Source organism: Archocentrus centrarchus, chromosome 23 (genome assembly GCF_007364275.1).
Source record: "Archocentrus centrarchus isolate MPI-CPG fArcCen1 chromosome 23, fArcCen1, whole genome shotgun sequence".
Classification (NCBI taxonomy): Eukaryota; Metazoa; Chordata; class Actinopteri; order Cichliformes; family Cichlidae; genus Archocentrus; species Archocentrus centrarchus.
The window spans coordinates 6,251,392-6,531,615 of record NC_044368.1 but is presented as its reverse complement, the minus strand read 5'-3'; the positions used below and the strand labels follow the sequence as shown (position 1 = coordinate 6,531,615).

At 40.3% G+C, this 280,224-nt stretch overlaps 5 protein-coding genes across 6 annotated transcripts; 2 read left to right on the top strand and 3 right to left on the bottom strand.

Moving 5' to 3' along the window:
- Positions 1–11,768: 11,768 nt before the first annotated feature.
- On the bottom strand, positions 11,769–12,973 carry LOC115773844 (troponin T, cardiac muscle isoforms). The gene has a single exon (XM_075074349.1). The coding sequence runs from the start codon at positions 12,909–12,911 to the stop codon at positions 12,120–12,122; it is 792 nt and encodes a 263-aa protein (XP_074930450.1). The 5' UTR covers positions 12,912–12,973; the 3' UTR covers positions 11,769–12,119.
- A 3,338-nt stretch (positions 12,974–16,311) lies between these two features.
- Positions 16,312–18,543, top strand: LOC115773514 (transcription termination factor 2, mitochondrial-like). The gene is made up of 2 exons (XM_030720296.1): positions 16,312–16,402; positions 16,970–18,543. The coding sequence occupies exon 2, from the start codon at positions 16,990–16,992 to the stop codon at positions 18,133–18,135; it is 1,146 nt and encodes a 381-aa protein (XP_030576156.1). The 5' UTR covers positions 16,312–16,402; positions 16,970–16,989; the 3' UTR covers positions 18,136–18,543.
- A 543-nt stretch (positions 18,544–19,086) lies between these two features.
- On the bottom strand, positions 19,087–36,745 carry LOC115773190 (cryptochrome-1-like). 2 transcript variants are annotated; one of them, XM_030719720.1, is made up of 14 exons: positions 35,837–36,745; positions 28,391–28,499; positions 28,155–28,297; positions 27,780–27,964; positions 26,754–26,842; positions 26,473–26,613; positions 24,210–24,521; positions 23,615–23,766; positions 23,100–23,302; positions 22,113–22,226; positions 21,910–22,008; positions 20,915–20,995; positions 20,603–20,707; positions 19,087–19,880 (listed from the first exon to the last, which is right to left on the bottom strand). In XM_030719720.1, exons 1-13 carry the CDS (start codon positions 35,992–35,994, stop codon positions 20,607–20,609), a joined length of 1,887 nt encoding a protein of 628 aa, XP_030575580.1. In that variant the 5' UTR covers positions 35,995–36,745; the 3' UTR covers positions 19,087–19,880; positions 20,603–20,606. The 2 variants fall into 2 exon arrangements, with proteins under 2 accessions (XP_030575580.1, XP_030575581.1); XM_030719721.1 differs by lacking the exon at positions 20,915–20,995.
- A 4,889-nt stretch (positions 36,746–41,634) lies between these two features.
- LOC115773725 (ankyrin repeat and BTB/POZ domain-containing protein BTBD11-A) lies at positions 41,635–265,343 on the top strand. Its single transcript, XM_030720609.1, has 17 exons — positions 41,635–42,716; positions 190,296–190,445; positions 223,248–223,455; positions 233,622–233,774; positions 236,592–236,757; positions 244,851–244,940; positions 247,838–247,939; positions 248,746–248,839; positions 252,167–252,302; positions 254,701–254,933; positions 256,252–256,430; positions 256,711–256,816; positions 259,978–260,080; positions 260,178–260,259; positions 261,319–261,387; positions 261,492–261,605; positions 262,187–265,343. Exons 1-17 carry the CDS (start codon positions 41,852–41,854, stop codon positions 262,415–262,417), a joined length of 3,081 nt encoding a protein of 1,026 aa, XP_030576469.1. The 5' UTR covers positions 41,635–41,851; the 3' UTR covers positions 262,418–265,343.
- A 3,619-nt stretch (positions 265,344–268,962) lies between these two features.
- On the bottom strand, positions 268,963–277,455 carry LOC115773180 (zinc finger protein 14-like). Its single transcript, XM_030719709.1, has 7 exons — positions 277,122–277,455; positions 275,268–275,470; positions 274,958–275,059; positions 274,737–274,832; positions 274,533–274,643; positions 274,042–274,165; positions 268,963–271,788 (listed from the first exon to the last, which is right to left on the bottom strand). Exons 1-7 carry the CDS (start codon positions 277,147–277,149, stop codon positions 269,168–269,170), a joined length of 3,285 nt encoding a protein of 1,094 aa, XP_030575569.1. The 5' UTR covers positions 277,150–277,455; the 3' UTR covers positions 268,963–269,167.
- Positions 277,456–280,224: the final 2,769 nt, after the last annotated feature.

The following is a 280,224-nucleotide window of genomic DNA, read 5'->3' as shown; positions in this document are numbered from 1 at the left end:
TGCTGTCTCACAAAAAGAGCTGAGCAGCTGGAGTGGACTGTTCTGTGCGATCAGGCCACTCCAGCTGCTCTGCGTGGTTCAGATTTTAAAATATTAATCCCAGTGAGCAAACAGCCAGAGAAAAAAAACAAAACAAAACAAAGAGTTTCTCTCCAGTGAGATTATCCCTTCTGCTGTGTTTGTATCTGATACCCTTTGGCACCAGCTCCTGTTATGCTCTCTGTTTCAGAATTAGTCTGAGAATAGTAACAAAGACATTGTAAGAAGCCACAAAGGAGGCTCTAACAGGTGTGCAGTTGTACTATCATCAGCGCTGTCACGGTGGCAGGAAGATGGGGTAATAACAGGTTAGGAGCAGAAGGTTCTGTGCGATCGGGCCACTCCAGCTGCTCTGCTGATTTACATCTCGAGCAGAGGTGGAGGAGTCAGCATGAATCACCCGACGGAGGACACAGCGGAGGACGTGATCCTGAATCTAAATGCAGCTGTTTATCAAAGGCAGCTCATTCCGTCACAGGTATGGCTCATCCGGCAGTACAGCAATACGACAATTCATAACCAGAAACACATCCGATGTCCAAATCAAACAGATGGGCAAAAAGCGTACAGGGATGCATTTGCCAGAAAAAGATGAATAACAAGAATTACAGCCATGCGGCTGTATGCCTCCGCCAGCCAGTCAAGCTGCAGTTTATATCCACGTCTGTCTAGAGTCAGACTGGAGGAATTTAACCAGTGGGACCTACAGGATGTCTGTGTTGATGATAACCAAGATTTTTTTAAATGAAGTTGTGTCAAACATGCACATATTACAAAATTGTAAAAAACTGTTCTTTTTGAACTCTTCTGGACAGTTAAGGGGTGTCCATACAGGAAGTGACCAGCGGTGACATCGCAACCACAGAAAGACAATGACATTCAGTGACTTCAAGCAACAAAATCCTTCTTCGACCCAGAAGAACACAGGAGCTTTGGCTAATGGGATGCAAACCAATGTCTGCTCCCTCCCAGACCTAACCTCTGCACCGAGAAGCTCTCCATATGCCAGAAAAAACAGAAAAAAGGACAGCGATGTTCTCAAGAAATACAAGACTCAAATTATTATTATTATTATCCTAGATAATAAAATTCTCTCAAGCTATCATATTCACAGTGATACGAGGAGGCAATGGCTCCAACATTTGTGCCAAATTTGAATACATTTCCTCAAGACTTTCAACCGCTGTGGCACACAGGAGAACAGGATGCAGGTAGAGATGGAATACCTGAAAATATAATGAATCCACCCACCGCTTTTGCCAGCGCTACACCTACACCAACTATTAGTGCAAGCAGACAATAACGTCTGCAGGGATGGTGTTTAATATGCTTCCTCCTCCTCCTCCTCGGAATTTGCACATTACATAACTCACAAAAAACCACAGTTAGGAATCATCTGTGATGCCGTAATACTTAATGCAACGAAACCAAGTTGAGCTTTTTTTTTTTTTTTTTTGGATCTTTTGGAATAAAGATAAGCAAGTGCAAACTGTTAAAGCAGTCATGAGCTAAAATCCACTAATCTTTTGATTCTGAGTCACCGTCTCTGCTAACAGTGACTAGTAGATGCGTGACGTCTGCATTGTATTTTATCTGGTTTGCTATGAATGAACAGCCAGCTCCTACAATCCAGTGGTGAGTCACAGTTTTGACCTGTGTTCTTACGTGCTCGTGGGAGTCACCACCAGGAAGCTGTTAAGTAACTGCATGGGTTTACATCATTAGTGTTTCATCACAGTGCATACAGACAGGACACACACAGGAAGGCACATAATACCACCACATTTCCATTTCCCACACTGTCAGTGTGTAATGCTGTGCAGGTAAGGACCCAAATGCAGACTCTCAGGTAGGCAGAAGGAACAAAAAACTAACCTTTATTTCAGAAAGAGCAAACAACAAACTCCAAGACCAGCTGGTGACAAGCAGGGGAAGTTAACAGAAGCTGGCATGTGAAACAACTGGCCACCAGCACACAAGGTGGGATAACAGATGTTGTGACAAAGGACAAGGAGAGACCTGAGGCTATAAATACTCAAAGGCTGATAAGACTGTTTAACAGGTGGGTAAACGAACAGGTGCAAACAATCAAGGGATAACAAGATACAGGAAGTAAAACTATATGCAAGACATAAGGGACAAAAGACTACCAAAATAAAACAGGAAGTAACTCAACTGAGAAAATGCCAATCACAGAAACAGAGACTTAAGGAGAACAGGTGTCCCTAACAAAGTGGCCGGTGAGTGTATATAACTTAATGTGGTAGTCTATAACTACCACATTTGGTCTTAAAAAAAGGGTTTTAAGTGTGCTGACCAAAGAAATTCATGTTAGATTAATTGGTGATTCTAAATCAGTCTTTATTTTTTCATTTGTTTTGCAAAGTAGGACCCAAATGCAGACACTGCAGGTGTAACACCAAAAGGTATATTTAATTAAACTTGCAGCTAAACTAAAGGCAGCCATCAAAACAGGCAGGGAACAGAACAGAAGCACAAAGCTCAGAGGACACACAGAGGAGGGTAACAGACAGTCTGACAAAAACAAACAGACAAGATTTTATATATACACTCACAGGTGACTGACGGTGAGAGACATTTGGGAATGACACAGAGGTGAAAACAAATAGGGCGGGCAGACAGTTACAAAAGACAAGAACCAGACAAAGACACGAAGCACAAACAGAGACACGCAAGGTATGAAATACTTAAAAAAATAAAAATAAAACAAAACATAAAGAATAAGCAAAACTCAATTTTGAAAAAGAAAATTGGCATCGGTGTACACCACCTCACTGGAATAGACTCCAGCCCCTCCTATCAATCTCCTATGGACGGACATATAAGGCCAGCAGCATCTTGAGCAACAGATGCTACGACCTAGGTTCATTATGATCAGTCAAAATTACACTTTAATTTTTTGGCTTTATGTTAACATGTCACTGCTGCAGGGTTTGCTAACAATAAAGCCAGTTATCTGAGGCTGTGATACTCTGTGTCGGGGGATGGTGTTTGTGCAGCAGACCTTCCAGCCTGGAAGTGTAGTAGTTACTGAGTAAAACAGGTGTTTATGTTCATGAACTCTAAAAGGGCTCTTTCATTAGAGAAGCCAAACACATTTCCCAACAACTAAACAACCTGTAATTACTAAGAACATCATCAGTGCTCTCTGGGGACATGTAGTCACAGACATCACAGAAATTGTCATAAAATAGAAAAATATATTTAATAAGACATGAGCAGTGATCAGAACACAAACAGGTACGTGCTAGCCGGGGCTCTGTCTGAGCAATTAAGGCTCCACTGCTATTATTCTCTTACAAGCTATACCAAATGTAAACCCTAAAGTCATATACTTATGAACTCACTGTGCAATGAAGTGCTGATAGGATGCATGGTGACATCAAATCTTTATGTGGCCGGAGGGATGTAGGAGCTCGAAAACCTGCAGGTTGCTGAGGAGGTACGGAGATTAATGCCCTGTCGGATAGGCTAAATCTCCTTTATACCTCTGGCTGCTGCTAACTCCCACCTCAATTTGGAGGAGGCTGGAGATAAGCCCAAACTGCACTGTCTCCAGGGCAGGCTAATTTATCTACAGGCTAAAGGCATCCAGAGACCTGGAACTTTAGCATTTCTCTAAGCTGGTCTTCCCTCTGGTACTCTGTTTCCATCTGTGTGTTCATAACTGAATACTGAAATGTATTTTACCAGAAATGCAACAAAATAACAACCTTCACATTATGATCTGTATTGTTTTCTTTACATATGCTTAGCATGTGACTTTGCTCATAATTTCATGAGGTGCAGTGTTAGGTTGCGATTATATTTGAGTATCCAATTCTCTGCCTAATTAATAACATAAGTACTACATCAACTGCTTCAGCTACCTAAAGTGATTAAGAGGCTAATTTAAGTCATGCCAGTGGATTAGAACTATTCAGAAGTTAACATAGCAACAGTGAACTATATAAATACACCATTAAATTTAGTGCAGCATTTAAAATTACAAAGAAATAATGATGAATGTGATACAAAAAGTTAAATGATGGTCATATCAAACAGAGGGAATGAGGATCTTGCATTAAAAAGTCCACTTTGTTAGTCACACCACTTCAACCAGTCATTAAGGCAGCTCACTGCATTTAGGCATGTAGATGAGGTCAAATTGACCCTCTATAAACTAAGCATCAGAATAAGGAAGAAAGGTGATTTAAGTGACTTTGAGCACTCTCTGTGCCAGATGGGCTCGTCTGAGTGTTTCAGAACCTGCTGATCTACTGAGATTTTCCCAGTGGTCTGAAAATTTTCCCTACCTGAAAATGCCTTGTTGATGTCAGAGGAGAATGGCCAGACTGCTTCAAGATGATAGGAAGACAACATTGACTCAAATAACCACTCTTTACAACCAAGGTATGCAGAAGAACATCCCTGAACATGTAACAGGCAAGATGAATCTTGAAGCAAATGGGCTACAGCAGCAGAAGACCACACCTGGTGCCACTCCTGTCAGATAAGAACAGGAAATTGAGGCTACAAACCTCACAGGCTCAACAAAATTGGAAAATTGAAAACTGGAAAAATGTTGGCTGGTCTGATGACTATCAGCTTCTGCAGCGACATTGAGATGGTATGGTCAGAATTTGGAGTAAACAACATGAAAACATGGATCTGGCCTTGCATGAAAGGTTCAGGCTGCTATTGGAGCATTGTTTAAATACCACAGTCTACCCGAGTATTGTTGCTGACCATATCTCTCAATTTATGACCACAGTGTACCCATCGTCTGATGGCTGCTCAGATCATCTCAAACTGGTTTCTTGAACATGAACATGAGTTCACTGTAATCAAATTGCCTCCACAGTCACCAGGTCTCAATCCAGTAGAGCATCTTGTTGAGTCTGTGCCACAAAGAATTAAAGTGGTTCTGAAGAGAAAAGGGGTCCAAGCCAATACTAGCAAGGTGTGCACGATGAAAGTGTCAGTGAGTGCAATAAACCAAATATCCCCCTTTAGCTGACACACATAAAAAAAAATTCTTTACTAAGAGGTTCATTATATCTGCAAGTGCTCACTGTACAGAATGAAGTAGTTTTTGCTTTACTGGTATAGACAGCATTACACGTCAATCAGCTGTAGCATTTGATAATGGGAGTGTATAATAATCATTATCTTGTTATAATACAATGTTCTCCTGGGAAATCTTGGGTTCTAGAGACATATGAATGACTGACATTGACAAAACAGTGGCTTCAATAAGCAGGGCAATGAAACCCTGCTTAGTCACACGAATGCTTCAAGTATACCTCAAGAAATGAGCTTCTGTTTTCTCTGTTTTATGTTTCCTGACCCCCCCCCCCCCCCCCCCCCCCCCCCCAAAAAAAAAAAAAAAAAAAAAACACCATAGAGATGCCTGCTCCCAGACCATCCATAAACAAACCAAAAATCATTAAAAAACAATAAATAAAGGATAAAAATTCACAAAGAAAGAATAATGTAACTTCCTCAGCTGCACCAAAGAATAAAACAGTTAAATTTGGATTATTAAACATTAGGTCTCTCTCTTTTAAGTCCCTGTTAGTAAATGATTTAATAATTGATCAACATATTGATTTATTCTGCCTCACAGAAACCTGATTACAGCAGGATGAACATGTTAGTTTAAATGAATCAGAATCCTTGAAGTACAGGCCGAGGTGGAGGAGTTGCAGCAATTTTCCACTCCAGCTTTTTAATCAACCAAAGACCCAGACAGAGTTTTAATTCATTTGAAAGCCTGAATCTTAGCCTTAAACCCTAATTAGAAAACTTAGAATTTTTTTATTTGTTGTTATCTACAATCCGCCTGGCCTATTTGATTTAGTGCTCAGTTCAGATAAAATAATTATAGTGGGTGATTTTAACATTCATGTTAATTTATCAGCAGTCTGGATACTGTGGCTCCCCTGAAAAAGAAAGTCTCAAATCAGAAGTGCTTTACTCCTTGGTATAACTTACAAATACCTACTTTAAAGCAGATAACCTGTAAGTTGGAGAGGAAATTGCATCTCTCTAATTTTGCCCTGTGTAAAGCTAGGACATCTTACCATTCATCACTGACTGAAGAACATAAGAACAACCCCAGGTTTCATTTCAGCACTGTAGCCAGGCTGACAGTCAGAGCTCTGTTGAGTCAAGTATTCCTTTAAGCTTAACTAGTAATGACTTCATGAATTTCTTCACAAATAAAATTTTAACCATTAGAGAAGAAAAAATATTCATAACCATCTCATATACGTATCATTATGTATAGCTACTTTCAATACAACAGATATTTATTTAAACGCTTTCTCTCCAATTGATCTTTCTGAGTTAACTTCAATAGTTACTTCCTCCAAAGCATCAACATGTTGATTAAACCCCATTCCTACGTGTGCTCAAAGAAGTCTTCCATTAATTAATGCTTTCATCTTAAATATGATCAGTCTATCTCTATTAATTGGCCTTTAAAGTGGCAGCAATTAAACCATTACTTTAAAAGCCATCACTTGACCCAGCTGTCTCAGCTAATTATAGGCCAATCTCCAACCTTTCTTCTCTCAAAGATTCTTGAAAGAGGAGTTTTAAAACAGCTACTTAATCATCTGCAGAGCAATGGTTTATTTGAAGAGTTTCAGTCAGGCTTCAGAATTCATCACAGTACAGAAACAACATTAGTGAAGGTTACAAATAATCTTGTTATGGCTTCAGTGCTGCTTTTGATACTGTTGACTATAATATATTATAACAGAGGATAGAACACGCCATATGTATTAAAGGCACTGTGCTGCAGTGGTTTGAATCATATCTAATAGACAATTTGGTCACACACTAAGGTTAATTATGGAGTTCCACAGGGTTCCGTGCAAGGATCAGTTCTTATTTACATTATACAGGCTTCCCTTAGGCAGTAGCATACATTTTCATTGATATGTAGATGGTGCCCAGCTACATCTATCCGTGAAGCCAGATGACTCACACCAATTAATTAAACTGCAGGGATGTCTTGAAGACATGAAGGCCTGGATGGCCTCTAATTTCCTGCTTCTAAATTCATATAAAATTAAGGTTATTGTACTCTGACCTAAATCTTACATTCACACTGGTACTTTTGCTCTAGTCCTCTAAATGTACATAGCTATTTTCACCGCTGTTCCTGCCTGAGCAGAAGATTGTATGTGGCAATCATACCTGCAGGGATAATGCAAAAAGATGTTATTATTGTGTTTTTAACAAGGCAGAGGTTTGTGTCACAACTTCACCTACTTTCAAACCGTACAGAAAAGAGCATGTAGTCTGAGGAAGTTTTGGGGTCATATTAGAGACATTTTAAATAGAAAAGAGGAAGAAAATACAGAACAAACAGTCATATTTACCCACATACATATCCTCCAATGAGGCACCAATGAGACATATAATCATGCTTCTTAAAGCCAGTCATTCTCGCTGGCTACAGGGCGTGTCCAAAAAACCCTGGGTGGAACCATACTTGGTCAATAAACTGTCTAATTTGCACCTGCTCATCTCCATTGCCCTCTATCCTCTTGCTTGTGACCTGGAAATCAATTCCAGTATGACAGACTGAAGGATGTCTCGATTCTTAAAATGCATCTGGAGGACCGAGGAGAGAGGAGGATGGCCATGGGAAGTATAATCAAGGATGGACAGGGTTAGGGTTAGGCCTGTGTGAAAGTGCTTTTACCTTCAAGGTTTAAAAGAGGTGAGGCAAGCAGCAGGATTATACGAACCATGGTGAAAGGAGGACTCTTTAAACACCTCATTCTTTATGTGTTTTACTATTGAAAAAACGTTCATTCTTCACTATTTGTGGGTGTTTGTGCCATGTTGTGAATTTAATGAAAAATGGCCCTAAATATAAAAGTCATGAAGATTGTTACATCTCAGATCATAAAACACAGCTGTAGAAGGTTACAACGAAACAATCTATAATGCAGCTGTGCCACACATCATATTTAATTCACCTTAAAAACATATTTTAAAGGCGCTGGGTTGGCTCAGTGGATGAGAAGGCAACCATGTATGCTGCGTGGTGGTGGAGGCAGCCCAGGTTTGCATACTGACCTGGGGCAATTTGCTACATGTTTTCCCCCATCTCCCTCTCCTTTCCTGTTTCTCTCCACTGCACACAATCAAATTAAAGCCACAAAAGGCCAAAAATTCATTTACAAAGCAAGGATGTCTCATTTCATTAAATGCCAGCTGCCTCATCTTCTCTCACCTAATGTGGGAAGAACTAAGACACGAGGAAGAGAACTGAAGATGTGCAAAGTGCAGAATGAGAGAAAGACCTGGAAAAGTTCAGTTTCTGATGGTGGTTAGGTTTCACCCCACCCAGTGTCACCCATATCTGTTTTAGTAGAAACTTTAAAGTAACAGATTTTAAGGTTTATATATTTATTTAAATTTATTAAAAATAATAAATCAAAAAAGATACATTAAAATAAAATTCATACCTTAGGTTTTTCTATACACTATGGCATTTTTACCTGTTTTATCATATCACAAACCGACGTTTCTCTTTGCTCTCGCTGCATGTAACAAGGTCGTGTGCATCAAAGTAACACAAACTTTTGAAACTGATTAAAAATAGTAAATTAAAAATAAATAAAAAACCCCAGAATGGATGAGTTTGTTGCATGAAAGGCTATAAAAATGTTTTTATCTTTTGTGGCGTTTACCAACAGGCATAATTTAATACTCATTACCAAGTTCTAGTAATGATGAGCCACTACATTACACAGGCTTTATGGCAGCAATATTACAGACTCTGCTGAGCTAAATACAGAGGCACACAGACATTATGACCGTATTTAAGAATGTATTTACATTAATGTATTTTTGTCACCATTATGGGAGAATTAATTGAATATAAAACAATCTCTAGTGCTCTGTTATAAAGAAAAAACAGTTCATTTATTGTGTTAAAAAAAAAAAAAAAGAAGCGCACAGCAGACATAACAACCAGCTTTTCTTGATCTTTTCTAACAAACTTAACTCACAGAAAATCAACAAGAAAGCATTTCATTGTTTCATTGTTGAAGGAAATAATGTTCAGGAGGAAATTATTGGGTAATTTATACACATGCAGTAGGTCCAGAAATCCCCCACAAAAACTTAAGCAAACACAGATGCTAACATATCACTGCTTTGTAGCATAGAATTAAAAATAAAGCATTAGCTTTTGTTCATTTGCTGTTTAACTAAATCTACATTTTTCTCTTTCTCAGTTTACTTTTTTTTCTCCCTTCAGCTTGTCAGTTTTTTCAAACACGTTATGTAATTGCAACAATGCATTTTGGAAGTAATTTTGGAAGTTGCAACATTACCAGCATTATTACTTTGTTGCAGCATTGCTCTATGCTTGCAAAATAACCCGACCACACAGAGACAGAGAAATATGATGCTACGTCAAGGATGGAGTAATGTTATATTACATTATAGGATTTAAATTTATAGGATGTAAATGTCAGTAAAACTTAAGAATTTGATTATTTTCAGCAAACAAATGATTTCACATTTGAGAATTTTCGTGTAGAAGAAAGAAATAACTTGACCATTAAACCATTAGGCATTATGTATTTTTAGAAACCAGAAAGTCAGTGATGTAGTGGCTCATCTGGCTCATGATCCATCACAATTCACAGGTTATTGTAATGTGTGACGAACAGAAAGAAAGTAAATGCGCGCACACACACACACACACACATACATACAGCCTTTTGGATATGAGTGGATCCGTTTCAGCTCCTTGCATGCATGCTTTCCTTCAAACCTACAACAAAGAGAACCCAGCTCAACAGAGCTGCCATCAGGAAACAACTTGTTACCAACTTCAACAGCACAACTTCTGGAAACTTCTTGTTCCCTGGTGAGACACAACTGTTTGATTGGTGCTCTGGCACATACCAGTGCTGTCAGGTCAGGCATTTGTCACAACAATATACGCACCATACCTTTAGCGGGAGTCAAGTGATGTGTATATGAGAACGGGCATACAGACGCTAGAGGGGAGCATCAGAGACCTGATTGTGCAGACAGGTCCTCCCCGTGTCTATGGTAACCTGTGGGTATACCGCCGTGTCTGGAAAGCTTTAATGACTTGTCACCGCCATGACAGCAAAACAGCAGTAAGGCAATCTAAGCCTGAATGACAATCAAAAACCACAGGGAGCGAGAAATTTCCCTCGAGCTCGGTCTAATGATAATTTATGTTGCACTGCAGTTAACTGTTGGTAAAGACGGTGTTTTCCCTGCTGGACCATCAGAAAGCTTGTTTGCACAGGGAGTAAATAGATACAGAAAAGGAGTCTGAATCCACAAATCATCTGCTACCATTTAGATACAAATAGTTTTACTTTTACAGAATGTGATCAACTAACTATGCGATGCTCTCACACAAACCCTCATCCCCTTTAAACTCCCCCAATGGAGCAAGTGAAAGAAAGAAAAACTTAAACAGGAACAGGTATAATAATTATGACCCCTAAATAGAAAGGAAGTAGCTTAATTATTGGTAATCAGTCATTAATTGCTATGACTACATCATTCAGTGTGTGAAGTGTATGATACGAACATTTGATGTTTTCTTTAAGCTGTCTTCAGCAAACCTGAATACAACCACATAACTGACTATGATTTTATTCCTATGATACACTGAGTGCAGATGTAAATGTTTTGTTATGTAATGCCTCCTGGGTGGATTTTCATCATCATGTTAAAGCTTGAATGCGTTAAAGTGGTTTTCTAGTGCCATCTAGTGGAAACACCATGTCACTACTCAAAACTTTGACTTTCATTTGACCTAAAACGGGATTGCAGTGGACACAAACTGGACTAATTATGTTGCAAACCATACCATGCAAAAGAGATCAACACAATGTGGCTTTAAGTGGTTCACTAAACACAAGAGTAACAGGTAATAATTGAAGATATAATGTATCTGTGGATGCTGTGTTTCTGGCGTTTTCTTCAGTGTCCCCCTGTCTTTGTCATCATGTTTTGGTTTTTTTTTAGTAATCTTTTCTCTGTGCAGGTTATTTGTCTTTTGGTTGCTTCCTGGTGTCCTTCGAAGGTTTGATTAGTCATGTATCCTGTGTGGTTTTGTCCATTTCCCTCCTTTGTCCTGTAATTTGCTTGTCTGCCAGCACTGTGTGAGTACATCAAGCCCCATCTTTTCTTTTGTTAGGTCACCTGACTGTGCTAGCTTTTCTTGTGACCTGTCATCTTGACCTGAATCATTAAATCAATGATTTTTCATTTATTCTGCATAAATGTGCACTTATTTTTTTGTAGACACATTTATTTTACATTTTACTCCATCTAGTTCATGTTTCTCTTTGGCTGAAACAGGAGAACATTCTAACTGACAGTGTGTCAGAATTTGCAACTTATGCATTAAAACTCATGGGGAAAAAAAAAAGATTTTTAGTACAATTTAAGATTTAAGGCATCAAACCTAAAACTGTGAAACCCATCAGTCAACAAAGTGCTGCAGCCCAACACTGTCAGTCCAGAGTTTCAGAGACTAAATTAGCTACATAAAAAGTCAGCTGTGCAGCACCTGTTTGGCTTTTCAGCTATTTTACACCACCGGCCTTTGCCACTTTTGCCCATTCATTTAAGCATTATGACAAGAAAAACTTTTTCAGCACAAAAAGTGGAGTTTTCTAAGAAGAAGAAGAAGAAGAGGCAACACTTGAGCAATGATCTATTGAGTTTATGAGCTTTAGAGATATGTAATGACTTTTTACAGCTTCACTGGTGAAAAATGAAACATGAGGCATCCTCATGCGGTGTCGTTAAATGACACCACCACATATTCAAATTCAATGAAGTCTTCAGCCACAGCTTATGGACAGACTGATTTCTTTTGATTGAATCGCAATGGAGCAATCACAGGTAAGGTATCATTCAGCATTAACTTTATTTTGTTTAATTCACTGCAGTCCCCCTCAATCTGCTTGGAAAGATTTTATTACACAGTTTGGAAACCAAATAGTCCAGAAGGAACGCGGTTGTTCAGTTGTCTTGGATCATGGTGCTCACTTCCAGGTGCCAGACTTGCCCTTGGCCCCATGGGAGGTCTTGGAAGTTTTCGAGCCCCTCTGGTGGTCGCTGACTCGATTTCGTAGCACGTGGATGTCGTACTTCTGCCTCTTGAGCTTTTCTATCAGCTCAAACTTCTCGGTGTGCAGCTGGTGGAGCCACTGCCAGAGCTCCTGTGCCTTCTCCACCAGCTTCTCCTGGCTGAGGTGGTCGATGTTGAGCGGCTTCCTGCGCTCCATCAGGACCTTCTTCTTCTCCTCACGAGCTGTTAGCTTCTTGCCCTTCTTCTGGTCCGCCTTCTGCAGGTAGCCACCGAATGACTTATTGGAGAATACCATCTTCTTCTTGGCCTCCTCCTCAGCCCGTAGTTTGGCTACTTCCTCTTCACGCCTCGCCTTCTCCTCGGCAAACCGCACTTGGCGCTCACGCTCCTGCTCTGCACGAACACGCTGCTGTTCTGCCCTGTCAGCACGGCGGCGTTCAATGCGGTTACGCAGCTCAATCAGTTCTTCCTCCTCTTTCTGACGGTTGGTAAAATGCAGCTCAATCAGGGACTGGAGATCATTGTAATCTTTTTCCAGCCTCTTGCGATGGAGATCATCAAAATCCACCTTCTCTCCATCTGGGATCTTTGGAGGAGCCATGTTGGGTACATAAGTTGCCTTAGGTCGAGGTCTGGTCTCTTCTTCATACCCTGCTTGCTTCTCTTCAGTGTCGTCATTTTGCTCCTCTTCCTCTTCTTCCACCTCTTCCTCGTACTCCTCCACAATTTCTTCAGTGTCTGACATGATGGTAACTTAGAGGGGAGCAGAAAACAGACAGGGTGAGCACCAAGACCAGCTGGTGTCTGGAGGTGTTTGGAGTCCTGGCTGTGCATGTTGGTGGTTTATAAAGATCTGGTTACCATGTGACCGGAAGCTGACTGCAGTCTCCTGGGTGTGGGTCAGCAGCAGGGCAGTTTTTGAGACAGATGGAATAATCTATTTTCTCCTTCACCAAGTCCTCTCAGCCACACACCCACCCATTCATCCCCTGCATACCCCCCCTGCTGCCTTCCCTGACCCTGCATGGCTCCTCATTCCTTTGTAAGGACAAGATGAGAGACTATTTCAGATGCACAACAGATGCACACACAGTCTCACAAAGCAGCAGCCACACATGTAAAGATCTACTGAGCCACTGGTACAGAGTAAGGAAAGAAATGTGGGCTGTTCCTGAAACTTCTAACCAATTTCCTCTCATCTGATAGTGACAGCTTGGGTCTTCTTCCAGGCTTTGGTTAAGTGGTGACACATCCAAATAACTTGTACTGTTTGAACTGAGAATCTTGGACTCTGTAGTTTAGAAATGGCTCCAAGATACCAAAATTCTATTGGACGATCCAATGAGTGCTGTCAAACAAATCCTTTTTATCCTGGCAAAAAGAAACTATCACTTCTAGAACCATCAACGCCACAAGTGCATGTATATCTTTGAGCCTGTATGTATACTTTTGACTCCGTGTGGAATAGAGAAAATCCAAAGTCAACTCAAATTTGTGCACCCAGATATTATCCGCTGATAATGTCTCTGATTGGAGAAGACGGTGCTCAATCGATCAGATTTGTGCAGAAGATGCAATAATGTCAGTGCGCTCACACCCTTCCACAGAAAGCCTGGGTTAACAGAGAAAGTTGATGACCACCATCGTAATACCAATTATCTCTAACTGGGTTTTTAGGTTTTGTCAAGCCAGCTAACATCAAGAAAGCCTGGCTACGTTGAACTTAATTGCAGTTAAGCTCTGCTTACTGAGAAAAATCCACTTCTTGTGTATATGAGCTAACTAGAAGCAGCTAAAATTACAGCTCAGCTTAATGGGAGCACCAACTTTAGTGTTTTGGCTGCTGCCATGTTGATATTCTGCAGCCTTACCAGTTGCAATGCACAGACACAGATACTTGCTAGTTAGTGCTATTGTTATTTTATTATCCCGAGCTGTTGTATATCTGCACCCAAAACTATAAACACCACTTACTTCTACCCCAGACTTTGCTTTTTTAAATGCTGGCATTTGTACATGAACAGTTGTTTCTGTGAAGAAAAGAAGCGTCCACATTAAGACGGACCCAGCAAACGGCCTTTAATAAGAACAACGATCTGTAAGATGAGCTCTTCTGCTCAGCCTTGTCTCCTCTTTGGAATGTTATTAAAACATTCTTCCTATGGGAGGCGCTCGGCTTTCAGCTCCGAGCGGATTAAAACATAATTGCTCCCATGCGACAACATTTATATACGGCTGTCAATAATTTATGTTTACGAGTCTTGAGTTAGCAGTAGGAAAAGGGCAGGCACAGTTTTTAGGGGATTAGGTCACTGACGGGAAGAGACAGGTGCTCTGCGGTTTCTGAGAATCCCAATTAACTTGGGGTTCCTGGTGTTATTCTACTGTACATGTATGTGGCAGACAACACATTAAAATCTCCATGGGATTCAATTTCAGTCTTATTATAAATCTTCTGGAGCATCAGCTGAGTGAAGATGGGCTGCGTGTGGCCTGAGAGGACCACAACACAAATCTTAATGCCCGTGAGAATGTCCCACGGGTGTCTAATCCCGGAGAGCACCGAGCATGCCTGAGAGCGACATGAGGACAGCAGGTGGTTCGAGTCTAATCAAGGCACTCGCGGTTTGCTGGCGGCAAGGGACAACTGTGTCTATCAGCAGCAAATGATGCGGGCTATAAATAAATAAATAGCCGCACCCTCTGCTGGTTAACAGAGTTTAAAACTGACAGATAGAGGGTGAACTTAATGTAGGTTTATCCTCAGTCTGCCTGGTTTGTAGCCAAACCGAACAGGGAGAGAAGTCCTTGAGGAGCTCAATATCCAGCTAGAAACTTTTTATTTAGTTGGACTTAAATAGAATTAAATCAAAAATGACCGTGCACTCTCTTTTAGATAAGAAGCAAAATAACACATCTGTCCAGCTTGTCTTGTGTTTTGTATTTAGCTCTGCTTCCCTTGTCTTCAGTGAACAGTCCCAGCTGTGCTTTCACCCTTTCCCTCTCCCCTCGTTAACGCTTGAGTATGTTTCCTGAGTCTTCCTCCCCTCTTTCTGTGCGATTTCCAGTTCCATGTGATTCCATATAGTATTCCCTTCCAAAGAGGTACTCCTAATAGGATTTTTTTTTTCATCTTAAAGTTATTCTAGTCCCAATCAAACCAGTGATTTCCCCGAGTTTGAGTGTGAGGTGAGGCATTTCTTAAGCAAAGAAAGCACGGTAACTACAGACACTACATTCAAATATACCCAAACAGCCAGGGCAGGTCGTGGGTGCCCCTTGGGGAGCCACAGTGAGGTGTGTGTACCACGATTTGAGCCAGGTGTCTCTGAAAGACTGGTTGGTTTAATCACCGAAGCAGCTCTCAACCCCGGACTCACAGTGACCTCTTGTGGTTAAGACGATGCAGTACACCTAAATGAGCCCAAGAGTATTTTCACTCAGACTCAGAGACCTCTGTTTAGATAATACTGCATGCAACCAGAATAAGGGAATAGATCCAAAAATTATAACACACCAAATACTGCTCTTGGTATAAATGTGCAGATCACAACAAAAATAATTACAGATTTATGAGTGACTTCACATTTTTTGTCAGCTTTATAGTTACATTCTGAGGACATACAGATCCAGTTTATTTAAACATGTGTGTACTAAAAATACACACTCACCCATCATGAGACATTGGATGTAAAACTTGACTTTGCAAATTCCCAACAGCTCCTCACTTCTTCGTTTTCCAGAGCTGAGAGAGAAAAAGAACAAAACAAAACAAAGAAAAACATTTTTCTCGTTATATTTAAGTATGTTGTGTTGAATGCATTTTATTTCTCAGGGTCAGGTGTCAGCCCCTGCGACTGACTGGTGACCTGTCCAGGCTGTACACTATCTTTTGCCCTATGACAGCTGGGATAGGCTCCAACCAACAAAAACATCATAATCCAAATTAACCAACTTAACAAAATTTTGATTTATGGATGGCAAAAAAAAAAAAAAAAGCTTTTTTACAAACTTCCACAGTTTTCAGTTTGAGCTTTTTATCTAATGAGTGAGAAATACTAGAAGAAGGAAGAACTGACATCCGTAGCACGTTTCCAGTCTTGCTATAGGCTGCGGGCAGTCACGTGTCTCCCATGTGTCGCGCCCTCTGACTCCGCCCAGCAGCTCCTGTGTTGTTATGAAAGCAGAGCAGTGGGTGTGACGGGCGAAGGGTTACGGCCACAGCCTCACAAACTGGTAAAATAACTCATCTTATTATTTATTTTTATCTATGAAGCCGCGAACTGCGGGCTCTGTAGCCTCCGTGTTTAGGTCTGTCGGTGGTTTGTATCTGTCTTGTAGTCGTGGCAGGCTGTGGTCTCTCTACAGTCCATGCTGTTGGATACATAACACAACACGCAGTATCACGTGTCTACGCAGCAGTCGGTGACGCGCAGTCTCCCGGCGGGTTCATGCAACTTTATGCAATGCGTTCAGTAACGTGCGGCATAAAAACACATATAGATTTATATGTTGTCTTAACGTGTTTTAAATGAAATTTAGTTTTTGTTTTTTAAGGTGTTTAACAGTTTTAACTTAGTGCATCTATGCCTAGAAAATATGGGCTAATAAGGTCACGAGATGAAAGCGTTTATGGTAATTTACTTATTTGTGGGTTTTTACTGTGATAAATATGTCAGCACAGTCTGAAGTAGGTTGTTGCTGCAAAAGGGCAAAAATCACATAGAAATCACTTCTGTAATGTATCATGAAGTAGATTTTTCATCTGTGTTTGTGTTTTTCCTCATTTTGTTCTGCACTCAGAATCACTGCAGTCATCAACAATGCTTCGAGCCACCTCTGCCTCCTTGTACACCTGCTCTCAGAGAATGAGGCTGCTCCTACCCCCCTCAGCCTCTGCATCCATTTCCACTGTGAACTCCCCCAACAAAAGAGTGGAAAACCAGCACACTGTGGACTCCCTTTATGAGCTTTCAGTGGATATTCGAAAAGTACGCAGGTTCAAAGGCTGGGTTCTGTCTGAGGGAACTGTCTATGTTTCTGAGACCGTTGACCTGTTGAGGGACATGGGTGCAGACGCCCCAGCTATCACCCACATCCTGGAAACTCACCCCGAGGCTATCCTGTGTCGCCCGGATGACATCACCACTCAGCGAGACCTCTGGCTGTCTGTCTGTGCGAGCAAACGTCAGTTGATGAGCATCATTGAAAAGTTCCCAGCCTCCTTTTTTACACTTACTCACCACAGTAACCAGCAGGCCAACATCCTTTACCTCCAGAACCTTCGCCTTAGCAACAGGATCATCAGCAAGCTGATGGCCAGTGCCCCGCAGAGTTTCAGTCAGCCTGTGGAGCGCAACCAGGAGGTCATCCACACGCTGAGGGAGACCTACCTCGACCTGGGCGGAGAGGAGACTAACCTACGCATCTGGCTGCAGAAGCTCCTTAGCCAGAACCCTTATATTCTGCTGAGGCCAGCTGAGGCCTGGAGGGACAGTCTGGGCTTCCTGAGGGAGAAGGGCTTCACCACGGAGGAGCTCCTCAGCCTGGTTTCCCACCTCAAAGCCTCTATGGCAGAGCTGAAGCCTGAGGACATGCAATGGGCGATGGACTACATCGAGGGGGCGCTCTCCTGCTCCAAAGACGAACTCAAGCAAATAGTGATCCGCTGTCCTGCCATCTTGTACTACTCCTTGCCCACCTTATTGGGGCGGTTTCAGGGGCTGATGGACGCTGGAGCGACAATGGAGCAGGTGAAAGAATCTCCAAATGTATTCGAGCTCACCACGCAGATCGTGCTGTACCGTATCCAGAAGCTGTCGTCCTGTGGTTACGACATTCGCTCTGGTAGCCTGGATGTTATTGTGGGAACAAAGAAGGACTTTGAGATGAGTCACAGCAAGCTGCAGCTCAGGCCGCGGAGGCCGCTCTTCAACCCCGTGGCTCCTCTTAAATCAGCAGAGGAGTGAGCGTCAGTGACAGGATGAAAAGTTAGATGCTTGTTATGAAATGCGGTTTATGACTTCAGCTTTGTGCAAGATGCAAATAAGTCAGTTTAAAATCCCAAAAGGCTGAAGACTGCTCAGAAAATATGACACTATGTTTAAAGGTTTCTAGTTTGGGAGGTGCTTTTTATATGAGGAGTGTGTAAGCGTTAAATCATATAATGTGTACAAAGTGCTGTCTGGCGTGTCACACAGCTCCTTCTCTGAGAGAAGACTGAAGCTTCAGTGCAGAGTCAGTATGGTTTTTCCTGAGTTAATATGGGCCTTTGGTGAGGGTAACTATGATAGGTGGTCTAATAGTTAAGTACGGTAACAGACTCTTTGCCTTAACAGAAGTCCAAAAACTTTTGTGCTTGAGAAAATAAAATATTTAAGAAGTCTTTTTCACAGTGTTGGTGATGTTTCTTTTGAGAAAAGACCAATTTTATTTTATGTTACACTTTTGGATGTATTGTATGTTTTAAACATAGGCCATTTTCAAGGGATGCAGTGGGATTACTTTGACTAGCAGGGACCCCAACCCCAAATGCAAAATGACATTGAAACATTGATCTATAACAGAAGCTAGGCCAGAGGAAGGCCTCATCGAGGATTGCCAGCGGCTCCCGAGCCTGGCACCTGAAATTCAGATAAATGATCTCCAAGATTTAAATGGCATCGGATGATCCTTAACCTGCCAACTCCCTTGTACAAAGTCTGCAATGTGGCACTGACATGCAGCAGTGTGAGAATAGAGAAGGTGGTTTTCCAGTGTATTCATCTGTAATGAGTTGTCCTGTTTCCTGCTGTGGGAAAACAATGTCCTATGCAAGTGCAACATTTCTCCACTGGGCCACAGGGTCACCAAAAGGAGCCAATTAAATGACTTCATGCACTGCTAGCTTAACCTTAAAAAGAAAAGACTGAAACTGTTGATATATTTAAAACAGTTTTAATTCAACAAGCACGTTGGGAAGAAACAAAGAAGCAAGTGAAGCAGTTCTCTCCAGTGGTACATTTATTGGGAGTATATGGGTGGTGGGGGTGGCACACCAGGATATGAAGGCTCTGTAGTCCTCTCACCTTTTCTCAATCAACACAGACGAGGGCAATAACATGGTGGTTAGTGTCATATTGATGCTGGAAGGAATAAAATGAGTCCACTAGTACTGAGACACAAAGGATTTCTGTTGATATTTACACTGGATGGCTCAATGTGGAAAAACTTTAAAAACTTGGGTGCATTAGCAGAGCTTTCTGACCATTTGTGTCTTAATGGATGGCCTAAAAATGATTCTTTTTTATTGAAAATTTTCCAAAAGAACAATCAATCCACAATGAATTCTCATATCAAAAATATATCAATGGGTCTATGGCTACACAAAGAGAAAACACATACAATATCCAAATATGTACAAGTCGTATGTGAGCTGCTTTTAGCAAATTCATTATATACACACACAAGGACTTTAGTCTCAGAAATATTAACCTAAAGAGGAGCACAGTGTAACAGCACTGGCCGGGCCGTGTGGCCCACACCGCAATATTATTCAGTCCGATTTAGATGAGAAACGTGTGTTTAATGATGGGTTGAGATCCATCCTGAAGGTGTGCTCGTGCGTTGTAGTGCTGTAAGGAAAATTTAAGTCTTTTTTTTTTTTTTTTTTTTTAGCGTCCATTTTGTTTCGGCTGTGTTCTCGATATGATTGATGGCGAGTCCGCAGAAACACCTGCAACACAAGTAAAAACAAAAAGAGGTGGCGCTCAGCCCGGATCTCTAAATGCATTTAGCAGCATCAGGGTCAGTGCAGTCATACGTATGTTACATCTTAAAACATTTAGAAAATCTGACCTACAACAATGATCCAGCTTCCTCAAGTGAGGATCATCTGCTGATATCAGGAGCTTTAAGACCACAAAGACACTGATGGAAAAAATATCCTCTTTTTTTCTGTCTGCACTACTACAGGAACTGAGGTTCATGTAGTAGTTCATCATGTAGTCCCCTCCCCCCTTACTACAAAGTAGGTACTGCATAACAGGAACTGTGTCCATTGTTTGATCGATACAAGTACACCGTACCAAGACACCACCATTAAAAGAATGTAAACACTGATAAAACATGAGCCATGTAAACAAACAGCTCTCAGCCATCCACACGTTTATTTTCTTCTTCTTATCTGAACTTAAAAAAAAATGCAAGAGCGTGAATTCCGGGCTTTATTAAGCTGATACACGACGGAGGATCGGTGCTAAATATAAAAATGTGGATTCAGTAGGTTTCCCTGCCTCAAAAATCAGGAATTAAATTCCTATTTCTGACTTCCACTCTGAATGCAACTACTGTTACCAAAGGACATCCTGTATGTGTTAGATACCATCTTAGCATTATATCCTTTTTGCTACAAGGAAAAGAATGAAGTATATCATAGTGTGTGAGACTGCAGCTGACCTCTTTAGTGGATGCTCTGTCTCTGGACTTTGGAGCTTTTGCCATTCCCAGAGTCCTCACTGTGTCGTTTGCCACTGGTCTGAGTAGGTGGGTGGTGTTCAGGTCCTAAAAATTTAAAAAGCACATTTCAATAAAATATGAAACTATAATTTTGACTAAATACAGAAACATGGCTTAGAATGAAGACAGTCTTTTAGAGGTGGCGTACAGTGATGGTGCAACAGAGGACTGAGACTCTCAAACTTTCAACCAATTAAGAAGGATTAATCACAAAATTCATCATCAGTCAGTAGTGAAATGTTTCACTCGCACCTTTTTGAATTACAGGACCAGGAATCTGCTGAGTGCCTTGACTGTAACACATCATACTGGTACTGGCAGCGTAACCTGGAACTTCAATTAAGATTTAAGGATTAGCAGCAAAACACTGAAGAGGACCCAGGAAAAAAGAACGCAAGTTCTTGCAAGTAAGCAAAGGTGTAAACACCTGCAATAAAAGCTGTTTTAGCTGCTCCCTTATTTACAAGGCATCGCCACAGCAGGTACACTCTTCTCAAGATCAAACCAGGGATATTTTGCTTGTTAAGCAAATATGTAACCACTACATTTATGAAGTCACTGTGCAAACACCTGCAACATGTGCACCAGACACCAATGGAAAACTGGACAGCCTGTGATGGCCTTTAAAAGCTCTCTAACCTGTACATTTGGTCTAAATGTGGTTGATTTGGTTTGGTTGTAGTTGACCCATTTTTCTGTTATTAGAGGTCTAAAATATCCAAATGGTATGCATCCATCAAGGCTATGCTCATTTATATTTCTTTAAATTTGTTTAAAGAAATGCAAACAGGTGTTTTTTTGTTGTTGATGTTTTTTAACACATTTGTTTTATTTTGCTCTTAAATTGCTGTGATCAGACAACCACTCCAGGTAGACCACACAGCAGACATCAGCACAAAGAAACAGACAAACTTTACTGTTTTCACATGTTATGAAGGTGCAGGGTAAGCACTGCCACCTCACAACAAGAAGGTTTTGGGTTTGAATCGGCTGGTTGTCTCAGGAGGAAAAAAAGTCCTTTTACTGTTTTAGACTCTAAAACGTTGAGCTGACAATAAAAAGAAAAAAAAAAGCAAATTGGAAACTGATCAGAAATCAATAAGATAACCAAGTTATAGCACCTGGTATCAATAAATTCCCAATCAGAATAAAAACTGCACACACAGAAAAACAAAGTATCAAGTGTGTAACCAAGTGAAGACAAATGTGATCAGTGACAGATTTGTGCACTGGTTGTTAGTGCCCACCATGTTGGTGCATGCCAGCACTGGTTTGCGGATCCCCCTGCAGGTACATCATGACACCGCTTTGCCACTCTCCCTGGGAGTGAACCGGCATCTGATAGGCTGAGAAACAAATTAAAAACAACAAACAGGTCATCTTCAAAGATTTCACTGCCAGAGGCTACACAGGAAGTGTCAGAGGAGGAGGTGGTCTCTGTGCCACTTACTAGATGGAGCTGCAGCATCGCGTGAAGTCTCAGAGAATCGCATTGCATCTGAGGATGTCTCAGCATTCCCATTCCCGTTGCCATTAGAGCTGGAGGGAACTGTAGCCAAAAGGCCTGCAGAAACAGAGGTCAGTCAATAACTTAATAATAACATGAAACATCAAGTGAAACACGTCTGTGTAGTTTAAATACTTCACATATAGCCATTTATGTTCACTTTGATTATTTTTCTTTTCTACTCTTGAGTTTCTCGTAGATTCAATCTGAGACATTTTAAAATCTGCTGGCTGTAGTTCAGAGTCAGGCAGGTTCTATTATTCATTCATTCATTCATTCATTCATTCAGGGGCCAGTTATTTTAATTTCCACCTCCATATTTTTATGCTTGCAGTCTACTAGAATAGCTTTATATGACTAACTATTTCAAACAATCCTTATTTATGTAATATTGAGCCTTGGTGCTGCCCCTCCCACACAGAAAGTGGGTGGGGCTTCTGTGCTGCCTGAGATGACCTCATTAGGGATATTCACTCCAACTGGTATCATGCAGTCAAGATTAGAAAAAACTGTTTGAACAAGAGCCTCATAGGGATTATTTACATATGCCAAACTCATTATTTAATCACTGCAACAGTGTATACCTGAGAGAAATCAAAGAAAAGCTTACTATCTCCACTTTAAAGATATTTTTGGGGCTCAGTTTATTATTGGAAAGCTGACAGCACAGAGGCAGACAGGAAACAGCAGAGAGAGCAACATGGAGCAAAGGATTGCAAATGAAATTACAGTAGCTGTTTCAGTTGTGTGGTTGAAGAACATTAAAAACAGGGGATGACTTGTTCTGTACAAATCTGGCTGAAAAAAGCTTATGCCATGTTTTCAGTAACAGACTTTCAAGAGAAAAATCACTGCTTGTGATCCACTGGCTGATCTTTCTTCATTTTAATTAAAAAAAAAAAAAAAAAAATGCTTCATCTGCATCCTTACCGAGGCCTCTGTAACAGGAGAGCTGCTGGTAGATCTGTTTCATTCGCTCGATGTTGAGGCGGCTGGCCTCTGCGTGGTGCACCATAGGCTTTGGATAATGCACTCCAATAATACATTTGGCTGCCTTCTGCACAACCTCTGGAGCGTTCCAGGGATCATAAATATACTTGGCTGGAAATCCCCTCAGAACGGGCAGGTAGCGGCTGAGTGGAGAGATGAAGAAGTTTAGTGGGCATGTGGGTGGGTTAATTTATTTCCAGGAAAAGCATCACATCTGCTGTGGTGGAATTAGCCAAAACTGATTTATCACTGGAACAGCATCAACCACCCAAGGCTGGATGGAGGTCTCTCAAAAACAGACTCATTTCTTTAAGTAGGCACAGATTTGTTAAAAATTTTATTTTACAAATCTAATTTTACATGAATAAAGCCTAAGCTTCATTGCTATATTATAACTTCTTACTTTTCTTGCAAAAATTCCCCAAATACAGATGTTTTGACAAAAGCAACCATACCGTATGTAATCTCCATTGGGGTCTGTGCGTCGGCCAAAGCCCACTGGGCAGTAGCAGTGGAAGAACTGCTGGAAGAAAGAGCTGCAGGAGAGCCACATCCAGCTGCCTGCATTCACACTCCAGTCTGCATCCAGCAGCAGCTCCTCAAACACCTGAACACACAAGCAGAAAAATCTCAGATCGACTGAGAAGCAATATTTGGTCCTCCTGAGATAGCTAAGATCAATTGATTTGGTCAATTCTCCAAAGTGTTTGATTATGATGAAAAAAAAAAAAAAAAAATGCAGAAACTGTGGATAACATTCTGATTAAATATAGAGTTCCCATCATGATCAACATCAATTAGTTACTTCCACAGTTCTTCTAACATTTTGTAAAGGAAACAAATGATAAATTTATAAAGCAATCCATTATTTACTATGAACAATACCTTCTGAAAGCAAAAAACTAATTTTGGGTGAAAGAGAGCAACAAATCTTACAGCTTCTGGAAAAGACACAAATATTCCATTTTTAAACTACCCAAGTGGTGTTTGGTATGAAGTAAACAGATACTATCATTACTCCAATCAGAAAAATAGTAAGACATTGTCTACCTTCATGCCCTCTTCCCAGCTAATCCACAGGTCTCCTCTTGTCAGGAAACAGGCCACGGCGTGCCTGGCCAGGTGGTGTATCCAGCCTTCCTGCCTCAGCTGGGTCATGATGGCGTCGATCCAGGGGAAGCCGGTCCGGCCCTCCGCCCACTTGGCCAGCGCCTCGGGGTTGCGGTCCCATGGGATCTGAACACAGATGGGGTTGCTCTCCATCTTGTCGAAGCAGGGGTTGTTGGTGGCCGCCGTGTAAAAGAACTCACGCCAAAGCAGCTGACCGTAGAGCGAGAGAGGAGGGGAACTGTTCTTCTTGACCTTGTGGAGTAGGAGAAGGGCATATTAATGTCTGAGGTAAATAGAGATTTGACCAGATTATTGTGCATTTTTTTAAAGTCAGAATCGTCTGTAGTAGCAGACGAAAAGTAAAAGTAAAAGACAAAAGTTTAAGAATTACGTTACTTTAGATCATTTACATGTAAGCACTGGAGTGCAAATATACAACATCAAAATCTAAGAGCGAGGCAGTACTAGTTAATTCACCTCATTATAGCACACACTGTGAATCATGACATGTTAGAATAAACAACCAGAGCAGTAAATCACCCCTGCAAATGCTTCTGATGTCACAATACTGGGTGTATTTTCAATGACTCATTCCTTGTGTTCTTTTTTCCGTTGCTTATGTCTGTTATGACCCCCATTTTGTAGACAATCTGTGTGTGTGGGTGTGTGGCCTCGGCGCTCGGTCATCTCTGCCATCAGACTGTACCCCTGACAGCTATCCACCAATGAACCTTTCAGCTTCTCATCCCCTATCAGTTTGATGCATTAACCAATCTAATAATACTCATACCAGGGCCAAGTTTCATCAGCAGGCCTAAAAAGATTCCAGCCCAGTGCGGCACCACTCAACTTGTTCAACATTCAGCCAACCACAGCCTGCTACTGCCAGCCACTGCCTTAGTTACAAACACAATAAATCCCTGTCTCTTGCACTCAGATCTGAGTCAGTGTCCTACTTTCAGGTTCCTGCCTGTGAGGTAATGTGTCTAAAACTGAAATACGCAGAAAGGGAGAAGCACCCTTCATCTTTTGTCTTTATTTAATCCAAAATCAAATAAATGCAGTAATAATTTACACTTAAATAATACACCAGAGTATCAAAAAACTGCCCTTGAATCTGATAAGCATATTGGTTTTAATTACTGCACTGACCTGAATGTAAGATGATCTGATTCTTTTTCTTTTCCAACAGCTGTTTCTTGAGAAGATTATTTCAAAATATTTGTCATTTTATCAGTTAAATGAAGTTTAATTTAGTCCAGAGAGAAGACATCCTGGAAACCTTCTCCCGCTGAGCGTGAAAGATAAATGACCTTAATTACAGCATCCTCCTGCAGGTCAGAATTATTTTATCCATTCCTAACAAGGCTGAGAGATTAATCAAACTTTAATTTCACTTTCAATTTTGGCTTCCAACCATTTCAGCAAGATCAAACAGGGTAGCTAAGATAAAACAGCTATTGTTCTGTGTGATTGTTTTATCCTGTGTTAAATTCTTCTCACCCATTCCTCTGCAGTGGTGTGGTTTAATCCTCCCTAAGTTGCTCCCAGTTTAGCTGAGTGTGGGCCAAGAATATGGAAATGGGGGCCTTTTTGTCAACGGGACGGCAGCAATTAATTTTCCCAAGGGGCCACATGAAAAACTGGGACTGTTGTGGAGGGCTGGACTAATAAGTGTATTAAGAGATAATATTAAGATTGAGCAGAATTGGGTTCAGCTCATTGGCGCGGCCCTCCACAATAATCCCGGTTTCTTACGTTGCCCCTTGGGAAGATGAAATGGCCACCCCTGATTTAGAGGAAGTAAAAGTCATAATGCAGGAGGGCCTGCAGAAGGATCATTCATGGTCACCTCTGAAGGTCTCTCACCCAGTCTGCTTTCAATAGAGGGAGCTAACATTCTCTTCCAAGTCAAGACACTTTTGCTTCTCACTGCTTTTGTGAAATCTCTCACAACATATGAGTCTGCTGCAGCCTTAACCTCTTATCACCTTTGTCTGCAACCATATCCATCTCGCTTTTGCAACATGGGCTTTATGATCAAAAACACCCACTACTCTAGGCATCCTAAATCTTTCCACCTCATTTTTCAGATGACTAAAAAAAAAACAAACAAAAAACCAAACATTTTAAATACATTTAAAAAAATAATCAGACACCCAATTATTCAAGTGCAATGTTTAACATATTCCTACAAACTTGCCTTCCTGTAGAGGTCGGTGAGTTTGAAGTAGAAGAGGCGGCAGGAGAGGCAGCCGAAGCGCAGGTACGGGCTGAGGCCTGTCGGACTGGCGAGCAGCGAGTTGGCGTTCATCCTGGGACGCTCAAAGTTGGCCACCCATGCCTGATGAGAACGATCGCATGAAAACCTGAGACTTGCATAACTGAGAAACTCATTTTAAATGAGAGAGCAGTAGGACAGTACTCAAAATAATGACTTATTTAACCACAATTCTCAGCTGGATTTTATTGGATTTGTCTGACCTTTCTCTCCAAGTGCCTCTCAAGTCGTGTGAGAGCTTCAGTCTCTCCCCCTGGCCACACAGCTGAGGACAGGCCTTCGGTATCAAAACCTGCAGGGATCACATTGGAAGCACACATTATAATATATTTGGAAAATTTAAATATTTTTTTGAAAAAAATACCTGTAGTTTATATAACATTTTAGTAATCCACATTACGACCACAAGAGGGCAAACCGATACAACCAGAGGGAAAACTACTTTTGTGGGTAGATTTATTTAAACAGGCCTTTTTACTCCTGTCCATCATCAGTTTGTGTTTCCAAAACATTTTTAATCATAAATGTCGACCGTTTAGAAGTTAATGTAGGTCACTAGCCTATTGTTACCCTTAACTAGTTTTGCACATATAAAAACATTCGTGAACAACTTAATCAAGAATGAAAGTTTAAAAATCTACTTTAATTTTAAAAAAACGACAGGAAACTGTTATGACCTAACACTGTTAACCTTGAGTTGTTCATATATCTGCTCGTTTCACATTTGCTGATTACAGCACGCTTAATCATTGACCATTCTTTCCTCAAATCAGCAGTAGTGTATCTGAAGTCTGACACTGCAAAAGCTACGCTGACACAGCACTCATATTCTGACTTTGGGGACATAGACTGTAAATAAAAGACAGACAACACCACTGTAACATCACTCACTGGTTAGTAAGGTCTGGTATGAATCCTCCATACAAAATGGGAATTATCCCTACTGCCATTGTGGTGTTGAGTGAGAGGCAAATCTGATCCAATTTACAACACAGATGCATTCACTGTACCTGCGTAACCTGAAGCAGCAAAAATATTTTACATCCACTCCATGTTTGCTGTATCACAAGTGGACTGTGCTACACTAACGCAGTCGCAGCTGCTGGGTCTAACAACGTTTCTGTTGGAAACTCAGCTTTGCACAGTTACCACTAGTGCTGCTTTTTCCCCACAAACGAGTACTACTTTTTTATAATGAATTTCACTATCTAATCAAATTTGGATCTTACCCAGTTCCTCCAGGGAGGGGACTCCAAACTTCTCATCATGGTCTTCAGAGAGTGGCGTAGTGCATTTCCCCATTATCTCAGCTGTGATGGACTCTGCAGGCACCTCCACAGGGTCCATACGACTGATGAGAGTCTGGAACCGCTTGTAGGTGAGGGGAGACTGACCTCCGTTTAACTCTATGATCCTGCAGAGTGCAAACAGAAAAGAGACGCATCAAACAACTTGTTCAGCACAAAAAAAACCAACAATACGACAATAGTGTTTGTTGTGGTTAGGTAAGATAAGATAAGATAGTGTTTATTTGTCACATGCACAGTTATACACAGTACAATGCACAGTGAAATGTATTTTGAAATTATATTATTGTAACTTACTTGTCCAGGTCATAGAGTGTGTGGGAGATGCGCACTGTCACCTCAACTCCAGCCTCAGAGGCCAGCTTCTTAATAGCTGCATCTCGCTCTTTCCCAAAGGGCTCAGAGTCATACTCATAGGACAGACGAGTAATTTTCCACTCCTGGAAAAGAGGGGGTAAACCAAAGAACATTTAGGATTCACATGAAATGTTTGAAGCACCCTTGTTGTGTAGCTTAAATCTGATTCACGTCACCTTGAAAAGCCTGGGAAAGACATCAGTGGGTTGGCCTCGGATCACAAACAGACGTGAGTTGAGCTTACGGAGGCTGGAGTCCAAGTCCTCAAGACTCTGCAGTAAGAACCTGCAGATGATGACAAAAAAACCCCAAAAAACCTGAGTATATCAACTGGATGTTCAAAAAGATGTTACAATCTCATTAACTGCATGATGCACCAGTTAAATTAGGGAGTAAAATTAGGGTTTGACAAGAGGGAAAAAAAAAAAAAAAAAAAAAGTAAAACACTTAAAAAAGTAGGAGTTTCCATTCACTTTGCCTTTTGGGATTTTAATACAGTCGAATTTACTGAGACCACCTACTACACACCACACCACAATAAATCTATTCTTTATTTTTATTGCACTTCACTAAAGGTTTCTGTTATGTGATAAAAGATTTTTAAGCCCTACTCAACTTTAAATCAGAATCACACATTTAGGAAAATACATTTTTCCATTTCTTCCATCATTAAAAAAAAAAGAAAAAAAATGAATGAAGTTGATTAAAAAAAATAAATAAATAAAAACTGAAGTTGATGTATGATGTATTTGCTTAAGGCATGTCCTGTTACGTAAACTCTAAAAATATCTCTTCACATGAGCTGACTCTCCTCACATAACAGTTATTCCAGACAACATATAACAGTCACCCCTGCAGATTTTTGGCTCCTGAAACACCCCCAATTTATGGAGGACTGAAGATAAATTTGATAAATGTGATTTAAGGTGATAACTGATATTTCAGTCAGGTTTTATTCTTCTTGCATATTTGTTTTTTAATTAATTTAACTATTTATTTTTATTGCGCTTTATTCAGTAATTTTATTTATTTTTATTTTTTTTAAAAAAGAACCTTTTTCCCCTCTTGGACTCTTACCACCACTCAGGATTAGTTACACAAATGTAAATAAATAATACGTATATTCATAAATTTATGCATCTTATAATGTCTACATTTATTTATATTACGGTATTTAGGTACATTTATATTGTTTAGGAACATTTAATAGCATGTCAAACTATTTACATAATCACTTAATTCTTTATTTGTTCACTTTTGGTGCTTCTGTGTTGCTCAAACTCAATCTCCTTTTATATTTTCATTTTATCACCAAAAATGCACATATAGAATTATATAAAATATATAATCAAAAAAAATTGATGAATGTCCCCATAACTGATGTTTTGGTTTTAATTTTGTATTTCACTTCATCCATTCATTAAATTACTCCTTTATTAATTTATCTTTAAAACATCATCCCTCAGCAAGACTAAATAAACAAACGATAATGATTGGGAAATTAATACGTTTACATATCTAATAAATGTATAAATAAATTAATGCCTATGTTATTTCTGAATATTATCTAAGTCAGTTTAATGCCATACCATCTTATTTACTGAAACTTGTTGGTGCAAAAATTTATTGATTTTGGCCCTTTTTGGTCTCCCATGTAATTTTACCTCCAGTTTGCATGAACAAAGATTGATATGATTTTTGTGCTTAAGTCATGGATAATCACACTGTACTTATCACACGAATGTGATGTCAATCTATTATTAGATTGTTTTTTTTAACTTAGATAAAATTTTCTGTCCTTGTTCTACATAGCCCACACTGATGAAGAGTAAAATGAATTTCTTTAAGCATCAACAACAATGTAGGTCAAATGCAGGGAAAAAAAAAAAGGACAAACTCTTTGATATTACCAGGATTAACTAAAGTACAATGTCTCTTCTTGTCTGTCCCTTCAGATTAATGCCTCTTTTATTTCCAAAAGACTGAATCACGCAGACAGTGCATGAGTCGACCAGCCCTCACCTACAAGTTTAATCATCACTGTGTGTAGCTATAAGCATCAGAACACACACCCACCGGTACACACGTATAAAAAAACACAAAGCGTCAGTAACGTGGTGCTTCCCGTGCTGTTGCTATAGGTACCAAATTTTGTAGGTGGAAGCTTCCTGTATCATCCAGGTCTAATCATGTTTTTTCACTGATAAGACAGCCTGGTAGGTGCACTGTAAATAGTATTCACTGATAAACAAGCTTAAACACTCTGCAAATATTATTCAGCCATGGCATTTGAGATAATGTATTGCCTTATGAAGAACACTCGAGAACTCGAGAAAATAACTGTGGCAATGTTTATAATGCTTCGTGCTTACCTGACATAAAAATATCAAAAGTTCAGTGGGGGGGGGGGGGGGGAGGCTGTAATGAGAGTCATTATTCTCATTCTGTTGGCATTTATTTTTAGGTCACAGCTCCGACCAAAGATCAATCACATGTACAACATGTGGGTTAAATGTAGACGGGCTGAACTGTGCAGTGGAAAAAAAAGCACAATACACCAATTATCTTTCAAATTATTTGCTTTTTGGGTGATTTAAATTTTGTATTCATGGCATCAATTACTTATGTGTTTTTAATTTTGTTAGATTGAGGCCTCTGTACACCGCAATCCTCACACTACTGAAAAAAATACCAACTACGGTGATTCTGTCCCTCCTGTGAGGCCATGTTTCGAAGAACGCAAGAGTAAGACAAGTCCGGAAACTCTGCCAAGACAAATCCTAGATAATGTTATATGTTGAATTGGATAAGCAGAAGAGGATGGATGGATGGATGTTGATAACAATTTGACGTAGGAAATATATATATATTGTTCTTATTCGAGGTGGATAACACAGTTTTAAGAAATGATAATATCATATCAGCACGACACAAACCAACTGAAACTTCACTAACGATAAGAGTGAACTGTTGCTTAAGTCGAGCTACACCAATACTGGCGTTTCTGTTCCATGTGAGCTGCAGTGTAGAGCTGCAGAAGGGACTAACAACTCTCCTGTGTCTTGACCCAGATTTTTCCTGCCAGACCAGGGGCTGAGTCCGAGGTCATTCCCTACGCCGGCTGCTTTGCTCTCCTGACCTCTGAGGACAGTTTGATTCTGCAAAGCCAGACTCAGACTATCCAGAAAAGCTGTGACCTTAAGCTATGTTTATCTGTGGACTTTAAAACAGAGACAAAACTGTGCTGAATTCAATGCCAGACGAAATCCATTCATGTCTGTTTTTCATTATTTTCACTCCCACATCTGTCCTATTTTTTAAACAACTCTACAATTTCACTCTCTAATTTCACCCACATCACTTCATAACTGTGGGCCACCCAGCGTGAGAATTTCAACTAGCTTAAACAGATCTGAAAAAGGATATCAGACAGATGCAGCTTTGTTGGGATTAGCGTTCAAAGCAGTGCGCCATACCAGAGATAGTGGGGGTCTCCTGCAGAAGCAGACGTGCAGAAGTAGGTCAAAAGGAAAAGAGGAATGAAAGAGTTTTTTCCTAACACACTGACCTACTTATGCCATGCCTGTCGCTGTAGGAAAAGAGGGAAAGTTAGAGTGATTATGTCATCTGGCACTGACCCACCTTGTTTACTGAGGATCACCGCCTAGATCTCAAGAAAAGGGAGTGCTCGCTGTTTCATAAGCAATTCCGATGATAAGAAATGCGCAGAAACAGGTGCCAGTTACAGGCGCTGCAGGCTGCAGCACGATGTTTACAGCATCCTCTTTGTGCATTACTATATTTTGTGGCTTTGCTTAGTTTCACTATGAGCAAAATGCACCAAGAGATAAAAACCAGAGGCACAAAAGTGCAGTAACAGTACCCAGCCCTGATTCAAGCAAGGCAGAACAGGTCATCTTCAAATTCAACATTCAAATAAGAACCCTTTGGAAACATAGTTCAACAAATCTGAACTAGAGCTTTCCTTTATACTTTATCATCATTTTACTCCGTGTCCGATTTGTGCATTAAAAAAATGAAATAAAGGGAATGAATCAGGGCACGCTGAGTGATCTGCGTGGGCTCTGCGTCAGCCCAGGCTCCTGTTACATAAATGTGGAAGCATAACAACATGGACGCTCATAACAGGCGTGCCTTTTTTGTGGTGCTGCTGCTCTCGTTCTCTTCCAAAAACAGCATGAGACTACAGTGCGAACCAAAGCTCACGGCGGGAATGGAAACATAAAACACAAAGGGAGACACCTACTGTACTGTAAACCTCAGGGGGACTTTCATTCATCCAACAGTTATATGTAGGCCATCAAAACTGCCAAGTAAGATGCTGCAGTTTCTACACAACCAGGAAGCTGAGTCCCACTGAACAAATAAGTAAGAAGGATGCCAACTGTTTGTTTTTACTGGGGAACTTTACATAAAACTGTCAGCCAGCGGGGTGACAGGCTGTTAAACTCAACGGTCCTCAGACTTATCTCTGATTCATGACCCTAAAAAGCTTCATATACTTATTCGTGTCACTAGACACTAACTGCCTGTTCCTATCTCAGCTGTCAAACAATCAGAGACACATGCTGACAGTCTGGAGGTCAGGAAATGTCAGTTACATAAAATGTGGCCTCTATAGCAAAGAACTATAGGGTCAAAATAAGCCAGTAGAACATTTTAAGGAAAGCTGAGAAACATGCAAAAGTAAAGCAGTAATTAGAAGTGCATTTTTAGCATCTAAAGTTTAGTCCCAATAGTTCAAACTAAAAACAGAAAACCTCAAGAGAATACAGAGAGACCAAAGACCTTTTCCCACATGTGGAACACAGCAGGAAACCGTGTGCTTCAGATGCAGTCACACTACTGATAGATTGATTTAGGCAACAGAGCTACCTGGAAACAAGATCCAGGAGGCAGGGTATATGATGCTCACTTGCTAGAAGCAAATGCGCCAGATTATTGAGACCCCGGCATGGTTGCACACTGGTAGCTTGTAGTTTCTACACAGCTTTGCAGACTCACGTCTACATTTTCTGTACTGTCACTGGGGTGAGTGTCAAAATGTGTGAATCATAATATACAAACGAACTTTACTGTAGAGAAGTGTTAAAGCAATGACAACTGTGCTGCAGCCATTGTTTGTGCTTCACACATTCATTTTAAACTTTGATGTTTTTGCTGTTTGTTTTTTTTTTTACTTCTTCCTCTTTGTGGTGAACTCTGCTGTCACTGACTTCCTGTTCAAGTCAATTTTTTAACCAACAGACATTTCACCTACGCACCTACGACATTTCACCGTCATTGCAGTCGTGCTCTGGAGGTCTGCACACAAATGCATCTCTAGAGCCGTGGCATAGGTTGAAGTCCCTCTCTCTGCGCATCCAATGCGTTATTCTTAAATCTCCACAGTCTGACATCACACAGATCTTGTATTAGGGAGCTGGTTGGGTAAACATCGGGTAAACCGACTAGGTCAGATGCTTGCTTCCTATCAAAGTTCATAGCTATGGTGCACGTGCGTTAAAGCAACTCACTACTTGCAGCTCTGGCTGAGATCCATACTTTCAGGTGTTTCATCTTTACAGAGGAAATATCTGCTGATCTGAATGTAATTTACACTGCTACAGCCTTGTAACACAGACCATAGTTGGTATATGTGGTCTGTAACGTTATGAGTCAAAGAAACTCGATATGTTTGGGAGCTGCTGATGTGCAATAAACCTCTTTATAAACAACAGTTAATTATGTCATAAGCTGAAAGCCATTTAAGAATAATTAAAGTCTAGCAGGGAGGTGAAAATACTGTTTACCAATCGGAGATCTTAGTCACCTTTTGAAGGACAAAGTAATGTTATAAATTATGTGTGAAGTCAGTACTCATTATGCTTGATCTAACAGATATAATTGGTGTTTCCCCTGGTTTTGATGTTTTGTTGCCTGGTGATTATTTAGTCAAGATTACAGTTTAGTGTACAATACATCTAAGAAAGTAAAGGAGTGCAAATGATATGTTAGTGATCTTATATAAAGTCTATTAATGTCATAATTTGCTGTAGTTTCCTATGCATCGTATATGGAGGTCAGAATTCAGGCAATCATGCAGCAGCTCCGTGACCTCTTTTTGTTTTTTATTTAGAAAACAGACCCGCTTTGAAAAAATGAACAAAACTTGGCAATCAGCACCTCAAAAATGTAACTGATTTAAATTAAAATGCAAGAGTAAAACCTGTTGGGCAATGCTTTACCAAACTATTCCTTACATATTTCCTATTTCTGGCAGAAAGTCATGCTCCTGTATCTGAGTCAGTTTAATAATTCTCCCAAATCAATCTATGACTGTACATTTCTGCATCCATAATTCCATTGATTTTCACAAGATCCCCAACATCACCCACTGAAATGCAGCCCCAAACCACAACAGAGCCTCCACTGTGTTTTACAGATGGCTGTACACACTCAATTCTGTACCTCTCTCCTGACCTCCTCTGTACATACTGACAATGATTTGAACCAGAAATTTCAAATTTGGATTAAATCACTGTTGCCACAGATTTTCAGTGCACTTCTTATGTAATTTGGCATACCCCAGCCTTTTCTCCCTATTTACCTTTCTTAAGAATGGCTTCCTAACATCCACTTTTGCAATGAGACATTACAGTATAGACCACACATACCAACTATAGTGAAGCAGATGAACAGCACCTGAAAGTCATGTCCTTAAGAAACAGGAAACAATCCAGAAAAGACCCGACACACGACCAAAGAGGCCCTTCAGTTGATTCATCTGCTGTAGACAGTTTTTTTTTAGGCCTGCCATGTGTCCAGTTTCCTCAGGTTTTTTAAGGACACACCGCACACCATGCTGAGATATGCCAAGTTTTCAGCTAAAAGCTCTTTGGGGATCATCTTGTCAAATTTATCTTTGTGACATCTTTGGCATTTTTAAAATAACTTTAAAAAATGAGAACAAATCGTGGTTTTGTGACAGGCTGGTAGTAACAAAGTGCCTAAAAATACAATTTAAAACCAGTTGTTTTCTAAGTCATTTGTTGTATGTAGCTAACACTGGTTCACCCTCAAGTTAGGTGCCTTTTTTTTTTAATGATTGAATAATTCATAGGCCACTGTGAAGCGGCTTAACAAATTAAAAAAAAACAAAAAACAACAATAAAAAAATTAATAAAATAAACATACAAGGACTGGAGTGAAAATGTGTGAAAAAGCAACCAATGTCCAAAGAAAAACTTTAAAAGACCTCCAGACAGGCGACAAAGAAACACAAAACAGCCACAAACACTCGCAGAACAGCTGCAGAGATAAAAAAAAAAAAAAACAGGTATAGAGACATAAAACACAGACAAAACAGCCACAAAGAAACAAAAACATTCAGAAAAAGACAAAACAGGCCAAAAGAGGCCCAAAGCAACTGCAATAAACACCAACAAAGACGTAAAAACAGGCCAAAGATGCACAAAACAGCAGCAACGAGCGTCTTACGTGTTATTAAAATAGATAGAAATATGCATGCACTGCAGTTTACAATTTTATTTTTGCTCTCTCATGTATCCCCGTTGCTCTGCATGCGTGTTAGCACGTGGTTAAATGCGTGTTTCTCTCACCTCCACCTGTTGATGCCAACGTTGGAAGATCCCGCAAACCACGGGTCGAGGATGTAGACGCAGCGGACCGTATCCGCTCCCAGCAGAGATTCCTTGAGCGACGGGTTGTCGTGGAGCCGCAAGCCCTTCCTGAACCAGTGAATCGTATTAATGACCATTACTCAACTGGACGAGTCCTTTTCTTCCTTTTTGAAAGAGGTCAACAGTCTCTTGGGTCTCGCTCGACTTTTATTCCACCTACTCGCGCACAGTTTCGTTTAGAGAAAAAAAAAAAAGGCCACCTGGAATCCAAATATGTGAAGAAAAAGTCCTTTAGAGTTCAATAACGGAGTCCAACTTTTTAAATTATCCTTGTTCTAACAGAGCTTTTTCCATAATGTCGAAAAATGTAGAAACCGCTGGCTGCTGAACCATTTGGGCCCGAGACAGCGCGCGCGCTCCGGTAATGTGACGACTAAAATGACGGGCTTTAGGACCCGGTGTGCTGTGGAGTCAGGCTTGTTGTATAACTTGTTTTTCTGAATGACGAAAAAATTAATGCATAAATATATACGCTAACACACCTGGGCTGGTCTGCTTTCTACAGACATTAATTAAGTCAAACGCAATAACAGAGTACTTAAACTGGCCTATAATCTGAGCCCACAAGACACCGTGGCAAGACCGGCCGCTCCGTGCCGCAAATGCCAAGGAAGCTGGTTATGTAAATAAAATTTCTGAGAAATATTGTCGAATTCGTCGTCCTATTATCAGCTGGACAAATACTTAGCTGTTATAACCTCTTCTCGGTTCCGTATAACCCCGTCTGCCTCACTCTTGAGCCGATATTTTCAGCAGCGACCTCAAAAGATTTTCCTTTACAACATCCACGAATAGCTGTTCAACCTCCCCACCGCACCTACAACCGATACTCCGCCCACTGCAGACGTGCGCAGGTCGGAGCCTTCTGATTTGTCCGAGTGGCTTTGTGCGTTTCACGGCGTAGTCACGTTTTTGCAGCGTGCTTTCTACATGCCAGCATGAGCAGTCAACTTACCCGCTTTGGTGATATTGTTGAACTGTGACCTCTCACTGGACCGACACAGCACGTCAGCAGGTTAATTTACCCAGTTCTCTAATAACCTTCGGAGGAAAGCAGACTGAAAGAAGGTTTACTCGAGTGTTTTCATTGTTTACTTCATGTTTTATAACAGATCAATGCTAAAAATAAATAAATAAATAAGAAAATAGTTACACAATAGCGTTAACGGAAAAAAAAAGTCTTCATCAGCTGCAAGAGTGCGCGGGCTTGTTTGCAATAAAAGAACCCGGATGTGCACATGAAGTCCGGCATGAGTGGGTGGCACTCGCCCGTCACCAGTGTGTGCGGTCTAGTAAAATATCGAGTGTAGTTAACTTGATATCAGTTATGATTTCTCCTCAATTTGCTCTCAGATTTGCCCAGCATATAAACAAAACTCAGTGGACTTCAAGACTATATATATATATATATATATATATATATATATATATATATATATATATATATATATATATATATATATATATATATATATATAAAATCTTAAAGCCCTTATATTTCATAAATCTGTTCCAGTTGCCTTGTTTCTGAATGAACATGTGTACCTCTAACTATTGTTAATAGTGGTAGTAATCAGTATCAGTGGCTGTAGTGGACTAGAAAATCTCTTTAATATCCAAAAATGAAATGCGTCACAAAACTCTTACATAAAAAGGCTTGTAATTATTATGCAAGATGCAAAATGCTGCCTTGGCCAGTGAAGTAGCGCCATCTTTTGGCCACTGAGGGGCAGTATTGTATCATGTCAGTAACGCCCCCTTACTTTCATGATAATCTATTATATCAATATATGATAATGACAGGGCCTAAGTGAATGCTGCAGGTGAAGTGAATAATGCTGATTAATACTGCATCATGGCACCTGTTAGTGGGTGGGATATATTAGGCAGCAAGTGAACATTTTGTCCTCAAAGTTGAAAAATGAACAAGTGTAGGGATTTGAGCAAGTTTCACAAGGACCAAATTGTCATGGCTAGATGACTGGTTCAGAGCATCTGCAAAACTGCAGCTCTTGTGGGTGTTCCCAGTCTGCAGTGGTCAGTATCTATCAAAAGTGGCCCAAGGAAGGAACAGTGGTGAACCAGCGACAGGGTTGTGGGCGGCCAAGGCTCATTGATGCAGGTGGGTAGCAAAGGCTGGCCTGTGTGGTCCGATCCAACAGACGAGCTGCTATAGCTCAGATTGCTAAAAAGTTAATGCTGGTTCTGATAGAAAGGTGTCAGAATACACATTGCATCACAGTTTGTTGTGTATGGGGCTGCATAGCTACAGACCAGTCAGGTTGCCCATGCTGACCCCTGTCCACCACGGAAAGCACCAACAATGGGTACGTGTGCATCAGAACTGGACCACAGAGCAATAGAAGAAGGTGGCCTGGTCTAATAAGTCACATTTTCTTTTATATCATGTGGATGGCTGATTGCAAGCATGTCACTTACCTGGGGAACACCTGGCACCAAGATGCACTATGGGAAGAATGCAAGCTGGCAGAGGCAGTGTGGTGCTTTGGGCAATAATCTGCTGGGAAACCTTGGGTCCTCTCATCCATGCGAATGATACTTTGACGCCTACCACCTACCTAAGCATTGTTGCAGATCATGTACACCCTTTCATGAAAACAGTATTCCTTGATGGCTTTGGTCTCTTTCAGCAAGAAAATGTGTCACAAAGCAAAAATGGTTCAGGAATAGTTTGAGGAGCACAGCAACAAGTTTAAGGTGTTGACTTGGCCTCCAAATTCCCCAGATCTCAATCCAATCAAGCATCTGTGGGATGTGCTGGACAAACAAGTCCGATCCATGCAGGCCCAACATCGCAACTTACAGGTCTTAAAGGATCTGTTGCTAACATCTTGTCCATGCCTGGACAGGTCAGGGCTGTTTTGGCAGCAAAAGGGGGACCAACACAGTATTAGGCAGTGCTAATGCTATGCTTGAGTGGTGTATATACTTACATAAAAATAGCTTTTTTAAAAAAAAAATTCCAACAATTTAAACCTGGTCTCAGACATACAATGATCTGTAATGGTTTTCTAATGTTTAGCTATAACACAGTATAACGTAATATATTGTAAACATAATCACACACACACTTCAAACTAAGGTAAATCTAAGAACACATGACAATAATTTACCAAATAAAAAAAAATATGAGTGTACATCATGACTAAGGAAGCATGTTTACACGATTCACTCTATTAGCTGGCAAAAATACTAACAACCTATCATCACGCCGGGAAAATCATGATAATGTTTCTGTTACCAGGCAACCAAGGCTTAATAAGTGAGGACAAGCTTCGGAGCGCCACGGTGCATGTAAGAGATGCAGCTGACAGCTGCCCACCTCCACCACTCTCACCTGAGTTAGTCAGCAAGACATGCTGCATTGCATCAAGAGCTCATGGCAGACTGCTGGGGGATGAGATGTGCTAATGATGGCATCTGCTTACAGAGAAACTCTTTATGAAGTGCTCTTGATGCAAAATGCATTATCATCCCATTCACTTTCTTTATTAGGTCTCCCTTCCATCACTAGTGTCAAAAACTTTCTTTTGCGCTTAGATAACTCCATATTCAGTCAATAAAAGTCTTTCTAGATTGGTCATTATCTGTAATGAATACTATTAGGGGGGCCCAGTGTGTTTCTGTGGAGGCTTGGGACATAAATAAACTCAACATCTTTGCTATAAAACCTACATCATGCAGTGTGGTAGTCTTATTGTTTATCATTCGTCAGCCAAACAATGAGATGAAGATACTGGCCTGTTTTACACGTTCACTGTGTCAATCACTTGCAGAAGTGGGCGTAGCATCCTTTTCATCCCCCCTTAAAAATTCCAGTGTATGCTGTGTAGTATAGTTTGTCAGTTCTGGTATGCAATGTGGTGTCATGCTAAGAAAATATGAAAGGGCCTCTGGCATTGCAGGCAGTGTGGACAGATGGTTGGTCCAGCTCAGACGTACAAGGAGAAGCCCCAACAGAATGGATGAATCATCATTCCACCAACTGCTCCTCTCAGCAAGCAATCAGAATTCAGCACACTCACGCTTTGTTTTCATGGCCGGACAAAAAAAAATGTTGTATTATGGAGAATAAACAGTTCAACAACATAATCTTGAAGTGCTGCTAAACCTTCGACACAGACCCGCAGAACTGACTCTGACCTGAAAAAGCTTGGTGCAATGTTCTCCGGAGAGTGAAATATTTATAAGGATCAGACATTAAAGATTGTGGTGCACCTCAAGAAAGTTACTCCTGCCGCAGACCTTTCACTTCAGACTTAAAAATCAGCATTAAGGGTGGAAAACATGCACAGCAGTGTTTTTTTTTTTTTTTCATTTAGAAATAAAATGTTTTATCCAGGTTCCAATGAGTTTTGGGCAAAGCAGGTCAATATTATTTTCATTAGCTTAACAGAAAGCAAAAATCTAATTAAAAATCTAATAATATTTTTGTTAAACTCTTACTTTAAAATGCCCTGCTTTAGCACGAGTGCTCTATTTAGTTACTCCAAAAGAGCTGCAATCATAATAAGAACAGTAGCAATTAATAAAAGGAGAGGGGAAAAAAAGCATGACCTCTACTAAGCTTAAAAAAAAAAGAAAGAAAAAATTGTTGTAAAAGCAGAAGATATTTTGGACAATGCTGCTCTTTGTGAATACAGCTGAATACTGATGAACAAGAGCAACTGCACAACTAATCAATGTATGAATGATTAGGTTCAAATAATTAATTTAGAGGTGTCTGTGTGATTATTACAGTTATTTTTGCTTTGAAGCTTTTCATTGTTCTGGTGAGATTCAGTTTTTGCTGCAATCACGTAACCAGTCAGTCGACAGACTAAAAGGGATATATTTATATAGATTAAAAAAAAAGAACCTGAATTCATGGTTCATAGTTGAGGACATGCAGATTGGAAACCTGTGCGCATATATATATATATATATATATATATATATATATATATATAGCGTGTATATATATATATATATATATATATATATATATATATATATATATATATATATATAAACAAAACTTTTATATGTTTTACAGCAATAAATGATGATAAATAGATGACAGCAGGAACAATAAAATATAGTCTCACTGAAACCAAGCAGCTCATAGAATTACACTGAAAAGCTTTTATTTAATATAGCATAGTGATGATTTTTTTTTTATAATAAGAAACTGCTCTTTTAGATTACAGTATATACACTATAAAATAACAGCTTAATTTCTGACAAAATAATTGCCAGTACCTTCAATTTGCTTAATTTTACATCTACAAAAATAGCACATTTCCCCTTCCAATGTATCTTCTTTGACAGGTGGTTCTGCGTTTAATGTGGTAAAATAAAATTATTTTTATGTTCTTCATTTTAACATGTAATGTGTCTATTTTACCATTTGCGCCATGTGCTCTCTCAGTGGGAACCTTCCTCTCATCCTGGAACTGTGGCGACATGACACTGCAGCAACGCCACTACAAACAGCAGATTGGCTGGCACAGCAGCCTGCATTAGTATGTTTTCTATTGAACTGTTCTGTTTCACGATCTCCAGGTAGCTTCTGCTGGAAAGCAGCAGGTAGCTCCTCTCTGTCAGTAACCGCTGATAGATGCGCGGATTGGCTTGTTTCAGCCCGCCGCTCTCCATGCTCCTCCTCTCCATCAGAGTCCTGCCTGCGCTGCGCTTGTTGCAGTGAGCGCGGAGGGTTTGTGCGCTCTCGGGTTATGAAGTTGTGGACAGGAGGATTTCGGAGACAACAAGACACGCAGAGGAGGAGGAAAGTAGATGCTCACTTGTGTCGTTTCACTCTTTGTTCTGGGGGAATACACTTAAATCAGGAGGCTGCGGCGGAGAAACGCGCTAAAACGAGTTTGTGGCATTTATCTGAGAGACCAAGCATACCCAACAGTATGCGGTGCAGTTATGGCAGGCAAGGGTAAGACAGTCGTGAGGACGCTGGAGGATTTAACGCTTGATTCTGGTTATGGTGGAGCCGCGGACTCGGTCAGGTCGTCCAGCGTGTCGCTGTGCTGCTCCGACACGCATCAGTCCATCTCGCATGGGGGAAACTGCTGGCATCTGACGGAATCCATGCACAGCAGACACAACAGTTTGGACACAGTCAACACCGTCCTGGCGGAGGACACGGAGATACTGGAGTGCTCGGGTCACTGCGCCAAGCTGCCCGAGCTGGAGGAGGTGCCATGGACCCTGGGCGAGGTGGAGGGCGCACTGAGGAAAGATGAGGAGCTGATGGTGGGCAATCCGCCACCGGAGGTCCTGGCGCGACTGTCGACTCTCATTAGCCGTGCGCTGGTGAGGGTGGCCCGTGAGGCGCAGCGACTCAGCTTGCGCTACGCAAAGTGCACCAAGCATGAGATCCAAAGCGCAATCAAGGTGGTGCTTTCATGGACCATCTCCGTCAACTGCATTACGGCGGCTCTGAGCGCCTTGTCCCTCTACAACATGAGCACCGGGGACAAGTTCAGTCGAGGAAAGTCGGCGCGCTGCGGGCTGGTCTTCTCCGTGGGGAAGTTCTTCAGGTGGATGGTGGATAGTCGGGTGGCCCTCAGGATCCACGAGCACGCTGCCATATACCTCACCGCCTGCATGGAGAGTCTGTTCAGAGAGGTATTCACCCGCGTTCTGCGCAGCGCGCTCGTGGAGAGGGACAACGGGATCCCCAAGTTTACGCTGGAGTCAATGGAGCAAGCCATCTGCAACGACTCGGAGATCTGGGGTCTGCTGCAGCCATACCAGCACCTCATATGTGGGAAGAATTCAAGTGGTAAGACATGTCAATCAGTGGTTTTTGCTTGAAACATGACTGGACTGCCTTTGGTGGTGTGTGCAGAGGGCTTATGCCTTTTCATGATCTAAATCGCCATATAAGTAAAACCAGTCAGTTTCCCCCTAAAACAACTTGTTTCCAATGGAAATCCACGTGTTTCAGGAACTGTCTAGAAACAAGTGGATTCCTCTTTAAACAAGGCAGAATGGTGACTCAACTGGGTTGAAGCCTGATGTAGAAAAGCAGAATTTTCTTTTTAAAATCAACCTCAGCCAAATACCTTTATATCAATTTCTGCTCATTTTTTATTTTTATTTTTCAGGGCACAGGCTTAATCTACTTAGTGTACCCCCATAAGAAAAGTAATATGACTGTAAACTGTGTGATTATGCTGGGGAATAACCACTGCTTATATTGCAAGTGTAATTCCATACTCAAACAAAAGGGCTTGACAGTTTTTTGAATATTTATTAGCCTCAGCTTAGACCTCAAGGCCAACCCCTGAAACAGTATCTTGGGTATTAAAGCCTCGGTGCAACGCCAGAATTGGTATTTATGTTAGAATAAGATCAAACAAGCTCAAACTTCTACTTCTTTGAAGCTATTGTGTTCTCAGACTGTCTTTAGCTGCATGAATGATAATGAGTGTTTTTTTGATAAACTATGGGAAATGCATTTGTATATCATGATGTGTATGTCAGGATTTTGCACAAACAGGCTTTGTGTTTATATTGTGCACTGGCCTTGTTGATAATGCCTCAGTCTCACTCCAGAAGGTGTAAGCTGTCAGTGTGGGCTGGCCCTCTTGTTTTCAATGCCCTGAATGAGTTGGCTGAAAGCAGAAGGGAGTTGAAATGCTATTCTCCAACTGACAGCCAAACTGGGCTGTGTAATACTGGCCAAGGAATCGTATTGCAACACTTTGGCTCGTTGCAGGGTGATTGTTTTCTCAAGACAGAGGTGAAAAGAAAAGACGGATGGGTTAGCTAAAAGAAGACTTCTTTGCACGTGTGACCCATCTTCCTGATTGATTCCTCCATAATAGGAGCAGAGAAGATTATTCCAGAAGCAATCTGAAGAAAAATGGATATGAGATGTAGCTCTCACAGGTTCTTCAGTGAGGTGAAATGATCAGAAATTTAATGTCATGGGTGACATTTCTTTTTCTCCAACAATGGGAGATTCTTTTCTGTACCCCAAACCATCAGCTGATGATAGTCTTATAAGTATACAATTGTCAAATCCCATTTAGGCACAGTGTTGAAGTAGCTTTACCTTTAAAAAAAAAAACATACAGTAACATATTTTGTTGCATTGTATAAAGCCACTGATTATTTCTGATTATTCTGAAGGCAGAGGGGTTATTGTGGGAGCCACACTTGGTGGAAATTAGCTCAGTCTTTGTGTTACCTTCATGCTTCATTCTCAATGTGCCCATGTTGTTAAACTCACGCTGGCCTGTGGTGGAGCCGGGTGCTTAGGATGACTTTCGGGTCTTTTTTAAAAAAAAAAAATATTTGTACAACACCATGCCACAATATAGAGATTTGATTACAATATTTTCTCATAGTCAATATGCGTGTATCTCAAATAAGACCCTCAGTTATTGCTTCTTCATTTTAAAACAAATCAATTGGAAAAAAAGCACAGTTGCTGTTGCAGCTGCAAGCCCCTTGGCAACCCACCTCCACACTGGCTGTTTCTGACCTCTCTTGTCATTGGTGCTCGTGGAAGGGTGGAGAGCTTCCAGGTATCACTTATTACAGACTGAAAAAATAAAGTTCTTTGGATACAATAGTCCTGACTGAAGAGTGTTAAAGAAACTGTAAGAAAACGTTTGTCACATTTTAAAAAGCTCAACTGAAACATGCATATTTTTCCTTAATCTGCACTGATACCAAACATCGAAAAACAGCAAATCCTGCGATTAGAATAGTTCCAGTTTCATCTTCTGGCTGTTTGCTAGATTAGGGCGAGCTTAACTGACTCACTCTTTTTTACACCACTGTTTTGTGAAATTGTAGAAACAGGAATTCTGTGCAGGCCGGATGTTGAGCCAGGCATTGCCCCCCCCCAACTCCTCCTCCATCGAGTGCATCATTTTCGCGGGAGGAGGAGGGATCATACAAAAATGGCACGATGTCATTTTGTGACAGGAAGATTTAAAAAGCACTGTTCCCTCCCCCGGACACAGCAATAATATTAAAACATTTCAAAGATGAAGAGGACAAATTTCTTTCATTTTGTGCCAGGAAAAGGCTACACTGCAAGAATAGTTTTAAACTGACTCATCAGACAGGGGGCCAAATAATTAACCACACCTCATCTAATAATAACTGAGGTGCAATTTCTTCTTTTTGATAATTTTGGTGATAGCAAGGATGCTATATATAGGAAAGGGAGAGAACCAGGCAGTCCTTCTTCTGGGAAACATGGTCTTTTGTCTAAAAATTTCACCTGAGGAACAAAAGCACTGCAGCTGCTAATGACTAAATCCACATTGCTCTATACTCCCACTGACCATACACGACAGCTTCTTTGCTCTGACTAATGATTAGAACAGGACTGAAGCTTTTCTTCACCTCCTTTATTTCCAGAAGTGCATGCAGCTGTCCAGCCTGAATAATCTGGGTGTTTTCAGGACATCTGCGGGTAAAACAGGCAGTGTGAAAGGTTTGAAAAGTTTAAGCTTATAAGAGCTTTCATTTAGGTTGATTACTTTCTGCATTGATAGCCTGACCAACATCAATTCTGAAATCAGTCACACCTAGTATCTGTTGTACTAACTGTTATGGGTGGAGGAGCAAGTGGAGATGACAAAAAAAGAAACAAATTAGGACATTACTGACTGAAATTTGTCATTGCCTTCATGAATGATTCATTTCCAAAATGAAAATGAGTATTTCCTGATGTGCCACTTTACATTTAGCAGTGAAGGAGCTGCATTGTAATGCATCTGACCAAAGTTAAGTTGTATTTCTGCATTTCTCCACTTTTAAGGACCCACAGATTCTATATAAGCATTTTTTAAGGGAGGAACTCAACTGTCAACCCCCGAGACTGCAGTTCGAGTCTTATTTCAGACCACTTTTAAAGTTTCGCTTTCACTCGCCGTTTACTTTTAATTTCTCTGAGTTTGGGTTGGTGTTCACCAAAAAAACCCAAAACGGTTAGGGTGAGGCACAAAAATCTAGCTATAATGCTAAAAGCTTGATATTTCCCCTGTCATGTTCTGATAGCTTTACTCTAAAACATAACTACTTTATAACTAAACCGCCTGTCTGGTTGCTTTCTGGATGAGGATACTCTCAAATAGACGTGAAGTTGCAGCTAGAAAACCAAAACAATGATCTAAAACTTGTTTAAAGCTCTTAAAACTAAGAGGAGCTGCAGATTGAGGTAAGCCTCTGCTAATTCTTTACAGCGAGCCTCACCTTTACCATGAGATTTGCAAACTATCAAGTATCACCACTTTAGCTCCTAACAACCACATTTGTGTAGGGGTCCTAATTTTGCCAGCACTCAAAGATCAATACTCATTGGACACCATATGATGGGTGCCTTAAACAACCACCCTCATTACTTTCTATGTAAGCCTGACCATCACATGACAGTCGGTGCAAATTTATGTGCATCAGTCTGCCTGGATACACGGCTGTCCTATTTCCCAGCAATGACATTGGTGTGCTTTAAAGAAAAGCAGTTTGATGACATTACCGTTCAGTTACTTTTTATATGGCAACTGAAGTGATGCACTTGGTGTGTGTTGCACTTAATCATAGAGAATTGTGTACCACATGTGTGTACATATATATAAAACTGCATAATATAGCATAATGAGCTATTGCACAAATCCTACATCTAAAATGTTTCTTGAAGTCATCTCGTCAGTCTTGTTAAACTATTTGAAGACACGTGACGTCAGAAATAAGCAGCATGGCTCATCGGCTTCCCGACCCGCCTGCGTGGCGTTTAAATTTGGCATCCTGAATGACTTGATTGTATCTGATTATGTCTGTCATTTGCTGTGACCTTCCCCAAGGAACCAATCCAACCTCCGGAGGACAGATGACACAACATAATGGAACTGCATAGCCTGCTATAGTCAGTCTATTAAATTAGCAGCAGGGTGCCTGGTCTCCCTCCTTCTTCCCTCTGTCTTTTGCACCATATTTTATTGTGTTTTCTCCCGGGGGGGTGTGTGTGTGGGGGGGCAGGCTCAGTGTTTGCATATTTGTTTTCCACTGTGGTTTTTAATAAGCCCAACTCATAACCACATGATTTTGGCAAAGCCTTTTGTTGTCCATTCTGTTATTATTTTCTGCCTGTCCTTCCCCTCCTTTGGGAAGGGGAACTCGCAGATGAGCCGACAGATTGCTGTCATTCTGGTGGAGATGTGATGTGAGCACTCGGCAAGGCACGCTGGTTGTGATGGATTTTTATGTCATGGTAATTTCATAAGACCAAGGGCTGCACCCACAACCCTCCACCCACGTTTCAGCCATGATCAGTGATTGTGAATTTATGTGAAGTTGTTTTCCAGGCCAAGATATATTTTATGAGCTGCATCCATTTCCCTCCATGTTACTGGCTTATGAAAATATTGACTTTAATTTCATATGCTTCTAGGTGATTTCTCTGGTAGGGATTCCACATGTATAACTCAGCTGAGACCAGCCTGAAATTGTTGTGGTTTTATTACTTGCTCTGTGTCATTGGAGCGTGGATCCCCTTCCATTTTCAGGAAGTAGGTGAATGCACTGGGTCACGATGAGATAATAAGAAGAGTGTGGGAGCTGTGAATGCTTAATGCTGCGAGGGAGTCAAGTGCAGGAGGAGAAACCAGGCTTGAGTGTCAGCTGCAGGAGCTGGTGCTGAGGGGGCATTGGCGCAGGTCCCTCTGAGATATAATTACCATGCAGCTCTCTTTAATTAACACTTGTGCTTATCTGGTAGTCATTAAGATTAGGAATTAGCAACGGGAAACACCGGGGAGCTGGAGAGAACAAAGATGGTAAATCCTCCCATTCATTTTTAATATCCGTTACTCGTAGGCCCGCATCGGCATGTTTGATCCGATCAGTCTGTGTGGCCAAGATAAAATGCCTTCTAGAAATTCAAACCTGTGGACTTTCTTTGCCTTGGATTCTTATGAAACAAAGCAACTTGTTACATCACTTGTCCTTGATGTTAATACTGTTCTATATACTCTTAAGTATAGGTAAGCTACTTTCAGATGCTCTCTTATTCACAAGAAGTCGCCACAGCGGGTAGCGCCACATGTTTGATTTTTCAGATTTTTATGCTTGATCCTCTTCCTGACACAACCCCAGAGCGATTTTCCTCTACTTACCTACTTTTCAAGGTACTTTTCGTAATTACCCAACCTTTTACAAAAGCATTCACCACCAGGGGTCGCTATTTTACCAGTCGATAAGCACATTTTTGGACGAGCGCTGCGGTTTATCTTATGACTTTTCTTTAACCCCAATTTCCTGATCAGGCTTTGTGTGTTTTTTGGGAAGGTGAATAAGTACAGGTTTGTAATTTCTAGGCTTGGTTAAATATAGCTTACTTTGACTTTATAGCTGAAATTTCTTCAACATACATGGGTGTTTTAGACATAGAATTTGAATTTTGTCCAAGACTGGGACATTTTAGCCTTAAAATAATCAACAAACTTTTAAGACACCTAATAATATAATAATGCACCAAAACTATACAGTAAAATTCAGAAAAAGATCATGTTTAGCATCAAAATACGACATTCACAGCATTAACCCTGCACAAGGAAAAGGGACACTTAAGGATGCCCAGTGCATTCAAATGTGACACCTGTGCAACCGTTTTTAATGAGCCGTTACATTGTGGTGACCACTGAGTCAAGTTAAGAATGTGGCTTTGGCAAAATGTCAGTGACAGTTATTGACAATTTTTGAGAATGAGGAAGGAATCCCTAAATTTAAAGCCAGACTTTTTTCTTCTTCTTTTTTTTGTTTCATTTTTTTTTTTTTTTGATGAATTCAAACTCTGAATGAACTTAATGAAGGCTATATTTTAGATACAAACCCATTTAATCAACATTTAATTAACAAACATTATTTTAATACATTTATTGAACTATGTCTTGCTTTCCAGTTATATTTATTACTAGAACATCTGTCTTTCAGCCTGATAATCTTAGGTTCCTGATACCTGCCAACTAGCTAGTTAGCATAAAAAAATCATATTTGATTTTAGTTATGTCATTATTTCAAAGGTAGTATTAGCTCCCTTCAGTTTATCATAAATGAGTTAGCATTAGCTATATTTTGAGACATGCTTTCTTATCTTCCAGAGCCTTGGTGAAAACTCTGACACAAATCCAGCAGAAACTGGCCTCAGACTGGCCTCACTGTTTGGATCAAAATTATCATTATCATTGGTTCATTATTATTTCCACTGCATAATAATGGTGATACATAACAGTTTTTTTTTCTTCAAAAATATAACTTTTCTGGCTTTATAAAAAATGTCATCACATAATAACCTGTTCTCACATACAAAGATTGTAATGTGAGGATTACAGGATGTTTATCTTCTGTGTATTAATTACACCCAAATTCACGACTTTGTTGGACCTGCTCCATCTGTTGACCTTTAACCTTTGGTCTGTATTTAACTTGTGTACAACAGGTGGCCATTTGGTATCGGACCTGTCTGTGTCGGATGAGTTACGCTCACACATAAGTGAGTAGAGGAAGAAACACTGGCTGAATTGAGCAGTCCAAATTTGACAACAAAGCATCCAACTGATGTTACCATGAGACAAAACCTGAACGTCTGGAGACACACATGGCTTCTTTAATGGTGAAACAACCTGTGACAGCAGCTGTCAGAACTTGTGTGTACAAAAACATAATTCAGCACTTGTATTCTGTAGGGATCCTGTGAGGCAATGAACAGGGTAAAAGAAACTTTGCACTGTATTTCTCATAGTTACTTACTGGTGAAGGTAAAAATTAAGATAATTAACTTAAGTCATACTCTGCAAAACATTAATAATTAACCTTTACTAAATCTATTATATTTAAAAAAAAAGTCATGACTTGCAGCATTGCTTTTAAATAAAGTATGTAGATATATAATCAAAAACTCAATGCACAAAAAGTTTGGGAGTGCCTCTCATGTCCAACAGTGAGTCAAACTCAGTTGATTAGTTTGTTAAGCATTAAACAGTACCATCTGTTTTCCAGTTTAACAAACTTGTTAATGATTCAACTTACAGTCAGGCAACTTAAGCTAGATTATTGTTTAAGGCAGAGCACAGATCCGTGGATTACTGCCTGCATGCTGCAGATGTGCTGTGAGAACACGTACACCGCCTTGCACAGACATGTACGGACACGCCTGTAAGATGCGCTCCTCGGCTCGCATTTCGAGTTAACAAATTTAAATCAGTCCATTGCCAAATAGGAAGAGTTTGTTAAAACTCAAACCTGAGATTGTACTGGGGTGTAGCAGATCGACGCTGGACCATATAAGCCAGTAAAGGGGTCTAATGACAGTGTCAAATGAGAGGAGTCGTCAGTACGCCCACATTGCAGAAGAGGAAACAAGGTTTCTCAGGAACCCTCATGCTGTTTTGCCAGGACTTTCACTTTTAACTTAGCATTAACTGCTCTTTTTTTTCTCACTTCTGCTGCACTGCTAATCTTATCTCCATATGTGAAGTGAGGTCGTTTGGTTGGAGTCACTTAATCTCTACTTACTTTCTAGAGCTTTTTGTACTTATCCTTGAAATTTGAAATCTGTTTACTATCAAAAATTTTCATGGGCCATTTATACTTCAGTACAGTATGTTGCTAGGTGGTTGCTAAGCAATGTAATGGCATCATAGTATCTGTTATAGATAAGAACCTTGAGGGGCCTAAGATGTAACTGTGTACCAATTTTGGTTGATCGACTCCTGATTGTATGAGAGGAGATTATAGTAAGATGGGACAGTAAATATTTTATTGTGCAATAATTTAAGTTTTTGCATTTAAAAATTTTGGACAGTTGTTCCTTATTAGGAAGTGGGAGGAGCTTATCACCAACCTTTAATTGCTTAATGTAAGCCAAAACCATACCTTGTGCATAAATGAAGTGCTGGGATTGATCGTAGCTTTAACTGTCTTGTGCATATTCAAAATTTTGTAGACTAATAGCCATGTAACATTTTACCTTATTTAATAACAGTATTTTTCATTTTGTCACTCATTAATACTATTTCTTTGGTAGAAACTATTTTCGGTCACTGCAGATTTCTTTCAAAAATACTGCCTGCAGCAAAAGTGAAAGTAAAGCGATGCCGAGTCAAATGTGGGAGCTGCCGTTTTGTTGACTCATGTCGTCTACGATGATGCGAATTTCAAATCAGTTTTGCACATTTGCATTTCTACCAAAAACCACTTCATATCTTCTCAGCCACCCTGTAATGTGTTCCTCCCTGCGTGGCGCCTTTAGATTTCCATTATCACACTGAGCCTGTGATTGCTGTCTCTATGCTTTTGATGACACCTTTAGCACAAACAGTTTTTGGGGCTAAGTAAGTACCTCGCATCTCTAGAAATTCTTTAGAGAACAGTGTTAGTTTTTCTCAAATAAATACCAGCTGGAACAATGAGCAGAAAACATAACTGATGTTATCGCCTGGTTTTGAAACTCAGATGATTTTGCATGAGTCGAGCGGCTGACCGGTTGTGAAATGTTTGGTTTACTGTAAACACTGATGTCATTACTGGACAGGGAATGAGGATGTCAGTCTAAAAGTCTTGCCCTGTGACATGAGTCAGAGATTGTTTTTGTCTTTTGGGGAATTTCTTGATTGCTTGTTGCACAAGTGGCATCCGTTGCAATAATTTTTTTCTGTGCCGTTTGTGGGAATTTCTACAATTTAGGAACTTTATGTGATCACGAGCTGTTTCTTTAATCAGCTGTTTGAAAACAATTTCACAATGTAGGATCCAATAATAATCAGTTCAACATTGTAGTCATGGTTGGCTTGTATATTCCTAATGTTATTGAATTATGCAGCCAGACAGATGACTTATATTCTTCTTGCATCATGTAAATTGTTTTTAAAAGCAGCAGGCATCAATCACAGCCTCTCCCCTGTGCTTATTATCCTCTCTGTGGTATTATGTCACAGAATTACTCCACACTCCCGCAGTTTAAGTTGTTTATATGTGGAGAGAAATATATTTAAATCAAACAAATATACAATTTTTCCCTGTGTGATTATTCTGAGCCTCTCTGCAGACTGTACTTGAAAGTGAATGGAAATGATGATGCATATCCAGAGCTCGAGAGCTGGACTGAAATTTATATTCTCCTCACTTTTTGGTGACATGTTTGCGAGGACAATATAAGTCTAAGCTTCAAGGCACGGGGTGGGTGTTTCCCATAGCAATGGCTGACGGACTTGTAAAGCACGCCGTAGCGCTGTGAAGCCCACAAATCTTGTCAACAAGCTTTATCAACAAAGCCCACACAGAGAAGCAAAGTCAAAATGTCACGCCCAAGCTATTCTTTGTTTATGGTGTGTAACTATACTTCTGATGAAATTGAATTTTGGTTCTGAGTTTTTTTTTTTCTATATTAAAAAAATGAATAAATAAAAAAAAAATCACCCCAAGAAATGATGTCTTAAATGTCCTACTGGGAGGAGGCCCCGGGGCAGACCCAGGACACGCTGGAGAGATGATATCTCTCGGCTGGCCTGGGAATGCCTTGGGGTCCCCCCGGATGAGCTGGTGGAGGTGGCTGAGGAGAGGGAAGTCTGGGCTTCTCTGCTTAGGCTGCTGCCCTTGCGACCAGGCCCCGGATAAGCAGAAGAAAATGGATGGATGGATGGAAATGCGCTTTCATACATACAGCACCTACTCATGGTAGCTAACAGATCAAATAATCAAACAAACAGTGAGCATAATAAAGTTTTTTTTCCTATTTTTTCCTCTCATTCATCCCTCTTAAAAAAAAAAAATTAAGATGAACCAAACACTGAATTTTAGTAAACCCCCAGTAGCTATGCAGCTAACAAGGGAAAAAAAATATTAACATCTCTTTCTTCGCTCTCTTCCTCATCCTCATCTTTTCCACATTGTGCAAGTCTCTGTCCTTGTATGCTGTCAGCTTGCACTTCTCTCCAGTAGATCTGGTTTCCTGTACATTTTATGAGAACCTTTCACAAACAGGAAAAGTGTTTCTCCTTTAGCCCATCTACAAAGTCTTTCATGTTTTTGCTTGTGGTGGTTCTGAATGTCTTCAGTTGACTTCAGCATGTTTGTACCCGTTTAAAAAAATTTTTTTTTATCCTGTAGGGCTGGATGGTGGCTGGTCACATTTTTTTTCAATGTGAACACTGAGTTAGCTGATGTCTCCCAGCAGCCCATGATAAGCTTAGATTACAGCAAACTATAACATGATGACTTGGCTTCCACTTGTCTGTCCCTCATGTGGCAGCAGGAGTGATTAAAGGCTTTGCGAGAATCACCGAGACAGGTTTTTCACATTGCTTTTCATGCTTGTCCACATTTAAGCAAGTCCCAAACATCACGTTGAGAAAAACATGCCCAACCAAGGGGGCAATCAGATTTTTGTTCACCTTTGTTTACCTATATTTCATACATGGATGAGGTGCAATAAGTTGGTTTTAAATGATCAGGAAAGAGATTTGGAGTTAGTCTTACTACCAGATGGATGATTTCATTTAAAAAAATCACCTCATAGATTATGTCTGTCAGCTGCTGGTCAGTGGTGGTGGAACCTCCTTCACACGGTTTTATGCATAGGCTCACTAGGAGCACATCATTTGTGTGCCTGTGTGGAATTGTGTAATGCTTGTGTAATACTTGTAAGTTATGTTCCAAGAAGAGCTTCTAAATATACGGTCTGAGTCTTATCTTCAAGCTTACAGACAAAGCAGCAATGCCAACAGTGTGATGGAATTAAATGGTATAGCCTTATTCTGAAAATACTTTTCTACATTAGTCATCAAAAACAAAATTTATTGTATATATTCAGAAAATGCATTCTTTCTTTTCTTCTCCATACGTACCGTTTACCTGAAAGCGATCACGTCCTGTTCAGACATGACTCGTTAATACCATTTGACTACAAACGGAAACCAGTGAACTTCCAGCGCCTACAGATAAAGTATATTCATATGGTCATTGTGCTACATGTGCTGCAGGTGGTGCTGACAGGATAAGAAACAATGGTCTTGGAACTTCTCTGCTTAACAAAGTAAAGGATGGTGCTGTTTCTGAAAACAGAAACACTGTTTGTCACTTCCTGTTTTATTTTGGTAGTTTCTGGTCTTGTGTACATTGTATTTGGTTTTGCTTCAACTGTCGGTTGCAGCTGTGTTCCCAGGTGTTTCCCATCTCCTTAATTACGGTCTTACCTTTTGCCGAGTCATCCCCTCCATGCTGTGTGCTCCCTAGTTCCTAGATGTTTGTTTTCCTGATTCTATTACCTGTTGGATGATTTAAACTTTGTTTAGCAATAAAGGCTTCTTTATGTCCTGAATTCTGTGTGTGGGTCTGCAACTTGCGTGTCACACAGCAAACCTTGACAATATCAGAAAATATCACTGAATATCATTATATCCATTGCTCAGACACAATAATCAATTACAAGATGCCTAGTTTATTTCATTTTTTTCCCCAGTGAAATCACACTATGCCCAAATTACCTTATTTCCTTTGACTCAAGTTATTTGTCATTTTAATCAAGATCTAAAAACTTCAGACATAATGGAAACAGGAAAAGGAGGACAAGGGAAGAGTGAAGCTCTGACCACTGAAATGGACACAGACAAATTGGGCTTCGTAACCATGGTGCGTTTCCATCCACAGCCTCCTGTTCCCCGAGCCACGGGGTCTCAGCGTGTAGCAACAGGATAGGCACACCATTACAGCTCTTAATTAATGAGGGGTGAGCGCCCGATCAGTTTCTGGCCATTCCCAGGTGGTGATGGGAAATTAGGCTCCTTGCTCTGGGGAGAACCATCTGCTACCACAGTGACACAAAACAAGACAGTGGTAAGGGGTACAAAGGATTCTGGGTAATGGAGTCTAGGGGGAATACCTCTGGTGATTGAAGACCCACACTTGAATACATTCCTCCCAGCTTTTTTCTTCCTTTGTTTTCTGACTCTACAACTAAATCCTGACTTTACAAGTGCAAACGCCAACTCACACATAACAAGAAAAGAAAAACCCTGTTTTTGTTTTTAAAACCCAAAGTTACATAAGCTTTTTCTCAATGTCTGGATGTCTTAAAATGGCGACAGTGACAAACTCTCCCACTATACAGTATTCCTGAAATTTACAGCTGAAACTAATGTCCTCATGTCAAGATGTAGCAACTTTGCTCACTCTTGCGTGGGCAGGATCACTTCCCCCAATGACAAAACATTTTATAATGATCATAAGAAAAACTTTAAAGCTATGAGGGGTGCTTCATCGCTCAGTCACTGCATGGTTGCTGCACCCACCAGATCCGCTTTTTTTGTGGTGAGGATGTTTAATTAGACATCTGAGGCCATCTCACCCTTATTGCTCTTTTTCTTCTGTAATGAAAGCTGATTTATTTTATTTTATAGTAAGACAATAAAAAAAATGCTCAAGATATGGGTGTAAATTTTGCATTTTTGTGAAGGAGTTTTCATAGAAAGCTGTTGGAGAATGGGGGATAGCCAGTGCTGCTGACGATTATGTTGTTACTCACCTGAAATTGCTTTAAACCTGTACCTGGCTACATTAGCTGCCGGTGACGAATGACATTTTATGTTTTAAATGTCATGAGATAACGCTAATGTTGCTGGATAGCACTTCAGGGCTATTAATAATCACCATGTCGTGCATGAGTGTTTGCATGGCGCACAAGAGGAGATAAATGGCTAATTTTGGTGTTTATGTTTAGGTTACTGATCTGATTCAAGTGGATTGGGTATAAAGACAGAAATTAGTGCGTCATGAAATGAATTGCCGGCAGAAGTCTCAGGTCCTTGCCAAGTAAAACGTATGCAACGGTAACTTTCACACGATTGCACAATAAGAAAATATAACTGTACTTCCAGGAAAAAAAAAAATTTATTTGATTCTGCTATGCTGTCTAGTTGAACCTGTTTCGCGTCATCATATGGCTCTTTCGCCCAGCGTGGCAGACAAGTAGAGGCACAGCGAGGTGGAGACAGGTTGCATCACAATCCCTCTTTACCAAGTCCTGTTTCATTGCCAATAACCGACTTACTGCGGGCGTGCAGACTGACAAGCAAACAGGTGTCTGGACACACACACAGTCAGAGTCATGCGCTTGTTGGTATTGCTGCACCTGTGGGAGTATTTGGACGCTACAGCGATAACTGCTACATGCATATTTTAGTGCTTTTCTGAACCTATTTTAATTCTAATGAAACTGAAACTCTAATAAAAGCTTTAAAACTAATATTTTATCTTATACTTAAGAGTCTTAGTTCCACAAGTAATATCTAATCAGCTAATCCAATGGGGGCATTTATGGTTCTGTGGTGCAGCTATGCCAATTTTTTTTCTTTCAGACACTCAAAATTTAAATATATTTTCTAAACATGTTATGTGTAGTTATTTACTTATGTTATTACACTTATACTTATCTTCGTTACACTTTTCCCAGCTCTTCAGATCTACTGGTTGTTGTGTTTGTGGTGTTTTAAACATGCACGTTGCCAGCAAGGAAGTTGCAGACTGCCCTCTAGTAGGCAAAGTGTGCAACATCACTCATAACGTGGTTGAAGGGTGTTTCACCCATCAAAGGATTACTTTTTAAATTTTCATGTATCAGCCATTTAACACGTTGATACCAACATATTGGCAAATAGTTAATACAGGCTGATAAAACTGGCCCACTAATGAATTGCTTGGACTTTGGTAACCTTAGAAAGTTTTACACCTGGAAGAAGAGTATTATTGAAGGTGAAACAGTTTGAAGTTAGCAGTTAGCTACATCTTAAAAATGATCCCATTTTCTGGCTTAAATATTTAAAAAATATATATGTTGCTAGCTACAGAAGTACAATTGGCTAATATAAACACAGTAGCACAGGGAATCTCTTTGGAAACTTGCGGTATGGTTAAATTGTACTTCATAAAAATCCAAACTGTGGGTCAGTCAGTGAAGTACAGTACCTGCAAGTGCCCGACAGCAACAGGTCAATTTATTAAATATAAAACAGATATTGAAAAATGAGCGAAACTACAACCTACAGAGTCTAAAATGACCCCTTCACAACATGAGATTAGTAATTATGCTGTTGCACAGCTTGAATTACTTGAAAAAAAGTGATCTTGCAGGATAAGCTTCATATCAAAACCTCAGTTTTCCTGATATTAATTAATTTCTAAAGCTATAAAATATCAGTCTTCAGCCATAGTGAACCCAAGTACTGTAATACATACCAGCGGTATTTAAAAGATTAGCTTAAGGGCTCGGATCACTATAGTGTGAGTAAAAAGCTGTAGAAAGACAGAGTGACAACTGAATAGTATACTTAAGCTTGTGCCAATTTAAAGAAATGAGACACAAATCACTTGAGACAACAGTAGAAGCTTGATTAAAAAAATGTTTATATGTGACCTCTTTACATGGTAAAAAACAATGAAAGAAAAATAATGCAGTAATGACACATGCAAATCCTTTCCACCATTGCATGATATTTTAAAGCAAATGATAGAGAAATATGTGGGAGATCCATTTAAAGCAGGATGCAGTCCTGCATATACAAACATCAAACCCATGTTTCAGCTGACATTTATACTGCTAATGGGGAAATTTAATGGCCCTGCACACTCACATGCTTCTTTATAGTTCAGTTGCAAGGAGGCAGAGCACTGCACGATGTTATCAAATGCTGTGTAAAAATAGGAATGACAGTTGGCTTGCCCAAACAAGTGCAGCAAACTTACCAGGTAAAAACCATTTCATACGTTCCCACACAGTAATGAAAACAAATGCAATCAGGCAGCTTAGGCAAAAAAAACCTGTTTGAATGGACAGTGTTACAATTGCATTGTTAAATTTAAATGCTAAAAGGGGCCCTTACAAAGATAGAAATAGAGCATATACAGGCTATGGGTGTCAGCGAACAATGTGTAACTAAAGTCTGTGGTCTGTTTCTGCGAGCTGCAAAAACAGATTTTCACAAAGCATTCTCATAACATCATAATTATTCCATAAATTGTTAATGGCACCACGGAAGAAACTCTCCTAATGTATTAAACAGCTCTGAACTCAGAGCGCGGCCATCCTTAAGTGCATGGATAGGTATTCATGCATATCCTGCACTGCCAGGTTTGTTCATCCAAGAACTCGTTCACCTATGCTAATGCACACCTACACGGGGTGGCTGCATGATACCATTCCTGCTTCTACACATTCAAAGCAGATAATCCTCGGGCTTCACGGCAGTGGATTTTTCCCACACTCTGAAAACAGATACTGAATCTCATCAGTACCCATTATCCATCATAATGTCCCGGAGGCTGCCTGGTACTGTCATCAAAATACAGTTCGTTTTTGGCCTGTTCTCACCCATGAATGCATCATCAGGGGGCTGCTAGCATCTCTCTTTCTGACCTGTATTTGGCTCTATGAAAGACTGGTTTAAATGTATGAGTCAGGCTGAGTCAATGAGTATGCAAAAAATGCACTAGAAAATGTGAGAGACACACATTTGTTCTTCAGTCTCAGGGACAAAACCGATGCTTTGATTTTGCCTGCTTTGTCTGCAGTATAAAGCCCAAAGAAATTCTTTTCACTGCTGAGACACACAGTTTGAGAAATATTTGCTGTGCAATAGCTGGTATTTTTCCAGGCTAGATGACTTAAATAGACAGTAAAACTGTTGTGAGGTCATTTTCAGTGACTCAACCAACAGATTAATCTGATAATTGTATGTTGAGTCCCTGTGCACTGATTTATATCTACTTCTCAGCTCTTCTCTCCTTTGTATGTTTCTTGTTTGTTTGGGGGATTGATGCATATCAGTGGCATTGTAGCTAATCACTTTGCAAACCGTGCTGCAGTGTTGTGGAAATTTGATGGCATTTTTTTTTTAATCTAGTACTGCTACAGACATCATTATAACTTCACATCAAGTGTTAGCTGCATGGAAATGCCTATTTAAAGCCACATAAGTGGATTTTATTGATCATTTTTGGTGGAGGCAACACATCACAGACATATTAACACCTTATAAAGTTTATGGGGCAAATTAGCGCACAGCTGCCTGTTTACACTTCCAGGTGACACTGAAATGCATTTTCATTCATTTTGAGTCATCTTTGTCATCATTTGCGTCCTTTTAGATCCACCAGTCCCTGAGCACAATGTGCTTGGTTTGCTCCACCAGTTCACCTTCTAGTTATTAATTTCTCTGTTGTTTGCTTGTGGGCAGCTAGTGTGCAGTTGGGCTATCTAGGCTTTTTATTCATTTACTTTGCTTTACTTTTTGCTGCCACTGCAAATGAAGTTGATCTTTTGAATATGCAGAACTCAAGAGAGATCCTTATTAGTGACCTCATGTTCTTGAACATCTGTTAAATAAAACCAGGTGTCTGCTGCAGTCCTGGAGGTGTTGGTTTGTCCCTGACAAAACTGCACCACTGAACTAACTATATTTCAGTTGAAATATATATAATACTAATATTACTACAAAGACACTACCTAAACTAGTGTGTTTTTAGATGGCCTTAATAGTGGTCAGGTAAGCTTAATGAGTCCCTGAAGTGATTTGCACTGACGTGTGCAACATTAAAAACAGTGTATGGAAATATAACTAAACAAAACCACACAGCCAAAAAAAGCTAATTAAATGTAGCCGGATCACAACTTCATCGTTCTCTAAAGACAGAACTTCATGTTTCAAAGTTGAAAGTGTAAATGTTATTCATTAAATAGTTAGCCCCTACAGTTTTAACCATTCCACCTTATTTCCAGTAAGTTATTGGCAGCTTTCACACTTTAAAGTGACTCTGGCTCACTTCCTTTTTGGTTTTTTTTTTTTTTTTTTAACTGTTGACAGTTCAGTTGTCTTTTTTTCCTTTCTGTTCCCCTCTCTCCCTCTCTGCTGGAAGTTGAGGGCTGTGAAATTGGTCAGGAAACATCAATCACACCTTCGTTTCCCAGACTATTCACACCCCACAACTCCCTCCGTACCCCCTGCTCCTGCCTGTGGTCGGCTTGCTCATAGGGCTTTTTCACCTTAGCTCTTCTTACGCTGCTATCCTTCTGAGTGTCCTCTCCCTCTGTCCTAGTGGGGCTAAGGAGAGTGAAGCTGATAGAGTGCTCAGTTATAAGCTGTTCTCAGGAAGGACTGGGCTCATCCATGTTTTAGTATAACACTGGAGGTATTTATTGATACATTAATCCCATAATTTTCTAATTATTTTACAAACTAGTCAGCAACTTAGTTATGAATATTTATAAATATAAAAATAAAGCTCCTAAAAATAAATTAACCCCCAAATTAAAGTAATAAAAAAATTAAATATAAAATATTATATTTTAAAAATTAAATAAACTGATATTTTGTCATAATTATATAAAAGTGAAATTAAATAAATATATTTTCATAAATTGAAAGAGCAATTATAAAAATCATGTTGGTTATACACTAATCTTTTTAATTATAAAATAATAGTTTCATAATTATAATTTTCTAATTATAATTATAAAAAACACAAAATAAAACTATTAAATAGATCTTAAAATTAAAGTATTAAAGAATAAAGGAGTTTGCCATTTTCCCACTTTATGCAGGAGCTGTCGTACATTTCCTCTCACATTTTCATCAGCGCTAAAACGAGAGTGAGCGAACCAGTCCAGAATAATTTTAGTGTTTATTTAAAGCGAGCTGTCAGATAGGTGACACAAGAGAAGGATAATGAGATCTGACAGCGTAAATTATATACAGAGGAGAGTTTACTGTGTGATATATGTCATAGATGGAGGAAAATGATGCCCAGTTTCCCCCCCTGTGTCCTTTCACGTCACTTATCAATATGAAAAACCTTTAAATTTGTCATCATTTTATTTGTAACAATCTGTCTGAGGGACCAGATGTACCAGAGGACCAATTTTTGCCTTCGCAGCCAGACTGCCCCAAGTGTCAATGCTCTTTGTTGCTGTTATTGTATGTGTGCATCTATGCATGAGCCTTTATGCCATGCAAATACTGCTCTGTCAGACTTTTTGCCGCTGACACCATTAATAACTGACTTGTACACACACCAATACACAAACGGGCTGATGTGCATTCAACGAGTCCACCAGGGGAAATGAACAAGTGTTCCTCAGTGGAGAAAATGACAAAAGACTGTCAGACGGTTGCGCAGAAATCAGCTTTGATCACCTTATGAAAACCAAATGTGAAGATTCAAGCAAGCGCATGAAATGTTCTGCTGTTTTTTTTTTCCTCCCCCCCTTTCTTTTGTCTGTGGAGACATCTGTAGAGCAGGATTAATTGAAAAGGCACTTCTGTCACACTCAAACTCAAATTGCTTGCATCCTCTGCAAACAAGATGACAAATAATAAAAAAAAAAAAAAGAAAGAAAGAAAAATCTGTGGCTTTCCCCGCAAGGTTTCAGATGAATAAACACTTGTTTTGAAAACAGAAAGTTAATGTATGGGTTGGTGTGACCGTTTGACATTTTGTGTTGGATTAATCTCGGCGTTTAACTTTTGCTTGAGACAGCAGAGAAGTCTAATTGATGTGCAAGATGTCTGTTTCATGGGTTTTATTTACAACTTGTGACTGTGCAGGTGAAGGTGTGTGTCTTGTAGGGGTGTGGGTAAAAAAAGAATCAAAACTGTTACAATATAGCATCGTGATATTTTGCGTGGCAATATTGTAATGATACTGGGATAACAATTATCAATATTTTATGAAATAAATACTTGGGGAATACTACGAACCCAGAGGACTCATCTCATGCACCAACACCCTGAGATAACATTAGCCAAGCAAACTTCCATTAAATCAGCTCAATTAAAAAAAAAAAAAACATCCAACACCGAACACATTTAAGCAGGTATTATACTTACAGTGTTTGGCCCAGTTTCATTATATCTGCACACCAGTGGCATGCCCTAAAAGCCACTGATTAGTTAAACAGCAAAGTACAAAAACTCTAAATACCCATTTCTGAACTGAAAGAAAACCAAAAGTGGAGGATGGAAGTACCCCCCCCCCCCCCGTCTTTTTTTATATCCATTGTGACTCTTGAACACATGTTAATCATGTGTGTGCTGTGGCTGTGGGAATAGTTGTTTACTGAGCTGATTAAGAGCCAGATAGCTGCAAAGGGAATTTCTGAATATCACTGAGCTCATCTGCTAGCTGCAAAAAGTTGTATAACTTAATATACAGATAACTTTCTCAGTGTAACTTTGCAGTATTGGATTTATGCTCTCCCTGTGGTTCAACTCTGTTATGTAAGAGATACATGAGATTTAAATGCAGGCTTCTGGCGTTATTTGTAAGGATGCACCAGTCCAGCTTTTTTTTTTGCTCCTGATATCAATTTAAAAAAAAAAAAAAAAAAGAACATAAACTCTTGGTGTTATTAAAACTCTTAGAGTACTGTTGTTGAATCAATACTTTTTTGTCTTCTTTAAATTGGAACAACACCAATTATGCAAACACGGCAGTAGTCGCTGCCAGCGTAATGCAACTGCAGCTCAGATGGAACTGGAATTTGATTGCGGGTAATGTAGATGCCATGTTTTGACAAATAAGGTGTTGGGTTTTTCTTACAGTCCTGAGGAAACTTGTTTTAACTTATTTTAGATGCTTTTCAAGCAATAATTAGCTTTACTCGAAAAGAAAAACACATTCTGTCAATGGAAATGTGGCATTTATGCACCAACAGGATAACAAGGAATAAAGCTGGAGAAAAGGGGGTGGGGGTGTTATGTATCACTGATGATGCATTAGACTCCTGGGGTTTAATAGTAGAGTTTTTACCAATAACCCCCGTGACTGTACTTACATAAGCTCTCTCTGGAGGAGGGAAAGTTTATTTCTCTCTAAGTTGTGTTTTAGATAATTTTCAGAGCCCTGCTTTGAAAATCTTAAGCCCCCCCCAACATAATTAGGCCCATCGGTGTGGAACGCTGCTACTGTACCTAATACACAGACTGACAGCAGGGCTCAAAAAGTGCAATAACCTCTCTGTTGAGTGAGCTAATTTGTTATCGCGTGTGAAGATCTTCAGCTGTTAGCCAGCATTCATGAGTCAGCTTGTGGAGAAGAATAATTGGAATCGGACTAATGCGATGAGGAATTACTATTCTGAGGTCTAGTTAGACATTATGTGGGACAGGATGAACATGAGCAGTATCCAAGTGTCGGTGTAGGGAGTGTACAGACCAGCCACTTATAATTGGAATAATTCTGAGACGTTTTACCAAAAGGCAAACAGGCAAATTGTTATTCTTTTAGGTTCATGTACTGCATCGGTGTATTGGCTCTCACTAACCTGTTCTGTTTTTTTTTAAGACTATGTTAAAGTTTAATGTGAGAGCAGTCCTACATTGATGTTGCAAGCACATCTCTTCTTAAAAAAAACTCTTTAATCATCTCCAAACCAAACTGTAAGACTCTAAAGTCTTTTGAGACACGTTCGAGGCAAGTTGTAAAAGAAAAACTCAAGTTAGTTGATGTTCAATGGCACACTGTCATGTACTCCTTTTAAAAGGGGGGGAAATATCAATAAGTGGTAATGGATCGTGCCTACCTCATAACAAGGAGTTCTTATAGTTAAAGGTAACACTGGTCTCATTATTTAGCATTCCCTTAAAGTCAAGATGGTGAAGAGGTAAGCAAAGAGTTGCCGATTAACACAAGAACTATTTAAAGTGTGCGCTTGATGTAAGTCTACTTCGTCCTTTTAGCTTTTGTTTTTGGTTTCCACTGATTGCAGGGAGCATCTGGCTCTTTAGAAGCTGAATGTTTCATCATGTGTACCAGCTGATTTTGCTGTTTGGTGCTGCAAAGCTAACATGCAGATGAAGGTTTAGGTTTTGGATGAACAGCAGTCAGAAAACCGTGCCGCTCGGTGCAGGAATCAATGAGAGGAAGTTGAGCCCTGTGATAATTGTGTGGATTTGTTCACATGTTTACAAGTAGTGTGAGTAAATCCCATGAACATTTCATGACAAATAACAGTGACTATTAAAAATAATACATCAATTTGTTTGTCAAAAAGTTTTTAAAAAAGGTATATATAGATTAATTTTTAAAGGCTTAAAAAGTCTAGTAAGTCATTTTTTTAAACTTCTGTAGTGTTTTTTTTTTTTTTTAATGAGAAGATGATAATAAGTGTGGTACAGTTCATTGACTCCAAGCCACAGGTAGTACAGGAGGTACAAGCATTTTTGTCTTGTTTTCATTCGTTGACGAAAGTGTCAAATAATTTCGTTATCGTTTTTATCATTTTAGGTAGTTTTTATTTAGTTATTGTCTCGTTATCATCATGAAAAAAGGGTCGTTGACGAAAACTATGACGAAAATATTTCGTCAACTAAGTTAACACTGGTATTTCCCCTTAAATGGTGCCACATTTGTAAGGAAAATGCATTTGTGGGTTGCGCCCATGAAAAATGTGCCAGATCTTCTCTGCCAATGCCAAACATCATAATCTGCTATTGACTCTAGTTCGGTATTGTTTATTGAATTGAATGATTGAAGTCTGAAGAAATAAGACCTACAAAACATATTGGCAGTTTAACAGTTTATTCATTTACCACACAGGGGCCTCAGTAGCCTGTGGAGGAACCATACACAGTCACAACAGCCTGGCACTTCCTCCTCATGCTGGTCACCAGCTTGGTCACACACTGCAGTGGGATGGCATCCCATTCTTCAACCAGCATTTGTCACAAATCAGCTAGTGTGGCTGTGTTGGTCAGTTGGGCACGACCAGCACACCCAAGCTGATCCCACAAGTTCCAAATGTGGTTGAGGTCAGGACTGCAGGCAGGCAGGTCCTTCCATCCTCACCACCTCCAAATTCTGGAGGTAGTCTTTAATAAACCATCTTAATGGACTGAGTTCGGTCCCAGACTGGAAATATGGGATTGCCTCTGGTTGCAGAAATGTCATCTCTATCTCTTTGTATTGAGATTGCCCCCAATGATGACAAGCCTGTCGACACTTAAGGTACCAGAAGCTCAAAGCAAGAGTCAGTATGTTTTGTCGTAATAAAAAAGAAACATGTAACGCAGTCCAGCGGTGAGACTGCAGTCATCCCCTCCTGTTCTTGTTCTACCCCCCACACCCCTTCACTATATTTGTTTTTATCCCATTACTCGTGTCTTTTTTTAAATTCACCAAACCTCTTTCACAGACAGTTTACTTTAACAACGTAGCTGCAGAAATAGAATTTTATGAAGCACATAATTTCCTCCACATGCCAACTGTACCCTTAACAAAAAAAAAAAAAAAAAAAACGGGGGGTGGGGGACAATTTCAGTTTCAGCATTTTCTGAGTGTGCCATGGCTTACATAGGAGGTTTTGGAAACAATAACAGTGCTGAGTGAGTAGCACTGACTTTGCTTGTCATACACCCACTCAGTCACCCTCATCAAACCCACATGTTGTAGCTGCAGATGAACAAGCTTGCTGCAGTTGCTATGCTCCTGCTCTTATTTATTTATTTCTCTGCATTCCCAACATTGTCGTGTCTTGGGTGAGACAGCACTTGACAGAGGTTCATAAAAGACACCTTGGCTTTGTGCCGTGATTCTCCTACATGCCTTGCATTTGTCTGTGTGCATATAAGATTCTCTATAACAATATCTGGATTTCTCTTTCCATTTGCCTGGTTTTGATTTGCAACCTAGCCTTGGTGTCAGCAAACAAGACTATCCCAGACTTACCTCTTCCTGATGGGATATACACCAGTCAGCCACAATATTAAAACCAATAACAGGTAAAATTAACACTATCTCACATGTTGAAGTTGAATGTTTTTCAGTAATCATAAGTTTCTCTTGGGCTGAGAGAGCAGGTGCTTCTTGTCCTCCACTTGCTTCTTTTTCTTCTGGTCTTAGCTTTCAAAGCTTCTCTTTTTTTTTTTACTTGAGCCGTATTGAGCATATCAGGGACTGTTTTTCTTTTTTTTTTCTCTTAAAGCAACTATCACTCCACAGGTAACACACTGGTAACACATTCCTCTTCAGACATTATTGTTTCAGTTTCTTCAACGGGAACTCCTCCTTTTTTTCCCTTTAGAGGTGCACACCTCTCTCTACAGCATCCTCCACTGCACCTCGAGGTAAACACGTGTGCTTGTAGAGTAATGGGGCCATGGGAGTTTGTAGAATGCAAATTGTGAGCACAAGCCTGTTAATTTAGAATAATTCTCATTCACTGACATACGCATAGTATTAAGAGTAAAATTCGCCGGTATGCTTGTTTCATGAATATGATGGTAATTTTGTATATGAACTTTCTTTGTGTGCAGGATAGTGATAGAGGCCCAGTAAATATCTCATTGCAATATTCTTAGTCCTGTGGTTCATGAGGATGCTATTTTCATGGCCCATCGAGAATCCTCCCCCAGCAGGGCAGTGCACCCTCCTGGTGTCCTACCCCAAAAAGCACAAGGTGTGGATACCTCCGAAGCCTCCATTATACTTCCTGTGTCAGCGAGTCTGCTAGGGTCCAGTCTGAGTAATATCAATTTTGTCAGATGATGAGCACCAGGGCATTGGTGTGCCTGCCTGTTTTTTGCAACCATGCAGACTTGTTACATTACAATGTCCCAACTGGGCACACTTCAGAGAAGTATAAAAGGAATAACTGCTTGCCTGTTGGGTCTTCAGAGGCCCGTGTCTGTGCCTGCAACAGAGTCGAATCAATTTGTATGCTTCCTGCATTCAAATATGTGATGGAACAAGCTTGAACTTTGGATGCCCCATCTTGCAACCCAAAGAACCCAAATGATCTGCTACAGTGCCAGACACTGCAGGATACCCCTTTGTCTCCACAATATTTGGCAGATGGTTATAATGTTGTGGCTGTGTGTTTGGTTCTGCACCAGTGTGTGCTCCCAGAAAACCTCTGTTGGAGGGCCACGCAGAAGGCAGCGGTATAATTAGATGCTCAAACCACCTCAGCCGGCTTCCTTTGATGTGAAAGAACCAGCAGCCACAGACATCAAGAAGGAAACTGCGCTTGTAATCTTTTTGATTTTGTAGCAAAAGTTTGTATAGGTGAGGGTTTGAATATAAATCTATTTTTCAGATGGAAAGCATTGCCTTTGATGTCCCTCCTCAACAAGTCTGGGGAATATTTGAACCTGTGCCTTTACTCAAAAATAATACAAGGGAGAATACTTTTACAAACAACTTTTTTGCAACAGTAAACATGTGTTCAAGGAAGCACACAGCAGCAGCAGCAGCTGCTTGAAATAGGCACGGATGTCTCATTGTTGGTTTTAGCAGGTTACAAAAATATCTGATGAACATGCTTGCTGAAGAAACTTAAGACATCATGCACAGCTGTGTCCCCTCACCTGAGTTTTTTCATGTGTGTGTGTTTTCTATATTCTCTTTATGTGTTTAGTGGGTAGAAGTGGTCAAGTTGTGTATTTGTGTCCTAGAAATCATTAGTGAAATGAGTTGAATTACAAATACAGCTCGAGGCTTGTGCCCTTTTTTATAATTTTTGCTGCATTATTATGAGGTCAACTATATGTCTGCTTCAAATGTGCTCGCAGACGGTAATTTAATGCACTGATGCGCGTTTCTCCTCAGTGCTTATTCGGGCCATAGACGAGTTACAGCCATCCAAGTGCCCCAAAATGACCTCTGTGGCCTGCTGTGCCCATGTGTGTTTGGAAGGCTTGTGATTCAGCCACAGATGGGGCTGTGACTTCAGCTGAGTGTGAATGGATGGCAAGGTCATTCTTTAAATGATGTGCAACCCCCCCCCGAGAGGGATCCTCGTTTGGGGGCACTAGATATGGTGGCTACAAGGATGAAACATGAAGGAAGACCAGGCTAGTTCAGCCTTTTGGTTATGCAGCCTGGGCTTTAAAGTAGGCCAACTCATGCCTGGAAGCAGCCGTGCCAAATGAACTTCCTTAGCTGTTGTGTTAGGCAGTGTTTTGGAGGAGGCTCCAGGGACCCGGGGCTGTCAAGGCAATGTGAAGCTCTTGCAATTCAGAAAAAAAAAAAAACCAACAAAAAAATCACAAAAGAAACTAACTTGGTTTGGTTCCCCAACAGTCCCTGTTTGCAGTGCAGAAACCTTCACATTTTGTCAAAGGCTGCAACATATTTCAACTTTTAAAACTATAAACAGCAGAAATAGATAACCTGCATGTCTCTAGTGATATTTATTGAGGTCTTTAACTTCATCGATCACATTCCAGCGATGTGAAACATTTTCATCATGTGCGGGCTGATATGACGACAGGAAATAGGACAGGAACTCCTGCTGTCTGGTGGTGGAGTAGAACCAGCAGGTGGCTGATGGAAACTCTCAACTAAATCTCCCCAAACGTGGCCAGGGCACTGATGGAGAAGCTGTGGGACGGGCTACAGTATGTCTGGAAACAAGATGGCAGAGCTGCAGTGAATAACATCCTTGGTTACATCAGAATTATAAATGAAGGGTTAAAAAAATAACAGAAATTTGTCAAATTCCAGACAGTGCTATGAGTCTGTGAATTCATTACGATAAGCCTTCCACATAAACACAATAATATAATTAATTGTTTTATAGGTTATATGTTGTCTGCTGGGATTAATAAGAAATTAAATGCATTTAACTGCATATTAAGCATTCAGAGTAATTTTACTTGAGCAGAGTTCCTTTGGGGAACACACTAATAAGCCATTACATTTATCTGCTCTTTGCAGTTATTGGTTGCTTTAAAGAATATTATAATGTGAGCCTGTGAGCTACTGAAAAAGAGAGAAGATGGGTGGATATGGTAAAAATGCTAACTTGCAGATATCACCAGAAAAAAAAATCCCCAGTTGATTACTTACATTAAGAAAATTTTTTTCTGTTATAAGTTTTCTAAAATTTTGGATCAATGGACCATTTTGCATACTTTTTCAGACCATAAATCTGAATATTAGACACCAGGTCTAAAATGCTTCTTTGTTATTTGTCAGTTTATTAAGGTCAAGGCCTGTGAAGTTGCATGGTGCTTTAAAAAAAACACAATAAAATATATATCAAAAGTAAAGAAATGTAAATAGCATAAGTAAAGCATAAGTAAATAAATACATAAACAAGAACCTCAGTTCCTCAGGTAAAGAGTTCAGCAGCTGAGAGACTCCAACAGAAAATGCTCAGTTTTCTTCTGTGATGAAACAGGAACAGTCAGGAGGGTCTCCCTCGAGGAAAGCAAACAAGAGTTTGCTTCATAAGGTCTGACTAAATCTATAATGTAAGTAGGAGCAAGGCAATGTAAGACTTTAAAACCAAATCAATGGGATATGATGGATGGATGGATCTAAGAGGTAGCCGGAGTAGTGTAGCAAAGATGAGACTAATGTAGTCGTCTTTGATTTTGTCAAAAATCCATCTGCTGAGTTTTTGAATGAGCTGGAGTCAGGAGATGGACTTTTGGCTGATGTGAACGCATGGATACATTTTTTAAGAGCCACTTGAGATTAAAAAAAAGAAAAGAAAAAACTTGCATTTCTTAACTGAACAAAGCACAATTGTATGACAACGGTAAGAAAGCTTAGAGTAAAAGATTACACGATTTCCAAAGTTACAGGGCAGGTTTGGGTAGTCATAAAAGGACTTCAGATTTGGAATCATTTAGTGGAAGTTGAAGGAAATTTTCCTTCAACTTCCAGTACTTCCAGCAGAAAAAAAAAAGCCACGAGAGTCCATCAACAGAACATTTAGCTGTATATCACGCCCTTAAAGCCAGGCATTGTAAAACTTCATGTTCTTTTCTTTTTCTCTCCCTTTAAAAAAAAAAGAAAAAAAAAGTATTCATTAATCAACAACATCTGTAGCTAAAAAAAATTAAGCCAACAAAATTAAGTACCAAAAACTGCCATTCCTGTAATGAGAGATAGAGCTACAGTATTAAACTATGTTTCTTGTTGCCATAGTTTGTATCAACATATAGGGAATGATATACTGGGATTCTAATATCATGTTAATTCGGACCTCTGACCCTTCAAGGTCAAACTTTCATAAAATGTATTTTATCATTAAAACTATTTAAAATTCCACTGCCTTCATTTGCTTTGGCAACATTTAGGAAATGATTCTGGTATATGGGGCTTGTAAATGTCACACTATAGTTTGCATCCAAATATCACATCACATTTGACCTCTGACCTCACTTTTTCATTTCACATCTCGCTTTTCATTTCAAGTCGACCCCAAAGTGTATTGTTTCTTTAAAGAATGTATTGCCAAGAGAAAGAGAATGAGCTGCCTAGTTAGTTAGAAATATAAATAATAAACAAGATATTTATGTCCAGTTATCCATTACCTGCTCCTATATAATGTTTGTTTAATCAAACGAAACATCTGGCATGCTGCCCTCATTTGAATTTTACTGCACTACAATCTCCTTAAAGTACATTTAGAATGAAGAAAACAAAATGAATAGCTGCAAAATACAATACTACTCTCTTAAAAGTAAATACTGCCCAGAGAGTGAGCTGCCTTGGTGGAGATTTGCACTCTCCGCGTGCTTCTTGGTGTTAATGGATTTATCTGATAAATAATACAGTTTTCTGTTTTGTGCAGCACAGCACAGCCAGCAAGTTTGTGTTTCAGTGTATTTAGCACTAATTAGCAGGTATCTGTGTTTTTTTTTTTACAGTGGCTTCTATGTACAGTCTTTGGTATTTACGGGTTAATAATAATAGGCTAGTAGTAGATGCCACCAATTTTATTCAGGTAATTACTTAAGACATTTTCTTTATTTTATAAGACATTATTTCAGTTAATATACATTATTTTGCATAAATAACCAACAGACAGTGCAGTAAAATGCACACCTAAATGTGAATTTTGGATATTTAATATTTTTGGATTTGTGGAAATGAAACATTTTCAACCTCTTCTAAGTGAGTTTCTATATTTTATTCAGTTTCCATTTAATGAAAGCCTTCTAGTGGATTTCCTTTAATGCAGGATCTCTGTCAGAGGCATGTTCCCTTTAAGACATCGCCACCTTCTCACAAGTAAAGCAAGGGTGTGCATTTTTCACTGGCACTCACAGCAGGACCTTGCCGCCACACTTATTTCACTGTCAGAATCCACCAGGAGAGACTCTTTAACAGTTTCTATGATGAAATAGCTGCTAAACAGTCAGGGAATCCCACACTGCCAGACAAAGCTCATTTAATGAACATCCTGTCACTTGTAAAACTGCAGCATTCTCGCAGCCTGGGGGAGACACACACACACACAAAGATTCACAGAGTGTATTTGCACAAACACACATGTGCTGATCTATACTGGGCAGGAGAAAGAGAAATTGAGAGGTGAGAAGATCAGGGAGAAATAGGGGAGTGCAATAATTGCAGTGGGGGCTGAATCCAGGAAAACAGAAGTGAGAACAGGAGTAGGTGGAAGATGGGGTGGTGAAGGCCCGAGTGGCAGGGGCCTGTTCCCGCTGAGCAGGGCGGGATAATCAGAGCAGGGAAATGAGCCGAGTCCCACGCAGTCTTCGCCAACCGCCCCGGAGCGACCGATGACAAGCCTGATGGATGGCAGTGCACAGTGAGCACACTCCTCTGGGAGGGAGGAAAGAGAAGGGAGACGAGGGGAGGATGAAGAGAGAAGGCAGGGAGCTGCAGGTGGTCAGGGAGGTAGCCAGAAACCACAAGATACACAGGAAGCAGTGTGAAAGAGGACATAAACAAAGCAGAAACAGGTTTTTTTAAATACCAACAAGATTAAACGTTTAAGCCATGCAAATATTTATTTTAAACCTCGGTGATTGTGCAAAAATGTTTTGAAATACTGTACAAACACACACACACACGTATTCACAAGTGAGGACCCAAATGCAGGACTTGTGGAAAGACTGAAAACGAGTCTTTATTAGACTGGTCACAGGTAAATCAAAGCCAAACACAGGTGAACATAATCACAATGGATGAGACAAAAGGAAGCAAAACTAAAAGCACAGCACAAGGAACAACTACTCACAAAATAAAGCAGGAAGTAACAAAACACTAAGGCAACTACACACAGACTTAAGACATGGGAAACATAAAGGAGGCAGGATGAACTGAAAACTCTAGGACTCAACTTTATCAGTGTCTCCCTTCACTGTGGAGGAATCATGGCCCACTCTTTTTTAAGAGCGTAGCTTCAGTTAATTGAAGTTTGTGGGCATTCATTTATGCACAGCTCTCTTAAAGGTCCCACCACAGTACGTCTGCCCAGTTGAGGCCTGAACTTTGACTGGGTCATTGCGGCACCTCGATTCTTTTCTTTTTCAGCCATTCTGTTATAGATTTGCTGCTGTGCTTCGGATCTTTGTCCTGTTTCGTGACCAAATCTGAGCCAAGTTTTAGTTTAGGTTGCCTCAATGATTGCAAAGTGCCCCTGTCCTGTGGCCGCAAAACAAGCCAAGATCATCACCCTTCCATTACCGTTCTTCACTGTTGGTGTGAAGTGGTAATGCTGATATTCTGTTTTTGGCTTTCTTCAAATGTGGTGCTGTGCATTACGGCCCGACTGTCCAAAGGACAGTGGTCCAGGAGTCTTGTTGTTTGTTCTGATGCAACTTTGCAAATCTGAGCTGTGCTGCCATGCTCTTTTTAGAGAAAAGGGGCTTTCTCCTGCAACCCTTCCAATCAAGCCTTTTTCTAACAGTACTGTCAAATTTAACATTTAACATGCTGAGGCCTGTAGAGTCTAGCATGTAGCTCTTTTTACAGTTTATCTAAGCATTGCACAGTGTGAGCTTAAGGTAGATAGTGACATTGTGTTTACACAAATGCTACACACCAGCAAGCCACCAGAAATTTTGCTTTTATAGAGGTGGTCACACTCACTGAATTTCAATTTATCAAGTGCATTTGTTTAGCAGCACCTACAATTTATCCTCTTAACTTTTATGGAAGTTGTAAGGGTGTACTTTGCATAACTGCACAACCCAGAGATCAAATACTGTAGCAGTCTACAATGGAAGAGTTCATAGTGTGCAGTAGTGAAGGCAGTGCATCAGTTTAGGAGTCTGAACCATTTGTAGGTTTTTGCATATGATTTAGTGGAGTTCTACTCTGTTGGCATCTGAGGGATAACTGCAGCATGTGCCAGTGTGCACCCAAGGATTGTCCACTGAAAGGACAGGAGTCTGACATTTGAAATAGGTTTTAGGTTTAAAGTTTTCCTCTTGCTTTAAATTTTAAAAAAACAGCCAATATTTTATCTGCCTCCAGAACAGGAAATTTGCTGTGGCTTATTGCCCTGAGGCCTTTAGGCGGTCATATATGTGGGTCCAGCTAAATGAAGGTTGACCCACCTACTTTGAACGAACTAAAAAAAAAGTATCAACAATCTGAGCTCCAGATCTGTGATTCCTCCTGTTTTTACTTATAGCAACAATTTGTTTAAAATGGTAAACAGACGCTGTACTTTCATGTTTTATTCACACTTACAAGTGTCCCTATATAGCACCTGTGGGTCACACTCGGCGAAACATGATATAAGAGAAGACCGAGGCAGTCTGAGCCTCAGCTTCCGATTGGATGGATTTAGTCCCAGCCTGAAGTGCACCTTGTGGGCTCACTGATGGTAGATCAGCAGCCAAGAGAAATAAACAAGGCAGTAAACACTAACTGCCAGAGGGGTGGCCGCAAGGGAGAGCTTATTTTTCACTCTCCATGAGAGGTTTGTCCAATCAAAACATGTCAGCCTCCTCTCAAAAGTCACACCAACCAGCCCTCTTGAGACTTTAAAGAGAAGGGTGACAGATGTGGGTGTTTAGGATTATATAAATGTCACTCTTGTGGCAATAAGAAAGGCTTTTATGTGGAGATGCACCAACATATTGAGCCTAATTGTTATAATTGGGGTTTCTGTTTTTTTTTTTTTTTTTTTCCCCCTGATAGAAGATTCTGGTAGAAAAAACAGGGAGGCATTCACTAGACAGAAAAGTGCCAGCCAGAATTTTTTTTATTATTTATTAAATATTAAGCTGTTCCTCAAGCAGAAGAGGCAAAACATTAGTTAGTTCAAATTTCTGAAACAGGATGACACGCTGTTTTGCATTATTTACAGTGAAATGTTTTGGTGTTTTGGACTGATTTCAGTGCAACATTAGAATTTAAAACATGTCTCCCTGGGCACTTAAAGCTGCTATAATAAATCTTTTTATATAAATGACAAATCATATGATGTAGTCTGATGTGAAAGTGGTGAATCCTTTTGCTGGAAGCGTCAATTACTCTTTGGTCAGAATTACCACCCAGCAGTGCAGTTCCCCCTTGGGTCTACAGGCAGTTTTACTGTAGTGTCTTTTTGCCTGTTTTGTGTGTTAGGCTGCAGATTTACTTTTTTGGTTCATTCTGTAATGTGTATTGTGGGTGACCCAGTACTTTTGCCCATATGATGTACAGACAGAGATTAAAGTGGGATTTGGTGGGTGGGGAAACCCTTAGATCGAGTCTAGCAGTGCAGCAAGAAATCAAAAAAAGAAGTCACATAAGAATATGTTATATGAGCTCTGTTAGAATTTTCTTTTTGTGCTGGCTGTCATCAGCTGACTTGTCCTGCTGCTCCACTCTTTGTGGATTTAACCCATTGTATTCAACAAGATATAAGCAGATGTTTCACAAGCTATATGGCTTTATAATTTCCAACCTCTAGGCAGTACAAAGCTAGCAACAAGATAAAATTCACTGAATGAATCTATTCGGTATCATCAGCTTAAATTTAAGGTGTGTGCTACCTTTGATGTAACCCAACATTGGCCATGAACACCACAGCCTGCTCTGCTAACCAGTTTAGCCTGCACTAAACTGTACAGTGTGTTTGGTGATCTTTGTTACTGTTTGAAAAGTTGCATTTAAAATTATCTGCCATTAAAAAAAAAAGTCAAGAATCTAGCTAACCAAGTTTAGCGACTGCAAACTTTCTTACATCTGCACCATGAGCGGCTCACAAGAAATAGGAAACAGGACTGTGTTGAGGGTGTAAGCGGGCCGTGGGAGCTTATTTTCATGCAGCTCATCCAAAATTAATACAGTATTATATATATTAACCTACCTATCATTAAGTCAAAGTGCCTGAACGTTGTTCTAGACCAGGGATCCTCAAATCCAGGCCTCGAGGTTCGCTGTCCTGCAGGTTTTAGATGTGTCCCTGATCCAACACACCTGAATCAAATGGCTGAATTACCTCCTCAGAGTGCATTCAAGTTCTCCAGAGTCCTGCTAATGACTTCTATAATTTGACTCAGGTGTGTTGAAGTAGAGACACATTTAAAAGCTGCAGGACACCGGACCTCGAGGCCTGGATTTGAGGATCCCTGTTCTAGACCGTTACTGCCCATTTTAACCCCAGCATATAGGTCAGGTGTTTAGGTTTTGCATAAATATTGTTACTAAAGTGGATGTTCATATTAGACATAGCCAAAGTTTTGAATAATCAGTGTATTTACAAGAATTCTCTGTGAGCCAGGATCTCAGGGTTCAGAAAGACTAGGAACATACAATGTTTGGGGAAAAAGCATGACAGTCATATCCAACCTGAGTATACGCTGCTGTAGTTGTGGCCACTGTAAAGGAGCTTGTTAGGTAGAGTTCTCCAGAGATGAAAGACAGCTGCCTCAGTATGAGCCCGCCTGTGGCATCATGGGTCCTGAATAGTTTTCTTTTGAACTGCACTCACACTTTACTGAGCTTTGACTAAGAGTAAACCATCCAAGACGGACTGCCAAGTTTGAAAATTAAAATTTGAACACCATAAGCTTGAGGCTGGTTACTCTGTGGAAAAATATTTGCATAAATAGGTAAAAGAAATAAGTGGACCTATCACTTTCTCTTTAGTTTTCTGTCCTATATACACTGTTAGAACAGTAAATGCAAGTTTTAAATAATAAGGTCAGTTTATGTACAAGTAATCTGTATAAACCAAAAGCTCTAAACTCTAAACAAAGAGTGGGTATCCCTTATATGGTCACCTCATACGCATCCCATGCTGTGAGCACAGAAGCTCCGCCCACCTGCTGCTCAAATCTGTGTTTGCAAGAAACTGCCATTCAGAAGAAAGTTGGCATAAAGGGAAGGGAGGATTATTTTGATCTGTGAATCATGCAAAGCTACTCTAGTAGACTCCAAGAATAAAAATGTTTACGATGCCACAAGCAGGTTAATCAGTGTGCAGTTTGCTTGAATCCATGCTCTAAGCACACTAGAAGTCAGGCAGCTGAACATGTGTTTGCTTCAGCATGTGCGTAGGAGGCCGGTGACATTAAATGCAGTTCATACTGTGTGCAAAGTGTGTTAACTCATTAAAGAGTGTGATGCAGATCTTCAGAGAGGAGTGCGTCACAGTGCAGTCAGCGCTACAGAGCTGCACCTCACCGCTCTCATCCGAAATGCATCGACAGGCACTGCTTGGCGATGTCAAAGACAGCATGTCAGGGCTGATGAAAAGTGACTGAAGAGCATATCGGTGTCCAATTTAAATTCAGCTGATAATATGTGCTGATGAATATAGCTATCAAAAGTTTCAGCAGGAGGAGGCCGGTAGGGGGAGGCCCATTAGCTCATGTCATATATTTTAATGAAGAGAATAGTTTGTGACAATAGAAAATTCAACGTGACGCTTTGTCTCTAGGCAGACTGACAACGTTGTGAATCTCTGTCTCGATAAAATAGGATTCTCTGGGTTATTTTATTGTTACTGACACTGATGGATAGCTTTAATTATTAATTCACAAAAAAAGTCTCCACCTTGTCAAAATGGCTTTGTGTGTTATTGAACCCGAACAGCTTTATTTTGAAGTAGATAATCTGCTTCTAGTACTCATTTCGAGAATTTTCAGGATCTAAATGTCATCTTTCAGGCTTTCCGCCATGATGTAGTCTCATTTAAAATTTCTGAAACAAGCTCATTTATACTGGAGACATGGTAAACCTCTGTATTTATGCATGTTCAGCTGCATGATGTATATGAAGGGAACTCCGCAAGAGTTTCTGCCATCAACACATCTGCCCGTCCTGTGTTTTAAAACTGACGAGACAATCTGAGCGTGTGTTTGTGTATTCCTGTGTGTCACTTTTTAAGTTGGGTCATGAATTATAGAGAGGCAAGGCTGCCTTCCTTCAGGGAATGCATCAAAAATAGTTTGTGGAAATGCTAAAACTCATGGGTACCTTATCTTTTTAAAGTTAAAAATAAAAACTGTTTAAAGTTACCTTTGAACGAAGTTCAAAAACTGTAAGGAGGCCTGTTTCAGGGCTACAGTGGTTTTTCAGGCCAGTGTTGAGTTTTAATGTTTTGTGGTTGATTACTTTAGTTTCTTCAACTTTCTTCAACCTTTTACATCTTCTAGTCTTACAGTAGTAGTATGTTAATATGCTTACATTAACACCAGTATTCCCATCAGTAGAGAGTGACTTGATTGGATTATTTTGGGTTGATGCCAATAGAGATTATCTGTAGATGAAGGAAAAATCTGTGTTTACAGCGTATCCTGTACCAGTTTATCAGTCAGTCTATGTTCCCACCCTCATCTATGGCCTCAAGCTGTGGGTAGTGACCAAAAAAAATGGATACAAGCAGGTGAAACGCTCCAACGGGTGTATGGGCTCTCTCTCTCTTAGAGATAAGGTGAGCAGCCTCCTGAACATCAGCTAGGTGAGGTGTTTCGAGCATGTCCAACTGGGAGGAGATCCTGGGCAGACCCATGATGTGCTGGAGAGATTACGTCTCCTAGCTGACTTGGAAACACCTTGGTGTGCCTACAGAGGAGCTGGAGGAGGTGGCCAGGGAGAGGGAGGTCTGGTTGTCTCTACTTAAACAGATGCCCTCGTGACCCAAACCTAGATAAGCAGTGGAAAGATGGATGGATGGATGGATGGTCTTCCACTTGACTCCGTACAGAATCTGCTGTGATGCTGCTTGGGCTTCATGTGTTGCAGACAGTGCTCAGAGTATTGTAAACACTGAAGATGGAGCTGACCTGCTGGACAAACTGTGACACAGGCGACACTGGCTTTAAATGACCCCAGGATTCATATTGTACTAGAGTAAAGACATAATTTACAGCAACTCCAGCATATATGTTACAGACTAATATTGGTCAATATATACCAACTTTAGTGATTTTGATCAGATTTGTGATAATAATTATATGTTGCATCTTATGGATAATTTATAACCCTCTATATATGATGATTTGTATGTGGGCGTTTTTGACAAACTCAATGTGTTAAAGCAGTTTAATTTAATGATAGGTCAGTACAATCAGGGTCTTGACTGAAAACAAATAGTTTTTTTTAACTGCAGGGTGCAGTTACAGTATATGGATGATCAATATCTCGTGCAGTGGCTGCTGTAACTTTATGGCAAAGCAAAGCTTTAAAAAAGAAATTGTTCTGAGTTTGTTATCAGTGCTGATCCATTGATGTTACACAAGCAAAAACAAAAAGAAAATGAAATATTGTGCGGGGAAATACAGAGTAAAGAAGGGTTGCAAAAAGAAGAAGGGTGTACAAAAAGCCCAAAAATATGAAAATGCAAGAGGTGAAGATAGAATAAAGTACAGGAAAAGTATAAAGCTTCATATGGGTTGGTACATTCAGTTTTAATTTTCTAGCCAGCAATGTATATTTAGCAATATTCACTTGATGTCTGAACATATTCAATCAGGTGGATCATGTATAAATATAATGGGTGGAGGTCAGTGTGAAAGACTTCCAGCTGGTGGCACCTAAAATACCCCTGCATGCATGTCATGTCTCGACTCTGGCGTTAAATTGTTTGTTTAAGCTTCTCCACCACACGATTTAGTGAAAGTGGCGAGAGCAGCAAGGTTATTTTAAAAGCCGAGAGGCTCTCGCTGAAGAGTGCCGCGGTCAGTTGCGCCTCAGAGAACAGCCTTCCAGACCAAGAGTTAAGATGACATGACTTCCTTCCTGCAGGACAAATGTGCGAGGCGATAGAAAATTCAGCAAAGCCACGGGCCCTATTGTCCGGCTCCTCTGGCTCCGGAGAGGCCTGTGAATAAATCAGCATAGCACAATGACCCTGCCTGACACCTCTAATTCTCTAATTGACCAGAACACGGGCCCCAAGGCCAGCTCTTGAGATGATGTTGCCTGTGTTTTCAGTGATACTCACACCTGATTAACCATGCATGTGATCTTTACTGTGAATGGCAAGCGCGGCCTTCAGCTGGGTCACCGAGAGGCAATCTTGACATTTACGTTCGTTAAACACAATCAGTGAGTGCTTTTGGAATAACAGGGGTGACATATTTATCTGGGTAGCATCATTTTCATTCTTCTTCTGGCTTGTAGAAAACAAATGGAAACCAGCATGCACTTAGAAGACAAATAGATGATGAGCTACACAGAATGCATGACCATAATTTGAATTAATAATAAAATAATGATGCGCTGTGGTGTCATTCATGCAGCATCTCACCTTAGCCTGGCATATAGCTCTAGCACAAGATGCCCCTAAATGCACCTCATGTGGTACCGATGGTATTTTGAATGCTGTGTGGAGAAAAGGCTGCTTCCAGCTGCGTCTACACTCTATTGTACATGAGATCAACCCAGTCGGGGAGTCGCTGCAAGTATTGTCTCGTGCGCCTGTTTGTGTGTGTGTGTGAAATGCACTGGGACCTCTTATGCTAATGTGCTCTTTGTTCCCTTTTTAAAACCACAAAATTTTACTTTAAGTTTTACTTTTGCTCGTCGCCACATGAAGCCTTTAGCTTTAGCTGTCGCTAATGTGTCATCGCACTGACATAAATCAAAAGCTAATGAAGCTATCTGTATGCTGCACATGTCATCTGTGAGATTTACTGCAGAGAGCTTTGACACTATAGCACACGCAGCATGCAACAGATAACAGACAAAACAAGCATGTGAAAGGTCATTAATAAGGCTGCCCCCCCCCCCCCCCCCCCCAAAAAAAAAATAATGTAATTAGACCAATCAGCTGGGCTCCTGTGGAAACTTCACTGACAGACTTGAAGCCTCCTGGTGGATTAGATTTATATTAATGTTTCTAAAATCAGCCTTCAGCAAGTGCAGCGGTGTCAGTCCATGGAACAGATGAAAACTAAACTTGTTGAAGTCGGTTATGTAAGGTTTTTAAATCTCCCTAAGATAAAGTAAAGGTCTCTTTGCATTTTTATTCAGCAAGTTCTCTTATTGAAACTGCCCTCGGGACCAGAAACAGATGCAGCCAATGGGGAGCCTGGGCTGATGAAACAAGCAACTTTCACTCAACAATAATGCAAGTAAAGTGATTATATTTCAGTACTGTTTTCAATTTGTCTCACCAGGTGACCAAAAAAAAAAAGTTAATTGTTTAGTAACCAGATGAATTGCTTCATTGTTTTGATGATACATTCAAAATTCAAACAGATGACATTTATGCCACTGGCTTCTGAAATGTAAAGATTTGGCAGTTATTAACTGACTAACAGAGTTTTGATAAGGGGAAGCATGCTAGCATTTGCTGATTAGCTTTATATACACAAGAAAGGGTGAAGGGGCAATCAACAAGATTGCATATATTTAAGCATGAACCAATATCAGCAGGACAAGAGACTAACTAAAGGGGGACAAGACTGTTTATACACATGGAGGGTAATCAGAGGGATGGGAAACAGGAGGATGATGACACACAGCTGAACTAAAACTTGGAAATCAGGAAGTAAAACTAAAAGCAATACAAGGGACAAAAGGTGACCAAAGTGAAAGAGGAATGAGTAACTGAAACACTGACGATAATGTGGAGGGAACTAAATAACCTAACGGATACAGACTGTAACACTAAAACATAACAGGAACTAAAAGTACAGAATACTATGAATCCAAAAGCTCTAAACCAAGACAGTTAAAAAAAAATGAAAATCAAACCATAATAATAAACAAAACAAAGAACCAAAGACTCAAAGAAACCAGAGCACCTAAAAAAGAGCTCTAAGTCCTGGAATGAACCAGGGATCATGACAGTTTATTGATCAAATTATTGCTGAGTGCATCCCTAATCTGAACATTCATCAACAAAATACTGCACATTTATTTTAACTTTGAAAATGAAAGTTGGAAATGTTTTTTTTTGTTGTTTTTTTTCACTGTATCTAATGGCAGTAAAGTAAAACATGATAAATCTGAATGCCTGCATATTCCTTCTCACGTCCATGTTCACAGGCCTCAAACCAGAGCAATGTGCCAGATTATCTCCTCCATCCTCCCTCGGTGCTTTCCACTCCCCCATGGTTTCACCACACAAACATAAGCCGTACTGAGCTTTTGTACCTTGGGGACTGACAGCAGCATGTAGGAACGCTGCCAAGCTGGTACAGTAAGATAGGCACGAAATGTAGCGCTATTCCCAGCAGATAAGCCCACTGAAAGAAAGCAGGCGAGCGGTTGAGTCTAGCACACTACAAGGGTCACTGGCTCGATTATCTACCCTCTCTGAGGCCTTCCATTGTTGCTGAGGGCCCATCTTATCTCCAGGCACTAGATCTCTGGCACAAATAAATAATCACACCACTTATCGCCACGTGGGCTCAATCCATCCCAGGGATGCAGCGCTTCATGGGAACACAGGGAGAACCTTTGTGCTCCCTACTGCATGTTCCCATGAAGCGCTGCATCCCTGGGATGGGCGAGTATGAATGTGTGCATATGGGTGCACTGGTGTGCACATGTGTGCAGAAAAGTATACAGAGGAGAGAGAAAGGGCTTTCAGGGGGTTAGGGAGAATGATGAGCTTGTGCTGGACATTTGTTAAGGTAATGGTAATGGACCTCTGTGCCCTGAGCAGTTCCCCACTGTAATTTCCCTGCTGGTCTTTTATTGACTGTCATTGTGGTCTGCAACCCTGAAGGAGCCCATCTGTCATACATCCACTTGTACAGAACTTGCAATACTGAGCCAAGCCCAAGCACATTTAGATGTTTGCCAGCTGGGCAGAAGAGCAAGTATTTTATAAGTATTGCTCACACTTTTTACCACTATTGTATTATTTCTGATTGCTGCAGTTGCATTTGATTATGTTATCACATTACATTGTTTTGAGTGCATTTATGCACCATAAACACCATGGCGTCCACAAACGTTTGCTCCGTCGTGCTGCTTTTGACACTGCACAAACACACTGCACTTCAGCGCTGTTTATTTCAATAGGGCACAGAAATCAGGAATAAATAATTGTATTTACTCCCACAATTGTTCCACTTAAACAGCATGAAAATCTAGAAAATAAGAGACAATAGAAATCCCCCAACATTCACAACAATTGGCAAGTAGCAATCAGCAGACTTCCTGATTAGGCCGGTCATTTTAACATGGTAAAGGATAGAATTTTAGAGAAATATTTCTCATGTGGCCAAAACATAATCTACGATGCTGTGGAGTCTGCTTGTCCTCTAGGTGTTTGTATGAATTCCTGCTGGAGCTTCATTTTCTCCCTACATGACTGTAAATCCATTTTTAGTACGCACTTATGAATTCTTTTGCCATTGCTCTGTAGCTGAAGAGGTACAAAGCAAATTCCCCCACAGGAATTTGTCTTTACCAATTATCCTATGTAGATTGCTTTAAAAAGGAAAAACTGTTGATCTATGATAACCAAACAGCTGAGTTTTGTTGGAGAACCGCAACAAATGCTCAGGATGCAAATTCCAGTAGTGCCTCTAAGCACCACTATCTAACCACATCTCCCGTGACGTTAGAAAAACTGACCTTTGACCCCAAGCTTCTTAGTCGTAATCAGTGGATTCGTAAGCCTTGCGTGAGTGGGAACAAGTTGGACTGGAGTGCAGCCACGGCTGGTGTACTCTCAGGATCAAGTCAGGTATCTGCTGAGTTTGTGCTGTCCAGAGGAAACCTGAGCAATGTGAAAAGAATGCTGGTGACATCTTTGATTGTGGGAGGCTGGAGGCTATCCTAGCTGTTATAGGGTGAGAAATGGGGTATGCCGGGGCTCCACCGTATCAGTTTAGAATCACCAATGAACCTGCTTAATAATAACATGTTTTTGGACCGCGGGAGGAAGCCAGAGTACCCGGAGAGAACCAGTGCAGGCACAGACACAGAAAGGCCCCAGGCAGTTCAAACCAGGAACCCTCTTGCTGTGTGGTAACCCGCATTGTTGCATATATTACATCAAAGTACTGCAATATATGCAAAACAAAATATTTGGGATTCCAGCAACAAGAAAAACTAGTTGAATTGTGGGAGAAGAAGAATGATGTATGATGGAGAGGGCACAGCAAGGGAAAGAAATAGTAGGAGAAATTGCAGCAATGTGTTGCAGCCACAATTCATATACGGTCTACTATACGGATCAAACTTGACTTCCTATCCGAGGATATTAGATCCATAAACTTATAAGACTGAAGAAATCTCACAGTATCTAGGTGCCTTTGGGGAAAGTATTATGGGCTGACTGTAGTAGACAGAGTGAAGGGAGGAGGTAGAGGGTTGGCCAGGGTTGGATGGGAGGGAGGAGAGGACTCAGCGGTCCTCAGGCAAAGAGAAGCTAAAGTTTAAGCGTAGTTTAAAATTACTCTTAGAGCTGGAGAACTTGCAAATAAGTTTACTGTTCAGTTGGAGTGAAGCGCTAACTAGGTATATTGCTGGTGGTGATGAATGCTGCACCTCAGGTGTGGAAGAACAGCAGCAGCAGGTGTGGGAATCGCCAGCAAAATATACAGACCCAGAGGACAAAAAACAGGAGATCAAGGAGAAAGATAAGGAGAGGAAAACAGCTGACACAGAGAATGAGCGAGAGATGCTACTGAGACAATGACAATTTTCTGTCCAATAATTTGCTACAAAGGGAACTACTACATTATTCATATCTCAGGAACACTATAAAGGAAGTAAAAGCTATCCATTATAACACATTTGCCATGTTTTTCACCTCATCCTTTCCACTGAGCCTGAGAGTCAAATGTTTGATATATTTATACTAATGCAGAACCCTTCTGCAAACTGCCTGTTATCCACTTTTGCACTGTGGGCACTTAAAAAGAAGAAATAATATAAAAAAAAAGCAGATTTCTGCTTCTTAAAAGTGAGGCAGGAGGAGAAGCAGGTGTCTGGTTTGACCAATAAAACAACCTGAAAGGCCACAGAAACTGTACGCCCAGTGGTTACACGTCAGCTTCAGGAGACTGAAGGGCAATTCAGACATTTGACAGAGAGGACAAACTGGTAAAGTGATATCTACACTCATAATTGCTTAAACGTGCTGCACAAGGCACAGGACAGCTTGTGTATAATTCTGAGACAGTATGTGTTGCCTTTAGAATGGGAACAGACTGAAATCTGCTGTAATCAAACAATTAAACTCACAAAGGAGCCGGGATGACTAAAAATAAAGAATTATATTAAAAGAGAAAGGTCAGTGTTACCACAAACCCACAGTTAACCTTAGAACCTGCAAACACTGGCAGGGTTAATATTCATTTGGACTTTTTTTCATGCTTTTTAGATGCAGAAGAGGCTCAAATTGGTGTGGAAAAATAAAAGGTAAAGACAAGATTATTCAACAGTAAGAAAATAAGATATGCTAGTAGAGTAGAATAGCTCAATAAAATAGAATCCTAGAGAGCAAGCGACCCTATTTAAGTAGAATTACTCAAGCAGAAAAAGCTTAATGCATATTAAAAAAATAAAATAAAGCTGCTGAATATGTAAAAAGCTGAAAACATAATAAAATGGTTCGGTTACATTAAATAAAACATAATAAAATATAAGAGTGAGCTTATTAAATATAAGCTATTAGTAGAAAACAAACACAGGGCTTGACAGATGACATTAAAGTGACTCAGCGTGCAGACAGGCGTTTAGCTTAAAAAAGTAAATGTTGGTTAATTGTAAAATGATCAAAATCTTCTGACAGGATGTCAGTGGGATGAGCAGCATAAACAGAGCTTTTTCATTGTTTTCTGATCAGACGTTTCTTGTCGACTCATGTCAGCAGCAAACAATTTGCAGTTCTTGACGGATTTTAATTTAGTCCAGGCTTATTAAGCTTCAAATATTTTTAATGTTTCTACTGATGTGCAGATGGAAAGCAACATTTAGAGAGAATTACACTTCAGAAAGTGTATTGTTTGCATCGAAGGCTGTCAAATCACTCGACCCTAAATCAGCAGACGATTTAAATTTCAAACTCTCGCTCTCTATGTCTGTTGATGCTTTAAACCATGGTGTTTTATTCATATTTTCAGACCACCATTTGGCAATGAGAGCTCACTCTCTTTTGTTTATATTGGAATCAATATGAGGGAAAATAATACTGTTTAAAGGTATTTCAGAATAAGCAGATTTAATCACATATATTGAATAAAAATCTGTGTTTGATGTGCTTTTTTTCTCCCATTTACAAAATGTGTCACATGCAGTAAAGCTCAGGTGCGTCTTGACTTGCTGCATTCATCTCTAAATAGCCACGCATCGATTAGCTCAGGGCTAATCAAAACGAACTCTTTAAAGATCAATAAAACATGCCCTTTAATGAGCAGGTGGGATCAAACGTCAGCAGCTTGGCACAGTTCACTCGGGTAGACGCACACAAACCAAACAAAGCTCCCACGTGGAGCTGCACACAGACGCATTTCCTTATGTACTCGTAGTGGTTTTACACACGAGCAACTGTCATGCTGTGTTTTGTCACATGCTTTCACAGCTATGAGTGATCACATGCAGTTACAGTCACTTTAGCCCCTCGTGCTTTGGGAGCCAAGTTGCTGTAAATGGTTTCTCGAAACAGTGGGATAGCAATTGACAGGCTCAAATAACACAGTGACCAGTGCTATAACAGGAGGAGCATCTACAGCGGGAGGCTATTGTTTTTCTGCTTTCTAGCATTTTTGTTCAGCATCTTGAGGCAAGATGTGTTAAGCATGGTGGAAAATCTGCAAAGGGATCCGAATCGGTGTAGAATAATTAAGTTGGCGTTTCATATGCAATGTCAGTGTTGGCATTGTTGGATCTTAGTGTGACCTTTGGATCAGAATAGGCTAATTAGCACTGAGTGGGGTGGGTATCTCTTGATCAGCCCTGCAGTGGTCCTCTTATAGGATTGTTTTTCATTTGTTGTTGTTTCATTTGCTTTTGATAAACATGTGCCCCAGTTATGTGGCCACTGTGATAGCATCCATTCTTTTGTTTTGTTTTTTTGGAGGCAGTTTAGTGACTGAAATTAGTGAAGGGCTTGTGAGGCCATGCCTCACAAGACAGCAATTAGCAACAGGAGCCTGTGTGCACACCTGTCTGTTGAGGCAGCATAAGCTTTAATGGCATTCAGATAGAAGAGAGAAAAAAAAAGTACTATTTTTGTAAACCATTCTGGGAAAATCTGGGAATTTTAACATTGAAGTCTATGTGAACTGGCTCACTTTTGCACCCAGCCTCAAGTGGTGACTCCAGGAACTGCAGTTTTTGGTTCTTTGCATCCACTCAGGTGGGTGCACTCATTGTTCTGTCCTGGGTCCTGTGTTATTTGCCTTGCTGAAAGGCATTTGTACCCCATTTTTTTTCTTCTGTTTAATCCTCAGTCAGAACCTGGCACTGACCCCAGATCAGAATCTCAAGTGTTCATATTCTTGCTTTTTTTTCCCATCTGAAGGATATTGCTGAACCCAGGCCTGTTATGTCTCAGGCTAAGCAGGAGATGGATTATTTATAGTTTTATTTCATCCCATTCAGTCTGTGAATGCATCATCTAGCTGCTGACTTTGCCTCTGGGGGCAACAGACAATTTCTCTGGGCTTCCAGGATATCTGAGTAGCATATGATGGATGAGCGATAGCTGGTTCCAAATGCAAATTTTTTTTCAATAGCAAAAGCTATTATCAGGCAATATCCAGTGGTGGCTCCTAAACTTTGCAAGTCTTGTTAAAAGTGTAGTGTACGTAAATTAGAAAGGTGTGGATGCCTTTTTCACGCTTCTCAAAACATTTGTAAGGACATCTCATACAGTACACGCAGCAAAACAACCTGCAAAAGGTTGTAGTTCTCCCAAAACCACCAAAAGGTTCCTTCCTATTTTGTAAAATTAGGTGGTTAAAATGTTAATATTTTTTCACAATGGCAGTGGATTCTAAGAGCGTGTTCCTCATCTTCCAGTTTCCTTTGCAAAGTCCTAATCAGCATGTTTTCATTGACATTGAATGCCTAATTATAGAGCCTACAGCTATCAGACCCCTCTCCAGTTTGGATTCGGGACACGGACACCTTCTCTACTTTTAAGATTAAACTTAAATCTTTCTTTTTGCTAAAGCTTACAGTTAGGGCTGAATCAGGTTACCTTGCATCCCTTCATTGTGCCGTTACAGGCTCAGCCTGTTGGTGTTTGTGGACTTTTGATTGGTCAGCATTTCTTCACGGTTAGGGTTATATCGCCACCTGCTTTGGCATTCTCTTGACTTTGCCTAAGATCATTTTTATGTGTTTCCATGTAGACAGAGACATTTTTCAAAGCAAACTCACAAAAATCATTGTTAAAACATAGCCTTGTAGTCTTAGTCTGTGTTTTATCATGTCTCTCTGTGCTCTCCTTTTTCCCCTCACCCCCCAACCAGTCACAACAGATAGCTGCCCCCCCCTTGAGCCTGGTTCTTCCGGAGGTTTCTTCCTGTTAAAAGGGAGTTCTTCCTTCCCATTGTTGCAAAGTGCTTGTTCATAGGGGGTTGTTTAATTGTTCTTCTGAATACAATAGGGTCTTTATCTTTACAGTATAAAGCACCTTGATTTATATTTTGGCACAATATAAAGAAAGCTGAATTGAATTGAATCTGCAGTGCCAGAGTGTTATTTTTCTGAGAATAAATGGCAGCTATTTTGTACCAAGGTTTCACATTACAATTTGTGAAGCAAAAGAGTTCTTAAATTTGCATGTAATGTGAGGAAAAACGGTTTGATTTTACTTGCGATATAAGGCAGTAAAAAAAAAAAGCACCGTGGAACCAAAATGCAGCCCTGCTATTTAGAAAGTTACATTGGAAGAAATCGCTGCACATCCTGTTGTGCACCAAGCAGAGACACATGATTTTGTGGTTATTTTCCACCAACATGCAGAATTCCTTAATAAGTATTGGGAGTACAGTGGAAGGACCTCTATCAACATTCTTGGATGGGTCCCATACAATTCATTATTGGCATTACCCCAGTGAGTGCTGACATTAACTCAGACAATGGCAAAACTGGCAGGCTTTTCCACACCAAAACCCCGTCATTCACAGGGATGTGAGCCGTGCGGAAAACGTCCAGGGAAGTCAGCAGGTGCTGGTTATTCAGAAATTTCAGCACACATCATTATATCCCCCTCACGCTGGCCTGGCATACCCACTGTGGTGTGGTGCCTGTAATGTTTCAGCCGTATATCCTTCCTTTCTCCATCTTTTTTTTTTCTCATTTATACACTTGGATTGCTGTTTGTACAGGGCTAACAGTGCTAAATGCTGCTCCCGCTGACATAGAAGTATGAACCTTGTCAGAAGGTATTAAATATCTTTCATTTAGCTTCAAGGAAACAGTAAAACCGTAAAATCTAAGATTAAAATTAATATTTTGCTGAATTTAATTTTGCATTTGGGTGACACAGACAAACTGTGTCCTGATGTTGCATGTTAAAATCCAGGAAGAAACAATACAAATATGTAACTTATATTGAACATATATACATTTTTGGCACACCAAAAGATATATATACACTTAAGGGGTCCATTAGTGTATCCTGTGCCTGTACGTGCAGAAAATACTGTATAGACAGTACAGTCCTCTACAACTGCAGCCTGAATTTCTCATGGCATTAGTTGTAGTTGCAGAGCTTTTGATCCTGCTGAGGTGTAAAGAGTTATTTTCTGCCAGCACCACCATGAGGTTGTCATGTAGTCCCATAAACACGGCACTTCATCGACACTTCGCCCCCAATCATCGAAACTTGCAACACGTACGCTTAGTGATCTATATTTGCCTCAGAGATCTGGTCTGCAAATGTAAAATTAAGTCACTTGTGTATTTACATTTTTATATGAACTGTGTGGGGCCAAATGGCTTATGAATGTTAATTTTTTTAGACTAGCATCTGCAATAATTTTGCTTTTGATTGCTTAGTAACTATATCCCTTACCAAGTCCAGTTATTGTTCAACATAGGCTGCTTTATTAACCTGATAGCATCCATCCATTTTCTTACACTTAGCCAATTCAGGATTGCACTCACACCTACAGCCAATTTAGAATCACCAATTAACCTAAGCTGACTGCATGTGTTTGGGCTGTGGACAGCATGCAAACTCGGAAAGGTCCCGGTTATGGAAACAAACCGAGGACCTTCTTGCTGTGAGCCAACAATGCTAACCACACCACCACCACCACCACGCTGCACCAATTATAAGATTTTCTTTTTTTATATATAAAAAACAAAAAGTTGCATTGCAAATCTATAACTTTGCCCCCCACAACTGAATAGAAGGGGTGCATTTCCCCCCCATAGCTGTATTGCCTAAGGGGCCTAAGGAAATAAATAATTAAAATAAATAGTTAATACTTAAAAACAAATATCTGCAAATGAAGATGCAGAGTATGTAGGCAAGAGGCCAGATTTGGTTGTTTCAGACTGGAAGCTTTCTTGATCTGTTTATAGTCTAAATTCTACTGACCAGTAATGTTTGCAGAGCCAAATGCCATCATTCAAACCCAAAATTAGTTTATTATTATAGAGTCTAATTAATCTGCATTCATAAACAGTGACCAGAGTAAAAACAGGAGTTTTATGCCTGGACTGCTCTGGACAACTGGAAATATTGGCTATTTGGTGGCTAATTTAATGGGCTCCCAGATTGATAGTTACAGAACTGGGTAGCTTTGGGGTAAATTCTATATGAAGCTTTCCAATGGAAGTGTGACCTTTTTTAATCAGCTGGTAAAGCTTTTCCATTGAGTTATAGCTTCATGAATATAAAAACCTTAAAGCCTGAATAAAGTTTGTAGCCGTTAAAGCACAGAAACAAAAATATGTTTTTTGAGACATTGAGCTGTTCAGCAAATCTCATATGGGGTATACTATTTAATTTGCTTTTTCCTGTATACCACTGCCTTTGACTTTCTGGTTACAGTGCTGTGCAAAAGTCTCGAGCCACCCCTCATTTCTTTACATTTTTGCAGAAAAATAAATAAACACGCAAACACAAATGGAAATAAGCAGACTCTGTATTTTGTATGACCACATTTTATTCCTCAACACAACCTGAACTCTCTCAGGCCGCTTTCTTGTCATGCACAGTACAGCATGTGTAGAGTGGGGAGATCCCAGAGCAGAGCATTACCATGCAATTACTGCAACACCAATCCAAACCTTTTGACTAAAATGGTCCTGTGGAATTAAAAGTTGTACATTTGTCAAGACAAATCTTTGATAGTCTTTTGAGTCTGGCTAGGACTGTGGCTCATTTGATTGTGTTGCCATGGCAACCGAACCAAGTCTCAGGGCAATTATGGGAACATTACCTTCATTACAGAGTGTGGGAGTGTAGTCATAGTTGGTTGGGGTTCGTGAGGATATGAATCTGCCATTTATTTAATTTAAAATGAGGGATTGAGGGAAGCCTCATAAATCTGCTAGTGTGAGAGATTTACATTGTTCACTGCTGTTGAGATTTCTTTTAAAATGTAAAAGAAGAATTTTAATCCAATTATGGTTTATGGGGAGTTCAGCGGAGCATTGGTCTTGCTAAACGACACAGAAAACACATTTATGAGTCCAAGAAGATAAAACTTTCCTGCTTTCCGTCTTTGCCTCTGTTCTTTTTTTTTTTTTAACCATTTGCAGCAGATTCCTTCTGAAATTTATGATCCTGTTAGGGCTCCTCATTTTGAGCTGCATCCAGTCCTTCTGGCCACACCACAGTGCCTGTGGAGGAGGCCATTACAATTCTGCACTGGGTCTGGAGATGACCCGGGTCACGGATGACATCAGAAATACTCATTTCCCTCCCTAGAGTCTTCCAAACTTCTGCACCGCAACGAGGTGGCGGAGCTGGCACAGTGTCTTCCTCTGCTGCCGTCATTTTAATCTCAGCTGAATTACTGCTTCCAGTAGAGATTTTTGGGCTGTGGATTTGCATAAACTTTCCCAGCTTTAGCTTGTATTGTTCTAAAATGTTTAAAACAATACAAAGTGCTCCCAATAAATAAGATTAAAAATCTTGGTTGTTTTATTGCTGCACTGAATTGAACTGTGTGTTTTCTTTGATCGATATCTTTCACTCAGCTTTAGAGAATAGACTTTTCACAAGACATCACAAGGGCACAGGTTTAATCCCTGTAGTCAAACTGGGCATTTAAACTCAAATTATCCTCCTGTCCATGTGCTTCACTGCACACAGTTTTGTACATCTACACCTGTGAGGACCTCTTCTTACAAAAATCATTCCCAAGGCTCTAACCTTTAACCTCATTCATCACGACTGGATGTGCACCCCCACCTTAAGCTGACCCTGAAGGAGCAGTTCAGCGTCCTGTGGAATACACATGTTTGATGTCTTGCCTAAAGTTAGATGCTATCAGTGCACAGCCAACAGCAGTTAGCTTGCCATATAGGCTAGAAACAAGTTCAAATGTGCTGTGTAACTGGCTGTTTGTTATCTGCTTATCGGCTTATAAAAGCTAAAGTGTAAAAACTACAAGTTCTGGGATTATGTGGTTGCACCAAGTCTCACTTGGCTCTCTGGCACCCTTACAGAGACAACGGGACTCAGGGCTATGTCCAAAATCACTTCTTTTATAAGTGACACCAGTGGTTTACTCTATATTGAGCAGTACCTTTGAAGTTTTAGACTCTTCATTAATATTTGTTAATGCTCCAGTTTTTTTTCCATGTTTCTCCTTCATTTTAATAATAATAATAGTAATACATTTTATTTATAAGTGTTTTTCATGACACCCAAGGACAATTAAATTTTAAGACCTTTCCATTTTGCTTTTTCTTCTGCAACACACAAAGTTCGCTACAAATAAAAACAAAGAAGTTTGGTTTGAGATTATCTAACTTGCAAGATTGACTCTTTAAATACAATCTATACACACACGCACACACACACACAGCAGTTCTTCCTCTCTGCACAGGAAGAGCAGCAGCAAGATCACCTCACAGAACAGAGCAGGTAATAATAACAACAGACATGACATAGTTTAGGTCACAGCATAGGTGGTTTGCAAAGTGGCTTGCAGCGCAGCAAGTTAAAGCAACTTAAACAGTGATTTGCCTCACCCCAACCTCGCAATTTAATGTCTAAACCGAAACAGCGACAATAAAGTTCAACTCAAAAGTAAAATGAAAGTGAAAAAGCAGTTTGAGGTCTATGTTATTGTGCCATCCACCATCCCACCTTACACCTAACCGAGTTGTGTTTTTCCTGAGCAAAACATCAGTATGCGTTGAGCTCAGAGTAAAAGTGGTCCAATTACAGTCCATCCTCTACCTCCTGCTCTGTAACGAGTGTAACTGTTGAATCACACTTGCGCATGCTTAAGGGTCCCTTAGTTAAGGGATGGGGTAGAAATGCAGCAACCTGAAATAATCACATGGAACTTATATCTGTAAGCATCATAATGTGTAAGTGGAGAGGACCAAAATGCACACAGGTAAATAAAAAAAAAAAAAAAAGAGTTCATATTTTATTTTGGTTGAAAACTAACAAAGTCCAGAAGGAAACAAGTCTAAATCCAGAATAGTTCCAGTGAGCCGAAGGGCTGTACTACGAAGAGAGTTCATAACCTGAGGTTAACCTGCTTCAGAGCAGGTTAGGTTCACAGTATAAATTACCACTGTGAGAAACCCCAGTAAGAAATGCTCCACCTTTATAGTACATAAAACCCAGATTTAACCCTGAAGTTACGAAGAAGAACAAGAAGAAGAAACAGCCTTTATTGTCCCACAGAGGGGAAATTTGGGTGTAACAGCAGCCGCAGTTATTATAAATATAAATAAAGATATAATAATTCACACTATTAAGAAAAGAATATATATAAAATCAACAAACAATATTAACCTTAATACTACTAATAATAATAACACTATATACAATGTACATGATGTGCCTGTGTGTTGAACCTTAACAGGCCGGACTATTTACAGTATATTATATATTATCCTACATTGTGTAGGCTATTGTGGTTTTTGTTGGGAGCAGTGATGGTTATAAAGTCTTACAGCTGCTGGGAGGAAGGATCTGCGGTAACGCTCCTTTGTGCATTTAGGATGCAGCAGTCTGTCACTGAAGGAGCTCTCCAGCTCAGCAACAGTTTCATGCATGGGATGGGAGACCTTGTCCATCAGTGATGTTATTTTGGTCAGAGTCCTTCTGTCTCCCACCACTTGCACTGAGTACCTGGTATAAAATGAAATTTTGCTTCATAGTACAGACCTCTGAGTTAATAGAGAGCACCTCAGGGGAAAAATACACTGAGAACTCAAATGGGAGCAAAAGGGAAGGGATTTATAAACATGGAGGAGTGATTACTCGTGAGAAACCGGATGGAAAGGAACGGTGAACACAGACTGATAGTTGGTGTGAGAGGATCCAGGGACCACAATAGATTTTCTTTTTTTTTAATCATTATTTTTGGTTGCTTGCTGGTTGCTTTAGGTTTTTTGTTCTTTGTTTTATTTATGTTTTGATTTTTAGTTATTCCTGACTGAACCTAATGTTGGATGTTATATTTTAGTGTTTTAATTAGAGTTTTTCTATAATTAGTTTCATCCTTCTGTTTCTTCAACTCTGTTAAGAGCATTAATGTTTCCCTGTTTCACTTATGGTTACATACTTCCTGTTTATTCTGGTAGTTTTTGTCCCTCGCGTCTTACATTTAATTTTTATTTCCTCCTCTTGTCTCATTGTCTAGATTAGATCCCCTTGCTCTGCATTATCCACCTGTAGCCACTCCCCTGATTGGCCCTTAGTATGTGTATAAATAGTCCTGTCTGTTTAGCTCCCTGTGTGTTTCCCTGCTCCTTCCCAGTGCTTCTTTGGATTTTTTTTTTGTTGCAGCTTTGCACTAAGTTTGGATTTTGTTGTTTTGCTTTTTCAAGTCATAACTGTCTTCATAAACACCTGCCTTTTGTTTTACCCAATTTGCCTCTGACTCTTCCAGACATGTTTGAAACTCCATGAAAAATAGATTCATAAACAAAATTTCAATTGCATTTTTTTTTCACGCCTGAAGAGAAATGAAAACATCTCATAATTCATGCATGTAAGATTTTAATTAACGCAAAATCTGCAAACTCAAAAACTGAAACCTCACTATAACCATAAAATGTCAAACATAAACTAACTTTCAAATATGTAACTAAGAATCTGTTCATAAGTTTCTCCATATTGGACACAAAACAGGTGAGGCACCTTCTCAGAGTGTGGCAAACTAGTATAGGAGGGCTTTATAATCCACTTCCACTTAAGGCTAGGTGGTTTCAGTTTAGAGTAGGGGCTTAACCAGCTCTTGGAAGAAGCAAAATATTGCCAGTGTAAAGGTTAAAAATAAATGGGTCCTCACAGAAGTAGCACACAAACACAGACACACATGGTCATGTGGCTCTTACCCCTCCCTTGCCCTACATGGCCCCTCTCACTCACATTACATCATGCAATTAAAGTCGAACATAGGAACTTTGTCTGGGCTTATTTCCAAACACAGTGTAACTCAAAATTGATTTCCCCTTAATACAACCCCACACTGGCATAAAAAACAACCCTGTAGATTTTGCGATTAATGTGGCAGAACGGATTCTGCCACAGCACACTTGTTACAGATGCCGATAGAGCACACACCCTTCCAAAAGAGATCAGCCATAATGATCAAATGAGTTGCAGAAATGATGAATTGTGGGTCATTATGAGGTTACTGCTCGCGCGTGCAGAAAACACTTAATATCAAGTCTCTATTTATGAACACTTTATGAATATTAATTGTTTTGTTCATGAATCAGAGGTGCACTGTGTAGGTGAATGACTCCTTAACTGAGACTAATTTCTTGTAGACAAAGAATTAAATAGGTTAATGGGCACAGCCAAAGAAACGTGATTAGCAAAAGAACTTTACAAACTTTCTCTCATCCCATGAGTCAGTCAGTAAATTACAGTTTAGTTCAGTGGGCTTTCTGCTGTGTTTAGTAGTGTGTGTGTGTGTGTGTGTGTGTGTGTGTGTGTGTGTGTGTGTATATATATATATATATATGTATATATATATATAAAATGAGGCTAATGTTAGAGGACATGATTACACTTTTATTAAACACAGCATTAAGCTTATATTAGGAGTCACTCAGCACGACCACAGATTTGATGAGTGAGTCGATGAGCACTCATCTATAATGAGATGAGATTTGCCTGGATATGTTTGATTCAGCTTAGCAGTGGATTGATTGATTGATGACGTGTGCTTGAAGTAATTAATTTAAGCAGGGCAATTCCATGCTTAGAAAAAAAAAAGTAGTAAATTGATTTCTTTTGAGGTCCACATTTCCACACCAGAAAGGTAAGAGTAATAAAAGACCTGCACCTCTTGGGGAGACTGCTTCATTATGCATATTTAGTTTTTTCCAACTAAAAAAAAAAAAAAAAAAAAAAAAAAATCTAATTTCCTCAGTGAGGCCACCATCACACCCTCCACATCGGACTGCAGACTTTACGTCACTACCATGAAAATTCACGTCTGCCACAACAAATCTCCTGCCATTGTTTCTGTAGTGCTGACACCTGATTTTTACTAATTATTTCCCAACGCCACAGATGCATTATGTAGTTGGCCTTGTCATTTATTTCTGGGAAATTGCATTATTGTTTGCAGCTCATCCCTATATATTAAAAAAAAATCACGCACTGCAGATTTATCTCTGAGATTCTAGGGTAGATACATAAAGCTGCATTATAATGAAGTGAGGCAGCACTTACTGTTACAAACAGTACAAGGACAAAAGATCTCACAGCTCATATAATGCAGCAGTAGACAGTGCAAGACGCCCACTGGGGATGGTTCTTTGGCCAGTTCTCACTTATTAGGATGGCTGACTGAGCATGCAGACACCCTGAGGGAAGAGGATGTTGAGATGGTGGGTGGCGCTGATGGAAGGAGCCACTTCAGTATTCCTCAGGATAGTTTTGTCTACTTGAGCAGGGTCAGGGGCAATGTATTGTATGTGCGCACTTCCGTGCTTTGGCTTTGTATTGTGTTGGGATGCTCTGGCAGTTGACTTTTGCTTTTTGGAAGAAGTTAAAAGGAAAAAACCCAAACTGTAGAGGATGGAAGGATGCTTTTGAGGATAAATTTGGAAGATTAGAAGGAGGGGTGTTTACAGGAACTTTGTGATGTTACTGTAGAACAAATTGAATAATATATGTTAAAGATATTTTTCAAAAACTAAGGTCACCAAATATTGGTGTTAAGTATTATCTTTTTAGCTTTTTGTTTCTAATCTTTTTTCTGCTGAAGTATTATCTAACTCGTGTTTTTACTCATAGGTGGTAATGCCAGTCTCTTTCTTAGTCCTCACTAAAATATCTCAGTGAAACACCCACCCATGTGGACTGTCATTCCACTCTGTTGCCTACTTCTCATTCTCATAAAATTGAACTCGAGGTTCCTTTAGAGGCGTTCGGTGTCATGCAGTGTCTCTGGAATCTCCTTAAAAATGTTTCAACTAGCTGCTGTTGATCGGAAATGTGGACAGATTCAGCGACTTCACGGCTCATTTAGTGTTTCAGATGTTTTCAGAAACACGTGTAACTTCAGCTCTTGTGGTGTAACAGGAAGAAGGTGCTGCTCAGTGCATGCAAGGCTGTAGGAGACCGCAGGAGAGGGAGGACACCAGCCGATCCTCTGTCACTGTCAAGAGGTTTGTCGAGCCAGTGTCCGACACTGTTGGGACCAAAAACTCATTAGGAAAGGGTTTATTTAAGTAGTGCTGTTTCCCCCATAGATTTCTACACAACTCGAAGTCTGGAGTCACCCCCTCCATTTATTAAGAATGGAGGATTAAGACACTTCCGCATTGACTTTTTTTTAGACCCGGAGACTACACCCATTCTTTATATACAGTGTAATCCACTACACCTGCATGTGGTTGGCATTGTGATAATCATTTGTACCACAGTTGCATAATGGCTGAAGTAGTGTTACAGTCAAGAAGTATTAATGAAACATGCATAGCTTGTTCTTTGACCACATAGCATTGATTGAATTTTTACTGTGTGTAAATGATGTGCATGCTACTTTAAAATGAGGAAGGTCTATACTCTTCTCTTAATCTGGTGTTGAGCAAATGATTTCAAGTGTTTAGTGGCTGATGTAACCAAAAAAAAAAAACCATCCATGGATCAGTCTGGGAAGATTCGGATTGTTCTATAGCATGTGAAGCCAAAATAATTCACAGATTCGAGTGAAGCATAAAAACTTGACTATAGTCTAGTTGAACCTGTAAGTATTGTGCATCTGCAACACTACATTTTCTTGTAATTATGGTACCTTGAGGCTAAGTTCTAATGGAAAATCAATAAACAGATAATGACGAAGAAATAATGACAAACATGCTGTTAATCATCCTGTCCTCACAGACAATATGTGACCGTGATATTGACCCAACAGTCATTGGTGCACATGCTGTCAGTGATCAATGCTCCATGTGAGTAAGTGTGAGATTACTACCTTTGGGCAACTGGCAGCGACCGCACATGTCCACTGAAACGGCAACAGCAAAGAGCTTCTGAGCTAAACAGAGATATGGTCATTCATTTAGAACTAAGAGGTGCTGGTTTCTATAGTTAGTGTGCAAGTACAGCGATAACCTTTGATATTTAGGCTAAAAGAAAAGGGTAACATTAGCACAAATACTTCATAACACACACACACACACACACACACACACACACACACACACACACACAAAAACTATATAAACATTTCTGAGTGATTACCAAGAAACCAATAATAAAATATAATGAAATGATTCAGGATCAAGGTGATTATTAATTTATCAGTCAATTTTAGTCCTTGATTCCATATTAATGATTCATATTGTAATTTTATTTCATTTTTCCCCTTCTTTATGAATCCTCAAGCTGATCCTCTTCTTGATAAATTGTTTCTGATTAACCCCAAAGCAACAAAGCTACTTCAGTAAGTAAAATGTCAGAATGAGGCCATTTATGACCCAGTTGTATTCTCTGCAGGAATATCTAATTAATACTCTAAATAATTATGGTTTTCAGTCACTGTTATGCAAAGTGAAGCAAAACAAAAACCCAAACAATTCAAACAAAATTACATTTAAACAATCCTCGTCTGTTATTTCTTAACAAATATTCTTTTTTTTTTTTTCAATAATTCTAGAAAAGAATTGATTTTTAAAATGTAAAGTAGATTTGAGTTACACTTTAACACCAAGAAATTGAACTGGTGGTTCCGTAATACCGTGTACTCGTATTCAGGGTGTTTCTGCATCCTTTGCTTGCCACACCAATGGGCCAGTTTCTGTAAAACTAGGAAAAGTTGTAGGTGAAATACTTACACTGGCCCCACGTTATTAAATTCTGTTCAGCTGCTTGATACATATATCTAATTAGCCAATCACATCGCAGCAATGTAATGCATTTCCAGAAACTGCTGATCTGCTGGGATTTTCCCACACTACCCTCTCTACGCTTTACAGTTGGTTGGGGCCATTTTGGTTATTTAAAAACTAATAGAAAATTCATGTTTTTGTTTTATAGAAATGAACTGATGAAGGTCATAACCACCAATGGTTTCTCTGCACATATACATTTATTGAGAGCCACTAGAGGTTTGGTGTCTTATGGAAAGGACTAAATTTGTAATATTGATTTCACCCGTATTGTCCTCCTAGAAATACATCAATACTTAATGTTTATTCATCCAGCTAAGCAGTGCTCACTTGAAAACAAAATTCTACCCAAAATATGCAGATAATTTAGAGAGAAGTACCAAAAAACACAAATTTGTGGGATTAAGCTCCTTAAATGTAAGCATTTACCCCTTTACTGTGTTTTCTATTAGTTAAAGAACAACACTTCTGGGTTCAGAACTGGTCAGACACAATAAGGTATTTTAATACAGCACCCTGCTTGGCTAGAACTTGTGGGGGAACCTTTATGGACTTTTTTCAAAGAGTAAAAGATAAAGAATATAAAAAAAATCCACTTTAGCCCTAAAATGTAATAATAGCATAAGAAAGACACATTGGGAGACAGCTGAACTGTCAAGCAAATTACATTAAGATCACACGGGCTATATTTATGCAACCTCTGGGTCTCACAAGTCAATACAGGATTGTCTTAAAATTGCAATCTTTATAATGGCCAGCAGGGGGTGACTCCTCTGGTTTCAAAAAGATGTCAGACTGTAAAGAACTGTGAGGAAACTGGATTTATAACATTAGTAAACATTTTCCTGATGGGTTTATCACCTCAGTTGTTAGTTTCAAGTCTAATTTAATCCAACCTCATGTCCATTTTTCAAATTAAGGTCTCAGTGAGTATAAATTGTGAGCTTGTTGCCACTGATAAACTATTACCATATGAGCATCCTCAGTTTTTTTTTTTTTTTTTACAACAAAATCCACCACTCATGACATCTGATCTCAAAAGTTAAGATGCTGACTGCCAAAGAAATGAGGCCTCAGGACAAGCGTGCACAAACTAGTTGGTGGCATTACGGTGGCCATAACCATATTTTATATACAGTGTAAAAAAAAAAAAGAAAAAGAAACCCATAAAGAACCCATAAGCGTCACTTAGATCTGTTTCTGTTTTCTAGCTATTTATGACTTTTTCCTTAGAGTAAAGAGTCAGACGCTCCTGGCATTCAAGTTTTAATTTTCTAACTTGGCAGTCGATCAGGCTCACACTCAGCCAGAGCTCAGCAAAGCGTGAGTCGGGTTCAAAATACAGGACCGCTCAGGATCCTGCATCCATGTTGCCGCAGCAGGCCTCCTACTGAGGCAGCGGCTTTTCATCTCCAGTGAACTCCACCTAACAAGTTCATTTACAGTGGCCACAGCTACAGCAGTGTGGGCTCAGGTTGTAGTGAGATTATTTTGTTTTTTTTACCTCACCAGGCTTCATATTTCATCACAGCTGAAGTAAGCAGGTTGAAAGAGGTGGCTCAGGTGGGGATTTGATTGTTGTTATTTTTCTGTTTTTCTTTTTTCAAAGCATTGTATGTTGCTACTTAGAAATGTTCAGCTAATTAACAACAATACTGATTTTTCTCATTTGCCCTCAATGCATATCTTTATTTTTACCCTTAAAACATATTTTTCTCATTTTGTATTTTTTATCTCCTTGGTCTTATGTGATAAATCTCAGGGGATGCAATTAACTGGCTAAAGGCAGCAGTACTGTAAAAATATAATTGTGCAGCACAATGTTGCAAACTTTAGACCGTAACAAGAGGCTGTAAATATACTTTGTTTTTATGTGTTCATGGGTACAACAATGATTTTCATTGTAGATTTCTGGTTAATATTTTTCTTTTCTCGATCAATGATGCAAATCCCTAAACCCTAAGTTGAGAGCTTCTGTTTATTGTCAGAAATTTACTACAGCGATTTACTACAGAAAAGCAGCGGATTCTCACATTTGTAGATTTGCACAGTCAGAAAAATACACAGTAGCTGCCCTTTGGTGCCAGTGCCCTGATCCACTGGTCACAGCAGTTGACACAGTTTGGGGTTTTGGTTTGTTTGTTCCAGCCCTCACCCAGGGTCACAACCTGGGGCTATTGACCAACAGAGTAAAAGTGGCAGAAACGGGCTTCCCTCCACTCTTAGAGGAAGGGTGAGGAGCTCAGTCGCTCGGCGGGGGATCAGAGGAGAGCATCAAAAGGAGTTGAGGCAGTTCAAGCGTCTGACTTGAATGCCTCCTAGGTGAGGTGTTTTGGGCATGTCTAACCAAGAAGAGACCCCGCTGTTGACGCAGGGCATGCCTGTAGAGATTATGTCTCTCGGCTGGCCTGGGAAAATCTCAGCATCCCCCCCCGTAAAAGTTGGAGGCAGTGGTTGGAGAGAGGAAGGTCTTAGGCTGCTGCCCTCAGTGTTGAGTTGTTCCCTTTATATGATTTTTTTTAGAACTCCTTCTGGACTTTAACATGCCACTTGCTGGTGATTTTTTTCCCATAAACTTGCTGACCCATATATGACCACAGCCTGGAATTAAAAATTTAAATATTTGGATTTTTCACAGAGGTTTTCTGAATAATACTTGGGAGACTATCAGGGGCACATTACACTGTAAGATATCCCCATGAGGCACCGAAACCCTCCACCGTGAGGTGATTCATGGGTTGTGACCAAAAGAATATGATCACAGATGTAGTTGAGCTGGAGTAGGTGACTGGGGACAAGTAGGTCTTGGCATCTCTGCTTAGACTGCTGCTGTCTCAACGGATGGATGGATGGAGTATTTGAATTTTACTCTCTCTTTGTGTCCTGTGTTTCAGGCCTCTTGTTAAAAACTGGGTGCAGAAAGCTAACAGTCTCTGGGAGGCAGGCAGGTTTTGCTGGTTTGCCAGCTACAAGACCATGGTCCCGCTTAGAAGCTTGTTTTGTATTCCTTTTGTTTCATTGTTTTCATACGCTGCTAGGTTAGCAAAAGAATGTGGTTTGGGTTCAAGTATGCCCTGCACATTAACCCCTCATGTTAAAAAAAACACTTTAAAACAGTGCATTTAAGTATGACTCCAAAGGATTCTGAACAACAACCCTTATGTGGCGAGTTGGGAGTGAGGTTCATCTCACCATTTCCATACTGTGGTGTTTTACTGCACCTACATTAAAGGAGAAAATACCCTAGGCTAGGATGCATTACCTCCATTGATTTGGTGGTGGTGGGGGATCAGTAAACCCCAAATAATTTGCATGGCAAGCTTTCAGGCAAGTTTCCACTGAAACTCAGTCTGAGCTTGAAATTTTGTGTTTAGTGACCCTTTAAATTCATCCAAATGTAGAGTGAACATCACGTCTCTTTTTCCACCACTGCTGATCAGCATAAATCTAATACAGCCTCGTCATATCAGTGTCCTTATCCAAACAGAAAGCTGCTGGCTTTGTGACTGCTGGAGCAGTGCTCGAGTGAAGAGTGGAGGTTGTCTGAAGGTATTTATACAGTTGGGGGGGGGCTGCCAAATTCACTCATCAGTAGCTGGTATAAATCATTTTGTCAGCTTGTATGGTGTGGTAAGGTCAGGCTGTCGTTATTTTGGTCTTAAAAAAGACATAACTGCACACAGAAAGCCGCGGGGGACGCACAGACACACTACCTACAGTACAGAGGAGGTTTCTCTGGGAGCCATACTGGTGCTTATCTCACTCAGAGGGGCGGCAGACTTGCAGGAGCCCTGGGTTTTAATCAGGGGGATGACAAATTCAGTATTGTATTTCAGTTCACAGTTGCAGTTTATCATAAATTGCTCATGTTGTGATTCTAAAATAAATAAATAAAATTGTCACAGCAGAGATGAGTAAGAAAGAACCGCAGAGAGAGAGAGAGCTCCCAAGCTAGGTTCATCCTGTAGATGTTACATTTACATTAAAAGCATCCAAAAGGAAGCAATCAGTGGGCCATAAATGTTAAGTCAATAACCAGATCAGAACAGTCTGATTTATGAAAAATAAACACAAAAAAAATGTATTAACTTAAGGTCAGTATAGTAACTTTACTTGAACCTCTGTAATGCAGTGCTGAGCAAATCCATCCATCCATCGATGGATTGCTATGAGCAACTAGAAGTGAGATTACTTTCACATATATTTGGAACTTTTAGATAGTGGAGATTTTATTTATTCATGGACAAAATGTTTTTAAGTTGGGAAAAAATCTGGAGGAAAAAGTGTGTCTGTTCACCTACTTCAACTGCTCATTAACAAAAATGTCTAATCAGCCAATCATATGGCAGCAACTCAATGCATTTAGCTATGTAGACATGGTCAAAGCAACCTGCTGAAGTTCAAACTGAGCATCAGAATGGGGAAGAAACATGATTTTTTAAAAATTTTTTTAAAGTGACTTTGAACATGGTTGTTGATGCCAGAGAGGCTGGTGAGTATTTCAGGAACTGCTGATCTGCTGCGATTTTTTTTTTTTTCACACAACCATCTCTAAGGTTTACAGAGAACGGTCTGAAAAAGAGAAAATATCTGGTGAGTGGCAGTTTGCTGGGTGAAAATGCCTTGGCCAGACTGCTTTGCACTGATAGTTAAAGCAATAGTAACTCAAATAACCACTTGTTACAACCAAGGACCACAGCAGGTGCCACTCCTGTCAGCTAACAGGAAAGTGAGGCTACAATTCACACAGGCTCACCAAAATTGGACATTAGATCACAACAGGCAACAATATTGCCTGGTCCAAGTTTTGATTTCTGCTGTAAAATTTGGATGGTGTAGTGGTGTGAGACATTTTCTTGGACACTTTGGGCCCCTCAGTACCAGCTGAGGGTTGTTTAAACAGCACAGCCTATCTGAGTATTGCTGCTGACCATGTCCACCCCTTTATGACCACAGTGTACCCATCATCTGATGGCTGCTTTCAGCAGGATAACACACCGTGTCACAAAGCTCAGATCATCCTAGGATGGTTCACTGCTCTCAAATGGCCTCCACAGACATCACCAGATCTCAATCTAAAGGAGCACATTTGGGAAGTGGTGGAACAGGACTTTTGCATCAGCCAGCAAATCTGCAGCTACTGTGTGATGCTGTCATGTCAGCATGGAGCTAAATCTCTGACAAATGTTTCCAGCAGTTTGTTGAATCTTAGCCATGAAGAATTAAGACAGTTGTGAAGGTAAAAAGCGGGGTGGGGGGTCCCCACTAATGAAGTAACCGGTGAGTGTATAGCGACCCATATACTCACCCATGAAAACAAACATGGGCCAGCTCCGTAGATTAGAATATATATTTAGATTGTGTTGTTAAACATATTTGTTTAAAAGCAGCAGTTTGAGTGAGGGAAGTTCAAGTATGCTTAAAGCAGACTGTATTTCAGAAACTGTATTTTTGATATTGGATATTCTGGCTGGAAAAATACAGCAATTAAAGTTAATCTGAAACATTTTCTCAAAGTTGATGAACTATACAGTAGGGTTATCTTTCCTGAGATATTTTTGCTTCTGCGAGTATATGAAGGTAACTTTTTGACAGCAGGGTTGGCTGTTGACTTGAAACAAACAGAGAGAGAAAATTGACGAGCTCCCAGCATGGGAACGAGAAGACTGGTGTAATTTGAATGGCTTCCTGTGGATTTTTACTTCTCTACATAGAAAATATATCAGAGTTTGTTTGTTGACAAGAATCTTTTGGATTTGATGTTTAGATGTTGTCTGTGGAGAAACCAGCAATACCAAAACCCACGTTAGGATTTTCTCTTCCAATTTTTACTACAACGTAGCTACAACCCCCTACTAGCTATGCACCTGATGAGCTCTTATTAAGTTGCAAATGGAGGCATCCCTGGATGGATGCATCCCTACTGATATCCAAAAAAGACTACCAGATAGAACAGCAGCTGAAACAGCAGTTACTGAGATATAAGGGAATACATGCATGCATGCATAAAGACTGTTGGAACGAACTTTAGCTTCCATTTACTTGAGAAGGAAATGGGAACATTGCATTAAAAATATATTTTCTCCTTGACATTCAATTTGTTGGGATGTGGTCATCCTAGCACCTGGGTAATACCAGCTTTTTCTTGACCTTTCAGTTTACTGCAGTGAAAGTGCAGTGAGATGCCAACTAAGTCTAATTTTAGGCTATGCAGTGACGCCTTTTTTAAATCTCTGTTAAATTATGTGAACAAAAGTTTAACCCTCCAAAGAGAATGATTAAACTTCTTAGAAATGCTTCAGTTCATGAGGGACAAATGTTAATAGCAAAGGTAAAGATTCATGAATATAGAGAGTGGTATTTAATATGTTCAAGCTCTTACAATATTCCTTCTTTTCCTTTAATGATAATTTTAAAACTTTACTCCAGTTTTGCTGACTCAGCACACACTACCTCGAGGTTGAGGCCAATTCTCATTCAGACGACTCTCCAAGTCTGGACTGAAGCATCACTGGTCTGTTTAAAAAAGATTCTCCTCTGCGGATAGAAAAGAAGCAGCTGACATATCTGTCATTATGTCCTTCCACTTTCTTTTTGGTTCACTTTCTATTAAACAGGAGAACGAACAGAATATTTTACCCCCTTGCTGACTCAATAGAAATGGGACAAGCTCTGTGGACAGGTGTAACCTTCTGATTCCTAACTCTACATTGTTCAGCTGACCTCCTGAATCATACTACCTACAAGCGAATCTTTGACCTTGAACCAATTTTATTAAGGCGCTTCTGCACCATTTCCATTTGTACTTAGTATTCAAGCCTCCGCTCAGGCCTGTCTTCTTGGGTACTTTCCACATCCACAGGGAGTCAAGTAAATGCCTTTTTTTCCCCCCTGGAAGATAATTGGACATGGGAACATAGCGGGGGGATTTTCTGTGTGCTTCAGTCTGGCAGTCTGACATCCAGATTAACGTCTGTTCTCATCGGTGCTGCTGCTGCACCAGGAAAATCTGGGTTTGACATGGACAATCTGACACGTTTGGCGATTGTGCTCTCCTTACCCTTTTCAGTCAGATTACTCATTAAAATTCAGCGCTGATAAATATTGAAAAGGTGAATGGATAAACATCTCTTTGGGACGTTTTTGCAGTTCGCCTGACGGTCAAACATTTACCAGAGCTGTAGAGCTTATATTATGTCTGGATAACCAGATTTAAAGTCTCTCTCTGACATTTACAGGAAATCCTAAGATAGATATTGATGGAAAGTAGACTTACTTTAAAAGGGAACACTGGGGCTTTCATTTGTTTATATGTGAAAGGAGGCACAAAATGATTATGTTTTAGTAATTTGAGGACCATTAAAGTTCTCTAGGGTAAGGATGGATTGGCATTACCTAAGGGTAGTACCAATCACTTGAGTGCTGCAGTGATTTGTGTACTGTAGGTAAACCCAGATCTTAGCATTTTGCACTTCAGAGCAATGCTAACTCATTTCCAGTGTTTAGAGCTAACCAAATCCTGATTTGATGAGGCCCAGCTCACACAAATGTGCTCACCAGACACTTCATTAGCTACACCCTCTTTTGCCTTCAGAACTGCCTTAATTCTTCATGGCATAGATTCAGCAAGGTGCTGAAAACATTCTTCAGAGATTTTGGGTCATATTGACATGACAGGGACACACAGTTGCTGCAGTACAGTGAACTCATTGTCAGTGGGTACTAAGGATGCCAAGAAACCTCACACCATTACACCACCAGCAGCAGCCTGAACCACTGCCACCATGTGTTTGGCTGATATTTGCATTAATGAGCAGGTGTGAACAGGTGTGGGTTAGAGCTGCTCATCCTCAGTTGCATGACAGTGACTTAACACAGATGCAGCATATGTTTGTATTAAATCCTCTCTGGTGGTAGTCACCTCTTTGAGGGGGCAGCTTGTAGTGTAAGAAGTTCTGTGGCTGTGACACAGGCAATGGTGTATCCTAATGACAGCTTCCTGTTTTGGACTTTGTCTTTTCCTTAACTCAGAGGTCAAAACTGCCATGATGTTGTAACTACACCATTTTATTGCAAGATGTTGTAGATTTAGGGACAGAATCATCTTACTGACATCAGTTGAGTGTGTGTGTGTGTGTGTGTGTGTGTGTGTGTGTGCATTTTTGTTTTAATAAATGGCTGTAAAAATTACCACACTGGTCAACATGACCCAGTAATATAGCCTGCAATTGTATTAATTACTGAACTGTTATTAAGCTAATTGCTGTACATAGTTGCTATAAACTGTTCATTTACACCAACTTTGCATTAAAAAATGTTTTTTTCTTGGAAATTTCAAGCACATATCTAAACTCAGTGTACCAGTCACTTCTTAATTACCACTGCAGAGGGTGTTTTGCATCTGCTCCTGATTAGGAACCATAATCAGAATCGGTACAACAAAGTGTGGAAACTTGGTAGGTGTGTGTGTGTGTGTGTGTATATATATATATATATAAAAAAATACACTCAATGTGTTGGTAGAATTCTTCCTTTGTTGTGACAATTCTTAGAATTCTTAGAAGCTTAGAATTCTCAATGTGTTGGTAGAATTCTTCCTTTGTTGTAACAATTCTTAGAATTCTTAGAAGCTTAGAATTCTCAATGTGTTGGTAGAATTCTTCTTTTGTTGTAACAATTCTTAGAATTCTTAGAAGCTTAGAATTCTCAGTGTGTTAGTAGAATTCTTCCTTTGTTGTGACAATTCTTAGAATTCTTAGAAGCTTAGAATTCTCAATGTGTTGGTAGAATTCTTCCTTTGTTGTGACAATTCTTAGAATTCTTAGAAGCTTAGAATTCTCAATGTGTTGGTAGAATTCTTCCTTTGTTGTGACAATTCTTAGAATTCTTAGAAGCTTAGAATTCTCAATGTGTTGGTAGAATTCTTCCTTTGTTGTAACAATTCTTAGAATTCTTAGAAGCTTAGAATTCTCAATGTGTTGGTAGAATTCTTCCTTTGTTGTAACAATTCTTAGAATTCTTAGAAGCTTAGAATTCTCAGTGTGTTGGTAGAATTCTTCCTTTGTTGTAACAATTCTTAGAATTCTTAGAAGCTTAGAATTCTCAGTGTGTTTGTAGAATTCTTCCTTTGTTGTAACAATTCTTAGAATTCTTAGAAGCTTAGAATTCTCAATGTGTTGGTAGAATTCTTCCTTTGTTGTAACAATTCTTAGAATTCTTAGAAGCTTAGAATTCTCAATGTGTTGGTAGAATTCTTCCTTTGTTGTAACAATTCTTAGAATTCTTAGAAGCTTAGAATTCTCAATGTGTTGGTAGAATTCTTCCTTTGTTGTAACAATTCTTAGAATTCTTAGAAGCTTAGAATTCTCAATGTGTTGGTAGAATTCTTCCTTTGTTGTAACAATTCTTAGAATTCTTAGAAGCTTAGAATTCTCAGTGTGTTGGTAGAATTCTTCCTTTGTTGTAACAATTCTTAGAATTCTTAGAAGCTTAGAATTCTCAATGTGTTGGTAGAATTCTTCCTTTGTTGTAACAATTCTTAGAATTCTTAGAAGCTTAGAATTCTCAGTGTGTTGGTAGAATTCTTCCTTTGTTGTAACAATTCTTAGAATTCTTAGAAGCTTAGAATTCTCAGTGTGTTGGTAGAATTCTTCCTTTGTTGTAACAATTCTTAGAATTCTTAGAAGCTTAGAATTCTCAATGTGTTGGTAGAATTCTTCCTTTGTTGTAACAATTCTTAGAATTCTTAGAAGCTTAGAATTCTCAGTGTGTTGGTAGAATTCTTCCTTTGTTGTGACAATTCTTAATTTGATCTTTCTTTAATACTAGCTTTGATATTAGAATTCTCAGTGCGCTGCTAGAATTAAGACATTGTTCTCACTATTCTGAATATGATCTTTGAATACTGGCTTTGAGTTTAGAATTCTCAATGTGTTGGTTGAATGTGTTGGTAGAATACACACACATATATATATATATATATATATATATATATATATATATATATATATATATATATATATATATATATATATATATATATATATATATAGGTTATTCTGCAGAACAAATTAGTAAAATACTGGTGAAAGACCTGTGAGGCAGTTGTCCCAGTTTCTACTTACACTTTTTATACTGCACACCTACAGGAAAGCAGCAGCATCAGCCATGAATGCTTATTTGTAGCCAAACTCATCCTCAGCTTTAAAACCACAGAAATCACTTCACAATTATAACGCTGCAAAGTTAACACCTCAAACGAAGATTCCTGTGAGTCTTTGTGCTGGTGGCTCCTTTTCCTTGGGTCACTACAACACACTTGGTTATGAAAAGAGTAAAATTCATAACTTCAAGGCTTCTGTTGACTGTCACAGGAAAGTTATTCAAAGGCAATTTTGACTGAGCGATTTGTGATCTGAGGGTTATTTTTTTTTTTTTTTTTGTATGAACTCTGCTGTCCTTCAAGTTGTGTGAGAACATTTTTAATCATTTCTTTTTGGCTTCTCTGTAAACCGTGTGGAATAATCCTGTAACTCTTTGCCCTTTCTTAATCTCGCTCTCCTCACCTCGGTTTGAAAGTGCTAAATTGGTAATTGTCAGGCCTACTTTAAGAGCCAGCGCACACTGAAAATTGGCCTACCACCTGTGTAGCTACATTGCGATGTAGTTCTTCCAAAGTTCAAGTCTTTTTTGTGTGCTGCTATTTTATCCTCTAATTATATTCTTCAGAATAATGATTTTACTCCAAAGGTGTCAGTACAAGGAGTGTTAACGAACCTTGACGGTGTGTCTTTCTCTGTAGCACATTTTCTCCTCTACTCCCCCACATCATCTGACCAGTTGATTGACAGGCAGGCTTTCTTTTATTTCAGTGGGTGGCGAGTTACATAAGGAGGAGAGTTGATGGAGGGATGATTGCCCTCTGTGCTGTTTCTCCCAAACAGCCCTCCATACAGCCTTGGACATCTAAGAGCTGCCAGTAATCCGTTTTAGCTACAGGCCAATGAACAACATAGTAAAACAAGGTTGTTTTTAAACTTCTTTGGATATGTCAAGGTCGTGGTAGTGTTCCAGTAACTTGCTATTAAATCAAGCAATCTTGATTGTTAATTACCTCGTTCTGTCGTGTTTAAAGAGACCCACTTTTAATGCACCATATAAACACTGCTGTATTTTTTCTAGGAATACGTCCAGAAATATTAAAATACCACTTGGCTTGGCTGGAGTACAGGTTTTGTTGACTCAGTCTGAAATCAGTCTACTTTTGGACCACCAGGAAAAACAACAATGAATATTAACTGAGTATTAACTAACTAGGGCAAAAATTAAACATGGGGCCCCACTTTTATTTTTGTGCTTGCAAAACAAAGTCCAGCTATATAGAAGTATATGAAAACCATTTGCTCATTTCTCATTATGTTTATGCCTTATTAAACACTTTATTGATGTGTTTATTGTGTGACCATGAGCTCTTAGCAAACAGAGTTTAGATTATTGTGTGAGATTTCTTTTAATATGATTTTAGGGAGAAAATGTTTCAATGTGAATAATTGTTCTTTATTACATTGTAATTATACACCTGTGTCCACAGTGGCCACTGTTCTTTTGCAGTTACGACTCATTTTCAGCCTTAAATTGGAAAATTAAATCAAAAACATTTAATCAGTAATTATAGGTGACAGCTTGAACACAAATTCAAATAACTCAAACACTTAAAGTTGGTTATTTTTACACTCATGGCTAAAAATCTTCTGGTTGCAGATGAGGGGGATCCCTGCATCCATTCACACATTACGGAATGATGTCACTAAACCTGTATTGCAGTTGGAAACTCTTGGAGTTATCCTCCAAGCATTTTTAGAAATCATTACTACTGAAATTAGAAAAGTGGAAAATTCATCAACAGGGTCCGAGTATTTCTTTGCTCACATAATGAACGGTAATAGTTTGCTCAAGGGGCCTCTAAAGGAAAGAATCATCCATCAGACACTAATGCAATAGATAATTACCACCAGGTCATATTGTATGTGTGCCATCCAGCTGGAGCAGTCCCCAAGCAAATAAGTTACTGTAACACCCAAGCTAGTGTCTTATGAGAAACGTTTTTGAGTGTTTCTTATTGATTACCAGAAGATTCAGAGCCGCCATATGAGTTGCATTGATCCTGCACTGTGTGTGTGTGTGTGTGAGTGTGTGTGTGAATGTGTGTGTGTTCTCAGCTGGATTTAAGAGTGTAATCCTTGCTAACATAATTATCTCTCTCCTTCTTTCCATGCTGCTGGACCCGATCTCCCCACCGTCCACTACAGGTAAGCGTCTTTTGCGTTTCACTTACATCGTGGCTTAGTGTGTTCTCTCGCTCTACTTGCGTTGTGACAGTTCAGCCCACTTACCAAGCATGAAAACAATTTACCGCAGCCTAACAAGTTGTGAAATTGGAATCTGTACATTTTCCAACTGTATTACAGCCAGTGGACATGCTGGCTTCATTTCATTGCTCGGAAGTTGGCAGCATGAAAAGCAAACACATTATTTTGTTGGTATGTTGCGTAACAGATTAGAGGAAGTAGAAAGAATCTTTTCCTTTTGTTGTTTCCTCGGTGTGTGCGTGAGCACTTATTACTGAGCTGTAGCTGATTATTCCATTTTATTATGTTTTGTGCTCTTAACTTTTTCGATAGTGAGACGTCTCATTACCAGGTTGTTTCTGCTGCTTGTCGCCTGTTGTTTTTTTAACTATTATTCTCGGGAGATTTGTTATTTCACATTCTTGCTTCAGTGAAGCACTGCCACTCGAGTTCCTGCTCTGAATCATTATTAAAGGAACTGCAGCATTTCAAACCTCACTTTTTATATCTCCATTTCATATTCATCACAAACTGTCTTTTGTAACATTACTGCTGTCGTACTTTTTTTTTTTTTTTTTAACTCAGATATGAACTACAGCCTATATTTTTTCAGATAAATAACTGAATAGTTGTGACTGAACTTTCAGGAGCCTTCAGTGCCTGCAAAAGTCGGAGCACCTCTGCTCCCTAAATCACAGAGATTTTAAGCCACCCTGCAATCAGGAGTGCATATTGTTAGAAAATGATGGTAGTTCACATTAGTTGGGGACAGCTGGCTGTGCATTTTACTTCGGACTTACAAACCATTAAGTGCTCGGGGTGCTGTGCAGGTCAGCTTTAATGCAGACCTCTCTCTTTCTGCATTAATAGTATGGTCTGTCCGGCTGCCTTTTGGTATTCTGGAGAAAACGTCTTTACTTGGCAAACAGAAAGCAGTGGTACATATTGTTGATTGTTCCTCCAAAGTTTTTACCAAGAAAATATTACTGACTGCACATTTATTGTTTGGCAAAACCTTTTTTTTTTTTTTAATCCACTGCTTTTTCTGCCATTTTTTTCCAAGTTTTATTCTGTCACAATTTGGATTCCAATAAATTGGAGTTGGAGACGAGAGCCTCTCTGGTGAAGCAGCTTAATGATATAGACACTCATTAACTCTGGAACTGTGCATTCAAGGCAGTTCACCAGTCATGCCTGAAAAAGTTTCAATAAAAGTTTGACAGTAATCAAATAATTTGAGCCTTTCTGGCATATAAAGATCTTTGTGTGCAGTCTGTGATCTGGACACACAGAGAGGGGGATGTTCAGGTTCTGTGTTTGTGTCTGTTTGCGTAGGTTTGGATGTGTAGAGCTGATTGTGGATGTGCTTGTGTGCGGTCCTGCAAAGAACCAACACAGTTTAATGGGACAGTGATGATGCAATGAGCAGGTAGAATGCTGATTGGTTGAAAAGTTTGCTTGCACAGCAAAGGGAGTGAGGAAAAACAGTGTCTTCAGTGACCAGTTTTTCACAATTTTGAACACAGTTTCAAAGCAGGAGCTGTGCTGAAGATCACCAACAGCACAAACATGAAGAAGAGTATCCCACAGAGCCACATATTTTTGAAACTGCCCCCTGGTGACGATACACACATACAACATGTAGATGTCGGTCTGCAAAGCTCTCTGCCTACAATCACCGGACTGCCATGCCGGCCTGTTAAGCCATCCATCTGTCGGTGTTGTTGATGAGGCTCTCAAATTTGTCACAACAGCTTTTCAGACATGTTTGTTTTCGCTGAAAATATTTTACTTTTTTTTTTGTTGCCCTTTTTTAATCAAATCTTTTGATTACTAACTGTGATTTAATTAAAAATAAATGTTCACAGTAGCTAGTTGATTAAAATTACTGTTGTTTTACTTTGTTAAGGATGAATTAAAATAACAGTAATTTCAGGGTCAAAGAACATTTAGTACTCACAGGGTTCCAGGTTATGTTATAAAAAAACACAATAAAAAACAAACTTCCAATTCATGGCAAAATCTGTCGACTAGTAAGTTAATGTTAAGAAGCTCAGTTCCACATTTCTTGGGAGCTGCTGTCACACTCATTATCTAACAGTGTGGTTTGTCATCATCCTAAAATCCTTCATTTTTCAAACTTTGTCTTAAATCCATTATCAAGAGATTACATTTTTTTCAAATGACGACTCTCTGCTATTCCTCTCTTTCCTCGTCCTCTACATTGACCACTGTGGTCAGGTTTACCTCACTTTTTAAAATGAGTTCTTTTTAGGTAAGGACGCACCAACTAAACAACCTTCTCCCATACCTCACTTCATTATCTCGTTACCATAAACTCACAGTTCTTAAGGAACCTGCATAGTTAGAAATCAAAGACTCGAAACAGAATATTTGCTCAGCTGAATCCTCTGCAGCACAATATGTTGATTATGATGTTGCAGCGTCTGTTTCAAACGTTCATTTTCCAGCTTTGTCAGTTACATGTCCCCAGTTAAAACTCCCTTTAGCTGTTTTGGACGCTGCTCTTACAGAGTGTTTCATGTATTTGCTTTAATGTGGCTTCCAGGAGGGATTTTCTAGCTTTGATCCTGCAGCAACGCTGCGCTCTGGCCACCATTTGAAATTATTGCTCACCGAGCTCCAAATGCAGTCAAAAATTGGCTTTGGCAAGAAAATAAAATGGGGTCACCAGCTAGTTGTGTGGTAATTTATTTCTGGAAAAGCTGCCAGGCTGAAATCATTGTTTTCTGTGCTCTGACCAGCTGAGGTTATGTTGCAGCAATAATATGAAGCCTGTGTGACCCACTAAAAAGATTGTGATGTGAGGATGCAAAGAAATAAAAAACAAAACCAGAGAGGGAAAAAAAAAAAAAAAAAAGATGTAGCAAATCTAAAAGTTTCAAACCAGTGGTCTTATTCTGCAATAAAAAAAAAAAAAACATACTGAGGATTTCGCTGTTGCTCTGAGAGGAGGTTTAATGGACGGTTTGGATGGTAAATTTCGCAGCTTACCTGCTACAAGCAGATGGGTCTGAAAGTAAATCCTGCCTCCTGGCTCCAGCTGACGGGCTTCGTGAGCGAGTGTCAGACGGCTGAAATTAGCACGATGAGCACAGCGGGCCAATTCATCACAGGAAGAGGGTTTCTATCCGAGCGTTATTACCGCTCTGCCAGCGTTTGCTCCTCGAATAGATGAAAAGGGAAAGATTCACAGCCTTGAACTTTCCTGTAATGTTTGTTTTTCCCTAACCGGGTCATTTTTAGTCGTGCTCATATTTGTTTCTATTTGGGACCATTTGACTCTCACCTGAAATTTGCCTGAAATTGCAGTTGGTTTGGTTTGGATGTTTGGGGAGGTACTGTATAGGTTTGGGCAATCTTTTCAACAGTCCAGTTGTTCTGGGATCAGCAGTAACTGAAAATACTGTCACCGGGAGAGATTGTGAAGGGTCAGTGGAGGCTTGAAAAACTTGACAAACTGACAAAAATAGCACCTCACTGACCACGAGTTCCTGAATCGATTAAGATCTGTCCACAGTTACTAAAGAAAAGCCTTGCCATTAGAAGGACAGTTTAATAAAAACAAACATGACATATTCAGGTCCCTAGGGATCCATTGTGTGTGTGTTGAGAGCCATTTGAAATGGTAGCTCATGTTCTTCAATAAACAAAACATTGCTTAAATACCACTGAAAGCGTGGCACGCCAAACAGGCTGCAAATACAGTTTTTGCACTGATGATATTTAACCTGCTCCATTACATTGTGCTCAGTTTGTACTGTTTCTGATTATTTTCTGGCTTTTTCATTCATGCATTCATTTTTTATTTTATTTTTTTAAATCAGTTGCCAAGAACATCCCTAATAAAAGTAGATCTCTTATCAGGAGGCGTGAAAAATGCTGCAGAGAGAACTTCTCAGCCGAGGCCCATTGAATGCCCATAATCAGTCTGTATCTCTTTAAGGTGCACTCTTCTACCTTCTTCTCAGCTCAGTAAGTAGTTATCATCCTTCCTGAGAACACAGAGCATGTAGGAGATCTCTAGTGGTCATGAGAAGAAGTTAATGTAAAATTTGGTGGCAAACTGGTAGGCAAAAATGATTAAATATAACATCAAATCAGTGGGCTGGAAGAATATCTGCGGATGATGAGGACGGGGTCATGCTACGACATTGTTTTTTTTACATCTCTAACAAATACTGTAAAATATGTGCAATCCTTGTGAATGGAGTAAAGCTACTGTACAGTAAATATCATTGGCGTTCAAACCGCCCACATACGTTTCTGACTAAGGATAGAATACTTTTTTTTTTTAATTAGTAAAGTTTAGTCAGTCCCTTTAGTGAAATCCCCCATCATTCCCTCTCGGCACTCATGCATATGTAAACAGTGTTCATACATAGTGTAGTGCATTTCTCTCAAGTTGTACTAGACACTGGCTTGGAGTGCAGTTGGAAATGTAGAGGCAGGAAAGGTCTGCTCTCTGTACTTTGACGTATACAGCAGTCGTAGGAGGTGATAAATCAAACTTTTGTTTGCTGGAGCGATGCTATAGCAAGTTGTGCCACCATAAATAAACCAACAAGTGCACACTGATCACCCTCCACCCACCAGCACTGATTTCATATGATGGACTGAAGAGGTTTAAAGAATGTATTTTTCTTTTTGGCAAAAGGCACAAAAGATAAATGAACTACACTATCTCAAGAGGTCTGGACCAGCAGTTAAAATTGGCAGTCCGGCAGTCTGCTTATTGCCTTTCTGCATTCAGTGGTGAGTAGCCTATTGAACAACATGGAAATGGTTTGAAATAATAAAAAAAAAAAGTAGAAGTAGAAAAAACTAAGTTAGCAGTGTTGTTATCATTATTGTAATCACGATGTGTTTGCTTCTTGATCATTGTGCAGGGGCAACCTCCTTTTCTCATTTCTCACTTTGTCTGCACTCTTTGTCCTTTCCTCACCTCATCTCCTTACATCTTCATCTCTCCCAGGCATGCGTGCAGAGGAGGCGTCTCATTTAACAAAATGAGACATTTTTGCCCCTGAGCTTTCATTTTAAAGCCTCCATTGTTTTGTTATAGCCGGCTGCTGTAGTTTATGATCTGAGATGACATACAAGCACAGCAGCATTCAGGACAACTTTAATATTTTAGGATGCTTTTAAATAAACTCGCAACATAGCACAATAATAAAAAAATGAGATAAAAGACAATGTTAAAGGGCGGAAAGTTTGATCACGCAGTCGATCATCTTAAATTTGTATATTCCGGCTGTCATTTCTCAGTCATACAGTTTCTTTAAGCCCTGTAAACTACATTCCAGCTGCGGTGCATGTGCTGCACACTTCTTTCAATGCAACAGGGGTAAAAACACGAAATGTTACAACTCCACCAGCAAGCCTCACCTATCCTCCAGATGTATTTTTGGAATTTGAGACAGCCTTCAGCATGGCATGCTGAGATTGATTTTCAGGCAAGGGGACAGGGCCCTGTGTGTGTGTGTGTGTGTGTGTGTGTGTGTGTGTGTGTGTGTGTGTGTGTGTGTGTGTGTGTGTGTGTGTGTGTGTGTGTTTCCCTTCTTTTTCTATGGCTGAGAGCAGTGTGAAGAGCTAGCAGCAGGCCACCAAGACTGAATCTGCTGTGTCAAAGACCTCTGGTCAGTGTTCCTTTTCAGTTCTTGCATAAATCCTAAATGAAGCTTTTCTCCTACCACTATGTGGTTTTTACCCTTAGGGAAGCTCACAGTGGTATTACATACAAGTCTTTTTGTCACCAAAGGAGTCGCCCCCTGCTGGCCATTAAAAAGAATGCAGGTTTAAGGCACTTCTGCTTTGGCATTTGTGATGGATAAGAAGACTCTAAAAAAGTCTGAAACACATAAAGACATTTTTTTATGGCAGCTGTGAGAAATGGAGAAGCTCCAGTACAATAGAACATAAATTTTGTATTTTTTTTTTTTTTTTTTGGCACCTGTATCCCATTGTGATAGTTATTATTAGCGACCTCGGCCGTCAAGGCAAACTGTTAAACAGTATTTTACAGTGAAAGTGATTTATCATTCAATCCTGGGAGAACAGAAATAGAGTTATCATTTTGAAATCATCATTTCTGAAACATGGTTAGCATTTCCCCCGATGTGGGGCGGCATTAGAGGATTGAGTTTAGCTCGGCTCACTCCCTCTTCCCACCGCTGCTCATTATTCTCATTTATTCTGAACACTTCCAGCCTAATCACATTCAAAAAGCAGCTTGGTCTTGATTTCATTGGTGCAGCAATGAGCCCCCCCACCCCCACCCCCTTCCCTTCACTTCTTGCTATAGGGCATTCACGCCTCTGCCTATAACCACGTGGTAAAATCCTGTTGGTATTCATACAGTGGCTGCCCTCTGACTTATATATTTGTCATTTAAGGGGATATAATTAGCTAATGGAGGGTGTCTGACTCAGGTCAGTTCGTCTGAGGCACAGTTCTAGTCAAAAGATTCAACCGGCCCCTCAATTCCATTTAGCTTGAATATGATTTAACTCGATGGATGCTGGCTGCTGTTGCTTTTGCTTTTAAAGTGCCCCTTGAATAAATGAATGCCAGAGCACACAGAGGAACAGGGGCTATGAATGATATAATGATGAAAAAAGTAACGTGTTGGGCCTAAATATACTTGATTCAGCTGATTTTTTTTTTTGTGCTTTTCATTTAATATTTAAGGACAAAAAAGTAAATCCTCATGAACATCCAGTCTGCTGCTTTAATTAGCTGCTTTGGATCGGGATTTTTATTCTTTTAGTCATTCCCACCTTTCAACCTAAATTTCAACTCAAGAGATGCCCGTGTTTTCTTGCAGTGCATCTCCACAGACCAGAATGCTCTGCACTAGTAAACAGAGTTACATAACATGTCAGGGTGCAAAAGACGGAGCCAAAATTCTGCAGAGCATTTTAGAAGCATCTCTAAAGCTTTGCTGAGTAAATAATTCAGAGCTGCTGCTAAGAAGATGCCTAAGCTGCTGCTGCTTACGGGTTGGCTGTCATGTTTTTTTGTGAAGGACAAGGGCACACTGACTATGGAGGGTGGTCCACGGAGAGATCCCGGATGTCAGGGTTACACGGACTTTTCAGCTGTAGAGCAAGCAGAATTAATCGGTTAGATGCTGTTGGACAGCTGCCTCTTGAGGATCAGTGGTCAAAGTCACAAAGGAAAGATGCCAGAAGTAAAAGTTTGATTTATTTACATGTAAGGGACACAGTGTTATTTGGCAGTTTTCTAAAAACATTTTCTAGTGAAGTTTATCTTTCAGATGTTTCTCCTTACAGGCTGTATTATGTATTCAGGAGACATCGTGAGTGAGTGAAGTACAAATTTCAGTCCAGGGCTTAAAGGTGGCATATCTAAAATTTTGATATTACCGGATTTGGTTGGTTTGGTAGCTTGAGGTGGTGTTTACCGGTGTAGTGCATTCTCATGCTGTGGTGTCAAATTCTGCTCTTCTGTCAGATGCTGCTGGTGTCCTATAGATATGCACAAGGTGTTCTTTGGTGGTGGTGCTGTATCTTGATGCACCGTCTGCAGTGAATTTAATGAGCAAAAAAGTCCACATTATGAGTTTGGGGAGGTGGTGGTGGAGTAAGTTAGAAATAACTCCATTGGGAAGCAGTTTTTTCCCCCTCAATTGCTTTGTTTTAAGCTTAATTTATACTTCTGGGTTGCTCCTATGTGGCGCCTCTGTTGTAGCCTACATGGACCATATTGTTAGCATTTATACCTGTGCAAGGCGTGGCTGTCTCAATCTGTAATTGTTCTGCCAAAACACTAGCTGGTGGTGGGATTTTCATCCTCAAGTTGATCCGTTCTCTCCCAGTTGATTTGAAAAAATGAAAGTAGATGAAAAAGTAGCTGGAAATGCAGGATTAGAATGCTGCTGTTTTGTCAAAAGCTGCTGCAGTGCCAGGGCTTGACGGCGTCCTTTAGAGCAGTGGTCCCCAACCTTTTTTGAGCCGCGGACCGGTTTAGTGTTAGAAAATATTTCCACGGACCGGCTTTTAAAGTGTGGCGAATAAATACGTCAAAATAAATGATACGACCATAACCAAGTGTGATATTTTCTACGTATAATAATAAAAAACGGGAATCCACTTTGTATTCGTATGCAACTCTATCAGCAGCGTTCTCGTAACATCCCGCCTCAACATGAATAACAGGCTCTCTGCCCACAGCGCTCCCTGGTCAGCTGTTAGAGCCATGGTAAAACATGCCTTCAAAATAAGATACACCGCAAAAACAAATACAGTAGAAATCACCTCAGTCGGATTCAAATGGCCCAGTTTGGGGTCTATTATCGAATTTCGCTGCAATGGCTTCTGCTTCATCTATGAATTTGCTTCTGCAAATTTTATAATCTGAAATTTTACTCGTAAGTGCAAGTTTGTAGCTTACACTTGCCACGATTGTCCCTGGTGAAATGAACTGATATAAACACTAAAACAATTTCCAGGCGTTGTTAGTGTGTGTGTAGTTGTGCACGAACGAGCCGATGCGTGGAAGTGGGCGGACAGGAGCTGAGGAGGGTTTTAGCGCTAAACTCATCACATTTAACTGGAAATTTATTACAATGGGACCAGATTTTTCATCCGAGGTAGGTGAATATCCGACGGATTTATGTGATGATTTTATTGGAATTAATGTTAGGAAAAATCAGGACCTGCAGATGCCATCCAACTAGAGCGAAAACCCGATTTGTGCGACTTCGACTTAGGTGATTTTTACTGTATAAAGCGCATGAAAAATACAACTCACCATAACACTGAATCAGTGTAAGCCCCCTGAGCTTGTTTCTCTGATACTCATTTTTGCTGGCTTCTGGTTTGACTGGGTTCGGCCGATTTCACATGGAGCGTGGCTGCAGAGCCGCGGTGTCAAGCGCTGGAGAGTCAGTTTGATGGCTGGGTCTACCTCACTGCTATCCCCGGTGTTGATAAATAAAAATGGTAAATGGACTAGTTCTTACATAGCGCTTTTCTACTCTTGTTGAGCACTCAAAAATTTAAAGAAGCGTTATGTAGGTCAACCAACCGATTTCGTTAGACAGGCCTGAAGCTTCTGGGTTTAATTTTAGCGGTGACGTATCATGTGAGCAGAAACGTCTTGACACGTCAAGAGGAAGTCATGGAGGGAAGTAACGGAGCGAATCCGCCCATTTTTCAAAATAAAATATAGTTTAGGCGCAGATAATAAGTAAAACGGAAATAATTTAAGTTATTTATTCTTTATGTGCGGCCCGGTACCAAATGTCCCACGGCCCGGTACCGGTCCACGGCCCGGGGGTTGGGGACCTCTGCTTTAGAGTTTGCGTCTACACAAAGTGGAGGCGTCCAATTTGGATGCCATTGCCTCAGACATAAAGGGTAATAAGTTTAGGCACACCCTTAAACAGGACCCAAGGAAGAGGGGAACACAGTTTAAAGGGTTTATTGAGTTAAACACAAGTGAAGGATTAAACACTTGAGATGCAGAGATTCTCTGAGGTTGGGACTGGCAGCTGAGCTAAGCAGCTCTAAGAGAGAGGAGAGGTGGGTAGGTCCAAGTGGGGTTTGAGTTGAGAGATTTAACTGAAGGACAAAAATGTACTTACTTTTTGGTTCAAAGGAGAGCTCAGCAGGGGGAGCAACTGGTCTGGTGTCCAAGAGGCATTGGAGGGTGAAGATGCAGGTGAGTTTGTGTAGCTGACTGTTTTCCAATGATTCCCAGTTGGTGAGGACCAGCTTGACAGGAACAGGTGAGTGAACCCATTAGGTGTGGGAGGGCTTCAGCCGTTCAGGAACGAGAGAGCCCAGAGGTAAGGGGAACTCGAGGGAACAGCAGAGCCACGAAGAGCCTGATTACCACAGGGTGATTGACGACAGTATGGCCAGGAGTCGAGGCAGGAGCTGGTCCTTAAATGCAGGCAGGTAATGGGATGATCAGGAACAGATGAAATAGCTGAAGCCCAAACCGGAGGCTCCACCAGCAGGCGGAGTCTAACCCTTTCCGACTCCTCCTTGACTTACAGAACAAGGCTATAGCAAAAATATGACACAGGAGCCCCAGACCTGCACGGGACTGTGACCGCCTGTTTTCACCAGTTAAGGAGCAACAGTAAGAAATGAGTAAAGGATGAGGGTAATATCAGTTTTGGCACATTGTAAAGAGACTACACAGTAAAACTGTGAGGGTACATACAGAATGCTAGAATCCAGATTTGTAGAGAAAAACTGTAATAAATGAAATCAACATGCAGCTTTATTTAAAGACCCAGAAAGAAGCTGGTTTCTTCCTAGAATGCCCCTCCGGCCTCCCTTTTGGCGCTGCGCTGGGCTGGGCTGTCAGCCTTCCTCACATCAGCGGTGTGAGGCGAACTGAGCAGAGAGGTCACGGCTGGACAATTTACTTTCTCCACGTCTCACTGGGACGTGGCCTCACTTTCATAAATGCCAGGAAATAGATTAAGAGGTATGCGTGTCATTGCATGAGTGCAAGTGTTAAGGAAAAAGGTTGATATTTAAACCAGCTCCATTACCTTGTTATAACTTAAAATATTATTTTTTTTTCCCCAGAAATAGCTGACAGAACTCACCTTACACTTAAATATTGCACTTCTCCTTGAAGTCAAGCTTTCTGTTATGTGTAGAGTTTTCCTCAATAAAGTGTCATTTTCTTGATAGCAGTGCAGTGATGTGTCTCTGAGGACCCAGAGGTCGCATCCTCTGCAATTTTTCTGTCACGTCCACTTCAATTTTTCGCACATAGATGAGATTTAGCTTGAGCTCTGATTTCAGCGCTCGATGAGGGGGCACACCGTAAGGCTGGACTGCAACACTTCATCAGTTCAGGGCAGCAAATCCACAACAGTTTCACTTTAGTGTACTCTATAAATCAGAGTTCATTTTATTAGTCTTAAGATCCAATTTCCTCTCTCTATTTGTAATAACAGTAGCATACACATTGACATTTAGTCTCTATTAACACCCAGTCAAACCAGAAAGGAGCCCTTTTTAGATATAAGATGAAAATATAGATGAAATTGTAGGGTGTGTAATTTTACCATAGTAACTTTGCTCACTTAAAGGTCAGCACCGTCAAGACAATTTGCATTAGGTCAGTGGCTCACGTTCATGTGTCGAGGCTGAACTCATGCAAATTTAATTTCCTATAGTTTGTGTCAAATCTACTGCAAAGATTTAAGTGTTTAAAATGCTGCTGTGACTTTAATCAAATCTGACATGACTGATTTTTTTGTGCTGGATGCAAGAGTTGATAGGCTCTGTGTTATGTAAGTTTTTCAACTTTCACAATACATCCCTCACTGGATGCCCCAAAACACTCAATTCCACACCCTCAGGTCTACGTGGTTGCGCACGTTGTACTGGGATATCAAGCTGAATGCAATAAACAAAGCAGCTCTTTTTGTTTTTAGGAAGTCCGTCCTCTTTTCTAGTGCACGAGTACCCGTATTACCAATTCTGCCGTGGATCGAAGCGCGTACAAGCTTTGCTATTTTTGAGTTGAAGTCTCAAAAGGTGCATTTGTGCTTCAAACAAGAGCTCTGGAATCGAGGTGTCATTGCTCCTGTCAGACTTATAAATCACAACATGCCATTTGTGTGTTATATAAGTGCATTTTAAGATGTTGGTGTCATTTCACATCGTTTTGTCTCAGTGGATGAAAACTCAAGCACTGACAAGTAGAATGATAGAGGGTGTGTGCTCATGTACACAGAAGCCCCCCCCCCCAGCTGAAAACCCCAAGTGGCTCTTCCCTAAAATTCCCAGCAGAGATGTTTGAGTTGCTGTGATACAGGAGTTAGTACCTGACTCGAGCTGAGTGGTGGTAGAACCAAGTGTTAGGTTTCAGGTCAGCGTTGTGGTAGTTTGTGGACAGGATCAACATCTCCTGCGCTCTTGTTGAGCAGTTGTACAGGTAGCGTTTGATGGTTGGTTGTTGTGGTCTTTTTCCCGCTCCTCCTCCACTAAAGTGACACCGGCAAGACAGTTTGACTAGTTTGTGAAATGGCCATGACCTCTAATGTGTGATGTTCCTGAATTCGGGTTTCACACCTTTTTATTTTTATGTCCTTCAACATGATATATATATTTTTTTTAAGCTCTCATATGAACTGCTTTGTGTCCAGGTGCAGCAGATGAATATTTTGCACTCTTAAACAGCAAAGAAGTTATTGCGCAGACCAGAGAACCAAGTTTGAGTCATGAAAGTCAAAGACTTGCACACTTCATATGTATTTAAGTTTGGGAAGATTTAAAAACCTCTGGGTTTGGCATAAAATACAATGCATGCTACTTCTTTTTAGGCTATTTTTCTTGGTTGTCTTGGCAAAGTCTTCGTCTGGACTAAATACATGCTGCAAACATAAAATATCCTTACTATTAAAATGCATGTTGGATTAGTAGCTACCTCGTGGTTGAGTACCTTTAGTGTGGCGTTTTCTATCTAAACCTAAAAAGTCACCTGAAATTCTAAAATTAAATACATTTAAATAATTAAATAAATTTATAGTAGCATAAAACATAGTAACCTTTGTCTCCATCGATGATAGCAGCTCTGGCAGATTTTCACAAGTAAATCGCAAGACATTTGTAAATCTATCAAAACTATAATACAAAGTTTTGCTTTCAAAGGGTGTACATGTTGTAGCAATGGTTGCATCTGCATCTTTTGCATCTACATATAAAAGAAGTATTTCTCATTTTAGATCCAGACTTAAGGCTTTAATCTTTTTTATCTATCGTTTAAGGTCTAAATATGTTGGGGTCAAATCATTTTTATGACTTAAATCTAATTTAATATGCCTTACTGTATGATTTTAAGTCAATTACTGTTTTTGGTCCACAGATAAAGAATTTTAAAAGGTAAGCAAAATGACCTGCAAATATTTTTAGCCTCATGGCAACAGACGCGGAAGCAGATCTAATGTGTCACACTGTGTGTGTGTGTGCGTGTGTCCACTTAGATTTCCATACTGACAGACAAATGCACTCATATATTATCTGCTATGAGTTACAAATCAATATTTTGGGGCCTTAACGTGACCTCTCCCTCTTCTTCCGATGACATAAATCTTCTTTTATCTCTTTCCTTGTCCGATCCCTTAATTATCCTCTGTTGCTAAGACGGCTTTTCTTTTTGCTCTTCAGACAAGTGATTCAACAGATAAGGCAGCTGAGGGATAAAAGATCGATTGGAGTGAAGTGCTGCTGCAGGAGCTGAATTAGAATTTGTCGCAGTCCCCCCCTAGCTTTCACTTCCCAGCGCATCATCTAACACACGCGCATGCACACACAAACACACACGCAGATACTCGCACTGATAGAAAAAAAATAGAGAAACAATCAAGTGTGAGAGGAAGAAAGAAGCTCATTTCCTCTACTGGCTTTGAGAGTCTGTTAGCAGTCAAGTGCACGAGAGTGCTCAACATTGCTGATCTGTTTTTTTTTTTTTTGTGGAGCGACGGATCATTGTGTATATCTGTGGCAGTAAATTAGACAGCTGTGGAGCGTCCAGCCGTGGTATTAATCAGCTGTCCTTGCTGGCTTCACTTAGTCAGAATTGACTCTCCTGAAGAGGATCAGTTGAACCAGCTGTGACTCACAAGCTCTCACAATGCAGTCATCAGGGAGCTGTCGCGGCTTGACTCGTTGATTTAGAGAGCGTGCAGCTACAACTCTTCTGAGGGATAGCTAGGAGAATTGGAGCTTTGCAACGAGCGAGCTGAATTTTTAAAATATGTTCTGTTAAGCTCTTGTATTGATCCAAAAAGGAGGGGGGAAGCATACATGATTTTGATAGTGAGCAGAGGCTGTTTTTTAAAAGCAATCATAGGATCCTTCAGCATACCCTATGAACCCTTTAAGGTAGCTCGCTTCCATGAAGAGGAGGAATCTATACAAGCAGGAGAGCCTTGTTTGTATACAATAATTAATGATTTAGCTGATTGTAATTAGTAACTGTAAGTGGAAAAATAAATCAGTCTGTGCAGAACGGCTCACCCGTCTCTCCTCCATCCTTTCCCATGTGCTCCTCATGGGGAAAAAAAACATTTGAGGACAGGAGATAAAGTTGTTTGTCTGCAGATGCATAGCTCCATTCAAACTCAAAGCAACACACAGAAACACCCTCCTTCTGTTATCCCTCACTCTGTAATGATGATGGATCAGTGTAGCTTCCTCCCTCACATGCATTAACTTCAGAGAGCGTAGAGATTCATGCACAAGCATGACCACACATGTCTATTATATGCAGAGATCCTGACATGAAATTATAGCAAGACAGATTAAAGGTAATGAGTCTGCAGTAATTACAATAATAATATTAATATGTGTTGCATTTATTAGCTACAATATTACCTTGACTGCCAGGCTTTTGGGGTTCGCCGTGACCATCGTCAATCCCCGAGATCATTTTTTATCACCACAACTGTAGTGCAGTCTTTTCAAATTGTTTGCACCATACTGTACTCTGTGCTCATGCACACAGTGGGTCACTGATATGTGGGCAGCTGGTTTGGGTGATGTGTTAAAAAGCTGCTAATTTCAAAAAAAGAATACAAGATCAGTTGATTCAGTTTTAAACTAGACAACACAGTGAAGGATCTAAATGAAGGATACATACAGGTACCAATGATCAGAGTGTATAATCCATAACATTTAGTGATGCTGAAAGAGTTCACAACAGGCCGCTATTTTACCCAGCATGGGCTCTAGAGTAGCTTTTTAGCTCTGAAATCTGTTGGACAAGAGAAGAGAGACTTCCTCACTGCTGCTTTGCTCTATTAGTGCTCTGTTATGGCACTATATTTGAGATCTCCTCCAGTGTCTGTGTACAACTCTAAATTGTATTTAAGATACAAGAAAGAATATAAGGAAGAAGAAGGAGGAGCCACCACCTTTAGGTGCTATTTTGGCTAGACTGATTCCCAAAGTCTGGTGAGCCAGGGTGGATTTGGATGCCACTTTAGAAACTTTACTGATCTGTTTAGCCCCCTCTCTGCCCCCCCCCCCGGTCTGATCTTCCCACCTGAATTTGTTCATTCTTTTTTCTTGTTTCAGTAATAGTTAATTTCCTGTTAATTCTTAGAGTTTGTCTTCATCACCTGCACCTGTGTCTCCTTCCCCAGCTGTGTTTAATCCCCAATTAGGCCTCAGTGTGTGTTTGTTCCTGACTTCCCTTTATTGTGTTGTGTTCCTGTTAATGTTTCCTCGTGTGCAGCCCTGCATTGCAAAGCCCTCTCGTGACTTTAATACTGCTTTTTTGTCCTTAATTTTTGACTATTTATTGGCTATTAAAGGCTGCTTTTTTTTGTTTGATTATTCATGCCTCTTGTGTCCTGCACAAACCACCCAGCCACCAAACTGACAGTATTATTATTCAGTGGTGTGTTGGTGTATTGGGGAAATATTGGGCTACATTGTGAATTTTAATTTGTGCCTGTTTACTAATGGTAAACATTAGTTGATTTTAGCATTTATGAGCACCTATTCAGAGCTCTGACCGGCCGTCCTCATGTGCTGAACATCAGCATTAAATGGGTGTAATTAGTGTTTTGTAAATAAGATAAATATAATCATAATTATTTCTCACCTTGCCTCCCAGTCTGCAATTAACCTAAGCTCAACTCAGTGGCAGTGACTGCAGCCTGCCTGATAATCAAGAGTGAAAAATACTCTCAGCAGTCACTGCGGTGATGAGTGAGGGAGGAGGAGTGATTATTGATCCCGTGTTGGCTGTGATAGCAAAAATCATTCAGGCCATCCAGCCAAAGTGGACAAAGCCTGGAGGAAAACATGCATCGATCTCATTGTACTGACACGTCTCTGTTTTCAGAAATATTATCACTAAATAAGGGCTTCTGACACCCAAAAATCTGTTTTTATACATCCATCTTTCACCAATTTTACTGTATCTACCCACATGGAAGTTTTACTAAGAAGCAAAAAGTGAGCTTTATGAAAGGTGTTGTTCATCAAATCCTGCCATTTTTTTTTTTTTTTTTTTTTTTTTGTTACCATGAGCACTGGTGCAGTGTGTAATTTTAGTCAATCTGTGATGGGCTCTAACAACAAACATCTTGATCAGCGGTGCAATTAGAGCACAACATTAATAGCCCGGATGAAAAGAGGATGGCTCTCTCTTAAGCTTTCATTACACAGAGACATGTTGGTAAGAGATGCAGCCAAAGATGCGCAGATAATTATTGTTTAGCTGTTTTTTGTTTCTCAAATGCATGTGCAGGGCGAGGAAGTGTATGGTATGTGTAGTGTGGCAGAATTTCAAAAAGCTTTAGTCTTCGTTTAGTCTTGTAATGCTCTTCCTCAACCACACTGCACTTGGCATATAGGATAACATGCACATATCTAAAAAAAAATTTCCTTATGAAGACATTTGAGCCTGTAGATTTCCCTTTAACAAGTCAGCAGTCTGTCACTGCAGCTCAGTCTGCTTGCAATGCAAAACAACTTGTGCAAAGATCTGGCTTCATTTATCTTAAATTCTGTAGCACTCGCATACTTTGTGTCTTTTTTGTTTTAACATTAAGGCCCTCAGTGCTGCAAAGTTCTTGAAACAATTACAGTTTTATTGGAAACAGGCTGAGCAGGTCTCCACTATGTTCCTCTCACATGTGGTAAGAATCTGCCACAAGAAAACGCCGTCACTGCATTCATCCAAATCAAAATCACACCGTATGCTCGCCTTTTCTTTAATCTTCATTTGCATGAATGTGATGCATCAAATGTATCCTTTAGATAGAAAAATCTTGCACAGATCTTGCAAAAATCTTACAGACATTGTAATAAATGTGCTGTTTGTGACATTACTAAATAGATTAAACATAAATCCTACCTGTTAAAACACATACAGGGTCCATTTTTGGCAAAGATTATTAAAAAAGATCACCATCTGTATTATAGATGAGTTAATGGGGAAAACAATAAGTTTAAGAGTCCTCCTGGTGGACCAGAACATTTCTAACGCCTCTCACCAGGGAGGGCTTTTGAACGTCTGGAGAACTCACCCTTTAGAGGCTGAAAATTTAGCCTCAGGCCGAAAAAAAAAAAAAAAAAGCTGAACTCTTCCCAGAAACCTGTCATTTCTAAACAAGGAGGCAGCACTGCTTACGTTCATAACAGGCGTAGCGCTTTTGAAGAGCTGTTGACTGTGAAGCATCGGTGCAGCTGCTGAGTGGTCATTCAACATGTGACTGCAGCAGAAAACACAACAGCCAGGGCTTCCCCTCAGTTGAACACTGATTCTTCTTTGTTTTAAAACTGAGATGTGAAGAGAAGCAAATTTTAAAGTTTGAATACACAAATTACTAAGTGTTTGTCTAATGTTGCCCAAGTTGCCAGATTGTCTATGAAAAGCATTCAACACACACCATCCACATAGTAATAGTTTCTACTTATTTTAGTGCAGCCTGGCAACCCAGAACCCAATTCGAGTTGTGTGGGCAGTGAATCTCTATGCAGACACGCCAGTTGGATGCTGAGTGAATTAGCTGCTGTTTCAGCTGATTGTTGACCATTTCAAAGACTCCATAAAGAGTGAGACTTTGAAGGGTAAAAAATGCCAAAGCAAGAGCTTCTTCACTACATTTGACGGAGTTTTGGACCAGAAGTGAGCTGTAAAAGTTTGAAAACCTCTGATTTTAACCTGCACCTTTTTAAAATATTGTAATTTAGTTAGTTTGGAGTCTGGCACCTAATCTGGTGCTGCTCTAAAGACTGTCCTGTCTGATTACTGCCCTGTCTCAATGCACTCAGTGTTTTAACAAATGGATTCCTGCTTGGAACAACTTCTTGCTAAAAAGCAGATTTTTTTTTTCACATAATGAGGTCGGAACTTGGCTGTTGAGAGACACGACTTGCTTAAAATGAGATTTATTCTTGTTTTGCAGGAATCAGCTCCACCCATACGATTGCCTAATATAGCAGTTGATGTAATGCCCGGGCAGTGGCAGAGGGGGGGGAGCATGATCTTTATAATCCTGACCTGCCTCTGCATCAGTGGCTCCTGTCAGCCAGAGTTATGGTTCTGTTTTATGGGGGTTTCCCTGCACCTTGGATGGGCCTCCAGCTCCTCTCTCCTCCCTTCCTGCCTGTGCGCCTTAGATCAGCCTGTGCCTTTATGAGCTGTCTCTGCCCTTTCTACCTCCCTGAATCTCATGGCAGCTATTAACAGGGGCGACTCTGGCTCCAGCCTTGCATGGCAACACTGCTGTCTAATCCTGCTGCTGCTGTTTGAACAGTGAGGCCGGCTGCAGGGAGAGACAGGCAGAGAGCATCTTCAGAAAGGAGAGAAAATCTGTTTCTTTTCATTAGTTTCTTTTCATGAAAAGCACACTTCAGATGAGAACTTGGTTTTAATGTCACAATGTTCTTTACTGCATGGAAATGCTGAACATTAGCCGTCTAGACATGAACTTTAGACTATTTTAATGTCCTTCTCGCATTCCCTAAATGCAGAGTTCTGTATAAAAAGGAAAAAAGAAACCATGAAATGCCAAAACAATTACTGGCCTCGTGTGCTAAGTGAACATTTATCTGAATTTGGAGCTCTCGCTGTGTCTGGTCAGTGAGCATATGTGTGTGTTTGCTGCATAGTGGGATTAGAAAAGCTCCTCTAATTGGATTATTACACAAAAGCATGCTGATGGAAACAGCTCAGTAATTAGCAGAATTTTAGAAGAATTCAATTGACTATTGAATATGCCAGTTTGTCTCCATGTGCATCTCTGTTCAATTCAGAGATAGCTGAAAGTGACAGTCACAAGATGGGTTGTTTCTGAGCTACATTGTGGGCTTCATTTGTGCAGAGGTCCTGAGAACTTTATTAGACAGACAGAGAGAAAAAAAACAATGAAGGGAAGGAAATATTCATAATCAAATATGCAGCAAAAAACCCAAACTCTCTGAGGCAGCTTGCTTGTCATGTCTGTAAGCAGTCTTCAGGAATACTTCTCCAGGCTTCTTGAAGGACATTGAAAGCTCTTCTTTGGGTGTTCGCTGCCTTTATCCCACACTGCTTCAATAGTGTTGAGGTCTGGGCTCAGGGGTCGTCCATGACTGTTAGTGTTCCATTGTCTTCTATCCAGGTATGCTTTTATTGCATTGGCAGTGTGTTTGGGTTCATTCATAATTCCATCAGTTTTGACAAGATCTCCAACACCACTGACTGAAATATAGCCCCAAACCATGACAAAGCCTGCCAGCGGTCTCAAACTCCGGCCCCGCCCCTTACTTCCGGCCTGCGATTTGATGTCAAAAATATAAGACAATTTGGCCCGTTACTTTTTTGACATTTCACTTTCCCCTCCAATTAAGAGGAGTTAGCAAATGTCAGAAAAGTAACTCAAAAGGCCAAATTGTCTTATATTTTACTCAAATTCAGGGGAAGTAGGGGGCGGGGCTGGAAGTGGCCCACGGGCCAGGAGTTTGAGACCGGTCCCTGTTGTACCTCTCTCCTGACCTCCTCTGCACATACTGTACTGATGACAATGTGAGCCAAAATTTAAAATCTAGATTCATCACTCTGTAAGACTTTCAGTGCAGTGCTTGTGTAATGTGTCATACCGCAGCCTTTTCTCTCCATTTTCCTTCCTTAAGAATGGCTTCTTGACAGCGGCCCTTCCACTGAGAGCATTTCTGATAACGCTTCAGTGAACAGTGGATGGATCAACTGAAGGGCCAGATGCATGATTTTTGGCTAATAGCTCCTTGCGAATCACCTTGATGGTGCAAAAATACTATTTTATGCCTGTCAAACTGTGTGATCTTTGGCAGATATGGCTGCTTAGAAGCAACATACAAAGAAGGGGTGGGTGGGTGGCTCAAGACTTTTTCACAGTCCTGCACATCAATATCCAAATCCCCCAAATTGAAATGAAATATGTGATTCTCCTGAAATTTCAAATGCCTTTAAACAGCACGATTTATGGTTATTTCTGAGATACATGTTGCAGTTTTTACTATTTTGTTAAGTAAAATGTCAAAAAAATTGAGATCTTCCATAAAGAAATTCCTCAAGTCCAACATTAACATTAACAGTTAAACACCCAGAAATCTTCCATTTACTGTATCCTTAATGTTTTGGCATAGTTCTTGAAAAATAAATATAATTTAAATAATGACTCAGTCTGCTGATTGCTTAATGGACTTTGTGTTCCAGAACTAATTTATATAACTTGATTAACCTGTATGTGTTTGATTGATTGTTTAGTTTGTTTGTGACTTTTCATTTCAGTTCCTTTTTTTTTTGTCTCCAGTTATCAGCGTGCGACCGCTGGGTAATCCAAAGAGCTAATTTTATTCAGCATGCCTCCGAAAACACGACCTGATGTGTTAAACTGCTCTCTCCTGAAAAATTAAAAATCAGCCGGATGTCATGGAAGGCACCGCGGTACAAGCCCGTCTCATTTTCTTCTCTCAGGTGAACCGCACACACCCTGCTCATTCCTGTGGGGTGGTTATCGCAGTCTGTTATTCTGTGCCTGTCACGCCAACTGTTAATTATTCATGGTTAATAACTACCTGCACAGGCCCTAATTTTGGCCTTGACATTTCATTAGCTAATATCAGATGCCTTCATTTGTTTTCTGGAATCACAATTCAGGATATTAAGTTGGAGGACATTCCCCTCCGCGGTGAAAATGATCTGATGAACCTCGTAAACTGTAAAGTATGAAATATTTCACCCGCTGGAAGTATAATTTCAGGGAGCTGTTTTATTGTTTTGCCTTTTATTTACTTTGTCTCTGTAGTGTGATTTTCTGCTCTGATAGCATGATGGATAAACTCAGGGGTATTTTTTTTTATGCCTGTGGACTGTTGTTATCTGGGCCTAGATTTACTGATGAGCCCTGAGGAGTAAAACCAACACTGACATAATTAGAGGAAAGAAGACGAATAAAAGAGACAAAAATGAGAAAGGAAATCGTCTCCCAGTTGATCTTTAATTCTCCTGCAACTTTTAGGGTGTTTGGCCTCCAGTTGCAGCATCAAGACTGGCTCTTCTGTAGAAAGAAAACCTTCTTGTCTGGTTGCATAACTGCTAATTTAATCACAGTCTCCAATGTAAGTGTAGACATCTATGATTCATCAGTGCAGAAGAAAAAAAAATTACAGGTTTGTGGCTTAATTGATTTCCACTCTTAGTAAAACAAGTTGTGCTCGTATAAGAACAGGAACCTTTACCACTTTCTTTCTTTTGCATCACTCATTATGTAAAAAGAAGTTGCACACCTCTCTACCACACATTCTGAGTAATGCAGCAGAGAAGCACAGAGGCAAATGCAATCAGGTTCATTTAAGTTATTTAACTTGGGCATAGTGCAAATCCAGTCTTATTTGATGCTGGATGAAGCAATAGCATTTAAAAGAAAGAGTAGCAATGCCACTGTGTAGAAGTACTCTGTTTCAAGTAAAATACATTAATAACACACACGTTTTTATACACCAGTCAGGAAGTAGATTAGTGTCATCTGCCTAATTTTGTGCAGGTTTCCATTGCCCTGCCAAAAATTGCTCCGCGCAATCAAAACGTGGACACAGCACCTCTGAGTGTGTCCTGTGGTTGGCACTGGGACTTTTTGCAGCAGGTCTTTGGCCTGCTGTGTGAATGGGCACTTGGGTCAGGATTGTTTGGTTTGAATGAGCAGTATGGAGGCTCGGTTAATACCTTTGGGTCTTTGTTGTGTTCTGGGCTGTTCCTGAGAAGTCTTTGTGGTGTAATGCAGTGCATGGTTGTGTGGGTTGTGTGCAAAGCATCAAAGTGACATCCACATCGATACAAAAAAACGATAGTTTCCCAGCAGAATATGCCATTGTAGTAAGATGATCAGTGTTGTTTTCATCACTCATCTGTCAGTGGTTTTAGTGCTGTAGTTGAATAGACTGATTGATACACAGATATATAAGATACATAAATATCTTCTTACACTGACCCTGTTGAATGAGGTAAATGGGAAAACTACAGTATGGTGGCCCTGAGAGGACAAGTGTACTGCAAATTAAGAAAATAAAAAAATTCTGCAAAAGCACACAAAACACAACAAATGTTGAATAAAACACAATAAAAGTAAAAACAGAAACCAAAACATACAACACTGATGCACACTTAAAAGACCTGACAGGTTTATTGTTGTGAGGGAGAAAAACACACAAGGTCATGTGTGCCTTAATCACATGATTGATATAATGCTGTTAGTATTAGCTTGCTGCTTCTGCAGCTGTTCCGTCAATTGTGTTTCATGAGTTTTTGTTTTTTGGGTGTTTGTTTGTTTGCATGCTTTTGCAGCATTTTTCTGTTTGCTGGTGCTTTAAGTTGCAGTGCATTTGACCTCTCAGGGCCACCGTACAAAACTGCTTTGGCTAAATATTTTTTTAAAAATTACATGATAAAGGCTAAAAACATTTTTATACATCTAAGTTATTTTTGTACAAAACATTTCTTGGCTTCCCTTGATTAAAGAAACCATGTGACAGCATTCAGTCTGCTTATTGGTCAGATGTGTCTGGGGCAGGAGCAACAAAAGTGATCTGGATTAGTGGATGACATGGAGAATTTACTCTTAACATTTGTATATCTGGGCAATTTTTCAGGCAAAACTGTATTGCACATCTATGATACACTAGAGTACCATCCCAGAATGCAAAGCATACCTGACTATAGGAAGGCGTTGAGCTCAAACTTGCAGCGTACACCTCGTAGTTGGCTTGGAACCAGGCCAAAACCTCTTCTAAAAGGTCTTTTTACAGTTGTTCTGGTAAAATATGCAGTATTTGTCTATGATCTGTGGTAGGGTAGAAGCATAAAGTAACAAACCTTTCCCATAGCATTATATTGTAGAAAGCCAGAAACGAAGCACAATAAAAATTCTTCTTGTCTGGCAATATTCTTCTGACACGTGTCTAAATTACATCAAACATTTGCTGTTTGAATACTGAATAAAACTCCTAAATAAATCTGTGGTTAGACTTGATTTTAGTTTACCTTCAAGAGGCAAAGTCCTTCAAGATGAAGTCCTCTAAGTGAGTTTAACTGAGTTCCTTTGTAGCAGATAGACTGCCGCTCCTCCTCTGATGTGGTCAGTAAGTATCAGTCAATATCAGCCCTTCCAGCTGAACAAACACAGTCACCGGTGTGGGTATCGGATCAATCTGCTCTTTCTACGGCGCTGGAGTCCCACGGATCTCCTAGTGCAGCCGAGATCTCTGTGTGTTTCCTTTCATGCGCACAACAATCCACTCTGAGCGCCTGAAAGGAGGTAGGGAAGGAAGCGTGCCTCTGATTAAAGTAAGCCCCCTCTGAGTTGTGACCCAGCCTGACCCTGGCAGCAGTCCAGATCTGCTGATGAGGAAGCTTCAGAGAGGCAGGCGCTCTCTCGCTCTGTGGGCCCGACGTGGGGGTTTTCTGTCAGAGGCGTAGTTCCTTTGTCTATAAACATTTTCCTTGTCAAGTGCTGGCCCCTAATTCACCTGGCAGCTCATTCGGCATTATATAAGACATGCCAGTGTTTTTACTGTAAAAGTGAAAGCAGTGCACCGGGGGCGGTTTTATGAATCAAAGCTCAGGCTTACAGGACACTAATATTTAGGAAGATCCAAAAATCAGTCATTTCTTTATGAACTTTAATGGTTGCCTTTGCCTGAATAAGAAAAAAAAAACATTTAAAAATGACTTTTAATTAGCAAGTGAATTAATACATGATTTGAGATCGTCCTTGTCCTGTAATGTAATAACACGCATCAGTACCTGCCAAATAATTTCTGCAGACTAATTTAGATTTGGCATTGGGGGACCATACTCAATTTTAAGATGAAAAGTTTAGAAATTCCCAAGTGCAGTTTAAAAACTTTAATCAAGCTCCAAGGTTAAAATCCTCCCGTGTATTTCATTTCCCTGCGCTCAGAGTTGTTTATGTTCTCGCTGCCCAGTAACTTAAGAGGATATTTAGGAAAGTATACCGCGTTACGGGATCGGGTTCTTAGCTTGTAGATATAAACGGGAGCAGAAAAGAAAAATAATCAGAGCTGATTAGAAGAGAACTAGTGAAGTAATTGCCAGAAGAAACTCAGAAGCGCATGGATGTCTACAGCAGCTTGTGACATAATAACAGCTATTCATAGCATCCTGTGTGCATTACATAGACAGATATTCGTAATAAGTTTGCGATTTTATTCAAGATAAAATGGCACAGAAAAATACAAGGAGTGCTACATGATTAAATCCATCCAAGTCAATGTTGTTGCCTTTTGTTTGATATATGAATCTTGGGCACTGGTGAAAGTGGTTGAACTGTTTTGGAGAATTATTTCTATGGAGTCAAAAATGACTGTTTCCAATAGATTTCTCAGACTTGAATTATTAAGTGTTGCACTGAGAGGCTTTATGTTGTGTCAGGTCTCATCACCTCTGTGTGCAACAGTCACAACCATTCACACCATCCAGAGAAGGCAATAAAACACTCTGGTGTTGAGGATGGACTGTATGTAAAAGATGGAGGCGTCTGCATCATCCATTGGTTTGTGGTGACACCGTTCACCGTCTGAAGCAAGGTCCGGGCGATGGCAAAGCGTACAAAGGGATGCGGTATGAGTGTTGTGTGTACATAAAACACAAAGGAGGATTTCGGCTTTCCGGGCCAAAAGTCGCCTAAGTCACTGGAAAAGGTTGTGAAATTTGTCTCTTTTTGGAAAAAAAAAAGTTGCTAGGGGGGTCTGAAAATTTACTAAATCTAGCTACTCGACACAACTCACTAAGGTGGCAACTCTGAGATCCTGGGAATTTATATTTAAGTGGAAACTCGAAAGGACTGTCAGGAGATCACGTGCGCACATTGTGAATGAAGCTGGCCGTCCCCGGTGGCAGATTGCAAATTGTGGTGAAATAATGCTACAGTGCGAGAAAACAAATCATTCTGGTATCAGCGACGGGGCGGAGGGCGTGTTTGCTAGTCATAGCAAAGAGTTCCAATAGCCCTCAGCATGGCGCAGTGCCGGGCGATCAGCCGCTCTCTAGAACCCTGATACATATATTATACCATATGTATAAGCCTCAACATTTCTATGCTTTTAGTTAACAAATTGAATGCAAGACCTGCATGTAAGTTATTGCATTTTTAAATGAGGTATTTCATATTTATGTTTTACTAAACATGCACTGACATAATATCCTCCCACATGTGCAGTCAGTGTTCTGTATGCATACAGTGGCTCATTTTAAACTATATGGGAGTTTGCCATATCAGAGCTCTCTCTGATGCACTCATATTCTGTCACCAGTTTTGATCTGCTCTTATCAGTTGGGACAGGAAGGTGCGCGGGTCAGAGCAGGCGGGAGATAAAGATTTTCTAAGGAAGACATCCACTCTATGATCGGGCACTTTTTTGGCATGCTGCTGAGCACGCTGATGGGACAAAGGGAGTGGCATCAAGGCCCCCCAGCTGCTTCAGTCTAGAAAGCTCAGCCAGTTTTAGTAGGTGGGCGGTTAAGGAGTGTGTGGATGTAGATCATATTCTCTGCTGGTCATGAGGAAATGTTTTCAGTTATCTCTCTTTGGGCATGCTTCTTGTTTACACTCAGCTTGATTGTTACAGATTAAATTAGGTACTTTTGAAGAAACTCTGTCCGTAAATGATAGTGGCAATTGGCATAATCATATGGGCATATACATCATGCCATATCAGTCCTCTGTTGCCTAATGCCTGCAGAGACATATTGCTTCAGTACAGTTTGGAGGGATTATATATTCATTGGTTTCAGAGGTGTTGGTTTGTAAATCCCACAGTGAGACCTGCCTCACTCTGCTGAAAAGAGCTGGCAGTACACGTAAAAGAAACTGATTTGAATGGGTTTAGTACTGAATAAATGCTGTTTTGGGGGATTTTCTGTAGCCTAAGTTTGGGGGGGGGGACATTTTTAATCTGCCAGTTGTCACTCAGTCTAGTCTGATTGTCTGAAAGCAGTTGCCTTTAATTTATCACATACATTCATGCTCCTATACGATAAATATAGGAGTGACTTTTTATCTGCAGCACCTACAGCTCAACAAAAGAGACAGGAGAAGATACTCGCATGTGGCCTCAAACCTGCTGCTAGTCCTGCAGTGCAGAAATTACAAAATATTTGAATCTTGAAATCTGCCACATGACAGATCATTATTATATTTGTGTTTTACATATAACAATGTAGTTTTTCTTTTTGTTTTATCCTCAAAAATAAAATACTTTTTTTTGGATCCTCTAATTATCTAATTATAGCAAGCTGCTTCTTTAGCACTTTCATCACATCATCACATCACACTTCAATAGTGGCTGCAAAGAGACAACAGCCCTGTTATAGAGACCTGCATGAGGAAGTTGTAGTGGTAGTAGGTGGCCATCATATTTGGACCTTACAGTCTTCCCACTTGGTTGTTTAAGAAACAGATCCCTGGAGACCAGTCGGGGACGCCGTGGCAGCCATTCAGGGAAAAATCTGTATTCTCTGAGTAAATTATTAAAAGTTCCAGTTGATGTGTATTTCGTGTTGGCCACATATCCAACAGAGCAACAATATTCTGTGCCTAAAATGTGTAATATTCTGCTCTTATCATTAGTAAATGTGCAGTAAAAGGAAACATGATCTGATACCTGAATACAGCCTCAGAGATACCTGCTCTTCTTTTAAACCTAAATATAGAAACACCTGTTTGAACAGCTCCTGTCAGACGTGCACTTCTGATGTATTCATTATAGGACTGGAAGGTATCTCCTGCAATGAGGCCATGATGATTATATTTCACATCACCTGTGCTTTAATAACACCCTCTGTGAAGTTGTTTTCCACTTATATTCAGTTAAATTCAAACCTGCCATAGCGTGAGGGTGGAGTTCAGAAACCACTGGAGCGGTGATGAAAAGTCCCGCATGTCATTCTTCATGTCGCAGCAGCTCAGAATTAGTCTGTTTTTTTCCTGCTTTGCAGGGAGGACATTCAGCTGGATTTATTCCAAGCAGCATGAAGGTATTTCTCACTTTGCTCCCTTCACACTCTGATTGAGGAGGAGAGACGCCGTTTAATCACTCTGGCCAATTTAATCAAGTACATCCTAATCTGGATTGATTTTGACTTTAATGTTAATTAATCTGGCTGGTTGTATGGGTGTTCATCAGGGAAAAAAAAAAAAAATCCTGAAGGTCTCTTCATTCAGCTGTAGCATGCCAGAAAATATGATAAACTAACCTGGATCTGGATCTTTGTATTCATGCATGGTGCGGAGGACTTTGTACCTCTGCAGAGGCATGCAGTCCTGGACCTTTCCTGACCAGTATATTAGTAATGACAGTTCTACTTTAAAAAAAAACTGTCAGAATTTTGCTCAGATCTCAGATGGATGACAAATTAAAAGAAGTTATCAAAAAGGTAGTAAGGTTTTGTGCCTGGGCATGCTGCCAGGATAGCTTCAGTTTGCATTGGCACTGATTCCCTTTGCTGTAGAGATGAACACCATTCTTGTAAAATGAGGGTGATGGAGAGAGTTATCTGAAACATCAGTCCAGAAATCCCCATGGGCTTCCAGTAAAAGAGTGAGATCTGTTGATTTCCATACTAATCAAAGCATTCAGCAATACTCTGTGTCCTCTGCACGTGAGCCTTTTATTGTAATTGTAAACAAACTAAGAAATATATATTTTTGATCCCAAATATTTGCTTTAGTGGTTCGGACAGTGATTTTACAAATTTGTCATTTTCCTATTTAATGGCAGTTACCAGTTGTTTTCATATAGGTTTGAACCTTTTTTTTAAAGCTGTTTTTGCTTCAAAAATTACCTATAAAAATGGTAAAAAAAAAAAATTCAATTAAAAGAAAAAACAACAATAAATTGATGTAACAAATATTCAGTTTGATCAAAGTTTTCTTTAACTGTTAAGATCAAACACAAAATTTCATGAGTTTAGAAAATTTGAGACAGTTTCAAAGATCTTCTCAAATATTGCATAATGGGGAAACCACATTTGGGGGCTCATAAGTGAAATTGATTTGTTGTATTCATGCAAATCAAGAAAAACTGTTCATTTTGTATTTAAAAAATTAGTTTCAGACGTGTGTCTTTCGAATTTATCTTTGCTCTTTTGTGTCCAAAAATAGTAAAAAAATTGTTAAATTTAGTTATTTTGAGACCAAAAATCATTCTAAAATCCACAAAAACAAAGTTTGACAGGAATAATGGAGATTTTCTGTTGTTTTACAATAAAAAGTTAGAAAATAACACTTGGAGGTGAAGGTGAAGCAAAAGTTAATATGAAACAATTCAGACATTTACAATAAGGCTGCCTTCAAAAATGTAACTGTCTGGATGTTTGTACAGTGGGTTTTCAATTTTCTAATTCAAATATTTTTCTGTTTAATATGGAAAGATGTTCTGCGTCAGACCGAGCGTTTCACATCCATCTCACTCAAGCTTAGAAACTCCTCAACATTTTCTCTGATATTCTCTTGCTTATAAATTTCTCTGAGTAATCCTTTTGCACGTAATATAGCCTGTGTGTATATTAGACACAGGTTCTCTGAGCTTTGGCTCATACGACAAAGGTTCTGGGTTGTTTACGACCTGCTGCTTTTCTTGCCACAACAGACTGTTGCTCTGTTCTGAGATTTTAGCACATTGAGTGCATTGTAAACAGCAGAAATGATGAGTCAAATCACACGAATAAGTTAGAAAGATTCAGTGGGTTACCCTTTGATTACCCTTTTTCATGAAATCATTAGAAAGTGAGTCACAAGATCAAAAAGCTCACAGGCTCATCAACGACCAGGTGAGAAAATTACCTTTTGAATCGATACCATTTTCAGGTTTTTCTTTAATTCTAGGTACAGTAGAGTTACCAAAAGGAACTCTACTGCCTCACAACTGTTTTATCTAATCGTGCCTGCAAGATGAATACCAAGATCCTGTGGTGAAAATGTCCTTGTGAGAGTAACAATAGGTTATTTATTTTTTCCTTAATTTTGAAGGAAAACATACAGCGAACCTCTGGGAGGTTTTAATTCATTAGGGTTTAGACTGCCATAAAGCAGCATGCCGACAAATTGGATTAGACAGCATTTAGAGAATTGAAACATATTCTGTGGAAAATTGATCAGGATGAAATGAGATAGATGAAAAGAGCCCAAACTGTACACCAAACCCTGCCGCTTTCATCTCCTGCGCTGAGATTCACTGTCAGATAATTCACTCCCTGGAGGGGTGGATATAGCTTTCTCCCGACTGTTTGATATGTCTAATGTGCACAGACTTACCAGTTCACCCTTATGGATAGGTTTACATAAAAACTGTTTTTGTATGAAAATGCTGTAGACACTAGCTTGAGCATGTCCAGGGGCTTCTTCTCCTCCTCCAGACTGATTAATGGCTCCCTCTGAAAACACAAACCTCCCTTTTTTTTTTTTTTTTTTACACCAAAATACAATGACCAGGGTTATTTGAGGGATTTGTTCTATTTTGGCCAGCTGTGGTACATTACTAGCTGCTCTCTGGCACTCGTGTGTGTGTGTTTTTTGCAGAGAGTGGGAGTTATGTAAAGCCTCCACCCATTCGGGGTATGTAAGGGCAGATCAGTAATAGCAGTGGATTCGGGATAGGAGTGTAAGATGTAGGATAAGATACTTCTGGAGCAAATATGTGAAAGTTTCAAAGTGAAATATTTATGCTTCATGCTCCAGGAAAGCTAATGGTGTCACACCATTTGTTTTTATTTCCTGCTCAGAGTTTCTAGCCAAGCAGCAGTATGTGTACAGCACAGTTTAAAGGGAGCTCTGAGTAGTAGAGAATTTGCACAATAACTGCAGCCTGTGTAGCTTCAAGGACATCTGCAACATGCCAAAGACTTGCTGCACAGCAGGTGGCTGTGAGGACTTTGCCACCTTGTGCAAATTAATCTAGTAAAAAAAATTTTGGTCACATTTCAGAAAATGAAAATTTTTGTTTCCGTGTGCAGAGGCTGAGAGGATCTGTGTGAGTCATTAAAAGGATGTACCTGTCTGCAGCCGTTCTGGAGGATTTGCTGTGTGTTTTTGTGAATAATGAGGCGAGGCAGTGCCTGTAAATGAATCTCACGAACAGCCTACAGCAACTTTAATATAGTTTTTTGCTTCGCACTCAGGCTCTCTGACCTCAATAAGAAAAAACAACTCAAAAACAAGTAGGGTCTGTGTTCTGAGGTTGTAGTACGCCGCCAAAGTCAAGAAAAACAAGAGATTAGTTTTTTCCTACAGTTTTTTTTAGGCATCTGCTGCAGCCAGTGATATGTGGGAGAACAATAACTTGTCTCATCTATTGTATAGTTTTCATGTTCTCCGGGTGTTCCTGGATCTTCCATCCACAGTTCAAAGACATGGTTGTTACTTGAATTGGTGATTCTAAATGAAACTGTGTGTGTGAAAATATTTGGTAGTCTGACTGTGTTAGCCCTGTTAATCATCTGTCCAGGGTGTCCCCTAACTCTCACCCTGTAACAGCTGAAATAGCCCCCTTATGATCCTAAGTTAGGTAAATGGTTAAGAAAATCTTTTTTAAATATATCTTTTTCAGATAATAATGAAAAAGTACCTGTCACAACTTTCTAAAGCATGAGGCAAGAATGTGCCATTTTGTCTGACCAACTGTTATAAGATTCCCCACCGAACGTATGGATAGGACTACGAACAACCTCTTGCTTATGCTAATGGTTGTGTCGCTAGCTAACTTTTACAACAGCGATCCATTCAGGCTACCTGAACAGATTCAGCAGTTGCTAACTGCTGAAATTCTGAGAGGGACGTGGTTGCAGGCAAGAGAGCGCCGTCGTACCTCAACGAAGACCAACTTCCACGATGGAGCTCTGGAATGGAGTTGAGGTATGGTGGCGCCCTCTTGCCTGCAGCCAGGTACTCTTGGGGAAATTCTCATTGCGGCGCATTGGCACCTCAGCAAGGCACAGCCCCGGCTGATCAACCACTGGCTAGAACCCTGCTGGATATTATTTTGTTCTTGATGAATATGATGAATCAACATGTAAAAGCTTCTGTGACAAACTTTGGCCCACGATTATTTTTTAAGGGTTTGTGTCGTGGTTGGAAGTTTCTGTTTCTATGAATTCCTGTTTGACTTTGAATTTACTCTACTTGTTTTGTTCCTGTTAGTTTTACTTTTGATCTTTGTTTGTTCTGCCAGTTTTCTGCCATTCCCATTGGCTTATAACTCAGCTGTGTAGTTGTACTCCCATGCTTCCCTTTCTTCCTTGCCATATTGTCCTGTTCCTTTGCACAGTCAACCTTTCAAGCCATATTCAACTTTTTCTTCCTCTGGATTTTGAACTTTTACTACTTTCTTCACTGGTGTCCTGCATGTGGTTTGCCTCCTCTGTGGACCTTTATAGGTCTCTTAAAACTTAAAATTATTGTCAGTTTTTCAGACTAATGTGTATATTACATTTAAAATGGCAAAGGATCATCACAAGTTCTTAATTCATCCTAATCCATGTTTATGAAAAGTGGCTCCATAGTGTAGGTTTGTTTTTGTTTTTTTTTGTCTAACAAGAGAAAAATCCCTGGTTTGATTCCAGGAGGAGACACAAATCCCTTGGGGGTTGTGTCAGGAAAGGCATCAGTGTAAAAGTCTGCCAAATCAAACTTGCAGCAGTACCTGCTATAAATAAGGGAGCAGCCAAAAGCAGCTTTATGTATATTTACGAAGATCTGAATTATAAGAGTTAGTAACTTTATTGGGGAGTGGTGACCTAGGGGAGAAGAAGAGGACTGAGACGACCCTGCTTCGAATCCTCGGGCTGGCATCACTGTGCGTCCCTGAGCAAGGCCCTTACCCTCCCCCAGGTTGCTTCCCGGGCATCCCGTGGCTGCCCTCTGCTCCACGTTGTGCTGTGTGTACTACATACTCCATGTGTGATGGTTTAAATGCAGAGCCTGAATCTCACTGCATGCATATGTATGTGACAAATAAAGCTCTTTCTTTCTTTCTTTCTTTTAGTTTGGGTTTGTAATCCAACAGCAATATGAAAAGTCACAAACACACAGAGTCAAAGCAACTCCTAATTATGGTTATAGCGGTGCCATACAGCATATGTTGTTTGCACAGAAGCTGTGGACTGCCTCCTCTGCTGCATCTTATGGCATTATGTTTGATTAGTTTTCTTTTCCATCATCTCCCTACCAAACCCCATTTCCATCTCTCGGAGCCACAGCTGTGGCTTCATTGCTGTATATTTACAGATCATCTATGTATATCTTATGCTAACCTAGTGGATGAGGTCAGACCTGTGAGCCAGACAGGCTGCCTTCCTGTCCACTCCTGCGGCTGGAAGTTTGGCTTGTGACGGGCGCATTCGGTTGCAATGGTGCTCCAAGTGAATAAAAAACAAAGACGGGCCAAAGACTGGCCGCACCCTGCTGTATATGGACAACTGGTCCTCCGGCTGATCCAACCCTAATTGGATGGCATTACATAAGCTGGACTCCCCCGGTGCACATGAAGCAAAACACAGTGAGTGTGCACAGTCCTTGACTCTATGAAGCAGTGAGCTGTGTGCCTTTTTTTTTTTCCTTCAAGCAAACCTTGAAATTTCTGTCAAAGATTGCAGAAGAAAAACATTGAAAAGTGTCCTCACTGACTCGTGAATCTGCGATACAACTGTCAACGCAGGTCCTTGAGTTTGTTGTCTTGTAAGCGTCAAGCTTGATTGCATCTCTCTTTTAATTGGCAGCAGTGATTCCCTCCGTGGGAAGAGGGATGCGGTCCTTGCCAGCAGCTTAATGCTGCATTCTTCTTTCTCACATTTGCAACCGTTTAAGGCGTTTTAGGTTCAACTTTAGTGAACATTCACACATGAATATGAGTGACCGATCGTACACACATCACCCTGACAGTGCTGACCTTTTAAAGAACAGTGTCTACAGTGAAATTTGTCACCATAAAATTTAGCTGACCTTACTCTGCCGGGTAAGAAGAAACACCAGAAAATCCCCCATTTCCAATTTTCACTATTTTCTTTTTTTTTTCAGTTTAGTAGCTTTGTTATACTCAAACATAATGGACATTTTTGTTCATCAAATGGGCCAAAATAACAGAAAAATGCATCGATTTCTGTCAAATAAGGTAACGGCTGAAATTTCTTTTACTGTATGTGGATCAATCAACCCTTGCAGGGGTTTAAAGGCAAAGCCCTCTCTGTAGTTGTCTGTGCAGGCTTTATTTTGGGTATTTAGTGGGTAAGAACCTTGGAGAACCTGCCTTAGGCTTAGGCTGCCCTAGCCTTAACATTTCTAGACATTGCCCGACAGAAGAGGTGCAGAAGAGCATGCAAATGTGGAATCAGCGAGCGTTGTGGGATGTCTGACTGTGCTGATTTGCTCTGATGTGAGAATAACGCAGGTAATAGACTGGTGAATTAACAGATAGCATTCTGCACGTCTCATTTAGGCAGCTCCCTCCATTAGTATTTCTAGAAGTGAGAACAAAGCTGGCGTGAATGATTTCCTGCTGTGTGCTACATGTTAGAAAAGAAAACTTTGAAGTATTTCCTGAACTGATTCTCATGACTTTTTTTTTGAGTTAATGTTTGAAAATGGCTTTGATTTTAGTCTCCTTTGTTTCTCCATGCAATCCCAGAGCGACTCTGATGTTGAGACGAGGGCTCAGTTGGGACCATACCACCTGTTGCAGGATTCCCCTGATTGCATTGGATGATGGATGGAAAAAAAAAAATCGACACATCTGAAATGCCTTAAACATTTGCGCAGCCCTGCACTCATAATCAGTTCTTAACTAGCACTCTGCTGTGGTTTTAATCATGTTGTCTATGAATTCAGTTCACGTCCCTCACTTCCTGTTGCATCAGGAGAGTCACCACGAGGCCTAATTTTGGTAAAAAAAAAAAAAAGTGGAGTGCTTTCTGCGATAAAAAGTGTCTGGTGTTTAGACTAAATCATTTTAAAAAGTTGCGCCTGGTAAATGTAGTAATTAGTGTTCTGCTCCAATTTTAAAATTTGGACAGTACAGCATATTTGACAGCTTGCTGTCATTTTTGTGCAGAGATCTCTGATGTTACTTTCCTAAGCAGGAAAGTAGAGTGGGCATAAATAGGGCAGTTAATATTTTGAGTGTACTGTTGATGGACACTTGTCTTCAACAGTGCAACCATATGATGATGCTTCTCACAGGCTGAAAATATGGAGAATGTCAAACAGTTTGTAGCATTTACACTTTGATCGCCAAGATATAATAACCTAAAAATATGAGACCCTTCTCCTCTTTCTTGATTTAGTTTAATAGCATGTTGACTGGCTTTACTGCTCCTGTATAATAAAGGTGCTTGTTTAAGAAGATGACAAAATGAGTGATGAGAAATATATGATGTGTGATCATTCATCTAATTGTGTCTTTTGGAAGTATTATTTTAGGTTTTCATGGTTTTTATGCCTATTGAAGAGAAGGCAGAAAGTAACAACATGGTATTTACTCTAGAAATTCTCTGCTGTTATTTACTTGTTATATTTACCCTTGAACTGGCAGGCTTTGAAAATGAAAAGGACTGGAAAGTTTTGGCATAGATCCATTCCACTGTGTAGGTTTTGTCGGGGGATAAGAGGCTTTTTTAGGCTTTAATGCCTTTTGTGCCTAAGCACTCTTTTTGAAGGGCTTTGAAAAATGGCAATAGTACCTCATAAGTCTGCAATACTCCCTTAGCTTGCTGCTTGAGGATGCTTAAGCTTATGTGCAACTTCTTAATGCATGTATTAATGTTGAAGTTGTCTCTGGCCTCCATTAAAAAGCAGCTATTGATGTATAAAAAAAAAAAGCCTGCAGAGGCTGTTCAGTATCATGAATATACAATGGCTAAGGGAAGCAGCCTGATAGATTGTAAAGAGTTGAGACCGTGTGTAGAAATGGACTTGCGGAAGTTAGAAGGGCGCAGGTGCGTTTAATTCCTGGCTCTGGTCCAGCACGTGGAGAACATGGGAGATTTCCTGGACCACTTCACTCAGTCATGACTCTGCAAAAGTGAGGGAAAATAATTCAGCTGGTACAAAGGAGGCAGCAACTCTCACAAAGAGAGGCTGCAATCAGGAAAAATGACTTAATTTCCTTTTTTTTAAAAAAGCCAAATGGGCTTTGATTTTTCAGGATTGAATAGAAATGCTCAGTAAATAACAACAAAGGTGAGTTGCCTGCTAAAGCACTGCCAGTAACATCCTCTTAGAGGCAAAGAGAAGAAAGACCTTGGATATGAAGGATATTAAGGCTCTGCAGTTAAAGGAAGATTATCCCCAATTCCTCCTTTCAGCTCACTTAATCTGTCCTGATTACTTTTAAATGAAATTATTCATTTTCCAGCCTCATCAGCATGCACGTATAGCAAGAAAAGTGTTGTGGCAGGAGTGGGAATTTCTCAAGCTACAGCTTTAAATGCAGATAGAGCATTGCATAGCACAGGCTGACTCCAGCCTGCCACTTTTAGCTTTGAGTATTCAGTAATACAATGCACAAAGCTCTGCCAGGCTCATTTATTAGAATGTATTTCTTGTTGGTATTATGGTGAATGAACATAGGTCATCAGTTTCATGCTTGGTAAACTCTTTTCATTTTGCAGTCACCAAAGAGGGAGAAAAAAACAATAATGGATGGCTACAGAGGCGCCTGGCACAAAGCACCTTTTTTAATAACAAAGAAAAAAGTATAGTGCTGCCTTGAAAAGCTTAAATGATGGATCAAGGACCTCTACAGAGTCTTGTCAAGTCTCAGAGGGGCAAGATGAAGAAATCAATCTCTTCAACAATCAGAAGGCAACAGGGATGGATGGATAATGGATGATGGATGGATGGATGGATGGATGGATGGATGATGAACGTCTTCTATCTATCTAACATACAATACAAATACATTTATACCCTCAAATAAGACCTGTGATCTCAAATTTTCACGAGTCCACCAGAAAAAGCAAATCTACGTGATTTAAATTTGTCCACAACCAGTTCAAAGCTGTCTCCTTGTGCAGCTCTGCACCACTCCTAGCATGTTTGGATCGCCCCCTCTGCTTCTGACCGCTTACAAGCATGCATTAGGAAACACTGCACAGTCTTCCATTAACGAGTGCTATTTCCCCTGGATTGTAGGGCACTGCTGTCATCACCATATATGACCCTTGAGAAACAGGTTGGATGTTTCCTCTGTGATTTCTCCAGGGATGTCTTCCAGTGAGTGGTCTAAAAATAACAGCAGCTCTGGAGTAAATGCAGAGGTGCATAAGGGGATATTTTTCCTCTTTTGCAAGTCAAAGAAAAACACAATCATGTGAAAACGTCTTTTTAATTGTAGACAAATGCAACAAAAATCCATAAAAGCACTAATATTTGCTACTTGGATTACTACATTACATTAATATAATGTAATGTAGTCACATTTATATAGTGCTTTTCTGATCACTCCACTCAAAGAGCTAATACCAAAGAGCTGCAGGTATTACAGTAAGGCAACCAAGAAATACATGAAATGAGAGCTAGTAGGGATGAGATAGATATACTGTATCTCTGTAGTTTCTTGACAGTCAGGTTATATGAAGAACTCTTGCATTACCTGCAGCTAACTGCAGATTTGTTAATGGCACTACATGATATCCTGGGTCATTTGATGGCATCAGATGGCATGCAGAATGACTTGGATAAACTGAGGTGATTATATGTGACCCAATCTGGCAAAAGGAGTTGAAAGTCGCTGATTCATAACATATGAATCAGCACGGTGGATTGCTGGTCATTTCTGGATGCATGGGATGTTTTTAAGCAACAAGGAGAGACTGCTAATACGCTCACCAGCAGGAAGCAGGTACAAATAGTACACATATACCATAACCAGGAATAAATAACTAAATCACAGAGCAGATTGAGTTCAGCAGCCAGTCTAGCATAAATTGTGGGCCACACATTGGAATAAATTTATTTATGAGCTAACTGAGATTAGACTGAGAGAAAACTGAGATTAAATCAGAGCTCAAAAGAGGAGTTTGAGGGCTAAGGCACCTGAGCTGCCATTTCAGTGAGTGTACCGTGAGCCCATTATGCAAAGAAAAGCATGACGTTGCTTTTATATTATATAATATATATATATATATATCTATATATATATATATATATATATATATATATATATATATATATATATATATATATATATATATATATATAAAATGTAGCATGGCTTACAGTCTTTGTTCTTGATTTGAAAAGCATCATGAAAATGATTTGTGGTCACAGCGAATACCTACATGTCATGTTTTTAAATTGTGTTGAGGACAATCAAAAAACCAATCGATGCTGATGAAGCCAACAGGGACACGGAGAGGTGCATTTGCTTGTGAAAATTATCACAGTGAGGGGTTTTGTTTTAAACATGAATGAGCCACTGACAGCAGGGATAATAGAACAGGCCCAGCAATCACAACAGAATACAGTAACAGCGTTGTGAAATTGAAATCTCCCACTAGAGGTGTCATATTGGATCTAATAAAAAGCCATGTATATTGGTTGCTGGGGTTGTTAATAATAGCAATACCATTCACTGGAGTGTTTTAGATTGGTTGCCTGTGCGAATTCCCCACAGAGGTCCTGAATGGCTGTGGGTGGTTCAGTTAACTATTTCTGTCAGTCAGACAATAACAGCAGACCTTCTGCACTCAGCTGATGAAACTGCACCTTTCACTCCTCTGACTTTTAGAAGCTCATCTCTTTGCTTTCCCTCATTGTCCTTTCTCTCATGTGAAGTAGAGTTTCACAATTTATCAAGATCATTGTCAGCAGGGATGTACAGCTATTTGTTAAAGTAGTGGAATGAACCCATGATGTGAGGTTATGTAACCACTCTTCATACAGTTCAGGTTTATACATTAGTCAACAATCGCTGGCCACACAACCACTGTTACAGGGTCGGACTGACTTTACTTAAAGCTATACTCCGATACTCTGATAGCTTTGGGTGGTTTGTACCTTTGTTAGCAGAGTCGCTGAATGCATAGTCTGCATGCTTGAAAGTTACCGGGGCAGAGTAATTTTTGTGTCAATTCAGATTTGGATGTAGGAATATATGGAGGGATTCTTTAAAGTTGAGGGCAAAATTGGATAAATACATATCCAATTCCATCCATCCAAACAGTTTACACCACTTATCGGGGTACTTGCTTGCAAAAACATGTTTTTTTTCCCCCAAGAAATCTCACACTTAATCTCTATTCAGATGTCCTTCTATCCAGGGGAAAATTCAGCCTTGTAAGAAGTATGTAGTCTGGTGCTGCTGTTCTGTATAATGGCATGATATACTTGTACATTTAATTACTAGTTTATGCTCCCTCTGAAGGAATGAGAGGTTCTTCCCTAGGAGTCTTAGAGGGCTTTGTATTTGAAACACATAAAGAAGAGACCAATATTAGCTATTAGCTGATATATCAGTATAGGGATATATAAGAGCCAGTAACTGAAAATGTAAAAAATAAAGAGGAGAATGGTAGAAACACCCTTCAACCATATTGAGTGATAATGTTGCTTGTTGTTATCCACTAGGAGGGCACTCTATAAGCTCCCTGTTGGCAACACAAGTGTTTGGAGTGCCGGAAACACAACACATAATAAATGTTACAGAAATCCGTTTCTGACTCGTGTCTGAAAGAAAAAAAAAAATCAGCCGATATATCAGAATATTGGATTTTTAAATCACCAAATATTGGTATCGGTATTAAGATATCAGTCTATATTAGACAGGCTCTACTAGGTTTTATAATACCACATAAAGGTATCGTATGTTCGCATGAGCCATTTTTTACTATGAAGTGACTTAATACTCTTATTTGTTCAGGTAATTTTGGTGTAAACCCTACTGTCATTGATGTAGCTTAAAGTAGCATTATTAGAAGCCAGCCTTAGGTTGGGCAATGTTTTTATTGTTGCATACTTTAACTACTACATAACTGTAAACTTTGACCTTTTAGCCGCTGGAAAAATAAAGGATATTTTGCTGCCTATTCATGCTCGTAACTCACAGACTAGAGGGAAAAAAGATGGATTCCTTTGTACTGCTCAAAGCAACACCCATGAGTTTTAGTCAAAGGGTTTACAAGAAATTCAAGTAAACACACCGACCAAAGGTGACGCTTCAAATTTAAAATGTCCTGCTCAGGCACATCTTGCTCACTATCCTTTTACCCTTCATTAACTGTTTGGGAAACATGTTGTATTTGCAGTCATGTGGAACTTGTTATCAGACCGTTGGCCTTTTACAATTCCAGCTAATACAGAGCAACATTAACATTCAATGGGAGTCATGTTTTTTTTTTTTTTTACTATTCTACTGTCTCTCTTTTCATCTTTACATCAACTGTTCACAACCTAATCCCTTTGTGTGCTGATTTGTGCTGTGCGGTACAGCGACAGGATTTATCTGAGCGGTTTGTTACTTAAAAATGAGAACCTGACGGTAACAGTAAATGTAAATCTATAAATCTCTGATCTATCTAAAGGGAAACTGCAGTCTGGTGATGGTGGAAATGTTGCAACAAAGGTTTCTGTGCTTCCCTGAGATGAAAGTTGGCATATTATGAAAAAAAAAAAAAGGAGAGGGAAAAGTACAATGACTGCTTTCTGGTACGCCAGCTTCCTCTTCATCAGCTGTAAACAAGGCAGCTGTGACACTGCTGACACCCACTGTTACATGCCTCCACTGTGCCAGAAAGCCTAAACAGTAAGGACTGAACAGAGCAGAGGTACTGCTTTGTGCAAGTAAATTTGAATATTAGGTTTCATGTTGAACACTTTTGTAATATTAGCACGACTTTGATAAAAGTATAATAGGTACAGAGACAGCTTATCATTTATAGACTTAATTGATTTTTGCATTACCTTTTTTGTGATATTATCTTAATACATCACCATATTCACAATAGAGTCGTCCTGTTATTGTCATTTCCAGCCCCATGTTTGATTCTTGGACTCTACTAAAGGAGCTTTGCATGATTCACGGGTCAAAATAAGCCTTTTTTGTCCTACACTGGACTCTGGTGTAGCCCCTCAGTCTGTCCTCTGTCTGAAACAAGCCATATTAGCTCCTTAAGCCATCTTGCTTCTGATTGGCTGCCCCTCGTGAACTGAAGGTTTGAACAGCAGGTGGGTGGGGCTTTTGTGCTGAGTCAGAGTTGTGTTTCTGTGCAGGTTAATGCTGCCCTAATGCTGTTTACGTAGACACACATGGAAATTATTTTAAACTATTTAATGTGAGTTTCCTCTAGGGGTGTAATAGGTGAGAAACCCAAATTACAATGCAAGAATCCACAGTATCATATCATAGTTCCACCTTATCGTACCGTGATACCCATGTGCATAGTAAAACCATGTAATTTTTAAAAATAAATGAGTTTGTTTTTTGTTCTGATCCAGTCACACTCAGGGGATACCCTGTTTTTTTGTTCTTCATCCACCTGGCTCGGTGTGAACTGAAACCACATTTCCGGGGAATTGTTGCACATTTATGAATCACCACTGCAACAGTGTGCAAATATGTATAAATGACAGAAAATAAGAAAAAGCACAATAGGTTCAGTCTAAAGAACTCAAGCGAGGTTTTGCAGTGTACAGCTCATGATACTGATTTCAGTTTGAGTGTGACGGTTTGTCCATCATCGAGCTTCCTGTTCGCAGTTTTTCTCCTGTGAGAAGAAAACAACTTGACACACTTCTTCTCTCCCTCGTGGTTACACAGTAGGTGTGGGTAGTGAAGTGGTCCTCACATTGGCCCACGTTGCTTCACTGCACTTCTGCCGAGCCAGGTAACTAGGCAACAGCCCTGCCGGTCGGCGGAGGTGGGTTTTGCAGAGGATGCTGCGGGGAGACTGTGACTTTTGAGATCCTCTCTCATTACGTCACGCTCAGAGTGGAAGATGCTCGCGGAGTGGAAGACGAGCAGCTGGGTCAAAAAGCTGGGGATTTTATTTTATTTATTTAATTTTTTTTTTTTTTTTTTTTTGTGAAGAAGGAATCTCCTCTCCCTGCAGTTATGTCAGAAATCTACTGACAGGCTGAGGGCTTGTCGTTTTCTTGGCTCTCCCAAACTCCCACCGCACTCCCACAGTGTTGGGCTGCCTGCCATATGGCGTGGGACACGGTTGAAAAGAGCTGTGCTGTGGGAGTTTCTGCTGAGAACTGGGTCACTAAGATTGCTGGTTTATGATAACAGATGAAACCCACCTCAAGTCACTTTTACCTTCCTGAACACCACATACAGTATTATAGTAGTTGCCATTAACTGTGTAAATCCACCAGATTAAGCAGAATGAAATAAAATTAATCTAATATGGAGATGGGCTTTCTATAGGTAATTCCTTTCTGCATAAATAATTGATTTTTGCTTGGTGATCGCAGAGTAGGCGTATAATTTAGATCACCTTTATATTTACCTTTACTGTTGCATAGAGCATGAGGATTGTGTTGTCTTCCTCCACCCATCCATCTGTTTTGTTTATCTGTTTGTTTGTTGGGTTTAATGAAACTTAAGGGCATAATTATTAATGCAGCAATGTTTACTGATGAGCTCCACAGGGGGTGCCACAACTACAGGTCAGAATTTTAATTACTGATGCTGTAGATTTGCCTCCTGGATCATCAGTGTGCTGTATGTTTTGTGGAGATTTTTGGGGGGATTTTTATTTATGTTTGGGGGGGGCATCGTGAGTGGGTGTAGTGACATGTTTACTTTTTATTTTTCCTCCCCAGTTCCCCCCACGCAGCTCAGGCTGTGCACTCCCCATCTTGTTTGTGTTTCAGAAGGTGCACGCAGAGTTCCTGGAATTGTCTGCATGTTTAATTCATGCAGGAGTTCATGTATAAACCAGGCTGTCTCTGTCACATTGGCTCTTCCTCTTCCTCTTCCTTTGGATGCCTGGAGCGGATGGCGCGGCAGGAAATTTGGCCGTGCAGGTCAGTTTGATCTCAGACTTTCCTCCAGTCAAACAGTTTGCGAGGATTTACCGCAGGCCTACCTGCCTGTCACAGCCGTCAGTCACGGAGCTCCATGTGATGTCTCCTCTGACAAATTTGTGCTGCTTCAAATCAGTTCTGCCTCAAAGTTTTTCTAACAAACTTTGCACTCTCTTGGTCACGAGTTATAGCAAGGTTGACTTGTTTGACTTTTCCTTCTTAAGCTTGAAAGACTTTGCACAGAGTGTGAAGTCCAGATTTTAAAAGAGAGTGCTGTTGGAGATTTTTGTGGCAGTGATTATACCAGGAACTAGAAATAGACTTGGGCAAAATTCACTGCATCTGAAGTTTGGCAGATTACAGTTTTAGGCTGATTGGATTGCTGTATGTTTAAAAGAAATATTCACAATGCAAATATTTTCTTTTTGGAGCTTTAATCTTTTTTTTGGAGTAGCTCTTGTATTTCTATCTGTATTCATTTGCTCTTTAATGTCTTTTATTAGCACAGATATGGATTCATTGCAGCTTTTATAAAATAATGTTGTGGTAAAACACTATATTATGTCTCCTGCTTACAGTTGCATTGTAAATATATATATATAAATATAAGTCTAATTTCAGGTTATGGTCTCAAGCTTCCGCAATAATGTGCCAGAGAAACAAAGTCTTCATCAGCATCTTTGGCTGTTTAGCTACAGCAAAATTAACCTGATGCAACAGACTTTGGTAAACGTCATCTTTTCTGGTCATAGCCCCATACTGATTGCCAATATTTGGCAGATATATTGGTGAATCCATATTTACAGTATTTTATTTGGATTTCTGTTGTGGATTTGTTCGTGTGCTATAATGTCTCTTGAACCCTTAAAGGCAAGTTTCCAGTAACTTTAAGCTGTAATCATGCAATTATATTAATGCAAATTGTGTTTAATGAACTCAGTGTGGAATTCAAGTTGACCTAACAAACTGTTGGTGCCAAATATGAAAGATTATTGCACATAACTGTGCTGTTAAGTAGACTTAAGTGAAATTTGTTTACTCAGCATTAGGCTCCAAAGATTCAGATTGGGGTCAGTTCTGGCTCAGGATTCAAATTGGGTTCCAATTAATGGGTCCATTAATTGGAACATTAGTGGTTTAATTCAGCTGAAGTGTTCCTGGGTAAGATGCTGAATCCTAAAACTGGCTCTGATGTGTGTTGTCTGTGTTTGTGTCTTTTTAAAGGCTATACACTGCTTACAAATGTGTTAGACCGCCTTTCATAAAAACAAGAAAACACAAATATTTTAGATATCATTGAAAAACTTGTTTAAAACCCCAAAAAATTACTGAATTCACATTTTTCTTCATTTTTGTTTTATTCCTTCCAAAAAAAATTCTGCTTTTGTCTCGTCCATCCTCAAAATATTTTCCTTTATTAAAATATGATTTATGAATTCATGCTTTTGTCCCCAAATTTGAGCCGGCACAGTAGACTTCTCTGAGGAGTCAGAATTGGCTGCGTTTTGAGTTTATTCTTGGTCATTAGTTAAGAGTTTTTCTTCATTTCCTGTGTTCTTATAAATGTATTTTGAATCATGTACTGGAGTCTACAGTTTCTTGATGGGTTATTTTGGCCCTTGAGTTCAAGTTATCCTGCCTATCTTGTTGTCAAGTCTCCATCTCTGTTTGGTATTTACGTACTTCCTGTTTTATTTTGCTAATCTTGTGTCTCGTGTGCATTGTGTTCAGTTTTGCGTCCCCTTGTCTCGTTAGTTACATTCCATTCACCTGTGTCTTGTTTTCCTCAGCTGTGTCCTCTCTCCCTAATTACCTCGTGTGTGCATTTAAACCCTCAGTTTTCCTCAGTTCTTTGTCACGTCCTCCCTCATGGTTGTGTATGTCCCTGCTCTGTGTCGAGTTTCCTGGTGCCAGCATTTGTGTTTGCTTTGTATTCCTGAAAATAACAGCACTGAAGCTGCCCTCGTGGGTTAATTCCTGTCTGAAGAGTCTTGCGTTTGGGTCAACACTCTGCTAGTGATGGGCGTTCCGTCCAATAGGTTAAAAAAAAAAAAAGGTTCATTTCTAGACGCTTCATATGCACACAAACCCCCCCCTGCTGGTCAAAACCTTTATTGTCATTTCAGCTGTTTGTGCTGACGTCTTGGCTGTTCTGCAGTAGAGTCAGCATGGGAATAATCACTGCCAAGAATAGAAATAAAAACACCTTAATTTGATTTTGTGTGGTTCATTCATTCATCTGTTTGTGATTAATGTGTGAGTGATGATAATAGAGGTCTATCAATGTCAAAAACCTGTCAGCATGATTTCAGTCAGTGTTTAAATAAATCCAATAGGACACGAGATGTTTATGTTAAAACTGTTGCAGTGTTTTCAAAAGATGGGACACTGTGCTTGGACTCAGTCAGTTTCTCTTTTTGGAAGTAACCTCCCCGGCTTTTGAGAAAAGCCCTTCACATGGTGCTGAGGAGTAAGGGCTGCACAATATGCTACAGCAAGCCTGAATAGGCTTGGATATATATGCACCCCTGCCTAGATGACACCTATAGACGAGGTGTTGCTGTTCTTCTCTGGTTGCGAACACTTCACCTTGGAATGAAAAAAAAAACACTTGTGAATATTATAGTAGTAATAGATTCAATTATTTATAGGCATATTATATGTAATAAGGTACTGGAGAGATCAGCTCAGAGTTTTGCCAGAAAGGGGAAACCCTTCAGCTCCACTGAAACCAGCTCCTCTGTGTCACAGCAAACACCAGCACGAACACTATCAAATTTTGCGGGGATCAATTGGACTTTTATAAATCACGGCAACACTCAAACCACTGCCTGAACCAGCGAGGCTTCAGCCCGGTGATGTCACTCACAGTCAATGAAGCAAGCCTCGATACGTGCTTCATAAAAGACTTCCTGGATTTCTGGAAACGCGCTCCGAAGCCTCGGCACAGCGTTCCCATCACAAACACGGCCTATATATGACAGGAGCATCCCTACAACCTGCACAATATAAAGTGTGTGTTTTGGAGGAGCTAAATCTATCTGCCAGTTAATATTCTCTCCATTAATTTAATTAATTCAGTCATTATTTCAGCTTTACACACATTCTATAAGGGAAAGTTAGAAACAAGCAAATTATGAAGAAAGAAACTGGATAATCAATATCTTGATTTACAGTGAGACAAATAGATAGATATAGCATCACAGACACTGTTGATGATCTGTGTCTCTTTAAATTATTATATTGGTGCATGCAAATATTACAGTGAAATCATAATAGCACCTGTTGTGTCCATCTGTCTTTGCTCGCGTCCTCTGCAGATGCTCCATCCTCATAGATGGAAACAGTATCTAAATCCAGAAACAGATGAAGACAAATGAAGTCGTGCTGCCCTTTTCTGATTGTTTTCTCTTTGTCAATTTAGAGATTCCACGGTTGACAGCCGGCACACCTGCTACTGTGCAGTCACGATCTGCTGTTTCGGCACAGTAATTGTATCATTTTGCAGTAATGCTGCTGAGCTAATCTGAGCTGAAAGCAGCAAGGCAATGGCACGGAAAACAGCCTCAGGAAGTGGAGGTGTGGAGGGATAATTTAAATGTGTTTTAAGGCTTTTTTTTTTTTTTTTTAATATGCGGCATCATTTCATAAGAACACATCACGTGGGTTGTAACAAAGCCCTAGATGCAGCAAGGGCCCTTTTTTTTTACCTGTCACCTTTATTACAAGTAGAGGTCAAAGGGCTGAAAAAGATGCCATTGTTAGCATGTCCTGTCACCCACAATCCTCTGGGTGACACAGCTATGACAGTAAGTGGCAGACAGAAATGGTGCCCTAATGCTGGAGCTCTGACCCAGGTTCCCGGGTCTCCCCTGGCCTCTCGGTGAGTCAGCACCACCCGTCACCATCTGCTGTCAGCAGAATGCGTGACAGGCGAGTTGACTTGTTGTTGCCTGCAGGCTCCTTCTTATTGCAGAGTTATAGGAAATGCTGCTATCTGGACAGCAGCCGAAAAAGAGCTTCCTTATCATAGTTTTAGAGTAGTGCTCCGCAAATATTTAGGTTTGCCCTCTTCTGGACAGCTGATCAGTCCTATTTCTTTTTCAGTCTCTTTAGAATCCCGTAATATTTAAGATTTTTTTCTTCTTTCTTTTTAACCTTTTTCAGCAGCTCAAAGAAATTTACAGTTTTATTTTTTTTAATCCTCTACCTGCTGGGCATTGTTGCACCCGCTGTCACTCCTCACCGATGTTTCATCCCTTTGATCCCAGATCATGCCCAGGTGGTGGCACAACATCTCTTTACTGCTCCCTTCTGCTGACCCAAACACGTGTTCTTATCCTATTTTGCATCTTTTCCTTCTGAGCCCCAGAAAATCCCCAGCCAGTGCTTTGAGTGCCATCTTCTGCCGGGGCGGATTTTCCAGCAAAGCCTCTGCAGTCGACCTCAACAGAGAAGGTAGATTCCTTCCAGCCTCCTTGTGTGCATGCTGCATACAGCTCAAAGTGCTTTTAATATTTTCTCTCAGTCGGCCGGCCTCCTTCCTTGGACAGGACATTGAGCCCAACCGTCAGCAGCACTCTAACAGAGGTGGACCGCAGTAGAATGTCTTACCACAGGGAAGCTGTATTGGTCTCCCATGGGAACTTCAGCTGTTGGTTCAGATCAACTATCATGCTGTTCTTGCATCCAGATGTCAGCAAATAAAATCTCCTTGTGACTGATGAAGGGCATTTGCTGTTGGGATGTTGAAGGTCTGGTCCTCTTCACTTGACATGCACTACTGCCCCAACTTCTATTATTTTTGAAGGACCCAGTCATAGCTCCTTTCATACAGCTCTGTGTTAAAGTGTCCACTCTCTTGAGCTGCTGAATGATCTCCTTCAGCATGCTCAGCGGCCAATCGCTGATTTGTCTGCCGAGAAAGTCGTGTATAGTCAGTTTAGACTCGGCTCTTTTTCAGAAAAACTAGTGTCTGATGGTGCTGTGACAGAAAATAGCTCCAAAACAAATGATTCTTAGAGAAACCGCAAAGTCTATAGTAATTATTTTTTGTTAATGTGGAGCTTATGTACATCATTAAAGTTAAGAAACAGTAATATAGATTATCACAGCAGCCTGGAACCATAAGTAATAATTCTTTGTTCTCCTGAAGAGGAACCTGATAGTCTCTCTAACAACATTACAGAGAATCAGGTTTCCAGGAGTCTTAGCCGCCAGGTGGGAGTAGGCCGACGGTGATTCGGTGACCATGTAACTCCACTCCTCCTGACATGTTCATGAAGAGCCGATCCGTGGCTTCAAGGCTCCGTCAGAGCCCGACACTAAGCTCCTCATCTCTGCTTCCTCTGCCACCCATCAAGGATTTATCTCCTTTCAAACAGACCGCGAATGGCTTGTCAGCACTGCAAAGTCACACAAGGGCAGCTGCCAGGGGAGAAAGAGAGTACAGACTGATTTTAGATTTCAAAGCACAATATTCATGCCAAATAATCAACCTCTCCGCTTACTATGCTAATCTGATATGTGAGACACAGGAGGTAATTTATTTTTTATTTTTTAAATTCTTTTACCTAATTCCAAATCTTTCTTGATGCCCCCATCTCTCTCTTCTCCAGTGAGAGATCAAACTGAGCTAATTTGCCTCCAAGTACAGGTTGTAAAGGGATGAACCTGAGACTCTTCTACCTTCCTGAGGAATAATTACTCTGCCAGAAGTCATTCTGTGTGGCAGCCAGTTGTTATGTGTCTCACTTGGCTCTTAGCTGGATCTTTTTAAAGGGGGGGGGTTACGAAAGACTTGGGTTGAGGCACTGGAGTTACTGCCTCATTCGTGCAACTGGGGAGCAATAAGAAACCTGCTGCAGAAAACATACACACACTAATGTTTTACAGATTAGCTTATTAAATCAGCTTCACAGTACAGATATGTGACTGAGCATTTTAGTACAAACATCAATTAATTAGCAGCTATTGCGTTCTGAATGAAGAGTCAGCTTTGAGCTGAAATTATCCACATCTTAAAGTAACCCAGACATCTTGAATAGAGGATAAAAACCACCTGACTACCAACCACTAACACCACTGGCTGAAATGCAGCCCCAGGACAGAGCCTCCACCATGTTTTTCAGATGGCTGTACAAACTGACTGTTGTACCTCTCTTCTGAACTCCTCCTGGATTCTCTTAAGGATATGACTTTCAGACACTGATCATCTGTTGTTGATAGTTTTTTAGGCCTAATATTTTAGGCAAAATTTATGCAAATATTTTGAAAGTACACTGCACACCATGTTGAGATATGGCAGGATTTCAACCAATTATGTTTTTTATAACAGGCTGCTAGTAAAAAAAGTGCCCAAAGATACAATTTAAAATGTGTTCTTTGCTAATTTGTCTGTTTTGTGTAGACAGAACACTGGTTCATCCCATGAGTTAAGTGCCTTTTTCATGCTTGGATGATTCATAGGTCAGTGCTAAGGTAGCTTAACAAACAAGAACACAGTCCTCTGAAAATGCTCAGGTACAAGGAGTGGACTGAAAATGAGTGAAAAAGCAGCCGATGTCTTAAGAAAAATTTTAAAGACTTCCAGAAATCCTGGAGAACTACTGCTCAGTAGTTGCAAATTACAAGAACATTTCACTCCTTGGAAGGAAAATATAATGAAACAAGGGCCGACTCGAGACTTTTGCACGGTGCTGTGTTCCCTTATGGCTGATATCAGCTGCCTCATGAGGTTAATCCACCACAAACATCCTTCGTGCAACTTATTTAGAGCACAACAGTGGAATTGATGTCAACAAAACTTCCAGAACAGGACACATTATTATTATTATTATTATTATTATTAACTGATTGAAAAATGATGCATGTAATTTTTGCACATCGACACAGGCTATTTTTCAGTGAGGAGGAAGGTATGTGATGACATGTTATTAGCCATTACAACACTACACATTCTGACTTCCAGTGTAACACAAATCAAACCGGCACTCTAGAACAGCAGCTCAGAACCCAACTGCAGCACTCTGGGGCTCCGGTTGAGAATAATTGAACATAATTGAAGCAGGAAAATGGAGCCAGCAACTGTCTAAAACTTTTAGTAATATCACCGCATTCCTCATTGAGGGAAGTGAAGCGTAATAATACAACCACACCTGAGTCTCTGTAAACACATGAACCGTAACGGTGTAACAGGGTGGAGGGTGCTGCTGTGGTTTCCATGATTTGTTACCGGAGACTCGCACGAAACCCACAGTCGAGGGCGTTTCCCTTGCACATACACGGCAAAACATTCCGGTTAATGATGTTACTTGGATAAATATTCCGACTGGGTTTTGCAAAAATGGAAATATAACAGAGTGAGTGAAATAATTTCATTCTATTTGGGAAAATGAAATTGCCTCCAGACTCTTCTTCAGTTCAGCTGCGATCTTTTTACAGGATTTTTGACCTTCCTCTGATGATCCTGATACGAGTGAATCATCACAGATATTTTTTTTATTTCATGGATAAAATGTTAAAGATAATCAGATCTCAATTTGAATGCTGTTTAATAATAAAAAAAATTAGGAGGAGTTAGATTTTCTAATATTCAGAGATCAATTCCTGCCTTGCAATACATGCTAAAAACTGTGGATATGATGCCATCATTCAGGGAGTATCTACTGGGATTCTACAGAAGGTTCTGATCATCGTTATAATTAGTAATTTAGGAAAACTAACCAAAATAAACTGCTGTCTCACTGAATTCTATTTTTATCCCTGTGTTTTCTCTCTGAGCAGATATGAACAGGTCTGTGGTCTCAGTTTTTCTGATATCCTCTAAGATTATAAAATGATGCTTTTTTTTCACAGCACCGATACCACACATACATCAGTGAAGAGGTGCAACAGTATTGATGTAACCAGCGATATCCTTGCGTCTTCGTATTGCTGGGTGGTTTGTGATGGACAAAGTCTGTCACCTCATCCAAACTGTTGTGTTGCTATCTAAATTTACAGATCATAGATGGCATAAAACACGGACTAGAGTCACACTAGGAGAAACACTGGTTGGAGACTGCAGCATGACCAAAATCATTGTGATGGTGTGCATTGAACTTATCATATTGTTGCCTTTGAAATGGTTGCTTTGCAGTCAGTTGCCACCTTCAAAAAAACAAAACAACAAAAAAAATCCAATTATTCTTGTAAATTTACAGTTTTATTCCTGTAAATTATGTGCAGTCACACTGTACTGTCAAGTACTGTTAAGGTACTAAATAGTAAGGAAAAGCTACTTGATCTGATGGCTTATTTTATTGCTTACACGGAATTGAGTTTTAAATTAAAAAATGCAAATGAGTTGTTAATCAACTTGCTTTTGTTTTTGGCTGTATGATTAATGAATCAGTGCACTGTAACGCTGATTGTTTTGTGTGCAGAATTCATAATCAGTAATCAAAATGTAATTAATAAAAGCTAAATTATTTATCAGATGGAGCAGCTGATTGTCTCTGAGATAAGGCACTAAGCACTTTTTGGTTTTCGCCGTCTGCACATTAGTATGCTGTAAGTGGTGCACATTTCATTCTTTGCAGCTTGAGTGCTGCACATGCTGAGATTGTATCTTGTTCAGCTTCATTTTAGATTTCAGTCACTGCAGCCCTTGTTAACATGGATAGAATTTGTTTGTGTGCACTGCTGAGCCCAAGTTTCCTGCATTTGTGTGTGTGTGTGTGTATGTGTGTGTATGTGTGTCAGACATGATCAAACCTGCTGCCAGCCGTGACTCCTCTCCAGGTGCTGATGTCTCTTCATGTTATACAGCAGTTTGAATCAGTGTAACTGATATAATAATTGCAGAAAACAGCCAGCTTATATTCATGCATGTAGACATTCTTTGTCTCTTGGCTTTGATGCTCCTGTGTCTGGTGTCTACACATTTGCACCTGGCTTTTTGTTAAGTGTGGACCTGTCTGACATTGTCCGCTAACTGCAGGGTTAGTGCTTCGGAAGAGCAGTTCTGCAAGAAATAGATTTTTGGTTTGTGCTACGCGACAACAGTTTGTCACTTTGATGAGGAAGGTGTAAGCACTGCCTGCAGCTCAAGCACACATGCAGACTTTACCTGGACAGGGACCCCAGGTACATTAACAGCTGCACAATTGACTATACTTGGTCTCATTTTAGCATTTCAAATTCTGATGAGTTTCAGGTCTCTGATGCATATTCTAAGGTCATTCAATTAAACAAAATTTAAATTCAGTTACAAAATTACCTGGAAATAATTATATTTCAGATAAAATTTTTGCAGTGATGCCCTCATATTATCTTTTATTTTAACCTTTCCCTTTTCTTAAAATCCGAAACTCACTCTCTTACAGCCTGGGGCTAGATTAGTAAACCTGGAGGCAAGATGACAGGAAGAGAGACTTTCATGAACAAGACAGCAAAACCATTCGTCTCTGGAAACACTTTGTTTCAAGAAGCCTACAAGGAACACAAATACGGGTAAAAGTAAAGGAGGCAAGAGTTTCAAAAATCGAGTGATCTAAAAGTGCTCAAGACGTGCCAAAAGAATGAGGTAATAATTGCCATAGGGAGCGCGCTAGGATAATTCTAGTTTAAAGTTCGGTTTGCTGCTAATCAGCGAGCCCTGGGACTTCACATCCTGTGTTTTTCTTGTCTGATGGGGTGCTTTTACAATGGTCAACAATTCCATTCAGCTGCTTCCCCGGAGTCCCACAGTTGGGCATACTGCAACTCCGCTGTCTGTGACTGCAGCTGGCTACAAGTCTGTTCTGGAGATCTGCTGCAAGCTCAAGGGCTACTTTAACCAAACTACACAAGCATTGTAGCAACTGTCACCAATTAACCGAACCCCTAATTACTGTGCATGTCTTTGGACTGTGGGAGGAGGCTGTGAACCCATGCAGAGAACATGCAAAGTTCACACTGAAAGGCTCCAGGCTGGATTTGAACCCAGGACCTTATTGCTATGAGGCAACAGTGCTAACCATTGCACCACCATGCTGCACACAACTAGCAAAATGATCTAAATACAAATATGGGTTAATAATTAAAGTATTTTATATATTTTTATTGTTAGGCTCTGCAGGAGCCACACTGCAAAATAATACTTACTAGTCTCATACTGGGCCTTGGAGCAGTGGCATTGTAGCTTCATGGCCCTTCCTTTTAAGCCAACTCTCTTCTGATTGGCTACCTCTTACAGGTGGGTGGCGCTTATTTATTCACAGCTATAGATGTATGGCTGACGTGACCATGTGCTCTCACTGATATCATACAGTCATGGTTAGAAAGAACCATCTAAACTGGAGCTTTGAGAGCAGTCTGAAACCTGAGCTTTTGCCTCACAGGGATCATTTAAACATAAAGTGACCTCATTATTTGAAACTTGAACACCCACCATTGTAACAGAGTATATATGACAAAGTTGTTTGCTATAAATTTTCTGCAAGGTAGTCAACCAATTGCTTCAGCACCTGACAGCAGCAAGCGGTTGATCACTGTTGGTTATTCATATGTTATTTGTTCATCATATCAGACGTCGCTGCAGATGCTTTGTCAGGCAGGCTGATCGCAAACACCAGAGGGAAACACGGCTAAACAAACCACGGCACTCACAAAGTATGCATTCCTCACCCCTGTCTGCTCGTGTTTCCCGACTCGCTGTATGAGGTGCATGGACATATGGTGACCATCTGGGCAGACCCAGGGATGTCAGAACATTGTGACTGGGCAATATTTGAGAGCGTACAGGTTGTGTTAACTCCCTCAGAGGGCGAGTGAAAGAAGAGTGATGGCTGACTGTTAATATGATCTAACACCGGAGCAGCCGGTCAGGAAATGGTAATGTGAGAAGAGCGACAGTGCGACTGGCATGCAGAAATCCTCTGTGTTCCCCATAAACTATCAAACTTTGCACTTTCGTTTCCAACAATACTCCAGGTTTTATTGCACACGTGTCACGACCTTAACATTACTGGAAGAATAAGAGTGCAGTGGTGTGACATTTTCATGCATCTCCCCACAGAAAGGGGACATCACCTTGTGGAATAACGAAAGTGAGGACAAACTCTGATATATGTGCTATTTTGAACATCTACACTCGTGAATGAGTTAAATGAGTGATCAAAAGTTAAAGCTGCATGCTGCTTCTTTTGCCCATTTGGGGGTGTGCAGCAAAGTCTGCATTTACATGTTGTCACCTTGAGGTTGATAATGGTAAACAGACCAATATTAGAATAGCTTAAAGCTTCTGGCCAAAATCCATTTAGCTCTGCTTTTGGTCTCCACCAAGTATTGAGGATTCAATACACATTAAATCAGATATGCACAGGATGATGTTTACCATTGGTGCTGTGATGCATTGGTTCATGACAATGAAAGTCTTACATTTTAACAAATACAAGTAACAGTGAAAAAGAGTTATCACAGGACACTATGCAGTTCTGTGAAAAACTAAGTACTTCCTACTTCTTCAATTGGAATTTAGAGGGTAAGTAGCAGCCAGGTGCTGCTAATCAGGTGCACTTGATTGACCATGAATAAATAAAACCACCACTATAAAAGTAAGAGTTTTGGCAGTTTCCTGGTCTAGATGATCTGAGATAAACGCGTCTTCCCAGGAGTGGACATTCCAGCTAATTCACACCGAAGTCAGACCATGCAATCTTCACTTTACTTTACTTTATTACATTTTTAGAGCACTTTAAACACAGGGGCTGAAACAAAGTGCTGTACAGTCAACACACTTACACATTCACATAAAACACAAAACACATAGCAATAGGGACAAGCTAAAAGCAACAGTCTTATCTCGGGGTAAAAGCCAAACGGTAAAAATGGGTCTTAAGAAGAGTCTTAAAAGTAGATAATAAAGGAGCACTCTTAATATTTGATGGAAGGTCATTCCACAGTTTAGGAGCAGCAATACTGAAGGGCCTATCTCCTCTGAGTTTAAGTTTTGACCTAGGTACTCTCAGGAGCAGTTGGTCAGCTGACCTGAGTGAACGAGTCGGAGTATATGAGTCAAGTAACTCAGAGAGATAAAAAGGAGCAGAGCCATGTAGACATTTAAAAACAAGTAAAAGGATCTTATACTGAATTCTAAAATGTACTGGCAGCCAGTGCAGGGGTAATATGTTCTCTCTTTTTCACTCTGGTTAGTAACCAGGCAGCGGTGTTCTGAACCAGCTGGAGACGTTTTATAGACAACTGGCTAATTCCAAAATAAAGGAGCATTACAATAATCTAACGGGAAATGATAAAGCATGAATTAAAATTTCAAATTGTGCTCAAGGAGAATGGATCTCACTTTAGCTAGCTGTCTGAAATGATAAAAACAGGACTAACCACTGACCTGACTGGCGATCTAACTTGAGGTCACTGTCAATCTTAAAACCCAGATTTGTGATGGTCTGCTTTAAGTAGGGCGTCAAAGGTCCCAGGTCAACAGAGGATCCTTCACATGAACTGCTAGGGCAGAAAACCATTACTTCTGTTTTCTTATCATTAAAATTCAAAAGGTTTAAGGCCATCCATGCTTTAATATCCTCAAGGCATCGCAGCAAGGGCGTGATTGACAGTGCATCTTTTTTAAGAGGCATATAAATTTGGCTGTCAGCGTAAAAATGGAAAGAGATCCCATGCTTCCTAAGTATTGAATCAAGGGGTAGTAAATAAAGAGAAAAAAGAAGAGGACCAAGAATTGATCCCTGCAGGACCCCATAAGATACAGGAGCAGATACAGAGACATTGTAAAAAAAACCCAAGCCTCAGTTAGCATATTAGCTGCATCTGAACAAACCACAAGACTTCTGGAACAATGTTTTTTCGACAGGCGAGACTAAAGTGGAGATGTTTAGCAATAATGCACAGCGTCATATTTGAAGAAAAACAAATGCAGCATATCAGCACAAACACCTCAAAGCAACTGTCAAGCACGGTGGTATAGAAATTGTTTTGCAGCAACAGGACCTGGGCAGGTTATAGTCACTGAGTCAACCATGAACTTCTCTCTATACCACAGTATTCTAGAGTCAAATGAGCCACCTGTCTGACAGCTAAAGCTCGGGCAAAATTGGATCCCAAGCACAGCAGCAAATCTACAACCGTGTTGCTGAAAAAGAAAATAAGGTATTGCAGTGGCCCGGTCAAAGTCAGACCTCAACCTGACTGAAACACTGGGGCAAGACCTTGAGAGAGCTGTGCATAAAAGAATGCTTGCAAACCTCAATGAAAAGACACAACTTTGTAAAGAAGAGTGGGTCAAAATTCCTCCAAAATGACATGAGAGACTGATGAAGTCATACAGAAAATGATTACTTCAGGTTATTGGAGCTAAAGGTGGTTCTACAAGCTATTGAACCATGAGGTGTACTTAGTTTGGATAGAGTCCTTTGGAAACTCTTTTACACATGAGTGTATTTGCAGATCTGAACTCTGGACAGTGTCTGTGGAATCAGTTCAGGACATTGTCCCAAAATGTCTTTCATGCAGCACACAAGAGGTGATAGTCCATGCCAGACTCCTGCTCAAAGCTGGAAACACTTAAATTTTAATGGGGGTGCTGCCTGGCTAGATCTCACAGACGCACATGACACCCATCCTATGAATTCACTGGAAAATGACTAGTGAGCTGATTTAATATCTGCGCTGACTGCCTTGAGCAGTTGGATTCTCAAATGCAGCTTGTTGGATAATGTCTAGCAAGATTGGGGCTGCAGTTCAAGTGTGGATGCTTTTTCAGGACCACTTAAACACAATGGGAACTCTTTAGCATCATTTTACAAAATGCAGGGTTTTGAAAGGGGATTATTTAAGCCAAACCACAATCTTTACATAAGCTCCCAAGTGGGACACTGACAGCACTCTCCTACCTGAGAAACCTATCACTTCAGCCACTGCCACTCATCCACTTCCTAACGACCACTCTGGAAACTAACTGAAGCTAAAGTGAATTCAAAACAATTAAATATTTGACACCCGGGAATGCGACTTGGAAATGTTCCATTATCTTGGTGTTTATTGAGGCTTTTATGTTGTAAACAGCTACAAGCAATACTGTAGCAATGTGTTTGTGGCAATAAAACCAATGTGAGGTGAAATAAGCAAAAATCTGAGAGGAGATGGGAAATACAGTGATAATTCTCCGTTTTGTTTTGGGTTTTTTGTGCACGTGGATAGTTTCATTCAGTGTAAACATAAAAAAGAAATATTACTCGGAGTAGCTTTAGAAATATTGGGGATGACTGTACGTCAGAACAGCTGCCGCCACAGTCACCAACCGAAATGGGACAGCACCATCACGAGTGTCACCAAACCTTCACAGCCGTATCTAACTAATCTGACCCATATAAACACTTGAATCTAAGTGCGTGTACAAGCTGAAATATGAGCTTTACTAAGTCACGACACTTGAAACACAAAGGGCTGCTTTAGTCAGAGCATGTTGCTCATGGTACTCGTGACACAAGACCAAGTTTGAAGGTTTACTGGAGACATGTTTTAAAATCAAAATCACATTGTCATTGCATTTCAGAGAAAGTCCTTCAGGCCAGGAAAAGAGGCTGAGTCCTCAGCAGGAGATCACTGTGAAGCTGAAAGATAAAAACATGACTTCCTGGCCTTCTGCCTTTTTCCTGTGCTCACATCTTCCCCTCTTCAATCTCCACACATCAATCACTTTTACATTTCCCCCTCTTTTATTTTTTTTGCCTCTTACCATTCATTGTCTGCCTCTCCCTGCACCATTCAGCGTCATTGTAGTTCACCCCCATTGTGCGTTCACACTCTCTTGATCATCTCTGTCGCACTTTCGCTCTTTCATTGTGGGATCAGAGCTCTGCAGCACTGTCGGGATGTGTGAAATCATTGAAGGTCGGTCCCTGAGGCTCCAGCCAGTCACAGCTGTGTAACCTCAGCCACTTCCCAACCTTCCACGACTGACTATGATGCCCTGCGGCCCAGCGACCTGCGAGCTCGCTGCGTGGTCGCATCGGCCACGTCGCCAACCTTAACATCAAGACCAAGTCATATCGCCCCAAAATATAGAGCTGACCGTCCAAATCTGCATTTGTTTTTTGACTTGCAGCACAGCTATTGTCTCTGTTCAAAGTGGATTTCAATGCCTTCCTTTTAAAAAAAAAACATATATCCAGAAGAGCTGCTGTTGCTGCTCATCAAAAAATACGTGTTTTTTGGGGTTTTTTTTTTTACTTCCATGTAGCTTAAAGTGAGTATGTGTGGCAGAGATGATAAGGTTGGTCATCAGTGGTTCATTATTACAAACATCATTATCAGGAACTGCTTTCAAAAGTTTGCAGCTTTTCTATTTTCTTCCTTTCTTTTGAATATAAAAAAAAATAAAAAATCATTCTGAATCCCATTTACCAGCAGCCCTGTTCATAAAATGAGCAGTGTAATTTAAGCAGGAATTATACTTGACACCGTTACCAGTTCTTTATTTAAAATGTGTCAACTGGTATGTTTTATTGTTTTCATTTCACAAAGCCGCAAAATAATGAAATTCTCTTCTCGTTCTGAACACAGTTTGGCTCCTTATTCTTTCAAAAGTAATTCAAAATGCTAAATATCCATTGTTTGAATCTACTGTTTGCAAACAAAAACCTATACCTACTGTTTTTACTACCAAATTCTTTGTGTTACTGCACACTGCCGTGATGCGTTTGCAGGAAATTACCCACCTACAGATGTGTTTTCAATTCTTGGCTGGTTAGACCTTTTAGTTACTGTAGGAGGGGCGATGCTGGTAGATTATATAATGTCAACAAGCTTTTTGAGTAAATAACAATGAGTAATAGTGTAAATTCTCCCACTTTAATTAGTGCTAGTGAGGAGGCTGTCTATCAGTCACAGTGTGTGCATGCTGAAGCTTCTGAGTTACCATAACCAGTTTTTGGTTTGTGTAAGTCTACAAGTTATAAAGCACAGACTGTATATTAAAAACGTGAAGCCAGTGAAGAAGTTCCTTAAACATTCTTTTTAATGACCAGCAGGGGGCACAACATATGGCTGGAAAATAAGGGACTGTATAGAAGTTCTCTTTTAATTTATGGCCTCAATAATAGCCAGCTAATGCCATTAAGTATTACCGAATACACTATGGCATTCATTTTCTAAATTATATTATATATATTAGTAGTAAAACAAATTATAAAACAGGGTATGCTTCTAGGCTTTAGGTATGCTCTTTCAAAAGCAGTATGGAGGTTATAGACATGTAAGATGTAGGAAAAAAAAAAATACAGGGTTGGTAGGTTGGGCGGTCCACCCAGGTGTATTTATGGTTGTCCAAGTATTATTTTCAGTTTATTCTTTTTTTTTTTCATCCATTAAATTGAACAATCTGATTGATTTTACTATTGGGAAGTCCATTAACTCTTATTTTGAAAGTTTAGCCACTGCTAACCAGCACCTTGCGGTCCTTCCTGTCTTGTGTTTCTACAGGCAGGTTGGTCACTGTTGTTTCAGTCCTCTGCGTCATTCAGCTGTCTCGGGTCTTTCATCCTACGATCAAAGAAACTTCAGCTCCGTGGAGCTCTTGGGCTGCAGGGTGGTGATAGAACCTGCTGCACACATCAGCTTGTGCACACGCATAGATGTGAATGCACACTACTCGCCTCAGTACTGCTACAAATACAACCTAATTCAGAGTTATTTCAAAATCTTATCTTGTCAACTGAACTGTATAAATATAAATCCATATAACTATACTTTATAAGGACATATAATGGGCCACCTGCACATTACACTCACAGGAGCTGCTCAGTCATGGAGACCCATGCCTCGAAGCTCCTGGTGCACACTTTTTGTGCTGATGTTAATGACGGAGGAAGATGAATGCACTATGTGCTGTAACTTTATCTGGTTTGCTGCTTCGTGGCTGAGTTTGTGTGCTTCAGCTTTCCAGTGGTGACACTTACAGTTGGAATATCTAGGATGAAAGAAATTTCACAGCCTGACTTGTTGCACTGGTGACATCCTATTACAGTATCATGTTGGAGTTCAGTGAGGTCTTGTATGATGTAAAGGCAGACTGCATGACCACATAAGTGCTTGATTTTATATACCTGTGACAATGTGAGTGAAAACACCTGAAGTCAAAGATTAAGAGGTGCAGTCCAGTACTTTTGTCCATATAGTGTATAAGAAGTCATCATCTTATTTTGCATTGGTCTTCCTGTTCTTTTTATTAAAGGACAATAACACATATAGGTATGGATGATGATGGATGCTGTAAAATCTGCCAAAGAAATCTGATAACCTGGCTTTAAGTGTTGGTGAACAAAACCAAAGAGTACTTCGTGGAGGAAGGAAACCTTCGCTGTCAGTCACATTTCAACAAAACAGTTCCCTCTGCTCCTCTCAGCCATTGTAGCCATCTTGCATTATATTTTTTTCTTTCACTGTTTTTAAGTAATTGACAACCTTACAATACACAGCAGGCCAGCGGTATGAATAAGAGACTGGTTTTGCCAGACAGCTTCAAAAATCTAATTTATTTTCCACATTGCTACGGACAGATTAAGAAAACAACATTTTAAATAAAATCAATTCAATCAAAGTGCACATATTCAATGTTCTGGAGCTCAGATGCCTTTAAGCAGCACAGTTTGTTTGCATGATAAACAAAATGTTTGTTTTCCAAAATGAAGGTCTGCATCATACAAATAGGGCTTCCTAAATTACTAACAACTTCAAAGCAGCAAATGTATGAAATTAGGAGTTTATAGGCACTGCAGTTACCTATTTAAAGGGTTTTTTAAAAGGAGTTTGAACATTTCATTTTCCCACTAAAATCTTTTTAGCATCATAATAGCAGGGGTAAAGAAAGCTTTCAGCTTGAATTTATTCTAGTTTCTTTAATAAATTGTGCATTGTGTGTTCTGTATATATCATCCATCAATTTTCCTGGAGCCTTTCTCATGGCTTCCAGGGCTTTTTGCAGTTATATTAAATGGTGTCTTCTTGAATTAAGCACTTAGGAGACGTTACTACGCTATAAATAGAAATTTGTAAAAATGAGGGCTTAAACAGCTGCTGTGGAAAGAGGTTAAATCACGTCTCCTAGTTGTTTAAAACAAACTCCATCTGCTGAGGAAACATTGTAGTGTTGCTTAAAAGTGCGAGAAAATATATTACATGGAATTTATATTATATTATTTGCACTTTTCCAGGTCAAGAATTAACTCTGAAGCACAGCATGTTTGCATAATGAGATAATTATAATAAGCCCACCCATGCTTTGTGATTTTGAGTCATGCAGGCTCCTGTAGCTTTTAGGGGAATGAAAGGTGGGAAGAAACACCAGTTTCACCCCAGACCTGCAAGTCTGAGAGCATGCCGTGGTCTTCATTCAGAGGTTTGCCAAACAGGAGACCATGGTTCATGTCCTGTACTTCTTTCTTTCTTTCACTTGCTTGTTAGGTTTAGGCCCCTGGGCCAAATCTGGACCCTCGCAGATTTTAATCTTGTCCGATTATCATTTTAGACTCTTAATAAATTTTGGCCTGCCTAGTTATATACACAGCAATATGAACTCTGTGTATACACCAAACTTAAACACTCCACTGCAGCTTCAAGCTACCAAGCTACTGTAGCTTGAAGCTGCCGGCAGACCATTTCGGGTGTGTAAAGAGAGACCCGTGTATCCATTTGCCATGAGACAATTTATGCTTCCAAAGATCATAATTTGTCGTCATTTTAATGTGCAAACACCAGCAAGGACAGGGAGTCAGAGAGAGGGCATCAGAAAGCCAGTGAACTGAAATCCCATTTCATGGCAGAAGGCTGGACTGTATGGTACAGGTGAATTACATGATCAAAGATCTTTTACTTTGTTTGACTGAATGTAAAAAAAAAAAAAAAAGGTTAATAAATATTTTTGGGGCTTGTTTTATGTGGACTAAACTGTACCTGAAAAGGCTGTTTGAGACAGATTTTCAGTCATATTAAAGCATGTTGGCAGATTTTTTTTTTTTTTATGTCTGGCAGTTAATGTGATTCTCATTTCCCAGCGTGACCCTTAGAGAAACTGAATTTGACACCCCTGGTTTAGACGTCCAAAGTACTTGATTAGATTTTGGGAGGAAAAAAAATGAATGGTTTGTGTTAAAATATGCCCGTTCACAATATAAATCATCCGCGCTGAAAAATGACAGTCGGGGTGCCGCGGGGTTAGACACCCTAAATGTATCTGTGAGACGCCAGCAGCTTTGACAGTGTGACAGCATTCGATGTCCTGATGAGAACAAGCTGCCATAACAGATTCTCTCTTATAGATTCAATAAAAGTGAAAGATTATCGATTCTGAATTCCCTTGAAAGCCTCTGCTCTTTTGTTCTGTGGCTGGGTCATCCAAGTCGTGGCCCCTCCAGAGCTACAAGAGGTGTAAGAGGGTACGTTTATACTTCCACAAGGGTGGATCAAGTCGAAGCCTTCTGTTTGGGGAATGACCTGGGTTAGCCAGAGGCCAGTCTGACTGATTCTGCTGGCTGTTGCTGCTCTCAGTGGAATGGCATTTTGGAAGAATTATGCGATCAATAATGCTGCGATTTGAGGGGATTTTTTCTTTGAATTACACCGACTGATGCAGTGTGAGAACATCCAGCTGAATACACAGAACAGGTCAGGTGTTGTACGGTTGCAGCATCCTAATGCAAAGTCGTTACCCTTCCCACAGGGCACGGGATCCAAATGTCAACATCGCCCTTGCCAAATTAGAGGCGCGTTCTATTTGGGTACACATGTCGGCATGGGAGGGGCCGAGGGGATGGATGTAGCCGTCTTTACACCTGGTACTGTGAAACATCCAAACTAGGGGTGATTTCCTGCAGAGAATTCCCAAGGAATATTCTCCACTCTATTAAAAAGGTGTCACTTGTTGCTGTGAAGCTGACCATTAAATCAGTTTATGTGTTCTGCTGTGCACAGTCTAGCTGTCTAGCTGTAATGTGCCACTTTTGGGACAAGCAGCAGGTAAAATGCAGAACACATAACTTCATTAAATCAGCAGTGAAACAGTGTCTCATAATTTGAACCCATAACAATGTTAAATTAGGATGTGACATGCTGTCTGGATTCAGTGGGATTTTAAACCCGTGCATCAGTCTGAAAACGCTGCAGCCGCTCGGCTGTCGTTATGCAGCAAAATGAGACGGAGGGTGTTTTTGTTCCAGTATGTTAAAAATGTAAATATTAACTCTTCAACACACTGATTTGTTTATGTTTACTACATAGTAGTATCTAACAGGAACATTCTGGTATACTTTAAGCAGAAATGCAGCTGTTGTGTGTTTGTGGGTCAGGGATTCAGCTGGATTCAGATTCAGATGCTTGTCTCTGACCAAAGAGAAACACAGAGGGTATTAGGTTTAGGCAGTAGGTTAAATATCCTGTCAGTCAGTCAAACAGTGGGTAGCTGCTGATATAGTCGCTGAGGTGTGATGTTATCTGTCCAAACAGGCTTGCTCGTTGCAACCAATGACTGTATATATACCACAGACAGCATAAAAGATGGATGTAGCCACTGTGATGTTATCCATTGGTTTTGGACATTTTGAAACCTCTGTTTTAGTGTTTTGACTGTCGGGATGTTTTTCTTATGATGGAATTGGCTTCATGGGGATGGATGGGTGAAGGAAGTAACCAACTAATAAAATGATAGAATTCCATTCACTAGAACTGAAGCAAATTATATCTGTTAGACTATTTAAAAAAGCACACAGACACATGCTGGAAGTAGTGGATGGGGGCCTCAGTGGGTGTGTGTCTATATACATACATACATATATATATATAGATATATATATATATATATATATATATATATATATATATATATATATATATATATATATATATATATATATATATAAAATCACCATACTCAAGAGTTGTTTTAGTACAGTGTGAGGAAGGTAATGCAGGTTGTCCATCAGTATACTCTTGAAACAAACAAAACAACAACACTTTGATTATTTTTGTTTTTAACAGGCTAAACTGGCAAGCCAAATGACCTAAATGAAGATGGAGGATTGCGTTCTCTAAATTAACATCTGCTAATAAATGATCGTGCCAAACCCAGCCACAGTGGGGCCTGAATAAACAGGGAGGGTTGCATCAGGAAGAGCATCCTGCGTGAAATCTTTGCCAAATCAAAAAGTGGATCATCAGGAATAGATTTGGACATGTGCAGAGGATGGTTAGTGGATATATTGGACAATGGATGTTGAATATGGAGGAAAAGAGGGAGACCATAGATGAGGTTCATGGATGTAGTGAAGGAGGACATGCAGAGGGTTGGTGTGACAGAGGAGGATGCTATGGATAGGGTGAGTTGGAGGCCGATGAGCCGCTGTGGCGACCCCTAAAAGGAGCAGCCAAAAGAGGAAAGGAGAAGCTTATATGATCACACTGCACAGCCTGTACCAAAACAACCTGAGAAATGTGCAGCAAACTGGCCTTGCATGAGCTGTAGGATAGCCCAGACTCCCACCCTGGTCCACATCAACCTTATAATTCCAGGTCACCACTGCACTACTACATGTTAGTCATATTGATGGGAGTGTCTATGTGCAACTCTCTGCTGTAGCTCTACACAACAAGAAGGAAGGGGACACCACCTACAAGGCTGCCATATATCAAGTTCAATTCCCCAGGCTGGATAATAAGTAGTAAAGTGATGAATTGATGGTTGGAAATGATCAGGTTTGACCACTAAATTGCCAAAATAAGATTCCAAAAATGAGAAACTCATAACGCTCATGCTGCGTATAATTGCTAAGATTGCTACCTCAAAAAGCTGCTATGGTCTCAAATGACCTAATAACCCTGCTGCTGTATTTGAGTGATTTTCATAGTGATTTAGACAAATTTAAAGTGCTTTCTGTCCAACGTGTGTTCATAATATCTTTTTTTGTTTGTTTGACTAATATCTGAGATACCAGACACATCTGGGTCTAATCAGAATTAGTTTTGGCACATAACAGCTGAGTGTTGCCGGACCACAAGCAATGAGGCGAGCTTAACGTCTGTTAAGCCAAATGTTCCGTGGGCCAGATGTGGCTCAAATGTCACAACACACCTGACATCTGGCACGTATGAGGTGGACCCGTGGTCGAGTTGAGGACGCCCGGCTAACCCTGAGTCAACCCTGTCAGCTGAGGCCAGATGTGGCCTGTGAGATGTGCGCCACGTATACATTTCTGTGTGTCTGATGAGCAGTGAGTGGCTGCTACGGTCAGTTAATTAATTTACTTTTTGTTTCCTCCTGCTGTTTGATTTTAGTACTTCTTCATGATCCATTCAACAAAGAGCTGAACATATCTGCAGATCTATTTGAACTGCTGGAATATCAGATCTTTTCTTTCCAAAACACAAATTTCTAATTTCATGCTTGCCATACCTGCCACATGATTTATTATTACCATAGGGTAGAGTTCATAGAGCAGTACTGCTCATTGATCATCCCTTTCAACTTTTCCTTTTTGGTGCTTGTGAGTAATACAACTACACGAGTGAGTAAATATTTGTGAGTTTGCTTTATTGTTTTCAGACCTCTTAATGCTGACCCTCATTGACATCACTGCGTTTCTTCTCCTTCTCCCTGCTTGTTGCACGCAGGCTGATATTTGTGTTGCGACTAATTGCATTACACTGCCTCCTCGTCTGTTAGCCCTCAGTGACTGGGATGAGTCAGACAGCTCCACTGAATGAACCTTGCTCTGCATCTCTACCGGAGAGTGCAGACCACTCATTTTGAATATGTAATATCGGCACAATGCAAACAACATACTGAGCGACAGATCCTGGTGTCATTCAAGCCTGTGTGCTGAACTAAATCATGCCTATATATGGCCTGGTGTTCTTGATGATGCTTGTAAATATAGTAAGGCATCTGGCGTGGCACCTGCAATCCATCTGGCTTGGCATGATAAAGGTGCTGCAAGCGATGAAGGATTAAACTCCTCGTGATGCAGATGACTCCACGCAACAAGGCAAAACAACCCAACACGCCACACTCATGTTGCTTTTTGCAGAGGTGTAAATTACGATTCAAAGCTTATGGATTTATCACATTAAATACTACAGCTTGCATTTGCTCCAGTTCACTCCAATTAAATCTGCCACTCGTTGCTTACTTGCTGTTGATTCGGCACAAGACCAGAAACTCGTTCGGAAGGCCATCTGGTGCAGCACCTTTCGCCCTGCAAAAATATGTCTCCTGTTATTGGTAATTGCTGTCCTCATTTACAGTATGCAGCACTACTGTAGAGGCAAGCGGATATGCTCGAGTGAAAGTTTAGCGATTATCAACACTTGATGCCATATGTTTGTCTCTTTCAGGCAGTTAATTATATCTACAGCGGGTTTGTTTTTGCAGCGGAAAGGGGAAATTGTGTTATATCACAGCATTTTTTTGATTTGACATTTTCATGTTTAAGATGTCTGTGACAGGCATTTTTCCTGGGCCTTTGCAGGAAGCTGACACCTTGATTTGGAGGCACTCAAATAAACTACCTGACTTTATGTAAAACGTAGAATATAAACAATATACAAACACAACATCACCCATTGGTTTGTAAAGCATTACAGCCATCGTCATCTTGATTTTTCCAGCCCAAATGTGACATTATTCAGATGAGAGGGTTGTATGCTTGATTAGCAAGGTGCATCCACTGCACAAATATAGTAGAAGCTAATTAGTGCTGTCAAATAATAAGAGAGTGTTACACAATGAAAATAAATAGAGCACAGACTTGCTGGATAGTCTGCTAGCAGAATTAATAACACGGCAGAACATATTGTCATTAAAATACATAAAAAGTGCTCCAAAACGAGTTTAGTAATTTCATTTAGTTAAGGTGACGCCTAGCAGAAAGCTAATTTGCGCCTAGCTGTTGCTCCAAGCTGCCATTCCCTGTAAGGTGTACATTGTCATTGCAGATGATCCTGTGCTATCACAATATATCGTTTTAGGTTTTCTGAATATTTTCTTCCAAGATTTGTCAGTCAGGGGACAAAAACTTAAAAAAATATTCTTGACACACATCCCCCCAAAACAAGACCTTTTTGCTCTTCTCCAAAATATGGGGTTGCAGTGTTATCTGACATCTTAGCTCTGAGGCTTTATTATGGGCGCAATATATAAGATTCAAAATGTATGCAGTTGTTATGAAGTGCAAATTAGCTAAAGAGACCAAAACTGTGTTCTGTAGCAGGCTGTAAAGATATTTATTATTGCTGTAAAGTTGGGTATTTTAACATGGGAGTCTATGAAGATCAACACATTTTTGTAGCCAGCCTCTAGTGGCTATTAGAGGAACTGCAGTTTTGGCACTTGTGTTCTTTTTTTCAACCCCTGATGTTGTTGTTGTGGTACACTTAATAAGGCTTGTTTTCACTTAACCGATCCCTTGAAATTACAATATATAATAGAGAATTCTTACATTTTGTATTGATGACTTTTCCCAAGCAAAAGATCTGAGTACTTCATCTTCATCGTCATCACAGCTCAGTTTTTCTACCTGGTCACAATTTATACAGAATAAACTCAGTGCTCAGTTCTTCCTATCAGAAGCTATTTTCTGTGATTGCCACTGAAATGCAGGCGAGGCCAGAAAAACTGAAACGAGGCAGAGAGCCATTTGGTTTCACTTATGAAAGGTACGTTTTTAGACACATGGTGGCATTTGCATTTCATTGTACTTCTTCTCCACCAAATTTCAGAGGGAAATAACACTTCTTCTCTACATCTATATGAAAGTCCTGATTGTGAGTCATTTTTGTTAGCTTATGATTAAACATAATTAATATATATAGTATATAAAGTAGTTAAAATTAGTACGACCAATCTTAGCCAGTTACCTATTTAATATATTAAATGTAGGGCTTTTTATTTTTTATTTTTATTGTAATTTCAGCTATGACTCTTAATATCATCGGTTAATCTGCTGATTTTTATTTGAATTCATAGATATAAAATTGGCTTCTATTCTCATCCATTTCTCATGGTGTTGAGATTCTATTTCTGTCATCTGTCTGACTTTGTTTGATTACCAGACCAGCGATGCCGTTGGAACAGCTGAGTTCAGTGATGAAATCAGTTCTCTCCTGTTTTCCTGTGTTATTCCTTCTCTAAATTTTTCCTAGTTGCTCTTTGTTTTTTAAGCCTTTATGTCTTCACCTTGTTTTTTGAGGTTTCTTGTGTTTGGGTCCTCTCTCTCCCTTATATCTTCTATCTGAAGACAAATTCCCTTTGCCATTTCTCAGATTGCGCATCTTCGGTTTCTTTCATCACCTCCCTCTCATCTTAGTCCCTCAAACCACTGGTTTCAACAGAGGAGGTGAGAAAGAGAAGCAGGGAAAGCAAAATAAGACACCTTTGCTCTGACACCATCATTTTAAAGCGACACTGGTTAAATATAAAATCTGTCCTGCTCTATTTTTTAATCTCTGTAAATGAGTCTAAGTGTTCATGACAGTTTAAAATTGTCTTAGATGCATCTACTGGCCACTTTATTAGTTACGTCTTGCTCGCACTGTGTTGGACCCCTTTTTGCCTTCAGATTCAACAAGGTGCTGGGAACATTCCTCGGAGATTTCACTCCATATTGACATCACACAGTTGCTACAGGTTTGATCCATGATGCTCTGTTGGATTGAGATCTGGTGACTGTGGAGGCCATTTAAGTGCAGTGAACTCATTGTCATGGTCGAGAAAGCGGTTTGAGATAATTTGAGGTTTGTGCCATGCCGCATTATCCTGCTGGAAGCAGCCAGCAGAAGCTGAGTGCACTGTGGTCATAAAGACATGGTCAACAATAATGTTCAGACAGGTGGCTCAAAACCGTCTGGTCATTCTCCTCTGATCATCAGCAAAGCATTTTCACCCAGAGAACTGCCACTCACTGGATATTTTCTCTTTTTTGAGACTGTTCTCTGTAAACTTTAAAGATCATTTTGTGGGTAAATCCCAGTAGATCAGACCAGCCTGTCCAGCACCAACAACCACGCTGAGTTCAAAGTGACTTAAATCACCGTTCCTCCCTATTCTGATGGTCAGTTGGAGCTTCACAGGTCATCTTGGATGTGTCTAAATGCCTAAAAGCACTGAGTTGCTGCCATGTAATTGGCTTATTAGATCTGTGCAATAACCCTTTTTCCCTCTTGGACGCCTACTATAGGTAACCCTTGTTTCTCTTTTCTGAACTGAGCAGTTTCTGTCACATTTCAGGCCTTCTTCCAGAACAAAATGACTGCTCGTGCATCAGAAGTTAGTGAGGATGATCTAGGGCTACCCTGGGAAAAACCCAGAACATATTATGATAAAGCATCCTCAATCATAGCTTAACTCTGTCCTTCAGATGCATTGTAGGGATATTTTTAAGATGTCACACTAAGGTTGATTTCTGGGTCAGAAGTAGAAGGATGGAGGAGACGAAGAAGCAGAAAATAACTACCAGACTTTTGTTTTTAAAAAAAGCCTCACACTTAAAAAGTAATTAATAAAAGTCTTTGCTGCCTGTTGCAGCTCTGGTTATGATGCAGACCATCAGTTTAACATTTACTAATTAAGAGGCACAAAAACATAGCAGGAGGACTGCAGAGAAGCAAGAATATGAAGAATATGTAAATCTGTCAGGAAGAGAAAGTCTCTAAATGTGCAGAGAGGGTCGTTGGAGGTAAAGCTGAATGAAAAGCAGCCAGTTTGAAACAGATGAGTGCACGCTGCAGAATCGCTCCAAGTCGAGACATCTGTATGTGTTTTCGTATCGGATATGCTTGCTTGTTGTGATGTATTTATGAGGATGTGAGGGCCCATCTTGTTGGCAGACGGTACGCTGGAGGAGGGGGGAATTTTCACTGGAAACAAGTGTGATAGAAAAAAGTGGATCATTTGAATGCTAATGAATAGATTTGAGACTGATTCAATCACCGAGCGGCAACTTAAGGTTACACTTACAAAGGCATGTGGAAACATTCACTGCAGACTTTCTTTGATCCTTTTAAAGCTGCCTTTCTTATCAAAAGCATAGATCTGCAAGTGTTAAAATATTGGACACGAGTTACACACGGAATAATTCACTGGAGACCACTAACTACTAAGAAACCTGCTGACATTTGAGTACAATAAAATGAGAGAATTGCAGTGGAACCGCACAGTTCAGGTCAACTCTGGTTAAATCTTTTTGCTATTTAAATGTTTTCAGTGAATGGCAGAAGATTTATATTCAGCTTTCATCTTCAGTGAGCTCTGTTTCATAATAACTGCAGTGCCTCCACGTCTCCCCTTTAAGATGCAAGAGTGCAAGGGGTTTCCATTAAGAGCTGCGAGGAAGATAATAGTCATATTCTCTCGTAGCCTTTCTGTTGTCTGTGTGCAGGAAGCAGGCACCCAGTGCTGAAGCCAGTGAAATAAACACTTTAAAAGGCCAATGCCAGAACATGGCCTCAACACCAAACTGAAATAATGTCCATGATGTGGCGCAGCCTCATCAGTGATTAGTGAAGGGCTAACTGGATTTCCACATGTTCAGTTTAAAATCATCATATGAAGATAAGAAAATTACCTAATAAAAAAAAAACCTTCATTTCAAGTTAATTAAACTTATTAAATTAAGTTTTTAAATAAATAATTGTATTTTATATGAATTAAAATTAATTAGCAGACTTTCAAGTGTTTTCTTTCTGCAGTTAAGGACATGAACTGAGAGGATCTGTTGTGTTAGTTTCCAGTGTTGTTTTCCCCCTGGACTGTACTGTAGTAGTTCTACATGCTTCACAGCTCAAACACATGTTTATTTATCTTATACAGGCCATTGGTGCAGCCTCTCAGTTCATCCACAAGCTTGTTTCAGCTCCTCTCCCTTGAAGGTCACCCTGCCTTTATGTGAACTTTCTTCTGATTGGCTGCCCCTCCTAAACAGAGTGTTTTAACAACAAGTGGTGACAGCCAATCCTGTGTGCCCGAGCTGACCATATTAGGGATATCCACTGGCATCATACAGATCAAAGAGTAGGAAAAAAATGCTCTGAAACCTGAATTTTTGGCTTTGGCTTTTCTGATGAGTTTACGTGCTTAATTACTAATTTTAAGTCTTAATGAATACAACGTGATAGCCTGTAGCTCGTGAGATTGGTTGCTTTTCAGTTAGATCTGCACCTCACTTGTGATGTCTGGTTTCAAAATCTCAAGACAGTGGTGGTGAGCTTGAAGCTTCACAATTCACAAACCCATGAGTGACATGACAGTGGTCATGTCTGTCTTTTATGTACAGTCTGTGCTTTTAAGGCAAAGGTGGCCAGCATTGTTTTCCAAATGGTTTTACTGATAAAGTAAGAGCAGAGTCTTGCATTGGATAACTGAATCTAAACATGGTTACAAGTTACTAATATAAAAGAAGACGAAATAAAAATCCACTTAAATGTTAAATTAACATTTAAATGAGCCTGCATCTAACCACTTGTCTGATATATAGTGTCTTTTTACTTGTGTAGTACATGTGTAGTAGGGAAGTTTGTTGGCAAACTTTTAGCTGATATGATACAGGCCATCAGAAAAGAGAGAGAAGCGTAAAACCACTAAGCCTGACAGGAATGTCTACTTTTTTATGCACCAGTAAGACGCTTACCTTACCCACGGGGAATTATGTGCACACAAGACTGTGACATAGGGAATCCTCTGACAAAAAATGTGAAAAGTGACATCACATTAACACATTTTGAACCATATCTATGCAACACAACCAGCAGCTAGAAAAATCTACTAACAAAGAAATCCAACAAGCAAAAAGTAACTCGCCAAACTATGAGGTCATGGCCAAAAGTTTTGCTTTCATGCAGGGTCAGTATTGACTCTTTGCAATTCTCTTTGGCATGCTGGATATCAGCTTCTGAGCCAAATCCTGACTGACAGTGGTCCATGATGAAGGGTGGGGCCCATGTATCTCCAACTCACCTGATGTTCTGCTCCATCCAGCTCCCCCAGCATAGAAATAGAACACACAGATGGGTTAGATAAGCAAGCAAAGCAACATTTCAAATTAAATTCACGACTCCCTCCCCGCTCATTAGTATAGGAGCTTCAAAAATAACTGCCCAACTAGCCACCTGTGTACACCAGATGGCAAGAGTTGCTTCTAGAAAAAGACTTGGTCTTTAACTCTTCAAACTGCTGAGTTATAAATCTTCACGAGGTGAAGCTGCATTTGAAATAATAAGCTCGTTTGCATGAAAGCACAAAAGGAATGCATACAATCTGGGGTTTTTTTGCGCAGTTTCCTTCACCATGTGGGCCGCATCACGGATCTGTGGATGACATTTACAGTTAGGCAGTTAGCGCAGCCATTTACTCATTTTGACCATTTTACTGCTAATTTGGTCTGAGTCCCAAGTACATTTATTCATTATTGATTAGAGATTAAATGTCTCTGTTGTACAGGTGATGGAGCACTCACTCATTCCCTCTGATGAAATGCTTGTTATGGCTGTGTATTTGGCTCTGGGGCTTCTGAGTTTTCTTGTGTATGTGCTTTCCTTACAGTAAAGCAATGAAGAAGAAGAAGAAAAAAAGGAAAAAGCTCAGCCAATCACTGCGCCGTATGGCAGCAGCCTCCTGTTGCCATGGCAACTACCTGTTAATATTCCAGCAGAGTTTTCTCTCCGACAAGGGGGAGAGCGCCACTTTTCTCACTACAGAAAATCGATCGGACATTCCTGCAGAAAATAAGCAGGCTGAGTCACGTGGTCGGAGCTGCAATACCTGCGCGTCTGGATGTCTCACATCGCTTCAGCGTGACCTCGCTGACCTTGACTTGCATCTCAAGAGTAGCAGAGGCTTCGTACATGTCGTCATTAGTTCTTACCGAATGATCGTTTCTTTCCAATATAGTTTTCCTTCCTAGCGTTCTCTTGAGGAGGCCCTTCAAAGGTCAGGCATCGTGCAGCTGAGCTTTCTTCGCTCTTGAGTGTTAAAAACCATTCAGGCGGGATTTACTGTCTGTCATATAAAGGGATGGCATTGATCACGAATCCCATTATGCCTTGGGATTGATCTCAAGCAGCCCAGACGATTGTATTTCTCTGCTGAAAAGATCTTTTCTTCAGCAGTGCCTTTCACATGTGTATGTAATTAACGGCTATATAATGAGCCATTAATTACAGACACAGGAAGGCACCGGCTCATGTTGATCAATCGATTAATCGGCTGGCAGACCCACAGGAAATAACCCGCTTCTTTAGTATGAAGATTTTCTGATTTATGTGCAGGTTGATTCTTGTTTGGACAAATAATCAGTTTTGAAGGAAACTTTTATTATCTAGCATTTAGAAGCACATGTGAAATCACTTTTAAAGGATTCAAAATAGAAGAAAGGTGACACATAAGACTGTGTGTATAGTTTAATGTTATATAAAAACTTTGTCAGCGAGTCAGCAGCAGACGTGCAGGGAGCCATGAGGCATTGCCTGTGGCTTGGTGAGAAGACATAACAAGGATAACAAGTCTTTTTTTGAGTAATGCACAAACATAGAAATGTTTCTTTCCCCCCCTTTGTGTTTCAGGAAACAAGTGTCTGGTGCAGAAAAATAGATCCAATTCAAAATGTCAAGGTGTGCCATTAAAGCGGCAGTGTTTTTCTCAGAGCTCCGTGCAAAACACTTTGTATTGTCACCTGCAAAAGCGCTGTGCCGCTTTTCTGAAGTTGGACTGGAAGTCTCTGAGGTGCCTGTTGGACTTCAGATTCATCTCCCTCTGTGGATGCAGTGGATCTGGAAGATGCTTCAGATTTCTGTCGGGGTTATCTGGGTCCCGTGAATCAGACTCTTATGTGTTCCTTTCAGCAGAAGGCTCACATGTGACTGTTGTTGGAACTTTCCCTACAGGAAGCTACATTTAAATGTTTTTATTTCTTTGTTCCTAGAAGAACATGTGGAAAAAAATGTTAGCTTGCACAGTGTACTGATTTTTTAAATTTTTTTTTTAAAAAGATAAACCAGTCAGGTCATGCTTCCATTCACCGCCATTGAGATTCAGTACACATGGTCTAAGGCTTGGGAACTTTCTCAGAAAAGAGAGCATACATAGCAGATAGAACTGAGACACTGAGGTGTCTCCTGCAATGTGTTGCCTTCATGCTGAGCTCACCGTCTGCAGACTTTCGCTCCATATTTAATGCACAAACATGAGTGCTATTGATTCTTCCATCTTTCCTTCTAGCAAGATGCCAAAAGCCACACTTTTCCCTCATGACACGATATTCAAGTGGACATGCATACATCATGCAGCTGAAAATCTGATATTGCGACCTTTTGTCTTTTGTCTTTGGTCCTTTTTGGCTTTTGAGGCTTGTTGACATAGTAACCACTCACAGGGCTACTTTCATTTTTCTGCAAATTGCTAAAAGTTAGCCAGTCTAGTGGGTTACCATCATTCTGAGTTCTTCTCTTTCTGTAGAGAGCTATCTACTCTACAGGAGAGCAGAAGGGCTGACACAGAGGCTGAGCAGTCAGGACACATTCCACATGGCTTCAAATGCCCTTAGGTGCCCCCACTTTGACCTCTGGTCCTTGCTGCATGTAACTTCTGCTCATCTCCCCCACTTTTAGTCTATCTTCTCTGTCCTCTCTAGTAAAAGCACAAACAACACGATTATTGGAAACAGAAGCTCTGTGGTCTTGCTCGGTCAGCACTGTACAGTGTCAGTGTCTTGTCCATAGTTAAGTTTTAATTAGCTTTTTTGTTTGTTTTTTTTAAACTATTTGCATTCAAAAATAATGAAGAGAAACTCTTGGGCAGGATATTCATCAACTACACCAGAAGTCCCAAAACACTGGTCATTGCCCCCCAGAGGCAGCAGACTATCCGGTGGGTTCCCAGATTGCCTGTCTAATAGCTAAACTGTTTTTTTGTGAAAGCAGTTTAAACTCCAACAGAGGTTGAATAAAAATGAAGGGTCCAACTCAGTTCCACATACAGTAAAAATCCAGTAGCTTTCTCCATTTCATCTTTTTTTTTTGTCAGTGTTGTCAGCATTCCAGTGAGAGAGATCAGGTCAACACAATATGAACACAGAGTTTTTCCTGACTAAAAAGGTTTGATTTGCTGTTCTTTTCTCTGCCAAACGTAAGTCTCCATCCCTGTAAGGGAACAAACAGTCACAGGACAAATGGGCACAGGTGTCACATTCAAGAGGTAACCAAAAATAGACAAAAATTATATAAGATATACGCAATAATGGAAAAAAAAATGTCTAAACAAGTGGGCCTATAAAAGAGCTTACCTGAACTGGCTGCTTTTGACTGATTTGTGTTTCTTCTTCATTCACAGTTCAGCAGCTGTCTGCTTTAAGCCTCAGAGGTGAGGCTGGGTCAAATATGACAGCAGCTAAAACACCTTAAATGCCATTCTTTTAACTCTCTTTGAACTTTTCCTTTTACATTTAGGCTTTTCCGGGTGAAATGTGACCATTTATTTATTCCGATGCATTTTAAATCAAAGAAAATGGTGATTTTTAAGGAATCTTGAAACTGAGAAACTGTCTGTGTGCATTTTTAATGAGACAGTGGTGACAGAGTTCAAGGGAGGGACCTTGAACTCAGCTCTGTGTTTCCACCACATTTGCAAAACGTCCCGCAGAGACAGGCACCCGCTGCTCTTTGAAGGATCGTGGAGGAAACTTGAAACAGTGCAATAGTAAAACAGCATAGGCAGATAAGGAACAGAGGTCAGAGGGTGTTCTCTAAAAATGAGTGTTGCAAAACTTAAAACATTCACTCTCCCTCCTCTCTGAAACATTACTTATGGGTTAATCATCCATTTATAGGCGACCTATACATTCTAAATTAATCTGTAGTTCAGAATTTGTTGTAGACACTTAATGTGAGGACATAGAAAATGGATAGTATGCAAGGGTTAAAGCGGAATAATATCAAAGACTGTTGTGTAGATTGAAGCTGTTAATAATTGCCTTGTTCTGGGCCATATTTTTTTTATTTGTTTGTCCATGAAATGAATTTTTTGAACCCTGTTTCTCAGGTGATTCATTGCGATACTGTCAGCTGTTGTGTGTGTGTGTGTGTGTAGCTCAATATTCTCTGCATTATTTATGAGGAATTGCATGAGCAGCAGTATTTCCGCAGGAATGACTGAGGGGATTTCGGTGTAACACTTGGAGCTTTAAACTAGTCCTGTCCCTATGACCCAGTCTCCTTTTTATGTGCCTGGCGGCAACGGAAATGCAGGTCGTATCTGTTTATGTGGCATTAGACTGCTTCTTAAGTTTATGCATATATCATTCTGAGCTCACCAAATTGCCTCAGAGGTCACACAAAGATGTGGTTGAATTGACGCGGAAATGTAGCTCGTCATTTTTTAATCACAAGTTTGTGTCAGCGTTCCTTCTTCCCTTCATCCTCTTCCCTTTTCCTCGCCTCCAAGGGGCCAGGCTGCCTTCTTTCTCACCTCTGATGTTTATTACACAAACATCACCCAGGATCAAATATTCCTACTTTTTTTTTTTTCTATCTGGAGAAGCCAAGTGTTAGTGAGAGATAACATGTAGAGTGAGTGGGAGGTGGGGAAAGAGAGAGCTGCAGACTTGTTTATATGTCTTGATCTGACAGGATGAATAATTCAGCAAAGGACTCCCTGGCACCCCAGTAATATTATTAAAAGAATAGTTCGGGCAGTGGGGGGGTGGGGAGTAGGAGGAGATGAAGTTTTGAGTGAAAATGAAGATGGGAGGCCTTGATTACAGAGGGCACTGTGAATTATTCAACCTGTGCCCCCACCTACCGAAAAAGAAAAAAAAATACAAGCACCAAATCTGCAGCATGGAAAGCGGTGAATGTCAATATGGTTTCAGTGATTAGAGGACTTTCAAGAGATTTCTCCGCTTCACTCTGGGACAGGAGCGGGACTGACAGCTTCCCTTTTCCAAGAAGCCTCAGGAATCCCTGCTTTTCTATTTCCTGTCAAGCCTTCTGTAGTTTTATTCCAGAAGTTTAAGTTCACTTTTTCCTTTTTTTTGGAGCTTCGCTTTCCCTAGACATCTGCAGCACTGAACACACTGAGTCAGGCAAAACTGATATGTTGTTTACGCTGCAGTTTTACAGACCTTTAAAAAAAGCTGTCCCTCTTGATCCATGTCTTCTGCTTAGAAAAACATTCGTTAGTTCCAGTCTAGTTATATAAATTCCCACAGTCATGTGTTTATCATCAGTGGTTTTACATTCCCAATCAGTAATTCGTTATATGTAAAAGTTTCTTTTAGTGGCAAATCCAGCTTCAGAGTTCCTCTCAGCTCTGTACAAACTCTTGCCCTCTTTTATCTTTTAATTTGAGTTTTAAGGCAGCTGCGTTCAGCTGAAAAAGCACCACAGTAGCAGTGCAGACCTGTTTTCAAGAAATGCATGAAAAGTGTAAATTGAATTAGAATGCAATGATGTGCAAATTGTAAAAGGACATATTACATGAAATGAAGCAGAGCACTGCAGCATGCTCCAGAAGGCTGGAACAGGGGCATGTTTACCACTGTGTTGCATCACCACTTCTTTTAAAAAACCTCTTGTAAATGTTTTGAAACTGAGGAGAACAATTGCTGTAGTTTTGAAAGTAAAATGTTTTCCTTCTAGCCCCTCGTTTCATGTTTTTGTCTCATTATTGGTGTGAGGTATGTATTGCAGGCAGGATAGTTGAGTGCACAGACTCTTTTATTACAAAGCTGTGCTGTTTTAATAATAATAGTTGATTATGGTTTAGCATTGACTTGCTTAAATCAGCCGGACTTTACTGGGACAAAATGTGAAAATTACCCATGCCACGTACACTAACCCTGTGAAATGCTCCTGTACTGTCACGGGTGCTGGGAGGCCATTTGAGTACAGTGAACTCATTGTCGTGTTCGGGAAACCAGTTTGAGATGATGTGAGCTTTGTGGCATTATCCTGCTGGAGAAGCCATCAGACGATAGGTACACTGTGGTCATAAAGGGATGGACATGGTCAGCAGCAATACTGAGGTAGGCTGTGGTGTTTATTCAATGCTCATTTGGTACTAAGGTACCCAAAGTGTGCCAAAAAAATTGTCTCTCACACCATTAAACCAACACCACCAGCCTGAACTGTTGATACAAGGCAGGATGGATTCATATTTTCAAGCTGTTCATGCCAAATTCTGACCCTAACATCTGAATGTCCCAGCAGAAATAAAGACTCATCAGACCAGACAAATCCCAGTAGATCGGTCGCTTAACCCCAACCAGTCGCAGCAGATGACTGAGCCTGGTTCTGCTGGAGGTTTCTTCCTGTTAAAAGGGAGTTTTTCCTTCCCACTATCACCAATGCTTGCTCATAGGGGGTCGTTTTGACTGTTGGGCTTTCTCTGTATTATTGTATTCTTACCTTACAATAAAAAGCACCTTGAGGTGACTTTTTTGTTGTGATTTGGTGCTATGTAAATATATATAAATTGAATTGTTTCTGAAATACTAACAACTGTGCTAAGTTTAAAATCGCTTAAATCACCTTTCTTCCACATTCTGATGCACAATTTGAATTATAGTTCTATAATAAGCATCCATTCTACAACAACTTAAAATATAACATGTCAGTGTGTAAAACTACATTTCACAAACAAAAAGCAGTCAGCTCAGCTAATCTTGACACTACATTAGGATTTCTTATGTAAGAGGAGGAGTTGGCTGTGTGATGTGCCATCCAACCACATCTGAAGGAAAAAGTGTGTGGCCGAACTAACAGGCAGGGTGAAATCTGTTTTCAAAGCTCCTCTGGCGGCACCCCACTGTCTCGGTAATCTCTTTGCATTAAATTTGTGGCTTTTCCCAAAGTCATGAATTTTACAAATGAGGTTCACCCTTTCAGACAGCCGTTACCCTGAAGGCATTCACAGTGGTACACGAAAAATAAACGACTCTTAGAGTGACTAAAATATAGCTAAAATACAATTATAAGCATAATTATAGGCACTTTATAGAAAATAATCTTAAACACTTAAAACAGTAATATGCACTAATAAGACACAGCATCAGTGACACATTTTAAAAGCATCAAAATGACCTCAGTATGAAGCAGCTGCTAACTACACATAAATATATATCCATTTAAATGATATTGGAAAGACCATTCAGGAAATTATTCATTTCTGAGGAAAATTTAATCTACTTCGAATCGAGAAATTCTTTATTGCTGCAGATCCAGCCACTATTTTTTTTTTTTTTTTTTTTTTTTAACATTGAGGATCTCAATTTGAGACACACCCTAAAACCAGCTGCTCCATCAGTACTGCTCTGTGGTTAAACAGCAGTGGAAAAAGCAATTAGAAAAAAATATGTAGACCTCCTCGGAAAGGCTGTGGGAAGAAAAGGGAGCGGGACTCTGACTGGGGAATACTGGAATTCTTGGGTTGGACACTGTGGGAAGAGGAGATGGTGGGAGGAATTTGAATCTGGAGAGGTCTTTCCTATGGAGGGAAAACTCCTACTAAATAAGGTTCATGAACCTGGTGCACTGTGTCCACTGCAAGGGTCTTTTGTCTTAGCTGCTGGCACCAGGCATAGACAAATTGACCAAATTCCTCCATGTTGTAATTACTGTTGGTTGAAAAATGGCATATCCCACTGTGCTGTGTCATTAGGATTAGCACCCAGCGTGGTGTTGCTTTCCATTCTCCTGTAGCAGAAAACTCAATATCCAATCTGTCACAAGCCATTCTTTGCAGCTACACAATGCCTGGCTGCAATAACAGCACCTAAATGGATTAATTCTCACTAGCGAGCATAATCTGCTGCAATTTGTTTTCAGCAGAAAAAAAGAAACAAAAAAACATGGGACACACCTGCGATCATGACAAGGTGTTATGTAAAAGAAAAATGACCAAAGCCCTGCTTTAAATGCAAATAGTTGAAGAAACAAATGTGGCTCATAGACTAGTTCAATTAGAGTTCAAGCACTGAGGTAAACACCAGAAGACCTTCATGAGCTGTGAGGGTTTCCATTAAACAACAAAATCAGCATGTGCAGTATCCCATTAACCTGTGACTTTGTCTCCATGTTGAGTCATTTAGACAAATGTTTGCTCTCTGCCTGCAACAGAAATGTGGGTTTAATCATGCAGCTTTCCAGTTCTGCTGCTCCTCTTCTTGTACAGTTTGTATTCCCCTGTTACCTCTTGGTGGTGATTAATCTGGCATCAGCAGAAAACTGATATGAAAATAACCAGAAGATGTGTGACTTGTTGTTTTATTGTTTTTAAAATTTCCTTTGTTTTATGTGCCGCCTCCAGGTGTGCTGAGCCTCCCGGAGAGTCTAAACCTGCACAGGGACCAGCAGCGCTCGGGGAGGGGCAGCGAGGGTCACGGATACACCCAGGCTGAGCTCCGGACCCTAGAACAGTCGCTGCTCGCGACCCGAGTGGGCAGCATTGCAGAACTGAGTGAGTGTGGTTTTCTTGTCTTTATACAGAGCACACAGTGAGGGCACGATCAGCAGAGAAAATCTCAAGATTACCATTCTAGTACTTTTTGATGCTTTTATCTGTCTTTGGTATCATCAGACAACCTAAAAGGTTACTTTGGTATACAGAAGACTTCATGGTCCACTCAGTGACTACAAGATGCCTCGGTCCTGTGGCCAAATATTAATATTATTAATAATATTCCTGCAGAAGCAGTTAGGGTGTACTTCGATTTTCACTAGAATGCATAAATTCCTGTGAAAACCTTCTTTTTTTTTTTCCTCACATGATTGTGGATACCTCAACTGCTCCGATCACACACTTATAAATGCAGAGGGAGATTTCAAAGGAAATTCTCAACTTGAGCAGCAGATCTCACAAGATGTTGGCATTTAGCTGTTTTGGCCTCTGCTGGAGAAACACAAATACTATGTGCTGTGATGGATGTTCTAAAAAGGATTTGCTCGGAAACCCCCATAAAAATGCATTTGTCTTTCTGCAATGGACTGCAAAATCATGGAGCTTTTGGGCACTTCAAGCAATATTAACCACACAAGCATATGCCTGTGATTAGCATCGACTTTGCTGCATAGTTTGGCCTTACTAGGTGTCATGCTGTTTGAAGATACAGCAGGCTGTGTGCAAGATAAGACAGAATAAACATAAAATATATGCTCATTGACCTGACAGCTATACAGGATGGTGAAATTTCATAAATCACACATGCTAGCAGTAGGTTAGAGTTTAATCTTTTGAAGCTTTTCTCTATGTAGATTTAATTCTATTAAATTTAACTTTGCTTTAAATACTCAAATTTAAGGAAATTAAAACACTGACATAAAATATTATCATCTCCGGTGCACAGATATTAGCTCAGATTTTTATGTTTGCTGAGGATGACTATGCATAAATCCTCTAAGTCCAGCATGCAGCATATTTTAAATTTAGCGGTAATTGTTAAGCACATTAAAACGGACCTCTCAGGGACTCGTGTCTGTGTCCATCTGCCAAACTGCCCCATTAGTTTGAAGGAATGCGCTCTCGCTGTCCCTGTGGGCTGTCGCGGTGGTCTGAGGCCACCCAGCATTATGCTGTTGTCCCTGCACCACTCACCTCATCCACCTCTCCACCCTCACTCACCCAGTGACACACCGCAGCCAGGAACTGTTTGATTACAGCTGTTCTAGCACCTGTTTATGAGATACCCCTCCGGGGACCTTTAAATCCAAGGTCACTGCCTCAGAGGCTTTTAACCTCAACTTGAAAGGAAGCGCTCCACCTTTAACTCCAGCACCTCCCCTACCTCCTCCCCCATCCTCGTCCATTTTCACAGTCTCATCTTAGATCATCCTGTCCCCCGCAGACATTTGCACAATGTGCGGCTGTATGTTTGTGTCTCGGGTGAGCGTTTGCTTCGACCTCCGCAGCCCATTAAAAACAGTAAGTCACTGTGCAGCACGGGTTCACTGAGGAATTCAAGGTCTTGTTTTCAGCCTGGAGGCAGGTTTTTAAAACATGCTGTCCTTCATCATCATCATCATCATCTATACCGGGATGCAATCGACACAAGAGAAGAAAACGCTTTTCAGCACAATATAATAACACAAAAGTGATGCGCTCTTTTTTTGAGTAAGGTCTGGACACGTTTTTCAAACATGCACCCAGTCCTGTTTGACCTTTTAGTTTACTTTCTCTCAGCACTTGTCTGACCTTTGGTTTTGTCAGGAAATGGTACCATTAATATGTATAACTATTATTGTTAAGTAGTCACTGAGTGTTGTAATGGTACAATGCAGGATACAAGAGACCAGGTAAAGGGCTGAAAAAACAGGCCAGTGTCTGAAAACACTCTAAAAATGCAAAGTTAGGGGCAAAAACACGAGAAAACAAGAACTAGATAAGACTACGAGTGTAGATTGGTAATAAACTAGGAAACCGGAAGGAAGCAAACTGGGAAATGGCTTGACTATAAAGAGAGAGAGAGAGAAGAAAATCTGGGAACTGTGGAGAGCTATACAAGAGGTATATATACACCAATAGGAGTAGCTCTGATATAAAACTTCTCTTTTTTAGTTGTCTTAGTGTTTTTCCCCCTTTGGATTTCTGTTGACCTTTTGGATTTGACCTGCTGAACTCAGGAGCTTCTTTTGTTGCCATCTTCCTCCACAAGTCACATTAAGGTTGCTTTTTTTTCCCATGGTAATGTGGATTTAGGTCAGTTTTAAGAAACTCCGCAAAGACCCAGAGAGTAAAGGGTGGAAAGAAAACCTACTGGGATACACGAGATCCACTTATTGCAAAATAAAACAGGAAGTGATGAGACTGCATATCAAAACCATAAGAAATTAGTAATTACTGTAAGGTTTTAAAGGCAGCAATGACTGATTCTATTCAAATCTTGCATAATGCAAAACACAAGTAACAGAGTAGTCCAACGCAGTCCATTGCACTAACTCTTTAGTGGGAAAATACTATATTAAAATACCATTAATTAATCAGGCTAAAGGCTTTCTTTTGCTGCCTGAACATTATTTTTTAAATCTTTTTTTTTAGATAAAATGTTGAGTGGTTTTTATAGCAGATGAACTAGCAAGCCACTCATTTTTGTTCACATTTAAGGCCCTGGTCACATAGAACAGAATAGAATGCCTTTATTGTCATTATACAGAAGGTACAATGAGATTGGAGGCCTACAGAGTAGGAAAGCAACCCTCTGGTAATCACCAGTCACCAGGGAAATGTGTGTATTCCCCACCCATTCGGTGAGTATTGCTGGAGTTTGCAGAGGTTGCTGGGTCACAAAGAAGATGCTGCACCTAAAACCTCCTTGCAGTGACTTTGGTCGCTAGCAGGATGTTGCGGTTGCCCAAAGTTTGCACAGAAGACAGCAATTTGTCTGCAATCATCCACGACTACTGGCTGAGTGGTTGTAAAACTTGAAAAAGTGTGATGCAAACTAGTAGAACAAGTAAGCAAGTAGAAGTTGTGCCTTTCTGCTGCGGTCGATTTCAAAATGCACAGATTTTAGCGACCAAAGCAATTGCAGGTTTTTGGTGTAGCGCTGTACCTCTTTGCAACCAATTTTACCTAGCAACCTCCAGCAGCCACTTGCCAGCTTGTTTGGGAATACACGTATCAGGCCTAAGCCAATATTAGACATAAGTTTTGATTTTGATTTATTTCATATAACATATCCATGTACTGATTTACGCCTTGTCTTTACTGCCCTAGAATGCTCACAACAGAGACCCTTAAAATAGTGACAAAAAACAACCAATAGATCAACTTTAGATAGCTAGCTGAGGTGGGTTAATTAATAATCGTCATGACTTTAATGATGTACAATTTCTTGTCCTTCTTCACCTCCCAGAAGGCAGAATTATTGACCCATGCAGATCATAAATACATATACCTTTTGTTCAAATAAAACCTTTGTGAAGACTAAGGTTTCATTACAGTTGTTTAAATGTTTTGAGGGTTTTTTTTTCTGTTTGTAGTACAGTATATTTGTAAGAAAAGAGAAGTAGGATAAGGCAAAGCCAGTCATTAGAATCTCATGCAAATGCCGTATATATATATATATATATGCAGCAACTAAAAGCATGAAACATACTTTATGTATTCTTTATTTTATGGTAAATCTATTATCCCCAGTAGGAAATGCACTGGCATAACTTGCATTAAGGATAAAAGCAAATAAGTGAGTGCACCTCCTCTAATTGCCAGCTGAAATGGAAATACACATTATAAAGCAGCCCTCCTGTGTTTATTCTTGCTTATTTGAACATGGTGATAGAAAAAAAATAGCTCAGTTCACATGCTTTGATCAGAAAGCAGAAAAAAGCAGCTTTTTTGATTCCTGTTAAATGCAGCGTGTTTCTGATTTTCTCTTTCACTCCGCCTCAGCTGAGCTTCCTCACCTCCAGGGTTGGCCAGTGAACGCTGCCAGAGGTTGACATGTGGCTCGTAATGTGGGCGACGCCAACTCCTCGAAGTCATTTGGTGGAGTTCAGGGGACTCATTTCCTCCTCCTGCTGTGTTATGTGCACAGATTGATGTACAGTTCATGAATCACAGTAGCACAAGTGTGAATCTGCTTGTGAAGTGTATGATGATTGCATTAAGGCTGCTACTTTAAGCATGTTCTACCATCTGTGTCTGCGAGAAACCTAAAGGGGAGGCTTCTGCATCTCATTTCAGACACATTTCCAAAAGTTTATTTATCAAAAGCAGGATGAGCAGTTTTCTTACCATCTAGAGTGCAGCTTGTGTGCAATCAGGCTGTGTGATTAATGCATATATTTATATATTATTCTCCCCAAATCCCATAAAAACTCAAAATGAACTGATTCTATGAACAAGGGACGTTGGCGTATATCTTTTTATGCTTACATAATTGTGATGGTACTGATCAAGTGATCTACCAAACTGCAAAACAGTGATGCAGATCACATCTGCAGGGATTTGCATTTCAAGCAAAAATAGTGCTTGGTATTAACTTAGAATTATTCCCGCACTCCAAGCTGCTCTCAAACGACTCCACCCGAGACTTTTTAACAGTCGTAGACATCTTTGGCTTTGCATGTTTCTCCTGCCTGTACAGTAGCATATCCAGTTTCACGTGTCACACACTTTACTGGTCCAATGTCTGGAAGTTACTTGCCCATTCTTCTGTTATTTGTTGTTAATTTATTGATGCTGTCAGACAGCTTCTAGGTTCTTTGCCATCATCCTCTCTCACATCCTGCCATGCACCAGTAAAAACAAGGGAAAGTATATGTTGCAAGACAAAAAATGGTTTGAAACTATTAAATTTTAGCTCATGTGGCCAAAGGACTGGTGAGCAATTCACAAGATTTGGTACTGTTGGTCAGATTTTTGTGAAACACCTGACGTGTCTTCACCCAAACATTGTATGAGGCCATGTTGGTCATTTTACTGGATTAATTTGTCCTGTCTATCATTGTTGGTGAGCCTCCTCAACTTCTCAATGGGTTTTAAATCTCATTAGTTTGTGCAACACAGCCAAACAGTAACAACAAAATTTCGAACTTTCTTTCTGTACTTCTACTTTTGCATGGTTACTTTTAGAAACTGATAGGTCTTGTTTATGAGTAAGTTTGAGGGAAGACTCAAAAATCATTATTAACCCTTAGAGTTGAAGGTAGGCAATTTGCATTTGGTTTTATGGGATTGAAAAATCCATGATAACTTTCAGCCTGTCATAATTCACAGTGTACATGCGAGAACTAGTCTCCTGCACCTGCAAATCTTATCTAGTGATGGGAGACTTTGGCCAATCACGTGTCTTTGAAGTGGAGGTCAGGTGTGATGGTATAAAGTAGAACAGAGTAAAAAGTGCTTTGGAAGTAAGGTGGAGTGACGAGCTTTCACCTGGGAGAGTGGTTCCTGTGTAAAACCATTATTCTCATCTGGGTGAAGGAGCTTAGAAGAGAGACTCTCGACGCTGGCTGCTGCAGCTTTAACCTCCCCAGGCTACTTTTAAAATTTCCACCAAAAAAAAAAAAACACCCCTAAATTCAGTCTGTAACAGCATCACAGCCATAGAGTCAAAATGGCGTGCCTTAGGCTCCCTGGATGAGGCACTTGGGAGAATTATGAAATCCAATACGTTTCTGTGTCTCCATCATTTGAGAAAGAGTGACATTTGAAAAACTCAAAACTGTAAATTACTTAGTAAATAATAGCCTCAGAGCAATGGCTCACTGGCACTGATGTCATCAAACTCCCCACAAAAATGCAACCAGAAGCACAACTAAGCTACGTCAATTTTAACAAGGCGACCTCTTCAACCAACTTTGAAAAATGGCTGCAGATCAAAATAGCAAACTGTGCACGTTCCTCCGGGATAGAAAGGATTAGCAGAAATCATGTTTAACTAACCTTAACCTTAGCCTAACCTATGTGCCACAGGAGGTAGAGCGGGTCATCTACCAATAGGAAGATTGGTGGTTTGATCCTTGGCTCATCCAACCTGCATTTCAAAGTATGTCCTTGGGCAAGGTACTGAACCCCAAGTTGCCCCTGATCATTGGAGCGTGCGTGTGTGAACATTAGGTTAAAAGCACTTACCTGTAGGTGTAGAATAAAGCACTTTAAGTACTCAAATTGAGTAGAAAAGTACTATATAAGTACCCGTCCATTTAACAGGGTGTTCCTTTTGCCCAAACCAAACCAGATACATGTACACCCAGGTGCAGGTGACAAATGTAGGTCTTCACTGAATCATTAAAATGTTGGTTTGTCCTTAATCCAGCATTTTTCATCACAACCTAATTGGTAGAGCTGTCCAAAACCTTTATATATATATATATATATATATATATATATATATATATATATATATATATATATATATATATATATATATATATATATATATATAATACATTAAAAAATTTGAATTTAACAGGCTGTTTCAAAGCTAATGGGAATTAAAAAAAAAAAAGCTGATTCATGTAGCAGTTTTCACAGATGTACTTGAAGTAAACAGACACAGAAATAAATAAGCATTGTCAGAAAAGCTCAGATGTTTTTAATCTTTAATTAGAAGAATGGGCATTATTTAAATAAAGTATAATAACACCAACGTTGTGCTTTATGGAAGGTTGCACATAAAATAAGCAAAATCAGAGGCTGCATTTCTTTATGTATAAATATTTATTAATATGGGCTTGGTTGGCTGCACGTGCATGTTTCCTCTTTTTTTTTTTACACCATCAGTCTATTAGCAGCCACAGCTGAATAACTGAAGCAAAATAACAACAGACACAGAAAGCCTTCATGGTCACTTGATTTGTCAGACGATTCTCTTGGACTGCTGCAATAAACTGGAGCAATTCAAAATTCAGATCTACCACGTGGTTTCTGAAACATCAATCTGCCACTGCAGTGGGTGAAGTAAGGGCCAGAGCAGCAAAGATGAGATTTAGGATGGCAGTTTTCCACCTAGAGCACTAAATAAATAAATACGTGTGGTTATTACATCTCTCAGACAGATGTAGTGAGGTTGTCTGTTTTATGTGGCAATGCACATAAAACTCTGCTTAGCTCACACAAAGTATAAAAAAAAAATGGTTTTCAGATAGAAAATATGTTTTCAAAATAAAATTCAATGACAGCCAACAGACTGCTGTGAAAATCTTCAGTAGTAAATTATTTAGCAATAACTGAACTCAGTATGACCGTTTAACAACATCATAGCAGGGCCTGTCAGTGATGTGTGAATGCACTGCAGTGATTTCAGTGTTTTGAGAAGACGTTTAGAGTGTGCATTAGGCTGCAATTACCTTTAGAGCATATGAGTGGCATGCAAATTCTTCATCAGCACTCCAAAACTGTTTTATGTGTACGTGGTGAACACTGCTCAATTCTTTTTTCAATTTTTTTTTTTTTAACTAATACCTCTAACAGTCATGTGACCATGTGTGCACTGGTGTCATAATCTTTAGGTGGCTGGAACTCAGCATCCATCCATCCATCCATCCATCCATCCATCCGTCATAGACTGAAAGGCATGGTACACCCCAGACAGGTCACCAGTGTAGTGCAGGGAACCCCACCCTGTTAACCTAGAAATCTAACATGTATTTAGCATTGTACAAAGGTTTATTTTCACCAAAATCATGGCGTTTGTCAAACTGCAACTCTCTCCCTCTGATGGTCAACTCACAAACAGCCAAGCAAGCGTGGAACGCAACATCCATAAACCTGCCGCCACCACAGCATTCACCGGAGAGGATCCAGTGGTAGCAGCTAGCATTAGCTGCATGAACAAATGTGTGGGGGTCCATAACACCATTGTGACAACAGCTGAAAATTATCACGAGTTTTGAAAAAAAAAAAACACACATTAGGAACTACCTTCAGAGCTGTGAACAGTTGGATGGAGACTCCAGATTCAGGATGGCTGAGGACCTCGAGTGGTTTTCACAGAAGCAGGAATGTCAGATTTTGAGCCAGTGGCTATTATAACGCGGGGTGGGGCCCCATGTCTTTAAAGAGATTGGCCTCCAGGCTCCCTGCTCAAAGCCAGGTAATATCCCATGTTCTAAAACAGATGTTCTCCTAGTATTCTGTCCCTTTTCATGAACCTTTATATGGGTCATTTACAGTACAGTAATAAATCAGGTTGCCCCCAAAGATATACAAATAAGCAGGTTTCATAAGTGCATGTGAAGGTTTAATGCAGAGTAGATGCTGACAGGTGTTGCCCGTCATCTCAGGCTGGGCCCGGCTGATTTGCTGTAATTACGCTAATGTTCATTGTATGAAATAATGTGGTAATTATGTGAAAATTCCACACGTCTAGCATCACAGAAAAGCTCTGGAACAAATTGCTGACAGGAAGCAGGTGTTTTGTGGTCCCTCCATTTCCCCACAGAAAGCATTTAAAATCTGCTTAGTACCAGCACATCTAAATTGTTTAAATTGAAATCAATTTTAACGTATTAGCACAATATCTGAACAATAAACAAGATCGCTTAAAAGTAAAGCAACCACACAGAGCTGGCTCTCAGGGCAATTTCACACCCGACTTGTTCGGTAATTAATGGATAATAGAAGAGGCTGTTAAAGAACAACATTCATCACCATACCCATAATACCATTCTCCCGAGGTGAAAAAAAAGAATATTTTATTTCTGAGGTCACCATTATCTCCCTGCTCATCTTATAAACTCATATTTCATGTCTTTGTCTTTGAGCGAGTAAAGCAGATCACCACTGGCAATTTTGCGCAGCCGACGCTTCGGGTGTTTGCACGTTTCCTTATCTCTAATGACGCTAAGAAGAACTTTCTTTCTGTTTCTCTTCATGTGCAACGTTGTGTGTGGCATATAGGATCCATAGGTGCTAAACTGACATGTTGTGACCAGGTGCGAAAGAGGGAGATCGTTCATCTGTCAGCACAGCAGCTGCCCCGTGGGTCAGAAAGCAGCCACTAGGCAAATAAATGCTGTAATGTAATACAGTGCAGGCCTCTAACAATGGGGCCCTCTGTTCCTGAAGCTGGAGGATCCACTGCAGAGGATGGCAAAAATTCAAAACGTGATTGACCTTAAGTTATAATCCTTAGATGCAGTAAAACCTAGTTTCTGATACTATTCATGCTTGGCATGTTTTACACTTATGAAGTCATTTTCAGTTTAGTGCTGGGCTGAAATTACCTTACATGCAGTAGGGAGTCACAGGAGAGGATGCAGGTTTTTGATTTACTCCCCTGTAGCTGTGCTCAATGCAAGCTTAACACATCCTACAATTGGTACAAAGTTGTAACCAGGAAGCAGTGTAATTTTATTAAAGCTGTAACAATGTAACTTTTTTTTTAATCGCCAAGGTGTAAATAGATTCTATGTAACGAAAAAAAGGAGACCTTCCTCTGCTCAGTTTAATTTTAGCTTAGTCCAGTGGTTTTCAAACTTGTGCCAAGGCACACAAAAGGAGCAAGCCAGAATTTCAAGGCACACCTGTTTCCATGTGCTGCACAAAACAGACTCTGTGTCTTCTGACATGCCATTAATTCTTTTTTCTTTTCTTCTGTCAGACAAAGGAAGTCCTGACAGTCGATTTGGGTGTTTCCACTCCACTAGAATATACTTTACATCCATCACCTCACGAAACACTTTAACTCAATCAAACAAACAGTGCTGCTGCCTCTGGTTCAGATTCAGTGCTCTTTTGAATTGCTGCAATCAGGCTGAGGACTGAATCAAAAAGCAAACTGCTATAGATTGACACAGTCCTTTGCTTGCTATAATAGTAGTGAGGAAGTAAGCTGGGGTTAGCGGGTTCACTGCTACATTAGGCAGCTAGAAATTAATAAGTGAACGTTAGCTAAGTAAGGCGGTTAAATCATAAAGGGATCTTTGGTTTAGGCAATTGAAACTGGCCTTGAACTGACTTGCTGCTAAAGGCTAATGTGAATAATATGCTTGTAACTTAATGTAGCAGCTTTCTTGAGTGATGTCAGCTAATGGATCCAAACTCCAGGGACTGACCCGGTTGTTAAATTTAATAGCTAATCTTACAAACAAACAGATGCCAGATTCTAGGCACGTTACAGCAACCCGGCTAAACGTAGCTTGCTTGGTCCTTTTAAATCAGCGCTAGAAAAGTAAAATTTTTCAGGAGATATATTAAATGGCCAGCTTGCTAAAGTTAGACGTCTAGAAATAATTTTTTTCAAGTAAGTTAAGTAACGTCAGCTAAGCCTGGCAAAACTCAGGGGAATCCCCCCGTTGTATATTTCTGATAAAGCAGCTGCTCAATGAGTTTTTGCAGTAATCACACTTGCTGTTATGGACCAAATAATTCATTTGTCTTTTTAAAAATAAAATAAATAAATAAATAATTTTAAAAAAGCTGTCACATCTCTGAGCGACGTTTCTCTCCTGTGGGGGTCTATTTACAAGTGTGTGTATAGTTACATCTCATTTTGAGCCCAGCGCATGCAATATTAAATTATATGCTGTTAAAAAATGTATTATTTGGAATGCATTCTTTTATCTTACTGTCTCTTTTTATCTGACAGCTGAATTCCTAATAGTCCCCATTAGTGCTGTTTTATTTTTATTTTTTGCTTGTTTTTCTTTATTTTTTTTAAATTTTTTTTTGATAAGTTGACATTTATCATAGGTGGTGTAAGCTTTAAACATTTGAGGCATCGCTCGCTCTGTATTTTTCTTGGCTGTCAGCACCGAGCTCGAAAATTGAGTCATGATGTATTCTGCTGTGCATAGGCTAAGAGAAAAAGTGCTTATTTTTCAGGGCTGAGTGGGTTTCTCAAATAGAGGAATCCCTCTCCCCCCCCTGCAAGAGTTCCAGAAAATTGCACAGTGATGGGATGTTATTTCTCTTTTTCCAGGAAGTGATTACCGTGCTTTCTGAATAATTGACTGATTTTGCTATAAGGATTTGCTTTTTCCTTATTTCTTTTTTTTTAACCTTATGCTTCACATTTCTAGCCATATATACAGGCGACAATCCCACGATGCACCTCTTCTTTACATTACAGGAAGATTTCATTAACAGTGCAGTTATTTAAAGCTGCTTCTCAGACCTTCTTCCAGTCCTTTCTGCTCCATTATCCCGCACTCACTGTGGGATAATGGAGAGGAGGTGTTACATTTCATCTTGAGCCCATCCGTGCCATTCTCATTTTTTATCATATTAGAATTAAAACGCTTTTTCTGCTTCACCATACATCACCGTTCCTAATCTCGAACAGTCTGACCCATTTCTCAACAAAGGTGAAAGTAAAGGTGAAAAACTCAGACTTCACTTAACTTGATAAAAACTCATGAAAAAACACCATCCAGTTAGTAAACAGCTTGATGTAGTGAGAGATAAGGCTGTATATCTGTTTTAAGCTCTAAAAGGACATTTTATCTAGTGGAGGAGTTTACCTACTGATGATAATGTTACCCTCATGTCCTTTTCAATGTCTCTTTCTAATGGACACTCAGTGTGCTGGGAATAATTTTTGTCCTTCACATTCTGCTGCCTTCTCTGAGGTCTGCAGTGCCATCCTTGTCTGTCTCTTTCCATGATTTAAAGAATAAAAGGAAAATGTTCATTGGCTCATTCAGTCGCTGGTACAGGGCGCGGCCATTTTCCTTATCTGTCCTGCAGCACCTTTAGGAAGGCGGCAAGTGAATGCAGACGCAAACAACCCACCTCACAATCCCACCAAACACCCCCTGCACACACACACACACACATACACACACGGCTGCATACCTCTTCATTCAGACAAAAGACACATGCTGGAAAGTCTTGTAGGCTGTTGCTGCATCCTGCAGTAATTACATGAGGCTGGAGTCATTATTGTATAATAGTTTAATGTCCCTCGGCACCTGCCACAGGATTCTGCCCGCTCATCACACCTCATTGCTGCAAAGATTAAATGGAGATGAAAGAGCAGCTTGTGGAATAACTCCACTATTCTTTTTTAAAGGATATGGATAAATCAGTCTAACAACCAAATTAAAATGTGCATTTGGTCATTTCAAGGTAGGGAAACAAATCCATGTTTAATGAAGTTTAACTGTGGCTAAAAAGAAAAGCAATTACATGACTTATAAAAAAAAACAAACAAGAAAAACCAGACAATTTAGCCTTAAGTAAAGTCTGAAAGATCCAGAAAAGAGTTTTTTTTTTTAAAGCCATAAAACTGAGGTGCAGGAGTCGTGTCCCCTCTCAGACCACAGATTGTATTTGTGGTGGTAGGGAGGTAGTAGGCATGTGCATAAGTTCAAGATGAGAGCAGGTTTCATACTGACAAACGTGAGAAGGAATGAGCGTGGAGAATTTGTGGCAAATGTTATACTACCTGCAACGTCCTCTATGAAGACAACATGCAAGTTCTGTTTTTTTCTGTTGAACGCCAGTCGAGCTGCATGGAGCTGGGCTGTGTGCAGGCTCCAGTAAAGGATGTAGGACACTCACGCACCCTGTTGGAGTCAGTTTCTGACAGCTTGTTCAGAAACATGCACATGAGCAGCCCACTGGAGGTTACTTTTTAGGGCTCTGACAGTTTACCTCCTGTTCCTCCTCACACAAAGGATCAGATACCACACCTGTTGCTGGGTTGTTGCCCTTCTATGCCCCTGTCCAGCTGTCCTCATATAACAGCCTGTCTCCTGGTATCTCCTCTGGGAGACACAGCAAACCTTCTTGTGATGGCACGTATAGATGTGACAATGAGGGGTGATAAGGTGGCCACCATTAAAAAACTATTCTGTTTCTGGGAGTTGTCTTATTGCTGCCTCTCCTGTGCACCGTTTGTCACTTTCATTTGCACCAAATCAGAAATGGATTCACAGTGGTTTATGCATTGATATCCCTGAGGTATAACTTTGTGTTATACTGTGATGATCGAGTGTTCCCTTATTTTTATTTTATTTTTTTTTTAACAGTGTAATAACACACGTACACCATGACAATAAAGTCCAGAACCACACTGGTACCACAGACAGCGCCAAATGTTCAGCCCACAGAGCCACGCTGGTACCACGGACAGCGGCAGTGTCTGTAACAGAACACACGCTACCAGCGTGGTTCTGTGGGCTTAGCATTTGGTACTCTCCGTGGTACCAGCGTGGTTCTGTGGACTGAGCAATTGGCACTCTCTGTGGTACCAGCGTGGTTCTGTTACAGACACTGCCGCTGTCTGTGGTCCCAGCGTGGTTCTGTGGACTGAGCATTTGGCACTCTCCGTGGTACCAGTGTGGTTCTGTTACAGACCGGCACTCTCCGTGGTACCAGCGTAGTTCTGTTACAGACACTGGCGCTCTCCGTGGTACCAGCGTGGTTCTGTGGGCTGAGCATTTGGCACTCTCCGTGGTACCAGCGTGGTTCTGTTACAGACACTGGCGCTGTGGCACTCTCCGTGGTACCAGCGTGGTTCTGTGGGCTGAACATTTGGAGCTGTCTGTGGTACCAGTGTGGTTCTGTGGACTGAGCATTTGGTTCCTCATCCGATGGATGGACTGCAGCTAGCAAAGGTAGTCTTTGTTCTGCTCTATAGAACAAAGACTACCTTTGGAACCAAGCAACAATATATATTTGAATAGTGCTCTAAAAATAAGGTCGTGAGTACTTAGAGCACAAAAAGCACTGTCTGTGAAACAGAGCCTTGTTGTAATAGTTACATTTTTTGTTTTTACTAATGGCCAATTACAGAAATAGGCTCTTTGCAAGCCAACATTATGAAAAGTAGCAGAAGTCTCAAATCCACATAATTTTAGCTAAAATTTTTGAACTTTTAATAAAAATGCGCATGCAGTATAAATTTATGTACAATACAAACAATTTCCAAAATAATGTAAGCCATTACTCTTTATTGTAATCATAATACATAATAATTTATTAGGCTGCACATTTGTTGTGCATACAGTGCATATGGTTTCTATAATAACATTTAAATATTCCTATTAAATGTGATGATTTAAGGGATCCAACCAGTTTATTATCTAGCTGAACTTAGCTAAAAGATGTTACTATACTGTATGCCAAATATTGAGATCAATTTACAAATCGTAATGCTAATTTAAGGAGCAGTACGGGGTAAATGTAAATCTGAGCAAATTATGGAAGGCAGAAGTTTTCAGATAAGAAGGCCATTCAACTAGACAATCTTATGACATGGATGTTTATAGTATTGGCTGCACTATAAACAGAAAGCACATTCCTGAGCTGCTGTATATCAAGAGTAAAGAGTGTTTTTGCAGAGTGTATTTACCCACTCTAAACTGACTGCTGTGGCTTCAGAAATCTGTTGACATAATTTAGCACCTTTCTGCTCAAAGCAAAGTGTTTGTAGTCACTTTGCTTTTTAGGATGCTCTACTAGGGAAAAAAAAATTCCCAACAGTGTCACATATAAGGTGCTCCTTTGTCAGCTGGGAAAGGTCAGAACTGCATTTTTACCTTAGGCTTCTCTTACAATATATTTTAGGGGCACTTTTGTATCTTATATTCTGGTGTGAAAAGTTTCCGGAGGCTGAGACAGATTTTCCAAACGCAAAGGAAGAACAAGGATGGACTTTAGATAAACATCTCAGCAGTTTATTTCTGTAAACTTGGCAACTTAACCGGCAACAGTGAATATTAAAAAAAAAAAAAGGAGAAACAGGCCTAAAGAATGATCCATCACACCCAAACAAATTGTTTTCTCCTTTACAGACCCAAAGGAAATGATGGAATAGCTTATAAAACAAGACCGATTTGTGTTTTTGAGACATTTTTTCCACAACAAAACAAATGCTGACTAAGTGCTCTTGAATTTAACAGTACTGGAGATTAAGCTGAGATTACTTTGTTTCCTGTCCCCGTGTAAGGTCAGCAGCTTTTTGACAGTGTGGACATTGAATCGCATGCAACTGCACAGTCCAAGTGTTCACTCTAATTAAAGTGCATTGGATGTACAGTATTGCATTTCAAATGAGACAGAAGTATGCCCACAACTCCACCAGCTTACAACTCCTCGGATGTAAGCATCCGAGTGTGCTGCACCCACAGGCAGATGTTCTTCATTAATAGTTATTACCTATCAGCCTGACATGTGAGAGTTAAGGATGCACTCTCTCAGCTCTTTGTCTACTATTTAGTTCAATGACTGAGAGACAGGCTGAAGTTACATCCACTTTGCACTGAGACAGACATTACACCACAGACTCTGCCTGAGCAGTGCTGCTGAGAGATAATATAGGCCCACTAATTGAGTGTTTTGGAGGTTGCCAGAGTGCTAATAGAAGTTTTGGGGTAATAAGGCGGTGAATTAAACAGGCTGCTTTTAGTTTCTCACCTCTCTGTTTCCAGAAGAAGAAAAAAGAAAGCTGTTTAGAGACAAACAGCAGCTGTGTGCAGGAACGCTTTGATGGAAGGACACTTGGCAAAAGGTTTTAATAGCTGTTGGCGTTTTTGATAGATTTTTTTTAAATCAAATGCTGTTTTGCTCTCCACTTTAATAGACTTCCAGTGAACTAATGACTTATATTTAATATACTGTAGGAACGAGTTTTATTCAGCTGCTCAGAAGGCACCACTGATTTTTATTTTATTTTATTTAAATCTTATTGGGAGTGCTAATGTTCCAGTGTGTATTGACATGGATATGTAGAACAAGCATCAAGAGCTTACCTGAGCTTCTCATAACACTGTGAGGAACCATTGTGGAGTACTTTTTGATCAGGATATGTCCTTCAGCGCGCACATTAAACACATATGTGGGATTGCCTTCTGTCATCTGTGTAGTATTATTCAAATTACAAATATCCTGTCTCAGAAAAAATACTAGTCGGTGCATTTGTGGATTGTAGGCCGGACTATACTGTAATTCATTACAGGTTGTCTTACAACCTCCCTGAAAAGCCTCCAGTTGATCCAAAACACAGCAGCAAGAGCACTAGAAGGAGAGACCATATTTCTCCCATATTAGCTAAACTTCAGTGGCTCCCTGCTAAATCCACAGTCAACAAATACAAGTATAGAATACAAAGTCCTGAATGGTGAACCCCCATTATATCTTAAAGACCTCCTATCATATTAACCTAATAGAGCACTTCACTCTCAGACTGCAGGCTTTCTTGTGGTTCCTAGAGTTCCTGTAAGCAGAATGGGAGGCAGAGCCTTCAGCTGTTGAGCCCCTCTCCTGTGGAAACATCTCCCAGATTGGATTCAGGAGACAGACACCCTCTATTTTAATTTGTTTTTAAGATTAGGCTTTAAAGTTTCCTTCTTGATAAAGCTTATAGTTAGGGCTGGATCAGGTGAGCGTGAACCATCCCTTAGTTATGCTGCTATAGGCTTCAGCTGCAGGGGGACTTTCTTAAGGCACTGAACACTTCTCCATTCACCGATTGCACGCCACTAAATTTTCCCTTCTCTCTCCCACATCTTGTGTTTTCTCTTTGTTTCTTTATGCTCTGCTTTTTTTTCCCTTCTCTTTCCCTTTACTTCCCAGCTGTGCATGGCAGATGGTCGAGCTTCCTGGTTCTGCTGGAGGACTCTTCCTGTTAAAAGGACGTTCTTCCTCTCCAGTGTCACTAAGTGGTGCTCATAGGGGATAGTCTGATTGTTGGGGATTTTTCTCTAATATTGTAGGGTCTTTACTTTGCAATATAAAGCACATTGAGGCAACTTGTGAATTGGTGCTATATACTCTAAATAACTAAACTTGAACTAAAACCTTAACCAGCAGGTGGGTGGGTGTTGCCAGAACTTTTTAGTGGAATTGCCTCTGTTGTAAAAAAGATAGAAAATACAGTATTTGGTCTGAGATGCACAGTTAACATTTTGGTACACAGCTGTGATAAAAATAATAATAACTTCAAGGATCCCAAGGTTATTTTACACAAAGAAAAAGTCAGAGGCCAAAGGCCTCAGTGAATAGGTGGCATTTCAACAGCTTTTTGAACATTTCTATAGATGGGGCATTGTAGATCTCAGAGGGGAGCATGTTCCAGAGAGTGGGGCCAGCAACACTGAAGGCTCTGTCCCAGAATGACCACAGTCTGGTGTGGGGGGATGGAGAGTAAATCTTTATTTACAGAATGCAGAGTCCAGGATGGGGTGTAGGGGAGGAGAAGGTGTGATACATACTGGGGAGCAGGGGCATGTAGGGATCTGTAGGCGAGGGGAAAGATGTTATAGGAGATTAAGGACTTGACCAGGAGCCAGTGGAGGTGCATAAGGGTGGGGGTGGTGTGTTGCTAATCAGATAAAAGCTAACTTAGCAAATATATTAGCACTGTCAGTAACATTAGACAGTTATTTCTGTTTATGAGCCAATGCTACATGGCACAAGTTATCATTAAGAGCGTGTATTTTACCAGTCCAGGAGAAATATTACCTTCACATCTGAAAAGTGGCTTCACCTTTCAGATGTGGAGGCCTTGTCTGTCTGTAATGTACCTTTGACCTTTTAATTTTTAAAAATAACTGTTCTTCTCCTGTCTGAGCGTCATTAGCGGGAGATCTCTTGCCTCTCTTTATCTCTTTTTTTTTACTCGTAAACTTTACATTCAGTTTGCTGCTTTTTAGAACTTTTATAAGAGAATAACAGTATAACAGTGGGTTTCTGTCAGTCAGTCCACCATGAAATTTCTTAACAATACCCATCGTGACCAAAGAATAAATGCTAATGACTTCTATGAGGATCTCCTCACGTTCCTCCAACACCAGCGTTCATGTTTTTGTGAAAGGCTATACTGTAACGATCCTTTTTACATCAAGCACCATCATCAGGTCAAAACTTCAACTTCTCATTTCTCCCGACATTGCCGTGGTTAAGTACAGCTCCACAATATGACTGTGGAGTCTTGTCTTGTTAAATATACAGCATGTATTTCTCTTTGTTATCAGTGCTTATTTACATCGCCTGCACAAATTTCTCTTCATCACATGAACTGTTGCTGCAGTGCACATAAACACAAATATACTTTTGATTTGATTTGCTGCCGTGGTTTAGTGAACAGCTGCACAAGGCTTTTCCAGCTGTACTGTAATTGTGAAGCACTTTTAAAAAAAGAACAAAAATAAGCCCTTAGCTGAAATATGAATGGTGCAGAACTATTTAAGCTCATTTGACACAGTGCATAATAAAGACTACACATAAGAAACGTATTTATTACACAGTGCCGCAGTCTGCAGTAGTGCTTTTGCAGATCTTCAGAGAAGAGCCATTAAAGTCCCTAAAAGAGCCATTAGAAAGAATAAAGTGGCATCCATTTAGAAGTCCCCTCCTGTGAGTTGCAGGAAAGATGATGACAATAGGACGAGTGAGAGATGCTATGTGTAATCTGCTGCTCCATTTCCACAGACTGGAAGTATCTGGAAAAAGTACGATAAGATGATGAGGTAGAATTAAGCTGGTTTCCTAGATCCCTTTAGAGTGACGTAAGTCATTGTCTTGTACCATTTTCCCTGTTTTCTAATCATTGTAAATGAATAGACTATTCGGAGGACAACTGGGAGCTGTAGGGTTTTTTTTTAGTGTGTGTGTGTGTGTGTGTGTGTGTGTGTGTGTTGGGCTTTTCTGGTGGTGTCTCTCTGCTTCTGTTCTCAGTCATTGGTCCAGAAGTAGACAGTTGCCTAAAGCAGACTGGAGTTTCTGTTCATGCCTTAATGGACAGAAAGAAGTAATCATGTTGGTCTCTGTGCACCAGTGCTATTAGATACAGAAACAGTGCAGAGGCGAGCACTTGACCTTCCTAAACAGAGATTTCATAATATTTTGCAGTTTCTTGCATCAGGAGACACTCCTCATTTTAGTCAAAATTTCCCCCAGGGATGACTGAGGGGCAGAAAAGAAATCTGGACATTTCATCTGTTCCGGCTTTGATGCTCCACAAATAGACATTTGAGGAACAAAGAGAAATCTCACTTTACTATTGTTAAAAATGAGATGATCATTGTAATTCACAACTTAAATATTTTACTAAATCCATCCTTCTGCACCCCATCCTCTCTGGATCCTGCAGTAAAACAGATGGTGTCATCCTGCTGCTGCCTTCAAGTCTTCCTTTAAAGTGCTTGCCTCCAGACAGAAAGTAGTTTTTGGTGCAGTGACTGAATAGAAACTGCACATTAGGTAAGTTTTATGTAATGTGTTGGTGTATTTACAGTATCTGTAAGATACCTAAACACTGGAGAAACAAAATTACATGAGTTGATTTTTAGCTTTTTGGGGGTGGGGGTGGAGGGTGGGGCGATTTTACAGTCGTGTCTGAACCAGAAAGTGTGGGTTGGAGGATATATATGTACTGCTTTGGGCAGACAGGCTGCTGCTTGTGGTTCAGGACTTGCTGGTGTGGTGCACCAGTATCCTACAGGGGGAAGATGTGGGCTTATATTCATGTTATGTGTCAAATCCTTTAAAGTGTACCACCCCCCCACCCCCACCCCCCTCACTGCACACACTGAGAAGCAAGAATGTGATCTTAAATATTTTCACATTTATTTCAGTTACCTTTTTTTTTGTTATGGTTATGTTAGCAGACATTTAGCATAATGATAACCCAGTTTTTGGCAGGCCAACAACAGACTCAATATTGCCTCAATATTGGCATTTTTGCCACTGCCATGTTGATTTACTGGCATCAGACATGACCATATTTGGATAAAAACGTGGCATACTAATACTCTTTGATAGCTTTGTCAGCAAGCTGCAACTGTATTAATAAAATACAAACTTCTTGGATGGGCTTTGCCACACAGCAAGATATGATATCTGTCTAACCTAGTCTAATATTAGATTAAAACCCTCCAAAAGGAACATATAAAACAAACAGTGCAGAAAGGTCCAGTTCAGTGATTTGAAAGAGGTGAGGCGTAGCAAACTTCTGCAGACCTGGGGAGATTATGTCTCTCAGCTGGCTTGGCAATACCTTGTTGTCCCCGAGGAATAGCTGGAGTAGGTGGACAGTGAAAGGGAGGTCTAAGAAGGGCATCTCTTCTTAGAAAATGGATGGATGTATGGATGGCTGGATGGCAGGTACCCTCTTACTGAGCAAAGAACCCATACAGGCTATGCATGCAACTTAGCACTCCATCTCTTGTCCAGTTGTGGTTATTTCTGCCTCCTAGAGGAAGCGGTCATAATGCACAACCTTAGCCTACTTCACAGTGTCTCATAGATGGTACAAAAGATGGATGTAGCTTCCAGGACAAAAGAGTGAAGCCAGTGTAGAAGTATCTTAAAGCAGCGATAGCTGTCTAAAGGTATCAATGGGAAAACAGCCCTCAGAATTTATTGTTTCCTGATGAGTTTGTGGGCTCAGTCACTCATTTCAGGTAACACTGAATAAAGCATTAATCAATCCATTTTGTAAATCCAAGATATGCTCATTGGCTAATGATTTATGGTTCATAAATTGTTAGCCAATGAGCATGTGAGCTTGCAGTTTCACAGTCAGGCATCTCACTGTTTACATCTGGCTGTTGTCCCTCACCCCCTTCCGCTTGTGGCAGATGACTGCGCCTTCTGAGCCTGGTTCTGCCAGAGGTTTCTTCCTGTTAAAAGGGAGTTTTGTTGACACTGTCAGACACTGAGAGTACCAGTGCTGGTACCGACTGTTCCACTTTTATATTGTCATGGTCCGGGGTCTATTTGACCCTGTGTGTTTTTGCTTTGGATTTATTTAGTCTGTTCTGGGGTTTTTCTTTTGTTGTGGCATTTGGTTATGGTTTAATTTTCTAGTTCATTGTGTTTCCCAGTGTTCAGTGTCAGGTCTGTGTCTCTGTTCCCTTGAGTCACTTCCTGTTTTATTTTGACAGTCTTGTGTTCCCTGTGCTTTGTGTTTAGTTTTGCTTCCTGTGTGTCATTAGGTTCATTTGGTTCACCTGTTGTTCCCTGTTGTTTTCACTTGCCCTAATTACCTTGTGTGTATTTAAGCCCTCACTTTTCTGCTGTTCTTTGTTGTGTTGTCTGTCTTTAACCCTTAGCTGTGTGTCCTCAAGTTTAGTGATCTGGGTTTTTTTTTTTTTTTTTTTTTTTGCATTTTCTCCCTTTTGGTTCAGCTCTGGTGGAGCTAAGTTTTGTCCCGCGTTTGGGTCCACCCCTTCCTGCATGCAACCCCAACTGTGACATATATTCACTGCTTTGGTCAGTGTATTTTCTGCAGCATTTCAAGGAAGCCCAGTCCTGTAGTTGATGACTGGTGTTTCAAAATGAGTGAATCACTGTGTAGCATTCACAGCAGGCACTTCATTTGTTTCCTCTACTTTTTTTTATTCCCTCTGTCCCAGCTTTCCATGTTGCTTCTCCATGTTGCGATTTATTCATCAGCACAAACAGTTTCATTTTACTATGAGTTCAGTTTATAAAAAGATAGATTAGAAGATGGATCAGTGCTCCCCTTGTGACTAACCCCCCTCTATTCCCTTTGTGGAGCTTGTAGGAATAATGCGTTTGTTTTTATCTTTTTGTTTCACTCCTATTTGGCTCATCATGGGCTCACAGGTCCACGGGCCCAGCAGGTATTTTTTTTTTTTTTTACTCCAGATGGCCACCCAGCTTCTGATCACATCCTAGCCAAGCTACTAAAAACCTGTGACTTTGTTTTATTAAACCGCCAAGCTGAGAACATTAATATATGCACTCCATGTGTCCATGGATCCCCTGTCTATTCAAATACCGACTGTTATGACCTTTCTTCAGGTAGCTCATATTAAATGTGTCTGCTGGTGATAAATTTCCACTTGAGCTCTGCTGGTAAAAGTATCTGCTACTTCTCTGTTAATGACGGCATGTCCTGTAATCAACAGTGATTTAATAGGTGCCATGGAATTGTTAATGTGCCCCACAGGGAGAGCTCTGAGCCGGTCGTATTACCAAGTGATGATTAAATGTTCTCGGTTTAGCCCCCGGGGAGCTATAGGCCATGACAGTGTGTCAGAGGACGGTGAAGGAATCTTTCATCTCAGACTTCCGTTAGGGAACACAACAGATATCTCACTGTTATAAACTTGGGTCACATTTAATAAAAAGTTAGCTCATATCAGACTTGTTTGCTGATAATCTTTTTTCTATTAAGGCAACGTATTTAAATCACATCCAGTCAAGTGTCTTTTCTAGTAGTTATAATGCAAGTCCAGAATTCCTAGCCCACAGTTTTCACTTTGACATGCAGACTGGAGCAGCCAGGAATCAAACCACCAACCTTCCGATTAGTAGATGACCTGCTCTACCTCATATAGTGGACCTTGTAGCAGCTTTCCTTTAGCACTTAGAGGAGGACAGAAACAAAATTTAAAATGACTGGTACTCCAAATGAATGAGTCTGTAAAGCCCTGCTTGCATGGGATTAGTGTTCTCCAGGGACGTCTAGTAATTTGTAATAATTGTGGCTGTTGTCTGTGATCTTAATTACATATAAATCAGCCAGTCTATAATTTGTAAAGTAAAAATTCTACCACAGATTACCAACCACAGTGGGTCCCAGTAGGGATGAGTTTGACTTGCACCAGAAATATTAGTGACTTAAACTTATTCTTGTTTCATGAATGTTCTGTGGTAGTTACCGGCTCAAAGAGAGAGAGAGAGGGTATGTTGGTTGCGTCAGAATAAACTGGAATACAACTAAACAACCGATGCAATGAGTCACCACATTCAGCACCAGGGTGTGGATGCTAGCATGGAAGAAACTAAAACAACTGCTGCTAGCACTGCTAAGGTTAGCCAAACTCTAGCCCTGTTACACTGTTTCATACACAAAATATTTGTTTAGCCGGTGATTGTGCTCAGTTTTAAATGTTTTACGAGAGTTTTTTTTGTTTTTTTTTTTCATTAAGACTAGTCGACTAATGTAAATTTTTCCTCCTGTTAGTCTCCCGGAACTTCCTTAGGTCCCAAATGGCATGTAAGGGCGTGCCAGCATCTGTCCTTACCTAACACAAAGTGTCCTTAAACAGAAGGTATTTGAATAGAGGTTAGTGCCTTGGTGCAAGCGAGATGCAATGCTGTGTACAAAGTGCACATAATGCTACAGTCACACTAAGGAAAACAGTGGTTGGAGACTGTTGCATGACTAAAATTATTGCAACTGTGTGCAATGACGTTGCGATCTCACTGCCTGTGATATTGTTGTGTCGAGAACAGGGACCGGGTTTACAACCACCCGCAATGGTGCATCAAGATGGCAATAAAAAGGCGACAAGATGGAGTCAGTCTGCTTTCAGTTTACTTTTGAATGGGTCAAGTTGGCAATTGCATGCAGTCAGATTGTGATGCTTCAGAGATGAACTGTGATAAATCTGTGAAAACTGTAAATCTGTTGCTGTCAACTTACACAGAAATTCACATTAGAGTCTAATCAGAATCTCCAGTTTCAGATTTGAAACAGAAATTCAGAAATTCCACCAGAGAGAGTGACATAGTTGCTGCATGCCAGTGATTTAACTGCAAAATGACTGTTTGGCAACCTGGCTTTTATATAGGAATATGGCCAGTTCCATCGAATCTCCTATTGCCAGGAGATGCGGCACAGACTGACTCAGAATGATTGCAACATGCTGGCAATCTGTATGTATTTATAAATTAGACGACAATTATTTGCAAACCTTCTCCAAACTGTCTGAGAGTGATTGCAGTGAGTCTGAGTCAGACTGTGATTGTTTGGAGACAGATTGCTGCCCACCAGGCAACCTGTGTAATTGCCTTGTGACTGAAGTGTTCGCCCAGAGGTTGAAGGTTTTGTACAATCATCCACAAAGTTCAGGTTACTTTTTCTTTCTTTTTTTTACTTGCTTGCTTTGGCACATAAAAGCAGGTTAGGAAAAGATTGTGGTTTGGGTTGAAATACCAGTCCTTGCAGAAACAATGGAATGAGAATAAGATAGGTGATCCTGAGAATTTTATGACAAGCACAGAGAAGCTATGAATGAACTGGCATTTTACTGCATTCATGGAGTTGCCAGACGGTTGAAATTATGAGAGTATGGCACGCTAAAGGCCCTGATTGCCGACAGCTACCTGGTTTATGGCTTACACTTGGCAATGCCAACAGCCTTCTGCCTGAGTGTGTTGCCTGTTGGGAGAATTTTGCTAATGCTAACGTGGTACCACACAAGCTAAAGAGGCACTTGGAAAGAAAATCCCTTCAGAGAGAAACTTGGCCTATTTCAAGAGTCGCTGGATCTGAATCAGAGGCATCAAGACTGTTTGTTGGATTGTGTGAAAGTGTCTGATAACGCGTTGGCGGCACAAATGTGCTTTCATCTGTATGAACTGACAGCATGTTAGATGGCAGAGGCTGTTTTGAGTAGCTATGAACACAGATACATAGACAGTTTGGTTTGCCTTTTGGAGTGCATTGGACACAAAATGTGCACCACTGACCATATTTTGCCAAACACAGGGGTCCTGTTAGCTAGCACCCAGACTCTTTCTAGTCAGTATTTGTTGTCACATGTGGCCATTAAGTCTGTAAATTTGATTGAAACATGGACTTTTCACATCCCAAATGTGATGCACGAAAACCAGGTGTATGGAGCTAATTTGTAAATCATGTCTCTTGGTAATGCTAGCCCCATGCAAATAAGCCTAAGTGATAATGTTTCCATGCCTTCTGAATGCTTCGAACACTGGTTACTACACTTTGTGGATAACTTTCAGTTTGTACCTGACTTGATTTAACCTGTAACTGCTACATCCTTGTTACCTTAGGGCCTTAAACGCCCTCCCCCCAAGTTGTCATTAAGTGTATTTGAATGGGATAAAAATTGTATGATTCATGTTTGGTGGCCAGACTCAAAAGATTATGTTAAGATACAGTAAAACATGATGATACACTTCAGTATGCTGCTTCCAACTTGTTTTTGAACCGCTTTAAAGATAAAGTGACTCCAAAGGCAGCCATGCATCTCATCCATCTCATTATCATTAGAAATTTTTTCCTCTTTTGATAGATTTAAGCTTGTTCCTACCCAGAGGGGCTTCCATGCTGGGTAGCGACGGGATATCAGTCTCCTGAATATGCACTCAAAATACTATCAGAACTCCCATTAATAATTTCTGCTGTATCCTCCCTAAATCATCACCGTGAAGGGAAAAAAGTTTGTGAAGAACTAGCATGTTTGTCGGATTTTGGACCCAAATGAAAGTCAAACATGTATGTTGTCCCTTCTTATTGTGCACCAATGAATGTACGCTACAATGCAAATGCAGTTTGTGGGCAGATTCGCACAAAGGAATCATTAAGTGTAGACTAAAAGTAGACTTTAGAGAGTTAAAAAAACAAAAACAAAAAAAACTGTTTAAAGAAAAAAATAGGTACTGAGAGAGGAATTCATAATTTACCACATTAATACAGCACAAGCAGTACCTTTGTGTTAGTCTCATAAAGAATTCTGATTCTGTGATATAAATGTAAATTTTCTCATGAAGAAAAATAGCACCAATTAAACTCAACATATTGGCATTTCCATTTGTAGATATCAGCCAGAGTAGTATTGGCATTACTTTAGCTAAAATATAATGCAGTTTAATTACTTTATAAACCAAATTATCTGACTTACACTAATTAGATAAAAAAAATATATCTTTTAAGTTTTGTTTTTGTATATAGCAGAAGATAAAGTTATCACAGTTAAATTGAGTCAACGTACACACTATTCCCAGTACAATAACTCAGACCGCATTCCTTTGGGCTACTCGTTATGAGAACATAATTGCATCGTGCTTTATTGTACCTGCTGAAAAAACTTCTAAGTGAAATATGCTGTGAAAACAATCTGAACCTTGACAGAGAAAACTTAATCTGGCCCACATACTGACATCTAACTGAGAAAACAGCCAATAAATTTGACATTGAAAAAGCTGTGTTGAGTTGTCAACATCTACCAATTGTTGTTCAGGAGAAACAGCTACACTTTGCGAGTCTTTATACTTCGATGCCAGCAGGCATTCTGCAGTTTTTAAAAAAGAAGCCCGGCTGAAGTGTGTGGTATGTTTGAACATTTCCGGAGTGAGAGGTGAGAAGATTTTCTCTTTACTGACCCTGAGAAATAACCCAGCATCCACAGGATGAAGCCAAGAAATTAGGTAGAGATATATATGGTACCCAGACGATATATACTAATGACCCCACAGTTCCAGAAACAGTGCTGTAATTTGCAGTGTACACTCACTTTGAGATACACCAGGTTGATACCAGTACTAGCAAGGCCTTCAGAGCTGCCTTAATTCTTCATGGCATGGATTCAACAAGGTGCTGGATGCATTCCTCAGAGATTTTGGTCCATATTGACGTGATGGCATCACACAGTTGCTGCAGCTGGACGTCCATGGTGTGACTCTCCTGTTCCACCACACCCCAAAGGTGCTCTACTGGACTGAGATCTGGTGAATGTGGAGGCCATTTAAGTACAGTTAACTCACTTTATGAGATGGCACATTATCTTGCTAAAATCAGCCATCAGAAAACGGCTTACTGTGGTCATAAATGGATGGACATGATCAGCAGCAAAACTGGTAGCCCATGCTCAGCTGATATTAAGGGGCCCAAAGTGTGCCAAGACAATATCCCACACACATTACACCACCAGCAGCAGACTGAACTGTTGATACAAGGCAGGATGGATCTATACTTCCATGTTCTCTATGTATTATCAATGCATGATCCATGCCTTTACACCAAATTCTGACCAGGATGTCAATGATTTTATCAGGAAGTCTTGATCCATACATCAGTTCGAGTGAAACAGATAATAGTGCACGGAAGTTTAAAGAAAATACAATATTAGAGTGAGAAACCAAAATACATAAGTCTATGAGCAAGCACTTGGTGATGGAGAGGAAGAGGGAGACACCTGCGGCAGACCCGGGTTAGAGGGGAGAGAGAGAGAGAAAATATAAGAAGCAGGAACAGTGCTAAACACCAGCTTGTGCTGTTTGAACTTTGAGCTGTATTGTCTTGCATTGCTAAATGTTTTAATTTCTCTGTACTGTACTGCGGAGCTGTCTTTGTGTACAAAAGGTACTTTATAATTGTTGTTGTTAGCATGTTAGTTAGGCTTTTAGCTCAGAGCAAGGGCCACAGTGTCATGTTTCAACTGTGTCCCAGAGAAAAGTGGACCCAGAGGAAATACTGAACTGAGAGATGCGAGTTGGGAAATGCTGAACCAGAGAGCTCTCGGTAGGCTTGGAAACACCGGGAATACAGAGGCTAGAAACACACAGCTAATGCAGACGATGCAACACTGAACACAGGGAGGCAGAAACAATAAACACACATTAGATAATGAGGGGAGAGGTAACAGGTGGGATGCATGACAGAAAACTGTGAACATAGCAAGGCGGGGGAAGTAAAACTGAACACAGAACACACAAGACAAAGGTTACCAAAATAAAACAGGAAATAACTAAATGGGGGAACATCAGAGATGGACGCTCAATAATACATGGGGAACATAAGGCAGAAAGTTTTTCACAGCCACTTTTTTTAATACAGGGAATAAGGAACAAAGTTTTGCTCAGTAATAAGTCCTTCCAAAGGAGAAGGACTTGGCTCAGAGAAAGAAACACTAAGCTGTCCCTTATGATTAATTCAAATCAGATGAAGCATGAACCTCATAGGAGCGTTGCTTAGATAATTACAGCAAAGGAGATGGGAGCAAATGTTGTCCTGCTGACAAAACCAAAGTCACAGGAACAATTAATGAAGGCAAAGAAAGCTTGATTATCGACCCCGACGCTGGCTTTCGCTCAGAGGGACAGCAGTGGTTTAACTATTTGCGTGGTGTCTGCCTCTAATGTTAAATGTGGTTTGAAAAAAGAGAGATGTGGATCGTTATTTATGGATGTGGTGTGGCTGTGGAGTTCTGCTTTTGCTCAGCAAGCTCTGCAAACCCACGGGGAGCGCTGTCAGTTAAAGGAGTTAGCAGTTCACTCTTATAATGCTTTCTGATGAGCAAAGTGTTTCCCAATGTAAATGCATGCTTCACTCATCTGTTTTCTCTTTTCTAATGTTTATTAATGCCTGACTTCTCCTCTTAATATTCAGGCCAGTGTCGCACTTTGTTAACATACACTGAGTAGCTTAGGGACCTGGAGTGGAAAGGTTTTCTATGCTCACTTTATTCCGCCTGCTTGAAGTTCTAGTTTAATGCTACTGAGATCCAAATATACAGTAAACAGCATCTGAATACTGATGAATAGCACATTCAGAAAAAAATCCTGAATGTGCTACTCATATATATATATATATATATATATATATATATATATATATATATATATATATATATATATATATATATATATGAAATATTAGTTACAAGAGTGGATGCTCTTTGAAGTCTGTTTGTAACGGGCACCCAATCAGGAGAACGAAGACTCAAACAAAGGATTGTTGTTGCCAAATTATCTGTATCAAAATTGTTCATTCATTTATTAATCAAACATTTTTTGGTTTATGCTAAATTAAATAGGGCAAAATATAATGCATATTTTCAACTTCCGGAATGACAGGAAGAAGCTTTTTAATTTTTACTTTTATATGTGATTTTATTTTGAAATTATAGGACAGGACACAGAACAGGACAGGACACGGATACAGAACAACACTAACATGAGGGCACAGGTGCATTCACACGTGGTTATGTGTGCTGTGCACGCTTTTATGAGTGTGTATGACTGTTCAGTCTGGAACCATAATAATAATGGAGGGCAGGGGAAGGTACTGATGATGTGTCTGCCCCGAGCCACTGGCACCGAGATAAGGTCACCATCAGGTGGTCCTGCAGTGACTCAGCATGGTAAGGTCGGCAAGAGCATCAGTATTGTTGTTTTTTAATAAAATTAACTTTTCCTCTGTTTTAATATTTACTGTGATTGGTATGTATTTGGGTGGTTTAGACTTATAATATGCAAATCTGAACCCTTGCCTGACCTTGACAGAAGGGAGTTGACCCACTGCATGACCTGTTCCAAGAGAGTAGTTGAGAAAATGTAAACAGCTCCTGGCCTTCCTCATGCTTCGCACTCTTGAGGATCCCCTGGAGTATGATGGATCCATATACCACAGAACAAGGCAGAAGTACATAACTCAACAGGAACATACCTCCACCAAGGCTACTAATCATGCAAAAGTAGAAGATCCTTCCAAAATATTCCTGCATTCAGATGCACATTGACTGAAAAAGCATTTCTAAATGGAATCAAACCCAATCCGATTTCTTGTAAAATATAGTAATATAACAATGGATCGCTGAAGTGAAAGGGGTTCAGTGGACAAATAGATTAATCAGTTTGAAATAATAATAGCTGGAGTAGCACTAATAGTAGTAACATTAATAATGGTAACACTTTAAAGATTACTGTACATGATGTATTATAAGCAGAATAACATTATCTGTCATTGCCTTCTGCTCCTCCTTCTTTCAGCTGGTCCCTTAAAAGTACTCAGTTGCGATGTTTGGTAAGTTTCCAGCTTGGTAGGGTTGGGATTGTGGTCATGGTTAAAAGAAGCCACCAGTGGTCTAAATCTGATGTTCTGTTCGAGCAACCTGAAATTCATCAGCCTGACAGCAGGTCAAACTGTGATTTCTCCGGTTTTTACTCGGCTCCTTTAGGTGCTGCCTCAGAAGTGACCGTACCTCATCATGTCTAACCTCAGGATGGGAGATTTATAGCACCACTCCACTTGAACACAATCACGGAAGCTGAGCGTGTTTACCTCGTTTTCAATTATTCATTGATGTGTTTAATTCTTTTTCAGCCCTCTATGAGGCTCCCCGGGGCCCGAGTGTAAACAGAGCTGTGAGCGGCGTGCTCTGTTTTCGTCTGGCTGCCTGTGAACTCTGTCAGGGGCCTTTAGTTTGACAGATGGAGAACCTTAGGCTCAGATTCACCATGTCAGTCTGTCTGAGGAATGAGATTTCAAGACAGGGCAACGTTCCTTAGACGGGGTATTTTTGGAACAAACAATCAAACTAGATCGCAATGTGAGTGTATTGGGCACCAATGTGTTTACTGTTGCACTGCAGCTCAGAGTTTTAAACTTTCACGCATACATGCGCATCATGTACCTAACAAGGAACTGTATTTTCTGCCTCAGTTCCTTGTCCATATTCCTCCATAAGCCTGCAGCCTCCAGCGTTCCAGTAAACTGAGTAAATAATTAGATCAATACGGGTATCACTTTTTCTGAGAAATCAGCCCCGCAGGCTCACACTGCAGTATTTTCCCTCTTAGAGCAGCATCGTTACTCTTAAATGCATCGCTAATGACCTCATCTATAAACTGCTGTGAAGCCGTCTAAATTAGAGAATTATGACTTCCAAAATGTCAGTGCTAAATAACTGGTTCTGTACTGCACGTCATGAATTCCAGAATTTGAAATTCATACCTCCTCTGGTGCTTAAAACTATTAGAACTGGAAAATTTCTTCTGACTCTCTTTTGCTCCCGGCTCCTGCTGTGCACAGACACAGCTTGAAAGGGTTCACACCAAAAGAAACAGACCACATTTGTGAAGAAAAAAATAATAGAAAATGTACCCTATGCTGCCCTCATAAAAGATATTTTACTTCATCTCTGTTGCTATTATGGTTTCTAATACACACATCTGTTCAGTTGTAAGCTTTCTTGTGCAACTCCCGAGGACTTGCGCACTTCCTAACGAAAGAGGTACCATCTTTCATTAGAAAGATGATACATGAGTTTCTTATTCATGTATAAAATGGAGGCTATAGCACTCCAGACCTTTAGTTATCACTCACATTTGCAGATATTCAAACACACACAGAAGCGCAGAACATCATTTGCCATATATCTGCATTCAAGAGAGTAAAGAATTACTCTTAACAGTCTTGTTTCTATTTTTATTCATGACATTTGGGTCTTAATTTACACTTTACACCCCCAGTAAAAGTAGCAAAGGGTAAACTTCAGTGGTCCAAAACTGGACTCTTGATATGGTGGTCTTGGTTTATCTGATAATGCTCCAAGCTGCAGCCAACTCTCAGTATGTTGCTAATAGAGGCATAGGGATATGGAGGTGTTTTAAAACAAGTCCAGCAGTAGTAGCGGTGATAAGTAACTGCAGGGATACTGTTGGCATAGCAACCAAGCTTTGGGGTTGAATGTATCTGTCTATCAATTTATTAGTGTGGCTCCATAGTGTAGGGATTTACACATTCTCCAAACAAGTGAAAAATCCCTGGTTTGATTCCAGGAGGAGACACAGATCCCTTTGGGCTTGCAGGAAGGATGTAAAAAAATCATCCAAATTAACTGTGACGATCCTTTGTGAATAAGGGGGCAGCTGAAGGTACACTATATTGCCAAAAGTATTCACTCACCCATCAAAAGCATTGAATTCAGGTGTTCCAATCACTTCCATGGTCACAGGTGTATAAACCAAGCACCTAGGCATGCAGACTGCTTCTACAAACATTTGTGAAAGAATGGGTCGCTCTCAGGAGCTCAATGAATTCCAGCGTGGTACTGTGATAGGATGCCGCTTGTGCAACAAATCCAGTCGTGAAATTTCCTCACTATTAAATATTCCACAGGCAGCTGTTAGTAGTATTATAACAAAGTGGAAGCATTTGGGAATGACAGAAACTCAGCCACTAAGTGGTAGGCCACGTAAAATGACAGGTCAGTGGATGCGGAGGAGCATTGTGTGTAGAAGTCACCAACTTTCTACAGTCAGTCGTTATACACCTCCAAACTTCATGTGTCCTTCAGATTAGCTCAAGAACAGTGTGTAGAGTGCTTCATGGAATGGGTTTCCATGGCCAAGCAGCTGCATCCAAGCCTTACATCACCAAGTGCAAATGCAAAGTACTGGATGCAGTGGTGTAAAGCACGCCACCACTGGACTCTAGAGCAGTATAGACGTGTTCTTATGGATGAGTCTGGGTTTGGCAGTTGCCAGGATAACAGTACTTGTCTGACTACACTGTGCCAAGTGTAAAGTTTAGTGGAGGAGGGATTATGGTGTGGGGTTGCTTTCAGGATTTGGGCTCGGCCCCTTAGTTCCAGTGAAAGGAACTCTTAATGTTTCAGCATACCAAGGTATTTTGGACAATTTCATGCTCCCAACTTTGTGGGAGCAGTTTGGAGATGGCCCCTTCCTGTTCCAACATGACTGCACACCAGTGCACAAAGCAGGTCCATAAAGACATGGATGAGTCAGTTTGGTGTGGAAGAACTTGACTGGTCTGCAGAGAGTCCTGACCTCAACCCAACAGAACACCCATGGGATGAATTTGTGTGAAGACTGTGAGCCAGGCCTTCTCATCCAACATCAGTGTCTGACCTCACAAATGTGCTTCTGGAAGAATGGCCAAAAATTTAGCGCACACATATGCTCAGTGACACAGATCTTTCAGCTTCCTTCTGACTCCCTGCACCGTCACCCAGGAAAACATTGGAGAAAAATAAGAGCTACAGACAAAATGAGGACAGACTAAGAGCTCACATGTCTGAGGGTGTTTTGCTGAGAGAGACATGATGTGTGTAAGATTCATTTCAAAGCAGTAATTTCCCCACTCATGTGTGGGCACATGTGTATGACTAAACGTAGGCTGAATCAGAGGGTGTGTGAATGAGGGAGTGCATCATCACAAAGGATTGGAGTAGGAAATGGGTTTGTGCTCTGAGAATGATGCGTAAATCTTTGTTGCGATGACTGCGTCTCTTATCAGTGTAGTACACAGTGTTATTATTTCATCCTTGTGTCATTTTTATTTTCCCTGCCATTCTGGCACAATATACACACTGTTCTCATATATTTATACATTTCCTCCAGGTGATTTGGTTTCTCGGGCCATGCACCACCTCCAGCCGCTGCACATCAAGAACGCCAGCAATGGGACTCCGGTCCACCAGAAGGCTAACACCACAGTGCACTGGGAGCCCGAGGCCCTCTATACCCTGTGTTACTTCATGCACTGCCCGCAGATGGAGTGGGAGAACCCCAATGTAGAGCCATCCAAAGTCACCTTACAAACTGAGAGGTGAGTCCTGCAGAAGCTTCGGAAACTCTGGGAATCAAGTGATTTGTACTGTGACTACTCTCAGATTAGCTCCAAGAGACTGCCCAGCTGACTCACCTTTAAGGTTTGCATCCCCAAAGGAGAACTGCATAATTGATAGCATTTTTAAAAGATAAGCAATAATGCACAAAACATGTCATCCTCGAAGCAAAACATCCCCCACTTGTTAACGTGGCCCGTTGAGATTATTTCAGTAACTTTACTTGTGCTTAGTGTCTCCTCCCACTCCGCTGTCTGTCTGCAGTAATGACTCTACTTCTGTGTAAAAGGGCAAGAGCCTTTTAGTCAGCAACAAGGGCTGACAGCTGAAGCAGGTAGGTAAATGGCTTGGGAAGTTTTCTAGACCAGCCCAGGACAGAACTGAACCTTACTGAACAAACATTTTGGGATTACAATGCAGAAATATACCATAGAGCTTCTCAGAAATACTCAGTTTAAACCTCAGTAGGTCCAGATAAAAATGTGAGGTTTAATTTAAGATTTGGATTCCCCCCAAATTAGATCTTCACAGCGATCAAACTACTTTTGCATTTGAGTGCTTTATACTTTACTCAAACTCAAGTCATTAAAGTAAAATTCATTGCTAAAAGGTTTATATCAGCTTCTGTGGGTCCAGTTTCCTCTTATATTATATATATGTCAGGCTGTTTGGTGATTCTAAATTGGCCACAGGTGTGAATAGCTGTCTGTCTCTGTGTGTTACCCCTATGATAGACCGCTGACATGTCCACGTTATACCCAGCCTCTCACCCAGTGTCAGCTGTGATAGGCTTCAGCCTCTCCTGAGACTCTAAGTTGGATAAGCAGTTAAGAAAATAGATGTCTGGATAGAGTGCAAATGGCAGTGCACTTCAGGAACTTGCAGGAAAAATGTTACTGTGGCTTGAGTTTGTCCCTCCATTTCCTTCCATTTTTAGAATTTCAATGCCCGTCTACACTATAACAAGATTAACATGGGGCTTTTATTTCTGTTGTCCATTATTTACATGCATTTACCACTGAATGGTTATAACCTGAACAAAGACAGAGAATATACTGGTTTATTTGCAGGAAACTACTGATTATGGATTAAAGGAAGCCAATGATTGTCAGCAACAAAAGGCAAAAAGAAAGCTTAATGTGCCGAAAGTTTGGTCTTGTTAACTGTTGTGCTTTTGAAATTGTGACTTGAAAGTGTTTTGATCAACTTTGCACAATGAAAGGACTTAAAATGGGCAATCGTTATTCCTCTGCTTCAGTCAATTAACTATGCTCGGCTATTTTTAAAAATTCAACACTATTACTATTTCACAATTATTCCATAACAACACAATTGTTGCACTTGATTAACACACTGCTATCCACCTGCTAAAAATGCAAATTGGAGCTTCACTAATGCTGCATACAGAGCGAGAGAAAGATTGAGGAGTACATTTTTGTGTTTAATTTCAGTCATACACAGAAATTAATAATCTTTTTCTGGCTTTGTTTATACTGCTTGGATCTAAAAGAACTTGCATAATGTTATATGTCTTATACTTTTCAATAAAAAAAGAAAATAAAAAGATTAGATCCCAGTCTTACAGGCCTAAAGACCAGTCAGTGAACCCGTGGTAGCCTCCAGTCACTAAGAAAAAATGTACCTTCCCTAGTTGATTGGTCAGTGAATGCTGGAGGTTGCTCAGTGAAATTGCCAGGGTTGCCTATATTTTGCATGGCAGATGGCAACTTGTCTGCAAATGTTCCACAAGGACATGCCAGGCAAAACAGTAAAGAATGTGACAAAAATGGATCACGTCCACCTTTAAAGTAAGATTGCTCCATTGCTGCAGTCAGCAGATTTCAAAAGGCAAACTTTTATTTCGAAGGTGAGCGTTTTCGGTTTCACTACCAGCTTGCGAGTAGTTAACGTAGCTGGCGGGTTTGCAGACAAGTCGGAACCTTCCATGCAAACTGTGGGTGACTGTGGCAATCTGCTATACCAAAGCAATTGTATGGCGGCAGTTGGTGCAGCACCGTATACCTCTTTGTGACAAATTTCACCTATCAACTGGCAGAAACTTCCAGCAACCACTTGCCATGCCCTCGGGTAATATGAGTTTTCCCCTACCAGCACTTGCTAGGGAGTCACCGACTAGTCTCTCTAGGTTGTGTGACTGGATTGAACAGTTAACTAGTAAACTAATATGATGGGCTACAATAGCTAACCTAATGATGGTAGTTTTTGTCAAACGATCAGGCTAGTCTAGCCCAGATTGGTCCACTGGTCTAGTAACAAACTAGATGAAGCCCTTCAAACTCTAACATGTGGTCCTTTGTCCTCAAATCGATGTGCGTGACAAAAGGTAAAGCACCCGAAGTACTGGCCCTGTTGGTATTTAGCTCATCCTTCCAAATGCATTGCCACTGTCATTTCGTGGTATACTAGTTAGTATAGACATTCCTACACTCTTGCACAAGTTTTTCGCCCCACAAGCGATCTGGTAAGAAGCTGTGTGTGCTGTTCAGCACTGACACTTCCCTAGGCCTTGAGCAGATTGATGGAAACCAGAGGGACTTCACTTGGATGGAAGGATGGACAGATATTCCAACATCTTTCCTCCACTCTGAAGAGATAAAAACTCAATCCTGACGACCCCGGGGAGCGCCAGGAATGTCAGGCTGAGTGACATGTCAGCAGGTTCAGGACCCTGGAGAGAGAATTCTCTATTTAGCATTCAGCTGAAAGGTTGAAGACAAGTCAAAAAGGGCCTGAAAGACACAGCAGGATGAGGGGGAGACAGAATATGATCAAATAAGATAAGATTATCTGTTAAGGCTGTTTTGGGAAACTTCAGACAAGCTTCTGTGAGGTGGAAAATTATTACTGCGATGACTTCCACACCCGAGCTTTGAATATCTACCTGATGTTTAATTTGCTTTAGAAGAAGAGAAGTGGTTTATCACTACAATTTGTTAAGTTTATGAGATAAGCAATCCAGAGGAAGTAAAAATGGTAAAAGAGCTGCTGCAGGTTCTTTGATATATTTGGTAATTTGGACCAAACATTTACTCTTTTACACCGGCAGTTCTGGCTGTTGTATGTCGCTGTAGGCCAGCTGTCTGCATCGATGGATAACATTTCCCGCAGTGTTTTCATTCCAGACTTGGTCTCCCTCTTTTTCAAACCGTACACTGTAAAATATGTCTTTCAAGCACTCAGAGAAAAGGAAGGAGGTCTGAGTTGTTGCATTAGTCGCCCAAATGCTAAGTACAAAGTTAAAACCTCTCTTTTTTTTAAATGCAGTTCAGTTCCTAGCAAACAATTAGTGCAAAGACAAGGAAATCCGTGGTTATGGAATGAGAAACTGATGCACACAGAATATACAGTAGTCAAACGCAGCAAGTCAGTATCTACTGTAAAAGCTGCTGTCTTGATTAAACATGCGCTTACAGCAGATTTACCCAAGGACTAGACAGCTGCATAAACAGCAAACATAACCGTCCCTAAAGGTTTGTCTCACTTGGGTACAGGAGTTGTGTTTGGAATCATTTTTTGAGAAATTATGGTTGCCAGAGGGTCATAAAGGAAAAAAGCTCTGAAGGGACTTTCACTGATGGACTTATATAATTTAACTGAAAGCACTTTAATATTTTTAAGCTTTTCTAACATGTTTCTGAGACATCTTCATAGGTTTAAAGGCCTTAAAGAAAATGTATTCTGTGCTATTATCATCTAAACTGAGCTCCAGTGAGTCAGAATTGCTTCTAATTCAATGATTATTAACAATTTCAATGTATCCTGAATAGCTTAGTTTATAAAGAGGGTATAGTCATAATATGAGTATAAAAGAGAGAAAGCTCAGTATCTCTCTCTAATGAGAACCTTGTGAAAGAAATGTTTTTGTATTTATCTACAATTACCTGCTTCAAGGAGTACGACACTGTAAAAGCACATATTAGCTGAGGTTGTTCTGTTTGTTCACTAAAGTAGAGTCGAGAAGAGCACCATTAAAGTCTTTTAGATCATTCCAGTCCATGAAAAAAAGTAATTATGTTAATTCTTTAAAGGGATCTCTTTTTTACAATAATTTATTGTTGTGAGGTTGATGTGGAGAGGACTCAAACCAGGATATGTGGGCAGAAACAAATGAATATCTGTCTGAAGCACAAAAGGTACATGAACCACATGTCCCAGGGAACATAGAACACAAGCAGGGAAATCAACAGTAGGGTCTGAAAAAGGGAGATACACAAATATAGTCTGGGGACTAATTAGCGATTACAAACATGAGATGAATGAGACACAGGTGCATGTGACAAACACAGGTGAAGGCAATCGGACAGAGTGGAATTAAAAACTGGAACAAGACTCATGAGAAAATACACAAAAACAAGAAGACTTACTGAACATAATAACAGAAACCAACAGAGAGTCACAGTGAGGCGACTAAAAGGACAACAGAATAAAAAAGTGGAACCCAAGGGCTGCACTGTGAAGGAGGATCTGGGCGTACCCAGGTAACCCTGGATTTTCAGTATTACAAAGGCAGTTCACTTGTTACTGCTCTACACTGCAATGGGAACTTGTGTTGAAGACCTAACCGAAAATAAACCCAAGAGCTAGCAACTTATACCATTAACCTGTCAGACCTGGCATTAAATGTTTGGTAGATAAGCATATAGATATTTAGAGATACTGATAGTTGAGGTGTTTGCTAGATAGTTGATCTGTTAGGTTAAGATAGATTTACTTTCCATTTACAATGTAAAATATATTTGCAAATACCTCACTCAGTAATTTGGGAATGAGTTTACTAACAAGTTATTAAATGAGAGGCTATAAGCTACCGGGGACATTCAGTCATAATGTCGAACACCTGAGCTTAGTTGTGGTGGTTCTGGAGTCCTGCAACCAAGTAGAGTTTGTTTATGGTGTATTTAGTTATTACATTTTTGCTTCAAAACTTATAGAACAGGGGTGTCAAACATATGGCCCAGGGGCCAGAGCTGACCCACCAAAGGTTTCAGTCTGGCCCACAGCTTTAGAAAATAGAAAATTTGCAAAGGAGAAATTTTAAACTTTTCCAGTGCTCTTAGTGACAGAGCCATCACCCACATGTGGGTGGGTAGGTAGGTGCCCTTATTAAATAATTTTTAGTGCTGATGGTAAAATGTATTCAGATTTTTTTCATTTTTACCCTAGAGCAGCCATTCCCAAAGTCAAGAGTGCTGCAGCCCACTTAGAAAAACAGAAAATCTCATGGGGCCCATCCAATCTTAAATCTTCACTGTAATCAAAATCCAAGAGTCAAATTCTTATTCAAAAAACATAAAAAAACACAAGTTGTTGGCTATAAATTGCTAATGCTACCCAGCCATATGTATGTAAACTTTTATACAAGAGCAGTAAATTTAATAATGAGTAATATCACAAACTAACCACCTCCTATTACCAGTTTTAATTTACTTTTTCTATAAATAAATTAATAAATACAAATATGGAACTGTACATACTTGTGAATAATTTCAATCTGAATTCATTATTACTGCGGCCCACCTTTGCCCACACTTGGAATCACTGCCCCAGAGTAATGGTGCTAATGTGCAGGTCACAGTGACACGTGATTACTGTGTAGCATTAGATGCAACAAAACAGTTCACTGGAGCTGGAGCAATACAGAGAAATAAATATACATAGTAATTATTTATTTATTAAAACACGTCTTGTCTAGAATGTCTCTGTTCGGTTCCATTTTCATACAGAAAAGGAAAAGCTCTGGCTTTTCTTTTCATTTCTTTCTTTAATAGAATTGAGTCCTCTTAGACACAAAGAAGTGGATTCACATCTTTTTTAATAGGCAGCTAAATAAAGAGGAAAAAAAAAGCATTTTTTTCCTGTTTTTATGTCTGGGTTTTCCATCGTGGTTTTCTTCTCTGGTTCCAGTGAGTGTCCACATGATGGTGCAAAATTAGAGTGACTGGATATCCAAGAGCACCACCAACTTGCTGACCATTTCGCTTTCAGACCTTTCTCCAAAATAATGTATCATAATGTAATTTCCACTTTGCACTTATCATGAATACTTGACTTAATTTTCTCTGGAGTTTCTGCCAGTTTTAACTGAGCGTCAGCTCCCAGGGGAGCAGTGTGCTGATTGCTGGAATATAGGAGGCTTTGTATTTCTATCCTTTGAGAAGGGAATAAGTCACTGAACAGCACAGCACAACACAGGTGGACCAAAGCACTGACTTATTGGTTTCAGGAGGGTGTGCTGTGCAGTCCCTGCAAACTTACTGTGCAATTTTGTGTAAGTTTTCACATGTAAAAGAAAGCTATGTGTTCTCTCATTAAACATGTTGCTATCATGGCAAAAAGGGTTTTACCAGTGGTAGTAAAAGCACATTAATTAACCTTCACCCTAAATAACATTTGATTTTGAACATGCTGTAACACCTCACCTAAAATGAACCCAGAAGGTTCACCTCGACTGTCTCCTTTCGATGGGTAGGAGTAGCGGCTCTACTCTGAGCTCCTCCTGAATGACCAAGCTCCTCAGCTTCTCAGGCTGAGCCCAGGCACTCTTCGGAGGAAGCTTGTATTCCTGATCTTGTTCTTTGACCGGACTTTGTGGCCACTGATAAGGGTAGGACCATAGATCCACCGGAAATGAACAGCTGCGCTTTCGTGCTCAGCTCTGTCTTTACCACAGCAGGCTGCTACAGCACTTGCATCACTGCTGATACCACACCAATCTCTGTCAATCTCCCGTTCCACTCTCGCTGTATTCATGAAGAAGACCCCCAGATACTTGAACTCCTCCACTTGGGGCAGCAACTCATTCCCAAGACAGAGTGGACACTCCACCTTTTAACAGCTGAGAACCGTGGTCTGATGTGCTCGTTTTCATCGCTGCTGCCTCCTCCAGTGTGAGCTACAGGTTGCTTAATGAAGCCAGCAAAATCCCATCATTTGGAAAAAGCAGAGACAAGCTCCTGAGAACACAGAACCTCACACCTTCCACCCCTTGGCTGCACCTAGAGATTTAGTCCATAAAGGTTACAAAGAGAATCAGTGCCAAGGGACAGCCTGGGCAGAGTCCAACCCCCACTAGAAACAAGTCTGATTTATTTCCAACAATGAAGATCAAGTTATCACAACTAAAATGCTGTTTTTTTCACTTAGTTTTTAGTTGTTAGTTTAATCTCAGTTAACTGTTTTCTTCCTCCTATAGTCGATACTCAGTGTCTGTGGCTTTGGTGGTGCTGAGGATCAGTCATGAGAGACATTTTAAATGTTATTTAACAGAAAGTGCCTTCAAGTTCTTTGATTTTTGTCCTTTCCTCACCTCAAAGAAATCCACTGAAACCAGGAAGCCCTCCTACTTAAATACCCTTCAGTTCTATGATCCATTTTTTTAAGTGTAACAAGGCTTCAGAACAGCTATGTAAGGACAACACAGCCAACGGGTATTATTTTGTTTGCTTTAAGGAATAAAGAACCCTATTAACCACTTTAAGCAGTTGCTACAGCAGCCTATGTCACATTATACAGAGCAGGCAACATATTATTCAAGTTAGGATTATGTGGCATGTAAGCCTAGGGGAACATGGGAATTAGTCCCTGCCTTCAGTCTGTATAGTAAGCTATGCAAATTGCAATATAGGGCTAAAACCATGAGTGGAATTGCTTATATAACAACAACTTAACAAGAAAGTGAATTAGTTTTTTTTATTTTGTTTGCTTTTTTTTTTTTAGAAATCAAGGCTAGGAAGATTTATAAGTCAAAACCATTTGTTTTTGTTTCTATATAAATTTATTCAGTAAACTTTTATTTTTACAAAGCAAAACAGTTCATTGTGGTGGTGCAGATGATGCAAAAGGGCTAAATATCTGATGAATGCCTGACCTGAATTTAGCTGCTGCCGGACTGCTTGGACTGTGGGGGAAATGATTAATAACGGACATAACAACACGAGTGTACATGTTTATGAGAGAGCGGTTATACACACACACACACACACACACACACACAGGAAATAAATGATGAAATATGAACTTGTCGGAGAGGCAAGACCCATTACTGATGTTGATTAAAGAAGGTAATAGGAGCATTTAGGGAGGCTGCAGCATCAAGATCTCTTTCTGTTCTGCACTGTCTGAGCTATAAGTTATGAACATTGACTTGGTGTAGCTGCCTTTTTGTATATCAGTGAGGGCATCTTTAATTAGAAAGGTTCTGGATATCAGCGTTAGGCAGGAGTCTTTATTAAGTGATTTTTATTTGAAAGATGAGCAAAGTAAACTGAGCATTATGAACGTGCCAGTGTGGTGGTATCAGTTTGAAGAATTAATTTTCACTTTCACAAACATTATCCATGTATCCATCCATTTTCTTCCACTTAAACAATTTAGGGGCGCTGGAGTCCCCAGCTTGTCACTAACACAGAGAGAGAGACACAACCATTTACACCTATGGACAATTTTAGAATAATCAATTAATCTAAACCCTGTCTTCAGACTGTTTGAGAAAACCAGAGTACCTGGTGAGGACCCATGCAGACATGAGAAGAAAAGGCAAACTCCTTGTGGACTCAAACACAGGACCTTCTTGCTGTGAGGAAACAGTGCTAACCACCTAATCAATAATCCCTTCTTCTAAACAAACGTTTTCTAATAGGCTGCCCTTCAAAAACAGAAGGTTTGACCAGCAGGAGGCAGGGGCGTCTGTGCTCACAGCTAGACCCTATGGTTATGCTTGACTCATCAGTCATTGCTTGCTTAAACTGTTACATCAGCACGGTACATCACCATGGCCATGACCAGCTATGAGGTCACCAGTGTCTGGACCTTTTTTTTTTTTGAAAACAAGACAATAAAAATCAATATGTGATGGTCTAGATGGAGTTTTCACTGCCTCTCATTGGGTTGTGTTTAAGGTGTTAGGTTGATGCATGACTCACAAGAAATAGAAAAAACAAGAAAAGAAAATCTAGACAGAGAACTTACCGTACTCTAATACAGAACACCTGTTAAAAACAGGTAATGTGGTGCTGTATCACGAGCAGAGCGGACAGCAGCTGCTACAGACTCTTAAAAACAACCCAAATTAGCTTTCCTCTTCAAGTCTCCTTATCAAATTTACAGCCAGCTTAGCTTGTAGAATGAGCCCCCAAGCTAACATTCATCAGCTAACATTGTTTTCCAAGTTAGGTAGCTAATTTAATGTCCAGCTGTAACATATTAATGTAACTCTCAGCTCACTGGTACTTGTCAAAGTATTTATCCAAGATAAAGGCACTATTGGAACATGTTGCTCCAATGGTCTATATTCATTTAGTGCCACTTACAGGAAGTCCCATGCAATTCAGTGAATTTTATTTATTTACCTTCATTAAAGGCCTTCTTTCCTTTGCCACAGCCATACCATCTTAGTACACCTTGTAATTTCAGGGTTTTTTTGTTCTGTAATGGGGCAATTTTGGTTGTGCTCTCAATGTGTAAAAGATTTTCCTAGAATATTAAGTTAACTGCTGCATCATCTGCAATCTCAACTATGCCTCCTACTATATAACACATGTAGCTTTGGAGGCCAAAAGATCTCACAGCTGCACACTCTTCAGGAAAACATTAGCATTTAGCTCCTTTAGCCACAAACAGAGGGAAGGAGCGATGGAAGCTCTAACAGGCATGGGTTTATCCAGAATCAAAATCATTTCAGCTGAAACACCTGCACCCAGTGTGCAGAGCGCTGTCCATTTATGCACACTCGACCATGCACAAGTGGAGCAGCACACACTTTTTACAACATAGCTTAATCTAATTTAAAGTAGTGCCAGATTGCCTGTTGACTCAGTGTCAGAAAAACAACCCATGCTTGTAAAGGAAGCTGCAGGAGTCACTTTGGTCCAGTTAGATGTTGGTGTGGTTCATGCTCTTCTATTCCATTAACAACACACAGTTTACCCTTACAAGTGCACATATCATGTCATCTTTCTGTCACACTCATAAAACTGCACCTCCAGCCAGCTAAGAAAAATGAGCATTTCAAGAATTTCCTCAAAAGTCTCTTTTATTTTCATAAATGTGGCTTTATTTTTAAAATTGTCATCTTTTCTGACTTAATTAAGATGTTAAACTGTAGCACATAAACCTGTTTTCTCTGCAGGCCATTCCTGGTGCTGCCCCCACTGATGGAGTGGATCCGGGTGGCAGTCGCCCACACTGAGCATCGACGGAGCTTCTCTGTGGACAGTGACGACGTGAGGCAGGCTGCCAGGCTGCTGCTGCCCGGCGTGGACTGTGAACCTCGACAAATAAAGTAAGAATTTGATGGCAATAACAACATTTACTGCAAGAAGGAAGCTGCCCTGGATAATGAAACTCTATGTGCACCCATTTATGAAGCCTGTACATGGACTATCAGCCAGCAAGTGTTGTATTAGCATAAACTTTAACATTCAAAATTGCCCAGTTAAGCATAGGTTGTACCTATAAATCTAGCCTTCCGTTTAATTAGAACTAATTATAGTATGCATCTTACAAAAGTGTGATAGCCACACTGTTATCACAGAGCAGATGAGACTGAGTTGAGTTAGTTCAGCGCAGTAATGGCTCATCAGTTAATTGCCACCTTTATATATATCACCATAAAGGCGCAGGGCTTGTTAGGAGTCTGTGTCAGTCTCGTATGCCAAACACAAGAGTGACTTGCAACAATTAGTCAGACCTTATCTTAACTTACCTTATTAAAATAAGGTGTGACTGATTGTAGGAAGTCACTCTTGCACATAGTCACTGTTAAAGAAGCCTGTGCCTTTATCTGAACTCAGCCATAGTGTTAGAAAATGAAGATGAATATAAAGTCATCATGTACTTAAAATTAGAGCCATGATCTGCAGTTATCTGCACATGTTCTGATTGTCTGGTGTTTGCAGCAGATGAAGCATTTTATATTTTCAGTGGAGTAGTTGCCATTATTATTCTACTTTTAATTCTTTAAAGGTATTTTTTGTGATTACCCTTTGCAGAATTTAATATAAACCTTTACCACCAGGTGGCAGAGTTTTACCAGTATGTGTGCTACTGTTCAAACTTTTTCATATTTCTTTTTGATGCTGCCCAGTTTCCCCTAGAGGCTATGGCTTTTGCAGGTCTCCTTTGAAAGTAAGAATGTGCTCCTATGGTACAATCACATTAGGGAAAACCGCTGCACAACCAAAATTATTGCAACCATGTGCAATTCTGTTACCTTTGAAATAGTTGCTTCTAAAGACACCACTCATAGTCAGTTGCCATCTTCAAAGCGACTTCGGTGCATCAAAATGCAATAAAGCAGCAATAAGATGGAGTCAGTCTGCTATCAGTTTGGCTGGCACTTACATGCAATCTGCGATAATACGCCAATTAACTGATAAATCCCCACATACGGAAATTCGCATTCAGAATCCAGCCAGAACAACAAATAGTGATGTAGTTGCCGCATCACAGCGATTTAACTGCAAAATGAGGCACTCAGCAACCTTGCTTTTATATAGGAATATAACCAGAATGCAACCAGTTGAGTCAAGTCCCCTTTTACATAAAACAAGTTGCACTTATCACTACAGACTGACTTAGTCATGTTGGCGAACATCAACACACTCGTTTTGACCATCTTGGTTTTCTGTAACCAGAAGTGGCTGAATTATCAGCTTATGTTCACTAGCATGGTTAAAGAGATGCGTCTGTTCACAAGGACACTGATAATTGCTAATCAGTGGAAAGTAGCATGCTGATAAAATACTAACCAAAACTGGAGCACAGATTCTTGGAGCATCTATACCACACAGAAAACCATAATATCTATCAGATAATTGCATTAAAATGTTGTAATGGGCACAAACACGGATTAGAGGCCCAGTTCATTGATTGGAATTGGCTGAGGTGATGAGTAGCAGACAGCTAACAGCACTCACCTGTCACTCAAAGCAGCAGCCACACCTCAATTATACACAACTTTAAGTCAATAATACAATTTAATTTGTGTAAGTTTATTGAATTTTAACAAATTAATGCTATGCATTCAGAGCTGGCCTGCAGTTTTTGGCACTTTTTGCATTGGCGTCATTTTTTTTTACCCACAGCCTTTGCTGCGGAGCGGGGCGAAAAAGAGCAACTGCAAGGGAGGGTGAGGACGGCCAAGAGAAAATATGGAATGAAAACTAAACAAATGGGTGTGATTAATGAAATAACGGTGGGATAACAGACAAAAATTATTCTGACCTTTATTTCACAGGAGCACAACCTGGATCGTTTTATTATTAATGACAAAATTTGTGGAGTGGATCGGTGTGATGTTAACATTTCATTGCAGCCCCTCAGTGAACTGAATTTAGACTCACACTGTTAAATTTAAAAGCTTTTTCATGAGACTTGGCAGTTACTAAATGAACTGTGTTTGTCCTTCTTTCTTGGACAGCAGTAACCTATAAATCTTCTCTCTGTATTTGTTTCTGACTCACTTACAGTCTCGCCTTTCTCGCCCTCTCTTTCTTCCCTCATTTACAAACACTCCACAGCAGTTGCAAAGCTGTGCATCATATTTGCCTCATCGCCACTGACTCTGTAATGTTTTTCTTTTGTTGTTTGCTTGTTATGGAGTCAACGGGTTAAGAGTCTTTTCACTTTCCGTGTATTTGCAGAGAAGTAATAAATGAGGTGGCAATTAACACAGCTCTTCGCATGTGTCAGATACAACTGTCATGTAAATTTAGAATAACATCCAGCAAAGGTTTCTCTGCGACCCTGTGAAAACTGCAGTTGTGACAGATGCTTGGATTAAAGAGGCTTTACGGGGGAAGCCTTACCTGGAGAGAAGCTGCTTAAGAAAAGTACTGAACCAGAAGCAATCAAAGAAAAGTGAGTGTTGACAAATTCAGATATTAGTGAATTGACTTTTAAATTGAAGCGGCTCAGTACTTATAAAGTTGCAGTTTGTTTCCCGATACCAAGAATTTGAGTTATGAAACGCAGACCAGCAATCGTTTTCAGCTTCCTTCAGCATACTGTGGAGATGTATATCCTCCGATCTCAAAATCCATTCCTGAGATAAGCTCCCTCTTAATCACAGTAATGGATCTCCTGTTTCTGTCTGCAGAGCTGAGGATTGCTTCTGTGCCACCAGAAAGCTGGACGCAGCCTCCACAGAGGCCAAGTTCCTGCAAGATCTGGGTTTCAGGATGCTCAACTGCGGACGGACGGACCTGGTCAAGCAGGCTGTGAACCTGCTGGGGCCCGATGGCATTAACAGCATGAGCGAGCAGGTCTGCCACTGAACACACACACACACACAAATATATAACATCATTAAAATTCCATATCTACACTGCTCAGGACACAGAGATACAATAAATTGTGGATTTCTAGCAAGTACCTGGCAACACAGTGTAATGCATGCACACATGCTAGGCACAGACTGTTCCTTATGAGTAATGCACTGTGCTAAATTCTTATGCGATGATACAGTTTTCATGCATCATTGTTTTTTTTAATACACAAGGAAAATAATTCATTGTTTTTCTTTGTGTCTGTCTGTGTGTACTGCACTCCCCCTGCACAAATGTAACACTGCTTCTTCTCAAGGTCATCACTCAATTTGAAACTGCAACCTTTCAAATTTCACACACTGCAGTTTTGTCAAAGCAAATGCCACCTCTAGGATACTCACAAGGTGTCTCATGATGCATAATAGAAATAGAAGTATAGAAAGTCCACCAATGAAGGCGGGAGGGGTATCATCCCTGTCCCCGGTTAAAGCTTTTTGGGTTAAAAAAAACATCTCATGACATTAATCCTGCACACTGAAAAACAACAGTAAACGGTGGCTGCAAAAGGTGTAATGACTAAGCATCTATTTGTGATGAATTGGGAGTGAGACCAGGCTCAAAGCACTCATCCAACTACAATCAACTGAACCCACTCTTTACAGAAGTGTGAAGCACTCACTTAGCCATTCAATATTAAAAAGGCATTCCTTAGAACCTCAGCTCTTAGCACGTAATGCGGTTGGAGCTACTTATAATTTTCTTCATTGATTAACCTGTCAGTCATCTAAGTTTTCTGTAAAATTTCATATAGATACCTTTTCAATCCCACAAGTCTACAATAAATAAGCTACATTGTTGAGCTAAAAGTGTACTTTGTAAGCACTGTTTGGTAAAGTTCCTAGAAAAATTGAATGAAGATTGCTGATTTTTTTTTTTTTCTATAACTCAACTGATTAATGATCTAGGAAATACCTGTTTGATTCCTGTTGATACCAGCAGTGGAAACAAAAGCTGCTGGTGCTTAATGCTGCACAGCTTCACAGGATGCAGATGTCACAAAGGGTAATTTAAAGGCCCAAAACACAAGGTTCAATATTCAGATATCAAACTTGTGCAGAGCAGCAAAAAAGCATGTTAATGTGAGGGACTTGCTTTAACCCCATGGAATATGGACACACAAAGACCTGTTTTTCTAAACTTGAAATAACTTAAAATTTCTTTGACCATCAGGGCAGGACCACTAGATCTGTGGGGGTGTCTGGGTGGTAGGTGGTCTGGTGCTGGGACAAAGGCAGTGGTTCTTTGGAGCCTCGGGCTTGTTCCGGGATTGTTCTCAATATAATGTGGAGCTGAAGTTTCTGAGAGATTAAAAACTTGGGTTTTTGTTGCATTCCTTGATCCATTTTTGTCCATCAGGGATTGCGGTCCATTGTGACAGATGGTGCGTTAGTCTGAAGCAACAGTTAGGTTCATATGTTTAAGTAATGTCCACATGAACACCAGGATACAAGGCGTCACAGCAAAGCATAGAAGATAAATCTTATGCACTTTCTCCACCAGTGGTTTTACACTGGGGATTGTGCTGGAATCAGTGTATTTGCTTCAGTTGTATGCCTTTTTTGCACCATCTAGTGGTAGTTGTGAATAGCAGTACTGGCGAGGAAGTGAGTAAACATGTAGGACAGATGCAGCAATTAGCAAGCATCACAGTGCAGCAGTCCTTTCAGTCTGTGCTTGAAATGAAACCCCACATACACAACTTCATACATAAGCTTCTAATTATTTTTAGTTGTATTAACACATGGAACCATTTTTTTGTGATTGAGAACTTTATCTTATATTGGTAGTGTAGATGTGTTGGCTCTAAAGCTGGTGAATCAAATATTTGGTTCTTGTAATGATCTTCATGCTTTTTGTATTTTTCCTTTCTTTTTCACTTTTACACAAAATGTGCATTTTACAACAACTGTCTCTTCCTTTGAATGCTGGCGAATGTAGCGTTTAAGCTAGCCGTATAGCTGAAAATACACTTAGTGAGGACAGCATAGGGATAAATAGTGTATATTTAAAATTTTTAATAAAATGTGATGTGGGGTGGTTAGCTGACCCTTCATAGCTGAGGTGTTATTCATTAATTTCTCCCTCATCCTCCTCCAGATCTAATATGAAATCTATGCAGCTCCACATCACTCTGTACTGTCAGTAAGCCTTTCCCTCTTTAAGACTTTAAGGATCTGATTAAACTCCCTCAGTTTTACTCACGTGAAAGATGCTGTAACCTCTGACTCACTATGACATCAACAGCTGAGCACTGTCTCAAAAGTACATGAAAATCAATGTTATTTTGTATATTTTTTTGAAGGCATATAATGAGGATGAAGTCATCATAGGATCCTTAGCTTGGTGTGGGGTGCAGGCTTAATTCGACACACATTTCTTAAAGCTCACACCAAATCCTCTTGGCAATGAACAAAACAATTCTCTCTTAATCCACTTTGGCTTCTACTAAATAAGTGTCGCACATAAAAATATTGCAACACAAAAATACATATTTTACAGGTCTGCAAAAGGGTGGCCTCATTAGGACTTTCATAGCTCCACCTTGCCCCTGCTGTCACTCACTGTCATTAATTTATCATTAAGCACCATTACATACTGGCAGCGGCCCAGTAGGGACATGAATGTAACTCAAATAAACACAAATAAAAAAATATATATAAATATAATAATCAGTGGCCCTCAACCAAATATAATAAAGTAGCTGTGGTAGCAGCGTGATTTAATATAAAATAACTAACGTGTTACGACCCCAGCTCGCTAGCGTAACAGGAGAAATATTAATTAACCAGATCAAAGAGCTTAAATGAGTCAATTAGTTTATTTTATAGATTTTTCTATTAACAACAAAATGTAATTAACAAAGCAGTCAAAACCAAAAGTACAGTTATTGTGTGGGGTGTAGAGTTTCTTGGGCTTTTTTTTTTTTTTTTTTTAGGTTTAAATAATTTTAATACAAGAAGAAAAAACAGCACATCTAACAACAATGGCCACAGCAACCTTGATACAGCATTAAAACCTGTGTAGAGATACAATATAAGTAGATGTAAATAGAAAAATTTAAGAAGGAGGGGGGAAAGCACACGTACCGCATACTAATTATTCCTACTCTAAAATGCCAGTACAGGATTCCAGGATCTCTCAAATATATCGAGTCTGTTTTCACTGAGAAGTCGCAGTCTCTCCAGATGCAACGTATTTTTCATTTCTCCCATCCAACGTGTCATGAAACCAGTGTGTGTCAGGTAGGTTAGGACCCAAAGTGCAGAACTCTGGAGACGAGAAATTTGGAGATGAGTCCAAATTTAATGCTGATTGGTTCACAGAAAAATGCAGCGCAGGAGCAAGGAAGGGTGCAGGAATCCAGGGAGAACATGAAGCAGGGGAAACACACAACTGTGAGGAATGAGGGGATGACTCAAAGGGCAAGGGCATGGGAAAACACAGACTATATGCACATCAGGTAACGAGGGAGGTAAGACACACTGGTATAAAAAGGAGGCTAACAGCTGTCAATATTAAATTTATTCATTGCATCTAGGCTCTCGTAAGCCGTCAGTTTCAAAGTGAGGCACATGCTTTCTGACATAATCTTGGAGTAAGTATCTGAAAAATCCTGATGCAAGAATTTTACTTACTTATTTCCAATACACAGATCTCCAGTGTTACTCATGCCTTTCTGCTGCCAGGCAGTAAAGGGCGAGTCAGTCTGTCCTGGTTCGAACGAATAATTTCCACAAATTGGAGCATCTGTGTGCATATCAGGAGCTTTGATGTATTGTTTTATCCACATCCAGATTTTCATGTGTTACTGATGACAAAACTGTTACTAAAATATTATAGGTATATATATATATATATATTTTTTGTTGTTGTTGATATTCTGACCACTTTGTAATTCTAAATAAATGCTGTAATGATTGAGTCAAGCTCTTTAAAATAAGATGGGTGTAGAGTTTAGCTGAGAACCCAAAAGGAGGAGGCGGAGAACAACAAAAGTGAGCTTTATTTGCTGACAGATTCGTCCAAAAAAGTACGTAAAACACAAGTAAGTGATAGAATCCAAAAGGGTAGCAGCACGAGAGGTAACAGAAATGTAAAGATATGATGTAACAGAGGAAAGACGGCGCTACATGTACACACTCTGAGGGCTGATGGGTAACGAGACATAGCTGGATATAATTACCACAGGTGAAAACAACCAAAGAGTCGGGGGAAGTAAAACTAGCACACAAATCCAAATACTAAACACAGAGACTGGCCTTCCCACCTAAAACAAATAAGACTGGACCAAGTGGCTCCCCTCAGCCGAGTGCCTCTAGAAGCAGCCTATCAGATAGGTGTGTATGACTGGAAATGCCTCCATGTGTTTTGCAAATTCCTCAGCTAAGAAGAGGCAACACCCGATTTCAAACAACCTTGAACTGGCAGTGTACAAACAGGATGCGTGAGCCTTATTAGCAGCTTCCATGGTGCTGCGGATGGAGCAGGGGACTGGAGAACCAGATCGATCAAAGGTGGCAGTAGGCGGGATGCAGGAGGAGGAGCAGTCAGGTGAAAAAGGCAGGATGAAGAGCTGATGCAGGTGCCTGCACACACCACCTAGCATAATGAACAGTTAAATTCCACACGGGGGAGAGTGGAGCGACCCAGAGCTGCAGCAGAACAATATTCAGCTTCGTGTCTGTGTAGATTCTCAGTCATTCAGCTTCAGAATATAATGTTTGAATGCAAATATTGACATAGATATATATGTTTCTTTAGCAAAGAAGCAGGGACAGATTGTGGCATGACCCCTCCTGTTCATCTCAGTCCTGCTGTATCCCAGTGTTAGTCATTTGGGAATCTCCACCTCCACAGAGGAAATATTGGTTATTCCCTGTGCTGCTAAGTGGAAGTTAATGGTGCAATCTGATTTCCCGTGATCAATAAGCTGCGCCTAGTTAGGTTTAATTAAGATATGCTTGGCAATTCTTCACTCAGATACTCTAAAAACCTCCATGTCAGAGTGATTAATGTTTGCATAAATACAGTTTCTAATATATTACAAAAAAAAACACACACACTTCTTTTGAACTCATCACAGGTCCTTGTTAATTTGACAAATTATATTGACTTTTGCTTTCCTTCCTCTCTTCTCGCATAAATACCAGCCTGTGATGACATACAGACTTTTATCTCCTTGTAAAAGTGGCTAAATGGAGCAAAGGACCAGACGGTGTTACAGGAGCAATAAAGTAAAAGCTGGAGTCGGTCATCACGGCTAAGAGACATTTTGAACTCATCACAATGATCATGAAGGTCCATCGTCTCTCGCCCCTTAACCATCTGCTGATTAAGTAGATTGCTGTCCAGGAAATATTTAACAGTGAATCACCACAAAGGGAGATCAGTCTTCAACATAAAGTGCTGTGGTGTGTTATGAGTAAGTCGTAAAAGGCCTCTGTTGAGCATAATGGCCCAGATCAGGCATATGATTGAAGTCTGTTTTATGGAATCTCATTCAAAAACTCTTTGGAAAGTCGGACAAATGGGAAGAATTTGCTGCCTCATTTGCAATAAAGGTCATTTTGAAGTTGTTGTTGTTGCTCTTATGCAGTTCTTTGCAGTAGCACTTATATGAAGCAGCTTCATCCTGCAGCATAATGTGTGTGGGCGTGTCAGGCTCGAGAGTGCACTGTGCATATGTAGACATGCAGAGATATAAGATGTTGTGTTCGGAGTCTCACAGCCCACCTATGCGTTTGCCCTTGTTGGGAAGATACGGTTATTTTGAGACCATAATGATACGGTCCAGTAAATAAGAAGCTGCAAGAAACTGCTGGACATTTCTCTTATTAATGAGGAAAAGGCTCGGAGTTGTGTACTGTGTATGCATACTTATTATATCTTACTGCATTTTTAAGGAACGAGGCTGACTGGTAGGACGCAGTGAAGTTACAGCATGCACATAAAATGGTGATTTAAAGAAGCTTATATGAAGACTTCCTGGACATTAAATGAGCAGACGTTGTAGTTATCATCAACATACTGGTCAGTGATTGCAGCTTTTATGATTACAGAGAAAAGGGCCCAAAGGCAGGGCATGAGCAGCATTGTGGAGTTTTCTGCAAAACATTTTCCAGCTTCTGCAGCAAGCTGCTTCTGTGCCATCTGGGAATCCCTTTGCTCCTGCATTGATCTATCAGAGATTCCTGCACAGACTGACCTCGCTCATGCTTTCAGCCTGGCCATGTTGCAAAACGGTGTGCATAAACCACCTATAAATGGTCATGATCATCTTATTATAGGAATAGACCAGAATTTTTATTGTGCTTATCTGGTCTGGTCATTCAAGGCTCTTCACACTGCAAGCCACTTTCACTTATTCACGCACAGATTCATACAGCACTTATTCTGTGCACTTTAAGAGCATTATCTGAAAGCTCTGACCAGTTAACCCAACATGCACAATAAGCAACATGCTTACTAACATGTTATGAGACTACACAGTGAAACTTAGTACAATTCAATGTGTACATGCAATAGAAACTTGGCATCCCACCACAGGATAATACCCCATCTCAAAATCTACCCAGAAATTGTTTGCAAAACAGCACAAAAAAGGCAAAAGCTTGACCTCCCTTTCAAATCCCAATCTAAGCTACTATCTACAAGATGCCCACAACCAAGAAGACCTAAAGCATCTGCTGCTAAGGTTTTGGTGCCAGACAACACATGCCACCCAACACAATATAAATCAGTGTATATATACTGTATATAAGGTGGTTTTAATAATATGGCTAATCACTATACATTAATTATTTTTACAATTTTTCTGAAGTGGACTTTTGGTGAAAAGCACGCATCTCGTCTCCTGTTTAAGTGTGCACAACCCGTACAGCTGCAATAGCTACGTTTACAGGAATAACAGCAGATTAGAATAACCTGGAATTATTCTTCAAGGGTTTTGTTTATAGCGGTGAAATCAATATTTTGCATGCAGTTCCATTTCTGCTTGACAGAGGTCCTCACCTCCAACAGAAGTGCACTGAGTGGATGATGAGCAACAAATCAGAAAGGACTCCAATCAAGTGATTTGATTGTAATCATTGAAGGCATCCTGAGGAATTTGAATTAGTCTAATGTAAAATGAATATCAAATTAATATGATAAGTTGGCCCTCAGATAATTAAAAAATGATATCTTTCAGGTCATATTCTGAGTTTTCTTCCACAGCAGTGAAATGATGCAGATCCAACCTGATTATTCAGTGCATTTAAAGTTTTAAGGGTTTTTTGGTTTGCATTCATATTGTTTGGTATACTTTGTTACTGTGTTTTCTCCACTTTCATTTAATTTGGCTTTTTTGGTTTATGATAAATTTGGATTCTAACACATTTGCTGGGTCACAGTTTCCTTGACATATTTTGAAAGTTGCTTTGATAATTAGAGATGCTATCTAGATGCTAAATGCCGATTAACTATTATTACAATAGTATCTGAGGTACTGTGTGCCCCCCAGAAATGGTTAAAGTTTCTAAATCTGAGTGGATCACCCACTCATTCATTTTTCAATGCAACATTAAACGATTGTGATTAGACAGCCACACAAGTCTTCTCTGGGTGCTTTTGTGGATTACATAAACTCAAACTATCTTTAATGACTTTCAAAAAATAAAAAACTTGGGTGCACAAGTTTGAGTTTATTTTCGATTTTCTGGAGAGGACTTGTGGGTGGCGCGGTGGTGCAGCGGTGAGCACTGCTGCCTCACAGGAAGAACTTGACTGGGTGTGAATGTGCAGATGCGTTGAGAGGAAAGAATGTCCTCTTTTCAGCCAAATTTACATGTAACAGGACATCTTTTCCCTTTCACCTTTCACCTTTTAATCAAATCTCCACGTTGTTTGGACATCTGGAAAAATCATCTTCTCAACAATTTTTTGCTGGCTGGGATGTTTGCGACCACTCAACAGATTCCCATTTTCCTATTGCATAAATTTAGAAATATTTCAACCTTCTCCTCCTTTATCCCCCGCCCCTCATCCTGCAGGGAATGACCCCCCTCATGTATGCCTGCGTCCGTGGGGATGAGGCCATGGTCCAGATGCTTCTTGACGCCGGAGCGGACATCAACAGTGAGGTCAGTGCTGACCGTCAGCAGTGTCACAATGATTGCACTTTTTTTGTTTGTTTGTTTTTTTTTTGTTCTGGTCTAACATGTTTGTTCACATTTGTTTCTGTAAACAGTGAAACTATGAACCCACTTTGTGTTGCTCTTCTCCCCCCTTTCCCCCCTTCCCTATCGTCATTGTCTCACCTGCTCTCAGCATGCTCTCTGTCCTCCCGGCAGCTCATTACATGAAGTGCACCAATAAGCAATCAGCGAGTATCGATGTCTTAACGCAGATACATAATCCACTTTGCAGGCAGTTATTTCACTACGTTTACACTGTAAATCCAGCAGCAGTTTGCTTTATACCACATCAATAATACATTTCTGTTGTAATTGTGTGCACTTAGTGTAACTTGCTACCACAGACTCTGCATGAAGCATGAAAATCATTGCACTTATTTGTTGTACTTAAGTAACAGAGAGGCTGTGCTATTAGAAATCCTGTTTTTCTCTCTGCCGTGTGTCCTCTGTGTGTGTGTGTGTGTGTGTGTGTGTGTGTGTGTGTGTAGCAGCTTTAATTTTCAATTAGAATATGCAAAAGTAAAAATGTTTATGGACTCTGCTTCACCATAGTGACCTCGTTATTGATCACTGTGATTGCTCCATTGCTTTGATGCTTGTGTAAAGCGCAGTGTTGACTCAGAAGCAAAGCACTACCTGTGAAATCATCCGTAAATTTATGGAATAAGAAAGATGAAGCTAACCTGAATTCACATAAAATAAAAACACCTCATTTACTTCTCCTGGAGCCTCGCCATGTAGATAGTTTTATGCAGAGGCTTTGAGATATTTCATCTGTCTGCGATTTCAGCTATAAAACCAATAAGCAGAGGCGAGCTGAATGCTGTTTGTTCTCCTGTTTCCAAAAACCATATCCTGCTTTAAGCAGATCAGCTGCCCCCAGCGTCGAGCTCAGGAGGGGGTTTCTGTATAAACTGAAATATTCACGGGTAGAAGAAGGGGCAATTTTCTGTTTTTGAAATAGTCTGTTAAATTTTTTTGCTTTTCTTTTTACCTGTACTACAGATTACTTGTACCTGCACCCAAAAATAATATAAAACAGTTTCAGAAGTAAGCAATTTTTGTCATCCCAAAGTGAAAATTTCAGGTTACTATCTCAAAATTTTTATTTAAGTTTTGAAAAGATTTATTTTGTAAGTCAAAATTTTGCCAAAAATACACCGTTACATGGGCGTAGTCTCTGATTGGATAAGAAAAAAATGCATGTCTTACTGGAAATAAACATGTCTGATAGTCTACATAGTTTCAGCCTATAGGGGATACAATGCACACTGTCATAGAGACAATAAGGCTCTGTACTATCAGGCACATTTACAGTACAGGGCCAGGATACCTTATCCAGAATCTCTTCATCAGAAATCAGGATAAGCGGCCACAAGAAGGTGGTTATCAACTGGATACATCAACCCAATTTATCAGTGTAGCGGACTTTAACATGAAAGGGTGGCGTTGGCACCATCTGACCAATCATAAACGTGGCCCGTTGTTATGGCCCTCTTCTGTAGTGAAGTTTTATTTTTTTAAAACCATAAAATCTCTTTTATTGAGATTTATTAATTTTAAGGGGTTAAAGACCAAAACGAGAACAGTGCGAGGCTACATGCCTACACCGAGACTGAAAAACCCTCCAAATCCTGCAGAAACTGAGTCCCCAGACCCGGAAGGTTCTCTGGATCGATTCATGAAGTATGTGGAGGGTTTTTAGTTTTGATACCATCAAGATACAATTTCTCTTATGCATCCAATTTTATTGCAAAAAAATAAAATAAAATCCTTCAATCCAGATCCAGATCCAGAATGACTGATCACTTCCAAGTGGGGCCCCACTCATGGTAAAGATTACATGCAAATCCATCCATAACTCTGCGAGTAATCCTCCTGACAAACAAACAGACTGAACCAGTCACATAACCTCCTTGTGCAGGTAAAAAATTGAAAAAAAAAAACACTGACCTGGATAATCCCCTGACTTCACAGTTTCACAGGGTCAGGTTTCTTTGGGAGGAGGCACTTCTAGTTTAAAACTTCTGCAGGTTTTAAAATTCACCTCCACTGCTATTAAATTGCAACCATAATCTCAGATCTCAAGACCAAATCTGTCTGTATGGATAAATGCAGGGAAAGTAGAACTAAGCCTTTAAGGAAAGTAAAAAATAAGTTCAACTTCTTCTCTGCAGTGACAGCCAGTGATTCGCTCCGTTTCTGCTCATACTGCCTCTTATTATAAAGTAATAAATAATTCATCCCTGTAAAAACATAAGCTCTAACAGTCCCGCTGTTGTTTAGCATCAGACCTCAAATGAAATGTGACATATTATTTAACATCTGTTTGTCCTCTGGGCGACATTTAGAAATAATTTCCTTAATTTACTCAGTGACAAAGCTGCTTTAGAAATCACAGAACAGCATCGAGCTCTTTGATTTTATTCGCTCGCCGCTTTGTGAGTCAGCACCGCCCGTCTTGTCAGCGTTTGTTGCCGGTGTTTGTTGTCAGTGTCTCGCTTTCTCTCTTAGTTTCATTCCCCTTTGAAATGAAACGCTAATAAAAGGTGGAGCTGTAGATACCACAAAGTGTGGTGAGAGCGCCTCGTCCAGGCAGACGCACTTTAACGTTTAGAGTGACGATTGAGATGAGAGCCAGGATTCAAGCTGCTAAAGATTTTCTATGAAACTCGAGAGGAAAATCTCCCTCTGCCATCCTGCCCTCCTTCTCTGCTTACACTGCATACTGCTTCTCACTTCTCCTCCTTCTCCCTCATCTCCCGTCCTGAGCTGTGAATGTTAATGGCTGTATATATATAAATATATATCTCTCTCCCTGAACTTCACCTATGACTTCCCAGGTGCCAAGCACAGTAAACAAGCACCCCTCAGTTTATCCTGAAACGCGCCAGGGGACGCCACTCACTTTCGCCGTGTTACACGGACACGTCCCTGTCGTGCAGGTAGTGACGTTTATGACCTGTAACCATTAACCTGTGGCCCTTGCCCTATCCTTTGTACCAAAATGAGGCTAATAATGATGATGGTGATTATTATGATGGTGCATCATAATAATAATGATGCCAAATGACCTTTCTTTCTCCTTCCTGGTCCTTTCTGTGCAGTGTTTATCTCAGTTATGTGGAGAGGGCTTGGCTCAGGATTATGTATGCTCCTGAATTGTGTAGATCTGACCCAGCCCCCCACCCCCCACCCCCCTCGTGTTTCCACCCTAATCTGAAGACTGATCCTGTAGCAGTAATCAGAAGCTTCCAGAGCAGAACTGATGCATAGCCCTCAGGGATGCCAAATTTCAGTGTTTTGTTCAGTTCTGTTCAGTTTTAATATATAATACATTTTGTAGCAGTCATTACTGTGTGAGCTGACACTGGCTGAAAGCCTGATGAACACCAGCGCCTCCAGGATTTTTTCAATTATTAATTTGCATCAGTGCAATCAGAGTTTTTGGTGAAAGGGACATAAATTCCTCATCTTCAGCTCAACACTGACAAATAAGACCCCCAGACAGAGCTTAATGACGAAGTGTAGCTAGGTGTGAGTGCCAGTGTCTTTTTGAGCTGGTTTAGGTTTCCACCAGGTCAGGTTTTTCCTTTTGCCAAGCCTGACTGTAACATCCCCTCTCCTCCCTCTGCCTGTTTTCTTCCTCCGTACTCTTCCTCCTCGTACCTTCCTCCTTTTTTTTTTTTTCCCCTTCCTCCCTCCCCTCCCCTCTCCTCTCCACCTCCTCCCCCTCCCATCTCTGCCACAGTTGTTGCTGGATAATAGAGCGAATGTGGAGGGCGCCCTGCAGGATGGGGCGGAGAACTACACAGAGACCCCACTTCAGTTGGCCTCCGCTGCAGGTAATCACACACAAGCAGCAAAGACTCATCTTTAATTTGGGTTTCCAATGGATGTGCACGCTTAACCCAAGTATTCTTATTCCTGACCCGATGCAGCGTATAAAGAATTAGTCATGACATGCTTGACTCCGAGCGCACCAGAAGGCATTCTCACTCTGCTTTAATCATCTAATTAATGCATCACTTTCAGTTACTATCTGGGATTCAAGAATGTAGTGAATTTTAAATGCTAGTTCTCATCACTGTGCTGCTGTGCGGACGAATGTGCAGCAGGTATTTTTATTCTACAAAAATGAGCTTCAGATGGAGTCTTGTGACGTTAGCAAGGTGTACCGGCATCTCACTGTTATATTAAATGGAACGCTGATTTTGGCTAAGGCTTAAAACAAAATGAATTTAGTTGACAAACACTACAGCAGACTTCTTAGTGTCACATTAAAAAAGTTATGCAAAACTTTGAGGATGAGTTCTAATGAAAAGAGAAAATCACCATCAGTACAACTATCAGAAAGGGGGAAATAACCAGGCTGCAAACATATTCATTTATGCTGTAAAGTTGGACATTTTAACATGTTTTAAAAAAAAAACAGACTCGTGTTTGGAGACAGCCTCAAGTGGCAGTTAAAGGAACTGCAGTTTTTGGCACTAATGATTTTTTTAATCCATGCAGGTTGATGCTTGATACTTCAATAAAAGCACTACAGAGTTTAACAAGCCAATATCAACTGAACCATTGGTTTCTATCAATCACAGGTGCACAAACTCTAATGCTAGGTAACTTTAAACCTTAGTAGCTTTAAGCAAGTAAGTTTTACAGAAGGTAATACCTATTAAGTTGTCTTTAATGAGGGAATTGGCTCTTAAGAACAAAACAGTTTGTTTTTTTTAAACAGACTTTAAACATGTTTATTTCTGCTATAAAGTTGGACAGTTTAGCATGGGAGTCTATGGGGAGTGACTCAGTTCTGGAGATGGCCTCAAGCGGCCACTGCAGTTTTGGCACTTCTGTATTGGCTTCATTTTTCTGTCCTGAAGGTTCCCACTAACGCCTGAATTATATTTGTGTTGTGAATTTATGCACTACGAGACTGTGACGCAGCCTGTGCAAGTGGCTGATGCCGCTGCTGGCATTTATACCTGTGCAGTATAAATCTACTGTAATACTGCCTAGCAAGCCTGACTGGTAAGGTTAATCCTGATTAAATGGTTGGTTTATGTTGGCTAGCAAAAAACAGGCTTAAAGCAAATTGTACTTACTCTTTGGTACCTGACTGTAAACATTTTTATTTTGACATTTTTGGTGCCAGTCTCAAGCTCCTGTTAGAGGAACTGCAGTTTTTAGCACTTTGGCATTAACTTTATTTTTCAGCCTGGGGGGGATTTCTGCTTTGTTTCTACACCTAATAAACAAGATATAGTACTTTAATCAGTAAGCTTTAAACATGATGGCCCCTTGGACGCAGCCAAATCAGTCATTTTTATATCTTTTAGATTCTTTACAGCACCCGTCCAAGTTTGGAAACACAGAAATCTTTTCAGCTCTCAAAATGTCAACCACACATACAGCTTTTGCCAAATGATTTGGTTTTTATATGCAATAAACTTCATTTAGACCTGCTAACAAGTTGAAATACATTCACGAGTGTTACCAGGAGTGACCTTGGGGAGGCGTAGGAAGCCACACTGCCATGGTAACAAGTGATTAAGACACACAGCCACACAGATAATACACATTTTTGAAATCCTATTCATTAAATAGTAAATGTGGATGAAATAAAGATCAGCTCCAAAGCTAATTTTGTTAATGAATACTGATGAGTGTGAGGCTTTCTATGAACCAGCATGATTTTCTGCAGGTCCAGGCTCGTGTTTTGATGAAAATGCTTCGATGAGGTGCGGCGTGTTGGTCATATCACGTCTTATTGTTTCCACATAACTGAGGCTAATGAAGCGTTCCGAGTAGTTTCTTCTCGACCGATGCCTGCGCGTTTTATCTTCAGCTCAGCAGATTCCTCTGCCGCGGTCACTCAATTTAATTCAAAGCATCTATGAATGCAGGCAGGGTGTTTTTAGGAATTCTGTTTTGTTATCATAGACTTGAACGGCCACTAAAAGAACATGCCACTGCATGTGAATCTTTACAAAATGTAGATGCTTTTCAAAGAAGACTTTCAAGGTTTTTCCCCTCAGTGATTAAACAACTATGGGAATAGCTGAAGACTGGCTCCATTTTCCCTGTGATGGACTGGCCATGGTGCAGTGGAGAAGCCAGACAGCTGCTATATCATTATTTATATTGGAGTTGCACTAAAACAATGTCCTGGTCATTTTTTTATGCTGTCAGATTTGTTTGCTTCTTTTCATGGCTGCTATGCAGAATTATGCCACGAGGAGTCGTATAATTAATAAACTTTAATAAACTCTTAGCTGAGATTTTAAGTTAATGAAGCTCAAAATAATCACAGCTTAAACGGCTGGTTGTGTTGTTAAAATGTGTCTGTGTTCCACTAGAAAAACTCCAGTTCTGAGTGTTACCATGGGCTTTAACATTGTTTGTGAGGGCTTGCCCCAAGGGGGGTCCCTAAAGTTTAGTCTGCAGTGGTCGTGGTGCGAAGAGCTGGGACTCCAGTTAGAATCCAAAAGGCCAAGCAGGAGGAGCACTGAGAACATCAGCATCATGAAGCATCTAAAGGAGAATATGGAGCACACAAAAAAACACAGCACCTTTTTTGCTACTCACAACAGATTAAAAAGCCAGTTTTTTTTTTGGCTCCACCAACACCATCATCCTTCACCACCTGCTTTCCTCGCCAGATTTGGCTCCCTGCATCTTTTACTTTTTCCCCCCAGAATGAAATACAAGTTTAAGGGATACCATCTTGACACTGAAGGAGGTCAAATCACAGATGCACAAGTGTAAGGGGACAGAGAGAGATTTAGAGGGGAGCAATATAAAAAGCCGCCATGATGGAAGAAGATCCAGAACAGTAAAACTTTGAAGGCGAGAGCAGCTGAATTTTTGTTTTGATTTGCTTATTTTTTTTTATTGCAGAGTATATAAGTGTATAATACAATACTGTTAATGCGTAACATATAATATTGCAGCTGGTCAGAGTACAGCAAATTTTAACTGTTCTGTGTCTTGCAGAGTGATCTGTGTATTTTATTTGCTGGTCATGTCTTTTTTAATGTTAAATCTCAGAGTAAATAGAAGCTCTAGCTGTCTCACATATGCACAGGAATAAAGATGGACAGGTTAAGATGTGGGTGAGTGTATCGTCCCTTTTTTTTTTTTTTTAAATCTCTTTCCTCTGTTATCCTCGTTAGGTAACTTTGAGCTGGTGAGTTTGCTTTTGGAAAGAGGGGCCGACCCCATGATTGGAACCATGTGTCGAAACGGCATCTCCTCCACCCCGCTGGGAGACATGAACTCATTCAGCCTGGCAGCAGCACATGGCCACAGGTGATACAGACAATCACACTCACACACACACTCAAGTGCTAGCCAGCCAAGACGTATCCATTACCACAGTATTGATCCATTTACACGCTCTGCCCCGGTCCATCTGCCTCTCGCAAAATCCTGCTGCACATGAGAGGCAGATATCTCAGTTTCCCTGTCGGACAGCAGGCAACGATAAGCGCTGCAGCCTATTCGGCTGCACTTATGGCTTCAGCTTGACATAATTTCCCTGCAGCTTAGTAAGACAGAGCCCATTAACATTCAGAGCAGGGACGGCTGTCAGGAAATGGAGTGGAAAGCCAACAACACAATGCGGCATTATTAGGACATTCAATTATAGCGTGATGGTCATGCTGCAGTGTGTTGTGAGCAGGTTAAAACTACATTAGGGCTGTGAGACACTGGAAGTTCTCACTCAACATCATATAAAGTTTGTATACGAGCATCAAGAAGCAAACAATAAAAGGATAATTGTGCAGAGTGTCACTAACTCTCCAAGACTCCTGCACACAGTTATTTAGTTTCCAGAGTTATTAAGCAAGAAAGAAATTCAATATTTCTAAATATTAATATACATGTATGGCATGTTCAAACAGTCATACATGCACAAGGGCCCAGGAAGAGGTGAGTTTACACTACAGATATGTCCAAGAAAGCCTCCGCAAGTGGTTTGCATGATTGAATTATAAAGCATCTTGGAGGTTTTTTAAACTTGTAACACATTTTCAGAAAATGTAAAGTGGGCCCTGGGCTTGTATCTGTTAAGACTGCATATCTTTGGAAGGGAAGATAAAAATTTAATGACTTTTTATGACTTTGAATGAGAAGTTTTTTACACAACTGTGTAAAAACAAAAAAAACTATTGTTGAATTTCTCACTCTGGTCATCTGGATATTAATATTGTCCATTATTATTTCTATGTGCACATATCTTTAGCTATGAAAATGTAGGCGGCCTGTGTAAAGTTTAGTTTGTATTTATTTATTTTTTATATATATATAAGAGGGCAGGTCAGAGCAGCATGGTGGTGTGGTGGTTAGCACTGGTTTTTAAAAAATAAATATGTAGAAAAGTATTTGATAAATGAAGCCAAATTTTCACAGCAATCATTAAATATGTCCAAATTTTAAACCATAAAAATTTCAGTGAAATCAGAGGTGCCTGAGCAGAAAATTTGACGACCCCATTGCTGGTCTCTTCCTAAATGTGTGTAAACATTTATTTATGTCATAACTAACCCAGCTGTTTTTGTTGCTTCCAGCTCTTAAGTTTGGCTAAATGTGTCACAGAACTACAACCATGTTGGGATGAAACTGAAGGATCTTCTGGCCCGATGTACACTCTGTGGCCAAAAGCCTATGGACAGCTTTAATTTGTATTTGGTTTTGGGTTGTTTTCACACCTTAAGGTGGACCCGAGCTGGATTCAGTTGAAGAAACTCTTAAAGCTAAAGCATTCAATAATAATTTAAACCCTTTGTGGCAATGTGACAATGCTCCTGGACATAGTCGAGTCCCGAAAGAGTTTGCTGTGAAACAACTTGCCTGCACAGAGACCTGACCTCAATCCTATCCAACACCTCTGGGATGAATCAAACCGCCAGCTGTGAGCCAGATCTTATCGGCACCAGTAATGCTCTTGTTGCTGAGTGGGAGCAAATCTCTGCAGCCAGGTTTAAAATTGTGCGAAAAGCCTTAAACCAGAAGGATGGAGGTTGCTGCAGCGGAGAATATGCTATCTCTGGGTTTATGCGGGCATACAGATCTGAGGCACAACCTTAAGAAAATGCAGTGTAATTCTGCTCAGAGCCTGAGAAAACCAACAGCCTGTTAGTGGCAAAGAAACAACATTTTATAAACAGCTTCAAAGTCAGCGCTGATCAAACAATCTCCCCTAACAGGACATGATGTTTCACTGCACTTGGACTCTAAACGAGGCCCTCCTCACTGAAGCAGATGGCACAGAGATGCATTATCAGCCTGCGATCACACTGTTTGTTATGTGTTGCAGTCCATTCTTCTCAAAGGGGGGCATCTGTTACTGCTGCATCATTATGTTGCACAAATGGAGTGATGCAATGTCGATGCAGTGCGAATGAATTTGGAGAATTGGGACAGTTTTTATTCAGCCTGATCCCTTTAAGATTCATATATTATCTCTCCTACACAGCAGCAATGCAGGTTCAGAGTACATCAGGGCATTAGTATTCAATTAAGAGTGAGTACCAGTGAGAGCTAGAGAGCCAAATGGGCTTAATGTGGATTTAATGCAGCTTGTGGGTGTCTAACTTGGAACCATTAACTTCACAGCTTTCCTTCATACTATCTGACCCCAGGGCAGGTGTTTACATCTTGCCCTGACCCTGTCATTTTGTCTTGTCTCTCTTCTCTCATCTAGGAATGTTTTTCGGAAGCTCCTGTCCCATTCAGAGAAAGAAAAGGGGGATGTGCTGTCCCTGGAGGAGATCCTCGCTGAGGGTTCTGATCCAGGGGAGAAGAGGTTGGCGCCCCAGGCCAACGGCGGAGGGACCCTGCGAACAGGAAAGGCCAGACTGAGGGCCCTGAGAGAGGCCATGTACCATAGCGCAGAGCACGGCCATGTGGACATCACCATAGACATCCGCAGCTTAGGTCAGATTTACTAATGCATGCTTCACTGGCACACGTGCATCGCTCTCCGGTGCCTCCAGCTGTCGTGGAGATGTGCTCGTGGTGTACGTGTCCTGTCCTGTCCTGTCCTGTCCTGTGCACACGCCCTCAGAAATCACAACCACTCATCCAGCCATGAAACACTCGCAGAAGTAGGACTTTTTATAACCGAGGCGATAATAGCTCGGTCGAAGGTGTGAGCGTGATGATGAAACTGTGTCCTCGAGCTGTGCTCATTTTGTAAATGTGGCAATCATCGGCTTGCACCCCAGCTCATTGAACACAGGACCTTATGTGGTCTGCTGATTAGGTTTTGATGAGAATTCATTGATTTTAGCCAGCAAAACAACCTCACACTACCTAAGTCAATTTAGTAGTTGTACTGGACTGTTTGGTCATTAGGTGATAGTTTGAAGTTGTTGGAAATAAGCTTATTTCTTTGGTCTTTAAGGATGCAAGGATTTTCAGATGTGAGCAGTAAGCTGAAAAGTCTGGTGCTGACCTTTTTTTTTTTTTAATCTTTTTAAATGCAAAATTACCAATTAACACATTATATCCCATTTGTTAGATCAGTACAAAAACCAAAGTGTTGCTGTGGTTTACACATGAGATATAAGCTGCTAATTAGGGAGCTTTAGGGGTGTTGGTACACAGCTTTTACAGCTGTGGGACAATGTTTCCAGGCTTTAAGCTAATCTATGAGTGATAAGCTGAGTTTTTTTTTTTTTTTTTTCATAATGGCAAACTTTATTTTAACAACATCTTGTCCATATGTGTTTCAAATTTGGAGATATTAGAATTTTGTTGCCAGCCACTTTTAAGCTCAGGATACATGTTTAAAAAATTAGGAAAATGTAGAAAACTGTGAGAAATTGGATGCAGTGAATTAAATGCACTCGAGGATGAGCCCCAGCATTTGCCACGTGAAGATTTATTTTTATTGACAGTTAACAAATAAAATAAGCAGTTTGCAATGCCAGAAAACATACAAAATATCTGGATGATTAAATAACTTCAGTGATGAATTATTGAGCTTTCCATTCATTTCATCAGCTAAACTCAAAGCATCCACTCTTCATGTCCTTCATATCAGATGTTCTTTAATTACATTCAGGTACTGCTTTTGTATTCCTACTGGAACTCTTTCACTTTCCACTAATCCAAACAACCACCACGCAGCCGCCCTCCACCTCTCACTTTACACCATCAAGTGATGGAAACATGGTCGGTTCTGTTGCTCTTGAAATTGCTCGCCCTCGGGTGTTGTGTGTATTCACTCTCCTTGTGCTGGTGTTCCCAGGCGTTCCCTGGACGCTGCACACCTGGCTCGAGTCCCTGCGTACCTGCTTCATTCAGCACCGCCGACCGCTGATCCAGGGCCTGCTCAAAGACTTCTGCTGCATCCAGGAGGACGAATACACCGAGGAGCTGATCACGCACGGGCTGCCACTCATGTTCCAGATCCTCCGATCCAGCAAGGTCACTGGAGCTTTCTTTCATGTGCATGTAAACAAAACGCTTATTAGAGAAACATCAGACAAAGTAAGGCGCGCTTTCTGGGAATACAAACCACCCTGTGCCCATGTGCTAGGCTGACATTAATAACACTCATATTTGCATAAATTTAGCTGCACTTCAAACCATATTATCATGTATTTGCATAATATTTTGTCCCGGGTAGCTCATGGAAAACTGAGGCCACAAAACTCTTAATATGTATAAAGTTTCTGTCCTCACTGGTGTTGGTGTCTGTTTGCAGAATGAAGTCATAAGTCAGCAGCTGTCAGTCATTTTCACGCAGTGCTACGGGCCCTTCCCCATCCCTAAGCTGACAGAGATCAAGAAGAAGCAGACATCACGTTTAGGTAAGAGAGCGAGTTATTAATAGTGACTGCTTAACATTTTCTTTCTAAATGAAGCTGTGTGACAAGGAAGTGACTGCGGTGAATTTGCTCGCTGTTTACGGTTGTGTTTTGGTCTTTTTGAGAGCGAGGAGTTAGCCCGAGTTCAGAGAGCACTTGTCAGTCACTCTTTATCCTTTGTTCCTTAAATTTTCCAGTCATTACATCTGCAGGTTCTTTTCATATTTGCTGCAGATGATGAAATTACAGTTTTCAAATAGATTTTGAATTAAATCCTTTTATTAGCACATCCTTCTGTGTTTCAAAATGACAAAGAAAAAAAGCCACAATGTCAGATTATTGCTTCAAAATCACAATGAAACAAGATCTTCTTGACATTTTAGACATAATGAGATTTGTTTTTATCTGTTAGTTGGAAAAATACCACTTTTGGGAGAAGCTATCTAAAGGACTATTTTATTCCTCTACTAAGCAGCTGTGTGAACATTATTTAGCAGTAGAGACTATGCATTTGAAGGTTTCACAGTGATTGCATTCCATTCAGTTTCCTCAAAAAATGCTTTAGAAAGTGTAATAAAATCTTGAATTTCATGTGAAAAAGGCTTTAATATTGTCTCTTGTTAAAAAGGTTTTTGTATCTCGTTGAAGGCTGCAGAGAGACATTTAGTGCGACTGTGCTATTCAGTCCTCTTCATGGAGTTTGAGTCAACACCGGTCATTGCTGAAGCTGAAAAGCCGATTGTCAATGTTGGTTCAAAGTAAAATTACAGTGAGGTCCATAATTTGTTAGAAAAACAAAATTTTGTTATTCTGCTTTTGTACACATCACAGGATTCGAAATCAAACAATCAGGATGTGATTGAAGTGCAACTTTAAACTTAACAAAAGTGTTGCATTAATTGTTTCAGAATTCCACCCATTACAGAGACAAAATTGCAAAAACTGTGTCGTTGCCCAACAAATTAATTGAATTGAATTGTGCTGCATGTGGTATTAAAAGATCTTAAAAAGTAAAAGTGAAGGACCATGTGAAGTATTCATAATACTTTACACTTTATGATACTATTAAAACAAGGTCCTGTACCTGTTCCTCACTTACTAACTCAAAACATTTCGTAAGTCCGCTAAGGACAATGACAATATTCCCTCTGTCTGACATTGCTCTGTGTCTATATTCTATATGTCTTATAGCAAGAAGCATTCACTATATTTGTTCACTGATGATATAATGATATCATTATATACTTTACTACAGTGGGGTATTAAAAACTAATATTTCAACATTTTGTCCCTGTGTCATGGGAGTCCTATTAATTACTTTTCTACATTTTGGACTTTGTTATTGTTGTCATTTTCTATTCAAATAGATCGTTTACATGTTTTGAGCGCTATCATTAAAATGACTTTGCATATTAGATATGCAAGGTCATTTTAGTGATGACATCACTGCCATTAGCCCCTGCGACATGCAACTCATTTTGCCAGATTGGGTCGCATATTTGGTTAAATGTACCTTAGCAAGTTGCACCTCAACCAGATGCTTTTAGTAGCCATCAACAAGCTTCTGGCATAATTCTGGCTGGATATTTGTCCACTCTTCTTGGCAGAATTGGTAGAGTTCAGTTAAATTGTTTGGTTTCCTGGCACAGACTCGGCTTTTAAGCATAGTCCACAAATTTTCAGTAGAGTTTGGGAAGGCCATTCCAGAAGCTTAATGTTAGGTGGCTTTATCCACTCCAAAACCAGTTCTGATGTGTGTTTGGGATCATTGACCTGTTGGAACACCCAAATGTGCCCAAGTTTCAATGTTCTAGCTGCTGATTTGAGGTGAAGTTGAAGAATTTGGAGGTAGCCCCTCTCCTTCATTATTCCATCTACTTTGTGCAGTGTACCAGTACCACTGGCAGCAAAACAGCCCCAGATCATGATGCTACCACCACCATGTATGAAAACTGGTGCAGTGATCTTAGGTTTGAAAGCCTCACCTTTACTCCTCCAAACAAAACTCTTGTCATTGTGGCCAAATAACTCAACCTTTGTCTCATCTGACCATAAAACTTTACTCCAGAAGGCATTTGGCTCGTCCATGTGGGCAGCTGCAAATTTCAGTCAAACTTGAAGGCATCAACTTTGGAGCAGGGGCTTCTTTCTTGGCTGGCACCTTCTCAATCCACACCGATGTAAAACTCTTTACTGTAGACAGTGATGCTGGTGTTCCAGGTGTTTCCCGTTCATGGCAGGCTTGAGTCTTTGTGGTTCCTGAGTTGTTCCTGAACATCCTAATTAATTTCCTCTCATATGAAAGTGACAGTTTGAGTCTTCTTCCAAACTTTGGCAAAGTTACCGAATAACTTAACATCAATTGTTTGAACTGATGATCTTGGAATCTGCAGTTGTTTAAAAATGGTTTCCCAACTTGTGTAAACCTACAGTTCTTCTTAGATTGTCACTGACTTCCTTGGACTTTCCCATCTTTCTGAGTTTTGGTCAATCCAACGAGTGCTGTCAAACTAATCTTTTTTATGCCAGCAAAGATGATCGCTAACGAGAAGTTAATCAACCATGTTGAGCTAAAAAAAAAAAAAATTGTAGAACCTTCAGCACCAGTTGTTCTTTAAAGTGATTAAAGCTGTATGCTGTAAACATCTGACCACAACTGTAAAGAGTTTCATTTTAAAGTAATCTCATATTTTACCCATTTTACATGTGATTTGTTTTGCATGCAGATAAAATGCGTAGACTTGTGTGTAATGAAGCAAATCTGCCATTAACACCTCAAACTGAATGCCTTTTTTTTTTTTTTTTTGGCATTTTTTTGAGAGAAATGAGGAAGAAGTTGTGAAAGTGCTGCAGCACCACCTGCTGATCCTTTAATGACGGGGCTTAAACTAAGTGTTGTAAAACACTATGTGTGCAGTGAATTAAATGCACTCGAGGATGCAAGCACCGGATATCAAATTCAAATTCCCTGCCGTTCAGGAATACTAATGCAATGGAAATTGTTGTTATTTGATAATTCAGCACTGATAGGTGAATGATGAATAGGCCTTGTGGTAATTAATGGCCACATTAGCGTAATCTTCTGCTGTTTGCTGCTCTGCATGCATTGTTTGGGAGACTTGAATAAGAAGCATCGTTCTTATCTGCTCTTTTTTTTTTGTTAGACCCACACTTCCTGAACAACAAGGAGATGTCTGATGTTACCTTCCTGGTGGAGGGGAAACCATTTTATGCACATAAAGTTTTGCTGTTTACAGCTTCACCCAGGTAAGCAGAAATGTTGCTCATCTTTTATTCTGTTAAACAAAAGAGCGGGATGCAACACAGCTGTGGAAATAATGTGAAATGTATCTGATTTCTTCAGGTTCAAGTCGCTGCTCCAAAACCGACCCGCAGCAGAAAACACCTGTATTGAGATCAGCCATGTCAAGTACAATATTTTCCATGTAAGATATTTATTTCATTTTATGCAGTTGCACACAAAAGTCAAACATGATCAGCCGCAAGCGCACAAAGCTCAGAAACGTGAGCTTGAACCAACTTTACGGCTGCTAAATAGTTGGAAACTCTGTTACTACTTGCTTACTCGCTGGCGATGGTTGTTTGCTTTTTGGATATATCTGTATCTTTATCTTCTTTAACCCCATGGCTTCACACAGTGTGTAGCCATGGGGCTAAAGAAAATTGTGGCCCCAAACAGTGGAGGATCTTAAAACCATCACCCTTATCTCTTTCTTTTTCTCTCCAGTCCTGCTGGGGAGTTTTTTTATCTCTCTTATGCTCTTTGTTTTTACCGATTTGAAGGCTTATTGTTGTTTAATTGTCAATAAAAATTTATCACAAAGAAAATATCTCACTTCAACAGTAATATAAACCTTTATTAAGTTCAATTTCCCTCACTGATATTTAACGTAAAAGCCTTTATTGTAAATTAATAGAAACCAGCAGCAAATTTAATCTACCAACAAGTCACAGCCTGCTATATCTGGCTCCTCTGTGCCACAGAGCTCCATTGTTGTCTGAAAATTATTTAAAACACACCAGTGAGCCTCACTTTTGCACTGGCTGGCATGAGAAAAAAAACACACTGTAGTGTATTTTGAGCACAAACACTGTCCTGCTGCCAGACAGACCCTCGAATATACTCACTAAGATGTGAATTAATCCACAGCTGAAAATAGTCCCCGGTCCCCAGGTGTCAGTCTGTTTTAGAATATTATTGATTTATTTCAATAATATTCAAATTATTGAAAATTCAAATGTGTGACCCATTTTTTAAACTTTAACTTTTTTTTTTTTTGTCAGCTCTGATAGAGCTGAGCGATGCAGGGAAGGTATTTGCCAGGCAAAGGAAGCTTTAGTCAAACAACCAAGATGCTTGATTCAGACACAGAGAGCCTAAACAAAACAAAACAAACTCTCCAGAAGACCACCAGGAACAAAGGGTCCCTCTTGTACTCTTCATCCACTTCATATCCTGAAGCCTGTACTGTTCTCTGTTACAGCTGGTGATGCAGTACTTGTACTGTGGAGGCACCGAGTCCCTGCATATACGCAACACTGAAGTGATGGAGGTAAGAAAGCCTTACCCAAAGCCTGCTGAGTGACAGCACAAGTATTAACATTTCTAATCCCAAGTCCTGTGCCTCATTCTGTGTGGCTGTACTGTTCCCTGCAGCTCCTGTCTGCAGCCAAATTCTTCCAACTAGAGGCCCTTCAGAGACACTGTGAGATCATCTGCTCCAAGAACATCACCACTGAAACCTGTGTGGACCTCTACAAACACGCCAAGGTGGGAGGATTACTGTCTGTAGCAGCTGATTACATACTGGTGACAGTAAATTATTTGTAAAGAGAAAAACAGGAGGGGAAAAGACTTGTGTAATGAACTCTTACATAAGGTGCAAACATACCATTAATTAACAACTGCAGACTGGCAATACGACCACCACACAGTCTATTTTTAAGCTGTTCTTTTATATATATATATATATAAATTTTTTTTTTTTCATCAACAATGACTCAAATGACTCTGTGATATCAGAATCTGTATAGAAAATAGACGTAGCTACAACGATGACACCCATGTTTTACCAAAAATGGAGCATAAACTTTTTGGATTGGCTGTTTGTACAAATACCCACAAAGTCCTGGTCAGTGCTCTGTTTATGACTTATTTAGCAGGTCTCAAATACACAAAACTCACAAAAGATGTAGTACAGACTACGAGTTTATCAGTTTTACTCCATCGTGGATTGTGAAGTTGGGATTGGTGGGGTTTCTGTGGCTTTCAGCGTGGGAAATCTGACTTGATGGGTGCATTCCAGCTGGAAATCCGCTAATGTCACACATTCTTTTCATCGTTCATTCCAGTTCCTTGGTGCCACGGAGCTGACGGCTTTCATCGAGGGCTACTTCCTGAAGAACATGGTGCTGCTGATCGAACTTGACACCTTCAAGCAGCTCCTGTATGAACCTCCCCCCGCAGAGAGCCCCGTGTCCAGCCCCGGCATCTGCTCCGACATCCTCCACGACCTGGAGAAGACTCTGGCCACGCGCATCCACTCCATCCACCTCTCCACCTCCAAGGGCTCCGTGGTGTGATGCCGTTCTCTCCGGAGCCCTCCAATCCAACCACAGCATCCATGTAACGCCACTTTTAGCATCCAGCGTCCTGATATAACCCCACCCCCCAGCCCCCGCTAATGAAGAGGAGCTGTCGGATGCTTTTTTTAAAGTCAGGAATTCCCTTTAATTCTGCCTGTTGCAGCTCAATGAGGGTTCATGTTGTGACTTTCTGACCTTAAACTCTGTTGTCCTAGTGGCTCCCATCGATCATGTCTCACCCTAAAGAGTAATAAAACTTAAAAAAAAACAAAAAAACAGAACTGCCTTGACCCAACAGTATCACTTAGCTCTAACCGTGATTCTAAAACTTTCTATCGTATTTCATATAGGATACATGCATGAAATACATAGGCTACTGTCCACTTTTTTCACTCGAAAAAGTAGAGTAGAATTTTAACTCAATAAATGCAGCTTCATCATCATCTGCGAAATGAGACTGTGGTTTACAAACAATAATACTTTATGGAAGTGGATGCCATTACACATGCCAAAATCTAGATATAATCCTTCTATACAACCAATACAAGTGATTAGTAGCAAAGCCAGCAGGCGGACTTTTAGGTGGTACTTATTTACATTTCATTCTGTCACTTCTATGTTGGATTCACTGTGTTATATCTACTGTGTGCAGAGGCCAAACTGATCACAGGAACTTCCACCGGGGCCGACGCTGCAGCGCTCATTTGACTAAAGACGGCCCACTCAGTGAAATCTATGCTGACTTATGCTTGAAACATGGATGCCCAACTGGGAAATTAACTTGTGATAACGCCCACGGACGACTCTTTTTTTTAAATTATTATTTTTTGCATGACACCTCGTCAACTGAGCTACCCTGATATTGCTTTTTATGCAGAGCTTACTTCACGGACCACTTTCGCAGGGGGGAGTAAGGGAAAACGCTGCTTACTGACTTTCTATCCACCGCCAAACGAACTGAGCAGGATTCGGAGAGGGGTTTTCCATTGGCAGGGACTTTCTCTTTAAAGATGCTTAAAGCAAACGTGTAAATATGATCTGAAAGTCATCGTGCTGGTGCTTTTGTAAGCTGATGTACAGTATTCCCTCACACGCGCTTGGCTGATGACACCAGTCTCATTGAATGTGCTCCCTGCTGTGCGTCTTGTTTATGCAAAGTTGCATGTTTAATCTGTTTGTATGACTCCTCTGTTTTTGCTTTAGGTGTGCTTTCTGTGTAGACTGAGTAGGCTGAGTGAGGTGCAGATTGTTCCAGTTGAAGTCCAGTCGAAGGGTTTTTCCCTCAGTTTATTTTCAGATAATATTCTAAGCCATTGGGGTGGATCATGAGATGCATGTTAAAGTCACTCTTTGTTTTAGGCTTCACCCCCACATGAATTCTTTGAAGGAGAGGCTGAATTCTGCACAGAGCACTGAGTTTATTAGAGACACAATTACCCCATTTATACCAGCCATCTGTATCTGGATACGTTCTCTGAATGCATTATGTGATTTATGGGTCTTTACGTTTGCATCTGATATAAAAATGCATTCTCATTATCTCCATTGTGCATGTAATCAGTATGGAAATTAGTCAGACTTGTCAACAAACATGGCACGTCCCGGGTCAGGGTTCTGTTTATTTTCCTGAGCTATTGTTACTGCTGCTCCCTGAAGCTTTTGTGTAAAGAACTCCAAATGTGTGGCTTGGGTTCTGTGTGTGTTTGCACTCCGCTTTTACATGCAGTTTCTCATATGTTACTTGCAAGTGTGAATGGGGTAAATGCAGACCAGCCACTTTAATAGGTACACCTGTTCAACCGCTCCTTAACGCAAGTATGTAGTCGTCCAATCACATGGCAGCAATTCAATGCATTTAGGTATGTAGACTTGGTCGAGGCGACCTGCTGAAGTTCAAACTGAGAATGAAGAAGAAAGGTGATGTAAATGACTTTGAACTCAGCACGGTTGTTGGTACCAGACGGGCTGGTCTGAGTAGTTCAGAAACTGCTGATCAGTTGGGATTTTCCCACAGAACTGTTTCTGGGGTTTACAGGGAATGGCTGAAATTTTTCCCTGGGTGAAAATGCCTAGTTGATGTCCGAGGGTAACGGCCAGACAGTAACTCAGAAGACCACGCCAGGTACCACTCGTCAGCTAAGAACAGGAAATTGTTCTTAGCTCTTCCATTGTCTAATTTTGGTCAATCTGTCCAAAATTAGACAATGGAAGATTAAAAAAAAAACATTGCCTGGTGTGATGAGTCAATTTCTGCTGTCACATTCAGATGGTAGGGTCTGAATTTGGTGTAAACATTAAAACATTGATTCATCCTGTCTCGTATCAACAGTTCATGCTGGCGGTAGTGATGTAATCGTGTTAACTCAGCATCAGCCTACCTGAGCATTGTCGCTGACCACGTTCATGACCGCAGTCCACCCACCTTCTGATGTCTGCTTCCAGCAGGATAACACACCATGTTACAAAGATCAAACATGACAGTGAATTCGCTGTGCTCAAATGGCCTCCACAGTCACTAGATATCAATCTAATAGAGCACCTTTGGGATGTGGTGGAACTGGAGTTTTACATCGTGGATGTGCAGCTGATAAATGTGCAGCAACTGTGTGATGTTACGTCAATATGAAGCAAAAGCTCAGAGGAACATTTCCAGTAAGTTGTTGAGTAAGTTGTTGAATTTTCTTAATTTGCTCCCAAATAAGTCCATGTTGCATCTAATCTCAGTGCTCAAAGTGTGCAATAATTCAGCCTTTTGCTCCCTGTGATTACCTGCACACCTGCCTCCTAGGTGTGCAGGTAATCACACATATCAGTTCTAAAAGGAACAAATGTTAAAGCAGTTTTTCAGCAGCAACAGTGCTGGGCTGTCAGCTCTGATGCTCAAAAAAAAAAGCTCACAAACCTCATGCAGTGACATAACCATTACCTCTCTCCCTTTGAGGAAGATTTTATATATATATATATATATATATATATATATATATATATATATATATATATATATATATATATTTCATGAATGTAACAATGCAGCAAACATGCAATGTTTCCAGTCCAGCAAGAAGCCAAAAAAAAAACCCCAGATGCTTCATTTTGGCTAACAATGCAAACATCTTTCAAGTGTCCTCGTACTCTGTGGTGGTTGTTCCTCCTGTAATCACACTGTACCTCCAGATAAGAGAAGATATCATTTAAAACACTGTAGCACACTCAGAAATATTTAAGTATTTCTTTTGGGCCCACCGATTCATTTTATGAGAGAGATATAGGCATATATACATGAGTTCTGTAAATAGCTACAGAAGAGAAAAATACAGATGTTATCCTACAGCTTTATTTTCTTACCTACATAACGCAGCATGATATATTTTATTTTACATTCCACAGATATTTTGTTTTACAAAAGGGAAAAAGAATAAATATATAAAAAGGGTCTTTAAAGTTTTCAAATTAAGCAATATTTCCATTAGATTGTATTACAGTAAAGCTGAAAGACTCATAAAGACAAATGAGTGACTGAAAAAAAAAAGGCTGGATATATATATAAATATTATTTCTGTCTCTTTTGTGACCCCCCCCCCCCCCCCCCCCCCCCCTTCGATGTATTTCTTTGCCACTGTGGTGTTGACTTCACCCTGAATGCTTTGAAGCAGCTGATATTTATGACTCATCACTCATGCCCACATTTGAATGGGAACTCGCTTCTTAAATGTGAAACGTAACTTAAAGATGCAAACCCTTTTGTCTCCGCAGAGGTAAAAAGGTTCATAATGATGTCAAGCACTTTCCGTGCCAGTGTTACTGTAGCCTCTCTCTCTCTCTCAATCAAAAGCATTAGTATTCCAACTGTGAGCTTAAGTTCAATTCTTATTGTGATTATAAATAAAAAAAACATATATATGGCTTTAACATTAGAATAGAGAGAATAAGCCAAAATACTTTTTTATTAGTCTTAATGTTTCACCATTAGCAAAAGACTAACTTTAGCTTGCCCCTGTACTGGCGCTTTTGATTCCAAAGTGGGTCCAAGCTGTAGAGTAAAGTGTCGGTTCGCATGGCTTTTCTTGTTTAATGTTGTTGAGAATGTGCTCTGTACACCAGCTTCGTCTACCAAGACTCTCCCCTTTATTTGTCCCAGCATTTATTTGCCTGCGTACTTGTTCCTAATAAATGCCACTTCTCCTAGACGCAGTGGAAACATGCATGGGGTAGTCGCTAGATTTCACATCCACCGAGGGGACGGGATGAACTTTTGCTATTTTTTTTTTTTCCCTTTGATGAGAACATGTATATTGTACAAAATATATATATATATGAAATATAAATTATACATGGTGTGAGAAGCAGGGATGTGGTGGAGTATAACAACAAAAAGGAATGTTACACTCGTGCTGCAGTTTCTGTCGTTCCATGACATGCTTTTGTGGACAGCTAATAAAAGACCACAGTTTAAATCATGTAAAGCTCTCTGGTTTTGTTTGGCTTCATTTCTAGAATGTTTTGAGCCATTTTGAACTGAAAACCTCCCCTTGCTTTTCATCTACTCGTGAACAGTGAAACCTTTTTCTTTTTTAGTAGTTTTGCTTTTGTATACCACCAAACAGGATGTAACCGAAATGCTGACTTTCAGCTGGAATTCAATAGGTTTTCATAGAGGTATTGCATTACCGTTTAGGAAATGCAGCCCTTTTTATACACAGTCCTCCAATGTCCAGAGGTTTAAAAGTAATTACTTCTGTGGAAAGCCCACAGAAGGCAGCTGAAGTGTAAGATGACATAAATATGTCCATTATTTAAGATAAACTGCTTTGCGACATCAAACCAAGCCAACACTCTCAAGCAGGTAGGTTATCTAATCTCATCGCCTACGGTGTAGTTTATTTCTGACAGAAGAGAAAAATGTTTGTGGTTTTTAGAACATGATTCAGTTTCTGATGATTTTCTTTTTTTTTTACTTAGGCCTCAAGAGACATGTGAGGTTGAATTATGCCTCAATTTGAGTTTTTGAGATTTATGAAGTTAAATTTTAGATTTTGGGGGGGTTCTCCTTTTTTTGATAAATGCTTAAATGCCTCAAAATTTTAAAAAAAAGCACCGCAGTGGGAAAAAAGTCAAGATGGTAATTTAGCCTTCACTGCTGCCCTTAAAGCATGACCTGCAGGGCTTGTTAAAAGTTCCCTACTGCTGAGAAGAACCTGACAACTCCGGAGCTTTTTTAACTTTTTTGATGAAGACCGAGGAAGACACCAAGGTTGAGTTTAAGGTGCCTCAGAACAGCGTCACCAAAAGATGTACCTTCTGAGGCCATTGCAGCATCCAAGAGCTGTTCTGGGAAGCCAGACTCCTTGATAAGGCCTTTACTCGTGCTCTTGGTAATTTCATGCTTCCTTCTCAAGATTTATCATTAGACTAAGTACCTCAGAATTTGAACTGTACAAAGAGGTAAGGAAGAGCACCCTTAAAAAGAGGGGGTTAGAAACCCGTGTGGAGACACTGAGCTTTTGCTGAGCTGTGGCACAGAAGGGTGGGTGCTGTGTGGAGCGACAAACAGGAGGGGAGACTGGAAACCTCCTTAATAGGCAGCGACAACTGGAATTAGCAGGTGACATTTTGCTAGTTTACCCTGAGTAACACCAATGCACTGGCTCTTCCTGCAGCACCACCGTCCATTCTTATTGATTTACCTGAGGAACCCAATGTGTTTAAACCTCTGTGGACCAGATTAAGGCATTTTATACTTAATGTTAGATCTGTTTGTCTTGTGCAGCCAGGGTCTTTGTTTCTATTGTTAAATAGTGAATTTAAGCCAGCTGTATTTTTAGCATATTACAAACAAAACGCAGCTCAATATTGGTCTGTTTATATTTTGTTAATAGCTCAACAGCTTCCATCAGTAGAAATGTGATTTAAAAACCTGAAACACCACAAACCCACTGCAAATGCTTACTTGGCTGTCTGCAATAACCAAAACCAGATGCGCCAATATTGTGTTATTTGGTCCATCTGTCACCAAAATTATTAGAAATACATGGGGCGTAGACTCAGTGAAGAGCCAAAACTTGTGGCCACTGCTTGGTCACAGCTTTGAGCCGTCCACCCATGACAATTACGCACTTGTTCTGGTAGCATCTCCCCCTTTTCGCCAAATAACCATCACTGACATCAGGGGCAAAATAAGACTAACATTTCATTTTACAAACCACAGCAAAAAAAGCAAGTGGTTCAAATCTTTTATGATTCAAACCACCTTCAAAATTATTCGTAACTTTACATTTTCACGCCTGAAGTTGGAATCACCACACTAGGGATACAAATGCATTTTAATAAAACTTAATGGAATGATTAAGGATTTTATTGCAATTTTCACACTTTGCAAAGCCATCCAGTGGACTGAACTGGAGTGTTTGGTGGGCTGGTTTTAGGTAGCAGGCCACATGTTTCACACCCCTGGTCTAAACCCCAAATTACTGGACAATTTAAAAAAAAAAAAAACATTCATGATTTAAAAAGGAAACATTTATTCTGAAACCAAAATGAAGAGATGGTAAAATTCAAGTTTGTTTTTTTTTTAATTGCAGAAAGACTTAAGCAGAAAATGCTCATTGGTTTCTAATACACATGCCTTACACATCACTGATACGTTCTTCAGAACACCTGAATGAACACGAAGCAACAAAAACACCACCATTTAAACCGGTCTGTGTTTTTGGTGACGCCTGAACATCTGGTAAAGAGACATTTGGATTTCTACTGAAACTCAATTCTCACTTCCTCTGTGAAAGTTGACTCCACTTTAAATTCGTGAGTGAGCGAGTGTTCGCAAAGGGATTTTTTTTGGAGGAATGCCAACCCGCACTCCTTGCATACGTAGCTCTTTGGCTTCCCGGCGTGAGTCCGCCTGTGTTTCTTCATGTGATAAGACAACCTGAAACCTTTGTCACATATGTCACATCTAAATGGCTTCTCTCCTGTGTGGATGCGCATGTGCGACTTCAAGTAGCCTGACTGGATGAAGGCTTTGCCGCACACTTCGCACTTGTAAGGGCGCTCTCCAGTGTGATACCTGTTGTGGAGCCTGAGCTCGTTGGCTGTAAGGAAGGTCTTTCCACACACGGTGCACTGGTGCGGCCTCTCTCCCGTGTGGATAAGCTCGTGTCTCTTCAGCGACGTCTCCTTCATGAACTGCTTCCCACAGCTGTTGCAGGGGTACCTGACGCCGATGTGGACTTGTTCCACGTGGTTCGTGAGCTGCAGCTTGGTGCGATAAGCCATGTCGCACTGTGTGCAGGTCCAGGGTCTCTCCTCCGAGTGTGTTCCCATGTGGACCGTGAGCTCCGAAGCTGAGCGGTAGCACTTCCCGCACTGCCAGCACAGGAAGGGTTTCTCCCCAGTGTGTTTCCGCTGATGCACCGTCAGACAGTTTGAGGACCTGAACTTCTCCGGGCACATGTTACAAATGTAAGGGAACTCTCCTTTGTGGATTCTCTGATGAATGGCGAGGTAGGACAGCTGGATGAAGGTTTTGTCACATTGCGGACAGGGATACGGCCCGGTGAAGTTGTGCTGCTTCTCGTAGTGCTCCCTCAAGCGTCTCAGTAACGTGAAAGTCTTGTCGCACATTGTGCACTGCATCGGTCTGTGCATCAGCTTGTGCCTCTCGAAGGCGGGCTCGTTTGCCAGAATCTTCCCGCATTCTTTGCAGTACAGGGGGTCGTGAATCCTCTGGTGCACCTTGAGCATGGTCATGCTCTTAAATTCTTTCCCGCAGTCATCACATTTCATGATTTCCCTCACTTCCAGCTTGCAAACGTTCTCTTGGTGGTCCTTCAAAGCGGACAGGTATTCAAAGTGCTTGCCGCAGTTTGAACACCACACTGGGATCTTCAGCGGGGGCCCCTGCTGGGGGTCGGCGCTGCTCGTGTCACTTTGACTCGGTCCCGCCCTTTGCTCTTTTTTCCACAAGAACCGGCTGGTTTTCTTGTGACAGATGGCGTAAATCTGATGTCTCTTGAGGCCGTGCATGTGTTTGAAGCGCTTCTTACAGTGGACGCAGTGATACGGCCGATCATCGGTGTGACACTGTATGTGTCTGTTCAGGGTTTTGACGCTGTCGAACACTCGAGAACAGACCGGGCACACTTTAAGGCCTTTTTTGGCCACTTTTTGAACAGGCATTGAGGGGGACTCCTCAGATGTGTCTGCAAGTGTGTCTGGATTACTTTCCTGTTTATCGGCGTCTCCAGTCTCACTGCTGTTCTGAGGCAACATTTCGGCTTCAGCCAAAATCTGCTCCACCGTCTTGCTCTGCTCCTCCCTGATACCCTCGTGACCGTGAATAATCTGATGCTTCTTTAACGTGTCTTTGTACTTGAAGCCTTTCTCGCATGTGATGCAAATAAAGGGACGCTCTTCAGAGTGGGATCGTAAATGCTTTGCAATGTCTGCAGTGCAGGGGAGGATCCTGCTGCAGATGGGACAGACTTTACCCTCCATTGACACCTCTGAATTTTGCTGCATGTTTGAGCGCTGCATTTCTTTCCTCTTTAGCTTTTTCTGCTCTCTGCTCTTACAAATCTCCTTCTGGTGTCTCTTTAAAACATAAGGATTCTTGAATTTCTTCTCACAGAACGCACACTTGTATGGGCGATCCTCTGAATGGGACTTCATGTGCCGCTCCATGTCCACTCTGCGAGCAAAATACTTGCCACACAGAGAACAGTTTTTGTCTTCTGACATCTCTGAAGTGCTCGGATCCCCTGAGTCCTCCTCTTTACCGCTGTTGTACACCTCCCCCCTTTCGTGGACACGCATGGTGTGCCTGTTCATGTCGTAATGGTCCCTGAATCGCTTGTCACAGCTGGCACACTTGTACTTGAGGTCCCGGTTTGCATCATGAATTTCTTGGTGCCGTCTCATCGCAGCAGCTCGCAGGAAAGTCTTATTGCACACAGGGCATGTTTTATTGTTGGGATATTTTTTCCTTTGCCTCTTAGCCGTCGCTGAGTCTTTATCTTCTTTTAAGGCTCTTCTCTTCAGCTCTAGTCTTTTGCTTTGTTTAAGTGGTTGAAAAGAGGCTGGCTTTAAGGCATCACCTGCTTCCTCTTGTGTTGCATCTTCTGCCATTTCCTCCTCATTTATTACATTGTCTTCTTGATCATCAACCAGGCTGGGTGGCTGTTCAATCTGGATATAGTCCAGCAGTGTCACAGTTTCACCCTCTACCTGGACGGTCATGCAGCCTTCCAGCTGCTCCGATGTGGGCTGTAACTGTATTTGTTCTGGATCGATCACAACCTTCTCCAGCTGAGGAAGGGACAGTGAGGAGAGGATGCAATTCCCAAAGGAAGATGGAATGGCCTGAGTTTCATCTGTAGGAGAAAGAAGAATCCCATTAGATCTGTCAATGTGTTGAAGCCCAAAGATCAGCAATGGCAGGTTTGTTATGTGTAATATGAATATGCTGGTAAAAGGTTCCTGCACCCTGAATGGCCTGCAGGTACACAAACAAAAAGCAAAACCAGAGATTTTTTTTTTTTTTTTTTTTTTGATCAGTCAGGAGGGACACAGTGACATCAATTATCTGTGGCCACCACCTGCTAAGCCATTCCCTTTTTGGGGATTGTTTTGTTGTTGCCTCTCCAGTGCACTTGTTGTTACTTTCATTTATACCAAAACAGGAGCAACAGTGGTTTCTGCTTCTTAACTGGATGGATTTATATCCCTCAAGTTTAACAGACTTTGTACCATACCGCGATAATCCAAGTATTCCCTTCAATTCTTGAGCAGTGTACTCGCGACAATAAATAACTTCCACACAGGAACCACAACTCCACCATCTTGGACTTTTCGTGTAACAGCACAAGAGCCACAAACCACCTGCTGCAGGATCTGGTTAGAGCTGCCCTCTAGATGGCAGAACAAGAACTATTGGATTTGACCACAAGAGGACACTCTCTGAAGAGCACCTGAATGGCACCATGGACTACCACCGCAGCTAAATTGTCCGTCAGCCGGAGGGGAAACACGAAATAACAGGGGCTGATGGTACTTTCAAAATAAGAGCAAGAGGAATGTCCACAGATGAACACAAAGATTCATAAAATATACTTGGATGGTCATTAATATAAATGAACAAGTACTTCAGCTGTGTGTGGGAAACAAACAAAAAAAAAAAAAAGGTTTCCTCTGAGAAATGTAATCGACAGCATACATAATTATTTGTTAGATTTCTTTAACTGAATTGAAAACAGAACAAAACATGAACCATTTAATCGTCATCTTTTTTGGTATCGGCACCAAGTTTGAGGACTTTTTAAATCCACCTTTTTATGGACTTTCACTCAAATCTCAAAATTAGGTTAAAAGCAAATCTAACTGGGAAACTTAGGCAACGTGGTGCTGTGGTGCTGGCATTGTTGCCTTCTGGGTTCGAATCCAGCCTGAGGCCTTTTTATAAGGAGTCTGCATGTTCTCCACATGTCTGTGTGGAACTTCTCCGGGTTCTCCAGCTTCCTTCCACAGTCCGAACACCTGCACGGGGTTAAATTAACTGATGATTCTAAATTGGCCGTGAATGGTTGTATATCTCTGTGTTAGCCGTGCGACAGACTGGCGATCTGTCCAGGGTGTACCACCCCCCCCTCCCAGTGACTGCTGGGTAGGCTCCAGCCCCACCCCTACAACTCTGAATGGGATAAACAGAAGAAAATGGATGGAAGGAAATTTAACTTAAAATGAACTGCCGTACCACCCATCTCCTCTAAAATAGTCCACATGTCTGCTTGCTTTTTAATTACACTACGTTACTGTGTGGAGCTTCTGATTGTACTTCAAACTATGGTGACTGAGCTGAGCAGATAAAGCTGGAGTTACTTAGCTGGATTACTTTAATTAGTTTATTGAGGTTTGTCATGTGACATCATGAGCACATTGAGACTGATTGTGAGTGTTTCCTGGAGACTGCTGGCTCTTGTTGGGTGAAATCTATTACAGAGAAAGTGCTGCACTAAAAACCTCCTGCTGATTGCCACGGTTGCCTGTAGTCTTTGACATCTGTCTGCAAATACTCACCAACTACCAGCCCAGTAGTGGTAACTTGAAAAAGTGCAACACAAACCCGAAATGGAGAAGGTTCGCCTTTAAAGTAGACGTTGTGCCTCAGAGCTGCAGCCAACGTGTTTCAAAGGGAACAACTTCTACTTTGAAGGGAAACTTTCTCCATTTCTAGTTTTTGCTGCAATTTTCAGTTTCACTATAGCTCGGAGAGCAGCTGGACAGTGTACACAAGTTCCATTCAAACTACAACTTCAGCAATATGCTAGAGACCAAAGCAATCACAGGGAGGTTTTTAAACCAACATGTTGAGGAATACACTGTCACTGGTAGGTCTGTAGGCCTGTGTGACAGGGACCTTATTCGCTGGAGCCTACATTATCACCATGATTGTCATAGATCTGAAGTGGTGGGCAAATTTACGTCGCATGATTAGCGGTGATGAAAATGCATTAAACACCCACAGATGACTGGCTGCTGCAGATAATAAACTGTTGTTAAATCAATATTCGTCATTTGACAGAGCTGAGACAATGCGGACAACAACCTGCATCTAAGACAAGACTCACCATTCAAGTCGAAATGGCCCAGTGTTGTGTGGTACTGGAGAACGGTTTTTAGGTGCTGCAGGTCAGGAACTGAGTGTGCACACTCCTCCAGTGCTGAAGGGACAGCGCTGAGCATGGACGCAGTCTATAGAAGAGATTCAAAAACACAAATAAAAGGAAATAAAAAGTGAGCTAAGGACGAGTTCTTATTATAAACCTTCTTTAGACGTGAGATACAGAAAGCTGCAGGATATGGTTCTCCCCCCCGTGAGACTAAGCACATTTAAGGATGTTTGCTGAATGTCACAGATAAATTCTCCTCAGGAAGTCTAACTCTTACTAAATGCTCAAATTTGACCAACTTCTAAAAGAGAAAGATGTAGTCATTTTTTTAATGCAGACTGGACTCAAGCATAGTTTTTGTTTTGTTTTTTTTTTTTTATTCCTGCCTAATGTCTTAGAGGAGCTGACTGGTGCTGAAAAAGCCACCTTCCCCTCACTCATTCTAGTACCTGTTGAACATCTGGAACGGGAAGAAGCTTCTCCAGTCTGGACAGGAAATCCAGCATTAAAACCTGTATAGCACTGTCATATTCAGGCCCAAAGTCAGTAGGGAAAACATCCTGAGGGGGCAGAAAAAAAAAATGCATATTATATATTTGTTACTCTCTAACTAGATAGGATACATGAGTTTAACAGTACATGAAGTTACAAACCTGGAAGAACTTCTCCTTCTCTTCAGGGTCCTTCAACAACAATTCAACTTGATCCACAAAATTTGACTCTGGAAACTCTACGTCTGCAAAACACGGCTGAGGAGGAAAAAAGAAAAAAAAACATGCAGAGCTTGCAGTTTAAGCAGAAAAAGAAAAAAAAATACTGGATGGAAAACATGAAAAGGCTGCTGGACTTTTTTTTCCCTTTTAAAGAATCTAACCTGTGCTGCCCAAGTGGACACGAGGGCCTTGATCCTGTTCAGGTGCATCTGAACAGTTTCTCTGTCTGTTATCTGCTCAGTCTGACACAATTCAAGGACCACCTGAAACAACAATCATAAAACATAAAAGAGCGTAAATAAAGTCCAACTACAGCTGGGATTTTCCTGGATCAGACTGCACGTGGCAGTAAACAGTCAGCGTGCATGTGAGTTCAATCAGGAGCCCCAAAAATTTCTCTGAGGGGAAAAACCCTGCCATGAGGTTTTCATGCTTTGTTATGACAGCCATAGTTCTGCAAGAGAGACGTACCCGTGCTCTGAGTCCCAGGAGGAGCTGAGCTTTCTGATCTGCGTTCAAGAGGTCGGGAACAATTTCTGTAACCATGCTGATGAACTCTTCCACCATCCCGTAATCCTGCACGCTTCCCCTCTGCACGACATGCCACATGGCCGCGGACACCAGGCGAAGAGGGGGTATGAAGAGGCGAAGAGATGGCAACAGGAGTGGTGGATCTGGAAAATATTTTTTACAATATTAAAAAGGTCCTCACTGAAAATTTAAATTTGCTGTTATGCTAATTGTTTGGCAAAACGAGATAAGATGAGGTGAAGGTACTCTAACTGCACCACTGTTGTGCAAATACAGTGGGACACAGAGAGAGAGAGACTGGGTATGCAGGTATGCTTTTAGAATAGAATAGAATAGAATGCCTTTATTGTCATTATACAGGATGTACAATGAGATTGGAGGGCCACTCCTGTTCAGTGCATGCAATAGAAAGTCAAACTTTCTCAAATAAAAATATAATAATCTAATATAATCTAAAAATATACAGAAAATATGTATAAAAAATATATACATTGTAAAAATAAAATAAGTGTCTACATATAATATGATGGTGAGTATTGCACTAGTGAATGAATATTGGATATTACACAAATATATATATATATATATATATATATATATATATATATATATATATATATATATATATATATATATATTGTTCAGTATGAATAATATCTATAATAATAATAATAATATCTATATATAATATATATGAATTATTATATTATTACTCATAATATCTATGAATAATAATATTTTACTGAACTGGCAGTGTGTTTGGGATCATTGTCATGCTGAGAAATGAAGCAGCTGCCAATCAGATGTTTTCCAGATGGTATTGCATGGTAATTTGGTGAACCTCAGCCTTTCCCTTCCTTAAGAATGACTTCTTGACACCCTTCCACTGAGACCATTTCTGATGGTGAACAGCAGATGGATCAGCTGAAGGGTCATACGCATCTCAGGTCCTGTGGCCGCCTCTTTTGTCCTCCACTTGTCCAGTTTCCTCTAATTTTTTAAGGACACACTGCACACCATGCTGAGATATGCCACGTTTTGGGCTAACACCTCTTTGGGTATCACCTTGTTGGAGCGAAAATACTATTTTTTGTTCGTAAAACTGTGTTTTCTCACAGATTTAACTAAAGAAATTGGGACAAATTCGGTGTTTATTTGACAGGCTGCTATAACAAAGTGCCCAAACATACAATTTAAAATTGGTTCCTTTGGACGCATTCACGGGCTATCGAGAGCGTCGCAATTACGATACACCAGATATGAGCGTCCCAACGAGGCGTTAAACACGGCTGTGGTAGCCCTGACTTTACAAACTGTAAAATAATATATACACATCTTAAAACAGTTCGTTTCTTTTGAAGCACAATATATAAAACCTGCGGTGCTAATGGTCTATTTAATGTTTGTTCGACTTTCACACCTTAGTCGTTGTTACGCTTCGCTACTTTAGTTAAAGCCCCTGAAGGCAGCATCTGTCGTCGTTACAGTTAATGCTAATTTCACTTGCTAACTGATGCTAACCCCTGTTGCCACTTAACCGCCCCCTCCTGTTACATTAAAAGCATCTCTGCAGTCATAACATAACGGAAAGCATTGTTAGATAACTACCTTCGCTGACGTTACGCTCCCTCCACTAACCACCGCACGCAGCAGCTCCCTGCTGCTGTAACGTAGCACAACGATACCGCCATCTCAGAGCGGGGTACGCCATGTTCAAAATCGGGCGCACACACACAAAAAGAAAACCCCGTAACTTGCCACGAAAGATACATGTTTACACTCTCATTAGCTTACCGTTGTTGACACGTTGTGGGCTCTCCATGTTGTCCCAGAAAGTGCCCGACTGGGAAAGCAAATCAACTCGGGGTCGTTGTGAGTTGCAGTCCGCCCGACCCTGCGGTGCAAGTTGCCGGGGAGGAAGGGCGGCTCGATGTTCTGCTAAGAATGCGCAGGCGTACTAGTTTCGCTGGGTTTATTCAGTAGTGTCAGTCTATTGCAGGTTCACGTTTCCTCATACGACCTGCTAGGACGCATCTTCCAATAAATTCGGTGAAGAAAACACGCAGTGTGACAAATCCACTAAACTTTGCGATTTCCCACAAAGAAACATGCCCTTCTTCTTCGCCTGGGCATGTCAGGCTCACATGTCGCTGCGTTGCTTATTACTGCCCCCTAAAGACTCCGAACAATATGACTGTCAGAAGCAAATGGGGAAAATTCTTCTAATTAATGATTTTCCTTTTTCTTGAGTGCTTATATATATGCTGAAAGGTGCTGAGAAGCAACAGTCCAAGCTACACGTTATTGCCAAAAGTATTCGCTTGTCTGCTTTCACACGCATATGAACCTGATTGACATCCCTTTCCACAGGGTTTAATATGGTGTTGGCCCTCCCTTTGCAGCTATAACAGCTTCAACCCTTCTGGGACAGTTTTCCACAAGGTTTAGGAGTGTGTTTATGGGAATTTTGCACCATTCTTCCTGAAGCACATTTGTGAGGTCAGACACATGTTGGACGAGAAGCCTGGCTCGCAGTCTCCGCTCTAATTCACCCCAAAGGTGTTCTGTCAGGTTGAGGTCAGGACTCTGTGCAGGCCAGTCAAGTTCTTCCACACCAAACTCACTCATCCATGTCTTTATGGACCTGCTTTGTGCACTGGTGCGCAGTCATGTTGGAACAGGAAGGGGCCATCCCCAAACTGTTCCCACAACACTGGGGGCATGACACTGTCCAAAATGTTCCTTTCACTGGAACTAAGGAGCTGATCCCAACTCCTGAAAAAACAACCCCACACCACAATCCCACTAGTTGTGCATCTGTCACCTTAAACTCACTCCATGCATCCATTGCATTGTTCTGTTCTCCAGTTTCCTCATGTAGGACTCCTTAGGTTATCTTATCTTCTCTTAGCTGATTACAGCAGCTCTAAACCTGCCTTTGATAGTTGGTAATTTCAGGAAAAAAAATCCTCCAACTTGTCTGATTTTATATGATGCTGTTGCAATTTCCTTATAGACTCCTAGTACAGATAAACAAACCTCCCTAGACACTAAAAAACTATTGATGCAAATAAAACGTCACCATAATGATAAATGGCCTGTGTTATGTATAAATAGCCATGGCTGGATTAAACTCCCGAGGGGCTGCTGCTGACCTGTCACTGCACATCTCATTTCCCCAGACACTAAAAACCCAACCAATGAAACAGAGCTGAAATGATTAGTCTGCTAATTAATTAGCTGTTTGGACATTTGAACATTATTTGGCAGCAGCATGGTTGAACTTCATGCAATGGCCAGCAGATGGCGGTGCTACAGAACAAAAAGGTCTATTTCATGAAGTTGAAATAACCTCCATATAATGGTGGTCAAGTCTTTATATCCTCTCACCTTGTGATTCCTCCCCTTCTTAAAGATTCAAATTCAAGCTTTATATGGCTGAGTTTTGTGCATTTTAAAGGCCCAGATAGGAACAGACATCGCAAACCAGCTCACGTTATGTTATGTGATTCTCTCGGCTTTACTGTTTCTCAACTGATCATATTTTGGCACCTGGGATGTGGCCCTGCAGTAATCTGTAACAAATGCACAGATTCTTCTTCTTCTTCTTTCAGCTGCTCCCTTCAGGGGTCCCTCTGCATGTCCTCCTTCACTACATACATGAATCTTCTCTGTGGTCTTCCTCTCTTCCTCCTGCACGGCAGCTCCATATTTATCGGCCTTCCAATCCATCTCAGCCGTTCTGACTTTGTCTCCAAGCCACTCAACCTGAGCTGTCCCTCTGATGTACTAATTTCTAATCCTGTCCCTTCTGGTCCCTTCCAATGAAAATCTGAGCATCTTCAGCCTCCCACCTCCAGCTCGGCCTCCTGTCTTTCTGTCAGTGCCGCCGTCCTCAGACCATACATCACAGCAGGTCTCACTACCATCTTGTAAACCTTCCCTTTCATTCTTACTGCTGCCCTTCTGTCACAAATCGCCCTTGATACTCAGGAAGAGTGATGGCCAGTCAGCTCCAGAAATGATCAAATCATCTGTTTTTAATATTTATTTTACTATACTCTACACACTGACTGTCTGTTGTAAGTTTTGGAAGTCTAGTAGAATAAAACAGAATGATCTGTGGTTTTTTCTTCGATGAGCAGTGTATGATGTTTTTAAGAGACACATATGACAGGGGCATTGCTAGGATCTTGAAGCAGTGGGAGCTTAGCCCAGCTCTGAAATCTTAAGGATTTTCACTTGATAACAGCGCCTTTTAAAGGTTATTGACTATATATGCATAACGGTTGAAGTCGGGTGTGTTAGGCTTTCACAGAATGATACTGAAATGAACAGTCAGTGCAGTCTGAATTAGTCTCTTTTAGTTTCTTTTCTAAACTTTTTCAATGCTGGCCTCAGAGCTTCTGCTTCTATTGTTCCATAATGGCCCCTTTTAAAGTGTGTAATTGGATGCTCACCTCTTCTTACCATTCCTGCTCTTTTGGTGTCTCATCAATCTGCTGTACATTGATATATATATTTTATGTATATAGTGCTCATGTATATGTGTATAGTGTTTTTCTATTTTATTATATTCTATTCTATTTTTAGTTCATTTGTTTTTACTCATCCTTTACATTTTTCTCTGTACTGAGCTGCTGTAATGCACAAATTTCCCCATCGTGGGATCATTAAAATTTTATCTTGTCTTATCTTATCTTATCTTATTCGCCTACAAGAATTGAAAAGCCTGATGGTTGTGGGTACAAATGATTTTATCTATTACAACAGAGTGAGAGGAGTCTTTCTGGTACTGATGTTTTTTTGTTCCATAAAGATGCTATTTTTGGTGCAATCAGCATTGTTCAGGATGGCTTCTAATGTCTTTAGTGTGCATTTTTTCACCTCCTCTCCC

Bases quoted from the DNA above. Each gene is read 5' to 3' on its own strand.
- LOC115773725 (XM_030720609.1), top strand. From the start codon at position 41,852: ATGGCAGGCAAGGGTAAGACAGTCGTGAGGACGCTGGAGGATTTAACG. The intron at 236,758-244,850 runs GTCTGCCACTGA...CTCATCCTGCAG, and splicing joins TTAACAGCATGAGCGAGCAG to GGAATGACCCCCCTCATGTA. The intron at 244,941-247,837 runs GTCAGTGCTGAC...ATGACTTCCCAG, and splicing joins GAGCGGACATCAACAGTGAG to GTGCCAAGCACAGTAAACAA.
- LOC115773844 (XM_075074349.1), bottom strand. From the start codon at position 12,911: ATGTCAGACACTGAAGAAATTGTGGAGGAGTACGAGGAAGAGGTGGAA.
- LOC115773190 (XM_030719720.1), bottom strand. From the start codon at position 35,994: ATGGTCATTAATACGATTCACTGGTTCAGGAAGGGCTTGCGGCTCCAC. The intron at 28,298-28,390 runs GTGACGTGAATC...CCTCTTTTCCAG, and splicing joins TCTTTCCCAGGCTTTTCAAG to GAGTGGAAAATTACTCGTCT. The intron at 20,708-20,914 runs GTGCGAGTGAAA...TTAAATTTTTAG, and splicing joins TGGTCCTGTAATTCAAAAAG to GACCTGAACACCACCCACCT.
- LOC115773180 (XM_030719709.1), bottom strand. From the start codon at position 277,149: ATGGAGAGCCCACAACGTGTCAACAACG. The intron at 274,644-274,736 runs GTTTGTAACTTC...CTGCCCCCTCAG, and splicing joins AGAAGGAGAAGTTCTTCCAG to GATGTTTTCCCTACTGACTT. The intron at 271,789-274,041 runs GTGAGTCTTGTC...TTTCTCCTACAG, and splicing joins GGGCCATTTCGACTTGAATG to ATGAAACTCAGGCCATTCCA.
- LOC115773514 (XM_030720296.1), top strand. From the start codon at position 16,990: ATGCTTCGAGCCACCTCTGCCTCCTTGTACACCTGCTCTCAGAGAATG.